The sequence below is a fragment of the Molothrus ater genome, chromosome 8 (assembly GCF_012460135.2).
Source record: "Molothrus ater isolate BHLD 08-10-18 breed brown headed cowbird chromosome 8, BPBGC_Mater_1.1, whole genome shotgun sequence".
Lineage (NCBI taxonomy): Eukaryota > Metazoa > Chordata > Aves > Passeriformes > Icteridae > Molothrus > Molothrus ater.
This window is the reverse complement of record NC_050485.2, coordinates 23329434-23615466: the sequence shown is the minus strand read 5'-3', so window position 1 is coordinate 23615466 and position 286033 is coordinate 23329434. Positions and strand designations below refer to the sequence as shown.

The 286033-nt window shown below is 44.6% G+C and overlaps 10 protein-coding genes across 14 annotated transcripts; 6 read left to right on the top strand and 4 right to left on the bottom strand.

The window, feature by feature from the left end:
* Positions 1 to 7264: 7264 nt before the first annotated feature.
* Positions 7265 to 10092, top strand: CALHM3 (calcium homeostasis modulator 3). Its single transcript, XM_036386237.1, has 3 exons — positions 7265 to 7551; positions 8446 to 8701; positions 9631 to 10092. Exons 1-3 carry the CDS (start codon positions 7265 to 7267, stop codon positions 10090 to 10092), a joined length of 1005 nt encoding a protein of 334 aa, XP_036242130.1.
* Positions 10093 to 14121: 4029 nt separating this feature from the next.
* CALHM1 (calcium homeostasis modulator 1) lies at positions 14122 to 16494 on the top strand. Its single transcript, XM_036386161.1, has 2 exons — positions 14122 to 14670; positions 16027 to 16494. The coding sequence occupies exons 1-2, from the start codon at positions 14122 to 14124 to the stop codon at positions 16492 to 16494; spliced, it is 1017 nt and encodes a 338-aa protein (XP_036242054.1).
* Positions 16495 to 22007: 5513 nt separating this feature from the next.
* CALHM2 (calcium homeostasis modulator family member 2) lies at positions 22008 to 23135 on the top strand. Its single transcript, XM_036385962.1, is given in 3 exon segments — positions 22008 to 22199; positions 22201 to 22551; positions 22635 to 23135. Coding segments are annotated over 3 exon segments (960 nt in total). The 3' UTR covers positions 23052 to 23135.
* A 790-nt stretch (positions 23136 to 23925) lies between these two features.
* Positions 23926 to 51409, bottom strand: PDCD11 (programmed cell death 11). 2 transcript variants are annotated; one of them, XM_036385799.1, is made up of 36 exons: positions 51305 to 51409; positions 50281 to 50394; positions 49545 to 49682; positions 49195 to 49362; positions 48427 to 48588; positions 47726 to 47849; positions 47239 to 47420; positions 46608 to 46715; positions 45660 to 45866; positions 45214 to 45338; positions 44560 to 44620; positions 43736 to 43882; positions 43384 to 43635; positions 42426 to 42569; positions 41527 to 41727; positions 40805 to 40975; positions 40192 to 40408; positions 39261 to 39401; positions 38313 to 38428; positions 37631 to 38151; positions 37079 to 37141; positions 36524 to 36632; positions 35934 to 36023; positions 35502 to 35604; positions 34812 to 34989; positions 34124 to 34180; positions 33221 to 33343; positions 32817 to 32939; positions 32408 to 32603; positions 31870 to 31992; positions 31395 to 31535; positions 30069 to 30319; positions 29292 to 29460; positions 28868 to 29021; positions 28156 to 28321; positions 23926 to 27490 (listed from the first exon to the last, which is right to left on the bottom strand). In XM_036385799.1, the coding sequence occupies exons 2-36, from the start codon at positions 50380 to 50382 to the stop codon at positions 27319 to 27321; spliced, it is 5505 nt and encodes a 1834-aa protein (XP_036241692.1). In that variant the 5' UTR covers positions 50383 to 50394; positions 51305 to 51409; the 3' UTR covers positions 23926 to 27318. The 2 variants fall into 2 exon arrangements, with proteins under 2 accessions (XP_036241692.1, XP_036241693.1); XM_036385800.2 differs by having other exon boundaries at positions 50281 to 50389; positions 51305 to 51373.
* Positions 51410 to 51528: 119 nt separating this feature from the next.
* On the top strand, positions 51529 to 53728 carry ATP5MK (ATP synthase membrane subunit k). The gene is made up of 4 exons (XM_036385622.1): positions 51529 to 51611; positions 52461 to 52558; positions 52649 to 52744; positions 53606 to 53728. Exons 2-3 carry the CDS (start codon positions 52472 to 52474, stop codon positions 52739 to 52741), a joined length of 180 nt encoding a protein of 59 aa, XP_036241515.1. The 5' UTR covers positions 51529 to 51611; positions 52461 to 52471; the 3' UTR covers positions 52742 to 52744; positions 53606 to 53728.
* A 1131-nt stretch (positions 53729 to 54859) lies between these two features.
* TAF5 (TATA-box binding protein associated factor 5) lies at positions 54860 to 64789 on the bottom strand. The gene is made up of 11 exons (XM_036385621.1): positions 64278 to 64789; positions 62895 to 63135; positions 61904 to 62219; positions 61063 to 61226; positions 60473 to 60608; positions 59836 to 59956; positions 59535 to 59664; positions 58352 to 58516; positions 57243 to 57420; positions 56922 to 57099; positions 54860 to 56641 (listed from the first exon to the last, which is right to left on the bottom strand). Exons 1-11 carry the CDS (start codon positions 64780 to 64782, stop codon positions 56424 to 56426), a joined length of 2352 nt encoding a protein of 783 aa, XP_036241514.1. The 5' UTR covers positions 64783 to 64789; the 3' UTR covers positions 54860 to 56423.
* Positions 64790 to 65875: 1086 nt separating this feature from the next.
* PCGF6 (polycomb group ring finger 6) lies at positions 65876 to 87103 on the top strand. Its single transcript, XM_036386148.2, has 10 exons — positions 65876 to 66211; positions 67156 to 67255; positions 68554 to 68650; positions 69146 to 69201; positions 70115 to 70174; positions 70782 to 70890; positions 72814 to 72841; positions 73417 to 73515; positions 79587 to 79673; positions 84839 to 87103. Exons 1-10 carry the CDS (start codon positions 65909 to 65911, stop codon positions 84887 to 84889), a joined length of 990 nt encoding a protein of 329 aa, XP_036242041.1. The 5' UTR covers positions 65876 to 65908; the 3' UTR covers positions 84890 to 87103.
* A 6553-nt stretch (positions 87104 to 93656) lies between these two features.
* Positions 93657 to 100138, bottom strand: INA (internexin neuronal intermediate filament protein alpha). The gene is made up of 3 exons (XM_036385669.2): positions 99155 to 100138; positions 95614 to 95738; positions 93657 to 95052 (listed from the first exon to the last, which is right to left on the bottom strand). The coding sequence occupies exons 1-3, from the start codon at positions 100085 to 100087 to the stop codon at positions 94779 to 94781; spliced, it is 1332 nt and encodes a 443-aa protein (XP_036241562.1). The 5' UTR covers positions 100088 to 100138; the 3' UTR covers positions 93657 to 94778.
* A 5896-nt stretch (positions 100139 to 106034) lies between these two features.
* NT5C2 (5'-nucleotidase, cytosolic II) lies at positions 106035 to 165737 on the top strand. 2 transcript variants are annotated; one of them, XM_036385453.2, is made up of 18 exons: positions 106035 to 106094; positions 124119 to 124239; positions 135090 to 135163; positions 151983 to 152100; positions 153375 to 153470; positions 154753 to 154844; positions 155036 to 155093; positions 156326 to 156419; positions 157435 to 157488; positions 158602 to 158685; positions 159434 to 159475; positions 160655 to 160762; positions 161083 to 161149; positions 161722 to 161892; positions 162746 to 162797; positions 163035 to 163095; positions 163620 to 163796; positions 164016 to 165737. In XM_036385453.2, exons 2-18 carry the CDS (start codon positions 124139 to 124141, stop codon positions 164265 to 164267), a joined length of 1701 nt encoding a protein of 566 aa, XP_036241346.1. In that variant the 5' UTR covers positions 106035 to 106094; positions 124119 to 124138; the 3' UTR covers positions 164268 to 165737. The 2 variants fall into 2 exon arrangements, with proteins under 2 accessions (XP_036241346.1, XP_036241347.1); XM_036385454.2 differs by lacking the exon at positions 106035 to 106094 and adding an exon at positions 119515 to 119583.
* A 2974-nt stretch (positions 165738 to 168711) lies between these two features.
* Positions 168712 to 284280, bottom strand: CNNM2 (cyclin and CBS domain divalent metal cation transport mediator 2). 3 transcript variants are annotated; one of them, XM_036385450.1, is made up of 8 exons: positions 282669 to 284280; positions 196460 to 196603; positions 190452 to 190589; positions 188168 to 188337; positions 185230 to 185323; positions 182770 to 182835; positions 178959 to 179143; positions 168712 to 176757 (listed from the first exon to the last, which is right to left on the bottom strand). In XM_036385450.1, the coding sequence occupies exons 1-8, from the start codon at positions 284245 to 284247 to the stop codon at positions 176548 to 176550; spliced, it is 2586 nt and encodes an 861-aa protein (XP_036241343.1). In that variant the 5' UTR covers positions 284248 to 284280; the 3' UTR covers positions 168712 to 176547. The 3 variants fall into 3 exon arrangements, with proteins under 3 accessions (XP_036241343.1, XP_036241344.1, XP_036241345.1); XM_036385452.2 differs by having other exon boundaries at positions 176613 to 176757; positions 179011 to 179143; XM_036385451.1 differs by lacking the exon at positions 182770 to 182835.
* Between the last annotated feature and the right edge of the window lie 1753 nt (positions 284281 to 286033).

Below are 286033 nucleotides of genomic sequence, written 5' to 3'. Positions count from 1 at the left end.
CAGCTATTGTGAAGCACCAACTTTCTTCAAATGCTTCAGGGATGTGTGTTTTAGGTCAGGTGGCCCTGGCATAAGAAGGAAAATGAAATGGCATTTTTATACCAGAACATGGATTTTTAGGACTGGAGGTCACCTATTACTCTGCAGAGGAGCTAATGGCCAGACAGAGAGTGTGTGTGTGTGTGTGTATGTGCATGTGTACACATTCAGTGGGTAACAAACTACCAACTTCCATAGTATTTATGCTGTTACCTGAACCCCAGCTACTTGAGAAAGCTCCTTTGTACCAAATAAGGACAAGAGCTCTGAGAGAAAATATTGATATTTGCCTGGATTATTAAGATGTCCTCTTTCTAAGCAATCCTGGTGCCTCTACTCTTGAACGAACACCTAAAAGTACAGCCGCTCTCCAGCTGAGGCCCCTCGCTCCACAGAACGAGAGGTTTCTGTCTGGAGGAAAAGGCGTTGGGAAAAGCAGCAGCAGCCGGGGGTTGAGAGCTGTCAGAGGCGCTCAGCGCTCCTCGCACGGGCTCCGTGCCGGCTGGCAGCGTCCGAGCGGGGCCGCGCCCGCCCGGCTCAGTGAGGAGCGGCTGCGGCTCCGTGCTGGGGCTGCCCTGGCTCAGTGAGGAGCGGCTGCGGCTCCTGGGGGAGCTGGGGCTGCCCTGGCTCAGTGAGGAGCTCAGCGCTCCGTGCTGGGGCTGCCCGGGCTCAGTGAGGAGCTCAGCGCTCCGTGCTGGGGCTGCCCTGGCTCAGTGAGGAGCTCAGCGCTCCGTGCTGGGGCTGCCCCGGCTCAGTGAGGAGCTCAGCGCTCCGTGCTGGGGCTGCCCCGGCTCAGTGAGGAGCTCAGCGCTCCGTGCTGGGGGTGCCCGGGCTCAGTGAGGAGCGGCTGCGGCTCCGTGCTGGGGCTGCCCGGGCTGAATGAGGAGCTCAGCGCTCCGTGCTGGGGCTGCCCGGGCTCAGTGAGGAGCTCAGCTCTCCGTGCTGGGGCTGCCCCGGCTCAGTGAGGAGCTCAGCGCTCCGTGCTGGGGCTGCCCCGGCTGAATGAGGAGCTCAGCGCTCCGTGCTGGGGCTGCCCTGGCTCAGTGAGGAGCTCAGCGCTCCGTGCTGGGGCTGCCCCGGCTGAATGAGGAGCTCAGCGCTCCGTGCTGGGGCTGCCCCGGCTGAATGAGGAGCTCAGCGCTCCGTGCTGGGGCTGCCCTGGCTCAGTGAGGAGCTCAGCGCTCCGTGCTGGGGCTGCCCCGGCTGAATGAGGAGCTCAGCGCTCCGTGCTGGGGCTGCCCCGGCTGAATGAGGAGCTCAGCGCTCCGTGCTGGGGCTGCCCTGGCTCAGTGAGGAGCTCAGCGCTCCGTGCTGGGGCTGCCCTGGCTCAGTGAGGAGCTCAGCGCTCCGTGCTGGGGCTGCCCTGGCTCAGTGAGGAGCTCAGCGCTCCGTGCTGGGGCTGCCCCGGCTGAATGAGGAGCTCAGCGCTCCGTGCTGGGGCTGCCCTGGCTCAGTGAGGAGCTCAGCGCTCCGTGCTGGGGCTGCCCTGGCTCAGTGAGGAGCTCAGCGCTCCGTGCTGGGGCTGCCCTGGCTCAGTGAGGAGCTCAGCGCTCCGTGCTGGGGCTGCCCCGGCTCAGTGAGGAGCTCAGCGCTCCGTGCTGGGGCTGCCCCGGCTGAATGAGGAGCTCAGCGCTCCGTGCTGGGGCTGCCCCGGCTGAATGAGGAGCTCAGCGCTCCGAGCTGGGGCTGCCCTGGCTCAGTGAGGAGCTCAGCGCTCCGAGCTGGGGCTGCCCTGGCTCAGTGAGGAGCTCAGCGCTCCGTGCTGGGGCTGCCCCGCCGGGCCCGGCCCGGCTGCTGTCCAGGGATGCGACTGCTGGCTCCTGATGGGAAAGAGATGCCGGGTTTGGGGAGTTTTGCAGAGAAATGCCGCAATGAGCTGAGTTTTTGCTGTCTTTGACTCGCTCTAAGGCAAGTTCAGATTAGCGCTGGTGCCTGAAGGAAAGGCAAATCCAAACCCAAACCCTGACCAATTTAAATACTGATATATTTCCTTCTGTCAGAGCATCGGGTTTGAACCATCACTTCACATGAGACACGAGGCACTGGAAGAATAAATCTCCCACCTCAGAGCACCAAGGAACACCAAGACAAGATGAATTTTAACACCTGTGGAGAGAGATTGAGTCTTCTTGCAACAAGAAAATACCAGTAGTGTTTTTCTTATGATGTCTTCCTGCATACCTTGCTTTTCTTGGGAAACCCTGCTTCATGGATTCCATTCTGAATGTTGTGGTTCTTTTCCCCCTTTGCAAATCTTTTTCAAGGTCTACCAAAAAAAAAATCCCCATAGTAACTAGTTCTATTTTATGGGTACCTCTGTATTTGCAGATATACCTGGAGGCAGATCTCAAGGAGGTTCAGCGTGGACATTAGGAAAAAGTTCTTCCCTAAGAGGTTGTCAGTCAGAATATACTCCTCAGAGAAGTGGCCATGGCACCAAGCCTGACAGAGTTCAAGAAGCACCAGCATGATGCTGGTGATTAATTTCAGATAATCCTGTGAGGAGCAGGAAGCTGGACTCAATGACCCTTGTGGGTCCCTTCCAACTGGCAATATTCTATGATTCTACAGTTTTCAGCAGAGAGTGGATCCTGCCCCCACCCAGCCCTGACAGGGGGATTACTTCTCTCTCAGATCCTTCTGCAGTTTATCTGCAGCACATAAGAAAGGCTCAACATTGCTCTAGCACCTTTTCAGCCCAGAAAATGCCTGATGTCTGCCAAAACTTCACAAAGGTTTGTAGTGGAGACACATACACGAGGTGAGCCCTGAAGCATCCTGGAGGACACCTGTGCTCCAGCTCCAACCTCACACCCTGAGCGCACCGCAGCAGCGCTGGCAGGGCTGGTCCGCCCGGCTCCACTTCCAGGGATGCTCAGCGCTCCTGAAAAATCTCCCTCTCGCCTCTGAGTGCCGTGGGAAGGGCAGGGGAGGGAGGGAGGCAGCGCCGGAGGAGCCGCAGCACCGCTCTGTGGTGGCGGGACCCGCTGCAGGCTGGGGACAGGGACAGCAGCTCGCTCTAACCCAGCACTGCCTATCACCGATGCTTAACACAGCTTTCTGTGGCACCAAGAAAAGCTATTTCCTCACTGTTTCGAGGCTTTGCTCTGCTCCCCTCCTTCCTTCCTCCCCGCTCTAATCCCTCTGCATGCAGACACCCTTCACTCCTCGGTTTAAAGCCCCTGCACCCCAGGATACAGCAGAGATACTGGGATGTGCTTCACAGCCCTGTGCCTGACTGCAAAACACAGTCAGCTTAATCCTTCGAGTTAAAAAATAAATAAATAAATTGGAAAAAAAAATCAAAATTTACCTACAATTTTTTCTTTCTATCTTTACAAGTTTTTCCATTCCTGACACACAACTTAGAGAAATATAGGATCACTCCTTACAAAAGATCTGTGACATCACTTTTTAAATATGACTTACCTAAGGGGTTTTGGTGAATTAATAACACAGTACAGAGAGAAATTTTGACTTAGAAGCCATGAATCTTTTAAGGCCACTGAAGGATGTGGTCTGCTTCCTAGAGAATTCACACTGGACAAAGACTGGGTCACCCTTAAATCCAAATACAGATGCCCAAAGTCAGAGCACCAAGATGGGTTTTGTCACTCAACTTCCATTTCCTTTTAAACACCTAAACAGTCTCTGTAACATCTCTGCAAACTGAAGACAAACTGATCTCTCAAGAAAAGCTTGTTATCAGTGGTTTTCATCCTGTAAACTATGGATTTCCCAGGGCTGGATCTTAATTTTGAGCAGTCTAAAAAGAACAAAACAACAACAACAAAAAACAAACAACCCCTCCCCCCAAAAAAAAACAAACAAGACACATAATAATACTCCTAGCTAAACATCAGTAGATATGTGGGTATTAGCAAATCAGAAAAAAACTCTGAAAAATCTCTGAGCTGCAATATTTAGAGATCAGTCTGTTTTCTTCATTCTCCACTTTATTCCCTAATTCCCTCTTAGCTGGGAAGAGACTCTATCTCAAATTATATCACTGCAGTATCAGCTCCAAGCCAAGCAGATAAATGGCCTTACAAAACTCCCTCTCAGTCAGAAATGGTGTGAATTAAGTCAAGATTGGGATAATGCAGAGATCAGGAAATAAGGCTTCTAAGTAAGCCAAAAAGCAAAGTGTTAATGGCCAGGACAGCAATATATAATGAGCTCTTAAGAAGAAGAACACATAACTAAGCCACATATTTCCTCACTGGCAGTCAGCTGCATGTTGGTGCTTTAATGAAATTACAAGGCAGAACACAGGAATATTTAATCTCCAGAGATCATCATTAGTGAGGATAAACTACATTTTACAATGCTACCATTATTTTTGCTAGCATCTCATTAATCATTTAATGGTCATTACTCATTATTTACTTAGCCTGGACAGAGTACACAGCTGTGCAAAGATACCCACAGAATCACAGAATTCAGGTGGTCCCTGCCCATGGAGCCACCAAAGCTGTAATTTGTCACTGCTGCCAGTGACCATCAGAAGTTTGCATAGGAGGAAATACTGCCTATGTCCATCTTCATGGGCACTTGAAGTGGAAGTGACTTCTGCTGTGATAAATTGAAGATGCTGAATGATTTCCAGGCATTGAGGACTAAAATCCTCTGCCAGATTTGGAGAAAAAAGAAGGCAATCATGTTGCTCTGCTGTCCTCAGTGGAGGACTGGGCCCCCAAACTGTTTCAAAAAGGCCAGAGAAGATAAAGCTCAGTTGCAACCTGCTGGCCAAGTATAGACAGGCTCCCAGGGTGTCTCCCTGTGGGCCCAAGGGTTTGGAACAGGTTTGGAACAGGCTCACCTGAGCTGCAGAGGAACAGCAAACTGGTCTGCAGGCACTGCTGCTGGGAAAGGCCATTTACTGTGGCAAGGGCCTTCACTCAAACTCAAGGTCACAAATTTCCTCTAAGCCTTGAAAAAGCAATAACCCTTGTCCTCTGAATAAACACAGCCAGGTGGAAGGGGTTTTCCAGTTCAGCAGCTGAGAGGTGCCCAAAACAGAGACTGGAGCACAGTCCTCCCATGGTGACCTGGGCAAGCGTGGCTGCTCCCACACCCAGGGATGGGACATTTCACCAGTGCCTTACTCACCCTCCCAGCACCCACTGCTGGGGACAGGGGGCAGGTCTACTTGCTGGGGGACAGGAGATAGATTATTTTAATCCTTGCTCCCTCTTCATTTTGCCCTAAGAACTGACTAATCAAATGTGATAAATTTTGAGAAACATTTTGAGCCCTTGTCCATCTCTAGCCATTTACTTACCTCAACAGGCCTTTCTCTCTTTCCCCAGGAAGCTCTAAATGTCTTTTTCTGCAAGTTCAGGAATATTCCCTTTCTTCTACAGTTCAACAACTCCATGTCTCAGCTCTGAATCTCTGGTGACATCCCAATCACAACAGAGCACAGTGATTACCCCGAGGCATCTTTTAGAGACCTCTAACATCCAGGTTAGAGGCACCTGGGAGAAGTAAAATTCCCTTGTAGATCATCCTGTCCAGAGGAAGTTTCCTGCTCTTTTTATGTCTTATTTTCCTGAGCTGTAAGGAACTGTTTAGCCTTTACTATGTTTTTGCCCAGGAGAGCTAGAAAGGCAAAATGATTTTTCTAAAGTAATTGTTCTACAGAGAGTGCACAACACTTTCTGAGGCTGAGTCAGTACATAAATGTAAACCATTAAATGAGAAACCCACTGAGTATTGAAGCAGCTGAGAACCAAGACCGGCTGCACCCTGGCTAAATATCAACTGTGGAGTTCAGCCAGGGGTCATGATGCCCATAACAGCAATGTGGAGGGGTCCTGATGTCCTATAATGGCAAAATGGAAACATGAGCTGGTTAGCCAGGGGTTTTTACTGCTGATGGATGAACATTAACAGGCAATTCACTCACAGGTAAAGGAGAGCACAAATATTATGCTTGGAGCAAATGTATTTCATTAAAGTAACTGTGCAAGTTGCTGTTCAGACTGGAGGAGATGGCATTCATCTGTGATTCCTCTGTATGTGCCTGTGAACAGCTACAGGTATCTCCTCCCTGCTGATCCTTTCAACATGATCCCATCAAGGGAACCAGTGGGAGACAGCATGGGCAGAAACCCCAGTGCTGGCAGATAGGAGAGAATTCCTCTCCTTTTTAATGAAGTAGTTAAAAGTAACACCCTTTTTTCCTCCCCCTTTCCCGAATGCATTTGGAAACCTGAGATGAGAAGAAATCTGGAAGTGTTTCCAGGGGAAAGCTGGGGAGAGGAAAATTATGCTCAATATGTCAGGAAAAAACCTCAGAACTTCCTTGTGTGGCAATGATTTGTATTTATCTGTAAAATGAACTTCTGAGACAAAAAGATGATGAAGATGATAACCCAGTCCCATGGGACAAAAGAACCAGCTGTTCTGATTGCATTGTTCCCCACTGATGGGGAGCCAGAAGTGCCCCAGGGCAAGAGCCTGGGACATGGATGTGGTATGGTACAAATATCCCAGTGTACACAGCATGCACAGCCAAGAGCAGCCTTTGCCCCCAGGTGCTATTCCAGGCTTTGAAAGCTACTGAGTCTCACATCCTCTTGACCAGAGGGTTGGTCCTTTCAGCCCATTTTCATAGGGAAATGTGAGCTTGCAGCACACTGAGCCAGGTGTGTGCTCCCTGCCTTCCTCCTGCCCCACACGGGGCTGGGGACATGCAAAGAGAAGTGGGGCAGCAGCAGGAGCACAGATGAGCTCATTTGATTTACCTGGTTTCTCCTGGGCAGTGAATCCCTCAACAGGCTTCAATCAGCAGAGAGCAGCTCACAGGCATCATCAATGGCTCTCCATAGACAGTTACCATCTCCTGGAGGGAGGGACCAGGCACTGCTGGAGGCTGTGACTGCCTGCCATGTGGCACAGCCCTGAAAATGAAAAACAAGGTGATAAAAAAGGCTGCTGGAGGTTGTATCCATCAGCTCACCTAGAAAAGCTACCAACTGCCCTGGAAGACAGGCCCTGGGTGAGAGACAGACCCGTGAGAGCCGTGTGCCAGTGGGGAAGCTCCAGCACAGGGTGTTCCCCCTACCACAGCAGCTCTCTTCCATCCTCATCCTCCTGCTGACTGGGAGCTGAGCTGCATCCCCTGCCCTGTGGCAGCAGAAGGAGGAACAGAGGGAGACAGGCCCCTCTGGGCAGCCCAGGGATTTCCAGGAGGAGCACCCCTGGCCAGAAGAACACCATGGACCGTTTCCGGATGATCTTCCAGTACTTCCAGTCCAACTCGGAGTCTGTAATGAATGGGATCTGTGGGCTCTTGGCCCTGGCAAGTGTAAAGATGTACACCAGCCTGGACTTCAGCTGCCCCTGCCTGCCCCAGTACAACATGGCATATGGCCTGGGGATCATGTTCGTGCCCCCCATCATCCTCTTCCTGTGTGGCCTCATCCTCAACAGACAGGCCCTGGTGATGCTGGAGGAGTGGAGGCGACCAGCGGGGCGCAGGAAGAAGGACCCAGCTGTCATCAGGTGGGGTTTGCAGTGCCAGGGGCATCCCTCTTCTCACCTCCTGTTTAGTTGTCTTTCTCCATAGCTTTGATCCTCCTGGTAGATTAATTTTCTTGTAAGCTCATCTCCTGAGACCTCTCCCCATGATCCTGAAGGGACAGGGGTGTGGGAGTGCATTTACATCCAGCAGAAATTAAGGCAGGCTCATTCCATTCCAGCTAAGGAGAGCAGGAATGCCTCAATACCTGGGTTTATGCCACCACCCTGGGAAACTGCATTGCTGCTGCCTTGTCATGCACTCACAGGGTGTCTTCTGGGGCTTCCATGTGCAAAAACATCGGGCATTTCCTTTAAAATATGCAGAAGGTGTGGCATTTTCATCACAGTCATTCTTTATCAAAAGTCTCACTCCCTTCACCTGAGCTTTTACTAATTTGTACTGGTAGAAGGGTGAGGAGAATAATATTCCATCTGTTAGATGTAAAGTTTTATGCAGTACACAGGTTGGCTCAGAGAGGGGCAAGAAAGGCTGCAGAAAAAAGGGAATTTTCCAGATTGAAACTGATGAGAAAAGGAAGGGTGAATATGCAAGACAAGGGAGAGCTGACAAAGATCTGTGCATGGGAGACATAAGGGTGCAGTCAAGGCAAGCCCATTGGTGAGGGGACTGTGCACTGAGTGCAGGCAGCACACAGAGCACTGCCTTGTGCTAGTGCAGGTTCCCCTGAGAGGCAGAACCAACAAAGACGTCCCAGAGCAGAAGAAGCATCAGCAGGAGCAATGATGAGGGCAGCCCTGGGAGTCAGTTCCCTGGGGCTGGAAAGGCTGCTTGGCACAGGACAGCCTGCATCCCTCAGGGCTCTGGATGAGGAGGAGCTCTCAGCATTAACCCACTCACCTCTCTCTCTGCTCCAGGTACATGTGTTCCTCCATCATGCAGCGAGCCATGGTTGCCCCTGTCGTCTGGATCATAGTCACCCTCCTGGATGGCAAATGCCTGATCTGTGCTTTCAGTGGCTCCATGGACCCCCAGAAGTTTGTGGGCTTTGCCAATGTGAGCACAGAGCAGGTGCAGCAGCTGCTGGCCAAGGTGCCCTGCAAGGATGACGAGCTCATGAGGAACAGCATGTCCCGCAAGGCAGTGTCCAGGTACCTGCGCTGCTGCTCCCAGGTGGGTCGCTGCTGGCACAGCCTCTCATGTTGGGGAGGTGACTGGGCATGTGGCATCTGCTCCTGCTCTTCCTTGATCTACCATCCCTTCATTGTGTCAGGCTGGGAGCAAGGCTGCTCTGTGCTTCTTTTTGCCTCCAAACATCACTATCCTAAGTGATAATCTCAAGTCGGGTAGGAAAAAAGAAAGAAATTATGAATGGTTTAATAAAAGAACCAGCAGCCTCTAAACGCAGATAATATAAGATATTGTGTCTCCTAAAGCCCTGTTCAGTGTCAAAAGATCCTTCTAACTGCCAATCCTGCAGACAGGACCCACTGTTTTAAGGACAGTGCAAGCTTAGACAGATGAAAACAGCTTGCTCAGGAGCAATAGAACAGGGCACAACGGGGAGTGGAGCCCTGACTGGCCTCAGCTCTTGGTATAGAAGTGCCAGGTCAGGCATTGGGACTGGTGGAAGGTCACTGAAAACAAGCTCTTCTTTCTTATCAAAGGGAGCTGCCCATAGTCTGGGCTGTCTTCATGCTGCAGTGGGGACTCCTGGGCCCTGGAGTCAGTGTAAGTGGCAGATGAAGATCACTGGAGATAAGGAAATGCCAAAGGAGAGCACTAAAGTCCCCTTTCCCTGAGGTACTCCTATGCTCATAGCAAATGCCTGTCTGCTCCAGGCAATTTTGCAATCAGTTATCCTTACTGAATGATTCATGCACAGATAAATACCCCATATTCTCTGGGAGGAAATTATACCAACCCTCTGGGTACAGTGTGAGGTGCTGGACTACAGGGACAGATCAAAGCCAGGAGTCCAGATGCATCACATTTCCCCTCCAGCCACACAAACTCCCTGTCTCTCTGATACAGGCAAAGAGCTTGTGCCTGTCCTTGTGTCTGTCTTGCTCCTGTTTCACTGCTTCTTTCTTATCACACAGGCACTTGGCTGGAGCATTCTGTTGATCCTGATCATAGCAGCTTTCCTTGCCCGCTGGCTCAGACCTTGCTTCAACCAGGCCACCCTCCTGCAGGCACGTCACTGGAGCAACTACATTGACATTGAGCAAAAGATTTTTGAGGAAACCTGCTGTGAGCACAGCCGGCTCTTTGCTCACAAATGCATCCTCCACTTCTTCGAAAGCATGCAGCAAGAGATCAGACTGCACAGATTCAGCTTGCCTAGGGAGGGAGAGGAGGCTGAAGGAGGGGAAGGTCCTCTCCAGGGTATCACAGATCAGGACCAGGTGAACAAGCTTCTGAAAACATGGTACTATGAGAAACCTCCCCTGGATGTCAGCCAGGCACACCAGAGGCATCCCCTGGTGCGAGAGAGATCCCCTCTGCCCAGGGCAGAAAATGCCAGCACCCACTCCAAATTTCCCCAGCACACCAGTGTGTAAAGGGGGCTTTGTCCTGCAGGCACAGAAGGAGCATTGCCAAACCTCTGCACAAAGCAAGAACCATCAGGCAGGTGACAGTGGTGCTCATACCTTCCTCCTAATCTGCAACCTCAAAGGCTCCACTCCAGGGCATGCCTGGCAAAACCTCCAAAGTCAGCAGGTTCTGAGGGTCCAAGGGTCCCAGATGCAGTCACTGTCAATGACATTTCTCAGCCAAGGACCTTAGGGCACTTTTGTCATATCAAAGCGTTTGCAGCTTCTTACAGCTGTGATAAAAGTGTTCTGGCTAGAGGAAGGCTGCATACAAACCATACACACACCCAGAACCAAAGTGTTTTGGCTTCATACAAACCATACACACACACAGAGGAGTGAGGAGCTCCTGCCCATTCCAGTGAAACCTGCTTCAAAAGGTTACCAGAGCTGACACAAAAGTTATTTAATTGGCAACTCTCTTAGTACCACACCAACATATTTACTCAAAAAGGCAAAACCACCTCCTGTGTCTTCCCATCTGCTGAGAGCTCTGGCTGCCCCCAGCCCAGCTGCCAAACTGTTCTGCCTTCCTTTCACAACCCACCAATACTTCCATGCATTTATAAAATTAAATATGGCAACCTCTCACAACCCATCAATACTTCTATGCATTTATAAAATTAAATATGGCAACACACTGAAATTCACAGAGCAGCATAACTTTAATTGAAGACACCTCTGAATAAGGATTAGATTGGGTTGGATTTGCAGAAGGAACAGGAGATGGAGGCTCTGCAAAACACAACCATGGGGCTATGCTGGCGTTTAGTAGCTGCTGTAGGCACTGGTGCTAAGCCATGGGAAGGACACACTGACTCTGCCTGACAAGTCTGAACATAGACTTTAAACACTCCCCTGCTAGATTTGAGTACAAACTGACCTATCCAGAGGATCATCCTTGCAACACCTATTTGGGTATTTCCATTCATAGTTTCAAAGCTGTTTGGATGTAACCTTACCTCTGAGCCTTTGATGATAATTGCTTTCTCACCTGCCTTTTCCAGCCCCCATTGTACATGGTGCCAATTTGACTGGTACTTCTGTCCAGTGTTGCTGCTTGGATGCATTAAAGTCTTTACTCAAACTAACCCAGAACAGACACCTCTGTTCCTCCAGGCTGAACCTCACACTGATGCCCACTTTGTCTTTTGGAGGGAGAGGTGCAACGTGGAGGGGCTGGGGGGAGGTGGGAGTGAAGAAGAAATGTCTCCTTGGGTATGGATAGGTGGGGCAAGCAGGGCTTCCAGGAGGAAGGAAGATGGTGGGATAGGGGCAGAGGAACCTGCTACCACATTGGGACTAAATCCAAAATAAGGGATCAAAATAAAAATTCATATTAATCCCCCAAATTGACTTGTCAAGCTGCTGGCAGGTGGGTCACCTCCTGCCCAGGATGTTTGCATGCACAGGCCAGAGGATGAGGATGTACTGGGTAAAAACATTGGGAGGCAAAATAACTCCATAGCCCACCCATGGGCAGCTGCACCCCTTTGCCCACTGAGGCCCAGTCAGGAGCTGCAGGGTGCAGAGGGACGGGCTGCAGAGCTTTTCTTATTTGCATAGCAAAATCAGATCTGGATGAATCCCTGAGCTCCCTTGGATATGCTAGGAGAGTGCACAGAGCCAGCTGTGGCCCATGCTGGTAGGGAAAAACACAGTGGTCTTTTCCCCAGGAGCTCTTTAGATCCAGGGAGCTTCTGAGCTCTTCTTTGAAATCAGCATTGCACTTTGAATTGTGTCTCTGGTTTACTTTTGTCAGACATGACATCAAATCTTAGGCTGCAGCTCCGTTTGGACTCACCATTCCATTTTAGTCAAATTTTATTTTCCTAACATGCTCACAGCTGAGGCCTGCAGCTCCATTTGCATGCTGCTTTCCATGTTCTCAGGTTTTAAGTCATCCCACTGTGACCACAAAATATGAAAGGCTAAAAGGGGGAAGAGGAACAGATTTGTTATCTGTGTCAGGAGGGAGCAAACAGGATGATTTAAGGGTGCTGCCATAGATTTAGCAGCTGTCTGTCTCTCAGGGCTGCTGCGATGCCTGACCTGCAGATCTGTCAGGCATCCTGAGGGATCCTCACCTGCCAAGAGCCTGTGAAACAGCAGAGCTGACTACAAAGACAACTTCCCCAGTCACTTCCTAAGCTCTCCTGATAGGAATTGTTACTGCTTTCACACCCCTTCTTTCTATATCTTACACTGACTGGGACATGCAAAGCCCTCCCCAGCTCCACACCTTGGAGTCTGTCTTGGTGTGCAGGTGCGGGACTGGGTCCAGGGAGGGACTTGGGCAGGTACCATCTCTTTCAGGACAGGGTTTCCAGAGCACAAATAAGTTGGGATTTGGGAGGAATCATCAGCTCTGCCTTCCTTTGCAAGTCACTTAGAGTGAACTTTCTGATGGGAAGCTCATGAAAACAAAGTCCTTCCTGACAAAGCAACATGGAAAGAAAGACCCAGGCATTGTCTTCTGTGGGCTCTTTTTGGATTCTCACTGACTATTGCTGGCTTCAGTGAGAATTGTAGTGCTGTACACCAAGCAGGCTCAGGCCCTCAATTCATGTTTAATAAAAGGCAGGGTTTTCCTGGAGATCAAAAAGCTCTCAGCTTTTTACAGGGTTGATTCACGCAGGCTTTGATGTGAACTGCCCTTCAAAAAGCCACTTGTCAGGTGAACAGAGAAGCCAGTCTGAGCTCTCAGCTAGCAATACAACAGGCCTCATCTATATTCATGCAGCAAAATCTCTTCCCATTTGATGAGATCATGCAATTAACCTCTCCACAGCAGGCAGAGCTAAGACTGCTCAGGCATTGCCCACGTGCTCTGTGCTCACCTCTACGGTGGCATCTCAGGGTCAACTCAGCACAATCAGCTGAGCCCCAGGACTGGTGCAGGGCAGACTCAGAACCTGCAGCACTGCCTAATGGTCAAAAAGCCTGGTCTGGCTTCCTAGCTCAGCACTGACACACTGCAAAACCCTGGGGGAAAGTACCTGTCCTGTGTCTTCCGTGTGCCACCCACCTATGCACAGCTTCCCTTGGTGACATGTCCCACAGCCACCACTGCAGTCACACTGGTGCCCAGTTAGATGTATCTTGATCCTCACATCAGCTCAGGTGGTGCCTGGACAGGAACAACTGAGCAACTGCCACCACCTGTTTTACAGCCACTTGTAGTCCCAGTAATCCCCCAGCTTCTGGCCAGATTGAGGGAGCAACTGAGTGCACCAAGGCTGCTTTGTGACCTGGGAACTGAGATGCAGGACCATCAACACCATCCATTCTTTTAGATTTGTGCTGTGGAAGCCAAGCCCAGCCTAACTGTTACCTCTCCTTCCTCTGCCTTTCCTTTTCTTTTCCCTTCCCTCTGCAGAATAAAAGAGTTATTTCCCAGTGAAGCAAGTCCAGAAGTAGGGGCTGGCAGACCTGCAAGGTGCTTGCCTCAGATGCTGCTGAGGCAAAGCAGGCACACAGAGGGAAGGGGGAAGCTCTAGAATCCAGTTTTTCCGTGTGTGCCAGCACTGCAGAGGTGGGGTGTCCCGTTCAGTCCTGGAAGGAGCACCCACCCCCTGCATTTGCAAACAGGTTCACAGAGGCCAATCAGCCAACTCTGCCCAGGGCACAAAATGCTCTGGGGAGGACACAGCCATGGTAATACCTGCACCCTTCAGCAAAGAGAGCTGCTGGCTGGGAGACTGCAGAAATGGGGATGTGGAGAAGAATGAAATCAGGTTTTGCAAACCAGAAACAACCCAGGTCCCAGATCCAGAGAAGAGCAACAGGAAGCAAACTCTAAACTTTTGTAGGAAGCAAAATCAGCAGGAGAAAATGTTTATTTTCTACTTTAAATAGTGGGGTTATAAGAGTGCATGAATGAAACAGTGGACTGCACAAAAACTTAGTGATGCCATCTTTGAAGAAGAAATCTGAAATAATGAAATAGGCTGAGGCCACAGCTTGGACTCTGGTGGGGGGAGGAATCAAGCAAAGATGGACAAGTTTCGGATGATCTTCCAGTTCTTCCAGTCCAACCAGGAGTCCTTCATGAATGGCATCTGTGGGATCATGGCCCTTGCCAGCACCCAGATGTACTCAGCCTTTGATTTCAACTGCCCCTGCCTGCCACACTACAACCTGGCCTACGGGCTGGGCATCCTCCTGGTCCCCCCTTTCATCTTGTTCCTGCTGGGTTTTGTGCTGAACAACAACATCTCCATGCTGGCAGAGGAGTGGCGGCGGCCGCGGGGCCGGCGGGGGAAGGATGCGGCTGTGCTGCGCTACATGTGCTGCTCCATGGCACAGCGGGCCATGATCGCCCCCGTGGTCTGGCTGGCGGTGACACTGCTGGATGGCAAGTGCATCACCTGTGCCTTCTGCACCTCGGTGCCCCTGGAGAGCCTGGGCAATGCCAGCCACCCCCACCTCTCCCAGGGGGAGGTACAGCGGGTGCTCGCCCGCATCCCCTGCAAGGAGATCTACAACGGGCAGCAGCTCATTGCCAATGAAGTGGCCGTCAGGTACCTGCGCTGCATCTCACAGGTAAGAGGCACCATGGCTGTGCCCTCACGGGTGGATTGGGGTTAGGCACTGCCAGCCTGAGCTCCCTCCACAGAATCTCTCTGTTGAAATCAAGCAGGAGAGACTGGTGATTTCACAGGGGTACAAGGTGTTCAGACTCAGCTCTGTGGGGTTATGCCTCCAGTGTGGTGCAGAGGCTGTAGCTGTAGGTCATCCTGATAACTGGCCCCCTCTCCTGCCTAGGCAGCCCAGGGCTGCAGAGGAGCAACAGCCAAACCATCTGCATGTATTTATTCAGAGCAAGCTCAGAAGGGGCTGAGATGAATCTTACTCAGTGGCTGGGGAGGTTGTCACCCTCTCCAGTAACCCATCAGTTGCTCTTGCTTCTTATTACAACATGTGCAAGCAGCGGGCCGATAACCATCTATGCCACTTGTCTGTGCCGCTGAATGGGAGCAGCCAGGGTGTGTTTATTAGCCATCCCAGGGAACCACAAATGAAGATGTGCTGCTAACCACTTGTCCTGTGCTTAATTCCTCTCAAACCCTCTGCTCCTGGCCATGCTGGAGACAGGATGGTCTGAAACACCTGTCACTCCTGCACTCCCATTTATAAGGCTGACCTCCTTAGGGCAGACAAGAATGATTATCCCCTTTAAGAGAAACGGAACCACTGGGACTTCTCCAAAGACACAAAGCAGATTTTCCTGGGCATACCCCAGCTGGAAAGCATTGGGAGCTGAAAAACAGGAGGTCCCAGATAGAACCTCCCCCCCCAGGTGCTCTTTTAGGAGGCTGCATTTCCAGGGGGATTGAACATCACGAGCTCTGCCAGTACAGCCTGGAGGCAGCCTGAGCTAAGACTGATGGTGAACAAGACAGACTGGTTCTGGCTCTGTCCTCATCTCACCCTTCCTGTCAGACCCCATTAACAGGGGAGCTTTCACTGCTGCCCACTCACAATAGATGTTGCTAAGTTCAGCTTGGAAAAAGAGCTAAGACAGCTGCATAAACCAGGGAGTATCTGGGACAATACTACAAGTCAGAGGACACAGGCTATCCTAGACCTAGGTGAGGCACCCTTATGTTGGAGGCAGGATCAAGGGCTGGGCACAGGATTCAGCCCTGGTGTTATTTATGGTCAGTGCCTGTTGATGCTCTACAAGGCAAGAAGCAAGAGGTGCTGCCTATGTGGATGCACTGAACAAAAATTCAGTGCAAATGGTTTGTAGGGCCTCCTTGTCCAGTTTTGCAGCATAAACACAGCCAAGTGTCAAACAGCCCAAAGTGGAGTCAGGCTTGTTTTGCAGACCAGGGGGGTTCTGCTGGCTGGTTCTGCTGGGCATGCGACAGCTCTGGTTCCCCTTCATCCCTGCAGGCTCTGGGCTGGTGCTTTGTGCTGCTGATGACCACTCTGGCTTTCTTGGTGAGATCGCTTCGGCCCTGCTTCAGCCAGGCTGCCTTCCTGAAGAGCAGGTACTGGTCCCACTACATCGACATCGAGCGCAAGCTGTTCGACGAGACGTGTGCGGAGCATGCCAGGAGCTTTGCCAAGGTCTGCATCCAGCAGTTCTTTGAGGACATGAGCACGGACCTGGAGGCTGCTCGCCACCACCTGCCCAGGAAAGCCCCTGCTGATGCAGGGGAAGCTGCCGAGAAGCTCCTGGGCATCACCGACCAGGGCACCATGAACATGGCCCTGAAGAGCTGGCACAGATGCAAGCCCCCACTGCACCTCCACCCACCTGCCCAACCCACTGGAAATGGCTGGGCAGGAGAAGGGCAGCCCCCCACGCACCCCTCTGCACCCCAAAAAGAGACAGCTGCCTACTACAGCTGGGTGTGAGGGCCCACGGGGCTGGGCAGAGGCAGAACCACATTCTTGTGAGATGGGCTGCAGAGAGGGCAGAAGCCAGGGCACAGGCAAGGGCCAGTGCCACAGCAGCTGCAGAGGAACAGGCACCCAAAGGGCTCAGTGTGATCCCATCTGCTCCCATCTGCTCTCACATCCGGTCCCATAGCATTGGTGATCCAGGTAACGAGTTGTGTGCAAGGAAGGATAATTTTGGAAGGCCATGATGGATGAGCCCCAGGGATGCTGAAGGGTGCAACATGGCAGCCAGATGTGCTGTGTGTCCCACACCACTGAGCACCAGGTTTGTGCTGTGGCAGTTGCCAAGACAGACACTACCAGATGTGCAAAACTTCCTCTCTTTCATGACGTGCTCAGCATTGAGCAGTGCATGTGGGTTTAGGCAGTATTAAAAATCCCATGGTGGGGAAACAAGCTGAGAGTGCCCATTTCTGCTGCCAAGTTGTAAACCCTAAAAGATCACATTACCCCTCCACACAATACATCCCCACAGACACACAGCTCCCAAGCCAAGAAAAGCCTTAAAATAAATTTGACCAAAGCAATGAGGTAGTGAAGAGACCCCATATCACACTACACGTAACAGAAACGGTGTGGTTGGTGTTACAGGCACCATTAAATCAGGATTCCACAGAGATGCTCCTTGAGGGAAGTGTCCAGACAAGGAAAGCAGCAGGGAGTGGAGAGGGGGCCAGGCCAACACCCTGCCATAAATCTGCCTCAGGACAATTTGTTCTTACAATTTTTCCTGTATCTCTCCCTGACACAAAAGCTGCTGTTAAAAACCCACCTGAGGGTTTGTTTAAGGAGCCAAATGAATAATTTAGACTTACCATTCAAGCTCTGTGCTCAAACACCAGGATTTATAAAAGCTATTTACAAAAGCTGTTGGTGTTTCTTTACTTGGTTGCAATGAAAAGGACTGGAAGAGCCCCCAGGCCAAGCCAGAGGTGCTGAGGCTGTGTGAGTTGAAGAGTTTTGCCAGTGCTTGGCCACCAGCAGCAGCCAGCCCTGGCCCTCAGAGGCGAAGCCAGGAGGTCACCACCAACATTACACAATTCAGAGTGGCTGCCCACTTCCACAGAAACAGAGGATGATAGGATGCAGGCCCTTGAGGTGACCATGGAAATCACAGCCCAGAAGAGTGTTTCCCAGTGGCTCTGATTTTATTACAAATATGCAGAAGGCAAACCCCTTTTGAGGCATGAGTTTTAGCCCTGCCATGTCCCTTCCAAGATGTTCATCCACTTGAAATTTCTGCTGCGGTGTTCTTGTTCAAACAACTTGTTATGAGTAACTGAAGTGACTGTCGTTTGCATAAACCTTAATTATCAGTGTATAACTCCATAGAGGCTTTGGGGAGAAGAGAACAAAAGACCAAAGTGATGAGGAAATTCTCCTGACTGCTGTGAGAGCACTTTAGCAAGCTCATAGTCAAGGGCAGGCTGAATCTGGCCAACTCCCAGGAGAAAGGAGCATGACATAGCTTTGTCATTAATCTTCACACCCAAACTTTAATTAACGCACCTGCCCAGAAATAATTAGGCACAAAACCTGATTTACAAAGCAAAGGAGATTAAAAGATAAAGGTGGTTTCCACTCCTATTATTTGTAGTTTGGTGCTGTTCGTGGCTCACTGAGAAAGGCGTGCTCAGAGTCCCCCACGATGGCGAGCAGCACAGAGGGATGGCGGGCACCATGTCACAGCAGTTAAGGTATCAAAATAACTAGATGCATTTGCAATGAGAAACTCTTGGACTTTTAACTAAGATTTTAAAGATTAGAGCTTTGCCTCCATGCAGCAAATTGAGCAGTTGCTGAGTCCTCATAGATCAGGCAGGTTCCCCTCTCCATGCTGGAATCTGGGGACATTGCTCATTGCCTTTGGGAGGAGAGCCTTTCCAAGGAATCCCAACACAGCCCCTGGGATTTCAGCCAGGCTGTGGTCCCAGTGCTGATCCTACTTTGTTGCAGTGCTCTGAGCATGGAGCAAGCCCCAGGGCCCCCACCAAGCCAGCAGGGGAGCCAGCCCCTGGCGAGCACCCAGGGTGTGGGGGTGCTGAGGGATGCACCGTGCCCAAACAACTGGGAGCTGCAAAAACCCGCCCGGGGACCCCGGGTCTGGGCTAGGAAGGAAAATGGTCCAAAATTCCCATTGGCTGAACTGCCGGCGCTGGGCTGAGCCTACATTTGCTCGGGGAGGAGGGGAACGTGGCTATTGCTGAGGATTTGCCTGTGCTGAAGACATTCCCTGGGGAGGACTGAGTTTAACCCCGGGGACAAGACGGCAAGGAGGGTGGGGAAGGAGGATGGGGGCCTCCGGCCTCGGCAACAGGCTGGGCAGGAGCTGGAGCTGGGGGACAGATGGTGGAGAGGAGGGAGCAAAGAGGAAGAGAGGCGCTCTCGGCTGCCTCGCAGACATCGCTCAAGCAGGGGAAACAGAGAGCAGAGAAGTTGAGCCAGGCAGGAATGCACCGCACCCGCCAAAAATCAGGCTGTGCCCAGCCCTACACACATGGCTCCCGGCCCTGCTCAGCCCCCAGCCTCCTCGCTCCCACCTGGGGGAAAGCAGAACCTGGCACCCCACAGAGCTTGTGATGCCCCAAAAATCCACCCAGGCAGGCGCCTTCCCGCTGGCTCAGCCGGCTCCTGTATGCTAAAAGAGAAGATTCTGTCCCTTCTCGTGGACCATGGGCTTCTCCTGCGCTGTCCCTGCCTGCTTGGCGTGGCTCCATCAGCATCACGGCATCCCCTGGGGACGATGGGGGCTGCACACAAGTCCCAGGCTGGGGGGATTCCCCATTTCCCCTCTACACCCCTGCAAGGCGCCTCATTGTTGCCGTTCTCCAGGCAAACTCCCGGCCATCCCAGGCAGCCACTGCACATCTGCATCATGAGTCTGAGAAAGCACGATGTGCTTTTTCCAGTGACTCATTCTCTCAGCTTTTTCATTTCCTTTTTTTTTTATTCTTAAAGGCACAACCTCAGCTGCACACAGAGCAGAAGCCAAGCGCCTGCTCTTTGCCCCACCCAAGCTCAGAGCTTGAGAACAACCTCCTCCCTCTTCCCAAAAGCCAACAGCAGACAGCATGTTTCAAACTGAATAAGGAAACCTTCGCAAACTGCTAAGGCTGCTTTCAAAAGCTTCCACTTTGCCCATCAGACCAGCCTTGGCTGCATCCCAACTCCTGCACAGCCCTATGTGCTGCTGGAAACCCCCCGCAACCAGAACCTGAGCAAAAAAACACAGGAAAGGCTGAGAAGGCTCCAGAACTGGTTTCAACAACTTTTTCAAGTAAGTGACTTCATTTTTTCTTGCTTTCACATATATTTTGGGGAAAGAAACAGGCTCTTAAAATCTTACCTGCTGCAAACAACCTCTCCCCTTCTACCCAACCCTCTCTCCCAGACCATAACTACCAAGCAGAGGAATGGTAACCTCTAAGTGGCAAATACTTTTCTTTGCCAGGTCCTCAGATTTTTGCTTTGCCATTTGCCAGGCTCTGTCAGGAAGGTTACAGGGCCATGTTTATCAGGGCTGTTTGTGGGTAACTAACAACAGATGCTTGAACTCGAGCAAGTTTGTGGGCTTGGCATCTGGCTGCAAACGTGGAGTTCCGGCAAGCATGGAGATGGAAGCCTGGCTCCCCATCACGTGGTGGCAGTTGTCGGCTGGTCTGTCTCCTTTGCAGAGGCAGTTTTGCATATGGAAAACTGGGAACCTGCAGGAAGACATTAAGGGCTGTTTACATTTGAACTTAGCAATATCACAGCGTGACTTTAGAGGGATTGCCATGGATTAGACACAGCAAAGAACAGAGGCAAAATTTCTGCCCCTGTTCCCCACCCGTTCCCCATGGAGAAAGGGAGTAAACCAGGATTTGTTGAGGCAGCAGATGAACTGAGGCAGAGGAGTGATTTAAAGCACAGTGTAAGAGCAAGCCCTGTGCAAAAGACCATAGGGATTAAAGTATCTTTGTCTCTTCTGCCTGAATGTCCCTGAAGTCTTGTCCCTGCAGTTGGGGTGGCCCAGGTAAGACTTTGGGGCAGGCCTGTGGGCCATGGCTCCCAGGTAGCCCCAGATGTGTGCTGGTACTTCCAGCACTGTGCAAGCTGCCAGAGACGGTTGGTTGGGTGCCCAGGTCCTTCCTGTCTCCAGCAAACCCTGGTGACAGCAGTTCCTCTGAGGCCAGAGGGTTTTGTCACAGGGGTGAGGGTTCCTAGAACTTGCAAGGTGCTTGAGGCTTCCTGAGGAGAAACCCTGTAGGGATGCAGCACTGATGGAAAGTCAGCTAAGATATTAATTAAATCCAGCTTGCAGATGGGATGGGGGAATGGACGTTGCTGCAGATAGCATGGATACAATCTCCAGTTATTTCCCTGCCCTTAAAAAATCAGGGAACATGCTTTTCCCTGCTTGGCCCCAGGTGCCTGCAGCCCTGTCGGTGGAGTATAACACAGGCAAAGGGCACCAAAGAGCATCTCTGGCTCTGAGGCTGCAGGTTGAGGGGCTCAATCTCAGGGCAGCAATTAAGAAGCTGAGCTGGCACTGCAGGCCAAGACAGGAAGTACGATTTTGTCAATCAGCTGCAGGATGGGAGATCATCCTGCCACACCTAATCCTAGCAAAAGCTCACACATAATTGCTGTCCGACTCTATGAGCATTTGGTGTTTGTATCCTGGGATATCAGGATAAGCTTTCCCAGAAAGCAACTTCTCTTTCTGGTATGAACAGCCCCCAAGCATCCCTTCACCCTTCTCAGCAAAGGCTGCTCCTGCCTGGGCCTCCATGCTGCATTTCTGTGCTCCCAAATCCGCTGGGATGTCTCACAGCACCCCTTGCTGCCTTCCTCACATACCTGTGTCTATTCATAAGTGTTAACTCATCAGCTCTAAAGAGGAGGAAAAGCCACACAGGACACCTTCAAAGCAGCACAACCCCAGCACACACGTGCCACATATGGCTGGGCTAGTGTGAGTCAGTTGCAGGGCTGGGGACATATCCTAGTGCCAGTGCTCTGGTCCAGTTTTCCCAGTAACATGGTGCCCTCCTTCATTGCAGGTTTGGGTGATCATCAAGAGTTTGCCTGTGATGCTGACAGTAATTGCCTCTGTGAGAGGTGACTAAGACCAAACAGAAGGAAAGAGGACAAACGTGCAATTGAGAGGGACACAAAGGTGTGTCCCACCTGTCATCTTTGCTGTAGTGAAGCTTTTGGAGGGCTTAGTGAGAAACTAAAATGGCTGACGTTTCACATATTGCTTAGATACCTTTTGAAGTATCCCTGTATCAGAAACCAGCTCCAGAGGCTGGGACACCAGGTGGAAAGAAGGGACATCAGTGAAGGTATCTTGCTCCTGGAACAGCTCCTTGCACCTCAGCCAGCACCAGGCCATTTCATCTCCCACTGGAGTGTTCCTCAGCGCAGGGGGCTGAGCCAGCACAGCCCCCACTGCAGCACACACCTCTCAGCCCCTGGACGAGATGGCCGCCCTCATCGCTGAGAACTTCCGCTTCCTCTCCTTATTCTTCAAGAGCAAAGATGTGATGATTTTCAATGGGTTGGTGGCCCTGGGCACGGTGGGGAGCGAGGAGCTCTTCTCAGTCGTTGCCTTCCACTGTCCCTGCTCCCCTGCCCGCAACTACATCTATGGGCTGGCTGCCATTGGTGTCCCAGGCCCTGGCCCTCTTCCTCATTGGTGTCATCTGGAACAATCACACCTGGAACCTGGTGGCCGAGTGCCACAAGCGGGGCACCAAGAACTTCTCTGCTGCTGCCACCTTCCTCCTCTTCGGCTCCATCATGGGCCGAGCGTCCGTGGCACCCATCACTTGGTCGGTCATCTCGCTGCTGCGTGGGGAAGCTTACATCTGTGCCCTCAGCGAGTTTGTCAAGCCATCCTCCCTGGACAAGTTTCCAGCTGAGTACGGGGCCGAGGTGCTGGCCAAGATCCCCTGTAGAGACGTCCCGGCAAACCTCACCAAGTTCAGGGATGAGGTGACCCGGAGGCTGAGATACGAGTCCCAGGTAGGCACAGCAGGGAAAAAGCCACAGGGAGTGGGTAAGACCGCCTTGCCGTGTCCTAACGCAGCCTCTCTCTTCCCTCCCAGCTCTTCGGCTGGCTGCTCATCGGCATCGTTGCGGTGCTGATTTTCCTCACCAAGTGCCTGAAGCACTGCTGCTCGCCGCTGAGCTACCGGCAGGAGGCCTACTGGGCCCAGTACCGCTCCAACGAGGACAAGCTCTTCCGACGCACGGCCGAGGTCCACTCCAGGATCCTGGCAGCCAAGAATGTGAAACAATTCTTTGGCTTTGTGGCACTGGACAAGGAGGAGAAGGAGCTGGTGCAGGAGTTCCCGGTGGAGGGCGTCCAGCCGAGCCCCCAGTGGAATGCCATCACAGGTGTCTACATCTACCGAGAGAACAAGGGCTTCCCACTCTACAGTCGCCTCCACAAATGGGCCAAAGGGGTGGAAGGGAATGGGCCAACCCCAGAAGGCCATGAACTGCTGTTTTTAGCTTCCTAAGACAGAAGTGCACCAGCAGCGCTTCCCCAGACTGCCTGGCAGGCCTTCAGTATCAGTGCTCAGCTGAGGGACGCACTGGGAACATTCCTCCCGGCAGGATTACTTCTACCAGCAGGTAAACAGGAATCAACAGCCTCAAGGCAGAGACTGATAAGCAATACCCTGAGCTGGGGAACCCCTCCCTTGGAGACAAGAGTCTCACTGCTGCTCCCAGAGACACAGGGGAGCAAAGAGCAGATACAGCCCTTACCTCCAGGCTGCCAGTGCAGCCCACTGCCTGATGCACCACCAGAAACCTCTGGTACAAGAGATGGGCACATTTCTCACTGTGATTCATGCAGTCCCACTTGTCTCCAGCCCCAGCCATCCCATACCTATTTGTTTTATTCACATTGATATCTTCTTACACACTTGTGTGATGCCTGTTACACAGGCAGGTCCCGGAGCACTTTACAGACTTTACAGTGCAGGTAAAAGAAGGAAGCAGTGGGTAAATTCCTGAGGCAAGGAGGATGCAATAGCATCTGGGAAGGAATGGGTCAGTAATAGCCACACACCAAATAACTGAGAGACTAAAGCAGGAGGAATCACCAATATTTCTGGTATTCAGAAAAGCACTCTGTAATTACCAAGTTGAAATTTGGGTAAGACACCAAACTCCCTTTGTCCTTACTAAAGTGCCTGGCAATCTCTAATGAGCCCAAATGGTCACCACAATGAGTTTATAAATCCAGAGAGGCACCATCAGCAGAAGAGCTTTGGGGCAAGGTAGCAAGGTGGAGACTGAGAGGAATCAGTACCCACAGCACTGTCTGCATCTCACTGCATTTGTCATCCAACCGTCAGATGAGAGTCCTTTGTTTGGGTTACAAGCTGCAGGACAACCTCAACCAGAATCAGCTTTATTAAATATATGTATAAACATACATATAGTGGACATACCACGTAACTGTAGTTAGTCTGTTGTATTAATGGAGCATCTTTCTCAGAAGGAAAGGGGATGAGAAAGCTGACAGCCCAAAGAGCACATTACATTCACCCATCTGCTGCCCTGGGACTGCAGCCCTGGAGCAACAAGGGGACAGCAGGAACAGAATGGGGGAGCAGCCCTCTCCCTACACATCTACCACTGAATTTTCTAAAACTCTTTCCACTGCCTTAATTGGCCCCTGGAGCACAACGTCTCTTTTATGGACTTGGCCATACTCTGGGAAAGCAAAACCAGTAAAATTACTACCCTCACCATGACACTGTGTGACTATGGCTTCAAGGCTGCTCCTCTGGCAATGCACAGTCCCTTTTCTCCCAGGGGTCAATCCTGTGTACACTGTTTAAAGAGCTGGCATGACAGAGAAGTTTGGCTTTCCTACTTGAACTGTTTTGTTATAGATACAACTTCCTTTTACACTGTGCCATTTACCAAAAAGCCTTAAGTTGTTCAAAAAACAGCCCAAACCCACAAAATTCAGAGGGGCTTACACACAAGGAGATTTTAAATAAATTATTAAATGAGAGTTATTTTTCATTGACTTCTGAGTTTCTTCAGGGGGGTATAAAAGGCATAATTTAACAATCTCTTTGAATTCAAGGACTGGGAACTTATTTTTTCTTTCTATTAAAGATTCAGATCCTTTCCTATCCAGATAATCCTAGAATGTTTCAAAGCATTATCACATATTACAAGTTAGTAACATGGCTTTTTAGTTATTCTTGCAGTGAGTAGCACAAATCTTGTATATCAGGATACACAATTGCAGCAAAGGAGAGAAAATTATTTAAAAAGCTTTTGACAAGTATGGTGTCTTGCAAGAAAGAGCTGCAGGCTACTCCCTCACATAAAGAGGCTGGAACACCGCTTAATGGGCGAGGCATCCCAGGATCCCTGTTCAGCCTCTCCACAGATTTGCTTTGCATTTGTGGGAAGGCTTGGCTCTCAGCTTCATCAACTAATCCACAGAAATAATCAGATGGAAGATAAATTAAATTGCATTAACTTGAGATGAAAGGGAGTTAATTTGCATTTCTTCTTGCTGGCCCTCGAGTGCGAACATGCAGATGCACACGCCACCCCCACACCGCCAGCAGACATGAGGTAACTTGCTGAAACAAAGCAGAGTTCCTCTTACTTCCTTTATTTCCCTTGCCTTCCTTCTTGATAGCCCTAATTATTCCTTTGAACCACCTCCACTCTGGTTCCTTCCCTTCCCCTTCCCTCCTTTGAAGGAAAGGGGCAACACACATAATGCTTGAGAATGGATTTTTATCCAAGAATAAACCATGAGCACAAATCATCTTTTGTTCTGGTTACATCCCTTCTCTCCTATATTAAATCCACTCTCTTTCCATTGGCTGGGATGGGCTAGGGGCTTGTCCAGCTTGTTTGTTTTCCCTCCCTCTTGTTGGAGAGGCATGTTTGAGTGGACAGCTGTCAGTGAGGAGTAGAGCAAGGCATTACACTCAGAAATTTGTTTGAAATTGCAGAGATTTGGTTTTTCTCCTCTCTGCCACCCTCTCTGAGCATGGTCTCCACTGAGACAGCCCTAGGCTTCTGCCTCTCCTAGCACATCAGCACCCTCAGGAATATATCCCTGCTGCTCCTGTCACCCAGTGTCCCCCAGTGACAATGCTGAACTGAGGAACATTAACCCAGATGGTTTTACACACAAGCACAAGCAGCCAGGTTAGATTTTTCACTGAAATGCCAAGAGCAAAGTTGAGCCACCCATCTTCCTGGCATGCTGAATCACACAAGCTGTGAGCTCACATCCCCTGCTGTTCCTCCAAAGACCATCAATAATCCCATCACAGAACAGCCCACAGGTCACAGCTCCCAGCAGCAAGATGGGTTCAAACCAGGCTCCTCCAGTACAGAGAATTACACACAGGTCTTTCACCTCTCCTGCCTACTACAGACACTGTAATAGCCCCAGTAGTGAAGAAGAAACAATACCTCTGAGGGATCTTGGTTTCTATTGCAACGCTTATTTACATGTTCTGTTATGCAACTAATTAAACCAAAAGAAAGAGCCACCATCACTGAAGCTGTGTTCTTTAAAAAAGGCAGCAGTTGCTACTGGATGTTGTAATCAGCCTCCTCCACTACAAGATCATTAAGCAAAATGTGAGCACAGCACCCTGCTCTCCCTGGGGGCAAGAAGTGAAATTACTTGTTTCTGGATCCCAAAGGACTTGGGAATGAAATAGATGCTGAATGATCCAGCCTTGCCAGCACTGGCCATTCACAGAGGCAGAAGAGCTGGGTCCTGCAAAGCTCTGGTTTTGAGTTTAGAGTACCTACAATGAGTGAGACTCTTCAAGTTTGGTATTTCAAAGCTAGGGTCTACACTGGGTAATCACATCTGTTTGCATACCCTGTTTTCCCCTTGCCTCAAGTTCTTCCTCTGTAAAACATGTGGCTGATCATATCCACATCTCAGTGGAAAGTTAGAGGAATACAGAATTGTAAGATAAGGACCATAAGGCACTGACATCAGTGACAGCTTTTTCAAGTACCCAAACCACCTGGCTTTTTCCAAGCAGGTTACATTGGGATGGTTTTTTTCAGCACAGAACAAACACTTTTTTCTTTGACTTCAGTGATTTCTCTTAAGAGAAAATGACTACTGAAAATCACTATTGTTTCTGTCATCAATCCCTAGCAACTTGTTACAACAGAAGGTTGCCCAGAGAAGTTGTGATTCTTGGGGAAATCAAAACCAAACTGGGAGTGAACCTGAGCAACCTAGTCTTGCTGACCCTTGATTTGAGCAGGAGCTTGAAGATCATCATCAAGAGGTTCCTTCCAGCTTCAGCTATGCCACCATCCAGTGTTGCTCTGCCAATTTCTAGAGCACAAAGGCACCTGAGATAAATCTTTTGAAGTGTTAATTCATCCAAAACACAAGAATCTTCTCTGCCATCTTAACAGTGAGAAAAATCAAATTGTAAGACATTACTGTACTTAAAAGCAGCGTGTCATAACTGCAGCATTTCCCCAGGAAAGTAAAACAGGTATGGCTGATGTTTCTTTTGATTATAAAACAGTCTATATTTAAAAACATGTCATCAACAGAGCAGGATTATTTGTAACTTCTGAACACAGCTGCAAACATTTATCAAATAGTTTCATTTGTTCTTTCCAAGCTGGTTTGGTCACAGACCAATACTCTCCAGAAACTGTTCATGGACAGTCACAGCAGAACTCCACACTTCTCAGTTCCCACACTGCATGGAAAGCCAAGTCTCTCTGCTTTCACTTGCACCACATTTAGGTGTCAGCAAGGGAACTCTTGGTCTCCACATACTCAAGTGCTGCTCTTTTAACAGCCAGGACACTCTGTTCTGTACCAAATTTCTTCTCATAATCCAGGTAGCGTTTGAAGAAGAATTTCATCTTCTTTGGTGCCAAGCTCAGGTGTATGACCCTCTCAAAGATGTCTCTGCAAGAAACCAAAGTGATTCAAATCATGTTTGTGACAGCACTCAATATTAGCCCTGTACCATATCTTTTAACAAAGAGCAGAAAGTCTGGGAAAACATTCAGAGGAAATTGCTGCTAACTGCTGGTGCTGGAAGAAAGAGATTCCTGACAATTGGCCAGAATCTCTAAGTAGAAGCCTTCTACTTGCTTGGAGAACACTGAGGCTGCTGGTCAACTTAAACAAAGATCCAGAAACTACATCGGACCATGGATTCATTAAGTGGATGTGGAAAATTAGTTTCTTTTTTCACCTCTCAGGAAAAGAAATGGAAAAAATGTTTTTCCATTTTTATGTTACAAAGATTGATTATTCAAGATTGAGCTCACTCTTCAGATACAAGGCAATCCCTGCAGAGGGACAGGTGAACCTCAGTGCAAGGCCTCTAATTTCTGTCATGCAGGCCACAACTTACAAATCAGTTCCCCTCCGCCCTATGGAACTTTTTGGAGTCTCCTCAGTCCCAGCAAGAATAAGCACTTCCACACACCCCAGTTTTGTGTGAAAAAAAAAAAAAATCCCTTTTGCTGTGCTGTGGGAAGCCCTATACAACCCCACATTGCAGGGTACCTCTGCTCTTTTCAGGTGTGTTCTGCCCCTTCCCAGCCTGCTGCACGACAACTCACCGGATTTCCTTCTGGCTGCCATGCTTGATCATGATGTCCATGTAGATGGACCAAATGTCTGTCCTCTTGGGATAGCTGCTGAGGGTGCTCTCAAAGAGGGCCTTGGCATGTTCTGTGTCCCCAGAATGGAACTCCAGCTGTGCAAACCTTGAAATGACATCCACATCTGGGAAAAGTAATGACATGTTAGGGTATCACAGCAACTCTCTTCCACGTGATCAAACAGGAGTGAGAACTACACAGAACACAGGCAGGCACAGACAGCACCATCTCTAACCAGAGACAAAAGATTCTGTTGTAAAGAGGTTCTGGACTAAGGTGGGATCAAAGTGGGAGACAGAAGGGTCACTTCCCATTTCAGCTCTCTGCGGAAGAGGAAGGTTTATTTTTATATTCATAATGTATCATGCAGCATCCATGGGCAGCCCCAGAAACCTGAGCTTAGACCAAGTGAACTTTTCTAGAGGGTTGTAAAACTCAAAGCTGCCTTTGATTTGGGTGTTTTGTTTTTGTGCACCATAGCAAATTCTATTTGGTGCCTTTAGCAGAGGTGCATTTAGCAGTGACATCCAGCTTGAAAGTTCCCCTCCCTGAGAATCAGCTGGCTTCACTTTCCACTTATTACAAATGCTGTCACAGGAAGAGATATCAGAGAGCAGCCCATCCCCTGCCTACATTAAGGTCCACACTAAGGCTGGGGCAGAGAGCTTACGTTCTTTTGTGGGCAGAGCCTTGAGAGCACGCTCCAGAAGCCTGTGAGTAGCCTCAGCCTGGCCTTGCTTCAGGAGGAAAGAGGCGTATTTCAGCCACACGGATTTCTCCTGACGAAAACGCTTCAGCATTGTGTGGTACAATTCTTCTGCTTGCTGGAAGGACAGAGCTGGGTTAGATCACACATTCATAACAAAGCCTTGTAGGTTTAGGACTTTTATTCTTAGGCTGCGTGTCTCTGAACACTTATGACATAAAAGCAAGCATCAACACATCCTTGCCCACTGTCAATCACAACCATTAACTCCAGTTAAGAACAGGACAGGCCCAACATCTGACAGCTGGAAGCTTACACAGCCAGCACTTGCAGTTTACTGGCATGCCTGAATGGGATACATGGCAGGGATCTGCTTGCACTGTCTTACCTTGTACTTCTCAGAACTGGCATAGATGTCACACAGATGCTGGAAGACTTTCAGAGGCTCATTGTATTGAACTGCTCTCTCAAAGACCTTCATCAGTGTCTCCTCAGTACCATACATGTTCTCCAAGTTCAGCAGAGCTACCCAGACATTCAGCTTCTCCTGTTCTTCCCTTAAAGCAGATGTCAAAAAAAAATATTCAGCCTTTTGCCAGTCTTCACCAGGTTTTTGCAAACTAACCTACACAGACTCACTGACTTGTAGCATCCCTCCAGGACAAGAAACAGGACATACTGCTCTTTGAAACACCATTTTTGAAATAGAGCACAGCAGTTGATTCACACTACAGTCTTTATCATTGTTGTTTGTAATTAAAAACCAGAAGGTTGAGTCAAGAAATCACAATATACTTAACCATGCAGTAGAGATGATTTAAGGTACAGCCCTACAGCAAAAACAACAGGAGTTTCACCATTTGTTTCATGTTTTGATTCAAGGACATCACTGACAGCTCTTCCAAACACTTCTGACTGTCCAGAAGAATGTCTGTGCATTCAGTGACACCTTCAGGAGCTCCTGAGCTCATGACCTGCAGCAGGTCAGCGGTGGTGACTCAGGCCAGCTGACAGTTGCTACCATTTAATCCTTCTGAGCTCACTAAAACAGACTCTGTCACTCCACACACACAGACTCACACTGATACTACCAGTGTTCTGCCACCATAACTACCCCATCAGAATTTATTCTTTGGGGCGTAGAGAAGCAGAGCTCCATTATTACCTGAAACTGATTGTTTTAAGTGCTCTCTCTGCCACAGCTCTGGCCTTCTCAATCTCTGTAGCCTGGAGGTGGAAAGCCATGTACTGCAGCCAGAGGATGGAGCTGTTGGGACTGCCCAGCACCAGGCGGTCGAAGTCATCTGCGGACTGGGGCTGCCGGCTCGGGTCCATGAGAGCCGCCTCTACTTTGCAAAGCTCCTTCTCCTTCTTCTGCTTCTCCAGCTCCTTCTCCTTCTTTGTTCGTTTCTTCAGCTGAAAGAGCAAAACAGGAGGACTGAGGAAGGGCAAGTACTTCATGGGGGAATAGGCAGGTCCAGCTAAAGCATAGCCAGATCTCAGTATGTCCAAGGCTAGGCAGTTTCCAAAGGAAGAGATGAGGCCGACTGTTTAAAAGAGGATAAAAATGATAAACACCTCCTACTCCTTCTTACACAGCTCACACCTCAAAGAAGAGCAGCGCTACATGAAATTCCTTTTTCTTAAATGAAATTCATTGAGGGACCAAATAGTTTGCTAGTCTGGCACGCCAGCAGCAGGATCCACACTTTGCCCTTCCCTCTCATTCTTCCATCTTTGCCCTCCAGGCCAGTACTCACTATCACCTTCCCTCACTCTGTAAAAATCTGACAGAGTTTCCTCCCAAGTACAACTGGGGTGTGTTGCTGGATCACTAGGGTGACTCAGGTCTAAATTTGGAACTCACAGTGCCATAGTTCTCTGCCTTGTTACCTTGGGCAATAAAGCATCAGCCATGCATTGCCTTTACAAAGGTGAGTTTTGAGGGACATGGGAAATCCTGAAGAGCAAACATGAAAAGAGTTCATGAGCTTGAGTCTGATTTTGCTGAATTGCTCTCACTGGAAAACCTTTCTAAAGGTTACAGCATAAAAGAAGATTTTTTTTGGTGCTTTTTGGTGTTTTGCTAAATAAGAGGACTATAACTTGAAAGGTTTTTAATCTCCAGGTTTTTCTGTGAATTTACAACACTCAGGAAAGTAAGAAACAGAGCTGACATTTAATAAAAAAAGTTTTGTGTTAATGAAAATATTTGTTTGACTCAAAATACTTATTTTTTTAACATGTCAACATGAGAAAACCTGTTTTTCATGCAACCATGCTAAAATTGGGCCTTTTCTCCTCTGCTTCAGAGGTACCTGCTACTGAAGTCAGTGATCAAAATAGCTGAACAAGTCCTGTGTCAGCTGCCAAAGATGCTCCCTTGGGTTAAAAGGCTTTGCTACAGGGCAGACAGACATGCAAATACCAAACCATCACATTACAGCCACTGTGTGGTGTCTCCTGTGCAGACAATACAATTACACAGTACCTTGGACTGCACATCCTCCTCCTCCTCGCTCTCTGAGCTCTCTTCCTTCTGATCCAGCACAGGTATATCCATTGCATTGTCTTCATCCCAGGTGAAGCCCATGGAAACTTGCAGCCTGGGAGCTTCACCAGGCTTCCTTACCTGTTTGGAGGAAGACAGAAAATGCCCTGGGTTTTAATTTCAAGTGTTTTAACTGGGATCAGACAACTGCTCTTTGCTTGTGGCATCTCTCCATATTCAGTACTATTGACTTCTTGTACTTGCAAACAGCCCATCAGCAAAAACATTAACTCTGTGACCCAGCTTTGCTATAATTTATATTCCATCCACTTCAAGCCATTTTCAGATGACACAAACACCAGCCTGTGTCACTCCTATCTGCAGCAGTAATACTTCTTATCTTAAAGTCAAACTGACACATATCAATAGGACTAGAAGGTCATTTCAGGCTCACGTTTCCCTCCAAACCTCTCACCATAGATTTCTTTTTAGCTGCCTCTTCCTCCTGGTCATCCTCTTCCTCCTCACGGTAATACACCTCAATTCCACTGTCATTTTCATCTGCTGGGCAGATCTTCCTCTTCTTTGGCTTTGCCTCCTGCAACAAGTGGAAATGAGTGGATGGTCGAGGGCAACAACTGTGACAATCTTAGAGGCAATTCTGATCACAAAGTAAAGAGCCAGGCAGCAGAGAGAGAGAGGGCAGTACCGTGGCACAACATCCCCCACTACTCTCTCAGCTAACAAACAGTGGAGAATAAAGTCACACTCATCTACATGAGGTTCAAAGACCAAAGGGACAGGAAACACAACTGGGCTGTTATCTCAGCTAGCTCCCACCCAAAAGGAATAGTTTTTCATCTCTGTACTCTCCAATGCAATTTAATCTTTTTTTCCTAGTCTGTATAATTTCTCAGCCTTATCCTTCTGGGATGAGACTGGGATCTTCCCAGTCACTTCAGTATTTGAACCAACAAAGTCCTTTAGCATATTCTGTGCAAGCACAGCCATACCTGACTACTTTCATCATTTCCTCTTCTCCTTTTTTTCTTCAGCTTAGGCTCTTCTCTTTTCTTCTCATCATCTGCCTCTCTTTTCTCCTCCTCTGCTCCATATTGTGGTAGGCCTAGGGATTCAGGCAAGACACTTGGCATCCCAGTGTCCTCAGGCAGGAGAGAGAGCTCAATACGTTTTTCTTTTCTATTTACCCTGTGGTGCATCGTCAGGAGTAGCAGGACAGAATAAGAAAAATAAAAAATATTTAAAATAAGAAAATAAGAAGAATAAGAAGAAAAAAATCAGAGCATTTACAATGACTGCAAGGATCTGAACTTCTTTCAAATCTTCTCTCTTTTATCCCCCCTCTTTCCATCCTCTCCTCTCTTCTAATTCATAGTTCCTTTTAAAGAACATTGGACCTACCCAAGTACTTTGGCAGTGAGCAGTTTTCCTTCAGGCAGGTACTTTTCATATAAGGAATGTTTCTGTACAAAGTATGGGGAAACATTCTGGAACAAGATTCGGCCCAGGAGAGAAGTGGACAATCTGAGAAGAGGAAGAAAACAAAAAATAAGTATTCTACAGCAGGAGGAAAGAAAAATAAAGTGCATTTGTGGCACCATCAGTTCTATAAAGTGTCTCACTAACTTTCCCTACTTTAATTTCACAGGCTCAACACAGTATCCATGACATTTTGATTAAATAATTCATTTTGCAAGTTCACGTTATGCCAGAGACCATCCCCAAACAAGATTCCACAATTGTACACTCAAAATAAGTTCTCCAAGACTCATCACTTGCCAGAATAACTTTCTCAGGTTACTCACCCAAAGAATACACCTGATGGAGTGATTGATTTGACATAGCCTCTCACCAGCTGGCCTTTTTTAACATCCTTAATACTTGTTATTTCAATATCCTCCACTTTGCTGTTTATCTTTGGATTTAGCCTAAAAGAAAAGAGAGGTTAGAAGTTAAAGCATTCATCTGAATAATTCACATTCTGTTCTGAATAGCAGAAAATACATCAGTATTAACAACAGCTAGTACTCTTTGGAAACCATATTGGATCAGAGGCACCCTTCAGTTTATTGAAATGTACTAATGGACAACCTGCATCTCTGCCAAGCTCTACCTAGCATTAGGGAACAAACATGCTGCTGCAAACAGAGCCAAACACATCAGCCTGGCTTTCTCTGACACTAAGAAAATGAGGAGAGCAAAATGCTGTCTGAAATTTTGCACAGCATTTGCTTGGTGTTTTCCCCACTTATTTCTAAGATACTTACTTCCACACTTTTGTTCCATAAGGAAGACAAAGCAAAAGGCTCAGTTTTAAGAGACATTTTGGGCTAAGTTTATTACCTAATCAAAACTGTTAAAATGCAGCTGAACATTGAAACATAACATGCTTGTATTGCAAATTCAGTGGTAGAACTTTCTTCCCAAATAAGCAAACAAAAAAGATAAGGCAGGCCTAGAAACTGTGACAAATAGAAATTAAATCTGAACCCACTTGAGCAGCTTTATGTTAAGTGTCAGACCCTTCAATGTTTGCTGATTCACAGGAAAAAATCTTTCTGAAGTAGGAACAAGTATCACCCCTTACAAAAATGCATTTCTCGTTCTTTTAACACTTCTCACTGATCTTCCAAAACAAATCACAAGTGTATCTCATGATCATTTTTTTCACTAGTAGGAGATCAACAGACTAGAGGGATGACACATACCGGGATTGCCGGAGAGACAACTGGATTTTACCGTTCTCATTGGACAGGATGTAGCACCTGCATGGCAGAGGGAGAGAAAACAGAAAGATTTTTTACATGCTAAAATAAGCCACGGGTGGAAAATAAATATTTGCAGTAGCAGAAAAAGAAACACTCTGTTCCTTTAAGCACATTCTAGCTAATACAAACCAGCATGACACAATAGTTCAGAAAACTAGAAAAAGAACTTTTGAAACATGTCTACTTGATTTACTCAGTCTCTACTGTCAGTACAAAAGAGTTAATGATTGTTACACCTGAAATCACTTGGCCTGTTGCACTCTCAAACATTCCCTGTGAAGGAGGGAAATGCAACTGCTTGTGCAAATGTAAAAACAACTCAATCACCAAACAGCCCACAGAACCACCGCAAAGCTGGGATACCTGGCTACCCTCAGCCCCATCAACACCTTGGCTAACATAGTTACTCTCAGAAAGACAGTCCATGAAGGCAGCTGAAAAGGGGCTTCTTCATAAATGAAAAATACAAGACTTTCACCCAAACATTTACAAGGAAAGTCAGCATCACTTCTTAGCCCCAGACTGACCTTACAGTCTGGCACTACCTCAAGGCAGTGAAAAGCCTGTCACCAAAGGATCATATTTCTAAGCCTTGCAGCTTGAAGGAACAAGGAAGACAATTACTGACCTGACAATCTTGCCAACTTTGAAGCTCCCCAGAGGATCCTCTGTGTAAGTATCATTCAGGTGAAAGAGGCTGACTTTGCCAGCCTTCCCACCTGGCAGTGCAATGGTCAAGCCAACATGTGGAGTCACCTTTGTTACCATGCCTACAGAGATGGTATCCTGCTCCAGTGACTGAATTCCTGGAAAAGGTGGAGGGAAAGGGCTTCATAATACTTCAAAATATGAAGCAAGAGGTAGTAAGTTAGTAGCTAATTTTAGTTGCCTAGTCACATATCAAACCACAAGCTTTTGGTAAGGTGCAGTCTATGCAATCTCTGTTCGCAGCCATGTTTGCCTTGGTAGCCCAGACAAGTGCAACCCTTAGTTGCACAATTTCAATATCCAGAGTAACTGACAAAATTGATAAATATACCACCTCCCATGTGATATTAGAAGGGAATATGTTCAGAAGGGCTTAGAGAAGGGCTTCAGTCTGAGACACAAGGAAAGTGATTCTTTATTCTAGAGGTCTGACCTCGCTTGTCCTAGCTGCTGCTACATCTAGGTCAGGGTCCCAGGGGTTAGTTCTGTTCTACAGAGAGGCACAGCTTGGCTCTGGAGTGGTACATCTTCACCTGAGGGGTCAATGCAGGCCCAACTCTGAGTAAAGTATCACATGTGGTGGGGTCCTGCTGTTAAGGCTCCACAATACCTGTGAGTGACAAGTAGAGGCATGTTTCAGTGGCATCTGTTCCAGTCACTGTAGCTGATATTGCCTGGCCACTTTTAAAGCTCTTTTCTGGATGTTTTAAGACCTGAAATAAAAGACATGTTTACACTTATTTCCAGAAAGGAAGCTTTGCATAATTCTGATAGTGTTTCCCCTATGAACCTTGACACTTCCTATAAACATCTTTGATGTGCAGTTGACTGATAGCTCAGCACTGCTTCAGTGACTCTGCTATCCTGAGCTGAACTAGCTGCAGGCACAGTACTTGCTTGTCAGCAAGGGGCAGCAATGCCTAAAGGGCAGAGCACTGGGTTATGAGTTCACATGGACGTCAGAAATGTCTGCAGCCATTACTTGTGGCCAAGCATATGGGAAAAAAAAGTGTGTGTAGCTCACCAGTAAGAGCCTCCTTACCTTGGTGTTCAGAGACAGCAGCAGGTGAGGAACTCTTCCTCGAATGTCAGGGGCAACTTCTACCTCCAGCCAGTTTTTGAGCATGTTATACTAAAAAGACAACAAATAACCAGAGAAGACAGCATGAGACCTTGGGGGAAAGAAAAACCCTCCCTGGCAGAAATTTTTCACTAATTTTTAAGGCTTAAAAGAACTAGTCCAGCCTTGGCTTCTGCACCAAGCAAGAGTGGTGGTTTGGATTCTGTTCTTAGAAGCACAACACTGCTGTGGTTCACAGACAAGTGCACACAGGGGATCAGCAGTGACTGTACTTTGTGCTGATGGCATACTCCAAGGCCTTTTTACTACAGCCTGCTGGCAACAAACAGGCATGTCAAAGAGGACAAGTCAGCCTGACTCCACCAAGTACTGAAAATTTTTGTTTCCTTCCTCTACCTTCCCTGTAAGAAGGGCACTGCAGTTGCCACAGGCCACTCTCACAGTTAATGAGGACCACAGCCTTCAATATTTAGGTCTGAGCTAAGGCCCTCTGACGTCACACCCACTTGCTGCCTCCCCCAGCACATTTCCTAAGAAGACTCTGAGCACACCTTCTTTACAAAACAGGTGACTGTCTGTCCAACATCGTAGAGTCCAAGTTTCTTGAGGGAACCTTCTTCTTTAAGGTTCAGCATTGCTGTGAATTCCCCTTCTTTTTCACTGTTTGCAAAAGAATAAAGAGGACATCGGTACAACAGCTTTGGTCCTAAAGATGAAGATGGAATTTAGAAACCCAGGGGGATGTGGTGAGCTGGTACTACTGTGACAATGTCTTTCACCCCTCCCCAGCTGCATTTTTTCTGCCAGGAATTAATTCTTCCCTGATCATAACAAGAAATCTTTCTGACAGGAACAGACACGAGAGAGTCCAGATTGGCAGAACCTGAAGCCAAAAGGACATTCAAATAAATCATGTGCTAGGAGAGCACTCTGATATTTAACACAGCTATAGGACAAGAGAGAGTAAGAGGCCTTGCCTCACCGCATACACATGGAGGTCCTTGCTCACAGCCAGCTCCTTCACGAATAAGAGGTTCAAGGGATGGGACATCCAAGGATACAAGGTCTGTAAAGCACGTGCAGACAGCAGAGAGGCCAACACTTACCTTGGCCGAATGCTGAGCTCTGGAATGGATTGTGTGAAGTGTGGATGGGTGATTGGCAGGCACCTAAAAAGAAGAGGAAAAGGATCAAAGTTTCTCCTGATCTCCCCAGGCCCCAGTCACCCACATTTAATGCCTCTGTACTAGCAAAAAAAACCCAGGTGCAAGCCCTCCAAAACTATAAGAGCCTTCCAATTCCAGTTCTTATCACTTTTGCAGTAGCAATTTAGGTAACCAAAATACCCCAGCAAATTTAGTACCTGGGGCCTGTATTTAAGGTTTCAACTGGTTCTTAAGAGTTTAGACATCTTTTTTTCTTGCAATCTACACTCAAGATAAATACAGTGACACAGGTAGAAAGCTAATTTACTGAAAGCTGGATCTGGGATAGAATATTATAGCAGATTCAGAATATTATAGCAGGCCTCAACTACTCCAGCAAAGGCAGCTGTAACAGCATCTGTTGACAGAGGTCCTAGATGACCTGAATTGAAACACAAACTGTTTCATCCTTTGCATTCCTCCAGAAGCAAAACCATGTACATGTTTTCCCACCTGTGAGTATTCACATCTCTGCCTCCAATGACTCGAGCAGTCACTTTCTGTCCAGCTTTCAGAGTAGAAGTTGGAAAAGAGCCTATGGGCACTTCATCCAGGATCCGGGATGCATGGATTGAACCTGTCAGCTTGTCATCAATAGCAACAGTGACGTGGGTGGGTTTGATGGATTTGACGGTACCGGTAACAACATCCCCCGGGGACAGCGAGTGTTTCAGAGCAGGAAGCATCTCCTCCAGTGCTGTCTCTGACTCGTTCCGCACCCTCACAAAAACATTCTTCTTGGCTGGGCCCTGTACTGCCAACAAGACCCCGTGCTTGTTCTCCTTCACTGCTTTTAAGGTGGCAGAGATTGTCTGTCCCACCCTGAGTTTCTCCGAGTCAAAGCGGAAGGTGTCGTTGAGGTGGCAGGCGATGGGCACGGCTGCCAGCTGGCCTGTTTCCGGCAGAGACACGACGGCAAAGTGCTCTGTGATGTGCTGCACCACCACAGAGTGCTGCGAGTTCTCTCGGAGCCGCTAGACGGAAATGGACAGACAGAGTGACTTCTCCTGCTGAGATCTGGATTCCCTCCTCTACCTCCCACAGCTCTAAAGAAGAAACAGCCACCCTTGAAATTTAGCTACAGTCTTCCAGACAAGCAGAAGCACACAAACCCAAAAATGGAACATATACTCACTTGCTTGGGCCTTTGCTTTAACAGTTCTTCCCGAAGAGAAACAAACACTTCAGATGTGAGGGCATCCACGTGAAGAATCAATGCCTTCCTTTTCTCACCACGAGCAATATTTTTGTCTAGAAATGAGAATAAGGAGATTATATCCTGATGACAATGAAGAATTCTGAGCAACTGTGATAGAGCTACATGACAAACATGAAATGTTTAATTCCTGAAGACCAAAGACTGCTTAATTACTATTGTATCTGAACCAAACTAGTACCAAACTGAAGACACAACTCTTAAATAATAAAGACAAGGCTGACTAAAAACAAGGTCAAGATAATATAAAAAGATTTTCCCAACATTTGCACAAAACTATCATCAGTCTATCTGTTGCTAAGGAAAAGAAAAAAGAAACTCTTCTGACACAGAAGTGCTGGGGTTATTACTTCTGCTGAAGTTAGAGGCTTATCTTGCTTTCTCTGGTTTATTCATTACTTCAGCAAATATATGTTTGGTTTTGCACAGTATGACACTTTAATTTTTTAATTGGAAAATTATGGCCCTGTTTTAAAGTCATTGATTTTTCAAGAAAAGTTGACAGCAATTTCAGATAGAGCATATTCCAAGGAATACCTTTCTAAAGGAAGAAGAAAAAAACCCAAGAAAGCTGGAGCTTGTATTCCTACTTGTCTCTATACAGTATGGTTCAACTAAGGATCTCTGAGCACAAACTAGATGCCCAAAATATGAGACAAAATTAACAGAGACACAGGGAGGTTTATATCATATTTTCTGAATCGCACAAACAGGCCAGCAAGACATTGGGAAACTTAACTACTCTTCAAGGCCATCCCTATTCTAACCAGACTTCTCCCTATTAGTTTCTCATCAGCAGAATCCATTTTAGGAGAGGTTTCAGAGTACAAGACTGAAAACTAACACAAGCAAAGGAAAGACCCTCACCTCCCAAATGGTAGCGGGTGGCAGTTACAGTCAAGCCTGTGACAGAGCTGCCACTGAACAGTGCTGAGCCATCCTCCCTCACATCCTGCACGACCAGATGCACCCTCTTCCCAGGCACCAACTCACAAATGCTGGGCTCTCCTAAATAAAGGGAAGAAAAAGCGGGAATTCAGTTTTACTTATGTTGTTTCTTCACAATACCAAGACAAGCCTTCACATTTATTCAGTGGTACATGAAGTATTAATCTATCTTCATAAGGGAAAACAAAGCCTAGGCTCATGTATCTGTAGAACTACAAAGTAAATTCTAAGAGTTAATCAAAGCAGAAACCCTTTTGTGACATTAAGGACCTAATAATTTTAGAGAGAATATTTTCCCATCTTATACGAACACTGGCACCCAGCGTTGCATTTGGAAAAATGTGAAAGCAAAACAGATGAACACTGGAAGTACAAAACAGACCTGTCACTTCACAATTACAGAAAACAAACATTAAAAAGTACTGGATATAGGAAGAATCTAAAAGAACAAAGTCAGAATTTGATAAAAACACTAGAAAAACAGCATGTGAGAAAACCCCTGCTGGAGGACCTATAATGCCTGTAGGTAAATCTATTTGAACAAAGTCACCCTCATATGAGTACTGTGCTTGGGTTATCACAAGCACTTGACCCAAAATCAATACAAGAGGCTTAGGTGACTTCAATGAAAAGAGTAATTTCTTTGGCTTGTTCCAGCTGTACTTACAAAAAGCCTCTTGTCAATGGCAGACGCTGCACACACATCCTTTTTCTAATAAGCTACTTTGGGAAGTGAAGTCTTTGCTTAAACTGAACTTTCTTTCACTTAAATGTTATTCTTTTCTTTTTCCTCTAGAGCACCTTTTTTTTTTGACCTGAAACCCTTTAGAAGAACATTTACAATCTTTACCTCTTTTCAGCAAGTCCCTGATTTCTTTCAGCTCCTTGAAGTACTGATTCAGGAGGCCAAAGCTCTCTGCAGCAGAATCTCCTGAGCTGCACTCAGACACCTTCAGATTGAGGAGCACACGCTGCTTCTCCTCATCAATGCTCATCACCTTTGCAATCACAGTCTGTCCCACCACAAAGTGGTCCTTGGTGTCTGTCACAAACTTGTCACTCATGCTCTGTGCAAAGGAAACAGAGAGCAAGGTTACTGAGCACAGCTGATAGTGATCAACCAACCACCCACAGAGCTGTTCAGCAGGGTTTGAGTTACGACTTCATGTAAATGCATAAGAGAAATTAACGAAGACTAAGAAAAACCCATCAATTAAAATTAATTATTGAGATCACATGAAATCCTTGTTGAAGTTTAAGCTCACTTGAATGAAGTGCTTCATTTCATTCTGGAAGTAATTTAAAAGGCAAACCTAAACCCTTTTACCCTGCAGCAGGAAGCTGTGCAAATGCAGGGCCTGGAGTCCAGTTGCTCCCTCCTTGTTACTGTACCTTTGCTAGAACTATGTTTCAAGCAGCCTGATCACACACATGCTGCTTACTGAAGTGGAGGCATTGCTTACCACTTTGGGTGCCAGTCCTGTCACACCAAAAGGAAACTCCACAAACACTCCAAAAGGCATCACATTCCTCACATAACCAGTCAACAGCATCCCAGGCTGGATTTCAGAGAAGCTTCTTACAACTTGCTCCTCCTGTATAGCAGAAATCACTGCAGACTTTCTACTCAAGATCTGAACAACCAGTTAAGAAAAATGGGAAAAGGTGAATGAAAGCAGCACGATGTCAAGTAAATCTCAGTGCTGCTAACCATTGGGCTAAAGCACTTGCTGCAAGTTAGAGAGTACAGGAGTGCTAAATGCTGTAATTTCAATTTCCATCTTGGTTTCCCTACACAAAAATTTAGCAACTCACGTCTCTTAAACTGCTCAGCATTAAAGATACATCCTTCACAGTAGCAGAAATATCAACTTCCTAACAATTCAGTTCAGATTTTTGATATCAAAACAGCAATTTTTTCCCTAAGGTTGTGATAGGTTTAACAGCCCAGAAGCTGGTTGGGAAAACAAGTCAGCTCACAACCTACTTCTGAATAGATTCCAGCCCCAGCTGAGCCTCACTTCTAGAGCAAGTTATAATTCCTCTTTAAAGCATCATTAGCATGACAGGCACTTCCACTTCACACTAGCTACAGTATTCTTATGTTTGTTGCAGATTCTCTGGAATGCTGAGAGACACCTCCTTCCCCACACCTTGTTTGTCTGGTTGAGGTGGCAAAGGATACAATGTGCTCTCCCTTGTCACCTAGATACATAACTCTGGGCAGGACATCTCCCTCTTGAAGACAGTGCCACAGGAGCTTGGAGGTAGCAGCGAAGTCAGAGAGGTGCAGCATGGGGATCCAGGCTACCACATTGTCTTCATCTTCTAAGATGGAAACTTCTAACCCATTATCTTTCTTCTTCAAGATTTTCACATCAACTATCTGAAAAGAGAACAAGTACAGTGATACAAAATTCCAAGTGTTTTTGAACTCATCTCTTTTGATGCACAGGGGATGGGATGTGATGTGCTGCAGGGAATCTGATGTTGCCTCCCAGGTATACATGAAAATCTCTCACATCAACAGGGCTGAGCTAAGAAGCATGCCAACACTGCAGGTAAAATAAAAACTAATTCTCAGCTCCCAGAGAAATAAGGAGCTGGAACCGAATTCTCTTGGTTGTGACTTCATTTGAAGGATGGAGTAATTTCATCAAGACTAGAACTGTCCTGTTCCTGCATTAGCAATATCTGCAGGGAGTTGGAAACTGTTTATTGCAAAAACACAGAAACATTTCAAAACATTTCTCTAAAGCTTTTCTTCTCCAGGGAGCAAAAGCAGCTGGTTTTGGAGCAAGAAAATCAGCATCATCCAGAAAATAAAAAAAGAGGATCCCATCTTAGGAGTAGGAGCACTAATTGGTACCTCCAGAGGGACTCTCCTGGGAGTCCTTTATCCTGATCTCTGAAAACTGAGATACCATTTTTGATCCAGGTCAACCACACAGTAAAAAGTGCACATTTAATGCTAGTTCCTGATCACTGTAAGCTTTCTCAAAGCAAAGTTGTTCAAAGTGATACTAAATCATATGGAAAATGAGTAGGAAAAGGCTAAAAGGAATCAGCCACTAAATTCAACACCTCTCCTATTTGGTACTTCATTTCCTGTTTCTCCTTTGGAGTACATTTCCATTTGTCCTCAGGGCCAGGTTTGCTTGATAATCTGAAGGACAACAAGAGTCTTTCCTGCTGAGGCTCACATTTTAAGACCATTACTTTAAGAACCTGCAGGAAAAAAAATATAAAACACAAGTTAAGTTCAGCTGACCCTCCTCAGTTTGCTACCACCTACAAAAGAAGACAGGGACATACATACACAGTACACTTTTCTCTCACACCTGAGGATAGCAGACCAGTGGCTAGAACTTAACAGGTTCAACCAGAGACAAATGTCTTTCTGATCACACAGAGGGAAAATAGAAGTACATAATCATTAAATGATCTTGTGAAAGATTGTACCAGGTCTATGGCAGAGTTGAGAATAAAATCCAGATCTCCAGATCTGCAGTCAGAAATTCTGACTAGAAAATCACCTTTCTCCTAAGCCAACCAAAAAATAATGGGATTAAAGAAAGGCAGCAGAAAAAATAAGAAGAGGGCTGAGATCTCTGTAACTTTGCCCACAACAAGAACCAGAACTGTGAATAACACAGTTCCTAAAGTGCCTGTAATTTGAAACCAACAGGATAACCAGAGTAACACTCAATCAGAAAACATCATCTTTATGATTCTGTAGTAAGAGTTTTTAACTTCTTTAGGAAAAACAGCAGCCTTGAACTCCAGACTTCTACTGAGAATCGAGTCACACGACCATGTTCTCCTGCAGAACAGAGAGAACCTAGAAAGGCAAATCAGATATACCCAAAGAAGAGCTGCCCTTTTAACAGCCTACCCTGTTTAAATGGAGCACAACTAATAAAGTGAAAGGACATAAACATCTCCTGGTGTAGCTGGTTCCTCAGGAAAATCCACATTGGAGCCAACTGCAGACTTCTCTTTCACATTAAAACACATGGCACAGCAGAGGTACATTAATTACCTGGCCTTCATAGAAGACTTTATCTGGACAAGATATGGGTTCTGAGCCCAGCTCATTCTTGGGTACCAGACCTTTGACATCATTGTAGAACTTCACAATGCAGCCAAACTCCCTTGCACACACTACAAAGCCATGTGTGATCAGGCCTGGCTTTGCATCTTCGTAATTTGAGAGGACTGGAAGCTTTGACTGGACGAGACTTTTCTTTAGAGTAAGAATCAGCTTCTTTCCTCCAGGATTGCACTCGAGCACCTACAAGAATGGAGTACAGAGGTCTGTCCTTGCCTGATCAATTCAGCTGCTACATACTCAGAGTGCAAAGCAGCTGAAGATCCTGTTTGGCAGCTCTCACCCGACACTTGACTTCATCTCCTATGTTGAACTTCTTCTCAGGCTGCTTCAGAATCACATCAGAGAGATGGAGGGATGGCACAAGTCCTCTAATCCCATCAGCCACTTTCACCTGCATCCCAATGGGTTTTAGAGAGAGCACTTTGCCCTAAAACCCAAAACAGGGGAAAAATTGGTAAATTCAGCCTGAAAAGCAGACTGTGGTCATGTAGGAAACAGTCAAGACACTACAACACCTACTATCACCAAATCTAATCACATTCAAAAAACTAGTAATCTTAGATCAAACTACATTCCACCCAACTAATCTGACCCATTAACTTTTATATACTTCATAAGGTTGTTGTACAGCTTCTTTTCTTTAAGCATAGACTACTTCTGCAAAACCTCTATTGATGCCAGCAAACTAGAATTGTTTCCAGAGACATATTCAATACAGCCATGACTCAGACATAAAAATCATGAGTACCTTTCTGCCCATCAGCTCACTGTGATTGTTCAGCCATGAACTTTTACTTTGACTGCATGACTGCAAGGCAAGTTTTCATTTCTTTTGCTCGTCTTTCTAAAAATGTACTTATGGAAACAAATAAATGACTGACCACAGATAAAATTTGATTGCCTTTGCCACATCATGAATAAAAACATGAACAAAATGGGAAGAGTATTGCATTCCAATAATCAAGTCCTGCAAGAGAAGGTTTTTCTCATTTTCATCTCACTAGTCTGGATCAAAAGTTGGACACACATATTAGGCAGAAGGAGTGCACATTGGCAAGATCACTGTTTTAAAGTATAACATGCTCAGGTCCTCCAGAAGCTCACCTGCACCACATCACCTGTGTGGATATCCTGGTACTGCAGAAACCGTGCTTCAATAATCTGGCTAGAGAAGAGACACAAAGAGACCAGTCAGTCATCTTGAAGGAAACTCAGGATATGACAAGACAGTCCCATTCTCTGACTTGTCCCAAATATCCATTATTCCACACATTCCCCAGTGTTCTACAACTCCACAGGTGACCAATCTCCCAAAACAGCTCTTAGGATATAAAGTGCAGGGGGGTTCACCAGGCTCCATTCCAGGTGTCAGTCAAACAGTTATGGCCTCATGAAAGGAGAACCCATTATCTACTTTGCTTAAAGCCACAAAGTTGGAAGTACTAAGAGGGACTATATAATACAAATGAGCTGCAAGATCAAGGCTTGATTTCGTGCTGAGCCATGGTCTTCTGATACAATCATGGCAGAACTAATTTAGCCTCCTTCTGCCTCAGTTCACCAACGATACTGGTGGTGTCCCAATTCCACAGAGTATGGGGAATATGTGCAGGATGCCCAGACAAGCTGATGTGCCACAACATAGATACAAGTCAAAAACCCCACATGGAAGTTCCAGTTCAGCAAAGTAGTGTAATTTTCCACTCCCAAACACTCTAATTCTTCAACCAGTTTTCTGGAAGAGTCTGTCATACTCACTTCTTCAGAGATACAATACACATCTCATCCATGAGGCTGTAGTCAATAATCCGACATTTATGTTTGCAACCTTCCTTAAATGCCCCAGATTTAAAGGATTTTCTGGTTTTTGAAAGATGTTTCAACTAGAAAAAAAGGAATTAAAAGTGAGTGTTTGGAAAGTGAAAGCACTGATATGGGCCTTAGGTTGAAGTGCCAGCATCTGACAAATCTGTTCCTCTAACATTCTCTTTGTGCAGGTTTCATCAGCTCTTCCACGACAACCCTCCTACATTTAAATTCAAACAAGAGGATGTATCATTTAACAAACATCTCGCATGCTATCTTAACTTTATTGTATTGTCTCACAAAGAGGCTAAAGGCAAAAAATAAAACCCTCTCCCAGCCCCCTTTCCCAGCAGGCTAAGATAGATATGGAGGACTTGCCTCGCCAGCCTGGCACTTACCCGTGCAAATGCCAGAGTGCCATCATCAAGCTCAAAGATGGCCCCAAACTGTTTGTAGAAGGCTTTCATGGTGGCCTCCTCCAGCACGGCCCCCATGCGCTGCCCGGGGAGCTGCCGTGGGGCTCCTCCAGCATGCAGGAAGGGCGGGCGCAGCGTGAGCCGCACCGCCCGCGACGTGGGGTGTACGGACAGCACACAGGCCTTCACCTGGAACACAGAGTGCTCACTGAACAAAAGAGGAAAAGGCACCTCACTCATGCTCATGGACATTCTGCTTGGCACCTGAACTCTCTGTCCACATGCAAGCATTTTCCAGTATTGCTACTAAGACATCGCTCGCTTCTAACAGCCTCACCAAGGAGGGATTTTTGCTTTTGTCTGTTTTTATGGACTAGGCTGGTATCAATGCAGGGCACCAGCACTGATATTCAATCCTCAAGCTATGATTGATCAACCCTCTCAACCCTCCAGTTATGATTTATCAACCCAGTCACAAAACAACTAATAATGCCCCTAGACAAAAAAGGACACAAATGAGCCCTAATTCTAACATCTCTCATAATCTTCCTCCTACTCATTAACCTTCTAGGGCTGCTACCCTACACATTTACCCCAACCACCCAGCTATGTATAAACTTAGCCCTAAACTTCCCTCTATGACTAGCCACTCTCCTGACAGGACTGCGAAAACAACCCTCCGCCTCACTAGGCCACCTCCTGCCAGAAGTCATGTTTCTATCCCTTCCAAATCTCCAGGCTTCCCAAATAAGTCTTCCAGGAATGGCTTTGTTCTTTACAGCTTTAAAGCAGCCACAATAGTAATTCAAGTAAAGATATGAAAGATGCTATCAGCCTTAAGATTGCAGAGATAATTCCACAGAACTGTTGCAGAAGGTAAGAGATGTTGTAAGCAAAGTAACAACTCCAGGCATCCTCCACCCTCCTTACCACTTGATCTGGAGAATAGCTCATGGATTTCTCTGGGTCCATGTGCATGAAATCCACAATGCCAGTGAAGTAAGACAGAAAAGTCAGTTTCAACCCAAGTGGGGCCACCTAGGAAGGGGAATGAAAAGATGCCAAAAAAATTTCCACACTCAGTTTTCAGGCAGCATAGAGAGCAATTCACACATTTCAAAAAATAGCACTGTCGCTGTTAATCAACAAGCATATCACAAGAGACAGAAAACTGCTAACAATTCTGCTTTGCACACTCTGTTGCAAAAACCTCTGGTTTTTTCATAATACTGTGTGTACTCTGAAGACTACTGCAATTCTTCTGAATACTTTAGCAGTAAAGGCCAGAAAACACAAAATGAATCCTGGTCTGCTTCAAGCTCCATCAGCAGCTTCAGTGTGAAGCCTTTATACTCAGGGTATCACAACCAGAACTGAGATCAGACCTCAGATGAATGCAGTAGAGGGAAGTGTCTAGCAGATTATGTTTGCTACTGCTAAGTAATTGAGACCAACCAGAAATTTTCCAGGGCATAAACTCTCATCTCAGCTTCACCTGTCTCCTGCCTTCAACAACGCTCAAAAGACCAACGCAACAAAAGAAACCCAAACCAAAGCTTACCTTCTGCACTCGAGCTTTCACCACCAGCCCTGGCAATAAATTAGAGAGTGCCCAGTTCTGTCGCTCTGTGGCAATGGATGCAGCCACCTCCGATCGATCGATGGACAAACAGACCACCCTGCCCTCATTCTTCACTTCCACAACCAGGCAGTTCAGGCTCTGGCCTATTTTTAAGTCAGGCCCTACAAAGATAAGTCACAGCATAAAACCTCTAGCAGGAGCACTCAGTATTTCCTCCCACTCTTTCCAAAGTTTTACAGAGTTCCATCTCAATCTATGTGAAGTTTACTGCAGCAGGGCTTGGAACACAGTCTATCAGATCATGGGCTGAAACACAAAGGTTTGCTGCAGACCAGCCACAAAACTGCTGTTTGCAGCAACCAGACCCAATCCCACCAAGGTGCACTAAACCACAGATAGAATAAACTTTAATCCCTATCATTCTCCACCTCCATTTTAACCCATCAGATCCTCCTGAACTTCTTACCCTTCTTGGCTGCTTTGATGTAATTTTTGGCTTTCTGATGAGGCAGGAAAGCATGAGTTCCAGTGACACCAATATCTATGAGGTAGCCATGGTCTTCCACACTCAACACAGAACCAGAGAGCAGCTGTTGGGAAGAAAGCACTGCAACTCAGTAATGTAATGAAACAGCTGGGTCTCCAAAGAATGAACATATGGTAAGAGATTCACCACCCAAGTACTCCCTTGTTTCATATGGACAGAGAACTGAACTTTTCAGAGCAAGAACACTACATTCTTTCTTATTACACAGCTCACCTAGCAGTGAGGACTTAACTCTACCTTTATCTAGCTATACACATAAGGAGCTCACAAACTAGTAGGAAAATAATTGTGATGCTCAAAAATAGCAGGTGCATACAATTATACAGCTGAAAACACAAAACAAACAAGCAAGCACCTCTGCAAGCCATGTTATATATTACTTTCTGAAAAATTAACAAAGAAACTTACTCAGAAAGAAATCATTAAATAACTTGGCCATATTGAAACAGAATAAAGTGAATTAATTTCATGAATGACAACCTGGAGACAAGAACTAAACCCACCCTCTCCTCACGGGTCATTTCCATGGCGGGAGCAGCTCCACATTCTGCTCTGATCCCATGTAGGACAAACTGAAATGCAAGAGCCCAGAGAGGCTTTGACAGACCCAGAAAACTTACCATGCCTGCTGCTAGTGCTGTAGAGTTCAGGCCCTTGTTGACCTTCTTGGGGTCAATTGATAACTTGACACTGCGGCGTCCATCGTCACTTTTCTCAATGCTGGTCACGATGCACCTGACCAGTGTCCCTGGAGAAAACAGGTCTGGGAGGGAATTCAACTCCTGCCCAGCAACATGATCAACAGAGAAACACACAATTTTTACAATATTAAATAACATAAGGCTAGAATTTGTTATTGAAGCAGATTTTGAAAACAAAATCCCATAAGAAAGTCCTGTTTCTCTGTCAACACTTCAGGAACAGGCAGGAAATGCCACAAACACCAGAATCTCAATAGAGAGGCAGGGATGACACTATGTCATGTCAGTAAGGCTGAGAGGCTTTGCTTAAAAACACTGTGTGGGCTGGAGTCAGGAGACTGCAGCTGAGGAAACACCTACAGAGCCAACAGTGACCCTAAGCCAGCCTTTCCCTTCAGCAGGGAAAAACACCACCAGCAAAGGGGTAGTGCTAATCCCACATTCCCACACCTTGGGAAAACTTGGGCACTGCTGACACCAGAGAGACAGGGTAACTGATTGTTTAATTTTATTTTTTTCTAGCAGTCAGCTGTTACCAAGAAACTGCAAACTTTGCTTGGAAAATCCGGTTCCAAACCAAGGTTACTCAATGCCAGGCTCCTAAGCAAGACCTCAGGGTTGGTTCTGAGGTACTCGCAACACCCTGTAGCTCCAAGCACAAATCACAGCCCCAGTCCCAGGTCTCACCTCCAGGACTTCTCCCTGGGCCACCTGCTTGGTGAGCAGGTTGCTGTAGGCATCGCTGATCTGCGTGACTGGCACAAATCCAGAGAGGCCGTTGGGCAAACTGATGGTGAGCTCGTAGTGACTGACCTCTTTGATACAGCCAAGGAGCAGCATCCCCTCACTGAGTGCCTGGGAGAGCAGGGAAAATAGCATACTATGGGTATCTTGGCAAGTCAGTCATAACAGGGGAATAAGAAGTTAAGTTTTGTACTGGATGACAGATGTATTTGGCAGTTTAGGGAGGGAAAACATGCCATTTTTGTGTAGCCCACAAAAGAGAGGCACACAAAATCAAACATTTATGCACCAACCTCAATTGTGAGTGGTCCAATATTCATAACATTTTCTTTAACAGCAGCTTTAACAGTTTTGTCTGCCTTGAACCTTTTCTGCTTTTCTTGGTCCTTCTGGCTCCTTTTTCTTTTCTGAGATTTTTCTTCATGTTGAACCTAAAGCAGATTACAAGCACAGAAGGTTAAAAAATAAAAGTGGATAAAGAAACAAACTTTGCACTACAGCAGAACTCTGCTGCCATGAATAAAATACTGATTTGGACAAAAAAAAGAGAACCATCTTGTTAACTGTTGTCTGTCTACATGCAAGTCTTCCAAAGTATCTACTTTGGGCTGAGGCTGATAATTTATAAGGCTGAATTGAGGCTGATAATTTATAAAGCTGAATCTTGGGAACAGAAAAGAGTGGTGCAAGAGATCTGCACCACACTGTACCAACAGAAAGACCAACTTAGCCTGCATCCAGTAACACCAAGCTCACCAAGCAGCACCTTGGGATAAGATGCTTGTGGAAAGTTTAAAAGCTACAGCCTGATCAATAATTTTGACTAAACTTTCTCAGTCATCATATTCAAGATGTAACAGGTATTAGGGATCTTTCAGAGATCAGGAGGATGGTGGATGTCAGCAGACATCTATTTTTGGGAGTCCCTTCTATAGTTTACTGTAGAAGTAACAGGTAGAGAGGGCTGCAGTCAAATTCTGACAGTGGAAGAGCTCTGAGAAGTTAAGCAAGAGCATGCAAACAACATACATCAAACAAATTGTCCCGCTCTGACTTTGGCTTGGGTGTCTTTCCCTCTGCAGGTTTCTTCTGGATGCCCCCTCGAGGAAAGTTTTCTTCCATGGATGCCATGATTGCACTGCTCTGGGACAAATGACAAAGCAGAAATGAAACATAGAGTTATTGTGCTTGTTCCTCACAAATACTAAGGCGACATGAGTGAACTACCCCCAAAAAAAGAAAGACTTTGGATGGCCGCTCTAGCTAGTCAGTGACAAAACAGAAACTCACATCCAAATGGATTTATTGAACACTTGACTACAATGAAGTGCTGCAATGGTCTATCTAAATATGTACATCCATAACACTTTTTACTACTGCACAGTTCCATTGAAGTATTACAGTATTCATTTTTAAGGTACTTCAATACATCACATATATATTCATAAAACTGCTTTAACCATACATTGCCTAAACCAGTCTTTATTATATTCAGTGGCTGAATTTACCAGCCTCAGTCATCAAGCAGAAAGCTGTGAGCAAAACACTAGATAAGCTTGGCCTGCATTTTTACTTTTTGAACGCTACTTATAAATTAATAACTTATGATTAATATAACTTGCTACCTCTTTGTCTAAGCCACAAGTATATGTATATAAAATAGGTGTTTAACTTTACTATTTCAATCAATAAACAACACCTTGCTTATTAGGCCACAATTCACTTGTTAGTACCACTAATAAATAATAATAAATAAATAAATAAATAATAGTTGCTAGTACTATATTATTATTGCTTATGGCGTTTATACAAGTCCTTACACCATTGCTTATTATTAGCCAGCAGTACTTCTACAAAAAACAGCGCTGAACCCCTATGTTGTCAAACTTCAGGCGAGCTGTTAGACATACAAAACTTCTTTAAATGGAAAGCACATGATAAAGCCAAAGCCGTCAAGGCACGCTTCACCTCGGGGCTCGCTGAGGAACACACACACCTCCCACGGCCGGCAACCGAGCTGGCTCCGCTGGAGCGGGCAGGGCCGGCATCTTACCTGCCTGGGGCCGCTGCCAGGGGGAAGCTCGGGACGGGGACGGTTCCCGGGATCGTTCCGGATCGGGATGCGCACAGCAGCGGGAGGCGCACGCGGCGCCGGCCGGAAGCGGCACACAGGGATGAGGGCAAAGGGCGGCCGGAAGTGGCGCAGAGGGGCCTCAGCGGGGAGGGGGCGGGGCCAGGCCGCGCCCCGGGGTCCGCAGCCAATCGGCGCGCCCGGGGGCTGCGCGCGCCGCCCGCGGCCGCCATCTTGTGGGAGGGCGGAGGCGAAGGGCAGAAGCGCGGCGGGGACGGCGGCGGCCTAGGTACTAAGGGGTTGGGTTCTGGTCCTGCCGGGGCGGACGGCGGCTCTCCGCAGTGCCGAGGCACCTTCAGCCGCGGCGTGGTTCCCTCCGAGTCCCCGGCGCTGCCGCGTCCGTTTCCCGGCCCGACGCGAGCGCGGGGTCGCGGGTGTAGCCGGGCAAGGGCACCGGGCTCCTCCGGAAAACAGGACTCGTGTTTCCATGGGGTGCCTTCCCCTGCTCGGAAGGGCCCCTCGGCTCTTGTCCAGGCTTTTGCATCGGTCAGGCACGAGAAAAGATGTCCTTGGCTTCTCAAGTCTTTGCCAACAGTGTGTGGCACGTTTAGAGGAGCTGTTTCATTAAGCGTTTTACCTATGGCACAGTCAGCTAACGCTTACCTGGTTATACACCAGAGATAACGCTGCTGGGTTGGCTTAGATAAGAGCTAGATGACACACAGGAGCTGTGCTAGTGACTGCAGCGCAGTTCCGTGTGTCTGCTGCAGGGGCACCGAGGCTGCAGCATCTGCCGGGCTGGGGATCTGCGTCGGGTGTGGGGTGCCCTTGGGGGCAGGCAGAAGATAAGCAACAAATGTTTGTCCTAAACATGACATCCTCTTCAGAACAATATATCTCTAAACATTAAAAAAACGCTCTGCTTTTATTGTTCAGTGAACCCTTTATTTCTTTATCTGCTCCCATCACCTGTTTTATATCTCAAGAAAAAATGCTCTGGATGTGCGTACTCCTTATGTATATTCACTACTTGTCAAATGTCCTGAAAGTAGATTTGGGAGCAGACAATGTAATTATGAAGCTCAGTGTAGAGATTAGTTTGATTTTCCTATTGATCCTGTCCTGTCCTGTTTGTTAGGTCAAGCAGCCATGGCTGGCCATGACTCGGGATCTCAACACCAGTTCACTGGATTTCAGAAGTACTTCAATTCCTATACCATGATAGGCAGGAGGAATGTATGTATTAAGTACATTGTTTTGTAGTCTTGTATAATGGCGTTTTCTAGGGCTTAGACTGAAACTAAATTTAACTTTTCTGTTTTCCAGTATGTAATAGCAACATACACAGGTGTTGCACTCCTTGTCTTGTATTTCAAGTTTAGGCCTAAGAAGCAAGCTCCTGCTGTGACAGATAAGTAAAAGGTAAGTGGCTGATGTTCCTCCAAAATACTTCAGTGCCAGGTCAGGAAAGCAGTGACAAAAGATTAGTTGCCAATAATGCAGTGTAATGGGAGACAGAAACACAGGCTCACGGACTTCCTATTTACCATTTTAAACCTCAAATAATCTATAGCATTGACTTATTTGGGGGCATTCTAAATGAAGTGGGTTATTAAAGGGAGTGCAGAAAGGATGAGATACAGTGTTCTTGTTCTTCTGACATGGTAAATGGGACTAGGGATGGGATGCAGGGAGGAAGAGTAAGCAGGAAAGGAGGAACAGGAAGATGTTGCAGCAAGACACATCGAGCTTTGCCTACAAATATTACATGCCTCTGGGCTGCCCTTTTGCTGTAAAATAGGGATAACTTGCTTTGTAGGTTATGGAAATAATGAAGTAGTACTTAAGGACTTATTTCTTGACTGCATTAAAATTCAAAGTAGAGATTAATGCAATCTGTTAAGACCTTCATTTGAACAGAGTACAGGAGCACCATATGATGGAACTGTGCATGTTGCACACATGACTATTCAAGGCCTGTGCAGAAGTGACTGGACTTCTATAGCAACAACCAAGTGTTCAAAATTTTGGGGTCACTTTCAAATAAAGAATTTTCACAAAAATGGCATTTTGGCAAAACCTATGGGCAGTCCTCATAGCCTGAGGAAAGGGGTATAAAACAATAATAAAACGTTGGTGTGTGTTAAGGGGACATCAGCCATTTCTTCCTGGGTGTGCTGAAATCTGGCTGCTTGTAGCTAAAATAGTTTGGGCTTGGGACAGGGGAATGCTCAGTTAACATCGTGCAAGAATTGCTATGTTTAACCTCTCTTCTCTTGGCAGGTTCCTGGCATGTCTGAACTTCCAATCTGTGTCAGTGTAATGCAGGCTGATGACCTGTTGTGGCTAATAAAATATAAATAATTACGTGTTTTATTGCAAATATGAAATGGTCCAAAAAAGCCAGAGTGTGGTACTTGTCATTTTTCCTTCTTTGTCAAAAATAGTTGCTTGTAGCAGAGATGGAGCATCTGATTGTGTCATTGCTGTCTTAACTCTGCTGCTGTTGTAACACAACCTAAGGAGTTCTGAGCACCAGGCAGTAACCCAGGAAGGACCTCAGGGCCATTACATGCAAGGGCCTGGAGCTGATCCAAGCATCTCCACATGTCCGTGTCACAGCTCACATGGTTTGCAGCCATCTGGTTGCTCCCACTTTTTGCATTCCAGGCTAGTAGCTTACATGGAAACTGTGACATCTTCTGCCTCAGTTGTCTGTATTTTCCACAGAACCTCTTTGGTTTTGCTGGAAAACCTCTGAAAATAGCCTGACCCAGTTATGGTATTTGAGCTTTTTCTGTTACTGCTTTCTCTTGTGGAGGGAAGGAGGAAAATGTCTTAGCCTGGCAATGTTAAGCTCCTGTAACTCTCCACATTCATAAAGAGTGACCCAAATAGTCCAGTGATTACTTTTCCTGTCTCTTGTGAAAGGAGGTGCTCTACCACAGTTAGGTGTGTGCAGCCTCCTTCCTGCCCAATGCTCAGATGTGTCTGTTGTATTCTCCACAGTGTCTTTCTATAGCTCAGTTAACACTTGGTACCTTCCTTAGATGCCACAGTCGTGCTGATGCGGGAATGTGCCAGCAGCAGAGGTTGAACCATGCTAAAGCTTGCAAATAGTTTACTTCCCAAACTGAGGGAGCAGGAGGTAGGAATGATTGCTAGAAAAACGGAAAAATTAATTACAAGGTTTTGATGCTCTCCCTACTTCATTTTTTCTTAAAGCCGTTTTTGTACATGCTGTGCCTGCTGAACAAATCTGGTCATCTTTCCCTCCTGAGTGTTTGCAGAGATGGCTTCAGCTGTATTTAATTCTCCCACTAAAGAATGGTGGCTATTAGAGTATAATAATGACAGGAGCTAGAATCTGTAGTCTTCCTTTAGAACAAGATTTTATATGGCCTGGCTACTCATCAACTTAAACTTTTCTGATTACTTTGTTTCTATTAGCAGAGTTGTCACAGTTACAAACTGCTCTTGCTTCCATTCCAGCCATGAAGGGAAGTAAATATTTTCTTGTAACATATAGACACAAACTAAGGGGTTTTAGTATTTATTATGGTATCAAAAGTATAAAACTGTACAAAATACAAAGGCAGAATGTGGCAGTGTTTTCTTTAAGCTGTCAAAAATTGTACTTAAATCTAACTGGTCATATTAAGAGCTAGGAAGTTTTGTTGAGGTATCATTACACAAAAAAAATGTTTTATCCTTTTTTCTTTGAAGAAAATGTCTAGGTGAGCTTCCTAGTGAATTTTACACACTTTATTTTAATGTATAATGCCTGTAGGAGCAAACAAGAGATGAAAGAGGAGGTAGTTCTCCATTTAGTTTACCTTAGAAATGACAAGTCTTGTTTTCATTTTCACTAGAGAGCCAGTAGATTGTTCAAGTGTCCAAGTCCTTACTGTGAGGTAATGAGGAACACAAAACAGATTTCTCTGCACAAATCTTGTAAGAGATTAACTACAAATACCAACCCAAACCCAAGCCACGCTGGACCTGGCCTTTGGTGGAGGTTTTGGTTCAAAGACACAGACGTTCTTCCCTGTGTTCTGCATGTTTTACTCTTCTTTAAAAATAAAACACAGCTTTATTGGTAGTCCAGGAGGACTCACTGGGTACAATCTTTTTGTGGATAGGAATTGTCACTCAGCAGACAAGCTGGCCTTTCAAAAGCGAACTGACCACACACTTATCCTTTCCTGCTGCTATAATGTTTCAATTTCTTGGCTAGTTTTACTGGGCTTTTTATGTTAAACCTTATGCGGAAAGGATACAAGTTGTTAACGTTCTTTTACAGCTAACACAAAGTAAAGGGTTTAAGTCCACTTTTTTAATAGTGACTATTTCAGTTGTGCCTCAGTTCCCCTTTTTTATTTTCTCATACAATAAAGTATGAAAGTAAATAAAGTTCACATTGCGCTTCTGGTTGCTTATCACACTGACAGCACTGGCTACCTTTGAAAACAGTAACAAGATCTGTGTTTCTGACACCTCAAAAGAGCACACCAGTTTGAAATCTTTTCGGGACTCAGTACTTGGCTGCATACAAACCGTGCACGGAGCTTGGCAGTTCCCCACAAGCATCAGGACTGCCAGGCCCGCTCCGTCAATGCCCTGGTTGCTGCTATGATCTCACCACGCCTGCTGCCCAGCCCAGGCTGTAGTGAATCAAACTACATTCTTTTCTGAAAATGGACAGTTTTGCTTGTGTTTGAGACCGATGAAACATTTGCTATACATAAATTAAGTGCTTTAGAAAAAATCTGAGAACACATGTAAAGGCTGTTAACTTTTCACAAGTTTCAGCTGACCTCAGTACCACCTCTGGGAAGAGATGGCTCATTTCATATGTACGTATCTATGTTACCAAAAGCACCACGAACAGTTCTTCTTTTACAGCCTTTCAATCTCCAGCATTTTCAAACTGCAGATAAATATGAAACAGCAGAACTTAAAAATGCTGCTTGCATAAATTACAGTTTCATACTCCTTGTAATGGACTCGTGGGATCCTTCTGTTCAAGACATTCCCTCTCGTCTCACATCCTGAGGTCACTACTGCAATGACTTGGCACAGTCAGTCTCAGCTTCCTGATCTACTGTGAGCTGTAGGCTCCTGCAGCCAGCAGCAGGTTCCTGCGTGTGAAATGAAGATGAACAACTGGGGTTGATTTAGTCATGTATGTGCCCAGTAGCAAGTCCTGTGAGTTTTCAGGCAAGTTTATGTGTCCAGTGGCTGTAGTAAAGTCATCGGTTTCTAAATCTTCAAATGCCTTCACAGCATCCCACAGACGAACTGTGTTATCCATTGAACCTAAAAAGAAAAAAACAACAGTTTAAAGTATTTTGTTATAAAACAAATATAAAAAATGGTCCTGGGGAGCAAATTAACAAAAATTAAAGCTCAGAAAGCAAAAGACTATAGCAAGACTCATACAGCATACTGAATGCACAGATCAAAGTTACTAGTCCTTGCTGCTTTTGCTAAGCAAGTGATGCTACTTTGTCTTTCTCAATTTAAGGAACTAATTATATCATTCCTCTTCAGAATTATGGAATACAATGGACACTTCACTGTTCCTGGTGAATTTTACCTGATGCTAAAATCTCCCCATCCCTACTGAATCTGAGCGCATAGATAGTGTCTGTGTGCCCTTTCAATTCGCCAACCATCAAGCCATGTCCAATATCCCACAGCAGAACTCTTCCATCTGTTGCTCCAGTAGCCAGGAATCGTCCATTAGGAGAAAATGCCAAGGAATGAATTGGTCCCTAAAACAGACATAGAGAGGCAGAAAGACAAGTTAATTTAGTCTACTCACATTCAGTCAGTCAAGCTGTGTTCACAACAGAACTGTTTACAATCTCAGCATAGAAATAAAATCACTTTCACGCTGTCAGTGATCTGCCTTTACCTTATGTCCAGTGAATATTCTTACACAATTCCCATTCAAAACATCCCAGAGCCTTATAGTCCTGTCTGCTGAGCCTGTAGCAATATAGTTGGAGTTTGGATGAAATCGGGTACACGTCACATCTGCCAGATGGCCAGCAAAGATCCGTAATGGCTGGTAGTGATCTGTTGCCCACAGACTGAAAAGAAAAGCTGTATTAATAAAAGAACCCTAAAGAAGTTCAGTCATTGTGTCTGTTGGAGCAACCCTAGAGGAAGCCACAAAAATGCTCAGAGGGCTGAAGTACCTCTGCAATGAGGAAAGGATAACAGTTTAGCCTGGAGAAGAGTTGGCTCTGGGGAAACCTTGTTGTGGCCTTTCAGTACTTAAAGGATGATTAGAAGAAAGGTGGGGACAGACTTTTTATCAGGGCCTTTTTATCATTGCAACAGGAAAAGGGATAATGATTTTAAACTAAAGGAAGGTAGATTTAATCTAGATATTAGGAAGACATGTTTTACAATGAAGGTAGTGAAACACCCAGGTTGCCCAGAGAGATGGGAGATTCCACATCCCTGGATACATTCAAGCTCAGGTTGGATGGGGCTCTAAGCAGCCTGATCTAGTTTAACATGTCCCTGCTCATTGCAGGGCTGTTGGACTAGATGGCCTTTAAAGGTCCCTTCAAACCCAAACTGCACCATGATTCAACAACTGGTTGCACAATGAGAATAAAAAAGTAAATGTGGAGTGATTTCTTATGGGTCAGTTTATTGAATTAGGGTGTTTTTTGGAAAAACATACTTTTCAGAATGGGGAAATAAAGAATATTCTGTCAAGCTGTTCAACAATTAGAGGAGAATACTTCTAATCAGAGAGTCACTTAGGAGGACACCATCTCTTTAGTCATCAGGTATTACTAATGTGTGTTGAAAAGATAGAAAAAACATGAGATGATATAATGTGTGTTGAAAAAAAAGTAAAACCGCATTAACATTTATTCAGCATTTTAACTGACATAAAATTTCTTTTGAGTAATAGAGTAGGCAAGAGTATATCAGCTAATGAATTTCAGGCTTGATCCACCACAAACTGATCCAGATAAGTGAAAAATATATGCAGTTTCTTACCGAGCCACTCTGTCGTGTCCCCCAGACACAAAGTAATAACCATAAGGAGAGAACTGTGTATCCCAAACTGGATAATTGTGTCCTTTGTATCCCACCAAACACGTGAATGTTTGGAGACTCCACAATCTCACGGTGCCATCCTCAGAACAGGACAAAAGGTAGTTCCTGTCGCAGGAGAAAGTATAGCATAAAACATATCAAACTACACAGGGCTGTATAAATATTGCATTAACATTGTAAAATATCCATGACAGAAGTGTTCCCTCATCAGCACCAATTTGGCATGTCACCCATAAGTCAGCACTTCAGTGCAGTAAGCAACAATAACCAATTCAAGCAGAACCCAGGCATAGGCCCTTATGCAAAAAAAGAGATGATTTTACATTCATGATTAATTCTGATGGCACTTAATACTGAGGGGGAAAAAAAACAAAAAACACACCACAGAGGAGGTCTTTACTCATGAATTCCAGTTATAGGAAAAAATTACTAGTAAACTGCTACACTATATTATTTTTTAAAAGATCTTCTATTACAACTCTGGACAAAATTTCATGATTCCCTGAAAGAGAATTGATATCATGCTCTCATTCTCAAGTATAATTATAGACTTATACAATATTTGTTCCACACAAAGTTTACTTCTCAGCTGTGTTTCTGTAGGGGCTGTTTCCTGACTAAACACAAGCAAAAGCAAAACCTGAGACATTTAAAACTCTTTTCCACTGTCCAGACTCCCATTGTTACACAAAGCTTTAAAATTTCTTATTTTAAAGATACTGTTCCATACATTCTGAAATAAAGTCTCAATAGAATATGAGAAACTTGAAGTACGATGATGTGCTTCTGAGACTAAGTTTTGCAACACTCTAAATTATATCACTGATGCAGTACTTTTCCTCTCTATGTATCACTCAGTTAAAAGCCAGCTTAAACTACAGTTTTCAAAACTGAAGTTTTGTCATCTAAGTCCTAAATCTCCAAAACAGTGCTGCTATAGTTGATTTCAGTAATAGCTGACAGAGCTCAGCACCCTGAACTTTATGAGCATTACAGTTTCTTACAAGCTACATGAGCAAGAATTGCTTTAACCTGGAAAAAGCTGCATTAAGAATATGTTTTCATTCAGGAGCATGCAATTAAAACTGAAGACAAGCAAACTAGTTAGCTTGTAAACTTTTACCTATCGGGACTGAAGCTGGTGCCATAGACAGGTCCACTGTGACCATACAAAATCTTCAACTCACTTGCTGTTTTCTCATCCATGATCCTCTCCAAGACATCATCTGATTCTTTGTCAATGAGACTGAGGTCTGCAAGATTTCAAAGTTCACGTATCAGAATAACTGTCAGAGGTTCAAAGATAAAAGTCATCATGACATCATCTCAGTTAAGTATCAAGATTTAGAAATGTTTGCACAGTATCCAGAACACAAATGTCACAAGTTATGTATGCTCCTATTAAGTGTTATTGTCTTAATTACCTGCAGCTGTTTTCACACTACGTAGCTTTTTTGGAGTCACAGACCACACTCTGACAGTAGAGTCAGCAAAGCCTCCTACAATCATGCTGGAGTCATCTGTAATATCCACTGCAGTCAGACCCTACACACAAATATCCAGTTATACTGTTTGAATCTCTCATTATACATTGCAAATATTACAAAATTTTAAGAACTATTAAAAAGATAATTTGACTCATTTACAAAAATAGAGTGAATTACTGTAGGATAAACATAAACACACACAAATTCTTGTCCCATTAAAAATAAAGGTTTATGAATGAAGCGCAGTCAGAAGTGACAAAGAGTATTGCTTTTCAGTATTCCAGTGCAAAACATCTACTGCATTCTGTAGGAAATACTTACGACAGGAAAAGCAAAAGAAAGAATTATAGCAAAATCCAAGCAAGCAAATCCAAGCAAAACCGAGGAACATGAAAATTTTATAGTTTAAGGAGTCTTTGAGGAGAATTTTGAACATTTTGGAACATAAACTTGGCAATGTTTAATCCAAATACTCCAATTACCCTTGCCAACGCTATTATTTTTTTTTCTTTAGCAAGAGTGATGCTCATAATTTTGATCCCCTTAGCCCTATTACTCAAACTCTTTTACCAACCTGGTAAGCATTAAGGAATGTGTAGAAACAGATAGAGGGCAGGCACTCTGGCCCAAGACGCACTCGCCTCGCAGCTTCCTTCATATTCATTACTTTATCCAGCTTGTCAGAGTCTTTCAGCTCTGGCAGAGGAATTCTACACAAGAAGCACACATTTTTACAAAGTAAAAACACCTTCCTTACTGTTAATCCAGACAAAGTGAAACCTTTGCATGCAACCTCATACCTCAGTATTCAAATAAGAAACAAGAATTAGAAAATATGAACGACTATGTAGAAGACTGATGAGAAAGAGAGCCAGTAGCTTTCAGAATTTCAGACAGGTACTGGAACAAGATAAACAACTGAGTATGACCTGAAAAGATTAGTGGGTAACCAAGTAAAAGTTCATCAAGGGAAGTCTAGATTGACTTGATGGACAATGACAGAGTCTTATAAACCAAGGGTTCCATGACCTCCCTTAGAAGTCTTACACCTAAAGCTGTGTACAGCCAAAATAGCCAAATAAAAATGCCAAGTGAACAGAGATGCAGATTTGGCTTGACAAGACTGAATTTTAAAAACTTCTCTACACATCATTTCCTTGGTACCTGTTTTGGGGAGGAGCATTAGGGTCCTGTTTTTTACTTTTTGACCCTACATTATCTTTTTTAGGTTTTTTCTTCTTTGGCTTTCCTTCCTCATTTTCTCCTTCTTCATCTTCATCATCCAAAGGCACATCAAACTCTGGTTCTTTCAATAAGCCGAAGAAAACCTACCAGCCAATAAAAAAATCACACAAGACAAAAAAGTAATTGCTGTTCTTACTGAAAACCAGATTTTTTAATGGTAACTTTTCGATGTAGTAGTCCAAGCAATAGAGCTGCCCCTTTACAGCTGCTCTGTTTAATATTACAGCATATATTACTGCTTGGCCCATAAGGAACGTAGTACATTTTCTTCTGGTTTACCCAGCCAAATGGGTAACTTGATCTGGACAACTCTAAGTTCTCCCACCATCTCTCAGTCCTTCCTTAAAGTGCAATCCCCACCCTGCCTCATTTATTTGTATAGTACTGTGGTACTACACACACAGCTCTTCTAGTAACAACTGGTAGCAAGTCAAAATTACTATCTATTGTACAAAAGAGGAAGCCAAAAAGTAAGGTGTCCATTTTAAAACTTCAAAGTAATTAATGAGTTAATTTAAGTTTAGTTCAGTGGGCTGAACACAAGGTTGTATCTCAAAAGGATCCAGCAGTTTCATCCACCTGACAGCAATACATCTTGATCTCTCTCTACTCCTGTCAACACCTGTTTGTACAGTTCTCTTCCTTTGTTCTGTTCATGCTGTCTTTTAAGATCTCAAGTTATGATTGTCAATCTATACCAAGCTATCTCCCTGAAAGAGCAGGGAGATTTGTAAAAAGTGGAACAATCTTTGTCTCCTACCTTTGCTTTATTAGCCTCTCGTTTTGCCTCCCCAGCCAAGCTTCCAACCATAGCATCTATCTGTTGTTTACTGCGAGGCATTCCATCAAAGATATCAATGTAAAGATGCTCCTGAACAATGTTCCAGATCTGATTGTTCTGCTTTTCCTGCAGATGCCTCTTCAGGAGCTGGTAAGAGTCGCGGGAAATGCGCAGCACAAACTTGCTTGTTCTGAAGTCCAGCATGGTCTCGTTACCTTTCATGTGCTCTTTTTTGGTTAAGCTCGACAATACACGCAGGTCGTCCTGGTAATAGCACTCCTGATCCCCATGAAATCTATTGAAGCAATTTAAGATATGGTAAAAGGTTTAGTCACTCAACTTGTTATAAAATAGTTGTGGCAAGGGACATTTTAACTATTTACAGAACCATTTAAAGGAAAACAAAGTTATACTTTTGGATTGAAGTATTTCACAATTGGTCTGAATCCATGAAACAAATTAAAATCCTATTTTCTTCTCAAGTGATAAACAAGTGAAACATAGTAAGAGTACAGAAAGTTACAGATTAGCCAGAAATTAATTTCTTTAAACTCATTTGAAGATTTTCAATGTACATCCTATGATATCAGCAAATACTTATAGCATTAATTATTTTGGCATCTCAGTGCAATCTTCCAGTGATAAAAACTGACCCCACAATCTTTCCTTAAAAATGCAGAATCTCTTCATTGATACTTCTGCATCAAGGAGCCCATCAGCACACCATTAACATGGTTCAAACTCTGTCAATGCACAGTTCACTAGTTTGCACATCTTCCTAACAGGAGATTGGAAAATAATTTAAGAACAGTTACTACAAACCATGACACTGTTATCTGAGATTTCAATTCTCTTCAACTTTAGAGAAGAAAAGTATTACATACGCATGTATATGCATAGAAATAGCTCACAGATTTAGCCAAAGTAGCAAACACAAAATAACAGAAATGTACAAATGAAATTGAATTACCTTTCAAAAAAAGACTTGGCCTCACTCTCGTGTTGATTGTAGACCAATTCCAAGTACATGTGCACGAAGAGAGGATAAAAGAGCTGAGACAGCTCTGCCCGATGGCAGTCCAGGGAGCACTCGATGAAGTGTTTCAGGCCGCTGTAGTACTCCTCGTACAGCGTCGGGTCCCCCTGCTGGTTGTAGGCCGAGAGCACCGCGCTCACGTCCGGCTGGTCCTCCACAACCACCGCGCCTCCGACTGCAAAAGCACCAGCCAACAACAACAGCTGCTCAGACAGTCTGCAAGAGCCAGCAAACAAACAGCGGCCACAACCCCCTGGTCAGGTGAGCAAAACACGTCCTGTGCCCATTCAGCACCAAGGCTAAACAATGCAGGTGAGAGCACATCGGTCCAGCAGCCAGTTCTCTCCAGTAGTTTTTTGGGCTTTCCCTGCCAACTGTTGCTCACTTAGTGCCTAATTCAGCCAGAATTTTAAGTGTAAAGGAAGAAGCCACTAACATCACCAGAATGATTTGTTTTACTGCTAGGGCTAGAAACTCTTAAACAAGGAGCAGAATGCAAGACATACCCACTATAATTATTTTGTTTCCAGTAAATAAGCAAGTTAAGTAGACTAAGTGAACAATTCACCAAGACCACCACACAACCATCACGGAGCAGGGACACTGAACACTGACAGTTCTGTTCTACACATCAGTTTTTACACAGTTCCATTGTTTCGTCTTTTATATAAAAATGATCATATCTGGTGATGTCAGGAACAAGCTGACTTCATGCTGTACACTCACTGGAACTCAGACTAGCAGTTCCTGAAATTCCATTATTCAGTAAAGCTGCCTCACAGAACACCTTGATTAACAGCACTTAGAACTGAATTATCCAAAGGACATCTCAAGTACTCAAACTCGATAAGAAATGCAGAAAGCCTCGCGTACAAATATCCCAAGCTCCTTCACCAAAACATCAGCAGTCTGTACATGAGACCTCTGTTCTCATCCCTGCGGCCAGACCCGGGACGATCCCCGCTAACTACAATGGAACCTTCCTGCTCCCGCTACTCGATCGGTTGTGATGGGACACAAATACGAACGGGAGCACTTCTCGCTTCACAGTGCTCCCTGCAAATGCGAGAGACACCCTGTCCTTGGTCCCTTGCTCCAGGAGAGACGGATTTCTCCACGGATTGTATAAAGAAATGAGACATCCAGGGACCTCCCGGAACGCCGAGGGAGACTCTCGGTGGCACCGAGAACCTGACACCGACGCTTGTGTCCCAGCCTAATGGAGAGCCCCCGAGGCTGCGAGCAGCACACGGGCTCCCCACTTCCCGGGGTTCCCGCCCAGAGGAGGGACCGACCCCGCAGTCCCGCGGGCCTCACCTTTCCCCGGCGGCACGGCGGCAACTGCAGCCACGCCGGGGCTGGAAGTCGCGACAGTGGCGACGTTGCCTCCTATGGCGACGGCGGCAGCGCCGGTGCCCCGGCCGAGCAGCGCCTCGCCGGAGTCCGCGTCGCTGCCGGAGCCCCCCAGGAGCCCGGCGCTGGAGGGGCTGAGGGCGGCGGCACCCAGGTCGTCGCCGAGCAGGCGGGCTTCGCGACGTAGGATCTCCTCGGACTCGCGGAGGTTACTGCGCCGCAGGAACTGCAGTACGGCCACCAGCGTCTGCCGGTCCAACGCCGCCGGGGAGGCGGCCGGGCCCGGCGCCGCGGGCTTCGGGGGGGCCGCATCCCCACCGGCTCCCGCCGCCTCTCCGTCCGCCGCGGCGGCCGGGGCGGCGGCGGGAGCGGCGGCGGGAGGCACCGCGGGAGGCGGCGGCGGCGTCCCCGCCTCGGGGTCCGGCTGCACCGCCGCCACTTCTGCCGGCTCCTCATGCAGCGCCGCCATCTTGCGCCGCCTTCCATTCGCCGGCGGCTCACGGCTGCCGCCAGGCGCGGCCGCCCTTGCGACAGTGAGGGCAAAAGAAGGGCAACGCTGCCGCTGCCTCCAGAAGCGCGCGCGGCTTCGTTTTGCGACGCTGGCAGAAGCGCTTTGTGGCAGCGGGGGCGCGGTGAGGGGCGGCGGAGCCGGGGCGGTGTGAGGGGACAGGGCCGTGTGGGCACTGCGGAGCCGGTGTGAGGGGATGGGGCTGTGTGGGCACTGCGGGGCCGGTGTGAGGGGACGGGGCCGTGTGGGCACTGCGGCGCTCTGTGGGCAGGGCGGGTTCCCTGCAGTGCACCGGGGATGGCCTTGGGACTGGGGGCTCAATTAACGTAATTACGGCTGGGCCACTGAGTTGTCCAGATATTTCTAATACTGCTTCTTTTGTAACCGTTTTTAACAGAGATTCGATGATACTTGTCGAAAGGCTGAGAGGACTGGGGGTGCTCAGCCTGGAGAATGAAAGAGTTCAGGAAGACGCTGCAGCACCTTCCAGGGTCTAAAGGGGCTACAAGAGAGCTGGAGAGGGACTTTGGACAAGGGCATGTAGTGTCAGGGCAAGGGAGAATGACTTTAAACTGACAGAAAGCAGGTTTAGATTAGATATTAGGAAGAAATGCTTTACTGTGAGAGTGGTGAGGCACTGTCACAGGTTGCCCAGAGAAGCTGTGGATACCCCAGCTGTGAATTGTTCTGGGACAGGTTGCATGGGGCTTTGAAGAATTTGTTTCAGTGGAAGATGTCCCTGCGCATGGCAGGCTGTTGGAACTAGATCATTTCTAAGGTCCCTTCCAACCCAAGCAATTTAATTATGTTACAGAATTAAAACCTTATTTTGAATGAAACTGGTATTGTGTGATTGAGTCTTTCGGGAAAAATTAAGCGTTCATTGGCGAGTCGCTTGGGGGAAAAAATTAAGGGAAAAAAACCCCAAAAATGTGGAGCTATAAATACAAACCGGTTGTGGCTCAGCGCACGTGCGGTAGCGCAGCCGTGCGCGCTCTTCAGAACTACATTTCCCAGCGTGCCCCGCGGCGTTCCACGCAGGCGCCCCGGGCCGCGGACCGACCCGTGCCAGCCCCGGTCCGTGGACATGGAGGGAGACGCCGGATCCGGGGTCCCGGCGCTGTCGGGCGGGGATGGAGCGGGCCAGGGCCAGGGCATGGGCCCGGCCGATGAGGACCGGGATATGGAGGGGGCCCCCAGCTGCTCGGGGTCGCGCTCCCATCCCTTCGAGTTTGAGCGGGGTCGCTCGGAGTCCAGCGGCGATGAGGACGACGACGACGAAGACGATGAGGAAGAAGAGGTGGAGGAGGAGGAGGAGGAGATGGAGGGCGACACCAGGGCTCGGTTCGGAACGGACGATGGGGAGCTCGACTCGGACGACGACCGGGAGGTAAAGGGGTGGGAGGGTGCCCGGGGCACGCCAGGCCCTGCTCCCGGCGTGCCCCGCGTGTGATAATGGACTTTTTATTATTTTTACTTTTAAAAAAATATTATTATTATTGTAATATTTATTTTATTATTACCCGAGTTCACTTCATCTGTCTCATTTAAGTGAAGCCCTTACAAACTCTCGACGTGGCTGGGAGGGTGGTAGACGGTGGCACGTGGGCGAAATGAATGGTGCTATTGAGGGAAAGAAAGCCCTTTAGTCGGGCTTTGAGACGAGAGGAAACGTAAGAATCTAATGTGTCACCTCTTTCAGACACATCTCAGATCGGCGCTCTTGAAGAAATTTGTTCTTTTTTGAAATAGTGTTATTCAGTGAGGAAAGCTGTTGTGGAACTACTTGTGTGCGTTCCTGGTAAATGTTCTTCATGACCAGGATTCAAAGCAGTGAAATTTCAGCCTTTGCTTCTATGTGTATTGTATATTTTATAACTGTGTGTACAAACAAGAGATGACTGTCTCTTGTCATACAAACTCTCTCTATATCTTGATTTGGGACTCCAGCTGAGCATTGCTGAGCATTTTCAAATAATGATGTTTGCCACCCATGCCCACTTCAAGGTTGCTGGCTATGTGATATTTTGTTAAAAGGGTTTATCCAAAAAAACTTTTCGCAAAATGATTGATTGTTTAAAGTTTTCTTTTTAGGTAAGATTCATGAAACAAATTGGATTACTGCTGTCAAAAAGCTCAATTTAGAAGACTAGGTAAAAGTCTTTAAAAATGAGCTCTACATGAGAAGCAACTGATCTGTTCAGAAAACCCATTCCTCTAACACACTGATCCCATTTTTTCCCATGGTTGTAAGGTTGTGGTATTTTGGAAGCTGCAGTCAAGGAATTTCATTGCTTAGACTGTGTATTCAAACTCACCAATTTTTGTTTGCAGCGTATGATAAGCCTCGCAGAGCTGACCCCCTACATCCTGTGTTCCATCTGCAAAGGTTACTTTATCGATGCTACAACTATTACAGAATGTCTGCACACCTGTAAGTATCTGTCGGTATTGTCTGCCTAAGGGTTTAGTTGTAAATTCAGACCAGTTCAGCTGTTGAAATGTTCTGAGTTCAGAAAAATAATTATCTGTTCAAAGTGAACGTTTGTTGTGTTTATTCTGTTCCTTAAGCAAGACATATTTGTGGGTATTTTAAGCATCAGAAAGTTATTACATCAATCAATCACGAAGTCAGCTTTCCATATTAAGAAGGAAGACGATGTAGGAGAAGATAAAGCCCAAGCAAAACAAAAGCAGAGCTACTACATATATTTTCTTAATTTTTTTTTTTTTAAGTGGGCTCCGGGAATTTGAGTGTATAACTGAGAAAAGAAAGTTGAGTGGCTTTGCTTTTAATGGACTGGAAGTTTCCTAAACTGTTGCTGATGGGAGCTTGTGTAAATTCACAAAACCCCATAAGCTCCTGTGGAAGTACCAGTTCAGATACAGAAACAGTGGTCTGCACCCTTGGCACAGTTTGTCCATAATCTGATGAATGGAAGCAGGTGGGAAATAAATAACTGATTTCAATGTGCTTGTCTTGTTATTTTTCCCCCTCGATCCTAGAGCCAACAATTTTCCCAGTGCTAAAGAACCGTTTTCTCTCCAAACTAACGAAACACCTTCTGTGAGGCTGACTCTTTAGCCACACCCATGTTCATACCTGAATCCGAGAATCCTGCTTTACTAGATCTCCCAAACATTCACGCTGCATAGATGGAAAACTTTTTCTCTCTCTCTTTTTTTCCCCCCTTTTTTGGAGCACTACTCACTAGTTTGTTCTATAGCATGAAGTATTCAGCACAGTTTGCAATTTACAAAGAGACACAACTGTTAGTAAGGACAGCATAGAGTTGGAAATGCAGCTGTGGTGGTGTCTTAGAATTCTCCTGGTAAATGTTACAGAAAAGTTTCCTCTGTTCAGGCAGATGGGGAGCTGACTTGATAGTAGGTTATTTATTCTAGGTATTTCCACTTAATAGCATTTTTCCAGGTTTTTAAAGGACTTGTAAAACACAATGAAAGTGGCAGAGTTATTATTTCTTACCTTGTTTCTACTGAAAGTGTTTGTAGGGTGCTTTTCAGCAGTCAGTATTCTGCCTTAGCCCTACTCATGTTCTGCATGCACATTGAACTCTCACCCATGCATCCATTGGATTAGGAGTGTTCAGTGACTTCATTTTGTCTCTGACAAATTTTGTATGGCAAGTCTGGATGTATTTACTCCTCTGCCTGAACAGATGGCACTGTGTGAAGGACATGTGACTCCTGTGGGGTTTCTTTTCTTTACAGTTTGTAAAAGCTGCATCGTGAGACACTTCTACTATAGCAACAGATGCCCAAAGTGCAATATTGTTGTACATCAGACACAGCCCCTCTATAATATCAGGTAATAAATTTGTCCTATTTTTATAGATTTGCTACTTGCTTTTAAATGTTTTGTTCTACAGACTCGTAGTGTTTTCCTATTTTAAACAAAGGAATGGTTACAAGAAACACATTGTGTTCTTCACTAGTATGAGTTTTGCCTCAATAATTAAGATAAAAAGACTCTCTTTATTGTTTCATCTAGTTTGTATCCATTTCTAGGGTTTGTTACCCCTGCCCTGGGTATTTTCATGCATTTGCTCAGTGTTACTGATGATACAAACACTTAACTATTTGGTTTGATTTCCTTTTAAGATGAAGACTTTTTGGCATAGTATGTTTATTAACTTAAAAAATTGAGTTTTAGTTTCTTGAGGTCTTCATGAAGGGTGGTGCTGTCACTCCATGTACATCCCATTTCCATGTTCTATTTGGCATCTTTGTTACAGTTTACTAAAACCACTTTGTCTTGCACCAAAGACTCTTTTTTTTTTTTTTTTTGTTTCCTATTTCATAGACTGGACCGACAACTGCAAGATATAGTCTATAAATTAGTTGTCAATCTGGAGGAAAGTAAGTCCCTTTCTCTGTAATATTACTATCTAGAGATTGAAAAGAATAGAAAACAGAGTAATTCAAAGCCTTGTTTCTCCTCTGGACTCTTCAAAATAGTTCTGTGATGTTTGGTTATAAGTTGTAATGAATTAACTGACAGCTGGCATCTTTCTGGCTGCTAAATGCTATTGAGGTAGTGGTGTGTACCTTATTTCATGAAACACAGCTGTCACTGTATCCAGATAAACATGCAGATAATATTTCACAATTTGTTCCTCTTATTTTAGTAGAACCATATCATATCATTCTGTGTAAAATGTTCACTTGGCTCAGTAGAAAAAAATGCCAAGACCGATTCTCTCAAATGCTTTTATTTTTTTCTCATTGCCATGTTTACTTGTCTGATTTTAGATGTGTTTACTGTCTTATCTAATTTATTTTCAACTTTGGGGGCCAATGATCCTGCACAGTCCCCCCTGGATGGGCTGAGTGAAATACAATCCAGTGGATATGTATGGACTATAGATGGTGTTGCTTTGTAAAGCAATATCATGAGCATATATGTAAAAAATATATGTATATATAAAAATATATTTGTATATACAAATATAGTATAAAAAGTACTATGCTCTATGTGAACAGGTTATAAAATACTGTGTCATGTCACAAGGCATGACAGCCAGAAGGATATTAGTTCTTGCAGCTACTTCAGTATTATTTATGGCCAGTTTCTCTGATTTTCTCCCAGTTTTTACTAACAAAATTTTAGTCTGTGTTTCTTAAGTATCTCAACCTCATGAAATACTAGTGCTGGTGAAGGTCTGTAGAAACTTGGAAAGTTTTTGCTGCTCTAACCATTGAAAATTGGTCAATGAGAATGGATATCCTCAGCATCTGAAACATTTCAACCTGTATTGTGCATTTTTTTCAGGAGAGAAAAAACAAATGCATGACTTCTATAAAGAAAGAGGATTAGAAGTGCCCAAACCAGGTGAGCTGTAATCACTTTAAGAAACACTGTTAAGAAAATACTTACCATATCATTTATTCTTAAGGGCCTTCTTTAGTTCACAACTGAAGGTGGAAGTACTACTGGAAATATGGGATTCTTAGTTATTTGGAAATTATAACTTGCCACAGATCTCAGATTATAAAAATTGATGAATTGGCAACACTTTAACTCTGATCATGGCTCAGTTATTTTAAACTACGTATTTTGCTTACAACCAGGAAATATATATATAAAATGTGCCTTCATGTTATTTTCTGGCTGTTAATAAGTAATAGACATTACAAAGGAGTAAAAAGGAGAGATTCAAAGTCAGCTGAACAGTGGGGGACTGTTCTAATTATTTTGTGTCTTCCTATCAAACAAAGCTCTCTGGAGAGTGCTGTGCTGAAAGCTATTAAAATTCTGATTCAGGTACACAGCATAGAATGTAGGAACAGCTGATAATAAATTAGTAATAAAAAAAAGAGGATTAATTGCATGGGCTTTTTTACCTGGTGAGCTATTCTGTTTTGCTCAGTGCATGCTAGTATCTTATTCTGCTTTTATTTCAAGTTATCTTTGCATTTTGGCTACTTGAATATTTTAGCTGTCCCACAGCCAGTTCCACCGAGCAGAGGAAGACCCCGAAAAGTTCTGGGCTCAGTGTTCCGGATCCCACCAGAACTTGACATTTCCATACTTCTGGAGTTTATTGGGTGAGTCGTGGGCAAATGTGAGAGCAAGTGACTGACATGAGGGTGCTGCTAGCATGTGATGAACCATTAACTGCCTCTTAGTTTTCATTAAATGTGTATTTCTTCCATCTCAAATAGTAGTGGGGAGCCAATTTTAACTTACAGTACAATAGTGACAGCCAGGTAGAGAATGCAGATAATTAAATGTTTAAGATGTATACTTCCTAGGAAGTATTGTTTTAAAATGTAGATGTGTTTTATTTTTAGCAAAGTCATGCAGTCTCAGTAAACTGAGCAGAGAAATCCCTGTCTGTTCCAGTCCCCGATCCCTGTGGGTGGCAGCACTGTTAATCCTGGGTGTGCTCACAGGAAGCACTCAGTGGCTTTCAAATAATAGAAACTTTTAAAATTGTGAATCCATATACCTGCCTTAATTTCAGTTTTCATTTTCTTCATGCCTGACTTGCAGAAGTCATTTTAGACCTCAAACGTGGTAAACTTGTATCTGCCTGAGAAACAAGATGACTTTTGAAACTGTCTATTTAGTTTTTTGGTAGTTTTATTTTAAATGTCCAGCATTGGCAGCGAAGCAGATAATACTGTGTAAATATAATCTATACGATATGGAACTGTCCACTGTGGGTTTTTTTTAATATTTTTATATGGAGGGAAGCACAGAATATTTCTAAATAAAAGATGATGGCTTAAAACCATCTACTTTGTATTTTATTTTAGTGACTTTTTTAACCTTTGATAATTTATATTGTCAGAATCAAAGAGATTGTCTTGGCAATGAGAGATTAATAAAGCATTTTGGAGAAAGAAAACTTGGAATAGATTGGACCAGCCAAAAGAAATTGTTACCTTGAAAGTCTGACTGTCTACATTGTGTCTCTATGAATTATAATGTGGTCACCAGTGGCTGTGGAACTGTATCAAAGAAAATGACAGCTGTAGTGGGAAAGCTTTTTTTATGTTTGTTTCTTAGTTAGTGACAGATTTACTTAGCTTTGTCTGATACCTGGTACATATTTAGAGGTGGAGATAATCATAGTAACTTGAAGTGCCACGTTAATGTGTGGTCTGCACAAGTGTTATATTTGCTTGCTATAGCAAATGGTCAGCTGATTTTAGCAATGTTTGATTTATTGCCCTCTCCAGCACAATGAAGATACTGCAGTGTTTCCTCTCTCATATGTACATACTTGCTAATGCAATGCAAGAATAATGAAATGTCGTGTATTGGCCTTAATTAATTGAGAAATTTACGCATTGTACTACAAGAAGGAGATAAGTGATCAATGATAGATCACATGCTCAGGCTGTGCAAATCAATGAACCTTGGCTGAAGCCAGCTGGAAATTTGGTTATTTGCCATGTTTGTATGTATTTCACATTCCAGAGAAACATATGCTGCTTTCCTGAGTTCCTAGATAGCATTAGCATTAATATTGTCATATGAACAGCCTGGAAGGCCAGCATCTTGCCCAGGGAGCCCCTGAGGTGGTTGGGTGTGTTCTCTCAGTAACTTCTTAGATACTGTTAAGGTTCCAAATATCAAGGATCATGAAGTATGAAGGTTTAAGCAGCATCAATATTGCAGCCTACTCCTATGAAAATTAGTGTTACATTGTGTTTAAAAATGGCTTTAGGCTACATTGGGTTTTATTCACATTTTATGTAGAGAAATCCTGACATCCTAAATAGCTGAATTTACAAGAAAAATTGAGCAGAAATACAAAGGGTGGGAGAAAAAGATAAATAAATTCAGTCCAGTATTATTTTATGTATAGCAATTTAATGAAAGGAAGAGCCTGAGTTTGGAAAATAAGTTGGATATGCAAGACTCATAAATCAATAAGTCACTGTTATAATAAAGAGCTTGATGATATTAATAACTTACAATCTTAGCAATGTTGACTATTTACTCTTTTGTTTTTTCAGAGCTAATGAAGGCACAGGGAATTTTAAGGTACAAATATGATTAAATTTTTGTCTTACAGTTTACTTTAGGAATAATTATAGCCTGAGTATATTTAATTTAGTTTGGTTTTCTTATACTGAGTGCAGCTGAAGCTTTCATCAGAATAATAATAACCAATCTTTTATTACAGTCTATTTCAAACCTATTGTTGTATAACACCATACCTACCCAGCATTTTTTTCTTCTTTTTATCCTCATATTTCACAGTTATTTTTTTTCATAATCTTTTTTCATCTTCAGTATCCCCTCCTACCCTTTCTGTCTCATATTTGCCCTTCTTTCTGCCTTGTTTATCCTGGGGTTTTTGGGCCACACAGAACATAGGACTGTTTAAAACATTTAAAAATAATCAGTTGCTTAGTAATTTTTAAATGTTTTAACAGCATCTGGAGTCTTAATACATATTTAGTCCGTTCCCTGTGATGTAATCTGCAGGTAGATCAACAGAGAAGGGTTCAAAAATGTGAACTGTTTCCCTGTTACTGGGCTGCTGCTTGAGTTTGGAGTTTCTGAGGGATTAGTGCCAAAGTCTTTAACTTAAAATCTTTATTTATTCTGTGCAGCCTTTGGAAAAGAAGTTTGTGCGTGTTTCTGGGGAGGCAACAATTGGACATGTGGAGAAATTCCTCAGAAGAAAAATGGACCTAGACCCTGCTTGTCAGGTACATCCTTGTTGTAGCAGTCACAAGTTGTCCGTGCTTTGGACAGACATTTCCATTGTTCATTAGATTCTAAAAGTAATGTTAGAGTTTTTAATACAGTAAGGATTAAAAAATGAATTGTTTACAATTTTGTGATCTGCAAGGAACCACTTTTCTAACTCATTTGCAACCTATTCAGATTTTCATAGTACTGTACTAACTGGACAGAATTCCTAAAGTGCCTTGTAAAATTTCAGCCAAAGAAATTCAAAGCCAAGAGATTCTGCTGTTTCAAAAGTAAAACTAGACAGGAAAGTGGGAATGTGGGAGCATGCAAAGGAATGATGCAAGCTCCTTCAAGGTGAATAATAGTAAAATTTAACTGAAGGCAAACAAGGGCTAAGAAAGAATTATACTAGGGATGGATGTGTTGAAATGTGTATGAATGCAAATACAGACACTTTCCTCCAAATAAGAATTCAAAGGAGCAGAATATGGTACAAAAGAATTTAGCTTCATATTTTTCAACCATTTTGAGAGGAACTGCTTGTCAAAACCAGTTTCCAATTCTTCAGAGTATTTCAGCAGCTATTCACTTGGGAAAGTGCAAGAGTTCTGTAGTGTGTAAATAATTCTTAAAGCTGTCAGTTCCTGGAAGATCAAGCTGATGCTGTTGTGAATAGGTAAATGGTAGAAGTTTAGTGCTGGGTTTGGAGTTAGGGCTGTTTTCATACAGCAGTAACTGTGGGACAATACAGAATGTCTGTGTGCCTCAGTAATGAGTATTGTGCTGCTTACCTTTCCAGTGGTGACAAAGCAAATCAAATATAAATTATTTATCCTGCAGAGGAATTAATGTATTTTTATTTGCTGGTTTTCTCTCAGTGAGAGTCTGTAGCTTTTACATGGTGGTGACTTGATATTCTAAACAAATACAAGTATCCTCAAAATGAGGCTGGAGAAACTTCTTGCATTATTTAGTTGTTGTTTATTTGAGGGGAAGGAATTGTTTTGTTTGTTTGGATTTTCTTAAATAGTACATCAGAATCTCAATTTTCAGGAACACTGAGCATCTGTCTTGGAAACTGCAGGTGTCCATCTTTCAAAATCACCCTGGGCCTGTGTGCTGGGTGTCTTCCAGACTGTAAAATCTTAAGATCATCTAGATCTTAAGTTCTTAAGTTCTGTTAGAGAACTTGAGATTTTTTCACTCATTAGTTACTTCCTACGTGGACTTTGCCAGACAGGTACAATCCCCTTGGTTAAACGGTTAAATGTTACTAAATCTCAAAAGCTGATGATTTCATAGGTGTCCTTTCTCAAGATGTTCTTGATGCTGAGCCAGTCACTCCTATCTCTGCTAGTATCTAGTTTGCCATTGTGGTGTAAGGCACAATCATTGGCTGGTTCTAATCCTTGGTCTCTTCTGTGCAAGCCCTGCCTGTTTGGAGGAAATGATAAATCTTCTTTCTTCTTCAAGCAGATGCCTTGGCTGCCTTTTTTTCTCATCTTAAATGATACACTCCCATTTTTTTTTGTCAGCAAGTATTTTTTTGGTCATTAGAAACCTGCAGTTGATTTTTATGCCCCAAGTCATGACTGTTGTCTTGATATCTAGGCTCATCTTTAAAAATTTGGAAATTCAGGAAATGAAGCTGGAAGTATTTCTTTCTTGCCTGAGTGATCATTTCTTTGTCATATGGGGACTAAGATTAAAGGAGTGAATGTACTGAGCTGTTAGCTTCTCATGGTAGTACACAGAGCTGAAGCTGATGGTTTGTTGGTCAACATGCAGAAAGTGAAAGAGATGTCAGATATGTCATTGAGGATTAATAAGCCCTAATTAATAAGACTAATGAATCATGTCTTACTCCCGCTTCCCAGGATGACTAATAAACTAAAACAAAATTAGGGAGAACCTGATTCTGAATGAGCACAAGCAGAAAAATTTAGAGAACTAGGTTACAAGCCATATGTGCAAAGAATTTAAATGCAGAAGCTTCTTTGCTGCTTTTTTAGTTTGCTCTAGAAATTTGGAAGTGTTGAGGACTGCAGTGGTTTCATTTCCTGTCAGCTTTCCCAAAGTATGTTAAAAAAGACATTGATACTAACTTTGGACAACAAGCTCTTGCTTTTAATATTACTTCTTTAGTCTTATTTCCCAGCTCTCTTCATTACCTAAAGTAATTGATTTTTATATAAAATGTCTTGAGTCTGGGGTGTTTAGTATGGGACTGGAGTCCAAGAATTTCGTTTCCTTGGGAATCTTGGAAGTTTCTACATTTAGTACTACATTTATCTACAGAAAATTTATTGCAACAGTGTTGACTTGTGTCTTAACTTGGGACTTGGAAAGATTTGACTGTAAGGAAGACATAGAGTGTTTCTTCCTTTATCTCCTCAGTACATCAATTGCATTTTTGGCTTCGTTCTCGTAAGGACACTGGGTGTGGTTGTTTTGTGAGTGCAGCCAGTTCCTACTGAATATCAGCTGAGTTTGACAGTCTGCAAAAGTCCTGTTTGAGAATGTTTCAGTCATTCCCTGTTAGAGCTCATTTGGTGACCAAGTGATAGAAGGTATGTTACTCACCCCCTGAACTCCTGGCTCTGCTTGGACATCTCTGACTTAATCTTTTCATGTGGAATTTGAGCTAATACTTGCCCTTCTTCATTGACCTGCACAAGTGCAATGGATTTAGGTTAATGAAAATGTGAAATAAGCCATCTGGCTCGTGTGGCAGTATATATAGAAATCTAAAAAGAAGATTTGAAGCTACTGCCATTGTTCTTTTTTTTTCTATTCTGAGAATTCAAACTGCTTTCAGACTTCTGTAATTGCATTTGCAAATGGATTATGATTTAAATTCCCTAGTTTATCTGAAGGTTAAGGCTTCATTTATTTTTATCTACCACTAGAGCTTGCAGACTGTAGTTTCCTCTTTCGATGCTTTGTTTTGAACTCTGTGCTTTGGGCAACAACTAATTTTCTGTATGTGTTTATGTATACTTCTAATCACAAGGTCTCTCTTGAATATTCTTGCTGGAATTTGCTGGGAGAGGGTGAAAATATTTTTTTAGAAACTGGAATTGTCAGTAATAGCTAAGTAGGTAACATCTGATAGGAGCTAAATACAGGTTGTGGTGTTTGGAACCCAGTAGATTCTTGTCCTTGGCATCAGAAGTTTTCTTTAGAGTGTGATTTCCTTTGAGCTCCTCCTGCAACAGCAGCATTCCTTCCTGCTATTTCTTCTGTAAGGATGAGAGAAGCTGCTGAAGGACTTGCAGCTCAGCTGCTTGGAATTCATTAATGTGGCTGATGGAACAGAAATGTTCTGTTACCAGATGTGCATTCCTGAAAGTGTGTGAACTGCAGTCTGGGGGGACACTGGGAGAAAGAACTCTGTGCTCAGACACAGTGTAGTTGTTGATGCAATTTCTTTATGCCAGTCTTGGACCCTGGATTAAAAACATCCAGGACCTCTGGAAAGTAAACAACAGCTAGAGGAAATGGGAAATTCTGACAGCTTTTTAAATAACTAGCTCAAATACTCATGTCAGTCTCTAAAACTTTGGTTTTTCCTTTTCCTTCCCTGGGTAGTATGAGTTGACATAGAAAATATTGATGAAGCCTACTGCTTTCTGGGCCACATTCTCCCTTAGGATGAGTCTTATGTGAGGTGTCCTTTGCATGAACTTTTTCTATTTTTTATATCTGTCTTACTTAGTGAGCATGAATTTAATAATTGTCTGTTATGGTGGCTTTTAGAGAAATAGCTCTAATAGCAGACATGTCACCAAAAGAAAAGAAATGGCATAATGCAAAACCTACTTTATTTTAATAAGAATTTTAACAGAAATGATTGAGTATTCAGCAGATTCATTTTCATGCTTCCTTTCAACAAAATGTCACGCTGCAGTTACTGCTGTCTCAGGCAATCTAGTAGTTGGCTTCAATTTTACCAGTCATTTGAAATTTTAGTAAATTCATAGCAGTGATGGTGCTGGTGCCTCTTTTGTAATGGAACATATAAATTCCTGTATGACACAAGGATTCCTCTGAGACACATTTCACAACTTATTTTTGCACTGACCTGAGATTTATTTTTTCATTGTATGTTTTATTCTCTTGTCCTTATAAAAGGAGTGCTAGCATAACAATTAGCAGGCAGAATTTCAGGCTTTGGGTCTGGAATTAGGAGATTAAGCATTTGGTATTCAGTGAACTCTAATACAGTAAATGTGAGAAACTTGTCTCAATTTATTATTAGACACTGGCTCTTTAATGACTGCTGTTTGAAACTGGAGCAGCAGGTACAGCAGTGTACTTTCAAACAAGCATTCTAATTCTGTTTTGAGAGATTCTCAGCAGCTGTGACTGTCTATTTGCATCCTGTACTGGTCAAACAGATTAGATTTTCTATTTCTGTAGAACATATAAAACATTTATGTGATATGTTTCATTGGGAGCAAGATTGTGTTTTCAGTGCCTTATGCTATAAAAATTGTAGAAGTAAGCTTACAAGCAAAAGTAATTAAACTCATAAGTCTGGAAAGCAAAGCAGTCATGTTTGTCTTCCTGCAGTAATAACTGTAGAGGTTAAAAATGCATGGAAGATAGCAGAGAGAACTGCAGACAGTTTTCCAAAAGGAAAAGAAATAACATTTTTTGAGTACTATGTTAAATATATCAAATATTGATGTTAACTATATGAGTATGTATGGATCAATAGCTAATGAGTATTTACTATTATGTCCACAGAAATTTTTACTTCCTGGAAGCTAAAAGCAGAAGTGCTGCTAAGCAGTTTACATCTTCTGCACATTAAGAATCAAAGAGAGTATTCTGCATCATTCTCATACAGTATAGATGATGCAGTAAATTAGTCCTTTTTGAACCTCTGAGGAATAGAATTCCTGCATTCCCAAGTCTCAGAACAATGTGGTCTGCCAGCACAAATCTTACTAAATCTTTCCATGAAGAACAAGACAGAGGTAATGGGTCGGCCTGCTGAAGAAGATAAATCTGGGGGAGTGGAACAGCTGCAGCACAAACAATACATCATGATACTGCAGTGTGCTCCCACTGCTGCAGGGGCAGAGCTTAGGCAGTTCCCTTGCAGAAAGCTGTGGCATTGCTCATTGTCAATGCTCTTCTCTTCAATTTTGAGGTCTTGTCAATTCATAAATGAGAGCACTCTCATTTCCTTATCTTGAAATTGCTCATAAGGAAAATGTAAGCGAGCTCCAGTTGAGAGAGGAAAGCACTGCTGTGTTAGCTGCTCTAACTTGGAATGTTAGAGACTTGATTTACATTATACACTGTAAATACATGGTAACTTTATAGAGAAGCCTATTTTTCATAATAATCAAGACAAGGAATTCAAAATACCTGATTAAGGTTTGTGTTTTCCACAAAATTACTGCTTTTGTGGGCAGTTACTAAACAAGTGCCTCCTATGGAATTGCAGGCACCACTTAGAGTTCAGCTGCAATAGAGGACAGTGCATGGAACTGCTGAGAATGCCCTGAAGCTGCACCCCAGGAATACTGACTGAGTGCATGCTGAAAGAGGACTGTCATGTAACTGCTGACAACGACATGCACCAAGATGCTCCTTTCTATTAAGGCACTTCTTCCCCAGTATTAAATGGAAATAGTCAGGTGTTTTCTCCCTTGAGATAAGAAGGAGGGTGGCAATGGCTCTTTTTTTTTGTGGCACAAACAAGTTTCCTTCTTTTGCAACTGATGAATGATGACAGATATTTGTGTAGTTGTTCTAATACATGCTCTAAATTCCCATTAAAGTCATCACAGCTATTACTAAAGAGCTTGTTTCAGTGGACACACCAAACTGAGTGAAACAATAAACTGTCCTCTCTGTTCAGCACTGGGCCCAGGTCAGGGCCTTGAAAGGCTTTAGGGCAGAGCAGTAGTGCTGTGAATGTTAAATACATTTGGACAACAGAGGTAAAGATGGCTTTAGTGTCTAACATGCTAGCATTGAACTCTGCTAATAAAATTGAAAGGGCTTGGGTACTGTTTTGCTACTCCAAAGGCAAGCTGGCCTTAACCATGCTTGTGTTTTTTCCCAGGTGGATATAATATGTGGTGATCACCTGCTGGAGCACTACCAGACACTGAGGGAAATTCGTCAGGTCATAGGGGAGAGTGCAGTACAGGTATGTGGCAGCTGGGGCTTTGTTCCAGGTTTTCTGTTTCAAAACAGAGACCTCTCTCAAGCCCTCAGGTAGCACCAGCTTGTCTGAAGAAGTCACTAAGAAAAATCTCTCCAGTTTACGCAAAATCATTTTTATCTTGTAAGTAGAGTTGACGAAGTGCACCATGTTCTTCTTGGTCTCATGAGGTTCTGGATTTGAGGGGTTTGTGTTGGGTTTTGTTTTGGGGTTCCCCCCCCCGAACAAGTTGCTACCTTACCAATGATAAAGTGTACCAGCCATTCATTCAATTAACATTCCTTGTTTTTCCTCTCTGGCAATTGTATCTCTGCAGGAAATCTGAGGACAAATCCCAAATAAGGCTATCCTTGTGGCTGGGTCAGGACAATAAACTTGCTTATAAAAACACAAACCACAGATAGAGGGTAATGAATGCAGTAAATATGCTTGATGCATATTGTATTGGCTCTGGTCACAGCAGGAGTGTATGGCCAGCTATTTCTTGTTGATAACTTGCTGTCTTTAGTGTTGCTGGCTTTGCAAATAAGAAAGCATTTTTATAAATTCTTTGTGAATCTTTTCAAAGCATCTTTAAAGGACCACACCATTTTAGAAGTACTGCAGAAACAATGAAGTATTCTGCCAAGTGGAGCATTAGATAGAGATGTAAAATTGTGGTATATGGTAAATTGTATCTTAATCTGAACTTGGAAGTCTGAAAAGTTACTATTTAATGCAATAGGAAGAAATATGATTAGATTGGTATTTTATTTGGAAAGCAATCCTAGGAGATAGCAGAAGGGCTAAAATAGTAGCAAAATCAGCTCTCCCCACTTGTTTGTGCACACACATGCACAAACATTTACATTTAAAATTCCTGCTGAGCTCTCATATGCTACAGGAAGGCCTCTGTATTGGAGGCAGGAAGTAAAAAGCTGAATTTGAGATCTCTTGGACTTTGCATCACTTGTAGCTGATTTGAATCACTAGAAGGGGTCCCAGAGTTGGAGCAGAGGTGTTTGGCTCATGTTAATATTGGCAAACATTAAAATCTGTGAGGCTTGTGCTGTTTCTGTAGTTGAAGGGAATAAATTCCACACCTGATGTCTTAGCTGGTTTATAATAGCATAAATAAGAAATGAAAATGTAACCTAATCCAGTTTGGGGAGCAGGGTATAGAAACTGGGGGAAGTGGGTACTGGTAACCAGCTTGTTTCTGACACTGAGTCACTGCAAGTAAATTCAGCAATCAGCACAAAGTGATGGAAGTGCTCTCTACTAAGAGCTTCAGTAAATGGCAGGGGATGATACACTTATCAGTCCAGGGGTACAGTCACATGTATGGTTTTAGACTTGAGCTTAGCATGAAAGCTTTTCATATATGAGAAATGCTCTTGGGGGAGCACTTGAAGGAATACTGCAGCAGTTTCATTTCTTGTCAGAACTGGGTCTGCCTGATTGATGTTTGGTGATAAAGCACCAGTCAGCAGCTCCACGAAGAGAGCAGTTGCCTTGGGATGCATTCTCCAGTGATGTTTCAAATCTCATTTATTGCCAAATCAGTATGCTAGCAGTTAATTCTCTCAAGGCTTCTCTATTGGACAAATAAATAGAAAAGAAACATCTTGGCTTACTGTGAAGTCTTGTTCTTTCATTGTCACTTTCAACAGGAAATTTGAAAGACCAGGTTCATCTTTATTTTCTCTTCATATTGCTAGAAGATCTCTAAGGATGCCAAATAGTTACAGTAGTAATGTTCCTTCTTTTTTGATATTGAAATAATTGTGACATTTTCATGTCTTTTAGTCTAACATAATATTTTTTTAGAAATCAAGAGGATGCATTTCTACAATTAAAAAAACCTTGGAAAATATTTTTAGATAATTAGCCATGAAAAAAATCCCAACAAATGGGTCAAGTATAAAATGGTGAGGGTTGTTAGTTTCTCTCCAGAATCTGAAATTCAGGAAGGGGTACAGTTGTCCTGGCCAGTGAAACTACAAGTACAGAGGAACATTTGATGAATTTTACATTAAACTCCAAGGGCATCTTGTGCCTTTGTAACTTCCCAGCCTTTCCAAATCAGTGCTGGAGCTTGGAATGTCCCCCAGAATGCTGAGACACTGTTCAATACTACTGTTGTCATTTACAGGTTTCTGAGGTTCATTGTAGATGCTTCATGCAAAGAAAAAAGCTTCAGTAACTACTTCTGCAACAGAAAGTCATTTGAAGGAATAAACATTGGGCTCTTTTATTTAGATGAGTACAACCACTGTTAGAGGAGAAAAATAGCTGCTATTCTGAGTCACATTTTTCACTTGCAAGTTCATTCATGTCAGCAGTTATTCTTTTTGCTGGGAAAAGTGATTATAAAAATGCAGATAAGTTTCTCTTTGGCAAATATATGAATTTTAACGTTCATTCTTTGGTAGCATTTGCAGCATCACATGTGTTCTGTGTGATTTGTTGTTCTGAACCATAATCACTGTGGTGCTCTTAGTGGCTTTTACTTACATTGAATGGTTCTTAAGATTTGTTTGTGAAGATTTTGGGTGTTGTATTTTTTTTTTCCCTACTGACTTGCATAGCACTGTGTAATGATGCCTTAGAGCCTGAGTAAATGAATTTTTAGCTCTTCTGGATAGATTTCTGCCTTTCCAACAAGTGTGGGAAGACCAAATGTGATCTGAACATAAAATAAATATTCCTGACACTGATCCCATAGTAACCTATTTGGGTTGTTTTAATTGGAGTAAATAGGCAACTAATTTTAGTGGTTGAGTGTAAGCAATTAGCATGTTCATTTCTGATAGTTGATAGAAGGCTAAAAAGAATCAGGAATAAATCTTTGTTTAATCTTGTAGATGTCAAGATACTTTGACATTTCTGAAACTGGGTGGTTGGTTAAATCTTCCTAATTAGCTGAAAGTAGGATTTCTAGCTCTGTTTAGGGCAAAAACATAAAACCTCACTGACAGAATTTATATAATAACAAACAACTTTGATTTTTTAATATTTTAAACAGTGCAAAACTGGTGGACTTTACTGCAAGGAGTGATCAAAGACACTTACAGAGATTTTTAAAGGCTCCATTTTGTCACCAGGCATTGAGATCTGCTTGTAATTATGAGTTTGATCAAGTAGCTAAGAAAGGAATCTTGTTATTAACTAAATGGGAATATAACTTCTTCCCAGTTGTACCTTCCTGCCCTCTGCTGCACAAATGCAACCTGATCCAAGCTGCTGCTTATTTTCACTTGTCTAAAACTGGGCCCTCTCAGAGTTCTGCATCACTGATGGATATAATGAGCTCACACATGGGAAAAGCTAAAAGGAGTAGCTTCCTTGATGTCCTTGGCCCTTGGCACAGAGGTTTGGCAGATTATAATGGTCTCTTTGTAGCTCTCACCTTTTTGTAACCCAATGCTGTTGTGCTGTTTTTTTGGTCTCCTGAGCTAGGCAGGAAGAACTGTGCTCTAATTTAATTGCTGTGACCTTCTACCACACATTTCCTTTGGAAGTGTTTTACTCTTTGCAATGGGGTTATTGAATTTGGAAAGTGGGGCACTTCTTGTTGCTGCTGCTCTTAGAACATCAAAAGGGGTGTATGCTCTGATGTTTTGGGCTGTCAGTTCCACTCTAAAATTTATAGTTGGGTGTAACAGGTGGGATCCTTTGCATTTTTTTTAGGTCAGGGTCACAAATGTGTGTCAAAAGACACTGGAGAGCTTTGCTTTTCTTTTGTGCCTGAGTTAGCCTTGAGATTTGTAATGGGCAGTGAGAGCTCATTCTCTGTTTGGACTTCCTTTAAATAACAGTATCTAGAGAAAGCAGCTGAACATAGATCGAAATGTGTAATCCTTTACAAGTGAATAATTACAGAGTAAGAAGTGTCAGTACTGGGGTAACTCTCAGCTTCTCTTTGCAGAGAAGGAATTGCAGTGGTTTTGGCCTCGGGTTTAACAGGGCTATTTCCTTTAAATGTCCTACTGCCAAATGTACCATTTCAAAATTATTCATCAAAGAATACATTGTAGCATTTTCTTCTTCTATAAATATTTATTTCCTTTAAGAAACTGGAAAATAGAGGAAAAACTGGTTTTGACCACAATTTTTTTCCAAAAATAAAGTTTTGAATGTGTCTTATTTACTCTTTTGAAGGAACTAATGGGCACATGGAATAAGTACCTTTGGGAAGGTATAACAACGTTTTCATGTGCCAAGAGGTTCCTGAGTAACCTCTTAGAACCTGTTCTGCCTTGCAATGCTGCTATCCCAATTTATGCTAGTCACCTAGTGAGTTAAAGCTCCTGTATCCTTTCAGGAGTTAGCAATGAGTTCCTGGTTATTACCAGGGTAGGAAGATGAAGAAAAGTTAGTGAGTTGATAGTAATACATTATCTTACAGCCTGTGTCTTAACAGGTAAAAACATCTGAAGCAAAATATAGTACATGTCAGTTGGTATTGATGTAGTTCTCTCTTCACAAAAGAACTTTCTTTAAAGTCTGTCCATATAAGTAGGTGTAATGCAATGTCAGATTCCCAGTGGCTCTGTGGTGGAAGCAGACTGAGTGCTAGGCCTTTCAGCAGCTGCCTGTGATTTAAGTGACATAAGTAAGACTAATGGCTCAGAAGTGTCCTGTTTCACAGGTGAAGGGATTTTTTTATTATATCAAGCAGTCTTTGAAGAGGACAAACATGAGTTAATAAACTAACAGTTTTTCATTTGGAGTTTTTTTAATCCAATACATTTATTACTTAATAAATGTATATAGTAGTAGTCTGGACTCTTGTGCTACAACTTTTGGCAGCACTTTCTAGAACTGCTTAGTGGATTACATTTTTTTCTGCTCCACAATGCCATGTGGAAATCAGCACAACTTGTAAACAAGAGCCTGATAATGCCATTATAACTTTATTATAAAAGCACTACCAGATTTTATCTTTTTTTTTTTAACACACTTTTCCATGTCAAAGAGGAGAGGGAATACAATTATTTGCCTTGATGCTTCAAAATTTGCATTCTCCATATGGAAGTGACACAGTACAAACTGGTGAGGTTGTGCCTGGGGTCCTGCCATGCAGCAATTGTACCAGCTGCTGGCAGAAATGCCTCGGGGAGAAGGGAAGGTGCTATTATGAGACAGCTTCTTTCTCTTCTGTCTAGGATGGTCTACTTGTACTGCACTATGGCCTGGTGGTGTCTCCACTAACTTAAAGGTGTCTGGAGTATCAGAAGGCAAAGGATTCTGAAGTCATGGAGCTTCTTCAGTGCTGTTTCTCACCAAAGAAGCCATCGCACTTCCTGTGGCAGGAAGCGAGTGAAGGGAACCACCACTCACTGCTGTGTGCTTGTAATGTAACGTCTGACTTCACCACTGTAAAAAATTGCAGCTTCTCTAAGTACAGCTGTAGATGTTGCTATGCTTCATGTTACTGATTACTATCTTCAAATTTCACTCAGCTCAGGGAAATTAAATGCTCCAAGTAGCTAATTTTTTTTACTTTCTAAAACCACAAGATTTCACAGGGTGAACAGCCTTTTTTTCCTCTAAGCTCTGAGATTTCTCTGGCTGTCTAAGTGTCTAGCTAGAACAGTGCTCTCAGGGATGGTCTTCAGTGAGCAGTATAATTTGTTTTGGGGAAGAGACAGTCATTTGCCTAAAAAAAATATACTGTGATCATCTGTCTTTGGATGTGATTTGGGGAGAGGAAGGAAACTTCAGAAATGCAGACCAAAATAGGTAGGAAATAATGCAGCATAAGCATTGTTTTTTGAGAAGTAGCATTAAATTTGTTGTTTTTCTTGAAGAAAGACAATTTTGTTTGCACTGGAAATATATTTGCTGGTAGTTTGGCTTATACCAAATGGTGGATCATGCATCTCTAGTCTGAATGGAGATGAGCTGGCTGTAAGCTGGTTAAACTATGCATGGAAAAAAAATCAAAGTAGCACCTCTTTCTACCTGCTTGCTGTATATAAAGTAATCACTGTCAATCTGCCATCATGTAAAATCTGTCAACTGACTTGTCTTGACTGTCAGACGCATAAATCCATTCACTTTAGCACATACCTCTCCAGCAGCTGTGAAAATGGTCACTTTTTCCACTCTTTTTAAGGTGTTTTAGTGCATTGTAGTGGAGATCAGGGTTAAATAATGTAATACCTGCCTGTTACTACCAGATTCACAGAGGCCATTAGGTGACTTTAATTTTAACATGTTAAAATTAGGTTTGGTGACAACTGTAACACTTCAACTTTTCTCTGTTTGAAGAAGCATTTGTGCAACATTAAGGACCAGAGGGCTCTGTGTGTTATGCTCATGCTGCATAGTGGGTCATCAGTGTGGGGATTCATGAAAGCTTCCATTAGGCACCAGGCTCCTTCCCTCCCCTACAGTCAGTGCAGGGAAAGGGAAGAGATTCCTTTGTAAGGCATTTCAAAGCACCTAAGTTACAGAACCATAGACTTGTTAGGGTTGGACAGGCCTCTGGAGATCATCCAGTCCAACCTCTCTGCCAAGGCAGGGTCACCCAGAGCAGGAGGCACAGGAGTGGGTCCAGGTGGGTTTGGAATGTCTCCAGAGAGGGAGACTCCACACCCTCCTTGGGCAGCCTGTTCAGTGCTCTGCCACCCTCAGTGTAAAGAATTTCTTCTTTCAGTCCCCCTTTCTTCCTTTCAGTCAGCTGGTGAGGCAGCAGCAGCAACTGAGCTAAGTGCAGGGGTGAGGGTTTGATTGAGCTGTGCAGGGGTTCTGGAGCTTGGGGACGCCTGAGCAGCAGGCCCCAAGCTCCATCCAGACCTGGAAGCCCTTGGCAGCCAGTCAGGCATGCAGGGGACCTTGCCAGGAGCAGAGAGGGACGTTTTGTGTCCCTAAGGAGCAGAGCAACCCCTTGGGGCCTCTGCTGGACCCTCTCCTGGAGCTCCTTGTCCTTCTTGCACTGAGGATCCCAGAACTGGGCACAGCACTTCAGATGTGGCCTCGTCAGGGCTGAGTAGAGGGGTGGGATCACTTCCCTCGACCTGGGGCCACACTCTTCCCAAAGCACTCCCAGATTCCACTGGCCCTCCTGGCTGCAAGGGCTCAAATGTGTTTGTTCACTGTCAGCCAAAGAGGACTGGCATCCTTTTCTAAAGAAAGCTTTCATGAATCCTCCTTCAGGTCTTTACAATAAACATCGTTTTGTCTGTGAAGGTGGCACCATAAGAAAAAAAAGTTTTGTTTGAAGTAACTCTCATGATGCTTCTAAATATGTAACAAAAAGCCTTTTTAGCTACAAACTCCTATTTTACCTTTATAGTTTGTATAAAAGTAGTGTTTAAAATGCAGCAGAAAATGAGATTATTTTGTAAACACTCGTGAGTTGTGTTAATAAAAGATTATATATTGTAACAGTAAAATAAACTTTATTTTAGCCAATTTAAAATTGAGCCCTTGTGTTTCTCTGCCATGTGTCCTCTGTCAGCCTCAGAATTATAGTAGATGATAGTGAAACTGCTGAATGTGTTCTGGGGTTGTTAGAATGACAAATTTCAATTAAGAGGCTGAATGGTGAAGGGTAATTCAATACCAGAGTCTCCACTGGAGCTAAGTGTGGTATTGTTAGCTGAATAAAATGAAATCTCTGAGATTCTTCTTTTACTGAGGATTTTAGTGAGAAATAGCTCAGTAAAGAAGTCAAGATGATTTTTCCACAGGAATACAGCAGACATAATCGTGCGTAATTAAAGGACCCCTTCATTCATCAACAAAAACATCTTTTTGTGAAAGACACCTCTCAGTTATTGTCTCTCATGTTTATGGCTGTTGTTCTGGAGTCCCTGTGAACTGAATCTCTGCCATTAGAATCAAGGCATCTGGTTCAAATACTCAATATTGCCCCTTCCTTTTCCATTATCACTCAGGGGTCTGTTTTCAAATTTATAGCTCTCTGCTAAAAAATCATTATCAGTATAGTCACATTTTACATTGCAAATTCACCCTTAACCCTGGCTTGAACTTCTCATCTACAGAAGAGGTCATGTGCAGAGTTTAACAGCTGTATAGAAGCTGATAGTTAATTCAAATTAATGTCATTCTAGGACGCATTTGACTTGCAGGGCCCCAAGAGGGCTGTGCTGCCACTGGCACTAATGTCAGTGTCAAATTCTGCTTTTCAAAAATAGAAAGGGCCTCCTGGATATCTTCAAAGGATTTTCCTGTAGGGTAAATCATATGCCAGCTAAGATGTTGAAGGCTAACACTCCCTTCTTCACCCTTTTGGTGGCTTAACGAGGAGGATTGAAGGCCTGTAGCCTGTGGTATTTTTGATATGAATGCTTAGTGACCTGTTATTTCCCTTTTGTCCACTTCTCTCTATTTCTTCCTCACCTGCCTTCAGAAAGTGTATTTTTAGCATCATTTTCCTGGCTGAACATCCTGCTTTCTTTCACCTGAAGGCACTGATGTGTTCCTCCTCTCCAGTGCTGCAGGTCCCCTGGGGCACATCCTGTGCAGCAGGGTGACCTTTAGCTCTTGCCAAGGCTGAGCTGAGGCTCTGTGGTTTCCTGCATAATCAGCCTGCTTGCTTTAAAATGTGCCAATCTTCTTTCTGCTCTCCTGCTGCTGTTTTATTTCTGTTGGTCTCCTTTTAACCTTGGCTTGCCTCCAGCCACTTTTGGTCCTGATGATAGAGGAGCATCTGTAACAACAGGCCCTCTATGGGATGGCATCTCTGCCCTCGTGGGAGATGAGCCAGCCTTGTGCTCTGGAGTGAGGGAACATGTGCTTGGACTCATTCATTGTTTTACAGACATTATTGTTTCTTTACTTGATGAGATAATTCTGGTTTTCCTTTCTCATTGTCTTCTTAACAGCATCATGGCTAACACAGATCCTTATTAAATACTGCTTATCATGCAGCATAATTCTGAGTTCTCTACAGACCTGCTAATTCCCAGCAAGAGGAGATGATGAGCCTTAGTTTCCAGATTTCTTATAAATGCAGAATCAAGCTACAATCAAGTTGTGACCAGAGTCACACTGGTTGCATTCTGCCTGTTTTCTTTGTATTCAGGTTCAGTGTAAGAAGAAGATAAGGTTCAAGAGGCTGCTGAAATGTGCAGCTGAGCCCTCTAAGCAGAGGGGACCTGCAATGGCCAGGGACAGCTGTCATTTATGTCCTGAACACAACAGTGCACCCAGCCTGGCTCTGCACTGCCGCCAGACTGTGGCACACATGAGCCAGGGGAGCTCTTACAACTGATTTCTGTAGATGTGAAACAACCAAAGAGTTTTATTGAAAAACCAGTCAAGCTTGTCTAATGCTAGTCCATGTTGAATTTATTTTCAGGGAATCATTAATCATTTATGTGCAGTGACTTACATTAATACATTTTTAACAGTCACTAGGAAAATTACATCCTGGCATTTCTGGTTTTACTTTTTATTAGTGTGGAATATCATTAGTATGAAATTTGTGGTCAATACAAATGAGTGGAGGGATTCATTCCAACACTTGAGAGAAAGACTATTAAGAGATATAGGAGTTTTTATGTATTGCATGTCTTACTTTTAAAGAGATTGTCACATTGTCCCCATGAATCTTTTAATATATTCAATAGAATGCACCAAGAGCCAGCCTGAGTGTTTAGGTTCTTTAAAATGTGCCGTTTAGGCTGTCATAAATATCTGCTCTGTCATAATTCTGCATCTGAGAGATGGAGAAGTGTTGCAAATGGTGCATTCTCTTCACTTCTGCTTTTTATTTGGTTTCTCTACCTTGTGGTTCTTCTGTAACACTAATTAGTTCAGCAGAAAGAGAAGCAAGGTGACCACAAATGGAATTTTACCATGTCATCTTTAAGAGACCCTTGTTGAATGAGCCAAAGGATATTCATTGACTGAGGTTTCAGAATGTTGCCATAGATACAGCTTTAATCACTGGACAGATCAAATTTTATTATTTTTGAGAGAGAAATGGTAATCACATCTGAAGTGAAATGCAATATTAATTGACTGCCCTGCAACTGCAGAATTCTTGCTGGAGCTGTGTCACCATCTTTACTGGGTTTGGATTTAATGTTAAACAGTGCATTTGTGTCAAATACAGCAGTGGTCTGCAAAAGAAATGTGTCCCAAAGAAGAAAAGAGAACTTGTATTTTCTAATTGGGTGGGAAAGTAGTCTATTTGGAAATGGAAGCTTAAAATGTCTGTTTTCTTCCAAAGGAAACATGAACAGTAGAAAAGTGGGTGGTGGAGACTTGGCAAAGATTGAGAAAAATTGTGTATTCCTGTGAGAGCTACTTTGGAGCCCCTGGTGTTGAGGCATCCATAACCTCTGTGCTCTGTGTGCTCTGAATGGATTTTCTGGTGTCCACTAGGGGAAGCTCAGCTTCTCTCAGTCCATGAGGATGTGTCACCTGTGTACCTGAGAGCCTGAAACTGAGAAGGGTTTGGTACCTTTGAGACTTCCAGTGCTCTCAAATGTGGCTGAAGTTAAGCTGATGAGCATAAGAAATGATCAGGGAAGGATGTAGGGGGTAAAGAGTACATGGAGTCACAGTATGATCCTATAATCCTTGCTTCCTTAAGAATCTAGCCTTAATGTTTTGGCTTGCTGAATCATTTTGGCTTGCTTCAGGCATTCTTATTCACACATCTCTCAGGTCTCATTGGTAGACTAGGAATTTGCTAATGAGGTGTCATATCTGGGGCTTAGGGCTTCTTTTTTTGTTTGGTTGTTTTTTGCAATTCATTGAAAATTTGCTTAAACTTAATGATGTTCTGAGCCTCAGTGCAAAGCATGTTTTTCAGTCTGATCTCAGCTTTTCCAAATGGCATCTCCAAACAGCTTTTTCTTACAGACCACACCTGGGTCTGCATGTGCATCATCTCAGGGGATGACTACGTGTCTGTCAGAGCATTTACAAGGCTGCTCTGGACATTGGAGAGCCAAGAACTTGTTTCTCATGTGCTCTCTGGCATGCAGGCAGGCAGCAGCTGCCTCTCAATCCAAAGGCAAAGGAGCAGAGTGACCCTGCTGTGCTAGGAATGGACTTTGGGCCTCTGTTGTTTTGGAACTGATACAGCACCTCAAGAGCTTTGCTACCATCAGCAAGTGAATGTGTACCTGGGGCTCAGGAATTGCACTCTGGCATTTTCTGGGCATTTCCCTGCTGTCTAAGCAGATGTTTAGCATGGACACTGTTCCTTCTTCACGTTATGCTTTATGTCAGTTCTGGCCAGCACAATGTCTGCTTCAACAAGGATGTAATGTTTGGCAGAGTTGCAGGCTCATCTCTGGTTGAGCTGGGTTTTGGATGAAGACCCCTGCACAGTCTGTACGAATGCTTTCCCCAGCTCTGTAGCCCTTTGGTTCAGCTGGAAGCACTGGAACAGACCAGGGTTAATGAAAATTCTCCCACCCCACCCCAAGCCATGCCCTGTTTGGATGTTGTGCTGCATTTGTCAAGGGATCCTTATTCCCACAGGCCTCTGAAGTCTTGCACGAATGAGCTGGCGCTGCTTGTGCTATTTTGACATAAACTCTGTTTCCAAGTGTCAAACCCCAGTGATGGGGACATTTGATCATTCAGAAACATCTGTTTGGCTGCTGTGTTAGGGCTCTGTGTGGGTCACTCACGGCAGGAAGAAGCTCTTTATTCCTTAAAGAGGTGTCTGTGCCAAGAGCTGGCAAAGAGAGAGTTGGCTGGACCCAGCCAAAGGTGCCGGAAGAGACTCTGCTCTGAATTGCTTATTGATTCCTTCTTTCTGAATGACAGCATTCTTCCTCACTCTGGAAAAGGAGATGTTTGCATTCCTGCCAAAGGGAAATTGGGGTTTGTGGGTAATTTTTTTTCTTTGGCTGCTTTTTCTTTGGCTTACTTTTTAATGAATTGCAGCATCTAGATAAGCATCATTAGCAAAACTTCTCTGTGTGCAGGTCTGTTTTCAAGGAGCTCTATATCTCCACTGCATGGACCAGCATCTACATCCAGGGAAAAAACCAAGCCAAGCCAGTGGTGGGAATTTGTCTCACTGTGTGGAACTCACATTCTCCCCAGCATAAAGATGAAGGAAAGGCAGTATCATGGAGAAATAGCTGCACTCTGCTGCTTCCTGAGCTGATGCTGCTTCCTAAGCTGATGGTGCAGTCCGTGTCCACAGCTGCCTTTTATCCAAGAGGTCCAGGTTTTATAGAGGTATAAATCTTTCAGCATCTGCAGTGTGACTCACTCCTTCCCTCTGGCAGCCTGGGTGTTTAACCCAGTAAGAAAAATGGGACCACAAAGGAGGATTTATTGTCCAGTTCTAGCTTATGGTTTCACTGTAGAAGCCTTCTGGTGCATGTAAGCAGGCAGGTAAAAGGAGGCACTCTAAAGAAGATAGCACTGGAAAAGGAGGCCTGGATGGTGATAGAGGTCAGCATTGGCACCATGTTCAGCCAGGCCTGTCCCTCTTTCCTGTCATTTTTCTTCTCATAAAGAAAAGGAGAGTGTAGATATGGGCCTCCCTGCCTGTTGTCCCTCTGTCACCTCTGGAGTTTAACACCATGAGACAGCACCAAACTGCTGCAGAGCTCCAGAAATGCAGGAAATCTCTGGGCTGGCCCTCGCACTGCAGTCATTTTCCAAAATAGTTTCTTGTCCTTCCCACAGCTCCTCTGTCCTGCTCCACCACTGCAGCCCCTTCACATTGATATCACCAAAGTAAAATTCCCAGCTTCATTATTAGCATCCAGTTAGCTGAGCAAGCAGGAATTCTAACTGAGGATTGTGCTGAGAACAAAGGACAGGTCAGGCTGCTTGTGCTCAAGGGACAGAAAGTGGCAGCACTGGAGAGTGTTTGAGATTCAGAGCACATTTCATTAGCTGTACAGTCACATCTGCTTTTTATTCCCTCTATGGACTGGGAGAAATACTGTGTGTTTGCATTTCCTAACTGGCAGCTCAGTCAGGAGATATTTGGACATTTCTTGATCTTGTTTTGTGTGCCAGTGCCTTGGGCTTAGCTCTGCAGGTGCTGGCTCCCCCAGGCTCTGCCTGGGCACCCCAAGTTGCTCTGTGCTGTTCTGCTGGAGGCTGATGGTGAGCTGCACTGCTCCAGCCATGCCCTGGGACCCCTCCCCTGCCTCTAGAAAGTGCCCCTTGCTTCACTCACCTGCAGAGCTGCCCTGCCCAGGGCTGTCACCCCACAGTGAGCAGCCTGTCCATGGTCCCCAGGGTTACCAGTGTGGCAGGACCAAGGTGTAGCCATGCTGCTCCTGTCCTGCAGCTCTGGTGGAGAAGGCTGTGACTGTCACACTGTGTCCCTGGGGCTCTGGGGCAGATTGCCACGACATGGTGCAACAAAGCAGGAATGGAAAGGCAACAGGACAGTGTGCTCTGGCAGGGCCACCCAGCGGGAAGCTGCCTGTGCTTTTTCCCTCTACAGGTACATCTCAAGCAGAATGTGTGCATCTTCCAAATATAAACCACTGTTGGTCACAGCATTTGTAACTACTGGATTTACCTGGGAGGTGGATGCACCCTCTGTTCTTCATCTGCTCTTGTGTAATTCACTTTATCTTCAATTGTGCAGGGAAAGCACAAGGCTGTTTCTAACCCCCGAGCACACAGGCAATGTGGAGAGGAAATAACGTTTATCTTGGGACTGAACTGTCAGGGGTGTGATGCAAATCACAGCCTCAGAGTCCATTTCCTGAGCAAATGAGGGTGCACTTGGCCGTGGCAGACCTTGATCCCTCAGCCAGCTGGCCATGAACTCTTCCACACAGCAGGGCCACCATGACAGGCACTTGGGGTGAGCCCCAGATGGGCCCCACTGCCATCAGTGGGTCCAGCCTTCCCTTGCAACCCCAGCAGGAGGGGCTGGCAGCTGCACCCCAACCCCAGGTTCTTTGCAGGGGCCCAGAGGGACTGCTGGGCACGGAACCAGCCGAGGGCCAGACACCGACACGTGTTCCCAAGATGACGCAGCAGCAAAAACAACAAACAGCTCAGTTTGATCCACACAACTATTTCTTTTTTTAATTATTAACTTGTGCCTTACAATAGAAGAGGAAAGAGTGCGAGCAAACAATTTGCTGGTTCCAGGAACTACTCTGGCAGCACCGTGAGGGCAGCGAGGTCTGGTGCTGATTTCCCTCCCTGCCAGGGCACTGACACACAACACGCGGCGGCTCCGGCTCTTGCAAAAGCGATCGCTGGCAATTTAAGGCATTGAAGGAAACCTATGGTTGTTAAATCCTATATCAAATTTGGCACACCTTGGAACAGTTAGAGCGGAGACAAGGATGCTTTGCGGGCTGGTGTTCAGGAGTCCTGCAGCTTCCCAGCGCTGGCTGGGGCACGATGCTAATCTAGGCACAGGGTTTTCATGTGAACACTGTGCAGCCTAAAAAGGGGCCCTCAGACCCTCATATTTGGGAGACAGTGATACCCCGCAGCATGGTGCTGCCTTCACCTCCAGTGTAGCAGTTCCCTGCCCTGTGCCTGCTGCTTATAAACCCCACGTGCCTGGCTTGACTAGTGCTGTCAGAAAACAAGATTTGTCAGTACAAAGAAAAAGTAACATTCCTTATAATTCAAAACATACGTGGCTGAGATCAGATGTCAGGTGCGGTGGTTACAGTCCAGTATGGCTATTTCTGTGCTTCTAGGGTTAAAAGTGAATGGCTACAGTTTGAGAAGTGGGGAAGAGTTTAGCTGTACATGGATTTGGATAATTGATGAAACTAGTTACAGTAAACATGTTGAGTTGTTTCCCTCCCCTCCTCAGAGAGCTGGCTCAGCAGCCTTCCCAGCTGGCTGCCCCTCGCTCGCCGCAGGAGGAGAGAGGGAGCGTGTTACGAGTCCATGTGCCACCACCACAATGACCAACATGCATCTCTAGCTACCTGTCCTGTGTGCCCCCACCCCATTTAAAAGGGAGCAATGTGCCAAGCTCGGCCTCTGAGTGGCAGGACCCGCAAGGAAGCCACCCCTGGGTTGGTGTCCCCGGGGGGTTTTGTGTTTTTAAGGGAGGCTTCCTGCGAGCCCAGTGCGGCTTTGTGCCCAGAGAGCAGTGTCAAGGCCGAGTGGAGACTGTTCCCCCTCAAATGCTTGTGAACAGGGTCCTGATGGTTACATCTTTGCATTGGCAAGGATTCCTCCATGCAGGTTTAACCTCCCTCGCTTCTTGACAGAGGTTATGGTCCCCTCAATCACCTCAGCCCTGCTGGATGATATTTTAGAGGTCACTTTAATAACCTCTCCTTGCTCCTCCTCTTTGAAGGACAGAGTAGAGGAACTAAAGCTCCTTGGCTGGAAGGAGTAAGTGGGGCTGGGGAGAGAATTGAGAGATGTAAGGCCGCCACTTCCTATGTTGAAGAGGGTCTCCTCTCCCTCCAGCAGCTTCCTGCAAGTACATCACAAGGGAAGAGGTTAGTATGGGGATGTGAAACATCTACAAAACTTGAGAGCATGTTGTGCCCTGCAGACAAGTCCAAGCCATCACCACAGGTCACACTGCACCATGAAACTGATTCAAAATCATATTTTGGTCACCCATTTTTGGAAGACTTGCAATATGGGGTACATGAAAGCAACTTTCTCCCTTTTTTCGTCTCCAGAAACACCAGGAAAATAAATACCCAAAGCACAGCCTTTTGCATCTACTTTTAACTTTGCAAGAGAGACAAGTGTCCAGCCCCAACTGTGTCCATTATTTTTTAATGCTTCTGGGGTGGCTGAGGGAAGTGGTTCACAGCTGCTAGAGCAAGGCAGGACATGGAGCCATGGCTGCTCCCCAGGCAGGAGTATGGCAGACCCAGGTGGGGGAGATGAACAACATGCTTGTGGTGCTCCTGGAATGTGTACCCAAGTATTTTCTGGGCTCTTGGAAATACCCCAGCCTAGTGGGGGTCAGGGGATTGGGTTTGGGAAGTGCCCAAGTAGAGCAGGAATAGAGCAGCCTTACCTGTAGGCAGCTATCTCGATATCAAGGGCCATCTTGACATTGAGCAGGTCTTGGTACTCCCTCAGGTGCCGAGCCATCTCATTTTTGGTGTTTCTCAGGTCATCCTCCAGCTGTCCAATGGTGTCCTGCAAAGGCAAGTGTGCTCAGCCCTGTGTTTTGGAGCAGGGACTTCTCCCTCAGTCCCACTCTGCTTTGCCCATTGTAGAGACAGGGAAGTCGCAATGGGCAGTTGATCCATGATGGCCCACCCCACCAGGGGCTTGGGACCATGAAATGTCATGCTAGCAGGGATGAAGAAGCAAGCAGAGCACCAGGCCTGGCTTGTGAGAGTGTGCAGTGGGGAATTGATGGATTTATGTAGTTCCCATCTGCAGTGGGGTCTGTGAGATGGGCAAACAGTGCATGGTGGTGGGACCCCCAGTCCTGTGGGGGAAAGGCAGGCTGCTACAGAGGGAAGTTTTGGGCTTAAACGTCTTCAAAGTAGTGGCAGTGGCTCAACAAGACAAGTGAAAGCACCCTGCACTGCAGCAGCGGAGAAGAAAGGCTGCAGTCTGCATCTGCAGGGCTTAAGAAGGGTTGGGACATGCTTCCAGGGTGTGGAAGGAGAGGTGCTGCTGCCAGGGGTCCCCTCCAGGTGGGGAAGTCTGTCACCTTCCTGGGAAAATGCCTCAGAGCCTCAAAGTGGAGGATTCTGAATGCGGGGATTTGGGGAGATTACAGAGACAGGGGCCTGCCCTGCAAGAGCCAGGGTGCTCAGCTGGACAGCAGTGTCCTTCTAGCATCCTTCCTGCCAGTTTTACCCTGCCTTTTGTCCCTTATAACCAGTTCTACCTGTGATGTGGAGGACTCTAAGGCCAGAATTCCTGCTAACAAATGAGACTAATGTTTTATTCTATTTTTTTTTCTCAGAAAAAAAGCAGTCTGTATTTTTCCCACATGCATCTAGGTATCCAAGTAGCAGCTTGAAAGCAGTGAAACCTGCTCCCGTAAGGCTCTTCCCAATCAGGTTTCCTGCTGCCAGCTGCCCCACTGTGCCACCAGAGGAGCTTGATTTGGAACAGGAATGAGTCAGCAGTTTGCACTTAAGCCACAATGTAGCCCTGCCTACAGAGCCCTGCAATGGCCACTGCCAACCTCCACTCTCCTGCATCCCCTCCCAGAGTCAGGACTTTGCAATTGCTTCCAGATCCTCTGTTCCAGCAAACGCACTTTGTTCTGCCACATCATCCTCATCTTGTCCCCATCCCATTCCTATCATGTCCCCAGCTTCCTCTCCTGCCTAACCTCCCTCGTGGACAGTGCAGAGACAATGAAAGCATGTGGGGCTGCCCAAGGAGCAGGGAGCTGTGCTGACCCTGCTGCAGTGGGCCCTGTTTGAGCAGAGCCCCTCAGAGCAGCAGCTCATCCTGAATGCAGCACAGAGCATGTCACAGTTGGATTAGCTGAGCACAGCCAGCCTTGCAGGATGTGATTTAGGAGCCATCCTTGTGGTCTCTGCTTGACCTGTGCTGCCCTGACCATTTTCCACAGCAAAAGATCTGCAAGAGGCTGTGCCTCTGAGGAGTTCATTGGGGCAGTTTATTGACTGAGAAGCTGCAGGACATGGCTGCTGCTGCTGCTGTAGAGGTTAAAGCCTCTGCTCTGATGCAGACAGAGTGCTGCTGTACCCAGCCAGGGCAGGAGGGAATGACTTGAGGTGATCCCCACCCTGGACAGCTCCACTCTCACTGCTGTGACTCTTTGTGCCTCCAGCCCTCTTCCCTCTGCCTGTAGTCCACATGAACAAAAAGCTCTTTCAAAACTGATTGTCCTTGTTCCTGATCTGCACCTCTCTTCCACAACCTAGTTCTGCCAGCTGGTAGAATAAAAATCCCCTCCTCACACCACTGCAAACCTGTCCCCTAACAAAAAGCTCTTGCATGTTGGTTCAGATTTTACTGGACAGCCCACAATTATAAAGACATGCCCCTGCTTTAGCAGGATCATTTTAAAAGCTCAGACAATAGGAATATTCTCTTTTAAGACACACTTCCCACCTTTTCCACTTTTTGCAGCCAAGGAAATTGCTTAGCTGATACACATATTGTTCAATGGACTTTTAAATATTGCTGCACATAAAGTAGATCCTGAGGGTCATAGAGAAAAGCACTGCCATGTTGTCACTAAAGCAATTTCAATTATGGTGCTGTTTAATCCAGTTGCTTAAATTTTTTTCCCCAACTGATAGGTTGTTCCTAGGACCCCTCTTTCACATGGCATCAAGAGTATTTGAGAAGATTACTGTGTATAATGTTTTCACCATAGTTAATATTTTATATTGCCTATTTCCACAAAAATTGTTGAAGACCACCTCAACTATTCAGGAAGCTTGCAAGCAGCTTGGAACTAAGTCACAAATTCTAGAGCACCTGGCAAAAATTGGCCTTGGAAATGACAAGGCATTACTTGAGCCCTCCATGTATGATTAAAGCAGTTGTTTCAGTATTTAGAAGGAAATGGCTTGATTTAGAAACCACAGATCATTTAACAGCCATATAATAGAACAATCTCATGATTCATTTTATTATAAATCATGAACGAGAAAACTGTAGCGAGAAAACGTGGCAATACTGCAGTAATGGAATAAGAGCTATGGAGCACTCAGTGTCTGCCTCACCTGGGTCTTTCCACAGACATAAAAAATGCTGGGATCTGTCTGCAAGCCCAGACTTAACCTTTGCAGAGCTCCAATTTCTGCAGTGCAGGTGCCAAGAGCTAGGCTACAGGGCAAAGGGCCAAACCTGGGCAGACAGCTTCGAGGAATTGCCCACAACGATGTGTAGGCAATTTTGGACCTGATCCTTAAGGGACAGGGATGGATCAATGCCCCAAACAGCACTACCACGTGCAGGATGTCCCCAGCAGGAAGAGAGCCTTGGAAGGGGTGTGCTGGCCTGCGTCCCCAAAATCTGCCCTTTGGGGTTTTGCCTCTGGACAAAGGGTGAAGGCAGCAGGCAATGCCGTGGTGGGGCAGGATCTGTGTGCAGATCCTGGGTGGTGGGAAGGCTGCAGGGATGCCTGGCGCTGCGCAGCGCTGCAGGGGCACCGCCTGCATGGGTAGGTGCTGCACAAGGCAAGAGGGGTGGGTGCCGTTCCGTGCCGTTCCGTGCCGGGGGTGTTTGTGTAGCACGGCACTGACCGGGACAGCGCAGGCGATGGTGCTGAGCGATGTGGGGCGGGGGGGCACCGCATGGGGCCAGGGGGGTTCCAGCGCTGCACAGAACTGCGGGAGGGGCTGCTGCAGGGGACAGAGCTGCGCTGCGGCACTTCGCAGGCCGCAGCGATGCTCAGCGCTGCACGGGACCAGGGGAGGGAGAGTGCGGGGACGCGGGTACCGATGCGGCACCGCGCCGGGTGTTTGCGTGGGATGAGATTCCCGGTGCTACACATTACGAGAAGGAGCATTACAGAGGGTGGCTGCTGGGATGGAGGAGCCGACTGGTGCGGATGGCGGGGGGAAGGATGCTCGGCGCCGCCCAGTACCCGGCGCCGCCCGGCTCACCTGCAGGCCGGCGGCCTCGGCGTTGTGCCGCTCCTCCAGCTCCTGCAGCTGCCTCTCCAGGGACTGGTGAGCGCCGCGCAGGCTCTCCATCTCCACCAGGCGCGCCTGGAGCTGGCGGCGGCACTCGCCGGCCTCCCGGCGGCTGGCGCGCACGGCCTCCTGGCTGCGGGCCGCCCGCTCGTGCAGGCGGGCGCAGCGGGCGCGGTACCAGTCCTCGGCCGCCTGCAGGTTGCGGGCCGCCAGCGCCTCGTACTGAGCGCGCAGCTCCCGCAGCGCCGCGGCCAGGTCGGGCCGCGGGGCCGGCGGCGGGGCCGCGGCCGGGAGCGCGGCGCCCAGCTCGGCGAGGTGCTCGGCGTGGGCGCTGCGCAGCGCCGCCAGCTCCTCCTGCAGCGCCTCCGCCCGCCGCTCCAGATCGGCGCTGGCGCGGGAGGCCGCCTCGGCCGCCTGCTGCCGGGAGCGCAGCGCCCGCTCCGCCTCGGCGCGGCTCCGCGCCTCCTCCTCGCAGCGCGCCCGCAGCCGCTGCGTCTCCTCGGCCAGGCGCGCCCGCTCCAGCGCCGCCTGCGCCCGCTCCCCGTGCGCCTCCTCCAGCCGGGCGCGCAGGGCGCGCAGCTCCCCGCCCAGCAGCTGCCCCAGCCGGCGCGGCTCGTCCGAGCGCTGCCGCAGCGCCGCCAGCTCCGCCGCCAGCGCCCGGTTCCGCTCCTCCAGCGCCCGCACCCGCTCAATGTACCCGGAGAAGCGCTCGTTGAGGCCCTGCAGCTGCTCCTTCTCGCTGCCCCGCGCCCGCCGCGGCTCCGCGCCGCGCTCCCGCAGCGCCTCCGGCTCCGCGCCCGGGCGCGCCCACCGGCCCGCCAGCATCTCCGTGCGCCGCGGAGCCTCCGCGAAGAGGTGGCGATAGGAGGCGGCCAGCGCCGCCGGCTCCGCGCTGTAGCTCATGGCGGCGGAGGGGCACCGGCGGCGGTGCCGGCGCTTATGTACGGCGGGGCGGAGCGCGGCGCGGAGGGGGCGCGGGGCGGAGCGCTCCGGCGGGGAGGGGGCGCGGTGCGGTGCGGTGCGCGGTGCGGTGCGGTGCGCGGTGCGGTGCGGTGCGCGGTGCTGCGCGGTGCGGTGCGGTGCGGTGCTGTGCGGTGCGCGGTGCTGTGCGGTGCGCGGTGCCGCCGCGGCGGGAAGCGACAGGAGCTGTCCGTGCGCCGCGGTGCTGAAGGGCTGGGGTTAGCGGGCGGGGCACGGGGCGGGACGGACGGATAGACGGACGGATGGATGGATGTGGGGGGAGATGCGTGTGGGGAATAGACGATCACACGGACGCAGAAGGAGAATGCAAACATACACAGGCATATGGACGAGGTCACACGCACACAAAGAGACAGTAAGTGCACAGGCACGCGAAAAGGGTCAGGTGCATTCACCGTCAGACACACACGTCCGCATGCTCGGAGCCAGAGAGACAAAGGGGCAAGCAGCCGTTCAGAGAGACACACAGATGCACTGGCAAAGAGAGGCAGAAAGGAAGAGAGACGGAAGGAAGCAGGCAGAAATTGTCAGGTGGAGAGAGTCAGAAAGGCACCAAGAAAGACAAAAGACAGACAGACACACATACACACACCAATCACTCCTGCTGGGGTATCCCCAGCTGTCCCTCCAATGCTCAAGGGAAGCTGTGCTGTGAATCTTGCTCTGGGCTGAAGGTGTCCTGGGGGTGTTGGTTCCAGCCTCTCTTCTCTGATAAGAACCAGGGTGTCAATGTCTGTGTGGGATGTCCTTGGGATAGGGATGGGGACTGCTGGGGTGCAGAGTTGGGAGTACGCCTGGAGGACGGTGTGACCAGGACAAAGACTGATAATGGTCAGTCCAGATGTAACACAGGTGACACAGAGGGAGGGTTTTGTCTTCAGGTTGTGTGCCAGGAACTAAACCACTTCACATTCTCTACTGTCCATGCAAGCAGGCTGAGCCCTCCCACTGGCTAGGGTTTGCTGGGAGTACCCAGGGCTGTATCACTGACAGGAAGGGGGGAACATGCACACCCCACCTCCAGGCCAAGTGCACTGCCTGCACCCCAGTGCAGGACCTCCAAGAGACCAATGAGAAGTGACTGATTCTGGGAGCAGCAGCACAAAATATAGCTATGGGATGGAAAAACAACTTAATTTTGATCTAAGTGTGAGAAACATGGGTGAAATGAGCAAATATTTTGATCTTGTCCCCTGCTGTACATCTCTGTGGCACAGAAATCTGCACTGATGCCCTGTTCCTCTACTCCACTTATCCCTGTTTGTCCTCACAGGTGACCAGAGGACAGCATGAGGGAGTTCCAGCAAATGAACAGGGAGGACAAACAAGCCAGGGCTGGCATTGGAGAGAGCTGTGACTTCCAAAAGAGCTGTTGCTGTGGTTGAGCAATACCTTCAGTACAGGTGGCTCGATGTGCAGCTGCAGTGTGAGCTGCACGCTTGCATCATCCAAGCAGCTCACATTTTCATGGCAGAGCATCCCAGGCAGAGAGCCTTGGCACAGGTGGGGCAGCTGGCTATCCTCGCCCTGGCCTGGGCTGCCTGGCTCACACTGCCAGGGCAGAAATGTTCTTCTTAGTCTGTTTTTTTCCCCAAGTATTTAATGTACTCCTCACACACAAGTGCCTTTTACCATTTCCTCAGTGTCTCCTACGCTGCATTACAATATCCTAAGTCAGGGGTTTACTACTGCGGATAACTGATCACAGAACTGAGAAGTTTCCAGCTCTGCTTAGTTATGTGTGTGGCACTGCTTTGATGACTTTACTCTGATGCTAATTGCTAATGATAGAGGCTTCTGTGGTTCTCTTTGCCGTGGAAAAGTGGGGTGCAGCTTACCCTGGCTTCTTCACTCATGCTGTTTTAGCACTGCCACACATATGTACCCTAACAGCTGAGTTAGGAGTATCACAGTCTCCTCCAGCACATGAACTACAAGGTAGTAGAAGTGCTGACTTCCATGGGGAAAGACCCTGGGATAAAATCCCTTTGCCTCCGGGAAAGGGGGAGGTGTTCTGACATCATTTACACACCCAGAAGGAGCTGCATGAAACAGCTGAGACCTGCGCCAGTTGCTGGTGTGACTGCTGGAACCATGTGGCTGAATGAGCACAAGGGATCAGAGTCACTAAGCTACAGTGAGTGCTGCTGTCCTGCAGAACAAGGCTGGGACTCCAAGGCTGGAGAAAAGCTCAACTCTGCCATGTCAGACCTGAGACGAGATGAAAAGCCGGACAAGTGGGCACAAACCAAAAGCACAACAGTGCCTGTGATGATGTTTCAGCATCAGGAAACCTTGACACTTGAGTAACTGTTGCACCACAGACACATGACATCAGAGGGAGCTTTATGAGGCTAGAAAACAAGCAGAAAACCAAAGAGAAGCAGTCCTATAGCTAAGAATTGTACACCAATGAAACAACGACGGGTTGTATTAGAGATTAAATTACCCAAGACCATTCTGTACCTCCTAGTTACTTCAAAGACCAAGTCTTGTATGTGAGACAGCAGGAGGACTCCTTAAATCTCTGTGGTACTCTCCACACAGCATCTGTCTGCTGATGAGGCTCATTAAACCACTTATCTCCTGAGCTGCAATCTGCCTGGGCTTGTGAGTCACAGGGAAAAGCCACACTCTGAGCTGTGCACACATGGCAGTGGGACACACACCTCCTGGCCAGCACAGCACATGAAACTAAAGCTCTGGGGAGCTGCTTCACCACCCAGCCTCACCACAGCAGCTTCATGAGAGGGGAAAAAGGCAGATCCCTTTCTGCAGTGTCATCCAGGAGGCTGCTGCCAGATCTCCTGTGGCACAGATGGGTCTGGCCCCCTGCAGGAGGGAGAGCTCTCTGGGTCAGGGCAGTAAAGTCAGGGAGAAAACATGTAAGTGCTAAACACATCCATAAGGAGGACGGAGGCATTTGCTTAATTGTACACACACAAACACACAAAAGTAGGAAAACGGCTGTACTGGATCCCTCCAACTCAGGAGTTTGTTTCTCACAGTGGGAGATTCATGCTTCTTTGGTATAACTTCTCTGGTTCTGTCTGTCTGCAGCTCTGGGGCTCCCCAGACAGCAGTCACATCTCTGTTTACTGGCCCTTATCTAATCAGTGCAAGTTCACGTCCTGTGTGCCATTGTGCCCTGTAATCCACAGTTTGATAATGTACTCTATGAAAAAACATTTTTTTTCATGTTTCAGAGTGGCTGCCAGCTAATTTCATTCCATGTCCCTGGCTTGTGGGACACAGTGGAAGAGCTGGGATATAGTTTCTTCCTGTGCAGAATTTTGCAGACCTCTGCCTTACCCCACTTCACCTCCTCCCTAGGCTGAAATGTTTTTGTCTATTTCATTTTCCTTCACAGACAAGCCATTTCACATTTTTAGTCATCCTTGTTGGCTTCAGTGAGTCTTCTGGGGTTATGTGTTGGAAAGACACACAGACAGACATTTCAGGAGGAGCCCTGCCATGAGGATGCATGGAAATGACAAATACAGGTGGCTGCATCTCCTAGCAAAAACTCTTGCTTGGGGGCCCGGTGCAGATGCTGGGAGATGTCCCAGGGTATTGGGAAGTGCAGGCTGAGCTTCCCTGGTGAGCAGTGCCTCCCTGCCAGAGGCTTGGCACCAAAAATGGACTTTGCTACAGCCAGAACTAATAGTTCTGTTGCTGTTGGGTGTTTCCCCTTGGAAGGGGATAGATCAAGGCTGACAGAGCCTGGAGAGGTACAATGGGCCAAGTCAGCAAAACCCTGCCCAGCTGCGTGTCCCTGTGCCAGAGGGTGGTGGCAGAGCCTTATGACCCAGAGCAGAGTGGAGGGCAGTAGGAAAAGCTGAGGGAGTCCTTGGGGAGATAAAGGAAGCATCATGGCAATGGGGACAGAAGAGCTGCTGCCAGTGTGAGGCAGACATTCCCAGCCTCTGGCTACCACTGAGGTGTGGAAAAGGAGATTGAATGAGTGTTCCAGGGGCTTGGCACAGCAGCGTGGGCCTGCATGAGGTGGGGCAGATGGATGGCTGCCATCACCCTTGTCGCTGGCAGGGATCAACCTGAGGTGGCCAGAATCCCAGTGTGAGGCCTTTTCCAGCCCTCCAGGGTCAGGAAAAACAGACAGAAAAAGCGAGGCTTGTTTTGCTGGGGAGGGTTGTTTTGCTGTGAGCTTTTTGTGGTGGTGCTGACCCAGTGTGGCACAACTTGGGGGGAACCACAGGCAGTTTGTGCTCTGCACAATGATCCCTCAGCCTGCCCAACCTAGTGGCCGTGCCTGGAGGTGTGAGGGATGTAGTCTGTGCTCACAGTAGACTGGGATGGGACACGCCTGCCCGTTACTGTGGTCACTGTCCCCCAAGCCCCCAGCCATCACCCCCGACCACCCCAGCTGCTTGGGGACCTCCTCACCACCCTCCTGGCAGCAGATGGGACACACACCGACCCCAGCCTTGTCCCAGCCCGCCCTGCAGACACACTCCCCAAAGTATCAATGATTAATCACATCGTTTTAACCAAAGCTCTGGCTCTCTTAGCCATTGTGGAGCTTAAAAATAAATGAACATTGTGCAGCATGGGGAGCTGATGTCAAAGTAGAGTGACTAGGTTTTTATTTGATACTGAAGCCCATGCTTCCTTAAGCTGCTAGCTCAAGGTATTATAAGCTCAATGGCAAACTAACACAAAGAAGCCTTGTAACAGATTTTGAAAATGAGCATTATGTGGTACAGCAATGCAGGGGCTGGCTGACAGAACTGTGGGAGCTCAGGCAGGCCAGGGAGGTGCAGGCCCGGGGGTGCAGCCCCAGACATTTTGTGTGGAGCGATGCCAGGCCTGGAAGAGGCTGCTGAGGAAGGGCTGTGTGGTTGTTCTGTGAGCTGCCACGCTGAATCACAGAATTGTTAGGGTTGGAACAGACCTCTGGAGATCTTCCGATCCAACTCCCCTGAGAAGGCAGGGTCATTCAGACCATGTGACAAAGGGATGTGTCCAGGTGGGTTTTGAATGCCCTTGTCCTCAGGGATGGAGACTGCGTCTCTTTGAGCAGCCTGTTCAGTGCTCTGCCACCCTCAGCATGAAGTTTTTCCTCATCAGAGTAGGTCATGGGTCTGGACCACCTCTTATGAGGAAAGCCTGAGGTCTGCTCAGCCTCATAAGAGGCAACTGAAACAGGGCCTCATTAGTGCATATAAATATCTGAAGGGAGGGTGTCAAGATGATGGATCCAGCCTCTGCTCTGTGGTGTCAGGCAACAGGAAAGAGGCAATGGGCAGAAGCTGATGCACAGGAAGTTCCACCTGAACATGAGGAAGAGCTTCTGTGCAGTGTGGGTGAACACGCACTGCTACAGGTTGCCCCGGGAGGACGCAGAGTTTCCCTCACTGGAGATATTCAAGAACCATCTGGACACAATCCTGTGCCACGTCCTCTAGGATAACCATGCTTGAGTGGGAGGTTGGAGCAGACAATCCACTGTGGCTCCTTCCAACCTGATCCATTCTGTGATTCTGTGACTCATGTTGAGGTGGAACTTCCTGTGGTTAAGTTTATGGCCATTGCTCCTTGTCCTGTCAATGGGCACAACTGAAAAGATCTGGCACCATCCTCTTGGCACCCGCCTTTGAGACGTTTATATGCATTGACGAGTCCCCCTCTCAGTCTCCCTCCTCCAGGCCGAACAGGCCGAGCTCCCGCAGTGTGTCCCCACACGGGGTTCGCCCCGGACTCCCCTCACGCTCGCTGCCGGTGCGGCACTTTGCCGACGCTCCCTGGGCCGCGGCCCGTGCGGCCGGCGCGGGGCTCGCACACTGCCCGCGCTCCCTGCCGGCGGGCGGGCGGGCGGGCGGGGCGGGGCGCGGGCGGCGCCTGCGCAGTGCGGGCGGCGCGGGCGCTGCGGCAGTTGGTGCGGGGCAGTTCCACCCGAGCGCGGCGCGAGGTGAGAGCGGCCGCGGGCGTGCGCGGCGGGTGCGGGGGGCGCGCGCCGGGCGGGAGTGCGCGCGGGGCGGGTGCGCGCCGGGGGCCGCTGGGACGGGCGGCGAGGGAGGCAGCGCCCCCTCCCTCGGGCGCGCGCCCCGGTGAGGGGGGTGCCGAGCCCGCGGCCGGGACTGGGGCTGGGGCGGCGCGGGGAGACCCCCGGGGCAGCGCCCGCCGCTGTTCCGCCCTGCCCCGGCGGCCGCCGCTGCCCCGTCCCGCCCCAGGCGGGGCAGCCCCCGGCCGTGCCTCAGCCCCCCGAGCTGCCCACGGCCGTGGCAGGGCGGCGATTCCGTGCCCGCTCCGCCGCCCGAGCCCCGGGCACGGTGTGTGTGAGCAGGGCCGGGGCCGGCACCCGGTGCCTCCGTTTCCGCTTTCCTTCCGCCCCACGTGGAGCGGAGGGTCCCGGCGGCGCCTTCCCGCCCGCAGGTCTCCCCGGGGCGGTGGCCGCCCGGCCGGGAGAGGCGCGGAGCGAGCGGCGCGGTGCCGGGCAGCCGAGGGTCGGGGCGGGGGCTCGCTGTCACCGCTCCCGCTCCGCTCCGTTCCGTTCGAGTTGCTCTTGGCAGTCCCGCTGTGTCAGGCTGGAGCTGATAACCCAAAGCCAGGAGCGAGGCACCAAGTAAATAAATAAATAAAACAAACCAGTGCAAGATTGCTTTCCTCGCATTTTGCTTACTCTTTTTTTTTTTTTTAATCCCTCCTTGCATGCCAAAAATAATGTTGCAAAATGTATGATGGAAACAAACCTACACTGGTTCTCTGATAGACCAGATGACTTTATACGACAGTACTGCTTCTTGTAGCACAGGCAGTTTTGAAAATTCCTGGAACCACCGAGATTATGAAACGCTCAAGTTTATTCCCTTGCTAGTGTTTCTAAAGGCTGCCAAGCTGGATGTTAAGGCTCCTCTTTGACGTGGTCTTGAGAACATTCCTCCCAAGCCATAATCACTCATGTTCTAAAATATTTTTTTAGCTCTGTAAGATTTATTGTTTGAACATCAAAGATTGCAAAATGCTCTCTAAGTAGTCACTTAAAAACGTCTCCCTGTCAGTTTAGAGTAACATCGTCACCAACTGAAACATATTGGTCCAAATACTCATTTGTCACTAGTGATTAAACTGAAAATATGAAGATTTTTAGGTCCTTTCAGGTGCTGCGTGGTTTCACTGAAAACCAGAAAGAAAACGCAAAACTGCATTTTGATCTTTGGTTCGAGTGCTGAATTTGTAGTTCCAGCACTGAGCAAAAACCCCAGTGCTTTACATGCAAATCAATCAGCTTAGCTCAGGAAGTCTGCCACTGTCCCTGTCAGCCTGTGTCAACCTAAACATATTTTAGAGTGGAACTGCTATTTAAAATAATCTCCAAAAGATCGTTCAGGAACCTGCTGGTTTGATTAACAGCAGTTGGGGTTTGTTCAAGCATAGACGTGGTTGCATTATATAGCACAATACAACCTTTACTCTGTACAGCGTCATTCAAACAAATTGTATGGCAAATGCACCACCGAACTGCGCTTAGAATGCTCCATTGAATCAAGTACAATTGCAGAGAGAAATGGGGAGAAAAGCTGTAAGAATGGGAGAGATGTTTTCAGCTGAGGTTTGAAATTAGCAGCCTGTTAGTATATTTGCACTGGTAGCAGTAGTGTTATACGATGATTCTAGGATATACGCTAGCGAAAATCAGATGCAGACTGAAACTTTCCCAGGCAAATTTCCAGTTTGTAGGCAATTTTTAATCATCGTAACGATGATGATAATAATATCCCCCTAGAACTGTCACTCCTTGTCATGTTTGATTCCTAATATAACTTGAAGAGAAAGCTAATAGACCTTTATTAAAATCACTAGAAATATTTATCCTAGACTTTTTTTTAACTTTCAGAGGATTTTTTTTTTGAACAGACAGCTAAGTCTGGTGTTTACTGGTAAACATCGTGGTATTGTGCTTTTTGGGGAACACTGAAAGGAGTGGTTTATTTCCTTCAAAAATATACAAGTATATTATTTTTGCATTGGAAGAAGGGAAGCAAACTCTTAGAATACAGTGTTTAAATTATGCTTATTGAAAAAACAGATAGCTTTATTTAATCACATCATAACTCTTACTTGCAGTTCAGCTTAATAAAATAATGCTTGTTGAAAAGTGATAGGTGGGTGGGTGAGCTGTTGCAGTGTGAGCTGTTATCTGGGGATGGTGCAGGCTGGCTGCAGAGCAGGTCTGGTGCTCCAGGACAAGCTTAGAGGGTCTGCAGCCTTTGAATCCTGCAGGAATTGTAGATACTGACTTGCCAGAAGGTGCAGGAAGAAGGGCTGACCACTGCTCTTCCCTGAAAATCTTGAGCAAGAGACAGAATTGCAGTCACACACAGTGAACCCATCGTTTTGCGGGCATTTTGAATTAGGGAGTGCTGTGGAGGTGGTGCTGTGGTGGTTCAGTACCTTGGAATTTGCCATTGCTTGGGCACTGGTGACAATCCTACACAAAGCAGCGTTACCACGGAGAAGCTGCTTGGCCTGGGGAAAGTGGATTAATGGTCTCCAGCCAGGCTGCAGTGGAAAGTTGTCATAGGAACTGGCTCGCTGTTCTGCAGGCCTGGGCCTTGTCTTCACTCCTTGGAAAGAACACCTCGGTAACCAATCACCTCAGGTTAGGAAATACTCCCGTGTAAAGCCATGAGGAGAGCAGGGCACTCTGGCTCCACCATGGGAGACTGAGGACAGAGCTGTACCCAGCAGGGCACAGCCTGGGTGATGTGCCTTGGGATGAGCTCACAGTGCCTGCTCTGTACCAGATCCCTGCCTGGGGGTGGCCCACGAACACTGGGTGTCCTGACAGAAAACAGCTGTGGCTTCTTCAGCAGTGAGAGAAAACTGAACAGAATGCGCCCAAGAGGGGAAGTCTTGCCTGGCTCTTTGGGATGTAATCGGGAAGGGATGTTTCCAAGTCAGTGCATGGGAATTCCTCACTTATTTTCTGTACTGCATCTACTTTTAAAATTTTGTTTATTTAGTGTCAGCAGCACAAATATAATTTGAATTGTTATTTGAAATGCCACAATCCGAGTCTTCAAGAGTTGGCTATTCTGTGCTGAATCTTATTATTTATGAGTATATTTGAAGAGCACATTGATATAAATATTTCCTATTTTAAAATGTCTGTTTTGTGATATTAAGGAAATTACTGTGTCATGATTATGATGCTTGTAGCAATGAGCTGTATTTTGTTTTTTAATCATTATGACTTATTAACTGGAATGGTTCCTAAAACCTGGGACTGTGCACTCTACACAGAGATCACGTGTGTAACATGAATCTGCTTCTTTGACACAACTGCAGAGGGAATCCAGCATGTACAATAAGTAGAACTTGATGTATGGTAAACAGACCTTAAGCAACATCTGGAAAAAATTGCATCGGTCTTTAAGGTAGCCACTGTAAGCAGTTGATAATCTGGACCTGCCTACATAAATGTAGGTACTAAGTCTCATGCATGTGTTTGCAGGGCTAAAAAAGTGTGGGGAGACCTGCCTATATGAAGCCATATTAGGAGAAATACATTTTTCATATGGCAGTATGAGATCAAGGAGGGAGCCTGAGTAACTCAGCCTAAAAAACCCACAGCAGTCTGTTATTACCTGAATGTGTAACAGTGTGTGCACCATACTATACAGTCAAAAGCAGATTTGCTCTTACTTCCGGGACAGTTGGGTCCCCAGACATAGGAGCAGTGAGTGGCTGTGTGCCAGAACTCTAAGTGCTGTCACTTTTTCAAGTCTGGTAGAGCATGGTAGAGCTTAAACTTGTGGCTTGCCGGTGATCTTAACTTATCCTCTGGGCATGAATACCTGCTGTGGGATTTACCAGCTCAGTCAGCCCTTTTTTGGTGGTTTCACTAGAGACACCATTCTGACTAAACTGGGGAGGTTGGAGACCCACTGTGATCATCTGCATGCTTCTCTTAACAACCACGGAAGAAAACAAGTGGGTTCTTACCCTGTGCATCATACCAGCTCAAAGTGACTTAAGTTCTGCAAAGGTGTGAGTCCATCATGTGTGGAGAGCAGGAGCCACAGTAATGAGACACCTACAGAAATGATTCTGGGACTGAAACATGTTGGCTTCTCTTTTGAAACTGAAAAATGTATGGGCAGAGCTTCTGTCGGTGGGTGGAAGGAGAAAGGGAGGTCCAAGGAGATGTGATTCTTCTGAGATTGGAAGGTGGCTCCAAAGTGAAGTTAGTAGAAACAGATGTGCAGGAACAATGTGCTCTAGTGCAGCTCATGTTGTACCCAGCCTGTAAATAAGAAGGCGGTTGTGGTCGTCACTATAACTGCCATTCCAGCTCTTTTCACCACAAGTGATTTATTTAAAAACAAAAGCTCCTTGAAGTCATTATGTGGTCCAAACTTAGCTTAATTTAGTTATAAAGTATTCACAGCTCCTAGCTATGTTTCAGATGTTTTCAGACTTGCTGTTTTGCTTGTGTGCTTACTACAAGATTGCCATTGAACCTTGCTTGGCAGAGTTGGTTCAGAGGAAGGGATAACCCAGAAAGTTCCTGTACATATTTCTGCAGGAGGCTCTGAGGTAGAGTGGTTTTCCACTGTGTATTTAAGAGCGGGCCTTTGGATTAGCTGGCTTTGATCCAGGCCTTGTAGTTCTCCCTGTTAACACTGGCATAATAGATAAAACTCTTAAGACACGTTCTTGCTAGATTTTCAGGAAGCAACTTCTCATTGAACCTTGCAGGAAGGTACACTTCCCCAAAATATTTTCCAACTGGGGTGGTCCAGTTGTGGCAGTTGTGGTGGCCAGATCTGGATTGTGAGACCTTCTGGGAGGGTTGTCCCCCTCTTGTGCGAGCTGCTGCCTTTTCCCTGGCAGCAGCTGCTGCCTGCACTGCTCTGGTAGAAACAGCTGCATCCCAGCTGTGTCCATCAGGCTCAGGAGGAAGCATTTAGCTGCACTGTTCAGGCAGTGTTTGCTGCTGAAATCAGTATTCCTTATCTCCTTTGGAGAATGTTAGCTGTGGATGGGAATCAGCTCATACTTTACTGAATCAGCTCATACTTTACTGCTTGGACCGAGCTCCTCTTGGCATTTGCATCAAATGCAATGTGTCTGGCCATGGTGTATAACAAGGGAAACTTTGTAGTCAGTTTGTAAAGTAACCTGGAAAGGAAGGTAAAATTCAGAAGACTGAAGATGGTTTAGATAAAGCACCCAGAGTTCTCTAGACTAGCTGAAATCTGCTGGTGTTTGGGTTGATTCAGTTGGTGGTGAGTTACATATAGGCATGCACAGTGAATAGTTAGGAACATGAGGTCAGAGAAGAGCATGTGAATATTCTGCTCTCAGAAACCCAAAAGAGGTCTGAGGTTTATGCCAGAGCTTTGTAATCATAACAAGGCAATTACCAATAACAACATCTAAGAATAAGTGCTAGCAAAGGGCAGGCATAGGTAATTTTGGAAGTCAGTAAATAGACCAGTTGCAATCAAAAATAAATCATCTTTTAATGTTGATTTTGTTTTTTCTCTGTCTCCAAGATACCTTTTTTTCCCCCCAGAGGAATAGCTAAACATGTTGGCAAAGGTATTTCAAATGTTTCTCTCTGATCTTTTTGGATGTTACAAAGCAATTCCATTTCAAGACTATGTAAAGATGTATGTGGCCTTTGAAGTCACAAGAAAGGGCTGTAAAATTTGGTCCCAAATGTCCTCTTAAATCATGTCCTTTCTGACACTCTGTGCAGTATTCCCTGAGAGCTTTTAAGAACAGATGCCCATAGTAGCTGCATAATTGTTTCTGTTTTATTGCTTGTTCAGTTCCTAGTGTTACTCTCATGTTACTCTCTGCATATTCTTTTAGGTCAGGATCAGTTCATTCCCTAAAGGAAAAAACTGATCAGTTGACCATAACTTGCAGGTGTTCTGAGCATCAGTTAACTCAAGACTGACCCTGGAAACTGCTCTTCCAGTTCAGTTTCTGTAGCTTTCTCATCATTGAATACCAGTGGCTGAGTGAAGCTGGAAAGAGGAATTTAGCATAGAGGCAAGCCAGACTGGTAAATCATCTGTTAGTTCTTCTGTTTGGAAACTGAGGCAGGAGTCAAATTTCATTTTCCACTCCATGCTGCAGTTATCAGTTGGTGCATCAGTGATGTTTAAGAGCAGGTCAGCAAGACAGCCTATCTTGAGTCTTTCAGTGTTTCGGGATCCTGCATTTCCCCACTGCTTACCTTGTTAAAAAAAAAAAAATGGGAAGAGTTTTACTTGCTGTGATCTGAGGTGGAGTGTCCATCAATAATTTGGGGACTTTTCCACATCTGATCAGAATAACACTGTAGCCTTTCTAAGAGTTAATTAAAAACACATTTGCAATCTAACCTTTCCTTTTTTTTTTTCATGTGATAAGAGATTAGGTAGGTTCTTAACCTCTTGTTTTACATGTGTTTTAACTTCTCTTTCAATATTGCACTGCCAGTTTTATGAGCCAAGGCCAAAATACTCTGCTTGCTAAACTTGAGCAATCAGGAGGGAACAGATGATGAAAAACTAACAGTGTTTTACTCATCTACCACTCATTTTTCTTCACAGACATGTAGAGAGTAGATATTAACAAAGACAGTAATAAAACTCACTGTGAGGCCTCATAAATCAATGTGTACTGGTGGGGTCAGGAACAAATATTGGAAAGGTTAGAACATGCAGAGAAAGAACTGTGTTCCCATGTTGTGACGCTCAAAGCAAGGCTGGGAGTTTTTCATTTGCTGATTTGAAAGCAATCAGGAGGAGGCATTTCTGGGCTGCCCAGGAGGCTTTGTGCTTGCTGGGCGTGTGGTCAGCTCTTTTTTCTAGTGGCTACGCTAGGTCAGGTAACACCCTGAAAAAGAAGTCCTGGGTGAATCAGGGCTTTCAGATTGCTCTGCTAGGGACAGATGTTCGTAAAGGTGTCTCAAAACCCAGGGGATCCAAGCTGTTTGCTCATCTGCAGCAGGACAAGACTGCGCTGTTGAATGCATCTGCAAGTCTACAGTGACAAGGTACTGGAGATTCCCTGAAGAGAGAAGTCCTGGCCAGAGGGAAGGTTCGGTGTTGGGAACTCTCAGCTCAGGTTTGGAATAGCAGGGATGTGCTGATGATGCCTTCTTAGTTGTTTGTTAATGTTCTCTCACCTTTCAGGCTGGCAGGTTTCTTCCAGTTTACAGCTGATGTAGTAGATCTGTCGCTTCATTTTGTCCCTTCTGAGAACTGCTCATGCTGGGACAAATGCAGAGACAACACTCTGTGCCCTCCTCTGCTCCTGCCAGGGAACAGGCTCCTGTGTCAGCAGGATTGATTTAACGTTAAAACCTAGGGAACTGAACTGCCCACAGAAAGGTGACTGTTTCCCCAAATTAACTTAGTGGTTTGTGTTTTGCTTGGACAGATAGTAAGAAGTTTCCAAAGAAAAGAGGTTGATTAAGTTGCAAAACGGTTTAATGTAGCTCTTTGGAATCACTTGATAAAGCTGAGTCAGTTAGGTTATCAAAGAGAAGCCAGAAACCTAGCAAGAGCTGAAAGTCATCATAGATGTTCAGTCATTTTACTGATGAATTTAGTCACATAGGATGCCTAACAAAAGCTGTACAAATTAGCAGTCTTTTGGAAGAACTTGTGTATACTGCAAAGAAAGTATTAATAAAATTAATTTACTTGTAGAGTTTCCTGTAGTGGTGCCTCGGTACTACACATTTGTGAAGATTAAATGAGATTTGGGGGCTGATAGCATCTAGATGGGGACAGTACAGTGCCCTTAGGACAGATTTGTAATTTCATTTGTAATCAGGCAGACTATAATTACTATATTTGCCTCTGATTAAAAAAACAGGTCAGAAAAGTAATGAATTGTTCTCCTTATGGGATGGGGGGGAACTTCACAGGGTAAGAGCACTTCAAAGCACTGTACAGTGTTCAGGTTCCCCAGTGTTCCATCTTTGTGCTTGCTCAGTTGGTAGGTCTGTGTGGCTTGTTTCACATCAGCAGGGAGCTGCTGCCTGCTGAGAGCAGAGTGCAGGGTAGGTTGTGGGTACTTGCCTTTGTGATCTTCATGGTGAGTGCTAGGTACCAGCCAGCCTCTGATTTGGGGAGAAAGAGGACTTTTTTATGGTGGAGGTTGCAGGGCAGGGGTACCTGTAGGTACTGAACTAGGAGGAGCACAGAGCAGGAGGAAATTGTACTTCTGGCCTTTATGAGCACTTCAGGAGAGATGAGAGCCAGCCCAGGGTCGATTTCAATGAGCACACAGGCTGTGCTCACCTGAAAGGCTGGATCAGCCTCAGGGAAGGCTTCTTGGAAGGGAGGTGGGTAATCATTGTGTGGATGAAAGCTGGAAGCCCATGAAGTCTGTATTAGGCTGGTGTGTGTCTGGAGCCCTGTGTGTTAGGATAGCAGAGAATCAGGATCCTCCTTACTGAATTATCTCTGTATTTATTTTCACAGTGCCCTTTACAGCCCAGGACTTTCATTATTTTGGTTTGGGTTTTGTGAACAAATAGCAAGTTGAAAATTGGCTGAGTTTTGTGTATGAAGTCTGTGGCTTTGCTGGGTATAATTCTATGTCTGGCATAGTTCCATAGTCATCTGTTTTTTTTGAAAGATGGGTTTATTTGTCAAAGATCTGTCTCTTACTGTTGGGTAAGTTCTCAAAAAGAAGAGGGACCAGGTTAGTATATGAGCATTTACTCAGCTTTTTTCTTAAAGAAGCTGGGAGGAGAAGGGAATGGCACTGGAAAAAAAAAACTCTTAGCAGGGCAAGAAAGTTCTCACTGACAGAGAAGTTGACAGAGCAGTTCTCAGAATTATTGGATTGTTTTCAGCTGTTGATCTCAGTGTTTATTTTCAATCCCTTTTCTAATGAAGGAGGAGCCAGTGTTCCTCAGTTCTTTACTCAGCAGTGTGTCCCTTGGCGAGTGCTGTGTCTGGAGCCCTGAGACTTGGGCTGAGCAACCAGTTGGCTCTCCTCACCAGGGCTGAGCAGGGAAACCTTTCTGCTGAGGCTGGAGGGAGATGTGAGTTCATATTTCCAGCCTGCAGAGATGGTTCAGATGCTGATTCTGCTGTCACATCTGTTTGTGGAGCCCATAAATGTGTAGAGAGGACCCTATCCTGCATGGAAGAGGGTTCAAGTATCTCTAAAAAAATCATTCTTCTTCTTTTTCAAGACTAGAAAAAAGCTAGAATGAAGTTTCAGCATCTTTGCTTTTCCCTTAAAATATTAATGAAGCAGGGATGTGATCTTCAGCGATGAGAGTTTTTTTGCCAGTAAGCTCAGTCAGTAAGGAAAGACAATAAAAATGTCCTAAGTGAACTTTTGTCTGTTTGCATTATCCAAGCTGTCCTGGTTGCATGCTCTCAGAATGGCTGTGCCACTGAGCCCAATTGTGCATCTCAAATACTTTGTTGCTGCCATGCTTCTGGAAAGGCCTGTTAGATCTGCATTTGCTCCCCAAAACACCATGGAATCTTATGAAAAGCATCATTGTTTTGAGACACTCTGATCTGCTGCCAGAAGAGCTACTGTTGTATAATCCTTAATAGCAGGTTAGAGTGGCAGTTGCTCCTAGGTTTGAAATTGGTATGTGGCAGGGTGGCTTCCCAGCTCTCTCCCTGGGGAGGGCACGTCTCATCATGTTCTTCCCTTTGGGAACTGTGACTCACACGGTGTTCAGCTGTCCTGAGTTGGGAATAGACCCTTGAACAGGCTGAACATCAGTGGTGCTACTTAGGGGTGACAAGGGAAGGGAAACTGGCAGTTCCCTTTGAGAATGGGGAGCAGTGCTCTGTCTGCTGAGTACCAGGGATTACATTTGTCTGTTCTTGCCAGCACATTGTTGTGATGTAAAAAAAAAAAAAAAGAGTTGGAATAAAAAAAAAATTATCTTGACTTCCCTTTCTGATTTGCAGAACTCACTGTGCATACTTCCATGCTGACATTTCTGCCTTTTGTGATCTCTATGTTAACCTACAGCTTGGCTGGCAAGCTGTCAGGCTTCATCTCTGTAGCAAATAAAGTATTTTCAGGTGTCATTCAAACATTGAATTCCTGTTCTGGTGGGCATTGGCATCAAAATTTACTGCCCATTTTTTCAGCTAAATCAAATATATGGGAACTCTGATAAATATTTTAAGAGAAATATACTATGAATAGTTTCTGTAGGGTTAGCTGTATTACAGCAAAGGGATCAAATTAATCTCTTGTTTTTAATCTCCCAAGACTGGGCAGCCAGAGCAATTGCTTATGGGAAAAAACAATGTGAGTGAAGTATTTGAATTATGTTACATGTTTCTTGCTGGAATTTAACAGCTGGAAACAAAAGGCAGTGAGAACATCTTCATAGCCAGGTCCATGCTTGCCTTTGGCAGGTGCTCAGTTGGACAGCAGTTTGGGAACCTCTGTGGCAGAGGCTGCTGCAGGCTGCTGAGGGCCTTTTCCCAAGAAGGAGAGTTTGGGATGCATGGTTTACATTGGTGTGGGCTCAGAAGAGCCTTTATTTATCCATTCACCTTCTGTCCATGTGAAACCACTCTCTGGAGGTTTCTTTTGAATAGTGATTGTATCTCAGCCTCATATCCACTGAGGCATTGGGGTATAAGGTGAGGAAGGCATAATACTCAATTTGACTGACCTGCTGTATAGCTCAGACCATTTGACTTTTCTGTATTAATTCTTGACTCTGCGAAAAAAAAAAAAGGCTGATTGAAACACCCACACACTTCATTAAGAGCCCTCTGATGATGATTTCAGAAATTTGTTTTTTCATAGCTATCTCTCCTCTCTGTTAATATTTTTGTGTTGGTTGATTTATTTAACTTCCAGTCACGAGGTCTTGTTCTGTTATTGCTAGACTGAGAACCCTCCACATTCAGGCTGCTTGCCTGTGTGCAAATGCTTCTAGACCATTCTCAAATCACCTGCAGAGCTGCTATTTGTACACTAGCAGCCTTCCACTCCAGCCTTACTCTCTCACAGCTTTATTCCTTTCTCAGTGCATTCCTTTCTGAATGGGGACAGCCAGCTGAAGACAGTTTTCCAGCAGAGTTTGTGTCAGTGGCAGAGAGACACGGAGTCCTGCTTGGTAGTCTTGTACACCCAAGGATCATATTTGACCTGCAGCTGCAGCATTTCTTTGAGAGCTCATGTTTGCTAATTCTTCTCTGTGATGTAGCTCTTGTGCTTCTTCACCAAGTCTTGCATTCCTTAAGTATGATCCTTCTTTTTTTTCTAGTGCTGGGAGGGCGGGGCACACTGGAGTTAGAGAAGTGGAAAAATAGCATTACTCCTAACAATCTCTTTGTGTAAAAAGCAGTAAATTGGAAATAACTAAAATGGTAGTTCTGGAGGACATAGTGAGAAGCAAGAGCTATATGGAATGTAGAAAATACACTTATGAGCTCACTGGAGAATGGAGTTCCTGTTTCAAGGCATTAAACTAATTTGCAGATAGATGAGGAGAATGGATGGTCTCATGGTACTCAGAAAGGGTCAGATTTGAGGTTTGCTCCTCAGAGTTACACTGCAGATTTCATAGTTTTCCAAATTCTATTCTAACCATCCATAACATTGATGATAATTAAATAATACTTAAAATATTGTAATGAACTAGTGCTGCTTGGAATTCCTGAAAGAATAGAACTCCTTGGATAGAAATGGATGGGCACAAGAAGAAGATCCAAATTAATGTATTTCTGGGTTTTAGTGTGTCTAATGCATCGGGTCCTGGAGTATTGCTGGAGCTCTAGGAAATGCACAGCCACTCTGTGGGTATGGTTGTCAGTAGAAAAATTCTGATTTAAAAGTCCACGTAAAATAAGCAGGGTTTTGTTAAAAATATTTTACAATGTATTTGATCCACAGACATGACTTTAGCATCTGGTTTTAAAACAGATAAAATTCAGCCTGAAATTAGATCAAATCCCATAATAAATGGGATGAGTAGAATTCTCCTTTCTTATATCTTACCCATTCAGAAGTAGTCCATGAGTTACCATTGTCTACCAGTCAGCCCATAGTCAAGTGAACATACAACTAGGAATGCTTTACCAATTTCACCAAAAGCACACTCTTGAAAAAACAGTTTCATGATGTAAGCCCTGTGGTGGTGTCCAAGAGTAACTGCTACCCCCTTCCTGTAGGAGGAGTCAGAGCCAGTAGGCTCGGAGCTAGGAGGTTTACTATGATCCACGGAGCAAGGAGAGTGTTATCAATCTAATGTAATCCAGTGGATCTTTGGATACCACAGGTGGCACCTGTAAGCTCACTACACATCTGTGGTTAACCTTAACAGGTTCTTAACAGCAGCTCTCTACCTCTTTAATACCCTGTAATCAGTATACAGAATTATCCTGCTTAAAGCCAACCTCAATTACCATGAGGTGAGAGTACGCTTTGAAGTGTCTCTTGGAAGTAATTTAATTTTCTAATATGAAGGATGTGTTTTGCCCATCCTGCCATAATGAACGTGAAGCTTTGCTGTCAGATAGGCAACAACACAGAAGTGGAAGATCTGCAAGTGAAGAATTTAACTTATGCACAAGGAGGGGAGGAAAAAAGTCAATTTTCTGATTTAGATAATTTACAAGCATCACTGCTTATCTCTCAAGTCATGGACAAAGTAGTTTTCTGAAAGCACTGCTAATTAAAAACACCTTTTGGAAACAGTTTGCCTTCGGCCATGAAGCAGAAGTGTTGGCAGTAAAAGACAAGAATGGTTTGAATTGTCATCCCAGGACTGCAAGGGAGAGGGAAGGAGCTGTGTGAACTAACAGCTAGTGTGCAGAGCTGCAGTTCAGAATAAAATCAGAGCATCATCTGGCATCCATGCAATCCCTGTGTCTTGGACCCCATCAGAAGCCTGCTGCTCTGTGGCTTCTAAGTACAGGGTGACCTCTCTGTGTCTGCCAGTTGATGCTAAGTATTGAAATTTGAATTTGTGTAAAAGTATACTGTGCTAGGAACATGCAGTGTATCTGTGATTCATCCTGACAGCGCTAGGAACTCGGACTGACTTTTTGCACAGGGACTGAGGAATTAGTGCTTCTGCATTTGCATCCCACTTGCTCTGTGTTATTACCTTCACTGGGCCTTGCTATCCCCAGCTGACAAAATGTATTATGTGAGTGGGAGCTGGTGAAGTGCTTTGGGATGGCAGGTGTGAGAATGGCACTTCTGGTGAGGCCAGGAGCCTGCCCAGCCCCTGCTCACACAGTGGCACTGGGAGGTGCCATTGAGGGGGATGACACAGTCCTGGCCACCTTTCACTGTCCATTTCAGAGGATCGGGAGCTGTGATGCTAACCTGGGTGGATTTCACCTCCTGCAGTGCTCGCTGTCCCAAGTGCCTAGCCTGATCAAGGTGCAAGCCTACTTCTGCCCTCAGTGGAGGGAGTGGACTGCTCCTAGAAAGTGAGTCACTTGCTTTTCCTAACCCCCCTTACATGGAGAGTCCTCTAAGCTGCAGAAAACGTCGCTTTTCCCCTCCCCTGCCCTATTCGTGAGGCTTTGTCATGACCCAGACCAGGAATTCGACATGAGTTACCAACAAGCCAACCCTATTCCTGCTTTTTGCAGGAATTTAGGATTTTAGGGTGGTTTGCTGCTCCCTTGCTGAGACCCCACAGAGCACTTTGAGATGGAGCAGTGCTGCAGCGGGGAGCCAGGAGCTGCTCCAGGCTTGGCAAGGGCGTCACAGACTCGTCTGTCCTCCCACAGCTCCGGCTAGACACAGAGCTCCTGAGCTCCTGAGAGCCCTGGGTGGGGTGGTTTTCCCTCTGCTCACTCTCCACTCTGCACGTCCGTGTGTGGGCTGTGCTGCCAAGGTATTAATGTGTGAGCAGAGGCAGAGGTAGTGCACGGTGAGTCAGTGTGAGTGCGCTACAACCTTGGCTCCTGCCAGGGATGCTTTTGTTTTCAGCTGTGTAAGCTCTTGGAGAATATCCTGGAAACAGTGGGATTGTCACCAGAGTTTTGTTCATCTCTGTTTTAGTGTGTATGCCTCTGATTTGGCACTGCATCATCAAAGTGTCAAGATGAACTCAGAAAAAAAAAAAAGAGAGGCAGTCAGTGCATTTAGCGTGAGCATGTCGAATATTATCAGGTGCAGAAATTTCTAACTATTTGCTGCCCAAAAAAGATCTAAAAGGTAATAGTGAAACTTGAAGGGAAATGCTTTGGAACATTTTATTTCATTTATATTAATATTTGAAAAAGCCACACTATGGATAATATTTTAAATCATCTAAAATCTGACAAATGGACTTAATTCAAAATATATGCTAAAAATCTCATGTTCTTTTGGACCAAAGCATATTTGCTGGGCAACAATTCTGTATCAAAGCTTTGCAGCTGAGATTTAAATACCTTTTCAAAAGGAATCCTGTACCATAAATGCTATCAGATTCTTAATTAAGACAGCACAAGCAAGGAGCATGTTTGCAGTAAATTATGGGGATGTGTTCTGACAGGCTTTATCTATGTAAAGATTTCTATTTTTATGTGAAGCTATTTACAGATTATTGATTTCAAAAATAGATTTGTAACTAAAGAAAGATGCATCATATTTCAGTTGCTTGGAGTTGAGAATCCTGCCCGGCTGTCTGCCTGCTCTCTTAGATATTTATTCCAGTGGCTTACAAGTGTACAGAGTGATTCTGTCCTTCTTATTTTTCCTCTCTATTTGGAAGAGGGAATTTGTATTCAGGGACCAGGTCCCAGGTTTCTTACCCATGCAAGCAGGCTGATTTTTATGCTTTTGAAGCACAGAATAATTTCAGTGAAGTCTGTGAGGCTTTTTGCATGAGTAAGACCTTGGGATGGCGAAGGTCCCTTGCAATATATTTTGTCAGTTGTCACTGTTTTGTTTCAGGGCAGCAAGCTGTTGTCACAGTGTCAGTGGAGCCTGCTAAGCTGTAAGCCTGCCTTTGAGTATGTGTAATAGAAACCTTCAGCATATTTTTTTGCTACTTAATGCTGAGTGAACATTAGAAGAAATATTTTAATAAATTGAGGCACAGCCTGAAGGTAGAGGTAATATTTTTTGTTAGAAGAACCTTTAGAATTTGAAAACTTGCAAGCTTGTTTACCCAAGAGCCTGTCTATTTTTTCCAGCCATACCAGTTGGTCTAATAAAAGATACTGTCTCTGTCTACAAACCTTGTTGTGCCTGCAAACTCTGTTGATTACATCTACAGCAAAATACCGCTGGATTATTAAAATAATTCAGGCCTTCTTTGCTTAATTATGGAAACTCAGATTTTTGTGGCTTCCTCAAGTCTCAGCTTTTTGAATCCCAACACACATGAAATGATGCTGTCTGGTTTCTTGTACTGTAGAGGAGGATTTCATCACATAGGAGCTCAAACTGCTTCACTGATTCCTTATATTAGAATGGATATTATAAAGGTAGCCTGATAAAATTCCTCTGCCATCTGGATTTTAGGGTATTTTGTAGGATGTATACTGTTGGTGTATACTGTCACCTGTCTGGCATGGATGGCCTCTGGAAGCAGTCCTAGCCTAGTACCTGTGTCAGCATCTGATGTGGTGGTGTGGTGATGGAAGCAGAAGAAATGGGAAGAGGCTGGCAGAACACGATGTCTCTGGTGTAGTCTGTGGGTGTAAGTCTTTGAATCTTGCAATGTGCCTGGCTGGGTGAGCAGAGCGGTGTAGCCCTTTTAAACAGCAGGAAGCTTGGATTTGGACTTCTTTGGAAGACCTAGACCCAGAGCTGTCCAACAGTCTAAGGCTAGCCATGCAACAGTTTTTTCAGAGCTTTTTAATGTGCCTTTTAGAGGCCTTCAATGAGTGTGTCTCTTGGACCCAAATCTGGAACTCTAGGGTAGTAGCTTCAAAATAGACCAAATTGCTGATGATCTGGACCATCTTGAAATGTGCATGGAGAAGCTGCTTTTCCACCCTGAGAAAGCACAAGCCCTTGCTGTAGTTTGCAGACTTGGGGTGTTACCCTCTGCTGCATGCCTTGGCTGGGTCTGTGACCCTTGCAGGAGCACTGCTCCTCTCCTGAGCAGCCCTGCTGTCCCTGAGCAGCCTTGCTGCAGGCAGTGCCCTCCCTTCCCAGTGAAATGGGAGCAGGTCGGTGCTCGAGGGGCGTTCACTTCTGTGTCCTGTGCTGCCTTCTGTCTGCCTTTGGGCATGGCTCAAATAGATAGCTGGTAATTACTTGTAAAGCCCTTGGTGGCTGTGGCTGGGGCTATTTTGGAAGCTGATTCTCCCTGCATGCCCTGTTGTGGAAGTTGTGGCTGGCTGGAATGGCCCGTTGCCCTCTTGCTGTGGTGACCTCCTGTCCTGGGTGTGTGGCAGGGAATTCAGGGGGAGAGCTCTCAGCAGTGGCATGCAGACTCTTGGGCTGCTGCCAGGGCCCGAATTTGGTGACCTTTAGGATGTGGCAGAAGATGCATTTGTAAACCTTGGTTATAGTAACTGGGAGAATGCTGGAGGAGGAGGAGGAATGTATTTTTTTTACAGACAAGCTGTCTGCTCTCTGTTTGATGTTTATGACCAGCAGATAGTAGGTAAATATACAAAGAAGTGCTGTGGCAATTGGAACTGTTGCTATTTAATAGAATTTAAAATGAAGAAATTATGCACATTTCCTTGAGGAGCATGCATGTGACACTGAGAGCACAGTGACTTCTAGCACTGGTTTGAATTCTTACTCTGCTCTTTACTTTGCTGGAATCATTAAATTCCCTCCTGTAAAATGAATGCAGTCATATTTTAGAGGTGTCCAGATGTAGTTGCTATATCATTACCCATGTAGTTTGTGGGTGTTTTTGTTTCTTTTAAGAAGAGCAAACAAGCCAAGACCTTCACTCTAGCAGTTGTTGGATGATATTACATGAAACCACATTCTGGTGGGTTACAGAGAGGTGGCAGGCTGAGCTGGGCTCAGCCTGGGTTCTGCTGACCAGTGGGTTCGACTACTCAGCCTTTCCTCACTTTTGGTCAGTTCATTTTGATAGGTGAGGACTGGGACTGATGAGCTGAACTGACCCACCATGGGGCTGCTTCATAACCCACATGGGGCTGCTTCATAACCCACCATGGGGCTGCTTCATAACCCACCATGGGGCTGCTTTATAACCCACCATGGGGCTGCTTCATAACCCACCATGGGGCTGCTTCATAACCCACCATGGGGCTGCTTCATAACCCACCATGGGGCTGCTTCATAGCCCTGCCTGCTGCCAGGGAATGCAGCAGCACGTGTCTGGCTGGATGAGCAAGCATGCTAATAACAAAATTGGGAAAGGTGCCCCTCTTTCCTCATGGCAGGGCCCTCCTGATGAGAAGGACTGTCTGTGGTTTGGTGGTGACAGCCAGCACTTGAGAAGGGGTGCTCATGTTTGTGAAGATCTGCTGGTGAATATTTGCATCACTCAGGTTACAGGTTTGCAGTGCGTTCTTGCTCTGCCTGAATGTGTCTGACCTGCAGAGGACAAAGGATCATCTTTCTACTTTCCTTCCAATTGTTTCTGCTAATTTAGCATCAGTTTGAAGCTTTGTCTTTGCTTAGAGATCAAATGGCCAGGGACAAGGCTCTTTGTTTTCACTCTGTGGTAAAAGTGGCAAGGTCAGTCCCAGTGGGGCTTGTACGGTTTACACTGCTGAATTTATTTTATGTATCTATCTAGGTTTTCTATCACCTACAGCTAATGCATATTGGTAACTCTAGCATCAAAAAATACCCCTTTTCAGCAATGAAAACAAGGTCTCTGTTTGTAAAGGCATTTTCACCACAATAGATAGGAATATCTTTGCAGCCATATAAAACCGCCTTCCCAGCTCTCTGTTTTAACATCTCAAAGAGCAGCATCTTACTTGACCTGCATACTCAGGTTGTCCCACTTAGGAAGTCTTGCAAAGTACCTGGCAAAACAAACTTTGAGCTTAAGAAAGCTTTTCTTTTCTATCTCTTTCAGAAATAAGTAAGCATTTGAAGATGACAACCTCATGGAGCGACCGACTGCAGAATGCAGCAGATCTCCCTGCAAACATGGATGGACACGCTCTGAAAAAGTACCGCCGGGAAGCCTATCACCGGTAAGGCATCCATGGAGCTCCAAAACCCCACATTTCCTGGGTTTTTTTGGCTTTTTAGTAAAACAGGAAGGTTGATCTTACCTTCCTCGTAGAAGTTGGTAGAAGAGGGCTTAGAAGATGGCACAGTATTGGCCTGCAGGAGTTTGCAAACCGCTGAGTTGAGATACATGTACTAGAGGGAGAGAGGATATGCTTCTTATTGCAGTCAAAGTCAGATTTTGGATAGAAGCTTTCAAGTCAATAAATAATCAGTGGCAGAGGTTTTATAATAATTATTGCACTGCACACAGGGAGAGCAGGGCCTTAGACACTGGAATGCACAAATATGAGTAAGGAAGAAATCAAATGGGGTCAAAAATTGTTTGAGAATTACACCTAGTGTGATTAACTGTGGGACCACAGGAGCATGCAGGAGCACTAGGCAAGGGCCCAGCCTTTTCACTGTTTTGTGTACCTAAAGCCATCAGAGGTCAAAATAAAAGGAATGTTATCACTCCCAGTTTATAGTTTGGGAATCAAAGTGCAGGCACTAGGTTGTTTTTACAGGATCACATTGGAGGTTTGGCTGAGCCAAGAATTTAGGCCACAGCTCTCAAGGTTCCAAGCACAGAGCATAAAAGTGGGATGAAGTCTGTATCCTTATCAGATGTCTGGACTGCTACAGAGTTAAAAACAACAGTATCTAGTAATTGTCAGTATTCTGTTTGTGGGAGGTGTATCTTCAAAGTTTAGCTTCGTTATTTTGAGAAGTCATACAGTGTGATGATGAGAGGATATTCAGCAGAAGGGGAAATGTATGTCTGATGTAGAAACAGAAACATTTAACCTCATGCTTAAATGCCACGTTGCATTTGTGATTCACATGGGTGGTATTTCTGGGGAAGTGTTTTGGAAGTGTTAGATATCTTTTGATTCTCCAAATGGAATCTAATTTGAGAAAAACGCCTTAGTGCATCATATGATTGGCCAGGTTGTGCAAGTTGCAGTGTCCAGGGCTAAGTGATGGATCCTGTGGTGCCTTTCTGAAGCTTTCCAATTTCCAATGAATATGTTTGAGCAACATGTCTTAAGTGGTGGCATTATTTGAATCTCTCTGTCAGCTGGTCTGTCAGATATGGACAGATACAGTTACATTTAATGAATGTGACTATATATAGCATGTAAGAAGAGAGGGGTTTTATACCATTCCCTGTCAAAAAATCTTCACCTTGTTGCAGTCATTGACAGGTTTACCTTTGTGTCATAAATTTATTTAAAACTTCAGCTGTGTTACTCCTGATTCAGATTGATGGAAGTCAAGTCAGAGTCATACCTATATTTTTTTTCTAAGTATTTCCTTAACATTTGTTATGTTTAAGTGCTGACAGTTTGCTAAATGTTATACAGGATGCAAAGGAAGCCATGCTTGTCTTTAAGTTCATACATTCAAGTCTTCCTCATGTTTACCCTTACTTGTGTAAGAAGTCCTTACTTTCAGAAAGAATTTCCTTATGGAAGATGGGAGTGCAGTCACATGAAGGAGGGCTTCCCACTAGGAGCTGGGATCTGGTGGCCCAAAATTAGTCTGTGGTAAAGTTTAGGTACCTGTTTTTAGCATCTAGAAATGTCTTAGGCAAAACATACCAAGCAGAAATGCTGCTAGCATCTCAGATTTTCATGGAAAGCACATCATTGGAAATACTAGGGAGGCACAATATTAAGGAGAGGCACGTTTTTGTTTTGGAATTGCTATCCTCTTTCAAAGGGAGAGAGAGGGAGGGAATGGGAGAGAATGAGAGAACCTGATGCCAAGACTGTAGTATAAATCTGTGCTATTAATGGCTTTGGTATACCAGTTTCATGGGAGTTATTTTGATAATCCAGTATTGTGAGAATCTGAAACAACCTCATTCCAGAGGCAGTGTTGTCAGATTTCTATTTCTGGTACTTTTCATGGCCGTAGTGTTAACAGATGTGATGTTACTTTAAAAAGTGCAAACTTGACATGATAAAGTATGACTGAAGTTATTTCCCCTTGGTGTTTGATATTATATTTTTTAGTGTTTTATTAATGCTTTAGGTGCAGAATACATGTGCTGGCCACAGCCATGAGTTGTAGGATGTGAATTTGTTTCACTAAGGTCCAGGTATGATCTGAGTCTTTTCTGCTTCTTTGCTGAAGCACTGCAAATTTTATGAAAAAGAGAAATAGAAAATACATGGTGTCATTGTCAAGATTATTTTCTCTTTCTTCTTTTTTTTCTGTCTCTTTTTTTCCTTACTCACACAGCTAAAGGAAAACATAAATCTAAAGTGACTCAGAAACAAAACTAATAAGAACATTGAATTTTAACCTATTATGTTTTTGTTACCTTAAAGCTGGTCAAAGTTATTTTATGGGCCCAGTCTGAAAGGCTGGAGGAGCTTGGCTGCTACACCACATTTACAGATGAGATTAAGTGGGACTAGCTTTTGTTACCTGTGTTGAAAGCCTAGTTGAGCTCAAATTCAGCAGATTTTCTAAATGCTGCTAGGAATGCCTAGTTTTCTAGTGTGAAATCTAAAAAACTTGTTTCACTGTTTGTTTGCTTCATGCTTACTTAAATACCGGTAGAGATACCTAGACCAATCATTTGAACATACTTGTTCTCATGAAGTACACCAGATTTGATACACTTGAATTGTAAATGAATTCAGACAAAATTCAGGACAAAAGCTTCCAAAAGCAAAATAGTTTACCTTAAAAATATATATATAAATGTTCTTGTGGCCATGAAACTTCTAAAAACTTTTAAAAAATTACCTCTGAAGATACCATTCTAATAGTCATAGTTTACAGTGGTCATTCTTAGTTGGAATGTGTTTTTTCAGGTGCTGCACTTCTAATTGTATCATAATTGATGGATGGATGTTCAACATATAATAATTGTTGGCAGAAGTCCCAGTGAGACTGGTTTAACTGGTGTAGTGCATACTGACTCAGAGTATAATGACTATATCGTAATCATATCTGAATGCCATGGGCAAGAATGCTCAGAATCAAATTTTTATAGCTATAGAATCAGAAAAATCTGTTGGGGAGGAGAAGTGGTGGGGTTTTGTCTTCAGGGAATTTCTGACAACTCTGATGAAAGCTTTTGGTTGGCTGGTGTTGCTGTCAGACCTTGTTACACAACACTGTTGGCGCCTGTCAGAGGTGAGGTCTGAAGATGAATTAATATGCAAGCTGCATGTTACTCATTCTCTAGCAGAGGTCACTGGTAAGAGGATACTGCATTACTGTGCTATTGGCAACACAGATTTTAATTCAGAAGTAAAATGGATGTGCAGTTCTTGGGAGGCTTTTCCTTGGTGTTTGTGGTGGTGAGGCCACCTCCCTCGTGTGCTGCTTGTTGACTTTTCCGGGTAGAGGATAATCACTAGATCACTTGTTCTGGAGGAGTACTGTCATTTAATGTGATTGTAATTAGGCAAGAACTAGGTTGACTCTGAGCCACCAAATTGCCCTAGTGTCTATTTTTTAACTTGGAGTGAGCACTTCTAGGCACCCTCTGGATTATCTCACATAACTCTTTAGGGTTTAAATAGCAACCCCATCTAGTTAAAGCAAATAATGGAAAAAGTTGGTGTTCCATCCACTCTTGTTACTGACAGTTACCAAGATCCAGGAAACAGGTATTTGCACTTATATTTATTTATCTGTGGTTTTGGCTTAACAGAGCAGTAAGGCTGAAATGGTCTTTTTTGTTAAACATACTGGTTTTGGGATGCTTCTACTATTTTGCATCTGAATAATTTGAGACTTCTCATCCTGAATGTGGGGTTTCTGTTGTTGTTTTAACTGTTGGGTTTTCTTCTTGCTCTCTTGTTTACTGGCTAGTGCAGGGTGTGTGGCATCATGATTCCTAATCCTAATTCTCCTGCTGACTGCTGATAGAGTATTAAGTAAGTTGCTTCATAGTTTTGTACTTCAGTTTGCTTTCAGAGCACCTTATGGTGGTGATATAAGTGATTTTAGCTGTTACTATACACTGAGATTCTGGATTAAAAAATAGAATATGCTTTAATAATGACAAAGCAAAAGGATTGCCAATTGGTTGTTTTGATTTCATAGATTAAAAATGTACTTTAGCTTGTTCAAATTTTTAGACTCTGGGCTATTCACTGCTAATCTTGTTTCTTTACTTAATTGTTACTGGATCATCAGTTATTGCAAACAGGTGGAAATGTTGTATAAACAAGGCTGTGAGACTTGAAACTGTCCATCTGTTTAGGTGGTTATATTTAAAGACCCTTCAAAATGATCAGTTCACTGAGGTGGAAAACCAGAACAAATCTTTAGCCATCTGAAAGTGCTCTTTGCATGGAACACAACAGGACAGGCCATGTGGGGTGTTCCCATGTCCTGGGCAGCTCTGGAGGCTCTGCTGGCTGTGGTCTGTCCTGGTGTGTCTGAGCAGCCTCCTGGCACCTGTGTGGTGGCATGTGTGTGACAGAGGGCAGCCTGTGGCTCTCTGCTTTGTTTTAGTGCTTTAGACACTGGAGGAGGGAGGGGGAGTGTGTCCAGTCCATAGAATGGGTGAGTTTACAAAAAAGCACACCACTTGCCAAATTAATAATAAAGAAATTACTTTGTAAATGTCCCATGATCCTTAGCTTTAATAGTTTCAGGGAGCAGACAAGTGTTATTTTGGGATGGAATCCATATGTGAGCTTCTTGGCACTTTGCTGTTGCCTGGGAAGAAAACCCAAACAATGAAAACAGAAATGGCCAAGGCTCTCTCTTTGCATCTGATTGCTGCAGAATCAGAGGGAAGTGCTCATAGCTGTGTTTCTGGATACAGCCTCATCAGGCTTTGAATCCAGTCATTACTGGATTTTCCAGTTTAATGTCACTATAACTGTGCAAGAACAGTTAGACTTGTGAAATTGTGGGGCATGCTGTTGGAAATGTTAGTAGAAGTGGCCAGGAAAATTTTATGCCCTTCTTTTGTTTCCCCTGTCTGATGCTATTTCATCCCCTAAAGTTATCTCAAGCCCAAATACTGTCTCTAAATGCAATTACAAATATTCAGAATGTTCATCTTTGGTTGAAGAAGGAATAAAATACAATTCTAAAAATCTATCATTAAAAAATAAAACCAAAATGGTATGATAAAAAATAGTATATGGAATGACTAAAGAGGCAGGACTTAGCAAAAGAACAATTTCATTGGTTTAAAAAATTTAAAGCAGTTTATTTCTTCTCTAAGGCAGCTACCAAAACATCCAGCACCCAAAGATGAGACATTTGTATGATAAGGTAGTATCATCTTTAGCTTGCTCACTTGCTTTGTACCAGGTAAATAAGGTCAGTGGGTAAGTTTGCTGCTGCTGGTGGAAGTCACCTGAGACCAGAACTGCAATGTCATGCAGTGACACAAGTCCCCAAGCAGACATCTGGGGACTAGCTGGTCATACTGAGAACACTGAGTTGTCATAACAGTAGAGGGATGTTTATTTCATTATTCACCTTTTTAAAGAGGCCACGGGGACCTTGGGCGTGGGAGACTGTTAAAAGCTAATCCATTTAGTTCCCATTATTTCTTTTTAAATCTTCTAGCTTATTAAAAAATGGAAGTTGTCCATAAAGTGAAGATTAACCAAAGTTCCTAAACCCTGAGTAAGAGGGAATCTGAGCCTTCTGGCTAGTTGGTCCCTGTTTTGTGGTTGGCTCAAGCCCAACTGTCCACCACAGGCTTTTTTAAACACACATGTAGGTCATGCTTAGCCAGCTCCCACTGTATTTGCTGTTCCACTCAGCAGTGTTGCAATTTTCTTTGTATTTATTTAATTTCCAGTGAAACACACTGCCCAGAAAAATGCTAATTGATGCAAGGTATTTCTAGACACATTTGGAAAATTATTATGAAGTGCTCTGTTCCAGAAACCTTGCCTCACATTGTTAATTTTCATTTCTTTGCTATGAGGAATTGTGAGCTGTGTGCCAAGTTCCTCCTGAATTGTAAAGTTCTGTGCATTTTGTTTATTTTGCTGGTCAAACTGCAAGACTGTTATGCACACAAATTTCATTCAGGGCATACAATTCTTTAGAGGTTTTACACAAATAAAATAAAAACATTTCTCCCTCTCTGCATTTGCTTCTCTCCAGTGTTACTTGAGAAGAGTTGGGATTTAGGTTCCTGCTTCAGAATTGATTGACAAGAACAGTAACAAAACCAAGATCAGTCCTCTTGTGAAAGTATAAAGGACTATGAATTGCAGAGTTGTGGCTATCAGGGCTGTGTGGCTTCCCTGCTGCATGCTCAGCAGTTCCTTCTTCCTTCAATACAACACATTTTTCTCTTACCCAGCACAATCCATAGAGCTGAAAGAGAAAATAAATACTGTGGTCATTGAGAGCCTTCTGCTGTGGCCAAGCTGCAGGGTTTAATCTTTGAGGAAGAACTCATTAGGGAGGAAGCATGCTTTGAGGTTTCCCTAAAGCAGCTCCTCAAGTCTGTTTTTCCAGAGGTGGGATCTGTGCCAGCCACCCCAAGCCCAGGTGCTGCTCCCCAGTCCCAGCTGTGCTCAGAGAGCCCACGGAGCTGGGATGTGCTCCCTGGAACTGCCTTCCCCACATGCTCCACACCTTGTGGCACTCCAGCCACACCGACAGGGAGCCCAAAATGCAGGATATTCCTCAGAGCAGGGATATTCCTCAGAGCAGTACTGTAAAGCTGGGATTTTCATTAGGAGGCAAAGAGGCAGGCAAGAGAAAGGCAATGTCCCGTTTCAGGAGATGCTCTGGGTGCATACAGGTGTGCAGCTGGGTTTAGGCAATACTCACCTCTGCCTCAGCACAGGGAATGCAGAGGCTGTGCTCGTGCTGTGCCTGCAGTTTGTTTTGTCTTACTGCCCAGTGCTGTGAAGTTTTTAGGACAGCTTAAATTTTAACTTCAGTGCTTCCAGTTGAAGTGACTATTTTCTAAATGGAAAAAACCAAATTCAGGGGAAGGGAGAGTGTGATTTCTCCTGATCCTGGCAAGTGGAGAAATTATCCTACATGAAAACTTCCTTGCCTAAAAATGTTAGATCATTTTAGTTTTCCTCTTATTCTGACGTTATTTCTACTGTTTGTAATCTGGAAGCTTCTTTGATTTTTGTTCATCTGGATGAGCTGTAAAAAACTTGGTATTTCATCCTTTCCTTTCATGACCAGAGGATCTTTTCACTCAGGTGGTTGAGGTTCTTAGGGCCCTCAGGTTGCTGTTGCTTTATAGTCATCACAAACAACTCTTGTAATTTCTCTATAGCATTTGTTCTGAGGAGATGTTATTGTTTTGTAGCCAACAGACACAATGTCAGCTTGAATGGGGCTTGGAGAAACCTGATCTGGTGGAAGGTGTCCCATGGCAGGGGCTTGGAATGTGATGATCTTTAAGGTCCCTTCTGACCCCAGACCATTCTGTGATCCTGTGATTTGATCAGTATTCTTGTAGCCAGGCTGAGTGTACCTTCAATTAGAATTTAAGAACAGCTTTGGAATGGGCTAAGTCTGAAGCTTCTGAGAAGCACCTGGCTCTTCCCAGAAACTGTGCTAGAGATTTAATCTCAGCTTTTAATTTTAGTTTCTAGGACACTGCAGATATTTACTACTTGGAGTAAAACCCTGAATTAAGCCGGTCAGTTTCTGGGAGTAAATATTTGTAAGTAGCTACTTACTCCCTTGTGCCTAGGGGAGCACTGTTCATGGGAGATTTCTTTATCAGGATTTAAAACTGAGGTCCTGAGTGCCTACAAAATAAACCAACATCTATCTTGGCCTTCACAAGAGAAGTAAAAGTGGTCCCTTTTTATTTTTTTTTACCACTGTTTAGTCTGCATTTAATCTGCCAAGGCATATGCAAGCTTAAATTGATTAAAGTGTTCTCATTTCCTGTCCTGAACATGTTGTGTAATAACCTTCTTTAGCTTTTTTTAATATTTGCTCTGTCTCACTCCAGCACTGGTGGGTGAAGGAATTACCACATCAGATCAGTTGGTAGCATGCCTTGAAATCTGCCAGGCTGGGATGTGCTTAGACCCTGCCAGTGCAGTTTATAGGTCAGAGGCAGTAAGTGCAAATTGGTGGAGAAAGAGGCATCTTCACCAGCTGTTACCAAAAGGTTCTGCTATGGTAATTTTCCAAAAGACTTATTTGGAACAAAAATATACTAGTGGGTGCTATTTGTTTTGTTGTTCAGAAAACTTTTCCAGATCTTCAGTCTCAAGGTATGCTGGGTTTGGGTTCAGTTTCTAAATACTACAAAAGGAAGGGATGACATCTGTCAGAGGTTTGGTGATCTTTCCATGGTTTTTGGTCAGTTTGGTGTCGTCATCATCTAAACACAGGCAGGCTGGACTGGAACAGATCTCTTGGGTCACAGCTCCCTTGTTTGTGCCTTTCACAGGCACTGTCATAGTACCCTTTTTGTGAGTGCATTCAGCTGTGTCTTAGTACTGGTGGTTTTTGTCCTCATTTGGGAAACTTACCAAATGTTGCAATTCTGAAATGATCTTGTGATCTTCTTTAAATTTCCCTTCTTGCTTCTGTCCTGTAAAGACAGTCAGAAAACAGTGCTGCAGGGATTAAATCTAAAGGCAAGAGCAGAACTGGACTCTGCAGGTTAGACAAAAAATGTTTATGGTGTCTCCTGGAGGTATGTTATTCCTTCTTACAGCTCTGTTCTCAGAAACAAGCTGCACAAACATGAGATCAGAAATTATGCTTGAATTAGCTAATAAATAATGTTTCCTGACAGCAGCAGCAGCACCACCACCATGTAATCATATGCATTATACAAAGTATCAGACTGTATTTAGTACTAAATAGTGCTTCTCCTTGGTCTCTTGTAAATCAAAGCTGTCTCAATGTTAAAAGACAAACAGGGATTCAGATTGCAGATTCAGATAATTTGCTCCACCTACTCAAAAGCCAGCTATTTCAGGAGAGAATTTTAGTGACTTAGGAGCCCATCTCATATTTCCAAAAGGCATTTCTTTACCGGTTTCCAGTGTTCATCCTATCACTTTGTCTTCTTTAGGTAACACATAAATCTATTAGAAAAGAGCGTCATCTATAACCTCCAAGGCCCCTTAGTGACAAGCCCCATTGTCAAAGGCAGGCACTTTGCCAGGAAACAGTGACTCCCAGAGAGAGTGTGCAAGGTTAGAGAGAAAGTACACTATTGCCAGAGAAACTGTATTCCAAGTGGATTTGTGTGGAACAACAACAATATCCAGTGACTGGTTAAATTAGCCACAGATGTGTTTTCTAGAACGCTGTCCAAGAAGATATACAGTGCTTTAAGGCTCCGTTCAGGCATAATGATCTTCTGAAGTCAAATCAGATCCAAGCAAAATTGCATGGGTACCAGGGAAGCTTTAAAGGAATTCTGTAATATGATTCAGACAAGTAGCTGAATCAGACTGCTGCGAGCTGAGCAAGGAGCGCATCGGTGAGAGATGAGGTAAGAGCACCGCGCAGCACCCGGGCTGAGCGGATCGCTGCGGAACCCGGGCTGGGGCGGATTGACAGGGCTGCTAATGCCGGCCACCTGCCCGGAGCAGAACCTCCCCAGGCTCCTTCCAGCTTCCCCAGCTCCCCCGTCCTCCCCATCTTCCCTGGCTTTCTGAACGTGCAAGGGCTCCGCGCTTGCCGTCTCCTTTGTGTCTTGCTGTCCTGACTGGCCCGGCAGCGCTGCCGATGCTGCTGCTCAGAGGATAATTACTGCACTGAGGGCAGTGCACTTTGTAAATATTTGGAGAATTTTCACACGCTGAAATCAGAGTACAAGCGAAGGCTCCGGGACTTTTCTCCTACGGGAGAATTTTGTCTTGGCATCACAGCCGGAGCGGCGCAGGGATTTCGGTCTGAGATGGGTGTTGAAAAGCTCAGCTGCCCTCCAACAGATGAGTTCTGACCCTCATTTTTGAAGTTCAGATAAGGCAGTGGAAAGAAGTCCTGTTGAATTACAGATCTGCTTTATGCTTTAAAGTTCTGGGGAAACATAAGCAGCTTAGTTACTGTCGTAGTTGGAACAGGAAGCAAGAAAAGCTTTTGTTGTATTCTCTGACCTATTTCTTTACCCTGTTACTTACTTGAACTAAATTGGATATAATGTATTAATGCTGTCATCTAAAAGGGCCTGGAAGCATTCAGCCTAGAGTCTCTTTGTAATAAGCATTAATGATAAAAGTCGAATTTACAAAATAGCAGTTGGCAAGTTTCAGAGGAGTTATAAATAAAAAAAAATCACAATAGAAATGGCATATCTTGTGTATGAATTTTTTTCTCAGTTACACTTTTTCAGAGCTTTATTACATGTTTTTAATGGTATTGGTGAAAATGTGAAAATGGATCTGTTTGGGTTTGCTTTGAATTTCCAGATATATTTCCAAATAGGAGGCAAATGCTGGGACTTTATTAACAGAAATTATTTTATTTTCCTTCTTATCTCTTACTAATAATTCGTTTTAATCAAGCAAATTATATAGCTTTGCATCTACTGCTTCCAGTTTCATATCCTTTGAGGTCTGCATTCTGCTTCAGGAGATTTTGCACTTGTATTCTTAGGAATTTTTGCAGGTCACATGGAAGGCCGCGTGTGTGTGCATGCATGCGTGTATGTCTTTGGACAGCACACCAATAATTAGAATAATTCTGCAAAGTCATGGCTTTGCTTCAGGAGAACTCGCAAAAAATGAGACTTGACTCTGTTTTCAGGTATATTTGCTGATTTTGACCTATGCATGCCCAACATCCTGACAGTGGCAGAATGTGTTTGTTCTAAAACGTGAGTATTTTGAAAATGCTCGTACCTCTGGTGATATTTCTTCTCTCTTTTCAGGGTCTTTGTAAACAGAAGCTTAGCCATGGAAAAGATAAAGTGCTTTGGTTTTGATATGGACTATACACTTGCTGGTGAGTATCTTCTTAAGTTTTTTGAACACTGACTTAGTTTGGAATATTCTTCTTGCTGGGCAAAAACCAGCAAAAAGCTGATTGGGCTACTCCAGTTAGCAGGTGCTTCTTCTATTAGTAAATGTATCTTTCACTATTCCTTGCACTTTCATTTTAGGTGTTTCCCTTAAATTTGTTATCTACAAGCTGTATTTGGTCACAAGCCATGTTATTGTAGTACAGTTTCAGGTGATTATGGGTGTTGAGAAAACCAAAGCTTAATGAGTCTGTTCCCTTAGATTCCACTGTATTTTGACAATGCCCCTTGTGCATGCTTGGCTTTGAATAACAAGATGATTTCTTTCATCCTTGGTGCATGTAGCAGGCTACACCTTTGGCCAGCAGGTTCTCCTCGTCCTGGGAGAATGATTTTTGAATAGGTTTTCCTCTTTCCCCTTCCTGGTTTAGCCACATCAGGGACTGATTTTGAGAAGAGGCATGGCAGGGGCAGTGCCTTGTGTCAGCTGAACAAGTTAATTTGTAAAGCTTTGCCCATTCTTTGTGACAGATAAGCTTTGGGACGTTGCATAAGATCTTTTGGTTTCATAAAATTGTTTGCATGACTTCTCCATCTTTCAACAGGCAAGTTCCCTGAGACTTTTGATGAGAGGAAATAAAGCTACCATTTCCTTCATAGTCAGCCTTTCATGTTATGTGTTTTAAGGAAGGAATAGATTAAAAGCTCACTTCCATTTTCCTGGGTTATAGTATCACACAGGCTGTAACTGAGGATGTCATGTACCATCCTGCCTTCTTTCTCATTACCACTTCCAAAGCTGTGGATAAAAAGTTCCTATCACCATTAATATTTCAGTTTAGAGTTGTTGTGTATATGAACTGAGAAAATGTGAGGTAGAGTGTCAGGGTCACCTAATAATGCAGTATGTCAGCTATGGTCATCTGGTTACTGTGTACTGAGAAGGAATGAGAGATGAGTAATGTGGCTGGGACAGTGTGGGGGTCAGAGCTGGGGTCAGAGGCTAAGTGAAGGGCAGGAAGGTTTCCATTGGCTCATGGTTCAGCTGCAAGGAGCAGTTTTGGAGACTGTGGCAGGTAATTGCAGTTTATATTTAGATGAGTTCCTTGTGTTCTTTTATCTACAAGGAAGCAGTTACATATAAAAGGTTTGGTTGTTACCCATCTTATTTATACATCTGTTTAAAGTTCTTGCCACTTTTTGAGTCATGAAGTGTTTTGTTAATCTGTGCTGGATATGACTGCAGGCACGAGCTTTCTGTTTGTGTTTCCCAGCTGTGACAGCTTGTGGCAGTGCTTTTAAGGGGTGCATGAAAAACAGTTGTTCAAGAATAAATGCTTTAAAAAAAAAGAAAATAAGAGTTGTGAGTTTCACTTCAGTAACAGAAAAACAACTTCTGTGACTTTTGCAAAGAAAGTGGTGGCACTTCCCAAGGACCCAGGTGATTCCAGTGAGGCTGGTGTGGAGCATGAAGTTTATTGATAATTTCCATCCTGACACAAGGACAGCTTCAGCACTGTCCTCACTTATCTGACTGTTCATTTTACTCAAATGTTCCTTGTTCCTATAAACACATAGCAAATGTGTTGTCCACAAAATGATGCTTGATTTGATGAAAGGAAAAAATGTGAATGTTCCAAGCATCCTAAAGCAGTACCAGGTACATAAAAACCTGGGGCTTTTGAGGCTGGAAGATCACAGTCCTCCAGTTGAGCAGGCAAAGTCAGTGCATTCGGGGGAGTTGAGAGACAGGGTGTGAGGCAGAAAAAGAAATGGGATGTGGTCTGAGCAGAAAACTGGAAATCTGGCCCCTGCTGGGGTAAGCTGCTGTCCTGTGACTTCTTCCCTGGTACAACAGAGATAATAGTTGCAGATCATTTCAGTAGGAGTTGTGAGAATGTAATTAGGTTGGAAAGCCTTTTGCAGATTAAAAACATTATGACTGGTAAGTACTATTTCCCTTTTTTCCACTCAAACTGAAAATTTACCTTTGAAATTATCTGTTTATTTTCTTATGTCTCAGAGTTGTCCTTTCCTCTCCATATGGGCTTTTATTATCTGACCACTATTAGCTACTTATAGCTTGCATACAAGAAAAAATACTTATCCACTGCAGGGGCTTTAAAGAGTGCAGTGTTAGAATATGATTACAATTATAATAAATTAATTGGAAGTTATAATGAAGAAGTGGGACAAGGGAAGTATTACAGTAATGTGCTATAGTTAGTGCATTCACGAGACCCTGTTGTGTTTTCTGATTGGTCACATTATCCTTCACCCCCTCGTTCACATGGACATGCTACTTCTCTTGATTAAAAAAAGGAAAAAAAAAAGTAAAAAGCCAGTTTATGTGTAATTTAACATCTGGAAATGGTATCTGCATACCAGATGGCTCATGCTGAGCAGAAGCCTTTTGGAGACCATTCAAAACACGTAAATAGGCCAAAGAAAAGAACACAAGCATCTCCAGTGTCATGAGCTCCTCATCTAGTTTTCTGCATTTCTACTTTCAGACATTGCTAGGTCACTTTTCTGTAAAGTTTTTTAAAATATCTGGGCACAATCTTCCTATTCAACAACTATAGGCTGGCAGGGTCATTGACCCTGCCAAAATCTGTATGTGACATCCCCTTCTGTTGTGTACTTTCACATCAGAAATAGACTGATGACAGTCATACATTTGCCATCTCAGAATGATTATTTTGACACACATTGAATTACCTGTCTTGTAAAGAAGTACTCCTGTCTTGTCTCTTTCTTCTTTCCAAATCAATGACCACTGGTAGCACCAAAAGTCTTCCTTAGGAGGTGGTTCTGTACCAGGAAACTCAGAGTCATTTCATGTATATTGAACTTTAGAAGCTTGAGACAGTTTTGTTTCTGTACCTTATGAATTTAAGGACACAGATCTACTTACAATAGCCATCTTTTCTGTCTAGAATAATCTAATTTTGGTAGGGACATGGCATTTGTATTTTGAAGTCTGTAGTAACAGCTCCATGCACACACTGCAGTGATCGTGTTCTACTACCAGCATGTCTGAGAATGTCAGCTTGCCAGCTGAGAGCAGTTTTAGTATCATCATGTTACATTGCACATAAAATACAATTTCATGTGTTAATTTATAGAGTAGTACTTCTTAGAAGTATTAAAGAACATTTAACTCAGAATTTAAAAGAATTCAAGGCTATCTGATACAGCATTTCCACAGTGATTTTGTTTGCTTTCAAGCCAAAATTAGGTTAAACTTCAAATTCTTGTAAATAACTCCTCTTTTCCCCGATTGTGCTTGTCTCTTTCCTTGCACAGGGTTGAGAAATACTGTTAATGGTTGGGTTGGGCAAACAAAGTCTTTCTGTGTAGAAGAGCCTGAAGGTTTTAGCTTTTTTGTCTGAGAAATGATGGACCTTAAATAGCTGAATTTGTAATCACAGTGATTACATCTAGAATTAATTTTGACTGCTGGGAAAATAAAATGAAAGCAAATTGAAATAACTCTCACAGGTTTTAGACTTCTTGTTTTCCCATAAAGGATTGTTGTTGTATTCTCATGGGGTGAAGAAGATCTCTTATGTGTATGGAAACTCCCAAATCTTCCTAGGTTAATGTTCTAGATACAGTAATACTAGAGGCTCAGAAATCTGCGTTATGTATGAAACTGGCTGTCCTCTTCCTATTCAGTCTGTTTGGGAATCACATTTAGTACATAAAATAATGCTTTTTAAAGCTAGGTGTTACTGGGAAGCAAGTGGAGGGAGCAGGAAGAGCAGCCGGGGTTGACTGTGGTTTGTGTGCTTAGTTAAGTAGTTTCTGTTTAAAGGCTTGCTGCAGTTGACACAAGCAGGAGTCATCAGCTATTTCAGCCCTTGCTGTTAGTGGAGGTTCAGACAAGTTTCTGTGATGTTATGCAGCCCTTCATTCCCTGCCTCTGACCTTGCTGCCTGCCAGCCTGGGAGCGAGGCCCTGCCAGTTCCCTACGGTGCTCCTTGGGAAGCCATGGCATTACACCCAGGGCTGAATTTGCTGTCAGGGCAGAACTGAGAATTATTGAACAATTCCTGTTTAAATTAGAGAGAATTGAGGTCCTATTGCTGTTATTTTTTGTTTGCTAAATAGTAGTTTCATTTATTATCTGAGTGATTCATCTCTGCTTATTCATCCAGCCAGAAGATCAACAGTCACTAACAATTCTGGTCTGCCTGCCTGTTTTCACCAGTACTGTCAAAACTGCTCATGCTTTGGTAAAGGAAAATGTTGCATGCAATCCAAAAGATTCACAGCCTTCTCCATTTTGTGTTTATTGCTAAGTGCAGAAAGTAAAATAAAGGTATGTCAGTGGAGAGTCTTCACTGTGACACTCACCTGAGCCTGAGGAGTTGGTGACACCCATTGGAAATGCAGCAGAGAGAGATTGGTTTCACACAGCATTTTATTTGGCTGCTTCCTACTCAGTATGAGCTACACTTAATTATTGGATCTGGATCCAAATAATGCAGGAGGCCTTGGCATTACCAGCTCTTAAATGGGACAGGCTGCACAATGAGGTGATGGATAGATGTCCCTTGACAGGAGCAGAGCTAAAGCAGTGGGGTTCCCAAACTGACTGTAATTTCACACTGGGCTGTTGGCAGATGGAGAGGGATAGTAAGAATTACAAACTCAATTGTGCTTGAAAAGATTCCTCTGTGACTACTCTTCTTCTTCAAAAGTTACAGCCTTGTTGAAAGTTTATCTTCTATCTCTGAAGTAGATAAGAGATAATACCAGTAGACAGGATGCTTTCATTTGGAATACTTTTCCTGTGCTTAATTCATTGCTGCTTCTGAGTTCTCCAGAAAGGGATAATGAAATTATCAATGGCTGCTGAAAATGGTTTCAATAAAAAAGGAGGGGAAATGAGGCTTGAGAAATACTGGTTTTATTGTGTGCAAATGTGATTAATGCAACATAATCTGATTGGAATATAGCTTGTGTCCTGGAAACATTGCCAATTTAATGCCAAGGTTTGGTGTACTGCAAAGATTTTATTGCAAAATTGCTTATGCTTTCAGCTTGTAGCATTTCCCTTCTCATCACATTGGAAAAGATATGGGAAAGACAGGTTCCCAACTCAATCCAAAGTGCAACATGCATAAACAGGTTTTGTCCTTTCCTTGGGTAGGTGTCCGTGTCAAAGCCATCCTTGCAATTTGGAAGAGGAAATTTTTTCACACTCTCATCTGAGTTTTTAAATGCTTTCCTGTTGACTCTGGAAAAGACACACTCAGCCAGAAGGCAGAATTGGATTGTTGCTGTGTGTGATCTGGGAGAAACTGTGACAGCAGAATTGAGAACTGGTTCTTCAGTCCATCTACGGTTTTTACTGTAGCAGTCTGTCAGGTTCCTGTGTTTCAGTTTTGTTTAATTTTCATGAGAAATGGGACTGATGAATTTGTACCTTGTATGAAAAAAATTCTGGATGGCACAAATGAAAAACAAATCATAAACGTGGGAGTTTTATACATGAAAGATTGAGCTGAATACTTAAACTACTGAGCTTGTAAACAGCTGCAGTCTATCTGGATGTCAGCTCAGGCGCTGTTATTGTCTGTTCATTAGTGCTGAACTCTAATGCAAGTGTTCTAACGAGGCACTCCTGCTTAGGTTAAATGTTTGCCTTTAGTTTCATCGTGATGTAAGGACCACAGGCTTTGAGGCTCTTTTGGGGAGATACTAAGCAGTTTTGCTTCTTTCCCAGTTTGCTGGATAATGCAGTTATTGTGTCATGCAGAAATAATGTGGTGGCTGGAGAAGGGAGTTGGTAGATGTGCAGGAGAAGCCTTCCAACTCTCCTAGCCAGGACTGGGAGATGCCCTGACTGTTGCACATCTGCTGTCTGCCTTTTCACATTTGCACATTGCCAGTTTGACAGGTGCAGATTTTGCAGATTTCAGAGGCAGGGTTAGCCATTGGTGTGTTAAAGCTAAAGGCAGACGGAGAAGCCAAATTGTTCCAAGTATGCTTTGAGCTGGATGTCTTTTCAAATACCAGTGCAGTGATTATTGTCCCTGCTCTCTTTGTGTTGCTGCTCTTCAGAGCCTGACCATTTAAAGCTGTGTAATGAGCAAATGAGCTCTGGAGCTGTGGGATCTCACATGCTGGCATTGGGAATGAGGAGTGGAGAGAGCATGTGGTGCTTGCTCTGTCCCAGTAAATCACTGACTGACAAACTGCTAATCTGCTGTCTGTGGATCTTGAAGAATCACGGTGATAAACAGAAGCTGCTGAAAGAACGAGTCTTCACAGTGTAAGGAAAGTTTCAAAAGCTGCTATATTCTGTTTCTTGCTCTTAAAAACAAGATGATAACACCAAGCTGGGTCAGCAGGCTGTTAGTATTCCAAGGAAGGCTCGATGAAAATAGGGAGGCATTTTTCAATCTAATCGACCCCCTTATCTAGTAATCCTAATACCACAACAGAAGTACTATTAAGTTGCAAATACCCTTCTGATGACTCCAACAGCTTACTCTGTAGGAGGAACCAAAGCTGAGAGTACAGAAGGCTTTAACTCTGAGATCACATGTGTGCCATTGCTTTGTGAATGCCTTATTTTAGCACTACAGAAAAACTTGTGTGTGTGGCTTCTTGCCAGCACGGGCACTTGTGCTGCATCTCAGCCCAGGTGCACACTGTTAAACAAATGTGTAGCCTTGGAGGCTCACTCTCTTCAGTCAATATGGAGAAAAATAAGAAGCTGAATCTGTTTGGATGCTGATAAACCTGAAAAATGCCTTAGATATTTTATATTAATGACTTCTAGACCTTTTAGTAATTTGCTTCTTATTTCTAGATGATAGAAAATTATGTTTGAACCTGAAGCCCAAGCAACTATTTCTTCCCTGTTCATAAGTCTTTACTGAAGAACTAAGCCCATATTTTGGCAAAGTAGTTTGTTTCCATGGAAATGCAGGGATATTTCCAATATGGGATTATAACTCACAGTGGGCTGTATCTGAGAGAGGTAAATTGTGAAGGCCATTTGTTAAGCACAGAAAGCATTCTCTTGTGTCAGGGAAACTAAAAATTTCCTGTGAAAGAAGAGGTGATTCTGTAGTAATTTTTAAAATATTAATCCAGTGCAAAGGAAAGTCAATAGTTATGTCAACTATTAAAATATAGACAAACTGAAGTTTCCTTGAAATGCAGAGTCTGAGTTGCTTCTCTCAACATGCACAATGTGACCTCAGTGCTGCTGTTCTTACCTCAAGCCATTCATTTTTATTCAGCAGAAGAAATCTTTCCAACACTAAGCTCTGCTCTGCCAGCCTCTGAGGCATATTCAAACAGCCCAAATCTTTGTTACATTGAAGGCAAACAAAGTGCAGCAGCAGAGAGCTAAAAATATCTGGAATTTACCAATGAGAGCACTAATAAGCCTGCTTTGGGAAGAGTTAAAGCTGATGATACTTGACAACACTTGTTTTTAATACAAGCAGAAAGGCAACAACGACCTGAGGTGTGGACCCAGCAATTCAGAGCCAGGCTGCGCACACAGCGCTGTGTCAGTCCTTGAAGCCAACAACAAATCCTGTCTTCACACAGCCTGTTAGCATGCAGAGCAGGAGAAGGGGAGCTGATAGAGTTCCAGGTTAGAGGTTTTAGAGCTGAAAGCTCTGCTGAGCACTTGGGGATGTTTGCAGGAGCATTAGAGGGAAGGAATTTTCCACTGCTCTTAGGCTGCAGTGGGTGCTCTGCTTCGGCTGGGGACTGCAGAGCCCTGGTGCTGCCCTGGAGGGGAGCTCTGCTTTCCAGCCAGAGCCCCGAGTTTGGTGTGGTCAGAAAAGGGTGCCAGGGAGCCACTGGAGCTCACATCCAAAGATTTCAACCCTCTGATGATTAGTGAACCTTGCCTTAGTTTCTGTTATCAGATTTACTGTCAAAAACATCTGTGGGCACAAAGGCGCTGTGCAAGATCTGGCTGCTCATGCAGGGCACAGCAGCTCGTGTGTTAAGCATACAAAAGTGTTCTGGGATGTACCTGGAGGTTTTGTCAAGGTATTGTTTGCTGATCACTACAGACACATAATTTCTAGTGAAATAGAAAAGGTACATTAAATATTGGAGTGTGCTTTAAAGCTAAGCTTTGCCTTACTGCCCAGGTCACTTCTATGTTTGAAAAGGTTTCTATGGGTAAGTGAAAATTATATTCAATCTGGCAGTAGTTTCTTCTCATTTAGACTGAAAAAATAAAAATTCAAAGAAACAAACCAATGTTCTTACCCATTTTGTTTGGTATTATGAAAAGTCAATTTAAATATAGGCTGAAATGCTGCAATTCTGCTTTCCATAGTACCATACATTTTAATTTATGGTTAAGTGCTTAAAATCAAACCCCAGGAGACAAGAGGACTGGAGACTGTTCCTAATTGGTTTTCAACTCATTTTGACTGTAGACAAACCCTTTATGGTCACAGTTCAGCCGAGTTCATAAACAAATGGCAAGTCAGAAGTTCACCACGTTCCTAATTGAAAACATGTGAGTTGTCCCATGGATTTCATTTGGGATTTCTTGTGGTTGCAGCCAGGCACGTTTACCACTTTGTCAGTTTGTTTACAGGCACTGAGCTCCCAGGTCAGCACAGCACAAAGGTGCTCATTGCCTGCACACAGGGCACATGTTTATGTGGGCAGAGATGACCCAAACCACTGCTGGACACACCAGAGCTTTAAATAGGAGTGGTTTTGCCTTCATGGCCAGTGAGGATACTGTGAGTGAAATGCCTTCAGTGGCTGTGGCAGGAGCTGAGGATAACACTTGATGTGTCATTGGAAAGAGAGATACAAGGGAAGGGGATTTGGAGGTCTGTGCTTATCCCCATTTCTGGGATTGCCAGCCCAGCTGAGTATTTCTACAGAGGGTCAGGTACACAGTACAGGTACCTCTGCAGGGTCTGTAGTTCTCATGGGAAAGAAAATCCTCAGCTTTATTTTCAGTGCAAAGTGACAGCGCCCTGCCAGGCTGTGCAAGCCAAGCGTGAGCCTGGGCTCCCATCAGAGCTGAGCAGTCTGACTGAACTGTCAAAACTGAGGGTAGTTAACACCCAGGTGTGAAACTTAAACATGACATTCAGATTCCTTCCTGTGTAAGTAATGAATTATTTTAACATGGAGAGCAGCATAGCTTGAGAAACCTTAGCATTCCCCTTTTGTTGCATTTCAGTGGCAGTGCCTGACTGATTAGAAAAGGCCCTGTAACACAGAGGCTGAAGTCATTACTATGCTGGAGCAGAAATCCTCCTCCTTTCCTCTTGTATAAGAAAAGTGGCATTGCTCTGTAACAAATTTTAAAGATAAGATGCCCTGAAAGGAGGGTCAGTGTGTAGAGGTCAGATAGCATTCCTCACTACCTGATTCCTTCTGGGGATCATCAGAGACCTCTGGCCCTACAGCTGAGACACTTTCCTCATACTATGGCAGCATGTGAAATGCTTGCCCAACACTTAAACACTTGCCCAACACTTAAAATGTACTTAAAGTACATTTAATTGGTATTGTTATTTCAGTAGGGTTTGGTTTTTAATTAAGTCAAGTGTCCCAAACACCTCCAGGACTGGTCACTGGCTGCTTCCCTCTGGAATCTCAGCTGGAGTTGCAGATTAGATGATCAGAATTGCCAAGGAATGAGTATTTGGAGCTTGTGTGAAATAGCCAGTGGCGGTGATATTGTGGAGGGGTGACTGTCACAGACACAGTGTAGTGGACAGCAAATGCCTGACTGTGGAGCCATGTGTAGAGGAGGTATTGACAGAATGCTGAATTCTGGGGATAGATCCTGTTCTGGGAATATCCTGTTCTCGGACCGCTAGGATCTCATTTGATAGACATTGTTGAGGCAGGACACATAGAAATTTGTACTGTTGCAGGGAGTGGGTTTGTAAGAGGGGATCTCAGTCCTCAAGGCTTTAACTGAGCAGTTTTTGTCAGTACACCACTGATACAAATCTGTTCCTAATACTCACTTGCATACTTGGTGAACCAAACCCACTGCACATTACTTATTTGTGGTGCAATTCAGAGCAACACTTCGATCCTGCTGTGCAAGTCAGGTTTGTGTAATTTCAGAAATGTATTTGTACAAGCTTAATTATGCATGTTGTGCCTGAGACATATAAATCTGGATCATGGCAGCTCTCCACCTGCCCATGTATGTCCCTAACTGCCTGATTTGCATGCCTTACTCACTGGAGAATAAGCAGCAACTGAAAAAACCTGTTTTTAGTTATTTTGCTTTCATTTCTTCAAGACTTAACACAAAGTAGTTGGGCTGCATTTCCTGTGCTTCAGAGAAAAGGCAAAACCCTGTGCATTATGTGTCTACATTTTGGCTTATCTGTCTTTGTGTGACCTCTGGAGAACCCAGAGAGTAGGTAGCATTTCTCAAGATTGAGTATTCGTTAAAGCTTTTTGCAACCCTTTTGGAGGAGGTCATCACCTCTAGTTGAAGAAATACTGATCTTATCTGGACAGCTGCAAGTCAACAGCACAGACAGCATGGGGAGCACAGCACCTGCGTGGGGAAGGGCTCGAGACAGAGTGTGCCCAAGGGATCAGAGCAGGGATGCACCACCTGCAGGAAGCTCCTGTCAAGTGCCCTGACAGTGTGGGTTTGGTTTGGGGGGCATCACAAGCACCTCTCCCATGGCTGCTCTTGCCTTCCAGCTGGGAGGAAAGGCAGGTGAGGAGTTGGGAGATGGAAGGGATGAAACTCCTTCAGGAGGTGGTAGGGCATCATAAGAGAGCAACAGATGGAGAAAAACCAGAGGCAGGTGCAAATGGTGCTTCAGGTCATCGTTTAGTGGTTCTGGCTCTGCCTCTCTGCCCAGAGGAGCTGCTCTCCCTGCAGGCTTCTGTTGTAGCAACTTCCTGATCTTGTTTTTCCCTTCCTAAATGAAGGTTCTGGTGAAGGGCAGCTGCTTCCTCAAAGCTGCCTTGGTGGTATGGGAAGTCAGTGTGTTGTCACTATTCCCAATTCAGGGCTTTTCCCAGCACCAAATCCATAGTGATTGGAAATAAAATGGCAGGCAGGACTGCTGGCAGGTGTGCAGTTTGAGACAAATGGGAGGCAACTGAAGCAGTGCAGAAAGGGGTCATCATTTTAACTTCAACTCCTGCTTCTCTCCCAAGATCCATGAGTACCTTGCAAGAAGTATTGGCATGGAACAAACCATGTCACATCTTCAATGAGAAACACCCTTGCCTGAATTTTTGTGTGTGGGAGCAGCAAGGGAAGATACGGGCAGCCCCTAAAGGGTTTTCTCCTCCCCACAGCTTAAGCAGAGCCATCACATGTACTTCAGCCTTCCCCAGCTATTCATTTTGAAACAAAACAGGCCTTAAACGTTTATTTTCAGAGAAGCCTTCCAGGAGGTCTGCATACTTTTGTGGGTCATTTTTGCAACATCATTCCAACCAGTTCAGCTCTGTATTTAGTGCAAATTGGATCTCAGAGATAATTCTTGATTACTCTGTGCATACCTGTAAGCTGCAAAGTATCCCCGGCGTTCTCCCTGTGTGTGCTTGCCAGTGAGAGCCCTGCAGAGCTGCTCTGTGTGCAGGTTTGGTGCTGGTTGTGCTGTGGTGCTGTGCCTGTGACAGCCCACGTGTGTCCCAGGGTACATTTAAGTGCAGACGTGTCCACAGACCCCTGGGAGCACCTGCAAGGTGTAGGGCAAAATTCTCTTCTCAGCTTCCCAGAGTAGCTCCTGACTCGGTCTCCCAAGCCTCCTGCATTGACACATGCAGACATTGTATGGTGTGAAAGGGTGTCCTGAAAGGAGTGAATTGTCACTGACTGAGGAATGGACCATAATGGCAAAGCCGCAAAAAGAGCACAAGACCTTTTCTTGAACCAGTTCCTCTGTGTCTGAGAGAAACGTGAAGGATTTGTACCACCTGGCAATGTGCTTGTAGCCTCTTCCTCCTAATTATCCCTGAGCTGATGATCTAAGACTGCTTTGTGGATATGAGGACAGAATTTTGCCTGTGGGATGCACGATTACCAACTGTGCCTCTTCTGTAAATCAGTTGTAAGTGTATTTGGAATAACTGCCAGGCCAGCTTCTAAGCTTGCCAGAGGACAGAGCTCCAGCAGACACAGTCCCACATGGCACAGAGCTGTTGCAGTTTTAAAATCAGTCTGATTTTTTTCTTTAACAGGGGAGCCCAGTGTAACTCCGTCAAGCCTGGAGTGACACTCTGAATCTGCATCTGCCTCATGTGAGTTAAAATCCTGGCAGCAGCATTTTGCATAAGCTGGAGCCTCTGTAGAGAGCTTTTTTTTTCTTTTTCTTTTTTTTTTTTTTTTTCCTTTTCAGGAAGCCTATAAAATTGTAACTGTATGTGTCTTGGCAGCAAAGGTAAACACAATCACACAAATGCATGAGAATTGCATACCTTACTGCACAACCCCTGCTCATTCCAGACCAGCTTCCCTGCTAGCACGTCCTGTGTCAGTCAGGGATCACTCATCACAGACCTGAAGGCTTGCAGTGTTCACTCTGGGGTACTGCTTTTTACCTTTTAATGGTGTATTGTTAAGCCAGGTAATGGTATTAAGAGGAAGTTGGAATGCTGTCAACTGGCTTCTGTTTTTTTAAAACCTTTAATTGTTTTCTTTCCACCCCGGTTGCATAATCCATGAGCACTGGGTGCTGATTGCCCTGTGCTGCTGAAGCATCTGCCTGTGTTGGAACAGGACTATTAAAATAACAATTCCTCTGGAGCTGAGGACTGCCATCAAGCAGTAAGAAAAAGAAGTAGCTCGTGCTTTGGTTTTACTGTCATCCCATGTGTGTTGGGCAAGGATGGTGTGAAACTGTGTTTGTGGCTCTGCCTCCTCCCCTGTCACAGAGCTGGGAATGCTCAGAGACTGCGCCCTTCTCAGCTGGGTGAAAGAGCTGGGCACAGGAGACTGCGTGGCAAATAGCTGAATTAATGATGTGGCCATGACACACAAACTATCTCCATCAGAGGTAACAGGATTCAGCAACCAAGTCTGAGGGAGGGGATATTCAGCAAAGTTTAAAACCATGTTTTCATCATACAGCTGCAGAAAAAAAGTATTGATCTGTCCTCTCCACTCTGTTTCCTCATGGCTGCCTGAAGACATGAGAGAGAGCAACCAGCCCCGAGTATGATAATATGTGAATTTGAAATAATGTGAATATGTGAATATTGAAATAATGGAGTAACACCTGTAACTGGGGCATCTTCCCCAAATGTGCTGCCAGAGTTGCAGTGATGTCAGCCTGTCCTTTCTGGATCTGAGGAGGTGGATGGTTTGTTTGCCCAGAGGAAGCTCCAGTTACTCAAATGGGCTTATGAGAAATGTCAGGGGGTTCGTTCCAGGTGATGCAGGCAGTGCTGTGGTGTAGGGTGCTGTCAGGGTGGCCTCAGAGAGCTCTCAGTCTCTTCCCAGCTGTGTGTGTAATTAAAGGAAAGTTTACCTGGAACAGTAAGTGTGCTTGTAACTAGAGAACATTTGTTGTCCTTTCAGGAGTCCAGTTTCCTGTGTCTCTGTTTAGTTCATGTGTCAAGGCGAAGGCTCTCATTTTCCAGATATCATGGAGTAGTAGAAAGATAGAGATGGGATCTGAGGCATGAATGAGCTAATAGTTTAGTGTTATTCAAAGAGACATGAAGGAAGCAAAATCTAGGGCTTGAGAGGTAAGGGGAATAACTGTGCCCACAAAATAAACATTTAGATTAATCCTAATTAATGTACTGCCTCAGCAGAGACTTGGGATGATGAAGGCTGAGGTTGATACCTCTTCTTCAGCCTTTTTCCTAATGGTGCTTCAGCTTGTTTTCTCAGAGAGTTAAAAGGAGGTCTGTGGTGATTTTCTAAGATGGAGAGGCAAATACAGAAAGCAATAAATTGAACAAGCATATTTTGTGAGCAGCTGACCTTGTGTCCCACACAGCTGTTCCCTGGTGGAGTGTTAGAAAGATACACAGATTGCTCATCAGAAAGCCCTACAATTTCCCTGGAAAGGCTCTGCTGGAGCTGTGGATGAACCACTTCTGCTTGTCCAGAGGAGATGCCAGGGGGCTCCTGCCCAGGTTCCTGTGTGGGCACCATCACTGTGGTTAATGACTTAAGAAAGAGCAGGGCTTCCTCAGAGAGATGTTTTGTTGGCAGTGATGTATTATGGATTGAGTTGGTAGCAAGGTCCATTTCCCAGGGGGCTGAGAAGGAGGAGTGCAGCAGCTTCCTGGACAGAGTGGGGGATTGGAGATTGGAGTCTGTTTCACTTAACAGGGAGCTGTACAGAGCTTTGACATTCTGAGAACGTGTGCAGGTGTACTTACAAGAGTTTTCCTTGGGAAGTGCCTTTACTGTCCTGAATCAGAGGAATTCCTTGTTCCAGATGACGCTCTGGTGTCACTCTCACAATTTTGTTCATCACCTAACTGCCTATTGCTCCCTCCAACTCTAGCTCACTCCCCAGAACTGCCTTGTCAGTCACTGCTTTCCTCATTAGCTGTGCCTTTTGATTGCTTATTCCTATCTATAGCTCAATCAATCTTTTCTTTCCTAAAGGATAGAAGAGACTACGTGCATTGAATGTTGTATTATGTTGTTGGTGTTTGCCATTGGTATAATATTGCTTGGAGATTTTGATAACTGCTTTATTGATTTGAGTTATCTGTTTAAGACCATTACAGGTTTGCTTATTACATTTTTAATGCTGTTCGTTTAATGGGGAAAATTAACTCTTGGGATTCTGGTACTTTTTAGGTTATTAAGAGAAACAGGAGCCCTCTGTCATGGGTACTGTGATCTCAGTCTTCTGACAGTCTTGTTTCATCTAAAGCCATAGCCCTTTTATTTATTTTTTTTTAATATTTTATATATTTTCTTTTTCCTCTCAGATTAAATTTCTGTATCCCACACACTATATATATGCTGGTGATTACTGGACAAAGTATAGACAATATGTATTAATATGTACATGAGGCCCACAAATGTGTTGGATCTCTCTCAGGAAAAGCAGTCTGTCCTCTAATGAGTTTACTGTGTAACTTGCACATTTTCAGCTAAATTTGAAATATTCAAGTGTTGGAGGCAGTTGGACCCACTGAACCCATGGTAACCCTCATTGCAGTCAAGGGTTGTATTTATTTATCTCAGGACCAGTTTAAGACAGCAACATCATGGTATCCCACTCCTAAGGGGAAGGGAGCACCCAGGATTTGTAAGTGCTCGTGGTTGAAAGGAATGATGAAAGTCAGAGGGTCCACAGAAGCTTACAAAGTTTAGTTAGTAAATTATACTTGGCATGAGAATTGGTGTGTTAATCCCTGACCTTCTAGTATAAGCACACAGCAGTGGGGGTTGGATAAAGGGGTAGGGTAAAGGGGAAGAGAGAAAGGAAGAATGCAGGAAAAAGAGATCCCCAGTCCTGGCAGCAGCACTGCTGAGGTGCCTGGTGTCCTGGGGCACACACACCCCAGGGCTTTGTGGCAGTATCTTTTTATAGATGAGTCTTCCCCACCTTGAAAACAGGGCTCTTGTTTTCTATGGAAATCAGTTACCATGTACACTCCATTCTTCCAGACCTTTCTGAAAATGGATTGGAGGGTCTTGGGTGGTCTTGAGTTCCTCCATACAGTCCATGCCTGCTTCTCAACCTCATTCCTGCACTGGAGCTGTGCTGTGCTTATCTCTGGGAGCCAGAGCAAGGACATTTGCCCCAGAAAAGTGCTGTCCTTACCTCCACATAGCCCCCTTCTCCAGCCACATCCTGTTCTTTCTCACAACATGTTATTACCAACAATCCCTGGCTGTTATTACCAACAATCCTTGCTCAGCTTCAGGACTATCCAGCTGTCTCAGTGTTTGAAACATGCACATTAGCCCCTTATCTTCTGGGCTCATGCAGACGTGCAGTGAGCGTAAACACCCTGCCAGAGAAACCCTGTGATTTCCATCTGTCCTGATTGCCTTTTAGTTGTAATTTAATGATCTGATTAAACAGTAACATTTTCAGCACATGGGAAGGTCATTTGCAGGAAGAAGAGAGGCTGCATGGTAGGAATGACTTAGTTGAACAAGTCCATTTCTTTTGCATGGAGTGAAGGGAAGGTGTGTGTCCCAGATGAGCAGCTCCTCTGACATGTGAGAGCAGTGAGCTTGCTTTAAAAAGTAGCATTTTGATGCACAAGGGTAATAATGAACAGATTTTTTGCAGTTCCATATGGTGTTATTAACAAGCAAATCATATGTTAACCTGACAGCTCTACCTTCATGCTAACTTAGTCTGCAGCAAACATTAATTCCCCTGATATGAAATCTGGAGCAATACTGAACTTTGGGATTGTATCCAGAGCAGTTACAGTAGCACAGAAGTGATGAATTTCAGGCTTTCTAACCTCCAATTTATTGGTTTCTTTATCAGTTTGCAAAAACATAGCAAACTGTTGGAGCAGATACAACAGGGAGTGTTCATGCATCGGCCTAACAGGACTGCAGGGAGAGGAGCTGCTGTTTGAAATACATTTTTCCTGATGCAGAGAGCTGTGATGAACTGATGGATATTTCATCTGGTGCACTCTGCTGCTGAAATTGAAACCGCAGCTCTGCTTCACTGCAGCCCTGGGGCAGGAGCTGATTCCACCATGCTCTGGGCTGGGGAACCCGAGGCATCAAAGGAGGGAAGGGTATGTGGAGGAGGGAGAATGGGTACATTACTTTTAATTGCCTTCTTGTTTAATCCCCTAGCAGTTTACAAATTTTCTAACTGAAATCTCATCTTGGTACAGTGTATAAATCCCCTGAATACGAATCTCTTGGATTTGACCTGACCGTAGAAAGATTAGTTTCCATTGGATACCCTCATGAGCTGCTCAATTTTGTGTATGATCCTGCATTCCCTACCAGGTAAATGACTCGTGGATACCAACCCTGCTTGCTCTAGACCCCCAGTGCTTGCTCTGTGAAGTTCACAGGCAGCATGTGAGGCCAGCTTTCCAGTTGTGGGTGTGAAGCCTATGGCTGGCCACAGATCATGGGGAAGGGGGAAGACTAATCCAGTGTGGGGGGGGCCTTTGTGCACATGGACCCTCGCCAGCAAAGAGGGAGTGTGCAAAAAAAACCCAAAAAACCCTACTGAAAACATGGGCCAAAAATAGCCCTTCATAGCAAAGACAGCAGAGACACAATTGGATTGGGAGTGAAATCAGAATCAGGGGGAGGATGAGCCTTTACTGTCCAAGAGGCTGTTGGGATGTCTCAGAACATTTTTCTTTGATGATTTTAATTAGTAGTGTTGTGGTGCATAAGACATCCTGAAAATTAAGGTGACAGTAAACAAGAATAGAAGTGGGACCAATCAAGTTTTCTTGTCAAGATGAATCAAATGTCAAAACCACTTGATTTAGTAACTTTTTTATTTTATAATTTTACACTAAGTTAATGGTGCAAAATTACTCAATTCCTATATTTACTCTTCTGGTGGCAGAGGTAAAAAGGACATTATTTTGAACAAAGCTTTTGATCTAACTCTGCACCTCCAAGTTCTTTCCACTTGTGCCTTTGCTGGATTTTGCTTCTTTGACTCCTTTGGAGTTTCTTTACAAAAGACTGGACCAGAGGGTCTGTTGATTTGTTCCAGTTTTGGTCTGGCAGCCTCCTTCCTTCCCTCCTCTCAGCACATTTTACACTGAGAGTTGCTGCTGGCTGTGCCCTTGCCTGTAACAAGGCATAGCCCTCACAAACCTGTGATGAGAGCTCTGTTAAATCCACCACCTTCATCCCAGGGAGGGGACAGAAGGGATATCTCTGTGGGAAGGCTGTGTTTGCCACATGCAAGCTGCTAGATAAATGAGACAGAGTTTTGCCAGAGTCAGAACCGGTCCAAAGTGATGTGCCATGGTCACGTGCCCCATCTGGCTTTGTCTGTGACAGAGCCATGAAAAAGCAGAGAGAAATTCCTTTTTCACACCTCACTGTTCCCTGCAGCCTGTCAGGGGTGTCAGGTTTGTGACCCTGTGGAAGAGGCCCACAGCTCCCCTGGTAGATACACATTACAGCAGCTCTGTTCTGATGCCCCATGCCAAGTGAGCAAAGCTGTTCTAGAGCTCTTCTAGCTGCTGTTAAAATGGTCACCCCTTAATGCACTTGCCTTTTCATATCCTAAATTGCTTTCTTGACAGAGGCCTGGTGTTTGACACCCACTATGGAAACCTGCTGAAAGTTGATGCCTATGGGAACCTCCTAGTATGTGCACATGGCTTTAATTTCCTCAGAGGGTGAGTGCAGACTCTTGGCTGTTCTTTTTGACTTAATTCACTCTATTGTGTCAGTGATCCTCAGGGCACCCATTGTATATGGAGTCACAGGGACTCTACTAACAGCAGAGGCTGTGTTGGTGTTCCTGCAGTTCCAGGATCAGCTGTGGGTGAACTGAGGGTCTCAGGTACAGCAACAGCCCAGATGTTTACAAGGGCTGTGCCACCACAGGCACATCTGTAGCGAGCTGGGAATAGAGGAACATGTGCTGTGGGGAAGAGTTGGGGTCATCCAGGGGTTCTTCACCTGTCCTGGCACAGTTTAACATCAGCAGCTTGTCAGTCAAGACAAAGCCATTGTATGTGCCCCATGAGACTGTCAGCTCCACAGCCATTGCTAAGAAAGTTTGAGGGCCTGAGCTGGTTTGGGGTAGGAACAATCTTTTTCTACCCCTTCATGTTTCTGACCTTTGAGGGTGTCAGAACTGAGTATTGCCCACCATTTCCTGCAGCCTTCCCTGGCTGCTTGTGTCTTGTCCCAGAGAAGGTGCTTTAGGAAGCAGAGAGGATTGCAGTGCCACGTTCCTGATGTGTCCCAGCAAATCCTCACTCCCACATTCCTGCTGCAAGGGCATATGAATGGAAGGCAAGGCAAGCTCAGGGGCCCCAGGTGACAAACCTTGTCATTGCAGGCCTCTCTTAAGTCCTTGCATCAGGACTCCAAAAAAGTCTTTATGTGTGCATTCAAGTTCCTCTTTGAGCCTAAAATGATCTTCAGTAGCTCCAGAAATTAGGGAGACCAGAATAATGATATGAGTTCAGTCACTGCCACCCTGCTGATGAATTGCAGAGGGCCCCACACACACCTCCTGCAGCAGAGCCCTGCACACCCCTGGCTGAGAGCTGCTGGGGGAGTGGAGAGCAACACATGGAAAGTGGGGGAGAGTTTAAGATAAGCAAACAATGAAAGTGCAGATGATTTAAAGCATCCTCCTAGCCAGCAGCATGGGGCTTAAGGTCAAGCTGTGGACTCTGGACCACTCTGTGTCCCTGGATAGGCTCAGTTTGCTGACTCAGCAATGAGGACTTGGTCCTGGCTCTGCTGGAGTCAACATGGCCCAGGGAACACCCCTGGATGCACTTTTGCTCTTCTGCCAACAGTGCATGTGGGGAAATTGGGTGTTGATTAAAGCACAGCAGACTTTGGTTAGTGAACCCTGCTACAACTCTGTTTTGCAGGTCAGCACATTTTATCTTCTTTATGTTTTGTGGTTTCACTCTTCTCCACTTTATTTATTCTCAGGCCTGAAACACGGGAGCAATATCCAAATAAATTTATCCAGAGGGATGACACAGATAGATTTTACATTTTGAACACGTTATTCAATCTACCAGGTGAGTCTAGTGGGAGCCAACACAGGCCTCTTTCTGTGCCTTTTAAGCTAATAAAGCTTTGCTGATGTCGTACTCTGCTTTTCCATTTGGGTTTTTTTTGCATGAATTTTCTTCCTTTGGGCACAAGGGCTGAAGCTAGCTGGCTGTATGATGTTATCCATGTCTCATAATCTCACTCTGTTTCCTTGCAGAGACCTACCTGTTGGCTTGCCTGGTGGATTTCTTTACTAACTGTGACCGGTACACGAGGTTCGTATTCCCTCCACTCTGAGATGATGATGATGGAACAGGAAGATTGATATTAATTTATACAAGAGCAATACAGGACAGGTGGAGCTGCTCTTAATATCAAAACCTAAGTGGTTTTGGTGGGCCTCCTATAATTTTGGGGTGCTGTGTTGATCTGTGTGTACAGCAGAGGCTGGTTACGAAGGTTTCCTTCAAGGGTACAGCAGAACCAGTGTACTGACTGACATTGGTATTTGGGGCAGCATCTAGGACTGCACACTTTTTACAGGGTGATTACAGGCACCATTCAGTTCATTTTGAACCTGTCCATTGGAGCCATATCTGAGCTGGTAACTGAAAGGCTGAATTTCCTCAGCCAGTTACCACAAGTGCTTCATGTCATAATAAAGGACATGGCACACTTAGAGGTGAAGTCCTCAATGTGGTATAAAAGGCTGTTTGTGCAGCAGGAGTATTTACCTTGCTGTTAAAAACATACAAGCATAAAAACAAGCTGTGGTTTGAACTAGCAGATGTGAATGCTCCTGTGCTGCTCATCACCTCATGTGATGGGTCATCTTTGCACGTATGTGAGTGGAAGGCAAAGGTTTAATGTGATTTCACCTGGGAGCAGAGGAGCTGTTTATGCTGGCAATCCATCAGGTGAAGTACCTTTTCTCAGGAGAGGCATGATGATTGCTGTCATAATAAATACAGCTCTGTGTAATCCTCCTTGATTTCTTCTGATGCAAGCTGTCATGCTGTCTCAAAGATACCTCCAGAGTATCTTGTAATTTCTAATGTTAATTCTAAGTGTTCAGCACAGAAGCAGTCCTCCTCTCAGCAACATTGCATTTAGTTGATTTCCATGACTCTCCCTTCTTCAGTGCTGGAAAGAGGGAGAAGGAGCACCACTGTTTATTTCCTCAGTACCATTCATCTTCTGTTAAATGCTGCAAATGGCATTTTTGCAGTTTTCTGCAGTCTTTTTACCTTCTTGTAATGTGGGTGAGAAGTAAGAGTTACAGTCACAGAAAGCTGTGGTACTGCCATGGAGGCATAGACATTCCTGGTCCTGTTAAACTGTGGTTGTAGCTTTCTTTCAAGCCTGAGATGCAGTAAAGTAGTAGATAAGAAACCATGATGGTAAGATGAAAACACAAGCTCCAAACAGCGTTTTGAACTGTCTTGCTCCTTGGTGTGTTTCTTACCTGCTGTGACTGACTGCTAAAATCTCTCCTGTCTCCTCACAGCTGTGAAACAGGGTTTAAGGATGGAGACCTCTTCATGTCCTTCAGGAGCATGTTCCAGGATGTCAGAGATGCTGTTGACTGGGTTCATTACAAGGTGACTGCAAGAACTCCTTGGGATGTGTGTGGTTGTAACTGGGTTGGAGGGGCTGGTTTGGAATTCCTGAGTTCAGATGTTCTCTGCCTGCTCTGGGCAAGGGCCTTGCTTGGCCGCCTAGTGAGTAAATAATAGATTGCAATTGTATGGGAGTAAGTCAAGATCTCAGCTGCCCTCCTAGTATGGGAACATATCTGGCTTGGCTTCCTATTCCTTTTTATTGTGCCCAGATTTAATTTTTGTACTGTAATTCATGGGTTTTAGAGTGTGATGCCATGAGGGTATTTGCACTTCAAGTCCACAACTTGTACATTGTCCTAATTATTAAAGCAATATTCTACTGCAAATTGTTTACATTGGCACTATCCTATGTTGTCTAAAAAGTACTGGCATTAAAGAGAGAAATAGATCAGCTGTTCTCTAATTAGAGAAAAGCATTTCATCTTCTGCACACACTTGTGCACAAATTTAGAAAATAATTTTCTGAGCATTAGCATATGGCTAAAGTCTTGATTTTCTTGTTCTCCCTCATTCAAGCAATGTGTTGGATGGGATGGAGAACCATCACAGGAGAACTCTGCTCACAGTTGTACTTGTGGTGGTCCTTTTACCCATGCAGAAGTCAGGAATCTATTTTTCTTTCCTTATGCAGTGTTGTGTGATACATGTTGGAGTTGGCCTTTGACTAAAGCATTATGGTCAGTGTTGGAGACAGGTCGTTAACTGTCTTGTTTGGTATGGCAAATCTATTTTTTGTTTGTTTCTATTGTATTCCCTTCTGAAAGGGTTAAAATGCTGTTGAAGTGGATTATTTACCATGGTGAGGGAATCGATGGATCACAGAGTTTGTGATGGTCCCTGCTACTCAAAGCCTCTCATCTCTAGAGTCACTGGTTCAGATTCGCCCTGGTTTGTACTTTCACAGCATTTTAAAGTGTGAAAGTTGGCATTACTTTGTTGTCTCTTACATCATACATTTCCATGACCTCACTGGGTTCTGTTGTTTCTATTTCAGGGATCGCTTAAGGAAAAGACCCTTGAGAATCTGGAGAAGTACGTGGTGAAAGATGTAAGTGTGAAGTTACTTTACTTGTGCTATGTGACATTCAGTACTGACTAAGCAGGCAAGAAATAAATATGCTGATTTGCTTTACTAAATCACAAAATGATAAGGCTGTGATTTCTATCGTAATAACCAAAGACAAAGTGGAAAGTTCAGATGCAGCCTTTATTCTAAGCCAGTGATCCACATGATTTTGTATTGATGTGCACAGTTTTGTACATAAAATGTAAAAGCCAGAGGAAATGTTATCAAGGTGAGCACACTGGCAGAGCTCATGTTGTTTCTTTCAGTGGTGAAAGCAACTGTGTTCCCTGCCCATGTTTTTCTGCCCAAGCAAACCTCTCTTTAAAAAGCAACAGTTGAGCATCTTTTTAGCCACATGACAAGAAAGTTACACTTAGCCATGAGGGACAGTTCTGAAAGACTCACCAGTGTCTAGTCTCTTGAGACCCCCAAAATGTGTGTTCAGCACATCTAATTGAGCAAGCTCCAGTGGTTCCCTTACTCCTGCCATCTCTGCAGTGTGCAAGGCCTCTCAGGACCACTCACAGAGTAAGTATTTTTTAGTTTAGGTGAGCTCTGTGATAGATTATCACTTTAAAGCAGTTAACCTTGTTTCTAGTTACACGCCTACAGAATTCTTAGGTAAGTGTTCAGTGAGGTAATCAGCTATTTTGGCAATGGACTGAGATTTCAGATTCAATAAAAATAGCCCCAGGAATAAATTCTCCCTAATTTGAGGTTGGAATTATAATGCGTTCCAACTTGTGGCTCGTGAGCTCAGATTTCACCTGCCTCTGGGCCCATTTCGGGAACGGACTTGGAGCTGGAGCAGATCGGTGGGAGCAGCACAGGGTGCCTGGCACTGTGGTTGGCAAAGGCACTGCAGCCCTGCTGAGCCCTTCCCCCTCGCCTTCCTCCCCTGGGCTGTGCTCTGGAGGGGTTACCTGGATGGACCAGCAGCTTTCCTGGCTCTGGCCAGTGCACAACACGTGAGTTTGCTTGCTTGATGGTTTGATTTGCCTTTTCTTTGTCTGGTGGGATCATAGTTGAGTGTTTTTCCCATGATGCATGTATGTAACTTTGGTGTGTGACTTGGATGTTCCCCTTGGCTTCCAGGGGAAGCTGCCACTGCTGCTCAGCCGCATGAATGAAGTGGGGAAGGTGTTTCTGGTCACAAACAGCGACTATAAATACACAGACGTAAGTGCTGCTTGAATTGCTGAGTTGGTATTTCATGGAATAAGCAGAAACCCAGCCAGTCATTTGGATGGGTTTTGATGGGACATCTTCTGGTGGAGAATTGTGTGTTTTCTAATCTACTTGTAGGGTGGGTTAGTGGAGGATGCAGATGAAGCCTTGAGTCTCCTTTTGTCATCCTCGTTCTGGCACTGAGCTAGTACGGGCCTGGTTTAAGGCCCTCTGTGCTTCACTCAGTTCCTCAGCAATTGAAAGGCTGTAAGGGAAAGTGATACTCAGTTTTGGATTTTAGCATCCTTTAAAATGCAGACTTTCCTTTCAAGTGAGGTAGATAGTCTGAGTACAGACAGGTCACCAAACCAAGGTCCTGGAGAGGTCTGAGATCCAGAAAAGGCTGTCTGTTAAGCTGAGAAATAAACACGGTTACTTCCAACTCCAGATGAATGTCAGGAGTGTTGCAACACTGCCAATCTAAAGATTTATCTGCCATTTTAAAGCATTGCAAGATATGCCTGAAGCAGTGTGCAGCTTTCTGAGGCAGCTGTGTTATTTGGTTATAAAAACTACTGGTTTGATTCCTATCATTGTCCTGTTCCATTCATTTTGTCTCCAAATCTTATGCTGACTTCTGTGTAAATTCTAAAAATAAAATTCTGTAATCTGAAAAGATAAAATCAGAAAGCATGCTTTATAAACTACACAAATGCATGTATAAAAGCACACATTTGAATGCTTTCTTTCTCTCTTTTAGAAAATTATGACTTACTTGTTTGACTTTCCACATGGACCAAAGGTATGTGAACTCTAGACTGCAGTTGCAGTAGACACTGATGTGCCTAATTATCTGTGTAGCTGGAAAGCATTTTAATCCTGCTTCATCGGCTGCGTGGGATTAGTTGCTTTAATCTGGTTAAAATACACTTGCTGTTTTGTGTCCTGTTTGAATGGGATCAAAGCAAATACAATATAACAAAAAGAAAAGGGGCATCATCTGGTCTCAAATGATAATCTGTGTTAATGATAACATTATTTCAAACGTTTCAACTGTGGCATTTTGTAGATAGATTTCTTAGAAATCATGCACAATTATTTAGATGTTCTTTAAAAAAGCCATGATGGGAAGGAAATAGTTTTATAAAACAGCAGAAACGTTTATGGCTGATTTTGCCTTAATTATCGTAATTCCAGAAGTTTGTCATGCTGCTTTTTTTTTGCCTTTTTTTTTTTTCCCTGAGAGCAAGACTCAGCCCTGCAGCTTTTGGAGAAAGGTTCATGATACAAATTTATACTGCTCTTTCAGTCTCCCAATGAGAGGCTATCTCATGTTCAAAAGATGTATTCTCATACTGCTTTAAAAGCAGAAGGCAGCCAAGAGGGAAATTTTGAGAGCACAGATACTCACCACAATTAATAGCTAAAGAAGCCCCTTGCTGTGGTCTTGATCTCACAAAGTGCAGAAACATGGAGCAGAAAGGGCTTGGTATCCTTTGGGCAGGGCTGTGATTCAAAGCCATGCTCTGTGGAATGGAGTCCAGGCATTTTCCCACTCATGGCAAAAGCACCAGCATGGCCTTGTAAGCTGAAGCTGTGGAGTTGCATGTGTCTGGATCCGTGCAGGATGTCACCTTCAGAACAGTGACAGGGTGTCATTTACAGCATCTTTTTTACATGGCAGCTGTGCCCTGACAGAGATGGCAGCTGTGCCCTGACAGGGATGTTCAGGGCTGTTCTCCTGTCTCACACCATGGCCTCAGCCTCCACTGCTAGGACTGGGATGGGATGGGCTTGTGCAAAAGGGAATGCTTTAGGAGATGGTGCTGGCAACTCAGCATTGCCCCACGGGGGGTATGAGCTCAGGGATTTTGATGGACCAGAAATGTCACAAGGTTATGGCTGTGGACACCGACACTCCAGTTAAACTCTGTGGGCTTTTTTGTGTTCCTGACTCTGTGGTTTGTTTTTGCCTTTGTAGCCTGGGAGTGCCCATCGGCCATGGCAGTCCTACTTTGACCTGATCCTGGTGGATGCACGAAAACCCCTCTTCTTTGGGGAAGGCACTGTATTGCGGCAGGTGGACACGGTGAGTGGCCAGTGCAGGGCACCTTCATGGCTGCAGGGCTCCTGCACCTCTTCTATGGCATCTCTCAGGGACAGTGGGCAATGCAGTGTTTGGACAGGACCTACCCTAGAGGTTGTGGGCTGGAGTCTCCTCTAAGTCATTCCTGAGCAACCCCATCACCTCAAGGCTTCCCTAACATACTGCAGGTGACAGTAGGAAAGCCACCTCTGGGCTGCTTGGGAGCGAGACAGACAGACAAAGAGTGACATATCAATGGTATCAATGTAGGAAAGATCCGGACCATCAGCTGTTCAGCACTAACACAACACCTCCTTCCACAGGTGACCGGGAAGCTGAAGATTGGTACTTACACTGGCCCGCTGCAGCACGGCATTGTGTACTCGGGAGGTGAGGCAGGAGCCCTTCTTGTTGTGTAGAGTGGCTCTGATGTGGCCTTCAGCCACTCCAGCTGTGAGAGGACTTGTGCCAGGCAAGGCTGTGCTTCCCAAAGTGCAACAGAACAGGTGCAGCACACTGCACCAGAAGCTCTCCATGCTCAGAGCTGCACAGTGCAGGGAAGAGATGGACCCGTTCCTCCTCTAGTGTCCTTTTCTTCCTTGCCAGGAAGGGTCTGGGAAGTGCCTGCAGGGCTTGTGGTGGAGAGGTGGCTGCACCTGGCCCAGTGCAGTGTCCCCAGCTGTACTTCAAGGTGCTGCCACCGGCGTGAACACGCTTGGAAGGTTCCACCAAGCCAGGGAAGGGCAGTGGGTGGATACAGAGCTGTCTGTGATGCCCAGGGCTCCATTTCTCCCACATGGTGGGGGAGGCAGCATGGCCTCTGTTGCTGCCATTCCTGTAGGGGTGTGCATAGGCAAAGCTGCTCTGGGGTGAACTCCCAGGCAGGTGAGCAGTGTCCAGGGCAGCCATGGTCAAGCAGCTGTTTTGGCTCACTGTTCTGAGCCATGCCATTCTTCTCTCAGGCTCTTCGGACACAGTCTGTGACCTGCTGGGGGCCAAAGGGAAGGATATCTTGTACATCGGAGACCATATCTTTGGAGACATCCTAAAATCCAAGAAGCGCCAGGGCTGGCGGACCTTCCTGGTGATCCCCGAGCTGGCGCAGGAGCTGCACGTCTGGACAGACAAAAGCGGTCAGGAGCCGGGCAAGCCCCTGGCCAGGCTTTGCTCTTGCTTGTCTGATGCTGCACCCCTGAGATCGCCAGGGCTTAGGGGTGCAGGGGAGAGATCACCCTGGCTTGCCACTCCTCCTTCCCCTTTTCACTGGGTCTGGATGCTGGTGGCAGGAGCTGGGGTGCCTCTCTGTGGGCTGGCCTTGGGGTCCCAGGCCTTTCCTGTGCTCTATCTCAGGCTTTGTGTGTAATCAGCCAAATGCTGCCTTGGCCATGGGAGAAGCTGCAGCTGGGTGGGGTTGAGTTGTTCCTCATCAATAACCCCAGAGCCTCCTCTCCCTCTTCACATACAGAGCTGTGGCTTCTATGTTAAAAAATACCTGACAAGACCTGGGCTATTCTCCCTGTAATGCCTGAGCCCTGACTGCTCTCCCATCTGCAGGGAGTCCCTATTCACCAGCTGCTTCCTCCTCGTTCCTCCCACTCCCTCTGCTGCTCTGCTGCCAAAGTGCTGTGTGTTTCCCATCCTCCAGCGCTCCTGCTTTTCTCCCAGGTTTGCCCTTTGGTGTGTAAATAGGGCTGGGGGTTACGCAAATTGCCCCATGGCTGGTTGGAAGGCTTTGGTGAGAGCTGCAAAGGTTCAGCCTTGAAAACAAAAGGGCCAACCAGAAACCAAGCCCAAAGTTCTGCCCATGGCACAGAATGATTGCCCCTCTCTCTGCCCAGAGGCCATGAGATGCTTCCAGCGTCCCTGCTCCAGTGTCCCTCGGCCACCATGCAAAGGGAGCGGGCAGGGGACTAGATTCACTTTCAGCACTTTCCATTTCAACAGTTTAAACTTACCCTTTTTCCCTTTCTTTTCTGGATTTTCCAGCCCTTTTTGAAGAGCTGCAGAGTCTGGACATTTTCTTGGCCGAGCTGTACAAGTGAGTGTTCAAACAGTGACAACTTTCCTGCTGCCTCTCCCAGCTAACAAGCAGCAATGACAAAACCTTGGGGTTGGGTTAGCAGCACTGCTGCTGGAGCCTTGACTCAGGCCTGGGCTCTGCCCATGAGACCAACCTCCCCCTCCAGACCAGCCTCCCTCCCCTGAGCCCCATCCCACAGCATCTGGTTCTGAAAGACTTTTCACACCATGTATTTACCTTCTCGCCTGTAACTAGGCATCTGGACAGTAGCAGCAATGAACGCCCCGACATCAGCTCCATCCAGAGACGCATTAAGGTACCAATCATCAAAATCCCTTTTCATCCTTCTGGATCCCAAAGGGCTTAACAACCCAACCCCACTGCTCAGCCCTGAAATGCTTTGCTCTGCCTTTGGGTGGGCACAGCAGGCTTGGCAAAGTCACTTTGTCTCAGCTCACTGGTGTCACTGGCTCTCCTGAAAGGCAGCCTGGTCTGGAATAGGGTCCCTTTCCTCAGGCCCACAAGCAGCACTGGCTGAGGGTGCTCACTGCTGCAGCATGTGGCAGTGGCATACACAGGCTCAGAGGGGCTGTAGCCTCTGGTTCAGCCAGCCCTGGGTTGCCAGCCTAGGGCAGTGCTGGCCCTGAGCCTGCTGCCACCTTCCTTTCTGTTACCTGGGGCTCAGCTGTGCCCTGATGCCATGGGATACAAGCACAGAAAGCCTTGCTAGAGATCCTTGCAGGTCTCACGTAGCCCCCAGCCCTCAGGGCGCTCTGCCTCAGTGTTGTGGCTCAGGTACTGCCTGCCTGGCCCAGGATCTCACCTGTCCTTTCCTCACAGAAAGTGACCCACGACATGGATATGTGCTACGGGATGATGGGGAGCCTGTTCCGCAGCGGCTCTCGACAGACGCTGTTTGCCAGCCAGGTGATGCGCTACGCAGACCTCTATGCAGCCTCCTTCATCAACCTCCTCTACTACCCTTTCAGCTACCTCTTCAGAGCCGCCCACGTTCTGGTGAGTTCCAGTCCCAGGGAGGTGGGCAGGGGTCCCAAAGGGGCCCACGTTTGTGTCCATGATCACTTCCACAGGCACAGCAGCACCTTGGAGGGTTTGGTGGCAGTGGACAGAATGTAGACCAAATGGTTGCATTCTGGGGTTTGCTCTCCATGTGTCTCAGGGAGGCAGCCTGGGGCTGGGACACCCCTTGTCACCTCCTCTCTGTTCCATGTGCAGATGCCACACGAGTCCACAGTAGAGCACACGCACGTCGACATCAATGAGAAGGAGTCGCCGATGGCCACCCGCAACCGCACCTCGGTGGATTTCAAAGATTCCGACTACAAGCGGCACCAACTGACCCGTTCCATCAGTGAGATCAAACCGCCCAACCTCTTCCCCCAGGCACCTCAGGAAATCACACATTGCCACGATGAAGATGATGATGAGGAAGAGGAAGAGGAGGAAGAGGAGGAGGAAGAGGAATAAGAAGGAAGAAGCCAAGTATTTCTGAAGATAAACCATGACTCTAGCAGTGATCAGGAATGGATTCTGTTGTTGGGGCCCGTGGGGTGATGGGTTGGGGGGTGTGATTCTTGCAAAGGCACATTTTGAAAGTATTTGGAAACTTCTAACAAATTAACACTAATTAGGAGGAGACCCTTGTTTTCAGTTTTGCCGACGGTTCAAAAAGCTGATGGATTCTGACTGGGTGGTGCATTCAGATTGGACTGCCCGCCTGTGCTGTCATGCTACTCCCATTACATTTTGGGATGCTGCATGTTTCTCCTTTTCCCGTGATGTGTTTCATTTGGTTTTCATTTAAACAGTGTCCTGTGAACGGTTTTTGGCATTTGTTACATTCTCTGTGGAGACAGAAGGGATGTGCTGGGCCCTGCAGGAGACAAAATTATCCAAATCCTGCTGCCCGTTAGGTTGCTGCCCTTAACCCTCTGCTCCTGGGTTACATAATCCCCCTCCTCATGTTAGCCAGGGTGTTACTGTGCCTTCCAGCACTCAGTTTACCTTCTGTTGGTGTTTCTCTGTGGAAGTGGTTTGACTCCTCCAGCCATCATGGATGGCAGTGAGATTCCAGCTCTTGCACATCTGCTGCCATACGCATTTCACCTTGTAGCTGCTTGTTACCCTTTCCCAGTGTCTCCAGGCTCTCTCACCATTGGCATGCAGTGCATAATTTGCAGGGCATTTCTCAAACAGCTGAGCTGCACTCTCTGTTCTCAACTCCTCCAGTTTCAGCAGTAAATATTAACCCAGGAGCTTGAAGCTGCTGCTTTAGCATTACATTAGTCACTCTGTGTTCCTCCTGACCTTTCTGTCCTCTCAACTTTAAGTGAAGCATCCCAAAATCAACCCCAGCCACCATCTGGAGTGAAAGGGCCTGTTGTGCCAGGGGCTGCAGGCCACATGGGCCTGCCCTAACTAGGAGACAGCACATGCCACAGGGCCAGCCCCAGGGTGGGAAGCTCCTGGCCGTCCAGCAGCTGCCCTGGTCTTTGGTCTGGTGCGGAGCACGCGGAGCCTCATGGCTGGCCGTGCTGGGCAGGGCTGCGTCCCTTGCCAAGGAGGGCAACGTCTGCTGTGTGGGACCGGGGGTGTCCCAGGGATGGGCAGGTAGTCCTTGTGCCTGAAAGCCAGCCCAGGAAGGCACAGAGCTGGCACAGAGTGGGCAGCAGTGCCCTGTGGTTTTCCTCTGAGTCACGGGTGCAGCCTCCCTTACTCCAGCCTCTGCCGTTCGCTGCAAAGGGATTACAACGAGGGCCCTCTTGTAATGAATTTGACTGTTGTTTCAGTACCATATAAACTCATTTAATTTTTTTCATTTTAAAGTACCTTAGTAGAATTTAAAAAAAAGAAAAACCACAACACCAACATCTGAGCAGGAAAATGCTGCTCTAGTGGCAGTTGTTCAAGTCAATAAATGATGATGTTTCTAAGAAATGCTTAGTTGTGTGCTTTGTGGGGTGTTGCTGAGATGATGAGAGCTGGGACTGGAGTTGGTGGGAAGAGATGGGACTGCTCTGTGGGGTGCCAGCAGGGTGGGTGACTGGGGAACAGTGTGAGCATCTTTGGGAATCAGTTATGTGAATCACTGAGGAGCAGTGGCAGTGGATCTTGCTGTAAGGACACGCCTGGTCCTCACATTGCCCCAGGAAGCAATGGTGAGGCACGAGGCTTCTGTCATCACCATTTGCATCAGCCAGGAAAGCACGGGGAGGGCAGAGAAACATTTTGTCTTAGACACAGAGAGTGAGGAGGGGCTTTTTCATGGTGGGAAGGGGAACATCCCTACACTGCCACTACAACACTCTGTCTTGCTAGGGCTGTTTCCCACAGACATTACCAAGGACCACTTCCTGCCCCTCTGTCCCTGCAAGACACATGGCCACGGTGGCAGCAGGGCACAGCACAGCCTGTGCTCACCTGGGCCTGCAAACCTGCTTAAATGGACAAGAATACCTAGGGAAGGCTGGTGCTGCCACACAAGGCTGTGCCTGGCTAAGACAGGCAGCCTTGGGCACTGCTGAGCTCAACCCTCCTCTACAAACCAACTCCTCATGCCAACCACACCAGACCTGAGGAGGTTCCCCCATCAGCACCACCGCAGAAGGATATTCAGTACCAGGGCCCAAAGTGCCAGACAGAAAAGCAATACTAAATGGCAACAGCTGGTGGCCAGCACTCAACACCTGACACTTAAGGCATTGCTGAAAACTCCAGAGCACTGTGTCCCTGACACCTCAGTTTTGGGGTCTGGAGAGGAGCTAACATGTACCCACAGTGAGGATGGCTGCAGGAAGGGTTCCAGGGAGCTGTTCCCGAGCTCTTTCACCAAAGGCCATGCTGGGCTCTGCTATGTTTAAACTTTGTTTCTCCAAGTATAGCTACTTGAATTTTTTAAGCTTTAGCTCAGCAGCTGGGGGAGGCATGCGGCTGCAGAAAGGGAGGTCTGGGGAGCTCCATGCATTCCTCCTTCCCAATCAGTCACCACAAATAGCTCACTCCCAGCCCAGGGCTATTTCTGACTGAGATGGGCAGAAGAGTCTTCAAGGCTGGAGCAATGGAAAGTATTTGACCCTCACTTCATGGTGGGAAAGTGTCAGGCAAAGCCTGACAGAGGCACAGGCACTGCCTGGCCTTGTACCATCCTGTCCATCCCGCGCTGGCTCCACCATGAAGTTGTGGAAACCACGGACCAAGAGCCAGGGTGGAACTTCTTGCCCTGGCTGGCACTGGGGACACGGTCACAGCCCAAGTGTCCAGCCCACACCTCCCTCAGGCAGCTGCCCATGGCTGATCTGCACCAGCTGCCGCTTCCCAGAAGCCGCTGGCCTGACAGCACCTGTGTCTCCATTCACTCTGCAGAGCCTCAGGGAAAGCTCCTGCTGCTTTCTGCAACCTGTGCCCCAGCCCAGGGACAGACATGCTTTGCTTTTGCCCACCAGCAGATTGTCTCCTGCAGCAAAAGCCTGGTGGAAGCAAGGTGAGCATGGGGGAACAGGCCTCAGCCCCTGTCCCGAGCTCTCACTGACCTGATTTCTGCTTTCTCCCACTTTCCTCACCACCTCCCCTGCTCTGTGGAGCCAGAGGGGGCTCACAGGGGCTGCACAAACCAAACCCTACCAGAGACAGGAACCCAAGGCTCACTGCCCTTCACCACAGCCCTCAGACATTGTGTGTTGGGCACTGCCACTTCTGACCAGGTCCCAGCCATCAGAGCTGCTCCCAGCTCCTCCTCCTTTAGCCACCTCCTCGCTCAGCACAGCAAGGCCCAGCTGCACTCTGTATCAGGATATGCCTGACCATGATGGAGGGTGCAAAGCCCTCTGCCAGTCCCTCAGCCATTCCAACCTCTGGCCTGAAGCCCCAGCACGGCAAACGTGGATAAAGAAACTCTGTAACTGCAGAGCCACCGCTCCACCTGGCCCTGCACAAGGGGCCTTTCCCTCCAGCAGACCAGCCCTGTGGGCCACTGGCTGCAGAGCCCGGCCATGGCAGGAGGTACTGCTGGAGCCCTGGGTACAGCTTTGGGCACTGCTCCTGCCCTGCTGCCACAGCGGCCTGGACCTAGCAGCCAAAATCCATCCCACCTCCCTGCAGGGACCTGGCCTCTTATACCTTCCCTTCCAGAAGTCCTGGGCTCTCTCTCTCCCGCTCCTCCTTCCTGCTGCTCATTACCACCAGAGCCAGCCTGAAGTTGGCCTCTACATTAATTCTACTTCCATCATGCTTCCATCCCCCCATGCTCCACCAGCTCCCAGAGACAGGCACACACAGGGGAGCAGGAGCCCTCAAGGACCTGCCACTCTCTCATGGTGAGGGAGGTCCAGAGGGATCGGGCCATCCTGCAGCACAGAAGCAGGGACAGAGGCTGCACTGGGTGCAGCAAAAATCCCCACAAAGTTTGAGCAGCTGCTGCCCATTTTGCTAACCCAGGGTCTGGCAGCTCAAGAGCTGAGCATGACAAAAGCTGGGGGCAGGGAGAGCAGCTGGGTGGAACAGCCGTGAAGAGAAGAGGGGCTGAGGGATGGCAGAAGCACAAAATGGGCACAGGGCAGGGCTGTATGTGACACACAGGACAGGGCTGTTCCTCCACCAGTGTGAGCTGAAGTGATGGTGAGCAAGGGCCTAAGCACAGGTTCGCTCTCCTGCTCAGAATTGTCTCTGTGGCTGCAGGCTCCACTCAGCTCCACTGCCAAACCCCAGCATGGGGGGAGCAGGCAGCAGCACCCAAGTGCAGGGGATGGATGAACTCACTGCACCAAACTTCTCCCGTCCTACAGAGCCATCCCATGCCAGGCACGTCCCTCACTGGAGAGCCCCGGTGACGGCCGCGGGCAGGAACGCGCTACGGACAGACAGACAGACAGACGGCATCTGCACCCAGAGACAAACACCACCTACGGAGAGCAGGTTGTAAATAAGGGGTTTTTATTACTGAAAGAAAAACTCCCTCACTCTTGAGGGAACTTCAGAAAGTCAGCTGCTTGCCATTGCCACCAGCTTCCCAGCCAGCCCCTGACCAGCAAAGCCACCAGCACAGCCCTCCCCAGCTCGAGGACTGAGGTAAAAGTCCTCTGGTCTTGAGGCCCAGACCCACCAAAGCGAAGAGCAACACCTGCCTCTAAAGGAACAAGATCCAGCCTCTCTGCAGCTCTTGGCAGCTGAAGTGGAGAGTAAAGACTGTTAAATGTGCCAGTAGGAGAGATCTGGGTACAGGATCACAGACATCAGCCCCACCACCCACATGCCAAAATCTGTCCCTTGGAAATGAGGGGAGAGCACAGAGGAGGGAAAAATGCATAAACTGGAATGTTCAACAGAAAAAAAAATCATCATTTATCTAAAAAGAATAGAAATAAACAAAATGCTTTAAAACAAAATCACAAAATATACAAATAAATCTGGTACAAAATAAATAGGAAAGATTGGAAATCTACAACAAAATTGGAATAATTATAAAATTAATTTGTATGACAATCAGTATATGAAACGTATACACTTCATTCAGGATTTCAGTTGTGCTTATTCAGGTTTATGTACACACATGGAAATACTGTAGTCAGAACACTACAACTCTGGAAACCCGAAGTCATGTACAATATGATACAATTCTCAAAGACCACACACGATGGCAAATAAGACACAGGGAAGAGCTGGCTGGAGAGGGATCAAACAGCCATGAAAATGCACTGCAAAGGGAGACCCACCATGCTCTGGAATGGGGGGACCAAGGCCGAGCCAGCAGCAGCCAGGGCAGGGCCCAGGGCAGCCAGGAAGGAGAAAGGTTTGGTGTGAGACCTCTGGCTGCTGAGCACCAGCTGCTCATGGCTTCCAGGAACACATCTCAAGTATTTGGGGTTTCAGATTCACTGTGTTTGGCATCCAAGCACCTGCCCAGTGATTCAGGTGTCAAGGCCGGCTCTGCTGGAGAAAAAAAATGCCAAGAGCTCTGAGGTCCCTCAGCAGGGCCTGACCCTGAACTACTGGTAAGCCACCCTTGTGCTCAGGAGAACATGGATCAAATGGGACCACAGCACTTCTGCTGGGGTCCTGGGGGGATTCAACTCTCCAAATTCCATGTGATCTCCAAGGAAGGCAGAGTCCCTTGAGCAGCATCTCCTACCCTCAGTGTGAGAAATGAAGGCAGAATGGCTGCAGCATGGCCCATTCCTGACTGCTGCCCCTCCTTCTCGCCTTCCTGAACACTCAATTAAAGCCCAGTGAGTGAAGCAGAGGAGCAGCTGGGCTGTGAACACAGCTGTCACAGAGGCCACAGTGCTGAATCCAAGCCAGCACAATGCAGAAGGACAGAGCACTTACCCTGGGTGGAAACCTGCCAGCCCAGCCCAGCCAGCCCAGCCTGCTGGACCTGAGACTTTTAAGCAGGAATGACACTAGAGCTGATCCAGGCCCAGCCAGGCTGTCACTTCTGAGAAGAGGAGCTCATCAGGAACCCTCACTCTCCCACAGCGATCTTTGGGACATGCATTCCATATTGGCACTTCCAACTAAAGGCATCTCACACCTACTAGTTTTTCACTTGTATTTGGAAGCATTTGGTTCAACAGTGATGCCTAGAGGATAAAACACCACCTTCTATGATAAAGCTCTGTGATCAGCAAACAGTTGAGAAGGGATGCTAGACTGCTACACCAAGCACTGAATGCTGGGACAAGCCCTTCTTCCCCAACAAATCCTGCTACCAACCAACTGCCACGCTGCTTTCTGGAGAAGTCAACAAAGAAATCAAATCCACTCCTGGAGCATTGGAGCCACCTGCAGCCTTTCCATGTTTCAGGCTCACAACAGCTGACACAGCTCTAGCCTGGTTCCATGACAGGCCTCTTGTACCAAGTCCAGCCAAACCTCTGCTTCTGGGGGAGGACCAAACACCAAGCACTTCCTTGGCCAGAAATCTGCACTGAAGGAGCAAGAGCAGCCAGGGCACCAAGCACTGCAGGATCCTAGTGATCAGCCCTGCTCAGAGGAAAACAGAGCCCAGAGGCAAAACCTGAGAGGAGAATGATGTTTTTCAGGTGGAGACAGAAGACCAGCAGCTTTGAGTACCGTATTGCCAACATGAAGAACTGCTAAAAGTCTGACCTCAAGTAACAAGAAGAAAACATCACTTTGACTGAATTCAGTGCTACCAACCTACAAAACAACTCCATCTGCCACCTGTACCGTGCCACTGACTGGAGACAGCTTTCCAGCAATCCTCTCCCATCCCTGAAGCTCAGGAAAATATGCACACACCAGATGGAAAAGCTCAACTGTACCGCCTTGGACCCGCAGCAACAACATCTCCTCATCTGGATGCAGCCCTGAGACTGGCCCCAGAGGAACACAACCCAGCATGAAGCCAGGCTCCAGGACAAGAGCAAGACACCAAGCAGGATTGTTAAGGGGGCTCTGCACCAAGCCATGGATGTCCAGGTCCCCTGTGCTGCTCATGTGCTGCCCATGTGCTGCTCATGCTCATGTGGGAGTGAGGCCAGAATCACCATAGACATCACACCAACAAGAGACCTGCATCTGATAGACCAAATGCAGGGATGAGGGCAGCTGCCCAGCCCAGCCTGTGGTGCAGAGCCTGTGCCCCCTGCTGGCTAAGTCAGATGAAGGCTGCTGTCCCATCCATGCCATGGGAAGATGCCTGATTGTGTTGGTTAAGCTCATCATTTCACTGCTGGGCCAAACCAACCCTCAGTATCCAGTATCCAACCCTCAGACCCAGAATCTTTGGGTCTATGTAGAGCCCCAGCGTAGAGCCAGGTGGTGGGACAGGCAGCACATCTGGGGCTTACCACACCACAGCCAGGGTTCTTGCCTTGGGACAGGGCACAGTGTGGGCACAGGGACCCCTCAATGCTGGGTGGGCACCTTTGGGATGAAGCTTCAAGTCAGCATCACAAGAGGTATTCTGCAGCATCCTTCCCCACCCCCAGCCCCAATTTTCTATTGGTAATCCAGACACTGGATAACTTGACAACTGGTACACAGATACTAGATTTAAAACCACAGATGTGTGTATTAGACATTGTATAAAACATGGTACATCTCTCATGTGGGAATGATTTCTATAGAGAACGTAATTCTGCACAAGGAAGATGCATGTTCCAAGGGGTCCTGGACATTGTGGCTGTGTTCTCCATCATGTAAGATGCTTACACAGGATGCTCGTGAGGAGGAAAGGGCTGCTCTTTGCCATTGGCACCCCCACACCCCTTGGCTGAGCTCTGCAGAGATCACAGGAAGCACCACTGCTGCCCAAGCAGCCCCTCACACAAAACTGCCTCTTTGGTTTTCTTTGAGCTGATTTGAACCAAAACCTGACACCACCAGTGCCAAATCTCATCCTCATCCAAGCTGGGCCCTGAAAGCTGAGAAGCAGCAATGGGTGATGTGTGTGGGCAAACTCGCCCTGCTACCCCTGAGCTTCCTCCAGATCTGAGTACAAAGGACCATATCCTGAGACTCCTACTCTTGCCAGCTCCACCCACACAAAAAGGCACTTAAAGAAAAGAAGAAAAACAAACAAAAAAGCCCCCAGTGGTGAGGAAAGAAAAGGACGTGAGTCCAGGAGAAGAGGAGGAACAGAAAAGCAAGCATGTGAATGAGTGGCTAACCATTCTGCCAACAGGCCCAAGAACTGCACACCTTCAGCAGCCAGCCTCAGCTACCCTCGTATAGGTCTCAACCATCATCTCATTCCTGCTTAGTCTGGAGCAGGAGCTTACAGGGGCAAAAAAAAAAAAAAAAAATTGAGAGGCATCCATACATGACACAGGTTTGGAGGAGAAGTAGTGAGCAGAGGGATCTGCCCTGTGGAGCTCCTCTCCTGGTGCATCTGGATGGGGGAAGCACCTTTTCCTGCCATACAAGCCCTGGGGCCCCTGCCCACAGCCAGTCCAGACACCCTGCCAGCCTTCCTCATCCCACTGTGGGATAACCCATCCAGAGCTCCTCTAGGACAGCAGTCTCCAGCTGCACTGGGATTTCAGGGAGTGGACAAGCTGGGAATAAAACAAGCACTTTGTAAACTCCAAAGGGTCTGAGCCTGCGGCATGGAGTGGCCGAGGCTGGTTTGCTCCCCAATGAGCCCCTCTCCTCTCAGAACTAATGTGCTTCATATGATCTCCACATCACCAGAGTCAGTCTCATTTGGAGAAAGATTCTCACTGGAAAGCAAGAACATTCCTTCACTCTTTACAAAGATTTGGCAATACACAGAATTTAAAAAAATAAATCATAGTTACAACAGATTCAGGTTCATTTCATTTAAAGGAAATTCAACCAACAGGAGTGTAAAAGATATAATTCACAGTTGTGCATTTAAGATATTAGTGTTGAAAACCTCACTTCAAAGAACTCTTGTGCAAAATTGTATTGACAGTAGAAACCATGGCTAGATGCCCTCCCAGCCTCCCCCGGCCAACAGGCCATCATCCACCCTGCTGCCTGCACCCAGAGGCAGATGGGCGAGGGGAACAAAGGCAGCAGCAGGAGTTGACATAGGAAGATGCAGTATCCTTTCTACAAGTCAAAGCCTGGCCAAGGTCTGAGGTCAAGTCCAAGGATTCCCAAAGCCACCAGCCGGTGCCCTGTGCTGTGGTGATGGGCTGTGTGTCCTCGTGGCACTGCAGCACAGCATCCAAGAGCCCCACGAGGCAGAGGGGGCAGATCTGCTCGGGCAGGGCACCCCTGCAAGGGCACGGAGTGGATGCTGTGGCATCTCCACTGCAGCCAGGAGAGCCAAGCCCTGGCATCAGCAACGCTGTCCCAGTGCTCAGAGGGATCCTGAGCTGGGCACAGGGCTCCTCTGCTGGGATGGTTCCCACCAGGAGGGCTGGGAACCCCTGGCATTTGTTAAACAGTAAAACTGTAAATACCCTGAGAACAGGGAGACAGGATTTTTCCCCTCCAGGGAGAGGACCATGCTTTGTTCTTCAAGCTAATTAGTAGTAGCAGCTCCTAACCCCTCTGGGCCAGGTATGTATTTTCCATATGAAATGCATCTATAATCAACTATTTTTATGGAAATTAAGTGAAATTACTTCACTTTTCATTATTTGATCTATACAAATGATGAAAAACAGTCATGCAAAAAATTGCCTGAAAATTTTGGAACAGTGCAGCATGGGCAGAAGCAGGAGGTATTTGCTTTGGGATCACATGGCTTTGGTTGGAAAAATTTGCACTCTTTTTTTTTTTGCCTTTTTCTTTTTTTTTTTTTTTTAAAAAGGGAAACGGACATTGAAACAAATCCTCAACCTGCCATAAGAAGCAGAAGTCAGATCCAGTGAGCAACCTCATCCTGGAGAGAGCTGCCTTGACTTGAGCCTTCCCTCCTTTGGCAGGTTTGACAAAACGGATACTGCATCTCAAGTTCACCACCGTGTCAAACACTTCCAACAAACTTTTACATTCAGCAACACTAGATAAAAACTGGCGAGATGAGTCCCTCGCCGAGGACAAACGCTGTAACATCTGGACATTTTGCTCTGTGAGAAAGGTGCAATATTGGCAGCCCTCTGGGAAGGCACAAGGCTTAGGCCAGCCCATGCTGCTGTCAAGCCGTGCGCTCTCAGCAGTGCTGGTGCACATCAGAGCAAGGGTGGGATGGAGGCTAAGGAAACACTTTTGGATGGGAAAAGTCAAAAAGCTACATGTGAGAGCAAGGCTTTGGAGGGCCTGTTTCCTCCTCACTGGGTGCACAAGTTGGATACTGTGCAATTTCTATGCCCCTTGCAGGGACTTCATCCTCATGGGTGGCTCCCATCGGGATGGACAGCAAAAATTAGGGCTGCTTTGTGAAGATGGAAGAGAGAGGAGGAGGAGGGAGACAGGCAAACCCAATTGGCTTTGACACCACACACTCCAATTCCCAGGGGGAGATCCTGCAATGGAATATTGCACCTTTCCAGCCACCAGTCACACAGAGACCACGGGAACTTGCAGCGAGTGCCTTCCAGAGCCCGCGAGCAGGAGAGACGGGGCAGGCCTGCAGGCACAGAGAGCTCTGAAAGCTGCATTTGGGGCTGGGGGCTTCATTGGATGTCCCCAAAGAGATTATCCACGTGTAAAGAAAGGGAAATGCTACATAGCCAGGGGCCATAGCAGGGTTTTGAAGCAGAGAAACCACAAAGCCTGATTTATCAATCCAGATACTGATGTTCACATTTCGTTTGAGACAGCATTGGAAGGGGAGAGGACTGGGGAAGACAACTTTCTTTTTTTATTCATTTGAGGACTTTGATTTCATCTGTGGAAATCGGTGATGCACAACTGCCATAGGGTGCCTCTTGCTGGCACCCAATCAGCATCCAGGTTTTTGGGGTGGAGGAATTGGTTTCTGCTGCCCAAGGCAGGTGTTGCCCTGCACTGGTGGCAGCTGGGTGGGAGGCTCTCTGCTCTGCTACCTTGGTAATCCCTACAATGGCTGTTAAAAGGGGCAAGAGAGAAGGAAATGCACTGAATCCACTCAAAGGAATGAATGTGGCTGGGAACAGCCTGGAAATGAACCTCTCTGATTCCCTGAAGTGCAACACACTCGCGTCTGGAAAGTTTAGTCAGCTCTTGGAGAGTAGAGGATGGTTCTGGCTCCTCAGCAGTGCCCATCCTTGCACTGGCAGAGGTTTACTGTCACCTGGAGCATGTACTTTGGCTGTAATTGTAGCAGCATCTTCTGTGTTAATATTAGAGATTACAGGGGGGACAGGGACTGATGTTCTGATACTCAGCAAAGTCTGCACCATCTGCTCTGGCCAAGGTAACGGTGCACACACCACTACAGCCCGGGAGTGTTTAAAAACTTGGTGTCTCAAGGCTCACAGATTACTTCACCGTGCAATTGGCAGGAACATCAATGAAAAACCACCCAGTTACTTCACAATGGAATATCACACCCGTCTTTCATTTCACGCGACTGCAGTTTTGCCAATTAATTCCTTCCCCCCAGTATCATCTTCAACATACACGAAGGTTTTGGAGGTTACAAAACTGTAAGTGTAACAATGCTTTTGCCTGTTTAACAAAGAAACCTTCTGAAATTTGAAACATTATTAAATACCAAAGTAACCACTCCTTCCCTGAAAATTAACTGCAAGAATGTAATAATCCTCATCTCTTGGTCCTCCAGGTGGCTGAAACCAGAGGTTCCTTGAAGCTTGCTCCTTCTTAGGACACAAATAACACACAAGTACCAGTTACTAACTTTTTCAACAGGGTAACAAAAAGGACCACAGAGGGGTGAGAAGAGGCCTAAGGACATTGGAGCCAATTCACAAACCATGACAGAGCCCATTTGAGGTTCATGAGGGACAGAAACAATTTAAAACTCTGCAAAATACTTTTTAAAAACATGATCTCTCTTGAAAAAATAATGGAGGAGCTTTTAAACTTCCCCATATGTGTCTGAGGAGGAAAAACCCAACAAAGATCAAAAGTACAGATAAAAAATAAACATAATTCTACTTTGCAAGAAGAATTCTCATCGTTCTCAGGGGTGGCTCACCATTCCCAAATTACGTTTGGGTCTTTAGTCTCTCTTGCTCTTTGCTCCTTTCTTCCTGTTTCTTCCTCTTCTGCTCCCAGAACGGACACAAAAGTCTTTGGTCTCAGAACACTGGATGCAGCAGTGTTGCAAGCACACACTAACGGTGTTCACACTCGGGGAGGAGGCAGGAAGGAGCGAGGGCTGGTCCTGCTGAGGAGATGGGATGGGTGGGTTGTGGGGAGTCAGCTCCTAGATGGCTCCTTCACTGTGCATACTGTGGTTGGGCTTGTTGTGAGTCACACAGTTCTGTTCGTTCAGCAGGTTTGCTGTCTCGTCTGGCAAACCATCGTGCAGCTCCGTAAGAGTCAGTTCGATTTTAGTGTTTTCACTGTCCGAGGACTGAGGTGTTTTGTCCATCCGAGATGCCATCAGGGCATTTTGGTACTGCTGTCTTGAGATCTGCTCCAAGAACAGGGAAGAAACAAAAGAAGTCAGTCACACTTCTATGCCTCCTGTGGAGCACACTGAGAAGATAAAGCTTCCTCCCTTTCCAGATCACCACACTTCAACCCCTCTTTACCTGTTTCCATAAAACATCCCTGCGCTTTGCAAGCCTAGAGCACCCCAGCTCAACACCCACAGCATGGTGACATTTCCAGGGAGGATGGAAGAACAGTGCTGTGCAATCACCATGCTGTTCAAAGGCAGGGATTTATTCCTATGCAGAGATTTTTAAATCAGACCTCCATTTCCCTCCAACCATGCACACCTTTAGGACCAGAACCAGAGATCAGTGAAGCCTTTCTCCCAACTTCAGTGAGCTCCTGGTGAGGCTCTAAGTGTCCCTATAGAGCCAAGCCAGCTCTATAGGTACAAGTATAGAGTACAAGCATTCCTGCTCTTGTCTAGGCCAGCAAACACAGCAGGAGCTACAGCCTTATACATAAGGACATTTGAGTCTAGGAAACACTGGAATGCCCATAGAGATGAGAACAAATTAGCAACCCATGAAGTTTTCCACTGGTCTCTGCAAGAGCTGTCTGTACTCAGCAGAGCAGCGATGACAAGAGCTGGCCTAGAGCACAGAGTGACACTGCCCACGGTGCCCCAGGGACAGGGAAGCCCATAGCCTCCAAACATCTGCACGTGGTGGTGGAAGGCAGAATTCCTCCTGGAGCCACAAGCAACCAGCCCTGTGAACTCCTCCAGGCCAACCTTCTCAGCCAGGACAGGCAGCAGGATGCATGTGCACTGGCAGCCCCATGACCCCACAGCAGTGGGTGATCTTGGCAGGCAGGAAGGTGGAAGAGATGAAATGACTTCTAGAAAACTGTAAATTTCAGTAGCAACACAAGAAAGGGACTGGAAATGGACAGAATCAGATGGACCAGGTCACAATTCCAAAAGCAAAATCCAAACATGCATGAGCAGGTCACAATCCCGGTTTTACAAGGTAGTAATTGAATGAATGACCATGTGGCACAGTGAAAACACTAATGTTGAGTACTCTGACCTATGTGTAAAGCAGAGTGATGCAAGAAGAGGTGTGCAAGTCTGTCTGCAGAGATACCAGGACAGTTTAACATTCATTAGCCTCGGTATGAACACAGTGAGATTTGGAAGGATTTCACATAAACCAGCACAGGGTGAGCAGCAGCTCTGTACAGCAGATCAGCCATTGAAATCTGTAGTGAGAATCAACTGCCCAGTGATAAACATCTACTGATGTAATCCTTGAAGGATTGAACCATTGACCAGTACACTTGCATCTCAAAGTTTTGACAGCAAGACTTTACTCTCCTTTTAAAATTTGGCTACAGAATACGCAGTTTAGCATTCTAGTATGTCTACCCTCTTCCACATCCTTAACATTGAATTAACTAACAGAAGTTCACAAATCACTTGAGTTGTATACAAACAAACTGTGAACATGCACTTAATTTAAGAAAAGCATCAATGTCAACTTCTGGCCATGGGACATCAGCTTCCCTGGACTCCCAGCTGGGCTGGAATTGCTGCCAGCATTAGCTGTTCCTCAGCTCAGCTAGATTTCCTCTCCCACAGGACTCGCACACATTTCAGCGTGGGATGATCCATGCTGGGGGACAGAGCTGTATTTCATGCAGCAACTCACTGGTAGTATGAGACATGAGCCTAATATATGTGAAGTTAAGATAAAGAGAAATGTCCAAGACTTCTCCAAGCAGAAGAAGGATGGCAAGTCGGAAAGCAAGATCAAGAACCCCAAACTGAAACCAAAATCAGAAGTGAATAAAAACTGCAACCAACAGTAAATGTCTCATCCTTTAGAAAAGGACAGTCTGATAATGAAGGGTCTCCATTTCAGATGGGTCCAAAAGCTTCACAAGGACAGGTCTGACTAAAAGCAGAGAGGTTATTTTTATAATATTTCCTCAAAGGACCTAAAATCCAGAAAATTATGTGACCAGCCTACATACAAGTCCAAATGAGAAGAACAATGAAGACAAATCAGTGGACAGCAGATATTGGAAAAAAAGTAGCTTAAAGTAACTTTAAACAGCTGCTTTCATAATGCTATTTACTCACAGAAGAATTTAGAGGGAATTCCCTTCCCCAGGCTCTCCATCCTACCAGCCAAGCCCGACTTTCCAGCGGGGTCTTTCTAGCTTTTTTCCTACCTTGACAAACTGAATGTCTGTGAGGGCTTTCACTGAGTAGTCTGGAACATACACTTGGAGGAAGGAGGCGTTCAGCTGGTTGTTGCTGCTCCCCAACGTCGGGGTCACGGCGTCGATGCGATCGCTCCGGTTTAAAGAGTCTGAGTGATTCAAGCCACAGGGCCGAGGTGGGGACTTGTTTTCAGCTAAGAGCAAGAGCAAGAGATTTCTTAAATCAAGTAGAAAGCTTTTAAAGTCACAAGTTTCAAAGGGACATAGTAAATTGTGATGCAGCATGAATAAACTGCAAATGCTTAATCCATTCATAAGTAGATATGTGGCTAAACAACCAAATTATCCTGAAAAATGGTACATTTTCAGTCCAGAGCTGGTAGTCAGCATCACTGAGTATGCCCTAAACAAACCTGTACATGTTTATGCTGCAACTGACATGTCCCGAGAACACAGTGCCTCAGCTGATGAGCAGAAACTACCACAGGAAGGTAACTTCCCAAGGCTCCCTTACAGGAGCTCTTGATAATCAGACCATGCTTAATATATATATTTTCTTAATCATTGTTACTTTAATCCACAGTCAGTCCCAGCTGAACCTTATCCCCTTTTATTTCACCTGATACCTACATATGCCTTGTTCCCTCAGCTAGAGCAGACATTTTTAGTAGGAGTAACAGAGTCCTCAGTGGATCAGAGTGCAGTGCACACGACAATTACGTCAACATTTCCTCTCAGTGCTTGAGGTGGCAAAACCTCAATGAAGGAAAGCAAACTCCATGCCAGCCAGTGACACAGACAAAACAGTCCACACCACAGAGAAAAATCTGTGTCCAGAAAAGGAGAACACTACAGACATAATTTTCCACCACTGGCCTTTAAGTCCTGCAGGGTTCCACTTGAAGACCTTGCAGCTGTCCCCTGTGAATGTGACTGGACACAGTCTGTCCAAAGCAAACGTGCTTCTGAGATACCACAGACATTCTGCATCTGAGGCTTCCACCCACACGGTGACCCAGAAGACAGGAGGGCACAAATACATCCTAAGAGAGACTCCCTCCTGCAGAAGGGCTGCTCCCAGGGCTCACACACAGTACATACTGATCAAAGAACTATCTTTGGGACCAGAAAATTATTGAATCTTAATGCATTTAAAACTCATTCAGCCAGCCCAAACTCAAACTTGATGTAAACTATGCTACTACTCACACTACATGATCCCCATTCTCATGCTGAAAGATCATTTTCATATAATCTTAAGATATAAAGTCTCTTTGAGCAAATCAACTAAAATGCCCTTAACAAGCTTTTTAAATTCCTTTTTGAAGACTTATCTACATATACTTTATTTCTTAAAAAGAACCTAAAAACGTCCCTTAAATTTAACCCTACCTCTGCCACCTAATCACTAGAAATATAATAAACATCTCCTTGTTCAAATGACACAGCCTGTTCCATGTCTCTGAATCCAGCCTTTCCTATACCTAACACTTTAGAATGCAGAATTGCCCTGACTCTTATTCCCACTTAAAATCCTTCTGATGTTGTCTTTCTTGGCCATTTCAAAAAGGGCAACAAAAAAATACAGGTTCTGACAGCTTGATAATTTCCCCACCACTTCTGCACCATGGAATTAATGCAGGTCCCTATGGCAACACCAAGTGCAGGCTTAGGGGAAAGCACTCAGAGCCTTGCAAGGTTTTCTTTTGTGCCAACTTGCCAACTTGAAAACCACAGCAGGCTGCAGTAACTGCTGCCAGGAGCCAAAACTCTACCTGCACACAGGGCTTGATGCTGAAATTACCACTCAGAACAAGGAACTGTGAAGGCTGGATGAATTTGTCCTTTTTCTCACCTGTACACACAAAATATGGCTGTGTGTGACAAGAACAGCCTCACTGCTGCTTGGGATAAAGGCTTCCATCTGGAACAACTTTACTCTAGTGTGACTTGCATCTGCCTTTTCTTTCCACCAGGGATATTATAGTACATTACTAATAAAAAACAAAGGATATAGAGCAACATGGCAAAGCATTATAAGAAAAAAAAGGGAGAGGTGAGACAAAAGGACACAACAAAAAGGTATGATTTCTAAAAATGTGAGGGAAACAATGTGATTTCTGGATCACATTCAGTTCAGAGAGAGAGAAGATAATGAAGAGGAAAGGGCACAGAAAGAACAGATGACAAACACCAGGCAGATCCATGTTAGATCTTCTCTACCCAGGTTTTCCCACACTCCTCACCTTTCTATACAGAGGATAAAGAGCACAAGCCACAAGATGGACATCAGTACAAGTGTATTATGAATTTGTGTTTAAACAACAGGATTATTTTCATAAGCACCCCACAAAAGGTCTGAGTTTCATCAAAACTGGTACAACCTTGCCACAGTGACCAGGCTTACACTATCAGTTCCTTACAAAGGAGATTCTTCCCACTGTTATGTTCCCCTGTTTATTTTTTATAAATTTTTTTATTTAACTGGGAGAAAAGCTATGAAAGTATGCTTCTGGAAACAACCTGTGCAAATTATATATTTATTTGTAGAATGGAAAAGGAAAAATAAAAGTAAAAAAAGAAGATCTGGCAAACAAAAGAACCAAGCGAAGAAAGATAATCAAAGTTGCCAAGCTTAAAGGAGAGACATCAGGTACTTCCATCAAAGAAAGATTAAATTTCTCCCCCTTCTTTGGTGTTTTGCAGCAGGAAAGTAACAGGGCATGAAAAAAATCCCCTGCAAGGCAACAACCTGTAGTTTGTTCAGAATGTGCGTGAAGATAATTTAGGGACCAATGATGAAATACATTTTCTTAAGCTAAAAAAAGAGGATGAAATGCAGGAAGCAGATGGTGAAAGTGTATAAAATGCATGATATGTATTAATGTTTAAGAGAAGCTTCACTTAAATATGCATATCATTATCTTGTTTGCTTTTAGTTCTGGGGGAAGATTGAAAAAAAAAGAAAAAACTTCAAAAGGAAGACGTATGCTCACTGTGGCCCAAAAGACTTTAGGATTCTGCTTTCCTACAGATTTTCTTGATGGGTTTCCATTTTTCCCAACCATTCCATGTATGCAGTGTCCGCTAAGCTCAGTTCTTGATGCTTCTCAATTTACAATCTCTCAACCACGTCTCGGAGCTCTTTTTGGCCCACTTTGTTCCCTTGCTGGTCTCTGCTCTTCAAAGGAATTTCTGTGCCAGTCAGCTTGGTGACACAGCAAGGAAATCACAACCAGAACCAGAAACCAGAAAGTCCTCCCACAACCTTCTTGTGCATTCCATTGCAAATCCATCCACTCAGCAGATCCCTGTGCTGGTCCCTGGCATTAACCTCCCTGAGAGAAAGCTCAAAGCTTTCCAGGAATTGAAATGGCCAGACTGTATACAAACCATAGAATTCACCCATATGAGAATATAAAATACTTTCATTAAATAAGTTTTCCTTTTATGGCAGTTCAGCAGCATACATTCTCCTCTGTCAAATGCATTTTCTTCAGAATTTTTTATGCCTCAGCTTGGGGAAGAATACATTCTTCTAAAAAATCTCCCCTCCTAATTTTCCACCAGCGTCCATATGAGAAAAAAGAACAAGCACACATTACCATGCACATTTTCTTAAAAGTGTTTTTACTTCTTCCCTTTTGATGACTGACCAGTTCCCATAAACAAAAGTTCAGGATACCTACCTGTGAGGCACAACTCTGTGCTGGACTTCTCCCTAATGAGCAAAGGGGTCAGACAAATACAGACTGCAGCTGACTTTTTATGGCATCAGGGCAGTCACAAGAATGGTGAAAATAGAAGCATGCAGATTTACCTGGAGAACCTGCTGCTAACAACTCTGTTCTGCTGACAACAAAGGTACGAGACAGGGACAAGGGAACTAGAAGAGGGAGAGAAAAAGGATGAGATCACGGCCAGAAAGGCGGCAGCTGTCCACACTCGACAGGGGAAGGAGCCAGCTGACAAACTGACCAACTAAAACCACAAGTGCAAATCAACTGTGAAAAAGCAAAGGGTTAAAACAAAAGCAAAACCAAAAAACACAATCAAATTTAGAAATAAACCAAAAAACAAGACCAAGGATTTGGAATGAAGTGAATAATTTTCACTTGCTATTTTAAATGACTATCCAGCACCAAACAGTCCATCAAGGTACACTCATGTTTTGAAATAGTTCAAAAGGAGCAGTGGTGCCCACTCCAGCCTGGAAGGCAAGAATTAAAACAAGGCAGAAAACATTCAGGGGTGCTCCTCCTTATAGGAGTCAAATAATAAAAATAAAACCAAAAGATAGTTCATAGTTCTTCAAGTTTCCAGTAAAATGTAACGTAAGGATGTGATTCTCGAAGTTCATCCCTGTTGGGATGGGTACTGTACTGCTCACCATTACTGCAAATCCGTCCCCAGCTGCAGTTAAAGAAAAAAAGCTTCACTCTTTTCTTAGTTTTCTATTTGTTGTTTATTTTCTGTGATTTTGTTTGTGGAGTTATTTTGGTTTTTTGTTGTTTGGTTTTAGTGTTTTACTCCAATGTTAGTGGCTTCATCTTCCAGGTGAGGACAGCAAGCATGTGTAATTTATTTAGGACCTACAGAAGAGAAGGATCTTTCATTCCACAATAACTTGTACTTTCCCTGAACTTTCCTGTCTATGCAGAGCAACAGGAATTTATTTTTATGAGCTGATCTCAACAGAAATCTCAGGATGCCACATCATGTAACAAATTCCCTGAACCTGGAGGCAAAGGCAACAAGATGAGGGATTTGCTACAGGTAAAAAAAAAAAAAAAAAAAGAACAAAGCCAACCAGTTGAAGGTAATTTCAAGATTGGCTGAGATTACTTTACAATAGTGCATATTCCTAAGTGCCACATGGTGGAATTAAAGATGGATTTCAGGGCATATAAAGAGGAGACCATTTCACCTGATAGGACTTGGGGCAACTGGAATGATTGTGGGGAGGATTAGGAACATAAAAAAAAACAACCCAAAACCCAACAACACATGAAAACATTCAAACTGAACAACACTGGCAAAACAGAGATGCCACAGGTGATTTCCAAGTGTAAGCCTGGTAGAAGTGACCATGCCTGACCACCCAGGCTCCATGCCTGGCCCTATTGCAAAAGCTGAGGGTATGATGCAGTTGTACATGTCTCACAATTCCTCATGAACATGGCTGCTATTACTGAGATAACATCCACCCAGTGTTCTGCATGCTTTAAAATCTCTCAAATCTCAAAAAGTATAAGCTACTGACTAAATTAAAGTGCACATAATTAAGGAATTATTCTTGTCTGTAAAGGTGAGCTCACAGAGGTCCAGAGAACTCCTGCTGATTGCAGAGTCTAACAAGGTTACACTCATAACTCACAAAAGCATTTTCATTCCACCACAATTTGACAGTGTACACACACACAGGTAAAGGAGCACTCCAGAGTGTACAATTAAAACAAGCTGCCTCTCAAGTGGAATCTAAACCCTGCTGTGACAGGACACAATTTCAGCATGAGAAACATCTCTCCCTGGAGCTGAACAGGTGGCTCTGTGTCAGCAGAAGGCCAACAGCAGCTCCAGTGCCCCAGCTCACCCAGCAGGGCTGTACATTTCCAGCTGAGGGCAAGACCTACGTGGTGACACTGCTGGCAATAAAATACATCACCAAATGCTGAAATGTAGCTGAAATACATGGTGAGAATACAAGAATTCCCCAGCCATTGCCAGTGAGGTGCTGACTTGTGTGGCTACCACTTGTGTGCTGGTAGGTGGCTCACACTCACCCTCAGACACCACCTCTTCCCCCTCACTGATTTCTCAGGTACATTTCCACACAAGCTGACAGGAGCAATTGCTTTTCTGGCACTGCTCCATCCTTTCTCTCCAGACAGCTTTAGGCACGAGACTGGTAAAGAGAACCATCCCCAAGCTAACCAGGTGGTTGCTCCTCACACCACTAGATGTCCCTCTGCCACTAATTATTTATTCCTGTTAATTCACTCCCTGTCACCCTGCCACGAGCAAAAAGACAAAGCTTTCCACCAGTACCAGCACATCCCTTGCTAAAGTCAACACTCACATCCTCTGGGATCTGGCAAACCACTGCCAGCTGCTGGGTCCTGGAGTCAGTGCCAGTGTCACCACTGGCCAGTCCCCCCAGGGACACTGAGGCAGGTTGTGCTGGCAAGGAGGTGCCAACCCCATCAGCCCCACAGACACAGCAGGGCAGGACTGTGCAGGAGCTCAGACTGTTCCAAAAGCAGAAGATAAGAGCACATACCTGGTGATGCTGTGAGGGCCATCACCCCATAGTAGGAAAAAGCACCAGCTTCAAACTTCATCCCCTCTTTCCCAGCCTCCACTTCCACTTTCCCCTGTTAAGGAAAAGGAGAGAGAGCTGCAATTAAAAGGGACCATGGGTCTCAAGGCACAAGATCAGACCTGAGCCCTGAAAGATAGTTTTGCCTGACACCCCTAAGCAGTGTCATGGTCCCTGCAGTTTGTAACAGTGCACAGACCCTGAAGGGCAACAGGCATTTGTGCCCTGTGCTACCCTGGTCTTTGATACCTTGAGGCCAGCAGAAGTCTCTGCAGAGGAGCAGGATCAGGATCACCACCCAGCTTTGGTAGGTACTATTGCTCTGCTCCAAGTTGCCAGGCTGTTTTCCTTTACTGCAAAGTGAAAAAATACTCCCCCAGTAGCACAAGCTTAAACATAGCACAATCATCTGGGATCTTGAAGTACCTAGACATTTTGGGGCACAGCTCACATCCACACAGAATTCCCTCTAAGACAAACACAGGAAGGGAGATAATGTGTGAGGAGGCTGGCAGCCTACACTGATGAGATTCCCACAGAAATAAAGCCCTTATTGCTGAAGGAGCAGCCTTGGGGCTACTTTGGTCTTGATTTCTAGCAGTTTTACAGATTTCAGCACCCTTAAAAGATCCTGCTCTTTTGTAGAGTGTTGCCTACAAAAGACCCTCAGTGCTTCCCAAGCTGTACAAAACTACACAACCATGCAAGTACATCTGTTTCTGATTTGGACTCAACCAAATGTATAACATTATGTCCTACACAGGACTCCAGAACAGAACCCACCACATCAAACAGCTGTAAAACATCCCAGTCACTCTGGTATACAAGTAGTCAAAAATAATTGTCTTTCACTGGGGCCTATTTTTCACATCCATCCATCCTTACTGCACTGAGACTCACAAAACACCGCTGCAGACAGAAGAGATCTCATCCAGCTTTCAGGCTGAACTACACAAAATTTGGAATTTCAGGCAAACAACATAATTACCAACAATGCCTCCTTTCTTCTGGCTAAGCTGGGAAGGGGAGATAGACTGTGCATCCCAGCTGTACTAAGGAAGACTGAACATCATCTGAACACAATTGGGTGAAAATGAGGCCAAAAAGTAGAATTTATTTCTAAGTGTTTATTTCATTAAGCCCACTTAAAATAAATAATCATGCCTTTAAAGTTACAGTACTGAACACAAGGGCAGAGAAAGGTGATAATGATCTCAACCTGCATGAGCCCCAATACCAAGTCAGTTTATCTAACTGTCCCAGATGAGAAAAACCACAAAATCTGCCAAGCAGGAAAATAATGCCCTCACAAATCCACTTTCCTGCTATCACAAGCAACAGCTTCATATAAATCCCTTTTAAAACCAGTTTCACTCTATGAAACAAAAGTAGCTTATTTCTTCATTATAAGCCTTCCAAAAGGTACAATTTTGTCACCCAGGCAAAGACTGGGTACACACAAGAAGAATATACATTTAATTGTTTACTGGCATGCATTTACTGTGAAGGCATTCTTGGTCCCTCAGTGTGAAAGAATAAGTCCAAGTCATTTAAATAACAAAAGCAGAGTATTTATCCCCTCTTGATCCTGGCAGAACCAACCTTGTTGCCATTTTTGTAGTATGTATTTGCTGCAACACTCACTTTTCCAAATGCATTATAGACCTGGCATGTTGTGTTTGCTAAATATTTATTGATTGCAAAATAGCACAGGAAGAACTGATTGTTCTTTTGTATTCCCATGTCCTCCATTTACATCTTTGCAGCATTACATCAGGAGGATTATCTTGCCTTTGCAATATTTCAGATTGTAACAATTCAGCATGTAAGAAAGAGGAGTTAAAGAGCTACCAGTGGCTCCTCAAACTCTTGAAAAAGATTTTTTTTAAATATCAGAATTATGTTGCATCCACAATATAATATCCCAGTGCTCTCACAGCTATTTATCACAGAGTGTTTAAACTTGTGCACTCCCCATTTCTATCTTAAAGGCCATGCTAGGATTTCAAGCCCTGTGTTAAAATTTCAGCTACAATGCCTGTGCTTTTACAACCAAAACTGATTTTCAGTTGTGCAGGACAGAGAAGAACCTTTCCAGCAAAATCTCTCTGAAAGGAGTATTCCTGTTTAAATGGTGGTAGATAGAAACTAAATTTCTGTGTAAAGCTTTACCTAAGCCATCCAAGCATTCCTGACTGGTAACAAAACTTGGGAGATGCCAGCACCGGAAGCAATCCTGTACAGAACACACAGAAAACAGTGCTCCCACAACATCCAGGGCTCCAATCTTAAAGCTACACAAGTGCAGGGATCTCAGGGCAGGGTAAAGGTGTGGATGGGAGGGTTCCCAGGGTCTGCATTCTGCTGGGCTGTAGCAGGAGGTGACATCAGTTCAGATGGCACAAGGCCCCCACTGACACTTGTGCTTCTCACTACACCTCAGGTACAGACTTCAAAACTGCATAGAAAAATGTCATTTCTCTAAACCATCAAACCCCCATGCCTCCTTTTGCAAAAGAAAAAGGCACAGCAGATAAAGTATGCTGGCAAAATTCCTATGACGTGGCATTTTCTGCACCCCTATTTTCCAAGCAATGCCAATGGGGATCCCTTTGCACTGTCTATCCTTGGCATAGTGAAAGCCTAAGTAACTTTTGGCAGATGACAAAGTGGGAAGTGCTTTCTATCCTTCACAACTTGTTTAACTGAGGGTGAAAGCAGCTGAGCGAGCTCCTCAAGGTTGTCAAGGTCTTAAAGGAGGCAGGAGCAGTTCCCAGGAGCCACAGTTCCCCTCTCATGTTTGAAAGAAGACAAACTTCAACACCTGGAACAGGTATAGAGGGGAATATATCAGGAGATAAAAAGGTTTTGCACATATCTACACAACCACATGTCTGACCTGTAAAATGAGAACAAAGTAGTCGACGGGCTTGTTTCGCTGGTAGAGGTAGTGTTCTGGGGCTTTCTTGTTCTTCTCATCGTATTTCAGCTCCTGGATCACGTTGGGATGTTTTAGCAGCCTGAGAAGGATCTTCTCTGACATCTGGGATGGACCAAATGCTTCTACTTCTATAACACAAGATACAACTTGGCATTATACCTCATATGCCTGGCAAGAAGTTAGCAATACTCGTTAATAAGCATTTGCCTATAAAAGACACACAGATGCAGAGATGTCCATTATGGAACTGCAGGTTTCCTGTCTTTTGAGACTGTTAGATTTGTAAAGGGAGGGGAAAAAACACAGTAACACCCCAATTTCCATTACTGAAGCATTTTTCAAAACAACCAAAAATCATGTCTTCATCTGAAAGGGAAAAGAAAAAGATGGTCTTCCCCTCTTGAGAGTTCTGAGTCACGGAGTTGTATAAATGGAAAAGCTTTAAAGTTGGGGCACAGAGAACCTCTGAATTTGTTTCTTCCTTCCCTAAAAGCTATTGAAGTCACTGTGTTTTTACTGAAGTCATTGCACTTTATTAAAATTTAATTAATTAATTAATTAATTGATGCTTGGGGCCTATAAAGTTGCTCTAGAGAGATGCTCTAGATAAGACACAAGTAAGACACAACTGGGGCTGCCATGGTTCATATGGGAAGAGTTACTCAAAGTGAGAAAGTACAGGTCAGTTCAAGCCATGTGGGATTAATGCCTGACACACAGAACACAATCCCTATCCACTTGATCTTCAGTGTTTCCAACAGGAGCTGTTTGAAGCAGAAAAGCTCATCCTTGTATGGGAGAGGTAAGCCAGGGACGACGAGAATTACATATGCAAATTGATCAACTTTCCCAACACCTCATTTCAGAACAGGACCATTGACAACCCATCATCTGCTTAAGATACTACTCTCAATTTAGAACAGAGAAACCAGAACTGTAGCTTTCATCTTTTTGAGCAGTAGCTTCACCAACAGACCTGTATTTAAGCTACACAATCCTTCCATCCACAAAACAAGTAGAGAAGCAGCACTGTAAGACTATGTCTGTTGAGCAGGTGCTTATGGAACTCCACCGAGTCTTGTACACTACATGAACCACGCCTTGCTTGCTGTTAAATCCACATCTTCCTGTTGAACTGCTTCCTTTCACCAAGGACACGCTCACGTGCTCATGAGCCGTAGGAGTCCGAGCCGTCTAAGGAATTACTGCCCCTCAGCTGAGATGTGATAACCAATCATGTACATATTTCTTTCAAGTCACAGAGGCAAAATAAAGCATGAAGACAGACTAGGAGCATCAAGGCAGGCAGTTACTGCATCTTAGAGGAGGGGAAGTACTAACTTCCAAGTGGAGCTGGCAAACTTCAGACAAAGCAACTTTATAATTTTCCACCCATGAATGTATGTTGAACATGGCAGCAAAGATGACCGTCTGAAAGGCCTGCGTGTGGCACGTCTTTATATGTCAAAGAGAGACAGCACAAGCAATAGGAAGGCATTTTTCCACAAGCTCTCCTGTTAAAAGGCCTCATCTCTGAGGTGAAAGGACCAAGTTTACGACGAAAGGCAATACCAGCCGCAAGAAACCATTCAAGGGCCTGGTCTCTCTGCCAGACTGCCCACCCAAGGGCTAAAACATCAAGGTGTTCTGGGATGGAGACAACTGTCCTCTGAAACCTCTGAAGTCATCAACGGAGGTCACACAAGCCAGACAGAAATCCATTTTAAAGAGTACAGTTCAACCACCTGTGCAGTCTGCATTAAATGTGTCAGGAGAGTTTTTCACTTGGAGTCATAAAGTCTCATGGAACGGGTTTAGACCTTCCTGCAACAAGTCCAGCATCTCTTTCTGGAGAAGGCACCAGAGTGCAATTACAGCCAGCTGGCCAGTGGTATCGAGTCCTCTTTGCTTTGTTCCCTGAGCTCTTCCTAATGGGGTGTACTTGCTAGTCGTTAATCTGACGGACTCTAGACATGCAGTGCGGCACTTGGCATTCATCCTTACCTTTCAGACCAATTTAAAGTTACTGGTCCACCCCTGGCATATGTCTCAGAGGGTTCATGCCGACACTGAACACAGGAGAGGAGAGAATTTAAAAAGAAAAACACAACAGTGGCATTATTTGTCACCCCACAATCCAGCCTCCCTTCCCGCCTGTCCTGTCCCACCCACCTCACCGGCCTTTGCTGACAAACTGCCTCAGGCTCTGGCACGATCGCAGAAGGAGATAACCCGCACTTGCCTGTGGCCAGGAACCGGTGCATTGCCAGGAGGAGCTGCGGTGATATTTTAACCTTCATCTCGCTGTCTGTCTGCTTGAAGGCAGAGAAGTCCTGCTTCCTGTCCCGATGAGCTACTTTCTTTTTCGTCTTGTTATCAGCTGGGGAAGGGAGGGTGGGAAAAGAAAGGAAGGAAGCGATTTCTGTTAGAACGGGGTCCAACATGAACCGCGCCGGCCGTGGTCAGCCAGGAGGGCCACACAGAGCGCGAGGGGCAGGCAGAGCCCTCTGCAAAGCCCAGCTCACCATCACACAGCCCAAAGCACAGACCAGCAGGAGCTGTGCGGCCCTGGGGTGTGACGGTGTTCACAGGGGTTTTAGAATGAGGGAAGAGACGAGAATGTCGACTCCATATTTCAGAAGGCTTGATTTATTATTTTATGATATATATTACATTAAAACTATACTAAAAGAATAGAAGAAAAAGTTCTCATCAGAAGGCTAGGCTAAGAATAGAAAAGAATGAATAACAAAGGCAGCTGTCCCAGACTCTCTGTCCAAGCCAGCTGTGCTGTGATTGGCCATTGATTACAAACAAGCACATGAGACCAATCACAGATGCACCTGTTGCATTCCACAGCAGCAGATAATCCTTGTTTACATTTGTTCCTGAGGCCTCTCAGCTTCTCAGGAGGAAAAAATCCTAAGGAAAGGATTTTCATAAAAAGATGTCTGTGACACCTGGGGCCCCATCCTGCACAGCCAGGCACCCCAGCCTCTGTCACATCTCTGTCACCCTGGTCAGGGGAAAGTCTCTGCTTGCAAACACCTGACTGCAGAGCAGCTCTGCATGTTGCACTTCTGGTGGGGAGAAGTCCTGCTCAGTACTACTGAACATCAAAAGGTATTGTTTTACAAGCATAGCTGGGACAGCTGTTTTTTACTTATACATTCCTTAGAAAATTCTCAGCACGTACACAGAGGAAATAGACAATAACTTATTTCTTTTGCTGTACCATTGGCTTCAGTGACTCTGCACAGCTGTGGCAAAATCTGCATGCCTTTGGCTGAAGTATTCCTAATGTCTGGTATATGCAGTTTCTTTCGTCCTGTCCAAACTTCAGCAAAAACTGGCAAGGTGTACAGCCTGGAGGTGGGAATCTCTGGCCACTTTACAAGCACTGAGGCCAGAATAAAGTACAGAATGGCTTCAGAAATTCAGATATGGGTTTTTGCCTGCTAGTGATCCTGGCTTCCTGGACTCCTGTGTCTTAAAACAGGCTCTGTGGTGAGGAATCTCCATTTGTAAAAGACAACATGAAAGAGACACAATACAGGTATTACCACCCACTCCCATAGCTGATACCCCAAAATGTTTGGGAAACCAAGTAAGTGGACAGCTACGGGCATGTTGGGGTATGGTATACATCAGTTCCAGGGAGAAGAGGTCTCTGCTCAGATGGCAGGGTGCTGCTCCTCTCTGGTGACACCACCTGTAGGGTGGCAGTGGCTATAAGCAGCAGAATGCTGTCAGACAGCTCTGAGCTCCACAGAGTGCAGGAAAGCCAAGTGTTGAGGCACTTCCTGTGAGCCCCTCAGAGATGATACACAGCTCAGGTTCTAGGGCCTTAGAGGGGGAAGATCCTAAGAACACTGCAGCTACTTGTCCATCAGCCCCTCAGTCAACTGGTGTAAAATGACTGGACTTCTGAGGGACTGCAGGTAGCTCTGGCACATTGATGCATGGCACAGGATTGGGCAGGCACACAAAGAGCTGCAGGTGAAGTTAACACTGTGAAACTGTACTTACTCCCAGGTGCTTGTTCAGATTTTGAGTTATACATGCAAAGATGATTAAAGTGATGCACTGGATGCCACTGAGATCTGGAGCCTTTTACAAGTCCAAATAAATGCTACAGACTACATAAGGCTCAGAAACTGGTTGAGTTTGAGGCTTGGAAATGCACAATACTGGTAATTTACAGGCTTCTAGATTTTCCCAAGTCACTCAGTCTTTTAGACATGAGTACATCCACATCCTCAGCTTCCCAGGAAGCTCCAGGACTGCATCCCACTCCACTCCAGGACTATCACAGACTCAAAAGCAATACTGTGCTGACAGAAATTTGCCTATTTCAGATATCTCAAGTGTATTCTGTGAGCAGTGCAAATCAGAAAGTTTGAGATGCTTGTTCCCAGGCACATGGAGAACAATGATGACCCATGTCCTTTTTCTTCTTTGAAAGGAGAAGCCTCTTACCTTAGTAGTACTTTACACAAGACTTGGACAACATCAGGGACTGCAGTTTCTCTTCCAAAAGCAGGAATAGAAACCACTGAAGGGAGTGGCTACAGACTAAAAACAATCCCTGCCTTAGGAATATAGTTTGAGACAGAGCTTATCTGTACTTGCAGTTAAAGGAAAGATGCATACCAAAGTAATGGAAAATTAATAGTGAAAAAAGTAGCCTAGAAGCTCTCACTAGGTCCTACCTCTTGTAAGAGATAAGAAGAATAGAAACTGTTTTTTTCTGAAAAGCTCAGAGAATGTTGTTTTTAAAGCACTGTATCTGAGGTGTTTTCTCACAAGGAGTTCCATCATTGCTCTCTTCAGGGAGGCAAAAATCACAAGTACAAGTGTTTGCCCTGGGACAGAGAAACATCTCTGTGCTTTTCCTTTTAAAGAGCTGTAACACTGCAAGCTTTACACTGCACTACTGGTACCTGAAAACAACACCAGCATCACACACTGGGAAGATGCCTTAAATCTTTCTGTCCATAATGGTCATCAAGATAAGAGACCCAGGCTCTAACTCAAATAATGGGCAATTTCAACTCCCTCTATTTTTTTTTTCCTTGGCAGTTTATCCAAAAACCTTCCCTCAAGAAAAACGTTACATGGTTATAGCAGAGCCACATGGCTTAAGTATTATTGGCACTAGCATTATATTGGCTTATTTTTGCAAGGGATGGTCTTAAATTGTTCTTTGCTATCCAAACAACTTCTGAGCTTCTTTTAAGACATAAGAACCAAGGACTGGATTGTGACCAACGTAACTGAATCTGAACCAGGTATTTCCTGTCTGTCCTTTCCCTGGTAAGTGAGATGGAGATGCGGGCACTGACATTATCTTGGCATGCTGAAGTGATCTCTGCTCACAGAGTGCTGAGCTGCTCTTTGGTTCTGCAACATGAACAATGAGATGCACAAGGGATACTTTCACTACAACTTCTGGTGAGAAATCAACAAATCCTGCAAACGTCTTCAGTAGGTTCTGGAAATATTTAGACTTCACCTTCATGGGCAACAAGCCTGACCATGAACTCTGGGCTGAGGTAAAGAACTCCAGAGGATGAGTGGTCAAAATGAAATTTAGGTTGTGATATCTCTTGTATAATCCTAAACATTGATGCCTGATACATAACATGAACAAGCAGTCTGTGCAGTCTAACACAGAACATACAGCTTTCTCCCTTGGGCCTCTAGGAAAGTTGAGAAATGCTCTCTCACCACGGCTAGAGCCATGGCAGCACAGGACAGATTCCTGTAGTGTGCCAACCATGAAAAAATGCTACAACTTTCCAGTACTAAGAGCCAAACACACTGGCAGCTCTTCATCATGACATGGGCTGAAATGTGTCATGACAGAAACATCATCTCTCCACCCCTTCAGCATCCCCAGTACAAAGTTTCATTCTCAGAAGTACTCAGTCTACCCAGATCTTGATGGGTCAGACATATTTAATAACTTTTCCTGCTCCCAGCATCTCTGCAAGCCACAGCACAATAGAACCATATGACGACATACCATACATTTATTTGCACCCCTACAGAAATTCAGCTGTGGAGCTCAGCAGTGAGAGCAGCTTTCAGCAGAAACTGTAAATATACTATTGCTTCCACCTTAACACAGTTCAAATGTTTTTTCATGGAAGCAACAGAAAGGCACAGCTCCAACACCAAGGTCAGCCATTTCATCAAATTTCAAGTTTCCATCAAAGCAAAACAAAACAATTTAAAACTTCAGAACAAAGTGTAACAATGCTGCCAGAATTTTTCAAAAGCTCTTTTTTAAAGTAAACACCTAGTACAGAGCAAATCAGTCCAAGGGTTTCAAGCTGACCTGTTGTGAGCTGAGCAAGCCAGACTGCTATATAATGAACAGAATCAGAGGTGGGGTTACTAACAATGACACTGTGATATCTACACCAAAAATAACCTGCCTTAACATATAATGGACAATAAAGCCCTTTCAGTAAACTCATGTTCTCACACATGTTCTCATCACCAAACCAACTGGATGTTGGCTGCCCAAGTCCAATCCTCACAGCTTCTTGGGATTTCTGCTCTCTCCCTTACTGCTATAGTATCCTTCAGTCTAAACAGTGGAATGATCTCCAGTGCTTCATAAGAAATTAGAAGTTCTTCATGGTACTTACTCACCCTCTAAAATTTCCTGCATCCTCCAGGAAGCCTAGGAAGTTTTCTTCCTGTTCTGAACAAGGAATTTTTGATAGTAAAAAATTATCCCAGGAATGAGAGTTTCAAGTGAACTCAATGCTCATCAGCTCTGTTTTGTTAATAGAGGAAGCCTTCAGGTAGTAAAATTAAAATTTAATTCTCATTTCCTTGCCCTCTAACATCTTATTAATGGGCAAAGCTTTTTTTGTCCTGAAGAACAACACAGCATGATCTATGTGTTTTCTTTTAACAAACAAGGCAGAGAGGGAAATTGAAAGCATAAGCAGTGTCTTCCCTCAAACATGCATGTAAATATCTCAAGGGTAGATAAAGACAGGATCTTTTTGGAGTATAAAAGGAAGTTTGAATTCAGCCTGCAAAAGCATTATGTTGCAACTAATTAGCCCAACAATTCATTTGTGAAGGTATGAAAAAAAATCTATATAACTGGCCTTCTGTGATTTACACAGTAATTAAACTGTTCAGCACACGGTGAAACACAACTGTGATTTACATGATCATTTGGGTACATAAATACTGATAAAATATCCACTAGCTACAGAAAGCATTTCAGGCAAAAACAAGTCTATCCCACAGTATAAAGTGCTCATTGGGCATTTGGCTTGGAGGGAGGATAGAAGATGCTTGGGTTGGCCTGAACAAATGCTGTAGAAACATTCTTTCCGTGAGGAAAGAGAAAAAAAGCAAAGAACAGCTGAACAGTGTTAAAGATACTTAAAATTATTATTTCTACTATAATAGAATCTGGAGACATCCTTGTGCTGCACGAAAACACATAGTGAAAAACAGCATCTGCCAGCAAGTGATCAAAGCCCAGATAAGACAGATGAAGAATGACTGAAAGGAAGTCCTGTATGCACAGGCCAGATTGTGCAGATGGGGGGAGAAGCAGACACTTCAGGTAACTGGCCAAGCTTTAATCTGAGAAAGAAAAGGGTCCAGATCTCTCAAGTTCTAGGTAATGGTTGACCTGCAGCATCATCTCCCTCAACAGACATTACCACGAAGAAGGAAGGAGCTGTGCTGAGTGATGAAAAGAGAAGGCTGGTTTAGGACAGGCTGGTTTTCAGCCCTGAGGAAGACTTTCCATTCTCAAGATCTCTCAATGAGTGACAGATTTTCTAAAGAGACTCCATTCCTCCTCCTTGAGGCATGGTATTTGCCTGCCTCTTGCTGAACTATGGTTGTACATGGACTACAGGCCCCTGAGGCAGAGTGACAATAGGGGAAAATGTGGGAGATCATTGTTGCAGATGTAAACTTTCCAGGTAAAAGGATCAAATAAAGAAACTTGTCCTGCTTCTGAATTAACAAAGCCTAAAGGAGTGAGGTTCCCATGCTGCAAAATCAAAAATTACTGTGACCATCTGAGGGATCTGCAGGTCATTTTGTTAAGGAAATTTCCTCAACAATTTGACTACTGAGATTTTTACAACATAACAACATATTAACAACATAACATCTCTCAAAACACAGCTATAAATACAATTGCTGCTGGATGGAGTCTTTCTTCTCATCTATAAGCAAATTGCAAATATTTCTACTTACTGTATAGATCTGTTTCATCCAGAATTTCAGACTTGATGATCTCTTCAATCACATCTTCTAAAGTGACAATTCCCAGGACTTCATAAAAAGGGTCCCCTTCTCCTTCATTGTTTACTCTTTGCACTATAGCCAGGTGAGACTTGCCTGCAAGGAGACAGATCAGCAATTTAGACATTTTAGAAACTTCTGAACGATCAGAAATTATAGCAGAACTAGAGACATACAGGTATAAATAAAAAGACAAAAAGGTTGCTGTCAGGCTTTATGAAAAAAGGGACAAAGTTTAACAGATGCTCAAAATCATAATCTGATTTCTGTCTGAGATACACATTCCTGCATCACATAAATCCACCTTATGCCCTAAAGGAGAGCTAAAAAGATTAGTGTTCTTGTTCTAATGTCTTTCCCAGCAAAACTGTCAGCCAGGCATTGAATTCATCATATTATCTTGTTGTTCTGCTTCTTGCCTCATGCATTGGCAGAGAAGGTCAGGCTGGAGCCCTCCTTTGCAGTGAGATCCCATGGATGTTTTCCCCAAGCCTGGAAAAAACAGCAACAACGACCAAAGCACAGAAGCACAGGAACAGGATAGAGCTAGGGAGAAGTCAGCCCCATCCAACAGCTCCTCTTTTTCCCCTCTCTTCCTCAAAAATAATTTATTTATATATTCCCCATATGGGGTGATGACACGTTATTTAGGATTTAATTAATTAAAATATTCAAAGCAACTGTCTGATCAACAAAGAGAACATCAAAGAAGAGATTTAACAGCAGTTCTAAAGATTCCTGAGCTGTGCATCATTCACACTGAATTCTTAAAGTTCTTTCTGCCATAGCAATGATGATGGTAAGAATATCATCATCATGACCCTTCAAACCGGCCTTGATACCTCTGGTTGCCAGTTTCTCCAGCTGCCACTGAGAACTAGTCCTTTCTAAAGCTGCATAAATAACAGCATTCATTCAAGTAAGTGGCATTCTGCAGTACAAGTACACAGACATCAATGTGCTTTCTGAACTATCAGGAGGTAAGAAACTGTGTCTCAGAATCTTCTTTGCTGGTCTCAAAAATTATCCTTATCCCCAGCTGAGGAAGACAACCAAAATAGTTCAACTTTGCTTAGACCCCTTTATAGGCAATAATGACTGCCTGTTTTAAGATTCAGATTATTAGACTAACAAGCATTCAAACTATTCCAGCCCAGACTTACTCATGCTTAAAGAATGAAAATATCCCGAACAAATTAGACGAGGGAGGAAAACTTATCAACTACTGATATAAACATTGCATCAGGTCAAGTCAATTCACTTTGGTAAGTTTTTCACATCTGCTTTCCCAGGGACCCAACATAAGCAGTTAAAAACAAATTCTTGGTGAATGCTGTCTGTCGAAAGTTAAATTCTTTTGCTATTCCCAGCTTGTGATCATTTAAAAGGAATTTTCCAAAGCAGGGTCTAATATTAGACTCAAAATGAAGTTTCCATTCCACTTAGGCGATATTCTCACCAAAGTAACTACTGCATAATCTGATTGTCTTGGAGCTACTCGTTTAGATGCAGATGGACATACTTTAAATACCAACTGCACAGCACTGCTGAGTCTTATCTTGAGGAGACCTTATTCTACAGCAAATTAATAGAAAGATGATTTGTGATTTTTAAAGTATCAACATTCATATTGTACTGAAAGTCTTGCACTGTGCCAGGTTTTACGGGTTTTATTTCTCTGCATTCCTGGCAAGACTTCCAGCTCTTTCTACTGCTCAATGAACAGCATTAAAGTGACTTCATAAAAACATGAAAGATTTGAGCACTATTATTACTGCAATTTGCCTGTAATATATTACTCCAATTATATTCTTTCAACATAACAATGTTAAATAAGAACTGCAGTATCAAAAAAAATTTGCACAGACAAAACAAATGTTCTAATTTATTTCCCAGTGCCTGCTCATGCTATATTAGTATATTTGCTTTCAAGTCAGAAGACAGGTTCCTTCAAGAGCCATTTCTATCACAGACCACAGCAGCTCATCAGCACATGCTTATTCAGGTGCTAATTCCTCAGGATATGTGTTCTCACATATTAGTAAGTGGTAAGATCTGCTCAATTGGGTTAAATTAAAAAAACAAACCAAGTAAATCAGCCAAACAAGAACATTAAAAGACAATGCAATCACCTCGTGTTCAGCTTTGATCAAAATCATCAGCCTTTTCCTCCACTTCTGCACTGCCTATGATAATGCTGAACTAGGTGATGAAATTTGAAATTTTGAAAAGAGCAGTCTTTCTAACAATGGAGTCCTGAACACATCTACAAGCAATGTCAGAGATTTATGAAAATGGGATGAGGGAAGGACCTGAGGAGTTGGAATACAATGGGAAGTTGTGCACAAGTTTCATCCACAAAACAAGTGGCATGCCCTTCCTACCAGAGTGGTCCCCACCAAGAATTCAGCATCACTAAAGCATGTTATGCTCTCCTCATTTGAGCAGCTGCAGAAATCTGATCCAAGCAACAACACCTAATGTGAGATGAGTGACCAAAACCTGTACCAGCTGCTGCTCTCTTAAGCAAAGTGAGCTGGTAAGACAGGAGTTATGGAGAGGTATCAGGCATTTTGCACTTTCTGTGATGAAAAAGAAGGCTAGAAACACTTTTTTTCTGGCCTTGCCATAATCTGCAATTTTAATGGTTTTTTACTTATCACCCAAAGTATCAAGACCATTGAAACTTGCCATCTTCACTGGATTTTGGTGAGTAGCATTGATACTCAGTTCTACCCTCATTATTAAATAACCTACATGTTACAGAGAATTTATCTGCTGAGAAGAGATAAATTATCCAGACACACGGTGGCACTAACCTTTCTTCCCTCCTGATTGTCAAGTTTTCCTGTTCCAGGCTTTCATCAACCCAACACTTAGCTGGGGTCAGATGAATTTAAGCCAATCTAATAAGCTGCCCCTAAAAGGCTGCCTTTTTCTCCCAAGTTCTCTCCTTCCTTTCTATTGGCTCCAATGCTCATGAAATTATTTGATGAGACAGATGAGATCCAAAAATGACATCTCTTGTGTCTTTGCAAGATAATTTTGACCCAGATCCAATAATTTGCAAGAAATCACCAGACAGTGGAACACACATCAGAGGTGGTGACGGAGATGTTATGAAGATGCATTCCCAGACTGGCTGCCCTCTCACCACAGAAGACTGAAAATAACCTGCATGTATGGAAGTAATCAAGACATAAAAGGCTAAAGGAAAAGCTAGGAGCGCAAAGACCTCTTTATGCATAGTAAAAGAGCACAACACAGCATGTGCTCAACTGTAAAAGTGGCCTGTAAGTAAAATAATGATTCCCCTGAGTGTTTGAAACAGAAATTGGCTACAGCTTTATTCAAAGACTTTATCAGGTCACTGACAATTGTCATATTATTTTATTCAATTGGAAAAGAGCAGTTTCAGCTTGTATTTTCCATTGCTAAAGACTCATAGCACATATCCAGTAAGGAGCTGAATGAAGTAAACAGCCAGCAGGTTCAAAAATCTGGACTGCATATAATATTCCTAAGGCTTTGAGAGCAGAATATAAAAATTACACAGAGAGAACAGGTGTAAGGAAAGCTCTGTACTTCACTGATTTTCTGGCCACAGTTTCTAACCACACTTCATAGATGACATTAATGCTCCTTTAATCCTTTGCTTTAAGTGTTGATACAATGAGATTTAGCAAGTGGGCAGCTCTGTAAAACTGCCAGTTCTGACAATAAAGGCAGAAATTATGTGTGACCCACAGCTCCTCTGTAGGCACAGGCAGGCAGTGTTTGCTTTCTGCCTCAGTTTCCCCCCTTACAGTGACAGAAGTGACACCACCGAGGGCCTGTGTGGGGCTTATACCTGTACATGGTCCAAGGCACCAGTTGTGACAAATGTTAATCTCTCTGTTACCTCCACATGCAACTAAAGCACCAAGCAGTTTTGGTAAACATAAATCCAGTCTCTTCCCATTGCTTAAAGCCCTGCTGCTCAGCTTAGATTTTGCTCTGTAGAATTTCTGATTAATTTATTAAGCTAATTAGGAAACATGAAGATGCTTAGTTAAATCCGCATGAGTAAGTGAACCTAGAATGAGCTCCTGGGAGTCCATGTGATTTATGACCACACAGAACAGAACTGGAAAAAAGAAATGCCTGAAATACTTTTACTGTACCATGACAATTTCTTGGGAAATACAGAGTGGTGGAAAATTCTCCCTTTGATCCTGAGGCATTTATACATCTAGAGCAAGGACCTCGAGAATACTGTCATGCAGTTCAAACCAGAGATGAAAACATCTCTTCAAGATCTGCTCTGGTCACTCACAGGATCTTGACTCCATGAAGGGTTCTGCCTTTTGGATGGAGCTGTACCCACCCCACTCTCACATGTCACTTCCCCAAAGACACATATGCAAAAGAAACAGAACGACAGACATATTGTGGAGTTCAATAAATGCAAATGCAAAGTCATAAACCTACTACAAAGCAACCCCATATGCTGGCACTGGGTGAACACACTACAGGAGTCAGCAGCATGTCCCTGCAGCAATGAAAGGAACTGTGTGCTCACATCAGCACACGTGCAGCTGGCAGGTCAAGGGAACAGATTATTCCTCTCTATCTGACACCTGTGAAACCACACCTGCAGCTCTGGCATTCAGTTTGGGGTTCTCCAGTTCAACAAAGACACCAGGAAACTGAAACAGTTTTGGTGGATGGAGATCCTAAGAAGGGTTGGGCTGGAGCCCACGATGCACAAGAAAAAGCAGAGGGCTCTGCATTGGTGGAGTCTCGCAGAGAAAAGGCTGAAAGAAAGGACTGCAAAATCTTCCTGTACCTCATAGAAGGCTACAGAGAACACAAAACTAGAGTCCTTTGAGCTAGATACTGATGGGATAAGAGACAATAAACACAAATTCAAACATGGAGACTCTTTAAATAATGAAAACTTGCTCCTCACGATGGTGGTCAAACACTGGAACCGGCCCAGAGGGGCGGTGAAATCTCCAACTTTGGATGAATTCAAAACTCAGTGACCTGAGCCAGCTTCAAAGGTGGCCCACTCCAAAGAGGGGATTGGACCAGATGACCTCCAGAAGTCCCTTCCTAAATTATCCAGAGATTTTAAGAGATTTTGAAGGGAGGTCTGACTAAAATCCCAGGCCAAACTTCATAGTTGAATTTTCATTACCAAATTTCTTAAAAAACTGCAAAACTTTCAGTACATAAGGATATATAAAGACAGCAAATTTACTGATCTGGAATGCCACAATCTTGCCTTGTATGTGACCAAATGTAATAACAAAATGCTACTACTAGCCAGACTATGCTTCAGAAAATTACAATACTGCTGCCATAGCTTTAGAGCAAACACAGGTTCCCAGGAATGAGTGATCCAACAGCAAAAGTGCAATTTAGGGGCTCTGAGCAGTGAGCTACAACCTGCAGTGAGGTGTATAAGCTTACACTATGAGAAAGCAACTTGAAATGCCCCTATTTCTGCCAAAGAAGGTTTAGGAACTCAGTAACTGGAAAGATTTGTAGATGTTATTTCCCCCCTTCAAGCAGCAGATCTTACTAAAGGCTCCTGGCTTCCTTAAAAAAAATTTAAAAAGAAAAATCAAAGCTGTGGTAGACATTTATAAAACAGAAGATTCTTGTTAAGTCAGTTTGTGGTAAAACAAGAATCAGGCTAGTGCATTTTTGTTAAAACCAGTAATCTGAGGCTGTTTGCTATTGGTTAGTGCCCTAGAACATTAAGCCATAGCCTGTTTAATATGCCTTCAATGACATGGAGAAAAATCCCATGTGGTGTTTAGCTGCCCTTGAATTTGCTAACTAACAATCTGTGCTTCTGAAAATTCTCCCTGTTTAAACTTATGGGACTGTTTTTGTTTCGACTGATTTATACAAAGGTAAACACTGGCCTGTCACTGAGATTCACAGGTTCAACAACACATTATTCCAAACAATCAATTTTAAAACATATTGTATAATTTATCCATTAAAAATAACTCCCCCTGGAATAGCCCTGGCTTGCAAGCAATTAAATCAAAGTAAAAAGTGTTTTCCTCAATTTCTTTTCTGCACCACAGTTCAAGGACATTTAATCTCCCTTCTATTAGCAGAAATTTGCATTCATGCTGTTTGCTTTTTCACTTTGATTATTTTCAATGGGGCAATCAGACTGGTATTTTCCCCAAACACACACACATAAACTGGTGCATACTGTCTTTGGGTTCATAACACAACACTATTCACAGAATCAAGAGAAACCCAAAACTTCTGTAAAAACATAATCTAGGTTTAGACAAGACTTTTTAGATCCTGTTCTTTTCAACAGCAAAACATATAATTTTTAATATATATTTGGGAAGGGAATCTGATAACTAGCATTCATTTAATACAGCCACATAAAAATCATCCAGACCCTCAAAGGAAATGAGTGAAAGTATCAGCACAACCATTGGGAATACAGTGATTCTCCTTTAAACCAGAGAGCTCAGCCTCATACAAACATTAACTAGAAACCACAGCAGCCTTCACAGGAAAATAAAAAAGTAGCACTTTAAATAGACTCTTTGTGTTAAAGTCCATTTAGTGGGAGGACACCAAAAAAAGCAAAAATCAGGGAGAGTTTCAGAATGACTTCCTGACAGTGAATTGTATTTGTAAGGAATACTTTCCCAAGGGAAACGACAGAAGTTCAGTTACTCGCAACTTTGAAAACTTGACTGGACAAAGCTGCTAGAAAGGACTCAATAATTCTCCAGTGCCCTGTGGCAGATGGAAGAGAAGTGATGAGCTAACATTTTCCATCTACACCAGCCTACCAGTCAGTGTAGGCACTCCAACTCAACTGCTGCTGCCTTCAATCCCTTCTGCTAGGACCTTGGTGAGACACACTCTGATAAACTTAATTTACCCTGCTGCTGCTTCTAAATGTGAGAGCACAGCTCTAGAAAGCTGCAGCTTTACCTGCAACTGAACTGAACCTGGCGACCAACTCAGATCTGGAGCTGGGAAGTCTCCATAGGTACACCAGTAAAATAAATTAGCTGGGAACCAGATATAGCTTGAGTGTAAGGAAAAAAGGTAATTTCAACTCAGACCTCTGCTATCAAAGCAGAAATCTTAGGGAAGAATCAAATGTGAGACTATTTAGGGAAAACTATTAAAAGGAATAGGCACTTTTCAATTTCAATGAAATTGAAAAATGGAGAGAAAGAGTTTCAGAAACTCCTTGAACATTGCTAACAACTCCCTTGCCATGAACAGCATGGCAATGCTTCCCAGTCAGGCAGTGCTTTTGCAGCAGGGAATTTGTGCTGAATATGGCTGAGGTTAACAATAACCAGGGTCCACGAGGGTGTAAAATGCACACCACTAGCTCAGCTGCTCTCAGTGTTGGCCAGAACTCTGAGTTCAGCCTAGTAAATGAACAAACACAAGCTGCTTCCTAGAACTGGAAGCATTTTCTGCCTTAGAGAAGTATCCACTGGATCTGAAGTAGGAGAGGAAGAGAAGGAAATCCTAATACTTGAGAAAGAAATCTCTCCCAAAACCAGAATACCTTTGGACACCTGTCTGAGGCTCTAACCTGAGCAGAAGGTTGTGACACTAGGACACTGGTGGTTTGAGATGAGAAATAGGGTGGAAGTTTAAAAACAAAATTAAGGAACCACTTCAGAAGTGAAGCAAACTAAAGTTGAGAGAAGATGTGGCAACAAGAAGAGAAAATACTGAATCTGGAGAGAGGCCTAGGACTATTTGGACTGACATAGAACAAAAAAGTTCAGATAAAATTTAAGGCAAGCAAACAGAATATTGAAGTCATTCTTGGTCATGGTTCAAGTCTTCCACATTGGATTGAAAAGATACTGAAGTGTGACTTATGCTGATGTGATTTCCCCCGTGCCCCCACTTCCCAAGGCAAGTAATGACCTTTTGGAAAGAAGTGTAAGAAATGCATCTCCTTACTAACTTGCACCTCCACAGCATTATCAGCAAGGAATTTTTTTAGTGTTCAAGCACCCTAAAAAGGAGCCATACTAATTTTATTACTTCCCTGTTTGTCCAAGATTGTCCCACCGATTTCAGCATTCCTTCGGGGATGAAGAGCAGGCACCGGCAGAAGTGCTGCCAGCAGAGGGAGTGCAAAACCTTGGGTTTGCTGAGCTCCAGCTCCAGGTCCTCCCCAGACCTCAGCCCAGCAGATGGAGAGAAGAGGCCCTGGATTCTGGCATCGGTGGGGCCTGGCTGCTGGCTGGATGCTGAATCCTTTGAGAGATGTGCCCTTCAGCCTGGGATCCACAGCAATCCCGTCTGCAATGGCCTGTTCAGCATCTCCTCCTGCAGCTTTGCATTGCTGCTATGACTTGTCCCCCTCCAACTTCCTCTGCCTTCCCTGCCCTAGGGGAGACTAATTCTTGAGCTCTTTAGAAGGGCTCAGGAGAGAAACTGTCACCTCCTCATAGTCTCCTCCAGTCCAACAGGAGGAGACTGCTACTACAAACCAAGAGTTAGCCCCCTAAATGAACACAAGAGCATCAAGAGATGTATGTTTATGAGCAACAAAAATATAAATCAATCCAAAACAACCAGTGAATGGGATGACTTTGATGTTCAGGTAACCAAAACAACACCAACAGAAACAACAGCCTTGTTCTGTATCACTGCAGCCAAAAATCCTACTGATCTAATCCATCCTCTAATCCTGCCTCCCTCAATTCCTAGAACAGACTGGGTTTAATTCAGAGAGCTTCTAGATTTTGGCATCTACACCATGGGATTTTAAATCCGACAAAGGTAAAGTACTAGAAGGCACAACAGAAACATGTTTGGACATTAGGAGAAGGTTAGCTGAGGCCAGCATGCTTACATAAGGACCTAAACTGTGCTGAGAGCAAAGAGCATGAGCTGCAAAGGAAGAGCAGCATCTTGAGACTGTGGGTCCTGAAAGAAATTGGGGGCTGGATATACTCTTTTTTAAAATTATTATTATCATAATCAGCTGTTATAGTTTACTTTTAGTTCACTGTTTAGGATATAAATTTAAAAGGGTTCCTGTGTTACCAGCATCTTAGTTCATTAATATTCTATTTTAATGACTTGTTTTACTTCAGGCCATTTATATCACATGTAGTTTGTAATTCCAGCAGCTCCAAATCCAGCCTGGTCGATGGCACCATCAGATTTTTCAAGCTTTCAAATTTATACTGTGACAGAAGCCAGAGGAAGATGAACAAAAAGCTACCCTGTTAACTTTCTAAATTGGCGACACCACCTTCATCCAGCCAGGTCTGTACAAGCCCAGGAGCACTCAGGTGTGTGCACTGCCACAGTGCCCAAAGCTGTGGGATAAACACACCCCTGGAACACAACCAGAGCCATGACCTTGACTCTGCACAAGCGCAGGATCGGGGCCACGTGAGCTCTGGCACTGCACATTTGTTTCTCTTGATTCACACAGTGCCATTACAGAGCAGCTCCTGAGCCATGCAGCACCAAGGACACTGCAGCAATCTGCAGGCACAAGAAACACAGCCACCTTCTCCCCCTGCCTTTTGGTTTGGGCCAGGTCCCATGGAGGTACCACTGCAGGAAGAGCTGCCCCAAAACTGTGCTTCACACTGCCAGCAAATTCAAGGGGAAGGGGGAATATCCTCTGGCTGGAAAGTGACTCTTTGAAAAACTAAAGATATGGCATACCAAAGTGTAGAGAAGTGCCAAGACACACCCAAAGTCACAGAACCAAGAACTTTGCAGGAGCAACCAATTTAAACTTTCATATGTCACATTTTCACTTTACTTTGGTGCAATTTTAGCGAATGACACACATCACAGCTGGATCCAGATCCATGCCTCTTCACCAAGAACAGGTACACAGCAACCATCGTGGATATGGGGGAGGGGGGATGTAATTTCAACCACTTAAAGACATCCTGGAATTGTCTGACACCAAAGCAGGAGGACAGAAGAGCACCTCTGATTTCAGAACTGGGCATCACAGATATCTAAATTCCTGCAAACTGCAGGTTTTTTTTGCAAAATAATAATACAATAATATATAGAGAAGGGGAAAACCCCTAATTTTGCATTTTGCTAAGGATTTAAGTAGACCTTGTGTTACTTTTAAAGCCCATCATGCAAAGAAGCCAAAAGAATTGGTTCAAATGCTGACTTCAGCATCCCCAGGAAAAGGAAAGATTATAGAAAACTGCCTTGCTTGAAAGAATGACAGTTCTGATAGTACATTTGAATGCATTCTTATTATTTTCAAGTACAAGCATAAATTGCCTTTGTTCCTAGGAGCTATCAATTACTCATAGATGTAAGATTTTCCAGTGAATTAGTAATACAACATCATCTTTTCAGCCCCACAAGACAAGATCAATTTTCTGAAAAATGGTACTACTGGGTCATATTTTACAAATGGGAACTTCAAAGATCAATCTCTATTGCAATTATGCTATTACTATTTTTAATTACTGGCTTGATATCAAAACTTCTTAAAGTTTCCATTTGTGAACAACCATCTAATTAGTGGATTTTTTGGGCCATCCTGCATAGCCCTCTGGTAGGGCTGAGTTTGTCCAGAGCTCTTGAAGGAGGAAGGAAACCTCTCAGATAAGACAGCAAAGCCCTGCTCCATCAGCAACAGCCACTGCAGAGAACTGGAGATAAGGTGAAGTGAGAGCCTTGCCCCTGAGCAAGAAGACACTGGAGATAAATGAAGAGGAGAAAAAGGAGTCTTAAGAGATTGAATTTGTGAACTTGCCATTTGCTGGTTTTGCTGTGATGAAGAATTCCAGAAGACTAAATCAGGACTTGCTCCAGAAGACTAAATCAGGACTGCTGAACAGTTTTCCAACTGCTGGGTATTGATGACACGGGATGACATGTGACTCACACCTACATGACAATATTATTCAAATTCTCCTTGTCAAATATTTACATGAAGTGAAGAGCTGTAATATTTCAGTGACATAATAGGAATTCAGTGATAATAGTACTTCTTTCATGATGCTTAGCTCAGGGAAGATGTAGTAGAGACAGTCCTGTTTTCTTTTTTATTCTGCAGAAGTCTTTAACATTATTTTAGCCCCATCAAAAACTAATCTGAATGTATTTGCTCACAAATAACCTAAATACCAGCTTTAATATCTCTGACTTCTGTGACTGTTTGACAATTTTACTACAGAACAAGCTTTGGGGCATAATATCTCATAGGGAATGGGGTTATTGATCTAAGCAGAACATTTTGTCAATCATTTAATCTCCTCTGGCAAGGGACAGATCTCCTCTGTCTTTTTAAGACTGTTCACCTTTGTTTGTAAATGTGTGTGTTAGAGCATTTCTTTGATTTTGCCTCAGCCTAATACTTAGACAGAGCCGTCTAAGCCCTCTACTAACACCATGTAATAGCATTGCATCCAGGTATCTCAGGACAGCAAGGGCTCACAAGTGCCTGCCTGAATCATCCAGTACTCAACAACTCCTGCAACACTCACAAGAGTTACAGTGAAGTGTAACTCCACTAGGTTTGGAGACAACCTCAATTATGATGGTAGAACCCACTGGCACAGGGCAGTTTAGCATCCCTTGTGAAGGCAGAGGGTGAATTAAAACTCATTCAATCCATACAGCTTTGCCCATAAAACTGTACCCACACTAGGAATGCAATACCAGCATCCCTAAAACACTCTGGCCATGGAAATGGCCTCAGAGAAAGAGTGTCCTACTGCTGTGACTTCTGCCTTGCATTTGTTTGTTTTTAGCTAGGATTAGGCTGAATTCTTCTACATCCCAATAAACGCTAAAGTAAAACAGCTCAAACTTCTGCTAGAAGAGTCATGGACAACTAGGTCACGCAACATGCAACACACATGCTTCACTGCTATTTTCCCTGACTGCTTGCTAATCCAAACATTCTGGGTGCACCACAAACCCCAACCAGAAAACCAGTCTACTAGGCTCTGAGGACTTGCAATTAAGTCTGTAGTATAAACAACAGTATTTGTTTATCTAGTCTATTAACAACAGGAGAACCGATGTCTGTCACTGCATACCCATGGAGAATACCCATGGACTGGGGCACCAGAGTTTGGAAAACTGAAGATTCCCAGCCAGACCCTTTCTTGGGGCCTGCAACTCTTGAGCTTCTTCCTGCACCTTCTGTTTGCTCAAGAAAGATCCCTCCACAAATGCAGCTAGAGCCAGGTGATGCTGCCTGCACAGAACAGGTCAGGGCTGAGCTCTCCTCTTTACCTCAGAGGGAGCAATAGGAAAAAATCTCTCTTACCCATAAACCTCATTTTCATGAAACTTACAGAAACATTTCTGTATTTCTGACTTTTGGAAATCAATTACTTTTAAAGCTATGGAGGACTAAGGCAGGTAAGGAAAAAAAACCAAAACCAAGCAACTGATAAAAAATACACTACACAAAATCCCAACCAAACCAAATAAAAACAACCAGACAAAAACAACCTCCACTTATCTCCCCATGTAGCCTCCTTCACAGCAGTAGCAGTGCAGACCTTATGCCAGCCTCCAAATGACAGAAGACAACAAACTTCAAAATGTTGCTATAATTTCCACTTGCAGGAAGAGGTTGTCATTCCTTCACAACAGTAAAGAACAAAACCCAAACAAATTTACTAGAAAGCCATGAATAAAAATGATTATATAAACCCCAACTTAAGACCATGCACAATTTAGTAGAAACACCAGGTATTTCTGAGTAGAGCTCAAATACACATTTAATCTAAATATTATGGACTACGTATCTGCTCTGCATCTCAATCTACAGCAGGTTCATTGGTGAAGGTTCCTGTCCTTCCAGGAGCCAGGAGCCTGGCCACAGTCACTGCATCCCTGTCCTTACAAGGGTTAGACAAACAAACCAGTGAGCCCTGGCAAAAGGAAATGCATTTGGAGTTCACAGAGGGGCTATCACTTGGCTATTTCTGTAGTGCCTGCATCTAAAAAAAGATCCAGTTCACACAAGTAGCTATTTTACCTTACTGTCCCACAAGATCTAAATGCATTTTTTCCGATTACACTTTCCCACCATAAAACACACAACAAAATGTGACACATATTTTTAAATATTCCTATGAAAGGATTTTGCTTATATATAGAAACATGAGTATATATGGAAACATACAAAACTCTGTGTTTATATATAGATGTCTCCTCACTGTATAACTAATATTAGTTCATGGAACTGAAGTCACACACAACAACAACAACAAAAAGAATTAAAGTTCCAGGGAGCTTTGCCATAAAGTACACAAAGCAGAAAAAAACTTCTTGGATTTATGATAATCTCTACATGAAATGCAGAATGGCAAATTCCCTTGAGAACTTCTCTGACACAAGAAATACACGACAAAATAAACAAACGAGGAGACAAGTCCAAGAGGCTCTCACTGAAGAGACATCTAAGTTCACTCTTCCCCCTTGTTTTTTTTCTCCTGCATTCCAACAAAATCTGTCATGAACCACGAGAGAGGGACAAACAGGTCTTCCTGGGGTCCTCTTCCAAAGCTCATCTCCTGGGGAAAAGAAGACCATCAGCTTCCTTAAGATAAAGCATTTCAAATGACTACTACAAGTGTTGCCCTGTTGAGAGTGCTCCACACTGCAATGCCCCATCTGTATGAAAAAAATGTACTTTGGTAGCTACATGAAAGTGACTAAAGTCCTTCAAGACTTATTTACACAAGCCTGAAAGGTTTGACTTTTACTCTCTAATTATTCCTCCATGGTTTGGTGTCCCCAACACCACATTTCTTGCATTTAACCAGAAGATGAATGTAAAATTGACTAACCCATTTCAGTGTTTAAGCTGAGGGAAATAAAACCAGCAGAAAATATGAGAGACATTTTTTTTAAGAGATAAAATCTAAATACTTTTTCCATGCCCCCAGGGGAATTAGTAAAATGGATGAAGAATACCCAATTCTCAAACCCATCCCATCACATCTGCTCAAGCACTATCCTATGCACTTCAGTACTTGAAACTGTCACAGGAGCCTGTTTTAAATAGCCCAAACCCCCTGCTTGAACGCCCTCCTTGATGAGTACAAAATCCTGGCTTTCATGAGAAGGAGAGTTTGCAGCAATAAAGGCTTTTGTAGCAGTTCCACAACTGCCATCAATAAAAAAAAAACACTTGCATAACCTGAACAATTAGCAGATCAAGTTTTTTTTTCTAAATTAAACTAATGTAAAGCACTATTCGTGGAGCTTAGTGGAGGAACTCAGGCAATAGCTGCGTGGAACAGGAGTGGCAGATGGCTCTACAGAAATTACAATATTTGTTACCATCTTTAAAGGCTGGTGGCATCTCACCTGCTTATTTCCATGACAACTGGATTCCCTTCTTACCAAAAAGCTGTTGATGCTAAGTTGTCTCCTCTCTTCCTCTGTAACTGCTGTTGCATCAAATAATTGTAAAAGCCAATGGGACTGAGGATGAATAAACTCAATTGTGCAACTGAAACAGTAACATGTCAGGGTTTTCTTATCAAAACTTTACAGATCTCTAACCCACTTCACAGCATTATCACCTTCCTGATGGCTGGAAATTATTAATTATATAACAGATTCAGCTATTCAGGGCACAAGGCATGGGTACCACTCTCTAACCTAGAGCAAGACTAGATCAGCGTGGTGACCACAGAACAGGAATAGCTCTAGATCCTGGGACCAGGATCTGCACATCTACCCAGCTTCACAGGAACGCCAAGTTCTTTTAAGACCAAAAGTGATCAGGAGCTCAGATCTATTATTCATTGAGATGATGACATGTCTGGCAGAACAACAGCTCTTGGCAGGACAGTAAAATATTTATGCAGTGCAACAACTCAAAGAAAAGGACTTGCCAAATTGACTGCAACAATGGTCTTCAACCTTTTTCAATTTATGGACTGCTAAAAATGCTCAGTGGGAATGCAGAACCCTGTAATACTGAGCTCTCTACTGACAAAAGGCTTATTGTTTTTAAGATACCTTTTATTGAGACATCTGAAATAGTCCTTGGACGCAAGCTAAAAAAAAGTAAATTCACCACGCTGCATAATTTTCTGGAAAATATTAAGCAATCTTCCTCACAGTATACAATAACCAAGACATAAAAGCCTGAAATCAAATTGTTACAGGTCCCTGCACAATAAAGATATTTTTCCTAGTGACTTTAGCTTGAGGTTACATGACGGACATGGAGACCAATCACCACACAGAGGGGTCAAATGAAGGAACTCAACAGCAGAAGAGCTGCAGGCCAGAGAGAGCATGGAGTGCTGGCCACCAGAGAGCCCTGGGCAGAAAGGGAGAGCAAACACAACCCTGAGAGGGACACTGAGTGCTGGATCCCACACGGGTGTGTTTCTAAGGAAAGCTGAAGCTGAAATTAAGGACTGGAGACAGTGGTTTTGTTAAAGGCAGCATTTAGAGGATTATCAACAGAAACAAAATATCACAGAGGGGGAAGAGAAGGAAAGGGAAGAACTCTGAGAATTGCAAATTAGATTCATGGTATTTCCACTGTGGGAGCATTTGAATCAGTGCTCAAACCACCATCTCTGCCCCAGCTCATTAGAGTACCCAGTAATTTGCCTGCCCCTGTACAGTAATCCACATGGGAGCCATGGCAATGCAAGAAGGAGAGAGGCCAGCATTCCCCATTCTCACTGGGGGCAAGGGAGCAGTTGGTGGAAGGAGCAGAAGATGATGGCAGGGAGAGTATGATTGTTTCAAGCACTGATGTGTTTCATCACATGTACCATTCCAGTAGATATAAGTATCAGCAAGTTGGCCTGGTGGTGTGGCCATTGTGAAATGGAAGCTTCCAGCCAGGATCACAAGAGATGAGATCTGAGGGAAGGCTTTGCAGCTAGTGTTAGGTAAAGTTTTATGAGCAAAAGGACCAGTGTGAAAGAGCTTGTGGCAGAGAGCACAGCTGAGGTTGATGCTGCTGTAGATGTGCAGGGGTGAGACATTTAAAATGTTACAAGAACAAATGGGAAGCTCTTGGCCACCCTGCACTCACGTGCAATGACAAGCCCTTGGTTCCCACCCTCCTAAATTCCTCACTGTATTCAAGACAACACTCGACCCTTACACCTCCCACTTTAACACCTTGCCATGAAATACCCTTTCAAAAGCCCAGAGTGAAAACAGTGTCTTCTTCCCTTGCAATGGGTCTGAGCCAACCTCTAATGGCAGAGCAGAGAGCATGAGGCCCAAGTCTTTAATCCAGAACAACCATTGATCTGCAAGCAAACACTACAGCAATGTCTCCATCAAATATAGGAGATGTGTTTTTCCCAACACCAGGGCTAGTAAAACTTGATTAGTAGTGGAGGTCTGAGAGAAGACTGTGGTGCTCCTGGAAATAGTTTCAAAAATGGCAAGGGGAAACACAGCAAGAAAGTAGCTTGAGAGAGATTTCACTGATCTGACAGGAGAAAAAGATGTCTTAGAGAAGCCTGCTGTTCTCAAAGGAGACAGGGAATATCTTCAATATTTAATGGATTATGAAATGGTGACTGGAATGAAAATGTGTAGAAAGAAGAGCATGAATACAAGTGAAATCATCAGAAGTGCTAACAGTGGTGAGTTACTGTGGAGGATGAGCATACAAAGCACCAAGATGGAAGTTAAGAACACACTAGGACAAAAAGGTACAACTGCTGTAGCAGTTACTTGCTGAAGCAAATAAGATACATTAAAACAAGAGGGGGGTTTGTACACAGACACCCCCAGTCACATGAGTGAGCTGCCCATGGCATCACGCCAAGCTATTCAGGAGAAAGTCTCTGGACCATGTGAACAATGAAAGCAGCCCTTTTTCCATCCATTTCTCCCAGAGTATTTAAAGATTTGAATTTTCCCATCTCATTTTTGGTTCATCTCTCTCTTCCTATAAATAGAGAAGCAGCAGTGCATCCATCCCCTCTTCATCTTTTTTGGTGGTCTAGCATTGCACAGATGCTGGAATGTTTTTCTAGTAAATGATAAGTGATGGGAAACAAGTAGAAGACAAAGGATAAGAGACCTTGAGCTCAGACAAGTAGGAGAGACGGGAGCTTTCTCCTCTTTCCCAAGAGGCAGGTATCTTTTCTCTGGACCAAAAGGTTTTGTTTTGGAAACAAACGTATCTATTTCTGTCACTTCCTTTTAGACATTTAGTCTTCATGGGGCTGATAGTAAGACTGACTAGGATGTCTGAGAATGACAATCTGGCCCCCAAAAGAAAGCATTTCTAATCCAATATGAAACCCAAAGGAAACACGCCCCTGCTGCTAGGCACAGGTCTCAGAGGACTAAGGCTGTGATCTGTGCTGTGTTCCCAGAGCCTTTACTTTAATCCCAAGTCCAATAATCGAGTTAGCACTTTGTAAGGAGAGCTAAAGTCCCTGGGGTTTCTGCCCAGCCATCAGACAGTGGAGAGGCTGAGCTGGACATCAGCAGGTGGTCAGCTGCCATGGGAAAACAAGTGTGGTGTGGGCAGCCAGACAGCTGAGCAAGGAGCTACAGGAATGCCTGTAGATCTACCCCAACCCAGAGGGGGTCAAACACACCACTGGGTGTTCCCAAGAAAAACAAAAACATGAACAAAAGAGGAAGGGCAAGCAACAGTGAAGAAAATGCTAAGACCTGGCAGTTTGGGCTTGGAAGTTCTTCCTAAGTCAATGATCCCACTTGGAGAGGCTTTAGCACCACACAAAGGCAGCAGAGGTATCTCAAGCTGCAGCCCTGCTGTGCCACAAGAGCGATGAACAGGATGAGCCACCCATGCTAACACAGCAATGTCTTTGATGGATGAGGAAGGAGCTGGGCACAGCAGCAGTGGGGAAAGCTAATGAGTTCCAGAAGATCACAGCCTTCCATCCCTGCTTAAAAATAGCAGCTGTGGTCAGGGGTTTGAGACAGAGTCCAACCACAGAATTTGGATGCAGCTTTTGAAACCACAAGAGGTCAGAGTTAATTGATAGTTGGTCATTCAGAGGTCCTGGGACAACTTAAGAATTGACAACGTGCTGTAAAGCCTTGTTGAAGTTGGGCTCTGGTCTTCCATCCAAAAGACGTAACAATATCCCTGAAAACAGCAGTCCTGATCAACCCCCTTCCTAGGCTTACCTGCTCAAGACTTTGGGGAAACAAGCAAATTTCCCACCAGCAGCAGAGTCCTGCAGAGATGGCAGCGAGGAGGCAACAGAGTGCTTTCAAAGTAGGCAGCAGTGGGCAGGTTCTTTGGAGCTGGCAAGGCCACTGACTCTGGGATAGCCTAATCCACTAACAGGCAAATCCCCTCCACAAAACATTCCTTCTTGACTGAAAACACTTATTCGGCAACCAAAGCCCCCTGCTTTAGAGTAAGAGCTGGGGAGGAATGTGACCTGTGGCTCCTGATGGGAGAAGGTCCCAGCACACAGAGTACCTGACTGAAAGCTGCCCAAGCCTCAGTACAGGGGGCTCCCCAGTGAACTGTCCCTGCTCCACTCCAGTGCAAGATCATTGCTTGGCAGGAAGGACATTGGCCAGGCAGGACATTTGGTGCTTGCTGTGCTCTTCAGACACATGGACTAGATGACCTTTAAACGTCCCAAGCCAAACTATTCTGTTAGGGACTATCTCTCAGGAGAGCTGGATATGCAGGAAGAAGGGATTGTGTATGGGGGTTTTGACAAATATCATCCCAAGAATAAGGGTTTAGCTAGTTCTGAGGAGGACAACACAGAAGGGAACTCAGTAGCCTAAAATGAAAGGCAAAAGACTTCTGCTTTGAATCCCGTTTTAACATAGTCCTGGACATTGCTCATACATGGAGTCATAGCCCGTTCTAGGATTTTCAGGCAAAGACAGAGAGGGAATTACAAATGTGTCACTGATAGCTGGCCAGCCCTGGGATCCTCCCAGCTCATTAGCTCCCCTGTTCAGCTTTGCTCTATGAAGAGCAAGTCCTGTGTAGCAGCACTAGGTTAGCAAACCAAACAAATCAAACTTCACTGACTGAGGCACAGATACTCTCCCCTCCATATTAGAGTAGCCAAAATTTGGGACATATGCTAAACCCAAACAAACCAGAAAATGTTAGAAAATCTCACCTGGAAAAGGAATTTTTAGCAGACAGCCTACCCAAAATTATGCAGAAAGATGCTTTTTGTTTTTTAAATTTTCCAACATTTCTCTTTGCAGCTCTCTAGGCAGAGAAGGTTTGAATGCAGGCTACACTGCACTGTAGGCACACTGAGGTCCCTGAATGGAGATGTCTCACTCCCTGCCCAGATGCAGATTCATGGGGGTAAAGGGACTGCATGGGTGGCATGTGCCCTGCAGGACTGCTCACTCACCATCCCAACTTGTACCAGAATGGGCATGAACTCAAAGGCAGGAGTGTAGAGATAACTCTTGCAAGAAGAGTTGGTCTGGTGGTTTAGCTTACAGAGGGATGGAACAGCCCCTTACCAATGCAAATGTGTGGTAAGAGAAGTCACTGGACCTGCTGTGGCTTCTCAAGTGCGCAGAGATAAGCTTTCTTATCAGGCCTAAGACAGTATAAGATTCAGCTATTGTCCTAAAAGAACTTTCACTCACTCAGTCTCACATCTTATTTGTTAGTAGACACAAAACATTTTTCCCCACCTCAACAAATGACAGTTCTCAAAGTGTTGGGAAAAAAGTGAAACAGAAGAAGTCAAAAAAATCACCATTTTGACTCACCACCAGAATAGGTATGGAAAAGTACTGGGGTGGCCATGGTGGGAATGACACAACACACAAAAAAGGGAATTTGATATTTAAATCATAAAAATATGAGGAGGACCCAAGGGTAGAAGTACACATACAAATATAACCAACCATATTTCGATTGATGACTTTTCTTTACACATATCAGAACAGAATGCTACTTTTTTTTTATTACTGTTCCTTCAAAGAAGGATATGTAGTAAGCTTGCAATTAACCATTACCAAGAATATTCTGTATTACAGTAGTATCTGGGAACACCAGACATGTATCAGGTAGTTATCAATTGTTCTGTTGCATGCAGTAAGATGCAAGTCCTTGTTCTCTAAGCTGAAAGATCATCTAGGGCATGTTAAGGACTCTCTGCAGCTGCCAGAAGTAATTTACAGCAAGACCTTCTGAGATAAAACCCACACTATTGAGACAGAGCCCCATGGAAATACAGTTTAAACCACCACCATTGACTCTAGCTCAGTTCTTCTGGTACATTTTCAGGGAGAAACAGTCTCCAGTTGGGTCTGTAAGAACACTCAAGAGCTGATGAGAAATCTGTCATGGCTCACTTGTCTCTAACAGGATTGTAGATACAGCCCCCAATTCTTTTTCTCCATGTTTCTAGGAATTTGAGCTGCATATGAATTTCCTCTCCTTATAATCCCTCACTGGGAATGATCAGAACTGCTTGTCACAAGCCTATCACATGGGGGGAAAAAACCCAAGGCACAGACAAGGTGCAAACTCCGCCTCCTAGCAACAAATGTGAACTGAAGAGGGGTGAGAGGAGAATAAGGAAGAGAGGGCTCTACTTAAGGGCTTGTAGATCACTTCTTCACTTTTAGTGTCTTGAGCACTCAGGCTGAAAACTGTAGTACATGGTAAAGAACACATCTACCATGGTAAAAACAGTTACACTGCATTAAAAAACAGAAACAGAAATTAAACAAAGGAAAGAATTGTCAAATGGACAAAACCAGGAGCTCTCTTTGCTAGCTCTACTTCTCTAAAAATAACACACCCCCAGGTAAACAGAGACAGCAAAGCAAAGCCCCGGTCTGTGTGAGAGCAACAGCACAGTAGGTCAAACAATACAAATGTTCACACTTCCCTTCAGCAGAGTTAGAGAGTAATAGATTTTAAGCAAGAGTATGTGTGCATAAGCTGGCTTTCCAAATCCAATATCCCTTCCTATCCCCTCATAACTTTTCATCAGCAGTTTTCTATTCCTACTATGAAGGGCTCTAGTGCAATTATGCTCAGTTACTGAAAGCCTCTTTACTCTAATCCTCTTCTTAGTTTCAGAAAGCAACAGCATCAACTGATACCTGTGAGCTTAGTCTCCCTCATGGGAAACAATCTACAGAGTTCATAGCAGAAAAACACACTCAGGACATACCCATCTACACCAGCTCCCCTGTTCAGCTTACTAGTGTTAAATACCAGATTTCTAACTGTACCAAAACAAAATTTCAAAGCAAAAATTCACCATTTTGGCCTTTTAAAGAAGTAAACTTTGAGCAAAAAACTAATGGAAAATGTCAACTTACACATACTGCTTTGTCCTCTTTTTAAAAAATATTTTAAGCTATTTAAAAAATGAAGTTTTTTGCCATGAGGCTGGTGGGAAGAGGGTGCTGAAGAGGGGCCACTGTGCTGTTTGTTACTTTTGGCGTGGTTGCTGAAACCAGACCCTAACATGCATAATTATGGGGTAGACTGAACTCTTCCCTGAAGGATTTTCACCAACCATGAAGCTAAAGGCAAACTTGAGGAGAAGCATAAACAATTCTGATTCAAGCAATGAAATTAAGAGAGGCCAGCAAAAGTTATAAGCATCTCAGAAGTTCTTTTGTGAGTTATTAGACCTACTGAACGAGTGCAGTTCTCCCTTTAACGCAGAGAGCACTGCAGGTACTCAAGTCCAGCTGTTTAACCCCTGCAATGCATAGTGACCTTTTTCATTTTCCATTGCTCTTGCAGTTTTCCAGCAGTTTGAGTTCATTTGGGCTAATTACCTCAACACGGAGCTGCAAATGGAAAATGTTGCCAGTGAATTGTTCCATTCACAGCCATTTCGTCTTGCACTGCTGGCGTCAAGGCGCACGACTTTTTTTCCCCTGTCTCCACGGGCATCAGAGCTCCCAGCGGTCATGAGCCTTCCAGAAGAAATCAGTGACCTTCCAGCCACAGGACTCCACATCTGCATGTGCACCCTCCCTTTGCAGCCCCCCTGCGCTGATACTCAGGTGAGGGACACTGAAGCCCAAACTCCCCGACCCACCAGGGAATCTAATAACTCACAAAAGAACTTCTTGAATCTCACAGTGAAGGAACGGCAGTCCCTCCAGAGCCAAGACATCACTGGGTTCGCATCATAAATCTTCAGCTGACACTTCCCTGACCCCTTCTTGCAAAATGCACTGATTTATAAAACATCTCATCAACAAGAAAATTGCTAGGTCTGACTGGGTAATGGAGAAGAAAAACCCCTTTCCCATGCAGATCCCAAGTTAACTTGAAAGCTGGCTTTTAAAAATAGAGTCTCTCTACTCAAATATCTACTTGTGGGTTTGGACCTAACTTTGTGAGATTTGTCATTAAAACACAGAATCATCCATGCTTTAAACTAGAATTTCTAAGCTGTTTTTTAACTAAGATGAAAGACAAAATCATTCAGCATGGCTTGCATATCTCCATCTGCCCAATATCAAGATTTCACTAAAATGCAGTTTTGCATTAACAAAATTACAGGCACCCTTGTCAGAGCAGTAACTTTTGGGTAATCTCAAGCATCAAAAGAATAGCTAGAAAATTCCTTTTACTTTCCTAGAAGCTGACAGTTTTCCTCTTTCTCCTGGAGAATCTGAATCAAAGCATAAGCAGACTTCTGTCAACAGAAAGAGCCCTCCATTCCCACCCAAAGAGCTCCTACCTAATGTTTTGTTCCTTCTCCTTGGGAGAGGATTTCACCCAATTGCTTCCCTCAGAACACAACTCTGCCCATACACAAGGTGCAAAACTCCTCCCTTGGGAGAATCCACTACCAGGGACCTGAGGATAGCTGAAAAGGAAAAGCAGAGCTATTGCCTTCAGCTGGTCCTGTAGAGGTCTGGAAAACAAACATTCAACTACCTCACAGGATGCAGGAGAAAGTCTTTACAAGCTCTGAAAGGAACTTGTCCAAAGCCACCTCCAATTCTCCAGGAGTGTCAGACACAAGACCAGGTTATTCAATGATGACAAAATGTGCCAGGTCAGTGCAGGTCCAGGGTACAGAGTGCAGGAGCCAAGCAAGGGGGAAGCACTGTCTTCTTCAACACATCAAACATGGGAGAGCCAGGAAAGCTGAGGTCCAGACAGCACCTGCCCAGGCACTTAACTCCATCCTCAGCATGGAAAAAGCCCTTTCAGCACTAAGAGCAATTGCATTAATCAGGCAGGCATACAGCCTGAAATGCCTTGGTTCTGCTGCAGACCACAGAGTGTACTCTGCAGCCTCTTTACAGCTACACAGACACCCAAATTAAGACGACAAATTCCCCCTATTACAAAGACCGCAAATGAAACCATCATTTGCCAGCCCTTGTTAAGAGCCCTCTCTCAAAGTGATGAAGGCATTTAGCATTTAACACACTGCTTTGCACACCAGGACCAACAGAACTCTTCAAATGGCAGGCAGTCTCTATACCAACACTTGATATGCTCCCAGTCAGGAGTCTGGAGGGCTTGCCTGAAAAGCTGTATAATTCTTGATAGAACAAATCTGTGAGATACAAGGTTTTCAGACCCTCACATAGACAATAAACTGGAAAAGACAGAAAGCTGACATCTGAGCAAATAAAAAAAATCAGGCATGTTGTCTGGGAAGTACCATCTTAACCTTCCTATGTACATATATATTTGAGGTGAAAGGTGAAGAGAAGTTCTTTAGATGGCTGATATCCTTGAAAGAGAAACTCCATTTGTCACTCATGATTGCAAAGCAGTTTTTATTTCCCATGTTGCAGATGATCTCAGCCTGCATTCCTCTTTATTTAGCATCATCTATATTTGTCCCAGCAGCACCAAGTGGAAACTTTCTCCCCTGGGTTATTATACCCCCAAATTCTTAGAAACAGCCCTCAGGTGCCCACTCAGCACAGACCTGCAAAGTGAATCAAAGGAATGTGTGGGCTGTGCCCAGACTCAGCTGCAGAGGTGATGTCACAGTCTGTACCACAGGCACTGCATGGCCACGTGAGGGACATTTAAAGCCATAATCCTGGTTTTTTGCCAGTCTATGCCAAGCACATATATGGATTTCCCTGAGGACTTACGTGCTTTTTTCTAAATTCACACCAGAAGCCAGGCAGAGAAGTTACATCTTTGCTACACCAGCATTTCACTGAAATCATCTAAACAAAAAAATGTTACTGAAACTCCAGGCACCGTAGAACTTTCAGCCCCATTTATAAACTCTTCAGCTTCTGATAACTTTTTGGTTTAGGTCAGGTTGGCTGTCAGACTGTCACACATGGGCTATCCTGGGGCCAACAAGCAGCACTGAGCCTAATGGGTGCACACAAGTGCAGTTTATTCCTACTAAAATCCAGGTGTCTATGTAAGACAGTGTACAATGGCTGAGTGGGAAGCTGGACATGCCCTTCACCATCTGTATTCCTACACAGTCACACCAGTTTATGTCTTTCTGTGCTTCTTTAACTACTTCCCTACAGATGGCACTGTACCACTATCCAAAATACCCCTTCAGGGAAAAACAAGCTCAAAACAATTGAGATTCGTGCTGAGTCACCAAAGAGGAGCTGTGTCCTCCTAGGTTCCTGCTTTCTCATCCAGAAGGTCTTTTGAGGAGGATCAGCAGCATCAAACATTGAGAGATCACAATGCTTTGTACATCCAGCCTTCTCTACTGCAGACCAGGATGGGATCTAGTAGGAAAATGAGTCCTAACACATAGAAATCCTTGCTCCACGTGTCCCTGCAGCATTTGGTCCCTACCACTGCTGAAGACAGGATGGTGGGTTGAACAGACCTTGGTTATGACCTTGTCTGGCAACTCCTATGGGAGGCAGCTGAGAAACCTCACAAGAAGCCAGTCTGTGACCAAAGATTTACAGTCAGGGCTGCAATGTCAGTAATTGGATGAATGCAATAAAATCTGCAGAACCCTTTTTCTCAGTCATGTGGTATTTCTATTACTTTCTCTGCAACTGTTTTACTTCCAATAAAAACACACTGACTAGAAAATACAGCAGTAGATATTACCCTTTGCTCTTGGTAAGAAGAATAACTCATTGGTTTGGCACTTCCCAAGGCATGCATGAAAGGAAAAAGCACTTGGCTCACACAGGCTCATGATTATTAGCAGCAAATTCAATCTATAGCATATTTCACCAGCTGCCTCTTAATTTTATTGCCTCTGAGCTGCACAGATTAACATGATAAGTATTTCATCACAGCCTACCATAACTACAGAAATCCTTTTCTTTTTAATTCTCATTAGTGAAGGGTGAAACTTTGCCCTTAGATGCACATACAGAATTTCTGCAACTTTCCAAAGAGAATAATTATGGCCAAGGCCTTTAAGTGTTGAGTTCAAGACCCTGAAAAGAAAATTAAATTCATAAAGTACAAGAGGGACCCTTAGAGATATTCCTACTTTGTTGAATATCAGGGCATCAAGTCATTTAAATACTCCTGCTGATAGTATTTTTATCCATATCTACATCAAAAGCAGAAGTTTCTTGAATGGTATCTGTGTAGGCTGTGTACCACATTATTATGAAGTGAAAATAAGATTATCATCTACTGAAACTACACAAGAAAATTATGATAAAAATGAGAAGAGTATGTCGTTAGGATTAGCCGAATGCCTACAAATTGCAATCAGAACATCAGTTTCAATCACTAGAAAAGAATTCTGTCAGCATTGTGTCTGCAACATCAGCACTGGCTAAACTCTGTACTCAGAGCAAAATGAGGGGGAATGCTCCTTCTACCTTCACTGCTCTGAGATTACTCTTGCTCAGTTTCAAAAAATCTAAAGTCATGACATGAAGTTAGACTTCCATCCACAGACCTCCTGGTAGTAGCATCACAGCCTACCACTTCTTTCAAGAGGCTTCAGCAACACTGGCCAAATAACAACTGCACTTAATTAAGCAATACCACACTTATATTATAAAATGCAAAAATCTATTCCAAATCGAATTCCAAAAGGCATTATAACTGAATGTTTCACAGCAGCAGGCTATCCTGCATAGTTCAGTCTCATCACCATCAGTCTGCCCAATTCTTAAAGAGTAATTAGAAGTGACAGGCTATTCACCTAGGCAGGATCCTGAGCTGCAGCTAAAAATGTGAGTTTGCTCCCAACCAGGACCTTACGAGCAAGTAGTAAAGGAGGAGGAAGTGAGAACATTTCCCAGCTCCTCCTTGGTAGGAGTGATAGGAGCTTATCCTCTTCTTTCAGTTTGTTATCCACTGCTTATGATCAGCTCTTTCTTTCCCAATACAGCTAAATTCAGTGTTGGTCAACAGCTGCTTTTCCATCAAAATCAAAATGCCTGAACCAAATGCTCACCAGGGAATACTAAATGAGTCTTGTCTTCCTAAGCATTTAATCACAAATGCCACAAATGAATAAGCAGCTAAGCATAGCCCTAATGAGGTTGTGCTTGTCTGGGAGGTTTAACTGGGTATGCAGCTCACCCCCTCAGTAAAAACAATTTTCTACTCCCTATTTTCCAAGGTGATAACATTGGTCTAAACACTAATTTATTTACAACTTTTATCTTACCTTTTCACACAGTAGCAGGACTGGATGAGTTGTTATGTGGCATTTGCTATAGACAAAATTGTTTTACAGCCCCTTTTATAAGCACCATCTTGCTGTGATCTTGTTCCCATGATGGATTGCCATGCCATTCCAGAGCTGACTGCTGTAAGGGTGAAAGAATCTTCCCCCATCTCCAGCAGAAATACATCCATAGCCACTTTAGGCCAACTCATTCTTGCTCTAATATTGTTCTTTACTCAGCTCTTCTCCTTTCTCAGGTCTAGCCTCCTTAATCATCACAGAGGACAAATACTGATTTTTGTCCTTTGTTTAGCTAGGCTAAACAAGGCAACCTTAAAATTCCTTCATTTCTCCATCCCCTCGCTCACACTGGTAATCCAAAGGAGGCAGGCAGGATCACCACCTACAGCTGTCTGAGAGTCATAGATGGGTAACAGATTCTTGGAGTGATGGAGCTAGAAGCACTGTGGATTCCCCCCCCCCCCAGTGCTTCTCAGAAACCATCAAATCCCAAACCTGTTATTTCAGCTTATATTAAAAAAACTGGGTCTCCTAAATGGAAAGTGCATTCTTGTGGCCCTGAGTGGGTAGAGGATGACCTCATGTAATTAACAACTGAATGCAGGGCTGCAGAAAGCAGTTTCTTGAATAAACTCTGGGGAAGATAGAAGCTTGCAGACCAGTTTATTCAAAGGGTTCACCTTCCCTGCGTGCCTGTCAGTGTCTGTGCACTGACTACAGCCTCAGTGGGGGCCCCTCTGCTCCCCACTGGCATTGGGATTTGCTGAATAGCAGCACCACCCCAGGTTTAAGCCTAAACTCTCCTCAGAAACTGGGCCCTTTCCAAGATTTCTCTAAGTACCTACTGTGTTGCAAGACCGATTCCCCCTCACCAGAGGCCATACCTACCTTTCTAGTAACTTCAGAGTTCAACTCTCTCAGCTCCAATACATCACTGACTCAGATCCCACATTTACTTGTTTCTGACTCTGTTTTCCCTCAAGGTACTTAACCTTACAGTTTAACACTCACCATCACAAAGTCCTTCTGCACTTCTGTCAGATGCTCGTTTTTACTGCACTTGATAAGATTAAAATTCTCAGCTCAGACAAACAGGAAACTGCACTAACACCTCCTCTTCATTAAGAAAACCAATAATTTCATCTTTACCTCTGATGCTATAACTACTTACAGAGCCACATAAGCAATCTCTTATCTTGCTGCTGCTTACTACTAATAATTTGTTGCTTCTAAGACCCAACTTCCCTCCACAAAAGCTCTGTGAAGCTGGCTTAGCACTCACTGTCCATCACTGGCTCTAAACAGTGCAGTCCTTAGTTCCTTATCTGCCAGGGGTTTTACAGTGTTCAGAATCACATCCTGGTACAGCACCTTCCCCACCCCATTTAGTTACCAGAGAGTAACAAATCTGTTACTCCTGTCCTTGCTGCTTCTTCCACCTCCCTCAGCACATCACAGCCACTTTCACAACTGCCTCTGAGGTAATTCTTATACTACAGTTTTCCCCCTAAGAAAGTTATCTAAGCAAAAGGAGCTAAGGATGGAGAAATCATCACTTCCAGGAGCCTGGACCAGGGAACAGCATGAGCCACTACCACCTTCTGCACCAAGCCAGCTCTTTCCAGATGCCCGAGGGTGATGTGACCCAGCACAGAAGAGCCACTGTGACACACAGTGACAGCCTGACTGCCTCCCACAGGGCTGCATCATTGCAGAAGCTCTAAGAGTTTGCTTCTGTCTTTCACCCCTCTTCCTCTAGCTGTGACAGCAAGGATTGGTGCTTTAAAATTCAAAAGTGAAGGATTGTGCAGTGAGTGACAGGCATCAACAGAGGCTATGTCATTTAATGAGACAGAAGTGCTCTGCATATCAGTGTTGATGGCAAGAGGAGTGTCAATGGTCCTCTTGCTGCTCCTGTAGCAAGGGCTGTGGGGGGCATGGGGAATGCACAACACAAAAATAACCATTAGAGGGGGATAATTTTTTAAAATCCAATTCCATTCCCTGACTCAGTTTACAGCCTCCAGACAGTGATATTGGTATAACCAAGCTGACAGAAATACAGACTACTGGGGCAGATTTCTTGTCTCACTCTTGCCATCAAGAGATGTCTTGACAACAGATGGTGCTGGGATCTGTTGAGTCCAAGCCTGAGACTTGCATCATGCAATAGACTGAAAACAGCATTTTGATTTCCCAGAAGGGGGTAGACAGAGGAAGCTCACTGGGGCTGTAACTGTGTTCTCTCCAGTCCATTCCCACTGCCATTATTTGCTCATCAGCCCCAAGCCTTGACCTCCTGTGCCAAAAGGTGACAGCAGCACTCCAGGACAGACCCTTGTACAGACAACCAAAATAAATCATGATGTAACTTTCAACACACCTTCCCACAGCCCATAAAAAGAAACCAAAACCAAGCCATTGCATACCTTGGAATATAAAGCACCATGAATTTTAAAGGGAGGCTGAGGAACATAATGAACATATTTCAGCAAGGCAGCACTTTCTAAAGTAATCTTGACTAACCTTGTATCATGCTTTTTCCTGCCAGAGCACCTTAAAGATTCAAGCAGCTCATAAAGTCCAATAATGCATTTGGCATTGATCTTCTTACTCAAAACCACTCTTAAAGAATGCTTTCTGCTCTGTTAAAGCTGCATTAAGACCTTCATTTTAACAGCAGAGGCTCTACATCAGCTCTGAAAGAATTTTACATCACTGAGGTTTCTTTTCTTATGCCTTTTATAAATTAAGAACTTGTCATTACTAACCTTGGCCTTTTTATTTCCTTTGTAAGAACTCTTAATATTGAGAGGAAGAATAAATTAATGGCACTATGTCCGCTAAAAGTACCTATGGGTGACTACACTCTAATTTCAGCTGCAATAGGTTTATGAAAATAGATGTTTGCATCTCCTGACTTTTCCTTTGTTATCCTTTTAATTCCATCTAGAGAAAGACACTGGACAATAGCCTAGCAGTACTTCCTAACTGACAGGTGGCTTTACTCCATGAGTAGTTTGTCTCCTTGGCAGCAAAAGGGTACCTTGGAATACAAAAGCAGTGACCTTCACTTCCTTCCATCCCCAGAGGGGAATGAGCCTCAAACAGGGATTATATAACAGGTGATCAAAAACCCAGTGCCAAGCAGACCACAATCAGACCTGGAGAGTCCACAATATCTATCTTTACATGCTGCCTTTTATGGATGTAATTTGTTGAGCTGTCAGAAAAACAAGTGTTTTAAGTAAAGCTTAACAACTTCAAATTCTGTCCCAGCAGGGTTGTCAAACCCCGCTTGTAGCCTGAGGATGTTACAATGACAAGTTCACACAACTTTGCAAGAATTTCCTAATTGCAGGGTCCTGTTTTAAATCAACTTTAATCCGATTTTATTAGCTAATGTTTTCATTCAACTGATGGGATCTGTCATTTTCATAGATCTGGGGAATGTTCAAGATTTGTTGAGAAGATTAGAAAATGAGATTTTTCTGTGAAATGGAAAAAAAGTTTTCATCACTAAACTTCACCAGAGTTATCAGTTCTGCAGCATTTCCAAAACACCTGAACAGGGATATCAGTGAGAAATTAATCTGGTGCTACAAGGCAAGCTTTCAGCAGTACACAGTCTCTATCAGCAGGGTTTTCTGTGCTGTCTTCAATCATGAAAGTCCTTTAATCTACCAGTCTTTGTTTCATTACAGTTAAGAGATAAACATGGGCCTGGTTTTGCCCAACAGCTGTACTGACTTACTGTACAGATACATGTTTGAAACAACATAAGCACTCACCACACCCCCGATGCCTTCAGTAAAAGAATTCCAGTGTGGAATCAGCCAGAATGGGGAGGAAGTACACACATTGCAAAAAATATTTGGAAAAATATTACAATTCTAAACCCCATTTTTTCCTGCTAACAGGCTATCCTTTCAGCAGTTAAATACACAACTGACCACAGGAATGGGCATTTATTTGTGAATTTTGTTACATCAGTCTTACGTGTCAAAATCCCACCGTGCACTTGCTCCCCCTGAGTTTAATGAGCTGATTGCTAAAGGCATGTTGGAGTGCCTAAGGAAGCTGTGTTCCCAGAGCTGGAAGTCCCCTGCTCCTCAGCTGGGATGCAGTGACTGACCTCCACACATTCTTACCCCATGACAAAGCAGAGTGCTATGGGTCTGACTGCACACAGGAAAAGGAGTAGGAAAAGGACTTGAGCTTGCAGACATGTTGCTTTGGTCTCACCAGGAAAGAAAATTATTAAAGGGTACCTAAACTCGTGCCTCTGGGCAATTCATTTCTTCTTGTGGACAAAACAATTTTGAATGGACAGGCAGCAAGAAAAGAAAAGGGCTTATGGGTTTGTTACAGGCAAGTCAGGAACCACAGACAAGAGAGCAAAGATGCAGTCCTTACAGGCTCCCTCACAGCAGCAGCATCTGGTCAATGCCCAATGAGCAGAAAGAAAGTTCTGCTGATACATCTCCTGTGGAATAACAGTAGTTTAGGCTTTGGTTCCAACACATTGTTCTAATACCCAACACCCCCAAATCTGCAAGTGAAGACCCCAAAGGAGATTGAACAGATGAAAAGATTTCAGAGTATTAGTGTGGCTTTTTTGTTTGGCATCTTCCAGGTATCATATCCCCAGGGTGAAACATGGATGTCTACAGCCAGAAAAGCTAGCAGCTCACTCTGCAAGATGTAAACATGCATTAACAGAGCACAAATATTCCTCCAAGGCACACACACAGTAATCCCATGCTCTACAATCCAGCATTCCTCCAATCCACTGAGAATCAAAACACAGCAAGCAGGCAGGAACCAGTTTGGAACCACAGTTTCCATGTGTGTCCTCCCTGCAAAGAGAAACAACAGAAGAGATTGTCTGGAGAGGTCTCCTCAGAGATGGAGGACAGACTTGGAAAAGCAGTAGCACCCTTCAAGATCATTTAAAGTGCTTCAAGTCATGAAAAAACACGTCAGTCCTTAAAGTAAAGACATGTTACACAGCATCTTGTTCCTCTGTGGCTTCACAGTTTGAGCAGATCAAGATTTTGGCAGATACCTTCTGAACTGCTACAGCTGCAGACTAAGGCTTCATTTTAAAGCCAGGATGTCAGAGCTGCATTCAGAGACTACAAAGCAGTGGGTCTGGCTTCAGCAGTTCACAAGGTATCAGCCACTATAAACAGATGGAACTTCAGACAGAGGAAAGAAAGTATCTAACTTAGAATGAAAATTCCTATTAAGAAGCCCAGGAACTGAAAGTCCATTCTCCTCAAACTAAAGAAACACAGACAGCTCAAACAGAAAACCAGGTTCTCTGCCATAGATGCACAGTATTTGCCTCCAGCCTGGAAGTTAAAAACAACCAACCATCCTGGATCTGTAAAATTACTGGGAGACCTCTGGCTGTGGTTTCAGACTTAGCAACAGGGACAGCCAGGCTGAGCATCCATCCCTCTCTGTCCCAGTTCCCTGAACCAGATGGTTCAGTGATCACACAAAGCACATCTGTTTAAGGAATAAGTTAAGCACACCTTACTCCTCCTGATCTCTTCCTGTGTTATGAAATGGTGCTAGGTGTTTTGAGTTTTTTAAACTAAAAATTTATATCAAACTAGAAAGAAAGCAGACTTGAATTTACATGCAAAAAGATTACAGTATTTATGCTTATTTTAATAATTCATGTTTTAACTACATCAGATAAATAGCCCTTAAATGTTTAAATTCACCTGGACATAATTTACATTTTAAAACTGTTGCATCAAAGAGGAGATTTTGTCTGCAGGGAAGGAAGTGAACCTGTCTGAAATGTATGATAATCAGCTCTTGGAACTAGCAGATGCCATCATCTCAATCCTACTCTTTTATTCATGGCTGGACTTCTCTTACTTTTTTATCCTGTTTTTTCAATTCCCAACTTGATTTCATTTGGTCATTAAAATTCAGAAATCAAAATAGCTTCTCTGTACTCCTTTATATACTCCCCTATGATGTCATGGTCACCAAAATTTGCTTTACTACTTTAAACAAGTTCTGAGTGTTCAGCCAGTGACCTCTACAAATTTAGTCGATGACTTTAAAACTTCAGCAGGATACACAGACTGCTTAATGACTGTAGGTCTCATTAAGACAGCTACCACTATTTGAATAGGTTGGATCACAATCAAAAATCCTACTAAGTACAACAGGAAAGATTTGAGTTTCAATTTTTTTTTAATAATAGATATTTATGCAGTCTGCTCTGAATGCAATACAAATATTCTTTAATGAAAAAGTGCTTTATATAGAAAAATCCATCAGAACAATACCACAGGCAGGCAGCCAGCCACAGACTTGGCATATATCTTGGCAGAGGTCAGTGACCCCAACACTGCTTCGTGTTGGTAAAGCTCCTTAGTTTGATCCCTCTTCTCTAGAAAATCTGCCAGGTTTTTGCATAATTCCCCCTTCTCTCCCAAGTATGCTGCCCTCATTCTCAATCCCTTGGTTAATTTTACGTCAACTTCTGGGAGAAACAATGGAGAAACCCCAGAGGGCAACAGCTCCCTGCAATCACTGCTCCAAAGTGCCCAGCAATTAGCAGTTGGCAAGAAAATGAGTTCTGGCACCAAATCCTTTGATTAATATAATCTTCTAAGGTACAAGGGAAATAGTGAAGTTGTCCAGGATCCTCCTCTAAGGCTTGCAACAGACGTCTCCTTGGAATTGAGAAATCCAAGTTCAAACACAGCTTAGTTGTATGGGAAGGGTCACTTTTACACCTGACTATCATCATTTTGACTGCAGTGCCCTAAAACTCGCTTCACCAGCATTTCTCCTCAACACTATCACTGCACAGAGCAAGGCATGAGTTAGTTATATCAGTGGAAAACTGATTCTTCTTTATCAGCCAGAAGAAATCTACTTGCTCCTCAAGGCCTGGGGAGTTTAGGCTGTACAGAGGTGGAAGACAGCAGTAATTCTTGCACTGAATTCATTTTTAACTTCACAAAGAAATGTTTAACCTTCCACGTAAACACACTTAGTGTATATGTAAGATCACATACAACATATGGGTATACACACACACATGGACACAACTGCTGGGCACACATGGGGACTGGTAAGATTCAGCATCCATCTGAATTGTGACAAGTTAAAGGTTATAAAAAACCTCAAAATCCTAACATGCCCCATTCAGTTCTGCTGCAGAAGGGATATGAAGCACAGCTACACACAGGCTGATGGCAGACATTGACTTGTCTGACCTCTCAAAGAGGGCTGGGTTTCTCAGGGTGAAAATGAAGGGCAGAAAAGGTTCATTTTAGTCTCACCCACCTTGAAAGTGTGGTTAATATCTCTTCTGCTACCCTCAGCTCTCCACACTGAAATGAAGAGTCTTAGTGGGGCCAAAAGGTGGCAGAGCATTCCAGGAATGATTGCAACAGCAATATCCAATACTAAGATATGGTACTGACCCTTGAGCAATTTTCAGGGGCTTTTTGTTGAAAAATGCAGTTTTTTTTCCTGCATCCCGAGTGATGATCCCTACAAATCAGAGAATTTAATTTTTACACAACCCCAGAGAAGCTCTGACTCAGGGAAGAGTCCTTTCCCACTCCTGAAGGGCTGGGTAGCACACAGACCCCGTTCCCAGCAGCCAGGCAGCTTGCAGGAAACCAAGCTCTGGCTACAAAGACTGGAATGTGTAATTCCATGAGCTTTTTTGGAATTTAAGTGGGAGGTGGATATCAGCCACAGTTAAAATTTCCAAACAGATGAGCTCTACAGCATTAAAGTGACTGCATGTATGAACCCAGCCTTGAACCATACAAAAATGATGAGTGGATGCTCCAGCAACTGGAATGAAGCACAGGAGTCAGGGGATCCTAACTCTCCCCTCTGCAGCTGACTCATCATCACTGGGGTTGTTCAGCATGGAGAATAGAAAAGCTCCAGGGACACTTCACTGAGGCTTTCCAGTACTTAGAGTGGGCTTATAAAAAAGGAGAGGGAGGCTTTCCACATAAGCAGACAGTGACAGGATAAGGGGAATGGTTTAAAACTAAAAGAGGAGAGATTTAGTTTAGATGTTAGGAAGAAATTCTTTACTCAGAGGGTGCCCAGGCACTGGAAAAGGCTGCCCAGAGAAGTTATGGATAACTCATCCCTGGAAGTGTTTAAGACCAGGCTGAATGGGACAGAAGCAACCTGGTGTAGTGGAATGTGACCCTGCCCATGGCAAGGGGAGTGGAACAGAATGATCTTTAAGGTCCCTTCCAATCCAAATCTTTCTGTGCTTCCCTGATCCTGCATAAGTCTCCTCCAGACCCACATTCTTCTGTCTTCTCAGTGCACCAATGCCAATTTCTGACCACAGATCTTCACTGAGCAGCATTCAAAGGCTTGCAGGAGAAGTCACAAAAATAAGAAAACCCTCAAGGCCACACAGGTGCTTGAAAGCTTCCAGCCTATCCAAGGGACATTTGCACCCCACTAAGGATGGCACAGGTAGCACTAACAGGCTGTCACATCCACTGCACTATTTAGCACTGGGACTTTCTCCTGATGGACATGGCACCAACCAGATCAGTCATATCCCAGGGTCATTAGTACTAGAAGACAGAGTAAACACAGGCAGTGTTTCTGTTGCTATTTAAATGTATTAATCTTCTAGATGCATTGATTTTGGGCAAGCCAGCAAGTTTCTCCCCCATTAAAAATACACTCACTTCCTCTTTCTTTTTTTCAAGGATTTTAAACATACAAGAGAAACCATGGGAACATATTCCCGATTAACAAGGATTTTATTACAGGAAAGTAGAGGGTAAAATCCAAGCACTGTTCCAGTCAATTAAACACTATTATTAGTGATGCTTACACACTAAGTTCTTGAAAGGTTCAACTGTGTAAGGTACAGGGCAACAAAGTGAATCACACAGCACAGGGCAGCTTCCAAAACTGTGTCCATGAAGACCTGCAAATGGGTTAGGTAAAGCTGTATCCCCATTAGAATCACCACTGATTTTAATCAGTTGAGCACTGTAATAAGATTAGAGGTGATTGGGCTGAGTAGTGGGATTTAACCCATCCACTAATCCCCAGAATTTACTATTCACAGATCAAACCCATTAGCCCTTCAGAGCAGAATGGGTTTCATCCTCCTCCTGAAAGATACAACAGTCAGAAGCAGTATGAGATACGCAGTAAAGGAAAGTGATCTTTAACACTGTTAAATGAACACCTTTAATTCCTGCCTGCAGAGCCTGTGTCCAGCTGGGCTGTTCACTAGCAAACAGCCTCACCCTCTCAGGAAACTGCCCAGGAAAAACAGCAAGGTTGTGCCTCTGACCTGTCAAAACTAACGAGAACAGGTTGCTATTGAGAGGGGAGACTGTCCATAAAGGAACATTACAAAAGAGGACAGTGATCAACAGCTCAGAGTCCTGATGCACATCACTGGCAAGTGGTGTCTCTCAGGGGTCTGTACTGGTACCAGTGCTATTTAATATCTTCATTAATGGCACAGGTGAAGGCACCAAGTTCACCCTCAGCAAATTTGCAGATGACACCAAGCTGAGAGGTGCAGTTGACACACCTGAAGGACAGGATGCCCTCCACAGGGATATGCTGGAGAACTGGGCCCATGGCAACCTCAGGAAGTTTAATAAGATCAACTGCAAGGTACTGCACATGAGCCAGGGCAAGCCCTGCATCAATCCAGGCTGGGGCATGAGCAGATGGAGAGCAGCCCTGCCCAGAAGGACTTGGGGGTGCTGTGGGTGAGAGGCTGGACATGAGCCAGCCATGTGCACTCACAGCCCAGAAACCAACCATGTCCTGGGCTGCATGCAAAGCACCAGGGAGGGGATTCTGGCCCTCCACTCACCACCTGCAGGGCTGCATCCAGCTCTGGGGTCCCAACACAGGAAGGACATGGGCCATGTTGGAGCACATCTAGAGGAGGCCACTGAGATGATCAGAGCCATGAAGCACCTCTTCCAGGAGGAAAGGCTGAGAGAATTGGGATTGTTCAGCCTGGAAAAGAGAAGGCTTCAGGGTGACCTGACTGCAGCCTTCCAGGACCTGAAGGGAGCCCAAAAGAAAGATGGAGAGCAACTATTTACAAGGGCCTGGGCTAACAGGACAAGGGGAAATGGCTTCAAACTCAAAGACAGTAGGTTTAGATCAGGTATTAGGAAAAAGGGCTTTGCTCTGAGGGTGGTGACACTGGAACAGGTTGTCCAGAGAAGCTGTGGATGCCCCATTCCTGGAAGCGTTCAAGGCTGGATGGAGCTCTGAGCAACCTGGTCTAGTGAAAAGTATCTTTGTCCATAACAGAGGCATAGGAACCAGATGATCTTTGGGTCCCTTCCAACCCAGGACATTCTATCATTCTATGAAAAGCTGCCAGGAACACATGTTTAAAGGTTCCTTTAAAAAAAGGGTAAAACAAACAAAACAAGCCAAATCAGGATGGGCACTCACAAAAATTTGCTGCAGCCATCAAAGAATGAAATGAAGAAGTATCACTTAGAGCAGCAAGCTGTGCAGAGTAACTCTGTGTTATGGCATTGCAGCAGGCAGATAAGACAAACCTCAAAATGTGAAAAACAGTAGGATGGCATCAATGTAGGGATGTAGAAATATTTTACAAACATAGGAGTATGTTTCTGAGATGGGGAAGAAGAGTGAATGGTTACATGATCAGTGAACCAGCAAAAAGTTATGAGCCAAAATAGCTACCAAGAACACCCGAGGCTGTTCCTCCAGCCCTTATCAAAAAACTCTACATTACTTCACTAAGCTCCATATGCCAACGTGTATCACTCCTCTGCCACCACCCCTTGCCTGACAGGAAAGGTTCAGCATCTTTTTAGATGCCACCCAAGCCCATAATTCCTGTTATCCATTGCCTCTCAAATGAACCACCAGTTATCAAACTATGGACCCATTTCCATATTCAATTTGTGTACTGAATTTTCTTCAATTCTGCAATTATAAACATTCAGAGTATTTTCAAAATATCAAAGAGCCTCAGACTGACTACCTGAAGCAGAAGAATCATGCAGGATCCATCAAAATAGCTGTTATTATTTTTGCAATTAGACAGGCAGAGGAAAAAGAATTAAGTCTGAAGATTTACAAAGAAATAAAGCTGATTAAAAAAATTCCTACCTCTTTAACATGATCAAAAAGATCTGCAGAGAGACAGTAGCATATACCAGCAATCAGCATTGCCCAATTTCCTTAATTTTCTTGGAACACTGTGCTCCATTTTTGGCCTGAATTTCAGAGTCCTGAGAAGGCTAAAAAGGCAGGCTACTAATGGAACAGGTATGAAACACATTTCCAAGAAACCCTTGTTCTGCTGTTGGCCTTTCAGCAACAGAATCTTTTCACAATGCATTCAATTTTCATTTGGCTACTGGAATGTGTGGGTGGCCACTGACCTAAGGGGTTTTCTAAGGACATCAAGAGACTGAAATCTTGGGAATTGGCCTCTCTGTATGAGTCACCAAGGCTGAAGGAGGCAGTTTGGGGCTGCTGTGTGCCCTGAACACTGGGAGAGCAGTCTCTAACATATTTATTGCTGAGACATATCAGAAAATGCAATTAAGATGCAAACTTTTTCCCTTAAGTAAAGGTTTTATTTTAAGGCTTAAAGGAGCCTCAAATATTGGACTTACTGGAAGCTCTGAGAAAGAACCACAGTGAGTGTAAGCGTGTCTGACAGGGTCAGAACCCAGCTGCAGAGATTGTTTCCCATTTTCTGGATGCTTCCCATTTACTTAACTTCAATCTATCAGGCACAGACCAGGACAAAAAGGCTGATTACACAGCCTTTCCACATTATGGAATGGTTTTCAGGTTATAATTAGGGACAAGGTTCACAGACATGAGGATGGCAGGACTGAAGTTCAAGTCTCTGCCTCAGCACCTCCTCCTGCAGCTCATGCTCCTATTCCCCCTGACAGGGGTTGTGCTGCTTCTCCAGAGGCCCAGTCAAATGCAGCCCTGGGCACAATCAGAGAGCCCACTCTAACATTCACTCTTGCACACAGCAAGCCTAAGGAGTTAGGAATTATCATGTTGAATGGTTACAGAGACTGTCACAGGACAGCCACTCAACACCACAGAGAAACGGAAACCTTAAAGTATAAGGTGCTGTTCACATCAAATATTTATTCCAGAGAGGTTCAAGATGGCAGTTTCATTAGAATACTCACCAGATCAAGCCTTCAATGCTCTCCACTTCACATCCATCCCATACAACTGCTATTGATGGTCATCTCTGCCTTTTCAGGACACTTTTAAGCAGTCATTCAAATGCATATTGTGAAGGCAAAATGCCAGTAAAACACACAAACCCTCACCCGAGCATCTTTCCCCACATGCAAAGTCACAGCTCCAGAGAGTGTAATGTCTCCCCTACAGGACATGGGGCCCAGATATGGCACCCAACATGCCAGAGTAAAGAGGATGATAGAGCAGCCAGAATGGATCACACAGCTCCAGCAGGTCCTTTGGATATTTACCATTTTCACTCTCTGATCAGCAGTATTTGATCAGATGCAATAAGTCGCTGGTGAGTAGGATTTCTATTTATTTCTCTTTTATGCAAACTTTTCAAATTGTATCTCTGTAACATTAAAATTCAGCTAGTCCAAGACCTGACTTATGCCACCATCTGTGCTGTTTATCTCCAGTATTTCATTTTAACAGAACAGTGATTTGGTTTTTGCATGACAAAAACAAGTGGCATTTGATAAAATAGAGGACTCATGACAATGAGGATAAACCTAATTTTGCAGTTTGGAAACTGTAGCTTGTCTGCTCTCTTTTCTCACATGACCAAACTTCATGGCTCTCCATCACCCCTAATTCTGAAAACCTTTGCTCCCAAAAAGTCTCCTTGTAGCTATGGTGTCATATATTACTGACCTCTCCCCAGACCACTGAGAATGCATCCTGAGGAGTCAAGGCAGGCAACACCCTGCATCCTGTGCCTTTACAGCACAATACTTTATTCTAGGGTAAGCAACCCTTGCTGCTGTAATAAACACAAAGGTGCCCTCACAGATGGTTTGACTTTATCAATCACTCCAGAGTGGCTCTCAGATGCCAGGTTGTGAACCCAGCAGCAGCAGAACAAGTACACACATCAAATCAGGGGAGCTCTCAATTGCCTGAAAACAACATGTACCTGGAGAGGTACAGTGGTCTGATGCTGCCTCAGAAATAGCTCAAGAGATAACAGAACTTATCTGGTCCAAGGCAAGTTTTCCTACTGAAACATAACCTGGCTTAGGCAGAGGCCAAGCATCACCTTTCCCTTACATGCACCTGAGACCTCTCTTTCTGCTTTCAGTGCCTATGTGCCTCTGACACTAAAAGAAGTTTACATACTTAATGTTGCAGTAGCTGCCAGAGGATGAAATAACATCCTGACAGCAGAATTACTACAAAGAACACATTCAAAATCCACAGAGAAGGCAAAGGTTGCTCAGAGGTCAAAGTACCCTGGGATCGCCCACATCACTTAGGGACAACACTAGAGAAGGTGAGCAATAAAAGCACAAAGAGCATAGTATATTAAAAAAAAAAAAAAGTTGACATCCATAATGGATGGAATGTGTTTCTTCAGAAAACCTAGATAAAACAGTCAGTGTCAATTTTCACCAGAATAGTATTTCTAGATAGAAAAATGAGACATCATTTGAGTTGCCCTGACTATAATATACCTTGGGTAAAAAAAACAAAAAACAAAACACAGCACAAATGGTCAGCAAGAGCTTGCTCTGGTTTCAAGTGACCAAACATCACCCTAAAAAATGTAGAATGGTGCCAGACAAACCAAGAGACAAATGAACTTGATAACAGCCACAGAAAGTTTACTCCTAGCTCTACAAGATGGGAAGTAGACGGTCCTTTGGAGACTGAAAACAACCCTAAATTATTAAAGCTGTCATCACTTCAAAGTTCGTCAGAAAACTACACCAAGACACAAAGTCCTGGGAGAAAGAGACTTAAGGAAATTATCATAACCATCTGCTTCCAGCCAAGAGACAAGCCCTACAACACCATACTCCCAGCTGCAGATCCCATATAGGGCTGGAAGTATCCATCAGGCACATGCAAAGAGCATGTCTAAAGCAGAAAACAGGACACAGTGACAACTCAAGCCAGGACAGATCTGCAAGACCCTGCAGCTTGTTAGCCTAAGTAGAGCAGCAGATTAGCACAAGTAGACAGGATGTGATAGCTTCAGGCCCATGGCAGTCAGGAAAATCTCAGCACAGGGATCTCCTGCATTTTGGGTTTTTAAGATTCACCCAAGGAAAGTCAGCTCAGCTCTCCCTGTAACTGCTGGTATAAAAATAACCCATCTTCTGTCAAACAATAAGTAGCTAAACCTTGTTATAGGTTGTGTCATACTCCCTTCAACTATGGTCTTATGCCCCTGGTCTGCATTTTTGAAGACGTCACGAAGTCCTTGAGGAAAACAATGAGAAGACATGACTAAGCAAGGAGAAGAATTTTAAAATTAATGCACACCATTAACTAACACTGATATTAAAAGACAAGGGAAAAAGAGGGGAAGGAAATAAATAGAAAGGGAGGTACTGCTTATCTTCTTTTCAGAAAAGAAATGTTAATTTAGTAAGTGGGGAGGTAAACAGGAATTCAGCCAGAGAAGTCAAGGATGATTACATAACTACACATGGACTGAATGAGAACAATGATGGTCACTATTTACTTAAGACACTGAAACTACCCACATTTCGATATTTGTTTAAAGCAGAGCTTCCAATTATTTCTGAAATAATATTTTCCCCACATCTGATGGTAATAGAGCAGATTAACAAGGTATTCTAGTTAGGAATAGTTAGGAAGTCTAAAGAAGCAGGCACTGCACTAGCTGCAGGCTGAACCTATCTTGAGCCAAGACAGCACTTTAGATTACCTTCAAATCCTGCCTTCCTAAATGCTTTTCCAAATGTACACCTATTCCTCTCATGTTTTTAAAATAAAGCACGATAGCAAGGTCAAAACAATCAAGGAGGTAGGCAGCCACATACACTATAGCCATGGATGAGAGTGTCCCAGGATACTGTGGGGATAAAGTTAAATGAGTTAAAATAATAAACTGAATGGATTAAAGGAAAATAAATCTGTTGAATGCTGCTAAATACAAGGATGCTGCTTCTTGAAAGCCTGGAGGCACAGAGGGTGCAGTGGGATGCATGACCTGGGAACAGCTCAGCAAAGCAAAGATGTGACTTTGACTTCACCCAACCTCATCCAGCCACCCAGACTCACTAACCTGGTGCTGGTGGTGCCAGAGGAGCCCATCACAGCTTACCACACTGCTTTAGGACACTTGGAATAGTTTTCCCTGTTCAGTGGCCCTGAACACTTAACAAAACATTTTGTACACTTAGCAAGCACCTTGAACACTATGTCCAGATTGAAGTATTTCATATTAAATGTTATACACTTTTTGCCTCTGAACACTGAGCAGGGTAGGCTATGCATACAAAGCAAGCAGAACAGTAAATAAGATTTACTACAGGTTTAAATACTGACTAAATAGGACCATATATTTTTCATTTGTAATTCCAATTTCCAGCTTGACCCACTCTGCCTTTGCAGCACAAGCACAAGATTGCAAGCACCAAGTTATCCAAAAGGAGCATGTGCTGCTTATTTTGCTCTTAATTTTAAGCAGATTCTGAATCTGAACAGATTTTCAAAGAACATTAGTCACTTGCCTTGATCCTGCACAAAACAACAGTTTCTTGATGGAGAAACAGGAATGGGGACAAGTTTTGTAGAAAGAAATTCAATCCAAATTTGAAGGTACCACGAGATCAACAGTCATGGCTACAGGATCCTTGAAAAGTTTGCCACAACTTCAAGAGAAAAAATTATTTTTAAGAAAATTACCCTGTCATCAAAAAAGAAATACACAGCTTCTTACAACAGTTGTGTCTCATATATAAGGTACATTTTTGCATCAGGGTTCTTACCCAAGCTGATATATTAAAATGTCCTGTTACTTTTAATGAATCTGGTTATCCTCAATGTCACTATTTTATTTGGTACTTTCCATTATTTGCACTTGATGTCTGGGCTGCACTAGGCAGAACACATGTAAGTCTGCAAGTTTCAAACATCTCATCTGCCCTGGGATCCTAATTAGTTTGCAAAATAGACTTCCCTGCTGTGTAAGAAAAGTCTAAAGTCTGAGCTAAGTAACAAGGGCCCCAGTTCAAACAAAGTTACTCTGTTCATATGAGGGTTGTTGAAATGTACAGACATGAAGATCCAAATCTCTCACACTAGAGAGTCCTCAAACTTGTGGGTTAATGGCCCTGTTCCATGGCATCATCACTATTCGTATCAGGCATGGGGTGTGCTTCAAAACAGGCTCATTTTAAGTACCAGAATCTCAATTTTGTTCTTGTATATTCGAAAAGAGAAACCATCTCTAAATGCAGTGAATATTCTCTTTCTCAACAGATGGCAACAAAAAATACAACATGGCTTATGAGTTAAACAAGCATCTTCTCTTAAGCAGGAATAATCAAGAGCATTATAGCAAACAGCATCCTGAACACAGCAGTCCACACCCATGCATCCTATTATATCCTCTTCTGATTTAGAAATTCCTGCCCACTGAAGACTTTCAAACATGTGAAGAGTCAATAGAACAATGCAAGAAGTTGGTTTTTTTTTTTTTACAAAAATGCGTTCTACTTGTATTGATGTTAGAGCAGTCACAGTGCTTCTAACACAGCAAACAAAACACCAGAGCCATAATGCTGCAGCCCCAGCACAAAGCCAGCACTATGTGCAGTCAAATATATTCTATAAATAAATATAAATGAAAAAGTTCTAAGATGTAGTAAACTGCTGCTTCACACAAAACTATGCTTTTAAACTGAATGGAAGTGATTGCTTCCCTTCTCATTTTACAGAAGCATTAAGGATCTCCAACGATAAAAAGGTGAATTTAGCAATTCTAGGCCAAAGCTTTGTGTTACAATTAATACATATATGCCAGCAGCAGAACTTCATTCTAAGGTCTTTATGAGTTTTTAAAAGCATGTAATAAGTAAGTGGTCGTACCAGGCCTTTCCTCTTCCTAGATTTTTTTTAAAGCTTTGCACAAATAAGGACAAATAATGTTTTCTTGCATTCAAATATGCAGTATGGGAATCCTTCAGAGAGCAAACACCGGCCCACATCAAATTTAGGAACCTGTAACTTTAGAGACAGAAAAAAAAATTTCACAATTAAATTATTGTAAATTCACTTAGGAATAACTAACCCCCTTATGTCTGGATTGTACTTCCAGTTCTTAAACCAAGGATTATGCTCTGGTTTATAGTGTAGGATCAGAATGATCCTGAAGTTTTGCAATTCACCTACATGCACTCTAGGTAACACACTAAAAGACTTTAGTTTTGAACTCAAGAATATTGTGGCTGGGAAAGAAAACTCAACGTTCATTAGTTTAATGACATTCTGGAGCCAAATTCACTGTCAGCTGTTATGTAATCTTCCCCTTTGATTTCCCAAGGCAAGATGACATGTGCAGCCTGCCAAAGACAAGCTTTCATATTATTTAACAGTTGGAATAATGTGTATGACAGGGATTGAAGGCAAAAGAGCAAATTAGCTTTTAAATGAAAAATAATAATGGGATAGAAGTTAACAATGGTCTCTGCCTGGCAGGGAAGTGTTAAGTTCTCCATGCTGAGTCACCAAAGAAAAGGTCAACAAGCAGAGCCCACTCTCAACCAACTGAACACCAAGGAATTCTTGCCTTAATTACATGTGAACTGAATCAACTTGAACAAATCCTTACAAATGAGACCTTCTATAAAAAAGGAAATGGAGAACTTGGTGCAAAACCAGCCACTGGCAAAAGTTACCTTGACACACTCATATCAGAAAATATTACTGTTGCCTCAAGACATCAAATCAAATATGCCCTAATTTGTTTTACAGTAAATATGGGAATGACAGGACACAAAGCTCTGTCAGCACACAAAAACATGACTCTGAAATTGCTTAGAGACTGTCAGGCTCGCTTGGCCAAGCTAGACAACGCTAAGAAAGACTACAAATGTTGAAAAGACATGAATTTCTAGGTATCTCAGTAGCAGAATTTTACTGTTTTGCTGTTCATAGCAAAGACATCCTTGTAAACCAGGAAGCTTTAAAAGAACAACCAAGGCAGAAGTGTGGATTTACTGTGGTGGTGCTGAACCAAAGGCTCTGAAAGTTCTTCTGCTTACTCAGTCACTATTGCACTCGGGTACCACATCTAACTGGAAACACTTTGCAGATTGGTTTCTTAGGCTGGGGGTGACTTAAGATTACAGTGAGTAAACCCAGTTAATTCTGGCTCTAATTTCTTCAGAACACTAGAGACTCATTAACCAGTAGTGCAGTAATGAACATTTGTGCCGTAACTTGCTGCCTAGGCAACAAGGGACCGTATTTATCAAGCGTGAAATTAGCATTAGAAAGTAGCTCCTATGGAAATTACGTAGAAACTGTTGTAGCACTGCACCTTCCCTCTGAAATTTGAACAGTTGTGATGACCTCCTAAAAGAACTCAAATATTTGGGTGGGCTGGGGGGGGGGGGAAAGAATCCTTCCTCTGTTGTAGAGATAACAGTAGCTCCCATTGAAGTACCTAAGAGTCACAGTGGTGTAAATTCAACTAGAGAATTAATCAGCAATTCTGTAATAACATACCACAATTCAAACAAACAGCAAGTGAGAGCCAAACTGAAGGTCTGGAGAGGAGGAAGGAACTAAGTTTTTGGTATATTAGAACAATGTATCATATTTGCTTTATCTTCTTAATTTTTCCAAACACCTACTCCCAGCTGAAATTCAACATGTACTTTGCTTGAAGCCTTATCTGCAGGTAGTCTGGCAGGAGGATTAAAGTGTTTTGGCTAATTAGACAGAGACACTCTTAGCTCTTTTCCAATAGGGAAGTTTTATGAACTTCCACAGCAAAAGCCTTCACACAAGAACCATTTCTCCACCAAAACAGAAGAAAAGCTGAGCCTGTCCTGCTAAATAATTTCATGGTTCATCCTTGGCACACTCCAACAGACTCAGTGAAAAGCTCACATTGACTGTAAAATGAAAGACCTCTCAATTTCAGCATGTCATATACTTAATTCAGGACACAGACAAAAAAATGCTCTATCTCCCTGTGAGCCTTCATAGAGGACCTGCTTCTAAAACCTTCATCTTTTCCTAAGCATTCTTGGTTTCAGTCATGCCTTTCCTGGATCCTAGATGACTCTGGGTCCTGCTGATTTATTTCCCTGTTCCCACTGGCACTGCAGCCTAGCCAAATGCACAGGCAGACTATGGAAAGTGTAATGGGGTTTGTTAAGAGAAGGGAAAAAAACATTAGTGACTTCAAAGCCTTGGCAGAATAGTTAACTTTGCCAAACCAGACCTGCTAGCTATGCCTGATGAGATTAAAGTACACTCCATGAATAAGATTTGTTAGAACATACTAGCTCCACTGGGAAAGCTATTCCCTGGGCCCCTAAGTGTCTTCTCATTACTAACCTACTTGCAAAAAAACCCCCAAAAACTATGCAAAAGCCTTATGCCCCGAAAGACAGAAATTCACATGCAAAACACCACCACACAGGCACATGGTCTGTAAAACTGGACAAAAAGGTCTTTGAAATACCAGAGAACTGATGATCATTTGAAAGCCTCCACATTTGCAATCACACATCACTGTGAATGAACACCACCACCAGGCCCGAACTGAAACAGCAGATAAACATCTGCATTAGATATCTTTAGCAAAGTTATTTTAGATTTCAGCAAGACTTACTATCCTAAGGTGAGTGGGACACAATTAGACCTACAGAATGCCTGAAACTCAGGTAGAAGTTTGCTTGCCTAAGAGGGACTTCTCATATATAAACTAAAAATTATTACAATTGACTTTAAGTCACATCAAAATCTTCATTTCTTGCAAACAAATGTGATCGCATAGATAGTCACATAAGCAGAATAGTGGCACAGATGTGATCCCAGAGATCAGAGAGCTGAGGAAGTTGGGATGCACACAAGAGGACAGAGCTGTGGTGACACACGCAGTGAACTGCAATCAGGGTAGGTGTATGTTCACAGCTCATTAACTCCCTGGGTAAGTGCCTATATGGAAACTCTTCCCTCACAGTGGCACAAGGCAGCCAGCTCCACTTCTGCCCAGGGTCAAGCTCTGTTGCAATTAGCATGTTATTTATTTATCCTTAGTGAGCTGCCTGTGCAGGCCTGCCACACGAAACAAAAGCCAGTGCTGCTCTTACCGTAACAGCTCAGGGTAGCACGTATCGTAACAGAGGCAAGATCAAACAACTTTCACTCTGTTCAACAACTGCTTGGCTTTGGTTAGAAATTGTGCCAAACATCCTTTTTTTAAAGGAGGCTGTAACAAAATGAACAGTTTTCCACGGAGCTCCTTGTTTAACGAAATGCCAACAGAAGGAACTGCAGCAAGTTCTCCACAGATGGCAATGCCTGCAGAAGGACTAGAGAAGTGATGTGACAGGCTCTGTTCAGAACAGGGCATGGTGGTTACAGCAGGCTGAAGACTCATCCTGAAAGACAGGAAAGCAGCTAATGCTGCTCCAGTAGTAATCTTCCCAACGTTCTCCCTGAGAAAGGCAATGCAATAATGAGCAAACCATCCCTCTTCTCCACCTGGACTGCCACTGAAGCCTTCTTTACAAACACAGAGCATCACTTTTAAACCACAGAAACAGAGCAGAGTTATGCCCACAGCTTCAGCAGCACTGGATGGGTTTTCTATAGAAATAGCTGTAAGAAGTGTGATCAAAGACCACCCCAGCCAAGAAACTCTTCTCTCCCCAGGGCCATCAGCAGATGCCAAGGGAACAGAAGCACACAGCAAGCAGTCAGCAGCCTTCCAAAGGACATTCCTCCAGCCCCCAGCAATTCAGTTCATAGGCTATTGGTGATATTTGACTATTAGCAGAAATTAGCCCACAGAATTTTCCTGCTCTTTTTATAGTGTACTGCAAATGGTAAAAGCAAATGAAGGTTCAAAACGTTGTTCTGGCTAGTCACTGGCCAACTCAGGTCAAGCATTTCCATACAACAATAGTGAAGCAAGGTTTAAAAAATCCAGTAAAAATTAGAAGTGTGACAGCAATTTCACTCAATAAAAGCAATGAGCACATCCAGAAAGACTACCAAGAATCATAATCACAAACGCAAACAAGGACCACTCCCAAGATATCTCACCAGGATTTACTCATTATCTTCATTTTTTATCAGAGTACACTGCTTTAGGATCTGTTATCATCAATTCCTTTCTCTTTACCACAGTAATGATGCCTGTTTTATAACAGAAATTCTCCTTAGCTATCCTGCACAGAGAAAGCTGGATTTGATTCTGAGAGCCAATCTAGAATCTCATTCATTGAAAAGACAGCACCAGGAAAACCTAACAGGTGTTAAACAGATTTCAGTTTTGATAATTTCTTCCTCACCAACAATATCCCTTGATAGAGGGATCAATAGATTCATTACAGAATCATTACAGAAAACAATACAAATCTATGCTCTGCTGGGCTCGGGCTCCATCACATTGTGAAGAACTATTAATCAACTGCCCATGATTAAGAATAGCAATAACCTTACCTTTACACTCAGGAAATATTAACTTAAAAAGGAAACAAAACTTTAGGCTTATTTATGGTTGACCCTCTATACCTAGATTACCTTCCATCATCAACAACTCTCTATCATTGGGCATTTATACCTATCAAACCAGCCCCACTTCCAACAAAAACCTTGCCATTTCGTAATAGCCGGGACTTAGACGTACTTAGACTTGTACATCCAAGCATGCAGAGATATTTGAAGCTGCAACACTGCTGAGAAGTGTGTGCTGATGGGCAGGGAAGAGAAGGTAGGTACAAGCACTGCCTGACAGCAGGAGGAAATGCCAGAAGCAAAGCCACATTCCAAATATCAGGTAATCATTTTCCTTATTTAGGTCAGGGGAATCAGCTCAGTCACATATTGTGAGCCTGCTATTTTTGTGCAGACCAGCTTTCACACTGAGCAGAGACACTATGCTTCCTGGGTTTTGTTTTTTTAAAAATAATCCTTAAGAAGATACTGATGCCAATTCCAACACTTAAAGCATTACACAGGTCAGGCCATCTGTTTCTTGACTTGGAAGGGGAGGAGAGAAAACTGGATAAAAACACCTTACCCTGGCCTTTTACATAAATGTAAAGCAGAGAAATACTTTGCAATAAACACCAAATTAGTTAGCATACATTGTGTTTCCTCCTAATCCCACTATGAAATATATTTCAAGAAAGAAAAAAAGCAGTAAAGAAAGCACCTCAAGAATCTACCCAAGAAAATTACTTCTCAAAAGCCAGCTTATGATTCAGCTTTTTACCTCTACAAAATTTGTCAAGGTCAAATGTGTTTTAGTTTGTTTGGTTGTTTGTTTTTTTTTCTTAGACAGGTACTGGGAGAGTTCTTATTAAAAACCAAGAGAAGACCAAGTAGAGGGGAGAAGGAAATCTGTTGGGGAAAAGTGCAAACCTAGCACCACTAATTCTGATGTCTCTCAAAATCTACATCTAGTACAGACCTTCTCATGGACTGCACATGAAGCTGGATCTAACAGAGGAAGATGCAGCTTTTCTCATGAGGAAAGAAGAGCTAGCAAAAGACAGTACTGTTCTTCTCAGGACAGCAGCAGTATTTGCCAGACATCAACAACTCAAACATGCATTGAAATAGTTCTTGCTTCCTCGTAATTCATGACCAGAGAATTATAAAAAACAGTTTTACTGTGGCTTGGGTTGTTTGAGATGCAGTGGAAATGGTCTCTGACCATGTGAGGTCACATTTCCACTGCAGAAATGCAAGTATGTCTTCATGTCTACTAGAGCTCTCACTCCAGCCCCTGGTATCCACTCTGTCTTTCTAAATCTGACCACCCACAGGAACCACCCAAGATTCCTGGAATACATGGATCCTACCTCTTTGAGTGGTGAGCAAGTTCATCCCACAATAAAGAGGAGGAACTAAGCTACACTGAATTAAAAGGAAGATTAGCTATCAAGTTTGATAGATCATTTAATTTGATTTCTTAGTCAAGAACTGCCTGCAGAAAATCAGGAAAACAAGGCTGGAAATAAAGTCAGAATCAGTAATGCCAAGCTGGTAAGACTGTTAAGTGTAAACACTCTCTTTTTCCCTCCTCCCCCAGAAGATTAAAATCACAAAATTTTAAGTGTATTTATAAGAAGATCTTAAACCAAGGCCTTTGGAGAAGTGGGCTCTCAAAGACCTTACTTCAACCCATCATATTCAAAGCAGATGGCTTAGAAAACAAACGTGCAAGCCATTTTCCCTACAGTTTTAGAGACTGCTATGCAGGAATTCAGTAGCATCTAGGAGGTTAAAAACATGTTTTCCATACACTTCTCTGCAAGAACAATGAGGGCAGTGCAGAGCTAACCCAGGGCTGAACAGCAAAACAGTCATATCTGCAAACGTGCACATTCTTGGCTATAGCTGTTTACAGGTTTGTGATTCATAATTAATACCCCCAATGAAAACAACTACTCGTGTCTGAAAGCCCTAAAGCCACAACGAGCTAATTACTAATAAAAGCTCCACAGTCTCAGTTAAGCTGTGGGAATGCAACCAGGCACAGCAAATACTGCAATGGTGGCAAAGCTTGGACACTCTGGCTACTTTCTGATGAACCAGTCTCAGTTCTGCCCCTTCCCCTTTCCTTTCCCATCAAAAATAAAACATCTTGCTCCCAGTACAACACAAAGGAAGATGAAGAGACAAGACAGGAGATCAGGAAAAATGAAACAAAATAAAACACAAAACCCCCACAGCCAGGTGTCTCATGGAAAACTGAGGAGCTTTGGGCAGCCATAGCCTGTGGTCGGGCTGGCAGCAGCAGCAGGACTCCAAACCATGTGAACTATTCAGTGCAAAATAACAAGACCACCCAGTGCAAAACAATAACTAAAGAAACCACTTAGTGCAATACAACAGCCAAGAGGTGCTGTGCAACATACACGCTGGACCTAAATGTTGCTTTTTCCAGGAAGAACTAACAAGCTGGTTTGACAGCTACAGATTTTTTTAAGGACTCAAATTTTATTTTCCAGGGACAGAAAGGCCAGATGCAGCTACTGTGCCAGAAGTGTAACAAAGATTTCCAGATATATTTTTCCTCAGTTTCACTCACACACTTCAAGTTTCTTTACAGCCCCAGCAAATAGTAAAGTAAGTTTTCCTCTACTTGAAGTCTTTTAGATTTACAAACAGAAGTGTCAGCATGGCTCTTAAATCAGCAACCAGGTAGAACTTTTTCTAGTGATCTGAGACTTCTCCATGAGGAATCTAACAAAGTTAGAAATTGTATCACCCAGGTATGTGGCACAAATGTAGCTGCTGCCTGTACACTAGGGAAGTCTAGTCCCATCAGGCTGGGATTGGGATCAATAAGCCAAGCAGATGCATGGCATGCCTTGTTGGAAGCTCAGCACACATAACTAGAACAATAATTTGGTTTACAAAAATCAGCATGGATAGAAGTTTCAACACACTGTTTGCAGACAGTAATAGCTGTTGTGCTTATGTTACTAGGCAGTCAATCTAGAAAGAGAAAATTCAACAGAGTCAGGATCATCCAGCCCTTGGGCTGTGCCTTTAAGCAATTTTGGTACCAAGGGAAGTGAAGTGTTCTTATCACCCAGGAGCGGCTGTCAGTGCGGGCCACGCTCTGCTGAGCAGCACAGGCTCTGCTCACCCAGCCCCAATTAGCAGGGAGGGTAGCAGAGATGTTCCAAGCCATCATGAGATGATTATTACTGCTAGATCACACCAGCAGCAATTGTGTCAATTAACAATGAGGCTGACTAGAGGTATTTGTTCCGAAATTTGGGATTACAAGGTCAGGACAATGCTCTATTAGCATCCAATCTCAAAGGTCATCTTTATTTTCCTGCTGGCTTGTGTATGACTGCTGCCAAGCTGTAAAGCAGCAGTGCTTTCTGAGGGGTCTGATTTGTACTTTGGTGCTGCTGCTGAGTAGATGAAGAAAAGGAGTCAGGAAAAAAAAAGTCACCCATAGCTCTTGCAAAATTCAAGTGATTCACAAGAACAAGCTGCTATGTTTGGGCATAAAACAGGGATAACAGACCAGATGTGAGTAGTGAATATTCATGTAGCTATTTCTGTTTAAAAATAGGTCCTTAAGCACAATGTAAGTTGACTGACTCTAATAAATGCCCCTCCCCTTTGAAAGAATAACTATTTCTGACATTTAAAAAGTTAATCTTGTTCACTAGTGCATTCAGACTTTCTTTGTTTGTTTTCTTTTAATCAATAGCAATTGCTTCCTGAAGATGAACTGCTCTAAGTGTTTTGGAGGACTCTCATGTAAGTGTTTTGAGAGTTGGGTGGTCAAAACAACATAAGCTTGGACAGCCACAACAGAAATTGCCACTGCAGCACTTTAGTTATGACTAAAAGGCCTCCCTATGCTGTGACCAGACCTAATTCTCTGCCACAGGAGGAATTTGTGAGAACAGAGGGAAAAGAGCAGGTGGCAACTCTTGCTTAAGACCCAGCATTGCTATGCTCCCTTCAGAGTAAGACTTAATATTTAATATCCACACAAGCCTGTTGGTCATTATCCAGTAAAAAAAGAAGTGCTGTTTTTACTTCTCAGGCACATGAAAGTTTCACAAGTGTAAAATCAACAGCTCCTTTTCAGCAAGGCTACACTACAGAGCACTCTAACACAGCTCCCACACCAGCTGCATTCAGAACCCACATGTCTGATGTGAAATCAGTCCAGAAGCATCAGGGTGAAGATGCATCAACTCCTTCCTCTTGTGGACAATCCTCAAACATTATCAGTATTGATCTTTCCTTCAAGTCTGACAAAAATTTAGACCATCTCCAGACTCTTAAGAGAGGCCAAAAGAGCCAGAAACACAACACAACCTTGCTATGGGACAGGCTTCTGTCACAGCAGATTTTCAGCCCTATTGAAAAAGGAGCTTTGCTGTACTGGTGTTCAGAAAGGCATGAAATATGCCTTCCTATTTGATGTGGGATATCAAAGCAGGGTTAATTTGCAAGCTGCCCCAACAAAGTATGACCATGAACATGACCCTAGCCCACTTGTAAACATGAGTACACATGCATGACTGACATAACTCCTCCAAGTGGTTTGCAAGAGCAGAAAACTGGAAGCAGAGAGAAGCTTCCCTTATTCCAAAGGGCTTAGAATAGATGCAAATCTTAAAATGTTCATCAGCACTATTCCTGTCCTCAGTACTGACCTTACCACTGAAGCACCAGGGCAATTTGGAAAAGCTGCTGAAGACAAGCTGTTAAATCATCTGGAGAATGTCTTAGAGAGTGGAATACACCAAGTTTTTCCCCTCCCCTACCTTCCTACACACACAAGCCTGCAGGCAGTGTTTCACTGAGCAATAGGTCCAGAGTGAAACCACAAAGAAAGCTTATAAGATAAAGAGCAGGAATAAATAGTTAAAGAGTGTCAGTTTTCCCTGGTCGTTCCTTATCAATAGTCCAGCTGTAAGCTAAGGAGATGCATCCTTAACCTGCAGAGCTGACTGCCAGACCTTTTCCATTCTGAACTCTAATGTAACTATCAAAAGAACTCATTCATTAACATCACACATACTGTGTAGAAGTCATCACTTAAGACTGCTTTGCTTTTGAGTGACTTCTTTCTCTGCTTGCAGCAGATCATGTGAAGTAGATGATCAAGTCTGGCAAACTGGTGACATTGCTATGGATTTGATACTGTTCTGGTATAACACAACACAGATAAGACAAATGAAAAAAAATCCCCTGCTATTCTTAAGTAGAATTCCAGTAGAATTCTTAATCTCAGTTAAAGTTTATTTTTTCCTCAGCTTAGCTTCATTAGTCAACATTTTATAACAGGAAGAGTCAGTGGCTGACAAGCTGCTTGAAGGCTGTCCATGGAGTTCAGTGGTTTTGACATGAAAAAACTTTGTAACTTCTTGGTAAAGGCCCAATTTTAAACAACACCCACCAAAAATTAAAGCACATGGTTACATGCTACACAAGGCACAAGTTACATGCTGCCCTTTGTTTCCAAATCAAAGAGAAAAGGTGAGTTACTTACTTGCCATTTTTTAAATGAAGAGGGAGTAGACTGACTACAAAATCCAGAGCAGTGAGATACTTCAGACAGTTTTAGCTGAAGATTATGAAGTCTGCAGAGCAAGAGCACCTTTTTTATTCCTATGGGAGGGGTCTCACTGGCTGTGCAAGTCTGGGGGCAGGATTAAGGCCCATCATTTCCATGGATGGGTTTATTATTTGCACATGTAATTCCATGAAAACCCTTGAGCATATGATTGTTCTCTACTAACCTGTCCCAAATTCAGTGCATGCAGCTTACAGCACCAAAGCTGCATTTATATATCACAGTAATTTTCCAGCTCTCCAATAAGCAGATGTCTTCTAAGTAACCTTCAAGTTCCTGCAACTTGCTTTTTTTCCCCTTTCCATATTGCATCTTGTACCCAGGATTAAAGTCAATTTATACCTGCAATATTTATTAACATTTCTGTTTAGACTTCCCTAGGATATTGGAAAAGCTCCAAGATAAGCAACTGGATTCAAACTCTGAATTCCTGTTTTAAGTAGAATGAATTTTGTGTTTATTTATAGCCACTATATCAATTTTATCTGATGATTTATAGAAGTCAGGTCGAGTCATCTCTGTGGAACTCAGAGTCAGCATCCATGTTATCAGCTTTGAACTTGCAGAAAAAGGATGGTGGAGTCAGTAAGGTCAGAATTTGCAAAGCAGGTTGCTGAGCTGCTTTCCAGAACAGTAACAGTTTAATAGGTGTGCTTCTTCCTAATTCTAGCCATGACACCTGCATTGTTACACATTTTACAGTTGCCAAAGAATTTCTAGCAATGACTAGAGACTCTAGTCAGAGAATCGTTGCCCCAAAGGAACAAGATTCCAAGTATTTGCCATCACAGAGGGACAAGTACCTTTTTCCACATCAAGAGCTTTTTGCTCAAGTTCAAATTTCTAAACACTTGCTACACACACCGGTTGCTGTGAAAGAGGCAAGCTGTACTCTGAACCTCCACTTTGCCACTTGGCTGTTCAAGGCATACGAGAAACTACTTGCACTATACAGGATGCAAAAATGCAAAATGCAGTTTCACCCTCACTCAGACCCTGCAGAGGTCAATTTCTGAGGAAGCAGTGTTAACTGATACTGTTATCACATAATTATACACAGAACACAATAAACTGAAGGTCTGGGAAAGTTCCAAATACCAGGAGACAATCTTTCAAATAGGAAAGAAAAAAAAAAAAAAAAAAAAGATTCCCCTCACAGCAAGAGACACCAAAGTACCATGGTCATTTCAATGGACTGTTGCATGCCATCTAAACAAAACAGGCTTGTATTGCTGACAGGTTTTGTCACCTCTGTCAACCCAACCCTGAGGCTTGACCTCCTATCATTTTGTCCGCATGCTGGCAGGGGGAAGGGATCATGGCAGAACTTTGCAGACATTACTGCTGGGAGAGGGACAGCTGAATGCCAATGGCTCAGAGGAAAAGACAAAATTGTTTTCCCTGACAACAGGCTTTAGAACAATTCCCATCTTCTCTACATGCCCAACTCACTCGATCTGTGCCCAAGGAAGACCCATTCCAATACAGGACAGGAGAAGCACACTAGGCCTCCCTCGATGGCCAACTAGCCAAGTACCAAGGAATACACCTCATCTAACACAGCGGAGTTTTCAGAGCTTACAGAGGATGAATTTTAGGGCACATCTGTACAAAACAGAGGAGAGGGAACAGTTCAGTGACAGGTCTAGCTTATGCACCTCTTTCAATTTCAGGTATTGACAGTACCATGGCGTCAGGCAGTCTCAGGGCAGAAGGTTACTCAACACTGGTCTGTGGGGATCACCTAAGAGAAGAGGAAAGGTGTGTCAACACAACCTGACAGCTACAGAGACAGCTGACCAGAGCAAACAATACAAGGACAGACACTGGGTCTCCTGTTCTGCCAGGAGAAGATAGTTACAGTCAGACTAACAGGCTCCAGACTACACCCAGGTCACTGCTATCCAGCAGGAGCCAAGGAAGGTTCAGACATCAAGATAATCTTGCCACTGCCTTAAAAGGAATGGAATTAATGACCACCAGCATGAAGACCACAGCTTTGTGAAAGGTCAAACACATGCTTCCTGCCAAGAAAGAGACCCTGCCCTCTCAGTGACATCAACAGCATCCAATAAAGCTTCCCATTAGTCTTCCTCTGCTGTAACAAGCTCCAGTTCCCATGGGGTTGTCAACTCAGAGACACAAAATTGTACACTAGGTGACATCTCCCATCCACCCTGGCAGGCCAGCTACACTTAACACTAGTCACCAACATGAAATAGGATGAGGACACTGCTCAAAGTGTTGCTGCTTTGCTCACAAACCCTAGAAGGATTTAGTTCCTCCTCACTGGCCTAAGAAGTAATCATTGGTGTACAGTTTCTCTAATCCTCAATCAACTTCTGCACTACTGAGACCACACAGACAAAACAACAGCAGAGAGGAAAAGGAGAGGAAAAGGCATTTTTTCACCTTAAATCACATTGCTGTTTTATGCTAGCCCAAGAAAAGTTTTGTGTTTTGTGCTTAGTTTTCCTGCCACATTACAGTGACCACTTGAATTCACTGCAGTTGCTGAATCTGCAGGCTCAGAGCAGTGGATGTGTCCACCCAAAGAGCATCCTTGACCTCCAGGACTGCTTGCCACAGCACAGTGTTCTCTGCATGATGCCTTTAGGTGCTTACTGGACATGTGCCTATTCAGAAAAACATTTTGCTTTCCCAGTGAAGCACCTTTATGAAAGGGTCCTGAAGGACAACAAATGAGTTGGATTTCTGTCTGACCCAGCAAGTGGTTCTGCAGGCCATGGACCCCTCTGGCTGTGTCCCTGCTCTAGGAGGAGCAGGGAGAGCACACATGAATGTCTGAGACCACCAAGTACTCCAAAGATGCCCTTAGAAAGGACCGACTTAATGGCTATGAAAAGTAAAGTTCAATCCATACCTACAAAAACGTATCACCACAGCTAAACAAAGGACATCTCTTTAGATGTCCCTGCTCATTACAGAGTGGTTGGACTAGATAATCTTTAACCAAAACTATTGGTTACCAAATATTCCAACCCAAACTGTTCTATGACATTGTGCCAGTTTCTATGTTCCCTTATCTAGTCTTATAGAAATGAATTACATGAGAATCATATTCCAAGAGTCTCTTAATGCTGCTTTAAGAAATTAGAGGAAATATAAGCAGAGATGCCTTCAGGCATCTTGAAGAACCCCCATCTGATTCAAAGTCTTCCAGTAGGAATTACCCAATGGGATTGATCACATTTAGCTTTTGACAGGGTTCAGCAATCTGGCAGAAGCAGGCATTGCTGCAAGGGTGTATTGGGAACTGCTGAGTGTTGTGCAGGTGGTGTGCTAGTGTAACAGAGATCAGTATTTGCTTCTGCTCTGGTCAAAAAGCAGGAGTGAGACCATGACTGCTCAGAGTAATGGTTTGGCTGTTTGGGAGACTATCCTCAATTTAAAGAAACCATATCTTTCCTGGCTTTGCTTTTATATTTTTCATAGACGTGAAGAATTGCTGTGAAGGGGACCAGAACTGGAAGAAGCACTAGGTTAAGGGCATCTCTGTGAAGAAACTGAAATAGAAGCAATATATAACCCATGCAAGCATCAAGTCTAGTTATTTAATCTTTAAAATCCACATTTACAGTAGCTGCACCCATTTTCTAGCCTGTAAAAACAGACAGGCTCTCCAGGATAACAGGTTATGTCTCTTTCAGATAACATTTTATCAGACCAGATTGTGTCTGCATCCTCATAGGATATCCTCTGATCTCTCTCAATCTAACTTCAACAGTTCTAACTTCAACTCCAGAAGAATTCTGACACTCAGAAGTAAAAAACATCCTTCCAGACTGGTTGAACTCAGAAGTCCAGAGGCCCCACACTGGTAAATACCTGAAGAAACAATCTCTGCAGAATAGAGAGGCTGCAGGAAGAGAATACAGCCCAGAAATTCAGTGGCATTCATGGGGACACAGAAGGTAATTTCACACTTCTGCCTCATTCCACTACAAATACTTTTCAACAAGTAAATCCAGGGTGCAATGGTAGCAGGCAGATGGTGAGAGAGAAGTCAGGGCTGAAAGCAGATGAACCACAGAGGAACATAATGCCATGTTGAGTTTCCAAGCCTGAGTTTCCTTCATTGTCCAGACAGACTCCCACACTATAGGGCTACAAAGGGATGGAAAATATTGAATGCACCACTGTAATTAGAGAGCACATGATGGAGTTATCTTCACTGTGACTGATCTGTGGACACACACAAAGCAGACTTTCAATATAATGACTGCTACTCTTAGACAAGGAGTACCAGTGGGGAGAGACACATATTCCATCCCTTCCTGACACACCAGAGAGCTCAGCACAAGCCTTATCAACACATCACAAAAAGATGCATATTGCACTAATGTATCAATCCCCTCCCTCACTCTTATGACTCAAAATTCTTTTGATTTAGGAAAAGTCCTTTGCAATAAATGGTAAAAGTCACTTAGAAACCCCCAAGGCTCTAAGCACATGGTTATACCACCAGCCATTTGGAGGATTAAAGCATGCAAATACATAAAGTATGAACTTTCAAAATGCCTGCAAGAGCTTTTGTTGACAAGTAACCAGAAACATAGCATCTAAATAATTTCTATAAATCCTCAGTCACTGTGTGAACAAACCCAGCTATCTGAGTTTCAGCTGTGTGCTCTACTTGGCTATAAAGCAGCAGTGTTTCTGTACTCAGGATGCTTGAATTACGAAGAAGAATGAATCAGCCTTGTAACAAAGTCTGTTTCTTTCATCAGTTTCTAATTAATGGCTACAGATAAAACAAATGGAGAGCAGCTTTTATGCTCAAGCTGTGTTGGTCTCCCTCTGGTGAAGGCAACATTAAAAGATTACATTGATAAGTTAAGTGACCAGGCAGGGTACTGGGAGCCACACTAGGATCTCTGTCCACCAGAAATCTTCAGCTGGGTTACAAGGACCAAGCACCACAAAGGGAGACCAGAACACCATCAGCCTGACAGGACAATGTACATCCATGCATTGCCTTCACTTTGGACTAATTAGTCCATAGCCCATTCCAGCAGCTTTGCTAACTTCAGATGTCTCAAAATAGAGACTTGGCAATAACCTGGCAACGGGGAAGTTTTTTAAGTAAGCTTTGAGATAAGTCACTTGACTGATGTTTCAGTTTTTCGGTTTTGTGGAGGTAGCAGACATTGTCCTTTGCTGCACCACTGGCTGTTGCTATTTTGACCACAAGGGCATCACTAAAAAGATGTCACATTCTGTAACATCCTTCCATGTTTAGTCATGTTTTCATTTTCATCTAAGAAGAGTGTGTATGAAACCTGATACACCAAGAAAACCAAGTGATGCCCCTCCCTTTACCTCAACCTAGGAAAAACAGTATGTGACTGAAATGCTGTCATTTAACACATTTAGCAAGTCAACCACCAAAAGACCAACAGGACAGTTCAAACTCCAACTCCTGCATGGCTCACTCTGCCCCTTTTCTCAGATCTAATAATACCACAATATGCAGCATCATGGTAACACACCAGATTCTAGTCCTTGAAGTCCAGGTTTTAATTTCTTTGTGAAGCATGCATCATTCAGGCTGAAGCCTTCACAGAACCTCAGATGACTCTGAAATTCAGCTTCATCAGAGAGCCAACAGCATCCTGTAGCCTACCAGGCCCAGAGAGCCAGCACAGATTAAACATATCTTAAGCAGCAGTTTCTCTTGTGCTTGCAGCTGCAGTGGCTCTGCCTTCAGCTGCAGATCTGTTATACACACACACCAAAACCCAGAGTGATCTATACATAAAAAGATCCCTTTGTCCATCATCTCCTGTGCACCATTTTCATATTCAGTTATACAAAATGTCTTACAGAGGAATCCAAGACAAAGCCTTGAATGTGTTACTTTAAGGTACCAACATCTGTGACACACCTGGCTCTAATTTCATTATTACAAATCTGACATCTGCAGGTACAAACAGGGGCATTTTGGCAACTAGAAAAGTTACTGCTAAATAGGAGCTTTTATGTGTAGCTATGTGATAGTTACTCAAACCATCAGATTTTAGGTTTTACCTTCTCATAACTCAAAGTTTTATTCAATAATATTCTTGATCGTCCTTTTTTTTTTCTTCCTGAGAATTTCAGGACTTTTCCCTAACTTTGTGCTGCAGTCAAACTGTTGTCTATCACAGGAAAAGCAAGAAATTGTTTGTGAGGAAGATTTATTATTTCATCCTTTTTCCACAGCAGAAGCAGGGCTATTTTAGGAAGGGAAGAAAAAAACCCAAAACAAAAACACAACACCCAAAACCCAGCCAACCAGAGTTACACAGGCAGGTAGCTGTACCACTGGCCAAGTGAACCTCTCATCCTATGGCTCATATTTTTCAGGCACTATCTTGGTTGTTCAAACCAACCCCTCACAGACAGCCAGTTTTCCAAGCACCAAGCACTCAACCCCTCCTGAAAACCTGATACCTTCCCTGGCACACTGGACTGCAGAGAAAACCAAACAGCACCACTTGTAGAAATGCTGCTCTCATAGCCCTGCACATCCACAAAGCCCAGGACATTTCCTTCAATGTGCACTGATGGCTTCCATACTCACATTACCTCTGTTTACAGCTCCCGGTGACTCATGTTAGATTGCATTGCTCTTTCTACAGTGCAAAAATTGACAGATTGAAAAGATTTGCATCTCATTTCTCTCTCTTTGAGGAACATTGTGTTTGCCTGTTCACCACTTTTAATAATCCATATCACAGTATAATCCCATAAAGTTAGAAAATGTGGAAGACCTGTGTTTTCCAGAAGATATTCTTTACAGACATAACAGACATAGCTGTGCCAAACCTTCTCCACGACAACCTTAAACCTTTTACAGCAGCCACACTTCCTATTTGATTCCCAAATTCAAGAAAACATTTGAGATGACAGGAGAAAAAAGCCAATAAAAAATCTTTTAGGGAAGGAATAAACTCACAACACATTTTTATGATATCTGAAATTCCATGCTAAGACTTCCAAAGGCAAAATTATTTAAGCCATTATTAGAGGAGAGAAAAAAAATAGAAAGGAAAAAAACCACTAACTTCAGTGAACAATTTGTCTATCCCTGAACAGTCATAGTACAGGGTACTGACTATTTTGGCATGTTATCTCCCAAGAGGAAAAGCAATGGGAGGAGAATTGATTTGCTCTGTCATGCACAATGAAGCAACTGCTCATCTCAGGCAGTCACATTTTATTATGCTCTATCAAAGTGTAACACAGCATTTTCAGCATGAAGAAAACCTTCACGCTCTACTTTAAAGAGCCCGGAGACTCAATCTTTGGCAGTCATATGTTTAAATGTTCAATTTAAGCCAAAAAAGGACAATATGGAAGGCAATTAAAGCATTTTTGGACTTGAAAAGCATCTCCTCTTGGACATAAGGGAGATTAAAGTAATCTTTCAGGGTCAGACTAAGATGTCTAACAGTGTCTGCATCTGAAGAAGGAAGAGGAAAGATAATCCAGTCCCCAGAGGGAAGTCTCTTCTGTGGCTATGTACAAGACCAGGACCTGGGCTAACACTGTTCCACAAAAACATGTTAGTATCAAACACACTTGAGGATGCACAGCTCCCCTCAAAGTCCGCAGCAAATGGGTACCTAAAGATTTGCACTTGGAGCCAAGTCACATTTCAAAAAGCTCCCTTCCTCTCTCCCCATATTTACTCATTCTCTGGCAGTGTCTGTGGTTTGTTCTTTTTACACTGACCTAAATGCTTCACCACAGGCAGCAGACAGGTACCACAGGCCCTCCCCCAGGCAATACAGAGCTCAGTAAGGTATAATTCAGTGTATAACGTCAGCATTACAAAGCATAGCAGGACCAACATCAGGAATCACTTCTGGCATGAGAAAGATCAGAGAATTGTCTCAAGCCTTCCTAACATGCCATATGCACAAAGAAAGGCAAGTACCACTATCAGACACACAAGATTAAGTCCACTAAGACCTTAAAAGTGACTGAACCGTAAGTTTATGGTGGATGCAGACAATCAAGGTTACAGTATGAAGCATCATAGAATAATGCTGATTTTTACCATCTGGTTGACTTAGTTTTCTAAGCAATTTGCCTTTTGGAAGAATAGAAGCATTATGAAGTAACTGCCATGAATGGTTACTTCCGAGACAATTTTTTTGCTTTCCTTTTAAAATTCACCTATCTGAGGTGATATCTGCCCCAAAGAGAGAGAAGATTAAAAAAAAATGGGGGGAGGAGTAAAATATTTAGACTTTCTCCATTGACTTAACCAAGGCTAAACACAAATTTTTGCATTCTCTTTGGCTATCTACTTGTTGAAAGGCTATGTTGACCTCTGTCCCCCTACAAGAAATTATATGCATCTTCTTGACATCTAAAAAACCAAAGTTCTAAAGGACAATTTAAATGCAACTTCTCTATTTATTTACAAAGGATTTTTCACTGCACACAACTCTCTTGTGCCTTTACTGAGTTTCAGGATATAGTTCACTCTGGAGAAAATAAAGTGTTAGTATGGCAGATGTTATATGGCTGAAGGCAAGAGGAAGAGCATTTCACACGGAGACAGGAAAACCAAGTAAATCTTCTGAGAATATTGTTAGCTACTGAGAAGAGATACAGTTTTTCAGATACCATGGAGGCTCAGCTCTAAAATCAGTGGAATGTCAATAATATGACACTAGAGAAAAAAAAGTTCAGTTCTTTCTCCAAATAGGACCTTAAAATTCTTCCTAAGAAGTAATCTTCCTGAAGGCTTCCTAGCTTAGTCACCCGGAAAACAGAAGTGGTTTCCACTTTACAAGGTCTCTGTTTCTCATACTCTGGCCTGGCTTAAAAATGGGAAGAGTAGACTGCTCCAGCCTAACATTTACATCTTTGCAAGCCACCAGCATCTCAACACTAATTTGGGAGGTGCAAATGTATGGCCAAATGCTTTCACTGCTGATTCTGTCTGTGGCTTCCCTGCCCTTTCTGGGATGGATCCACCACCCAGTCCAATGGGAGCTGATCTATTGCCCCAAAACTCCAAGGGTAGGACCCAAGCTCCAGTGCCTATAGCCTTTGCTGCTGCTGAAATACTGTACAAAGATAATTCCCACAAGCTGCAGAGTAACCCTACAGCTAGAGCTGAGTGCCAGAGCAGGTATCTTCATCCCTATCACAGCCACACACAGGCAGCAGCCCTGCTTCCAACAAACCTCAGGCCAGCAGAGTAACATTTCCCTTCGTTTTAGGCAAAGTAAATTTAAAAAAAAAAAAAAAGGCATGTCATTTTAAAAAAAAATCTCCTTCCTTCAGCATAGCCTGGAAAAAACATTTATGTTCCTACTTGCTCAAATACACAGTGCATGCAGCACTAGCAGTGGCATACATGGCCCCAGGAGAGCAGAGAAAAGCAAGGGAATGTGCAAAACCTTCTCAAACCCAACCATTAGGAAAGGGTTGCTGACACATGCACATAAAGCTCCACACCCTCAGCTCAGTGACAGACATCCTGCAGCACCCTGAACATGCTACAGGCACATGAGTGGTACCAACAGGCCCAGAGACAAAACAGGGGAAGACAGACAGGTGAAGTGGTAAGTAAGATGGCAGTGGTCCCTGACACCCTCTGGGGGCTGCAATAAAAGCATCAACCCCTCTGCAATACAAAGCACCCTTGAAAATGTAAGCCTTGAAACAACTGGCAGTGCTACCCCACTGCAGTACCTTGGGTTATCTGCAAAGGAAAACCTGAGCTGAGAGCTGCCCTGGGAGCAGTGGAGTCCTGCTGAGGTGAGCTACTGCTGCAGCAGCCTGGCACAGGGAGCAGGGGCCCAACCACCTCCAGAATGAGCTCCAGCCCACTGGATTCATCCATCCTGGAAGTCCAGACTAATAGAGAGACATAATGGTAAGGAGAGGATACAGCCCTGCTGCTGATGCAAAGAGCCCTCTGCCATGCTCACCTGATTTTCACATTTTGGGACCTTCAACAAGGCTCTGTTCTGCCTAAATGCTCTGTCTGCTAGTTCTCACTACCCTAAAGTGAAGCAGCCTGCCTGGAGTTAACAAATCCTTTGACCAGCTTAGAGACAGTCTTGGCTGTTACATCTCCTCATTCCAGAATATTTCCATGACATGATTCAGTTATTTCTGTTCCTAACCATGAAAATAAATATGGGGCTGATCTCATTAAAATCTCCCAGAGCCTTTGATGTAATTTTAATATATTGCCACACTTCTGTTCTTACAGTTCCCTTGGGCTGAAGTGACACAGTTTTCCAACTGCTCTCCCCAAAGCTGTAACACAGGTTGGTGTGAGTCAGCTCTCCCTGCACACAGCAAAGCAAAGTGATCTTTTTTCATGTTGTAATTCTCAACACAGTCTTCTCTGCTTAATATTCACTATTTCCTCTGCTGGGGAATAAGACCTGCAGGTGCTTTACCTGATAGGTGGCTGTGCAAGAGATAAATCCTTGCTGCTGAACTGCTCTTTGCCAGCTTCTTGCAGAGCCCTTTTTCTGCACACCCTCTGACACCCCTGAAACTCTCAGAAGCAGCACAGTCACTCCCCTTCTGCAGCAGGGCAACACAGGACAACAGCAAAGTAAGATTAGCCAAGCTATCAACCATTTAAAGGCAACTTTTTGGGGACTAACCCTCTCCACTCACTTTGGCTGGAGTCAAATACAACACAGAATGAACACCACTGCTCCCACACATCTGTATTCAGTGACCTTTTGCATTCATTCTGCTTTGAATGCTCTGAAACACAACATGCTAATACTCCACTGCTGTTTCTTAAAAAAAAAAAGGCAAAAAAACCCAACCAAAACAAACTTCTGCAAAAAGAAAATAATTAAAAACACCATTGGGATTTAACTGCTCTGAAAAGGCAGTTCTCACTTGCCTCTTGCAAGAGACAAGTCCTTAAAATAGGATCTCTCTTAAAAGTAAAGACACCCTACAAGGCACATCTAGGTCCTTCCCAATTCCCAATAGGCTTTTCAGGTAAAAACAGACCCAAGGTTAACACACAAAATATAGGGTTTAGATATCAAAGAATAATTAAGAAAAAAACATCAAATCACTGGAAAATACTATTAGGGAAACAACACTGGGGAGGGAAGCAAAACACACAACAAAACTGACTTGCAGGCTAGTCAGCAAGGTCATCCATTGCAGTGCCGCCCAGAAAGTGTGAGGCTGGGGGCAAGGGTAGAGGCACATTTGCAAAAGTAGTTTGTTTGACAGACTGAAAACATCAGAACACGTTTTCATCTCCAATTGTGAAGACAAAAGTGAGGAATGTTATGCATGTTCACTTTACTCGATGTCACATCTTGCCAGTCAGCTCAGCGCTGTCACGGTAAGACATCACATCCCCTTAATTCCATTCTGTGGTGTGGCAGTGGTCTGTTCTTTAGCTAAGCTGCAGCAAGGAGACTCTGCAGTAACAACACATTACCTCAATTTCCTTTTCTGCAAGGGAAGCAATCAATATTTTATGATGAAAATTCCTGGCTCACAGTCCCATAGCTCTGTACAGCTGATCTTTGCAGCAGTTCACATACTGATGCTGCTTCTGATCCCCAGTCCATGTGAAGGGCAGTTAAGCTTTAACTATTCCACATTTTCAAAGAATTGAGGATTATTTACTTGTGTTTCCATTCTTTGATGGGAAGCCATAAAGCCCCCAAATTGTCCAGACAGAAAACAACTCTAGCCCTGAGGAACAGTTTAACCACATCCTCCTTTTGAGGGTTCTAGTTTAACCACATCCTCCTTTTGAGGGTTCTGTGAACAAATACTCAGCAAAAAGCTAAGTTTAGGTACAACAATTTTAAAGATGAGAGTATTATAATAAGCATTGCAGGACATGAAGGAAACAGTGGGAAGCTGGTGTCCTCGAACAGACTTGAGGCTCCCAGTGTGAAAGGGGGTCACAAGTACAATCCCCAAAAGTCTCAAGAACCACTCTTCTTCTGCATGTGAGGATTTCACATGCTGATGTGAAGACCCTCTTGATCTGTGGAACTGATTGACTGTCACAGCTATAGAAAAGAGCTGATGACATATGTGGAAAAGGAATAATTTAGCCAACAGATCTTTATATATCTGCTAAATATCCCTGAGCCTTATCTATTGACACAGTCACATCCATATTACCCAGGACACAGTGGGTAGCTCTGTACATGCCATACTCTAAGCACAATCAAGGATGTTTTGATCCACCACTATTCTGAGACTAATATTTTCCTGGTGCTGTTTTAGGGCATTGCTTCAGTTCAAACCACCTGAGGCTTCTGTACACATCACACATACCTGGGGCTACCAAGGGAACATGTAATTTGTATCAGTAAAATCACTCTTGCTGGCCAAACTCAATCCAGGTCTCTAAATGGAGAAAACTGAAGCATTATGAAAACATTGCCTGCCCATATAACTGCATTTATACCAACATAGACAAATATCATCTCTAATTTCCCATCCTGCCATGAAACATTAACAAGTAGTTAATGTCAATCAAGCTTAAAAGGTCAGCAGTTACTGGCTCAGCATTTTAAAGTATCCCAAATTTTTCATAGAATATTGCTATGTCTTCTCCATACAGGCCAGAAACGCAGTGCATTCAGCTCTGACACAAGATTTCAGAAGCTTTTTTTGTTGCTCTTGCTATTGTTTTTAAACAAGGGGTTCTCCAAACAAAGGTCATGCAACCTGGAGAAAATTATCAGCCAACACAGGGTCTTCTCAAACTCAAAACTTTTTACTCTCACTTCTGAATCAAGTCCTTTAATTAAATCTCCAGGCTCCTAAAAAGGGCCTTAAAATTGTGACAGCATGTTTTCCTCACATTTTTTAAATAAATTAAATTATGGAAAAGTAACTTGTGCAAGCAGCATTGATCACACACAGTACTGCTTGCAGTTTTCAGCCAGCTCAAAAAGATTCAGCAGGCTTCTCTTGGTGCCACACACCCAAAGCTTCCTCAGCATTTAGCTTCTTTTTCTGCCTTACCTCTCTGCTACTTTTCTGCTCAGAAAAATACTCACAAAAATAACCAATGAAACCTCTGCATGTTGCAAGCTGGGGCATGAAGTTATGGAGAGGTATCTGGTCACCATCAGGCAACTGTTTCCAGAAAATAAATTGTATTCCTATGTTTTTATTCACGAACAAACTGTATTACTTCTACCAATGTTTGCCACCCCAAATGTTATCGGGCAGGTCTAGCAGGTCTGTGTACAAAACTTTGTGAGTAAAAAGTATTTTTCAGCAGCACCACAAGGAAAGAACTGCAAACAAGTCACATTTTGTGAAGCTGGGCTCTCTGCTCTTGGTAAGGGCGAGAAGTATCTGCAGATCAGTGAAACTGGGACACAAAAGCTGAAGTGAGGAGAAGCCGAGCAGAGTTAGGCTGAACCCTTGGACTGGAGGGCAAACGCTCATTAACAAGGGGAACAACTTGGGAACAACTCCTACCTGCCTTATTCCCAATCTCCCACGCCCAAAGAACTGATTAACTCTCACTTGGAAAGGCAAAAGTCCCCGCAGGGCAGGAAATGTGCTGGGGGAGGCACAAGGGAGGGAAAGAGCCCCGGATGGCTGGGGCCTAGTGGCCTACATGCGGCTGAGATGAAGGTAGAAGTTTTAATTTTACTTCCCTGGCTTTTAACAGCAGTAAGAGCCAGGGCTTACTCAATTGGGATTCCTAAAAATAGCACTTGCCTAAGTAACCACACAGGACCACATGGGGCTGTATTTTCCTTAACTAGCTTTTGATCTAATGGAATTCTTCAGTTAAGTAAAAGAAGAAACGGGGTCTTTGTGGTGAAAGCACATGACCAGGAGTTAGGAAAACTGGCTTCTCCTCCACACTGCTACAGATTTGTTGTTTAGTCTTTCATGCAAAACAATGTAGCTCTTAAAGTACCTTTCTACCTCAGACCAAAACCTGTGACTGCATTTAAAAGCTGAAACATCCGTGCCAGCTTTGCTCCTTCCAGCCAGCCATGCAGCCAGAGCTCAGTGGCTCTATCCATGAGCCAGATAAGGATTCAAAAATCAGCCTGCTTGCACTCCACACCTCAAAGCTACACTGGCTGCAATGGGGCTGAGGTAAGAAAAGTTTTGGTAAGTCTCTATGCACTGCATTTATCTTTCTGCACTGTGCTGTTGCACTGTCCTCTGCGCTTCACTCACCTCACATAGGAAGTGAAAATTAAGCTTCTAATAGATGGGAGCACAGTGCATTAAGCACTGGTAGAGAGTCTGTCTAGCACCCGGAGATGCTCAAATCCCACAGCAAAACAAGGCAGCTAATGCACCCAACGCAAGGAGGCAGAGCTGCAGTTCAGCGAGGCTGGAAAGCACGAGAGCAGAGCGGAAGCGACACATGCTGGTATTTCAAACAGTCAACAAGCAGCAAGTAACCTGGTAAGACCTCTGAGACCCTGACCAGGACAGACAAGCTCTGCCCTGCCAGAACCAGCTGCCTTCCTAGGTTTGCAGGACCCTACCTGCTTCCCACACCCAGGAGAGGGCTGCAAAGGGCTCACAGCTGAGATGAGCCCTCCTACCCTGTGACCTGCCAGCCGAGCTGAATGCTTTCCCCAAACACCCCCTTCCACCCTCCCCAGCCGCCACGTGAGCTGCTACAGCTGAGGGCTCCCGAGATGGGATTCCCCACAGCAGCAGTTTTAGGGAAAAGACACTGGACAGCAAGAGACAAGCTGGAGTGAACTGTAACAGCAAATTAACCCCTTCCCTGGCTGCTGGGAAAGTGAGCTGAGCCTAGCACAAAAGGAGGGGACACTCAGGCAGCCACACTGCACAGAAAGGACATAATACACCTGACAATACATTTAAACAATGCAAAACATCCTTCCCAATGCCTGCAGCAAGTCAGCTCCTATCCTAAAGATCTAACACACTTGGGCCCACAAGCGCTTGCCAAGTTGTCAACATGGCCTTTGATATCAGAAAGCTTTGAAACCCCTGCCTTAAAGGCCAACACTCGCTTCTCCACCCATATTTGAAATGCAAGATGCCTGAAAGCTATAGAAGTATTTTAACACTGAACATGCAGGAGTCTACACCACAGAGCGGACACGTTGGCTGGGAGCTGCACTTGGAAAACTAACAAGTCCCCTACTGCTACAAAAACCGAAGCTGCGTAACGGAAGACATGCCAGGGATCGCAGGAAGCTCAAGCCTTCCAGCACTTTCTGAAATCTCCACGGGGAGATCAGGCCAAGGAGCACCTTGTTTAAACCTGTGCTACATGCCAGGATAGCAAGGAATGTGGGGCAGGGAGGATAAATTGCCACCGTTTTCCTTAAAAAAAAAACAACCAAACAAGAAAACTGAACAAAAACAACCCTGCTTAAATCACGTTTTGCACCAAACTGAGGCGTTATGAGTGTTTGTTTTCGCTCGGGGGGGGGAAAGGATAGTCAGTAAAATGTTATTTCCCCACATGTCACCAGAAAACCCATGCATCCCACCCTGCAACTCAAACATTACAGCTTCATGCTTTTTTCATCTAGGTGTAATCCATTCTCTATTTTACTTCTGTTCCTTTTCCAGGAGGTATATGATGTAATTGTGATCTTCCAAGTCCAGGACATCTTTTTGACCCCTTGCCTTCCTCCCAGCTTCACAGCTGAAGCCACTACAACCCCAGCCATTCTTCATCCCAAGAGGACTCCACAGCACACAAGATGCTGAGACCATATCACACACCACGATCCACCAGCTGTGAGCGTGATGGAACACCAAGGCCCCACCCCTCAAACCTACAGCCACCCCAAACTCATGATTTCACTCATACATCAAGTACCCTTCTCCCCAGACACAAACAAAACAGGGTAGCACATGTTTCAGTAGGAGTTGAGTCTTCCTACTCAATTTAGGAGCTGTAAGACAAGCACTAAGGCTGGTCTGATCCAGCCTTTTACAAGCTTTACATTTCACACTGATGTTATCAGCAAGTAAATCAAACACATCGCAAGCAAAAGAATTTTTCACATGTTTTTGCTATATGCATTCCTCTCAACTGAGTGTTCCGGATACATTAATTGTTTTCTGACAGTCATCTTTTCAATTAAGATCTGCTCCTTCCTTCCTTCCTAATTTTGCCAGTATGTTATACAAAGTTTAGTTGCTAACATGTTTCAACAGGGACAAGAGGAATGATCTGTAGAGATTAAAGCATGCCATGCATCAGCCAACTTTTCAAACAACTGACAAACTAAACACAAAACATCTTGAAAGGAGAGGTTTACAGAGATGACAGCTCTCTTATGATGGTTGGCCCCAAGATCATCACCATTTCTGTCAGTTGTCAAAGGTGTTGTGTTGCATTTTAAAAAATGGCAATTAAATCCCCAAACACACAGAAGAGGAGAGCCCACAAATGTTATACCTATATTTTATTAATTCAAATCCAAGCAAGATCACATAAGGTCATCTCTAATATGTACTAAATAGCACCACAGGAGTTCTGTTCCAGGTTTCACACAGGATCCTTGATAAAAGTGAGATGGAGATGATGTGCCCTTATGGATTACTTTCATTAACACAAACATCCAAGTTCTGCAGTCCTTAGGCTTAGCACTTGTCAAGGGCTCCAAATCAACAGCTTGTCTGGTCATAAACATCTTGGTATAGAGTGTGCTATTTTAAGAGACCAGCACCTATGGCTCAACTCCAGATGAGCAGTAAATGAACCATCCGCTCAATCCACAAACAGAGGAGCTAGTGGTAGGTTTTGTTTTCAAATAAAGATGCTACTGATTGTACATCAGCAAGAAGTCAAGTTGTAAGGCATTAACTAGTATGCTCTCATCTCATTTTCCCACCAGCAACATGATTCTCAGATCCAAGTTTTATTGCTCAATAGCCACAGCTTCTGCCAAAAATCACAAGGGAGCCAGGGGGAGGGGATGGCAAATATGAAACGGGACAACAGCTGTCAAGGTAATTTGATAGCAGCAATGGCTTCTTGAACCAGTGGACACTCTTGAGAATGTGAGCCAAGGCCTCCAGGCATCCACAGAAAAGCCAAGTAAGATAAAGAGCTCGGTGAGAGAGCAGATACAGATGTCTGAGACAGAGGAAAGAACAAAGAAAGCCAAGGCCATCTAACTTCTAAGAACTTCAGTTTTCCAAACAACAACAAAAAAAAAAATTCAGAGCAAGTGTCCAAATGAACCCTCCCAGCCATGAAGACAAACCATCTTTTGTTTGAAAAATGTTTGCAAGTTTTCCCAGTACTCTTTCCAAAAACATCTCAAAATTACAACATCCAAACAGAGAAGAGGAGTGAAGAATGAGCTGACAGATTAAAAGATCTGGTCAATAACCCTGTACAGGTTGAAATCTAGCTCAACTTCCACTAACAAGTAGTCACCTGCATTATGAGATTCACATACATTACACTTAGCACAAGTCAACTCCTAATAGACCAATGCCCACAGTCAAAAGGTGTGTCCATAACAGAGAAAATATCCAAAAGGAAGAGTTATCAGTGGAAACCCTGAAAGTTGCCATACTTTTAGTTTAGTTGGTCTGCTAAATGAACCATCCCTTCAGCAATGAGTCATATGCTTTGGTGAAACAGTAAGAAGAAAGCTCTTTTGCCTGTGTCTATGTGGCACCTGTTTTGGTGACATTAAATGGATCACAGAGATGTGCCAAAAACACAGGCAAGCACAAACAGCAAGACAGGAACATGTTAGCTGGGACAAGTGCAGCAGAGGGAGGTCAGACACTAATGATTACTCTCATCAGTAGGTTTTACCCTTGTTTTTAGGATAGTTTTCATTTTCTGTATTTTATGCTTTAAACTTCTCCCATGCTCTGAACAATTGCAGTTTTCTTACTTTCCCTCTCTTCCTAGGGCTTCTGGATTCTCCTCAACCACCCCTATACACAGGATTGTCTCAGCAATCTCACAGGAGTTTGCAATAGCTGGGAGAAGAAAAAAAAAAGCAAACAGAAATGCTCACAGCTTTGTTCAGTATTATTGCCACCTGCTACAGACATGTGACATACCAAGAAACATGCACCCACAGATGCATTTTGGCAGTGATGATGAAGCAGATCAATTGTTTCTTCATGCTGAAGTTAACATTTTGACTGACACTAATGCAGTTAGTCATTTATGTTAAAAAAAGCTTATTCTGATAGAGAAAAAAAAATAGATAACAACAGGTTACCAAAATTTAGTATTAAATTTGAAATCAAACTGCAAACTTAATTTAACACTCAGTTTTTCTAGTTAGATCTTCAAACATCATACTTGGGCCAAGCAGCCCCTGGTTTGTCCAAGGCTGCAGATCTCCCCCAAGCATTGCAGCTCCCTCACCTGACCCTGGAGGGACCATCTACTGCTATTTTTGAAAACACTTACTAAAAAAGCCCTCACCCAACACAGGAGCTTTTGCCTTAAGTGCTGGTCCTGCAGAGCAGACATCAGACCTGGAGGAGCAGGGAGGCCTCTGCAGGCCTCCTGACCCTCACAGGGGCAGATAAAGAGAATCCACAGAATGACTGCCTCGAAGCCAAACAGGTTTAACAGCCCTGCACCATCTCTGAGGCAAAAGGCAATTTGCTTGGTATGTCACAGATAAAACGTGCCTGTGTTGAGGCAGGGTAATGAGACATCTATCCCATGCCACTTCAAAAGGTTAACAACTCAAAGGTTGCAACACTCCCATCTCCTTGCCTGCAAAGGCTGCCCTACCTAGTCCCACCATCACTCCCTTTGGCTCCCTGTTCCAACACAAAGGGATAAAAAATTAAGGAAAAATAATTGTATCTAAAACTAGAAATCTACTTTTGTTACTTTTGGTAGCAACTTTGTCAATGACATTTCTGAATTCGCACTTTACTGAAGGTTACCACTCACTCACCTCTCCATTTAGTGAGTCAAAGGAAGAATGAATTAATTAATCCCTGTCCCCCTCCTTCCCTGCACAAGCCAAACTCCTGGGACAGGGATGAGAAAGTGGATCACACCTTCGCTGTCCCTGTCACATCCATTTTCTGAATGGGACAAGCAGGATAATTCTCAGTTCTTCCCTCCTGTTCCTATCTCCTATGTCAATGAAAACAGTAAAGAGCCAGGTCACTATGATCACAAGCCCAGCACATCTCTTCAAGCCAGAAAAACGGTGCCTGGATTATGAGTCAACACCAAGCTTCTGCACACACCGACACTTCAATCAGACATCAGTCACTAGAGGAAGCACAAAGAGACAGTGACAACGGTATCATCAGGCCACAGGTTCTTCCAATTCTGTGTCACAGAGTCAAGTCCACCCTAGGGAGCAACCACCAGACTAGTGACAGAACACAGCCTGTCAACACCCTCAGAAAAAGCAAGACACACTGAGTGCCATATGGAGGGGGCTGCCTGCACCGCCCTAGAGCAGGGCTGGACTATCACAAGGAGAATTCTTGCACACCCCTTTAATTGTTGGAATTAACTGGTGGGCTGCGCCTTCCCCACATCACATCACATCACCCCACATGGAAAAAGGGAAGAGTCCAACTAAGCCATCCTTTTTATCTCAAATGAATAGGATTCACCAGCAGTAAGAACAGACTTGGGTCTGTGTCACTGCATCCCTCCCAGCCAGCTTGCTAAAGATTCCTCGGAATGGGTGGCAGTGAAGAAGAGTGCAGTGTTACCCGCTGGTATAACTGACCTGTCCATGGGGCAAGAAAAACTTTCCAGTGGCACCAGGATTAAGGGTTCAAGACTTTCTGGTTCATGAGAGACCCAAGATATTTATTCATACTTGGGTTACCACCTTGTCACCAACAAGTAAAAAAGGATACTCACCTGCATGTCCCCAACTCTGGGAATTTAAGCACTAACAGGTTGACTCTTAAAGATTTGCCTACTAGGTTTTCAGCCCAAAAAACCAGGAAATTATTTAGTACATAATTAATCCTAAATTGGGCATTAGTTTAAAACTGTCTGAAAGCAAAAGTTAAGCAGCACAGGATAAGTGGCATCTCTGACTCAGTAAAGAAAAAACAACCTATCAAACCACTCTATGTCAGTAAGAGGTAAGAAACCAACAATTAACCCAAAAATTACCTCTGCAGCAGCAATTTTGGTAGCCATAAAGCTGCACAGAACAGAGCACTAACCATGGGACATTCACCTTAATTGTCTCTACACACTTGCCTAGTGGATGGCCTCACCTCATCAATCACCTAGTCTCTTTGTGTTTTTCCTCACCTCCTGCCAACAAATAGTGCCAGGAGAACTACACATTGATCTGAAAAGGGAGAGTGAAAACACTAGAGACAATGACAGCCAAGGAACTCAGGGCAAGAGAAACAAGATCTGAGTCACTGGAGGGGCTGTCAGTCTAAAGAAAGTTTCAATCATCATGCAATGAAGCTATTACATGAACATTAAACCAAACTCCTATTTATAGAACCTAAATTACAGTAGACAAGCTGAAACATACTGGCTCCCACTAAACCAATTCAGCTGATATAAGGGAAAGGGATAAAAATGAGTCCTCATTCTACAGCAAAGTAATTGAAGCACAAGGAGAGGCATCACAATCAACCACAGCTTTGGACAGTGCTAGGAAGTCCAAAAGATAAAACCAGCACTTTATCCTTGCCCAGCTCTCAACTCACTTGAAGCAGGTATGCCCTTGACTTCCTCAGGTCATTTTTCCATTATGAAGGAAAAAATGCAGGAATAGGAAAATTAAGTCTCAGTTTTGCAAGGATTAAAAAAAAAACCAAACCCAAAACAAGTTTGGTCCTATTTGTAAGACTTTTTGTATCTGGTCTTATCTTGAGGGTTTTTCCTAATGTCCCAGTCATCCTCAAAGTCACAAAAAACACTGAGATGAGAATTCCTTTTGTTAGGAGAATTGTTCACAGCAAGAGTTTTTCCTCCCAGGAACTACATGCTGCCTCTAACTGTGAGAGTACATGTTTAATCACAGTACACATTCATTCCTTGTCACAACTACTAACTGCAGCACTGGACAGGATGGTTAAGATAATCTAATTTCTTAAAAGAATCTTTGGAGTTTAAAGCATTTCATTCCCTCCCAAATGATCACTCTAAAAACAGGACACTGCAGTCCCAGTGATTTTCAAAGGAAATAAACCCAGACACTCCTAAAATCCCCAAGCCTACCAGCTTCTTCATGGTGACTCTTTGCTCAGCATCCTCCCTTTAACTTTTACTTTTCAAGCACTGTTCAAGGCACTCAACTCTTTCTATTGATCAAGAGGTGGATTCAAGTAGAAAACAAGGTACCTAGAAACAGCTTCCAACACTTTTAAGTGTGTTTCCAGGTAGAGATCAATCAGGTAGTGGGAACAATGGCAAAGAACAGATCATCATCAATACAAACTTGGTAAGAGACATTTTCTTAATTTCTCTAACCCATGCTTGGATTAAGACAGTCCACACAGTTATTAGTTCTAGGATGGCTGCATGTCTGTCTGAAAAAAAAAAAAAAAAGCATGTACTGATCTCTCTGGAAAGCTAAATAATTTAAATACAAAACCATCAGGAATTACAGCTAGACAACTTCCCCCTTTCTGAATATTTTCCTTGGAACTTTTTGGTTGAAGCCTGTGCATTGCATAGGGCTTAGAAGGCTATTACTCTTGGAAGCTATACTCCCAAATTCTTTCCTTTACTGGAAGATGTGAGGTTGATGATTTGCAAAGAAGAAATGTATTAAAGCCTCTTACCACTGGACCACGTTCAAACAGCAGGCAAGCAACAAGTTTAAACCCACTTTCCAGGCCAGGAATCAGAAATTAAAATGTCCTCAACACTAAAATGTATGCGTGTCTTCACTCTACCCCACACACTTCTGCAGTGTCTCTCTCATAATAAAACAAGGCTTGTTCAAAGATTACAGCAAAGACTGGAAAATTCAAAACAGCTGCTCTGGAAAGAAAAAAAACATTAATAGAATAGAGCCATTGACATCAGAGCTCTCCTGGTAGACCTCTCATCCCATGCACAGCAAGTGTTCCCATGCAGAGAGGAGGAGCAGAGGCTGGGATTCCCATCCACGGTGCATCACACAGCACAGGGAAACCTTCATCCCCACCCTGAACCCCAGGGGCATTGAAGAAAGCAGGAAAGAAGAAATCTACTCTATTTACTGGCTCATTGACTGCACACACTACAACTGCAACTGCACTCACAGGTTCGGCTCTACGACTGGCATCAAGCAACAGATTGCTGTAGTTCTTGGAGCCTGCATCCAGTAGGTAATTAAGTTTTTTCACTGCCACAGCTGCCTTCCTCAAGCTCTAACCTCAGGGGATTCCCACGCTGGGAAGTTTCACCCCCCACCATGACTGCCTACAGGGTGAACTGTGGAACTTCTCCATTTCCAGGTTCTCCTTGGGAGCCTTCAGACAATACAGCACCAGCTGAATTAAACTAGCACACTACTGGTAAAGCAGCTTCATACTAGTGATCACAGATACCCTCTAGCTTTTTGTCAAACAAACAGAAAGACCTAGAAAACTGTCAGTCCTGATTATGATGGAGAGGCTGGGTCCATCATATGGGATCAGAGCTTTAAGCATGCTGTGATCCCTGTAAGGGTCACAGGAAAACACAAACACACCAGAAACTGGCTTTCCTCTACACAACACACAAGACAGTCTCCCACTCCTCTTGCAAGTGAGCATTCAAAACTTTAGCAGCTGACTAAAAGGGTTGAGTCTGAAGTACACTGTACAGCATTTTTATTAAGAGAGATAATGATTTGGACAGGGATCTTGATTACTCTAGGAGAAATCCCATCCACACAGTATAAGCAATTCTTCAACACTAAGAGAAGGAAAAAAAAATACTCCCCATGAACAGTGTGAAGTTCTTGAAATTCACTGTTTTGAAATTAGTGTTTTCAAACCTAACCACTCCAAAAGGCTCCAGGCAAATTAGAACATCAACAAGAAGATAAAAGTTATTCCCCATGAGGGTAGGGAACCAGCACGCAACAAGACCAGATCACATCTAAAAACAGCATAAATCCCAAACCTTTACAACCATGTAGTCCATGTGGTGAGCTACTCACAGGTCCACTGGCCCAACTTCCAGTGAGGCATCTCTTATTCCTCTATTCTGCTGGAGGAAAAAGAAGACCTAAAGCAGTGAGTCTTCAAGGTACTTTGAGAGATTCTTCCTCACCCAATACTCACACACTGCAACAAGATATTTAAATAAAAACTGAAAGTCAGAAAGCCAAAAAGCTTTATTTGTACACATACCTCAGCTACACAGCAGGGAAAAAAAACCCCACACAAATTCACAGAGCAAACTATATCACATTAATTTATCCATCTTGAATCAAAATCTTAGTGATGTCCCTCAGAGTTCAAGTTAGAGCTACTGAGTAACTCTTATTCACAATTCTGACCTACTTTAATGAGTAAAAAATTGAACTGAAGCCTCTTTACTAGATGCCCTTTAATATCAGCTGAAGGTCCCTGTCTGCTCTTGCTGTGTATGGGAATTGTAACAGTAAGAGCTGTTCTTGCTTCCAATGGAAAGATGTCCCAAGCAAGATAGGAAGAACTAAGCCTGCAGCTTGCCTAAAACCCACAGCCACACCTACTTTCAATGCCAGATTGTAAATTTTTATCAAGAACAAGTTCACACTGGCAGATTTTCTTCCTATTTGTAGGAATCTAGAAATTGCTGACAAGCAATTCACAAGCAATAAAAGCAGGCAACTGATCGTCCTTGTCCTCATGTAATTGCTGCATGGAAAGGGGTCCTGCAGGCTGCACTTTGAACCCCCCAGTGCAAAGGGTAGGCAGGACAATCTCCTGAAAGCCAGAGGTGGAGTCCTGGAAAAAAACCAGAAATGGCAAGATCCTTCCTAAAATCGTTTGCTGGCAGCAGAGTATCCAACCAAGGCAGAATCAGCATTTTTGCTGCCCTCATTATCCATGGGTAAATGGGGAAAATAAAGCCTTGTTCACCTCCACGAGGATCAGCTGTCACAAAGGGCTCTGTCACATCACTGTAAGAGATTATACCACCATTAAAAAAAAAAAAAAAAAAAAAAAAAAACTTGTTGTAAAGAAAACCCCAACTTTCATTCACACCTGCTCTGGGAAAGAACCTCAAGGAAGTAGGAGCCCATTCTGAGGGCACAGTTCACCCTGCAGAGAGCAATGTTACCACACCACTCTCATCTGAAGAGCAGCTCCTTTTGGGACTGCCAGCAAAAGAATGGTGTCATCCCAACAGAAAGCATTACAGAAAACAGAACTATACAGATCTTTTGTGCTCAATGTATGTGTTCATCTCCCAGCCCCAGTGCCTTCGGCTGGAGCAAAGCTCTTGTGTGGTTAATTAGTAACTGCAGCTGAGCCCTGTTAACTTGTAAACTCCTGAGGCCTCCACAATCATCAGGTTTCAGCTACCAGAATGACAGGCATCACACTTATTCTGTCCTTCAAAATAGGATTCCTGGATGAGCAGGGCTGTTGTTTCATAAACACTGAAATTATTATACCAAACAATTCATAAGTGAAATGCTTCAATATAAAGAAACACAAGTGAGTCCCAGCCACACAAGCTTTCTTTGCTTTGAAGTTTCTGTTTAATCTAGGGCTTGGATATTTTAAGACAAGTTGGTTACAAGACAAGTTGTTTTTCTAGTATTCTTTCACTAGTCCTTTCAAGCAGATATCATCACCAGTAGGTGAAGAGCAAGTCTGAGTAATGTTTTTAAATCACAAAAATAACCACAAACACCCATGTAAGAATCCCAATTTCAACATGCCAGCCAACCCAGACAAAGAAACACCTCTGGCATTACAGGCTGTGTACTACAACAAGCCAATCCTCAAAGGAAAACAACCTATATGATGCCCCATAGACAGCATGGAAGTGTGGAAAATCCTGGAAGCCATTCTTCACTTCAGTGAAAGCTGGCTGTCTACCAAAACTCTGGAAGGCTCCCAGACAATTAACAGAAAACATGACAACAATGGCTCAAAGATTCCCAAGGGCACCTACCTATGACCCTTCAGAGTGGCAAGTTACTACAGACAAAGCCATAAACAGGGAAGAGAACACTTCTGAGTAAGGGAGGACCAAAAAAAGGAAAGAGTTAATGGAGACATGCTCTTCTCACACATGTTTTGTATAACATCACAGCATAGCTTATTCTACCAGCTATTGTGCCATGCAGATTTCCTGGCCAAGGGAAAAAGTGCATTCCTCCACAAGAAGGTTAATGACAGATTTATGCATCTTGTTTTCTATGATTATATATTGGTGAAAAGTGAAACAAAACCCCATCACTTCATAGTCCTGAAATGACTCAGTGACCTTGGCAGGAGCCAGACTGGATTAACCACCTGGTATGGACTGTTAGCCACGGGCTGTGGGCAGTAGCTCATTAGCATCAAGTATTTACACTCCTATTTGTAGCTGGTAGGCTGTAATTCAGGACCTTGTCAAATTAACAAGAGTGCCAGGTCGCACTCACTAGGGTATGGTTCAGGGTACTCTGTGTTGAGGGCTAGTTTTACAAGCTCCATTAGTGAAATTGGAAGGGACTCAACAGTAGAAGTGCCATTGGCCTACCTAGACTGGCAATTGCCCCACAGCTCTGTAGAGGCACGTAAGTAAATGCAAAAATGAGCTCTTGCTAAGTATTAGTGAAAAAAGCACAGCTTGGTGGTCTACAGATTTGCTCAACACTGCTTGGCCACTGCTTTCATTCTCATCCTACTTGATCCTGACTAAGCTGCTGTATGACTGACTTAGGACTCTTAATATTGAGCAGACATTAAATGTTTAAAGGAGGTGAATTAGTGAGACTTTGAATCCTCCAGGTCTTAATTCCTGTGCACTAGGATGTGTGCCCCCCAAGTGAAGTGAGCAAGACAAAATGTGACACCAGACAACACCAGGAAGATGAGGAGATCTTGTCACAGTCTAGTGGCACTGATGCTCCAAGTTAAGCAGCCTAATAACCCCCACAATACTTCCCCCCACTAAAATGATTTCTTCAATAAAACAGGGAGGAGACTTGGGCTCATAACACGTATGAAGTGTGAGGTGGCTCACACCCTCATTTCCTAAATTACCAGCTGGAGTGATACCATCGCTTAACAAAACAAAACCTACCTTTGGATGGCTTCATGCAGAACTGACAACCAGAAATGTACTACTAGACCCACCTCTCTCTGCCACTAGCACTACACAGCTACAGACAGGAGACACCCACTACTGGTGTTTGTTTCTGTGTAACAACTGACAAAGGTTCAATGCTGATTAGACATGCTCCCAGAGAGAAATAAGCATCTAGGGCTATTTAATAAAGACAGTATCTTTAGTTCCAGAACTTCCTGAATCACAGCCTGATGAGATCAGTAAGCTTCCGTGCGGAACAAAATAAATTGGCTCTTTTCTAATACTTTCTCTAAGCAGCCCCAGCCATTGTCAGGAATTACCTACTGCAGAGGATTCGCTGTTATTGTTCTTATGCCCTCAGAGTCAACTGAAGTTCACTGAGAAAATGTTCTGCTCCTCAGAGCCTCATGTCAGCAGAGGAAAAAAACAAAACTCAAAAAAATCTCAGACCTGGAAGGACAGTGTGATTGTTAAAGTACCTGATCAGTTTCCTACACTAATGAATTCACTCAGAAGTTGATATTCTGCCTCTTGGGTCTATCCTGCTCCAACACTGGCTGTGAAATGCTGTTGGCTGCACAGACTGACCTGAAGTTTACATCTGTGCCTATTACAGATAACCTCTACAGACACAGAGAAAGCAGATAGGAGTATGGTTCACTTGTGGTGGAATTCACTCCCATCAGCTTCAGCACAGGAAAGCATTTGCTAACTGAGCAAACAGCTGAGGGGAGGAAAAGGCAACTTCTTGTGTTTGTCAAATGACAAGAATTGTGAACAACTGGTTAAAAAGCAATCAAAGAACCATATCCAACACAGGCATCAAACTCAAACCTCTACTGCTCAAGCCATTTAATTCACTCACTCCTCTCCCTGCCAGCCACCTGAAACACATTTCTTCCTACTCTCAGCAGCAGAAGGACTCCTCAGCCAGGCTTCTCACCAAAGCTGCTCTTCTAGTAGCCTCTCTTCTCCTGGTGCCTATAAAATGCTCCCAGTAGGGAGCCCAGGAAGAACTGGAGCTGCTCCCTGATGCATTCCCCTTGGAGCCTCTCCCTGGCCATACCAGCAGGAGGGCTGCCTGCAGTCACCCACATCCGCTGCTCCTGCTGGAACGAGCACGCATCCCCCAGGAGCTCTGCAAGGCCAGCAGAGCTCTTGGCAGTGCAGTACCTGCGGGTGCTGCGCTGTCAGACAGCCAAGGAACAGTTTGTCACGAGGCAACCCCCACCCCCACATGCAATTTTTGTTCAGGGAATAAATCTGCAGGCATAGCATGCTAAGACTTCTGTTTCTTGGTGGCAAATTCCTTCCCACCTACCACTCCTCTACTCTCTTCACACAGAAAGGTCTCCACACTGGACCTCCTCAACACTCTCTCTGTTACGTGAATTTCCCAAAAAGGATCAGAGGAGGTGCCTTTTATTAGCTAAGCAGCCTTGAAAACGATATTGTTTTCCAAGAAGTATTACGTGCCTTTCATAATGCCAGAAAGGATTTATGTAGTTTCTTCCAGTTTCTCGTAATGCTGCAGTCACAGGGTTACACGGAAAAAGTGCCCAGGAGACAGACAACCTGCTAGATAAACTAGAAAGTGAGCATTCAGACCTACTAAATCAAAGTTACTCAGGTGAAGACTGGACTCAGATTCAGCAGGTCATAAAACTTGAAAGGAACCAGGAAAGAAGCCACCTACAAACCTGGATTAGAGCTGCACCAGAAAGATAAGTGACCTAATAACAAAAAAGCCCCTCAGACCAAGTGACCTAATAACAGAAAAAAACCTCTCAGACCAACAATAGTAATGCAGAACTTTGGATCCCTGGGCTATGAATTACTTGCTATCCTATCTGTTTCCAAAAAGAGGATCTATGTGCTCAAAAGAGAAGTAGGTCTAGGTATTCTTCACTGCACTCAAAAGTCTGAAGTTTATGTTTCAGGCTGCTGGGACTTGGTTTTCTTTCAAGGGGGAGGAGGAACTAGAAAAGAAATGGACAAATTTTTTCCTCCATGACCACTCTAAATCAAGGACCAAACACACATGCTACTAAAACCAGACAACGCAATACCAGCAAAGCCTGAAGAAAGTATCATCAAGCTGAATCTGACAAAGTTTTCAGGGGAGAAAAACCCTTTTAAAGTCCAGTTGGCAAATATTTTAACAAGGAATCTAGGAGTTTTCTCAAGGCTGCCATGTGATTAAGAAAATGAGAGCTCAGAACTGCTGCACAGTTATTGTGGCTTCTTTGCAACAGGTTATTAAGCTCTGATCTGTAGTATAAAAAAATAGTGGAAACATATATAAATAAGATCAAAACATATGACTCAAAGTCCCCAGATAAGGAGGACTCCCACTGAGAAACTGCTGCCCTCCAAAGTCATCCAGGCCACCAGGAATACAGCTGTAGAATGGCTTGCAGAAAGTGGGCCAATCTTGAAATATTAGTATTATAACATGAGGCTTTTCAAACTGAGTTTTTGAGTTCTAGCAAACATGGAGCTAGAAATAGAATGCTTTGGATTTAGGTTCACATATGCAGAGATCTGCCTGTGAAAAACACCAAGAGCAAGTGCCAGAGAGCATTTAAGCAGAGACCAAGAGAGACTGTCAAAAAGGAACAGAAAACAGGGTGGGGGGAAGAAAAAAAAAAAGGCAGGTCCACACACACATTGACAAGAAAAAGAAGATCAGTGGAGACAGTTCACCAGGTTCTTTCCAAAAATGACTCCATGGCCCATTCAATCTCTGCTGCTGTTTAGGAACCAGGACACAAATCAATCCTGGAATAGGTAACACCTTGCTCCCCTTTACTGCAATAGCCAACATTAGATTAAATACCTCTTTGCTCTGAGCAAAGTCAGGCAGGTTCTTTCCTAGGCCAGTACAAAAGGTACCTTAGACTCCCTTGCATTAAATTTGAATAATTGAATTCAAGTTAAGCACTCAATCTGCTTAACCTGTAGACAAGTGGATTTGACAGCTCTAGTAAAAGTTTAAAGTCTGTTTTTAGAACAGAAAAATCACACCTATTTCAAAGGCTACTTATTTATTTATTTATTTGCAAGTAAACCATGCTTTTTAGAGGAGAAGCTTGTTTGTGGACTGCTTCAGGAATCATGTTTATTCACACTTTAGGAGATTAGACCAGCAAGGGGGTGGGAATGTGCTGAAGCTCTCTTAAAATTAAGTTTCTTGCCCGGCAGCATGGAAGTGAAACAGATACTTATTTTGCAATTGTAGTCAAAGAATGTTAACAATAGGCCCACCACCAAATCCTCCAGCTGTTCAGGCTAAGCACTAGAACAAGTACAGAACTACCCATTTCATCTTCTGCAACATACAAGGATGTATATCCTGCTGTGTTTGGCTTTTAATTGCCTCATTGTAAGCCTCCATTCCACATTTAGGTTAAGAAGGTTTTGCTTCTCTCCAAAATGTAAATTTCAAAATGCCACGTACACAGCTAATTATCAAACTTACTAGAAAAAAACCCATCCTCTCTCCTCAAATCAAAGTTTTAACTGGCAGCACTATCACATGAACTGCCTTTTGCACCCAACAGTGGTAGCAGGGGCCTGGGTATCAAAAAAGACACAGTTAAGAGTTTTGAAGCAAGCTGGCTGTGGCAGAAGATCAATGTGATGGGAAGGGAATGATTAAAAACTGTAAGCTTATTTATTTCCAGCACTCTACTGGAGAGTAACATGCAATTTGATTCTCACCTTTAATTTGGTACATTCTCATGGGAATTTGGCAAGGTTGCTCTGAAGAAGAAAGTTGGAAGAGCTCTTGCAAAAGACACTGTGCTATGCCAGATCAAGCCAGCTATCAGTTATTTACATTCATTTCAAAGGACACAAAGGAAGCCACTTATTTCCACTATATCTGCACTTTTTAAAGAGAAACCAGTTAGGACAAAGCTGATTCTAACACAGGGCTTGCCCATACAGACCAACCAGCATAGTGACTCTGGAGTAAACATTTAAGTATGCTCAAACGAGCCTGAATTAATTCCCAACTACAGAGACTATTCCAGGGCTCAGCACTGGCAGGAGGGAACACACACGTCAACAGCCATCGTGAACCTGTGCTACTGGGATGTTTCCTAGCACAGGCAAGAAACTGGCTACCAGGGAAAGGGATCTCTAGTCTGCACCTTCCAAGTCACCCAGGAGAATTTTTAAGAATCCTATTTTAAGCACCAGTTTCAGGAGCTCTAAGGAGGAATTTGGCTTAGCCACCCTCGCAGGATTAACGCGCACACCTAATTCTCCCAGCTGTTCAATAAAAGGACTGTGCTAACACACAGTGCATTCCATCCCTTCAGACCAGGGAAATAAACTACCAACATAACACGCATTTCTTCAGACACATTGCTGCATACAGAACTAGAACACACCCACAAGTCCCACTACAGGCTAAGAACCCTATTGTGCTATCTGGAGTCTGAACCACAGGGACAGAGAGGAAAAAGAACCACCCTCCACTCACACATGCAGCAAAATCCACCTTAACCAGCCAACAGTTAAGTGACATCATTGAGTTTCCCACATCCAAGCTGCAGATCCTGCAGTGTGGAAACCACAGCCAAGGGAGGCCCTCCCTCATCTCTCCTTCAACACCTCCAAAACCAACTAAGACTTCCCCATCTCTACACACAGGCTGAAAGAGATAAAGATAACCACCACTGCACTGGTCAGTAAAAAGCAGGACTACATTCACCTTCTATACACAAAGATGAAATAAACATGAGGTAACCTTCCAAACCCCCAAAACTGAGTTAAACAGAATGAAGAAGATCCAATGCCATGACACAAGAGATTAGCATGTGGACAAAACAGCAACTGAAACTTAAGTCGTAATTTAAACTTAGCTGGAGAGAACATTCACCAATTCACAAAGTTTTTTTTTCAAGGTAATTTATGCAGTTAATAAAAGGTGAGATCAAATATTCCCCACTAGATTTCCCCTCTCAAGCAAATCACCCCCCAGGAATTGAGCTGTTCCATGGTACTTTGATCAGATCTCCCTTGGTATGAACCCAGGAGTCTGGTGGCATTCCAAACAGCCTCTCTTTTTCCAGCACAGGAGTCCACACATCCAAACTGTCTGAAATTTCACTAAACAACTACTTTGAAAGCTCCCTCCTGCACAGGCCACAGAGCATTATTATTTGCCTTGCAGAGAGGAACAGATTTTAAAAAGAAAATGAAAAGATGTTTCTTCCTTACTCATAAGCAAGGATGTTTTTTTCCTTACTCATAAGCAATTCTTCTAATAAGAATTAAGTTGTATTTGTCAAGTCAGCACCACCTACAATTAAGAGAAAGGCGTAAAGTCTCAGTCCCATTCTGATGCAACTAATATACAAGTTACACTACAGAGCTAGAACGTGTCACGTCTTTGCTGAGCCTGTGGTCCTGAAGCACAGGATAGCCTGGGGAAAAAGAGCTGTAACTCTGAAGTGCAGCACCAACAGGTGCTTTGGAATATATTTTAAGACATTGAAATGATTTATGAGTTACAAGATCAAAGTGTCAATCAAAGCAACTGGAACACGAGCAGAGAGCTGAGGTCGGCTTGCTGAGCCTATGAATGGAGCTAAAACGCCTTGTTTATCTCAGCACGTGTGTGCACTGAGCCTGAAAGGCACCGAGCAGCCCACCCACTCCCCCCAGTCAGGCCAGCTGAAAAAGCACAGAGAAGACACAGCCAAGGAATGGGCGCGGATTCCCGTCAGTGGTTCTCACTATAACGGACAGATGAGTGGAAAAAGCAAGAAGGAAAACAACCTTGCTTGGCACCATGCCCATACACACATCCCAGTGCAGTGGGGGAAAGAGGGCTGGGGGCACATCCCAGCCGTGGATCAGCTTTCTGGCCCAGGGAATGAGCAGATCTGGCAGATGTCTAAATACTGGTCACTCACAGTCCAGAAAGCACCTGCCCACAGCCCTCCATGAGCAGGAGGCCCCGCTGCGGAGCTCCCTTGCTGCAAGCAGGTGGATGCTGACCACCACCGAGCAGCACCTCCCCATCACACCCCGCCCCAGGCACGGGCCCACCTTTCTTGAACTCCTCCAGCATGGCATCGAGCTTGGTGTCATTGAAGACAAAGTGCAGCGGGTGGTTGTAGAAGCGGGTGATGGTCTTGAGCGGCGTGCAGTCATCGGGGTCCACAAAAGCCAGGTCCTTAACAAAGAGCAAGTCCACGATGTTGGAGCGGTCGCCCTCGAAAACAGGGATGCGGGTGTAACCGCTCTCCATGATCTCGGACATAGTGTTGAAGTCGAGCACAGCTTCGGCGGCGATCATAAAGCAGTCTCGGAGGGGAGTCATCACGTCCTCCACAGTCTTGGTGCGCAGTTCCAGGGCTCCTTGGATAATGTTGAGCTCCTCCTTGACTAGATCGTTATAAGGGTCGGTGACCCGCAGCATCTCCAACAACTTCTCACGGTTATAGACCGTGCCGATCTCCTGGCCCAGGACACAGTCCAGCAACTTGCTGACGGGGTAGGAGGCCGGGAAGGTCATCATCATGAAAAACTTGGTGAGGAAGATGGTGTTGGCGCCCACGGCCAGGCCGTGCCGAGAGCAAATAGCCTGCGGCACGATCTCGCCGAAGATGACGATACCGATGGTGGAGACCACCACGGCCACCAGCCCAGAGCCGGCAATGTCATCCAGCAGGATGGTAAGGGTGGTGTTGACCAGGACATTGCCCAGCAGGAGGGAGCACAGCAGGTAGTTGCCCTGACGCCGCACAGGCTCGATGCGCTTGGCGTAGTTCTTCTCTTTGTCCGTGCCACAGTTCTGCACGATGCGCAGTTCCATGGGGTCCAGGGCCATCAGGCCCAGGTTGAGGCCACTGAACATGCCCGAGAGGCACAGGAGGAGCGAGATGAAGATGACCTGCAGCCAGAAGGGCAGCAGGAACTTCTTCTCCTCGCCCACGATCATCTTGGTGTCCTCACCGTCATGGTAGATCCAAGTGGTCTCACCCCAGGGCGGGGGTCCCGCCGGCCCCTCGACGCCCGCCAGCCCTCCGGGAGCCCCGGGCCCCAGGGCGGCGGCGGCGGGGGCCGAGACGGAGGTGCACAGGTAGTAGGACTTGCTCTTCTCCGTTTTGCGCAGGGGCTTGATCTCGATCTCGATGATGCCCGAGGTGCGGCGGTTGAGCACGATGTGCGGCAGGATGATGATGTCCGAGGTGCGGATGCCGCAGCGCTGCGGGGCCCCGCCGCTACCCGCCGACCCGCCGCCGCCCCCGCCACCGCCGCGCCCCGCCGGCCCCGCCGCCGCCCGCCCGCCCCGCCGCCGCTCGTGCTCCGTGAAGGCGATGCGCGACCACGTCTCGTTGTTGATGTTCTGCCCGTAGACCCGCAGCTTCACCCGCGTCCGTTCGCTCACCCGCAGCGCGCCCCCCTCCATGAAGGAGACGTCGTCCGTGTCCTCCAGCCGCAGGCCGATGATCACCGTCTCCTCCGCCGCCGGCGGGGGCACGACGGCGGCGGGCGGCGCGGCAGCGGTGGCGGCCGGGGGCCGCCGGCCCAGGCAGCCGCCGAGCAGCAGCAAGAGCAGCAAGAGCAGCACCCGCGCCCCCCGGCCGCCCCCCGCCATGTTCCCACCGGGCAGCGCGGCCATCTTTAGTCAGGGCTCGGCGCCGCCGCGGCCCCGCATCACCGCGCAGCGCCTGCGGCGTGCCCCGGCTTCCCCGGCGGCGGCGGTGGCGGCGGGCGCGGCGGCGGCGGCGAGCGAGGCGCGGGCTCGGCTGCCCGCGGGACCCGACGGGCGGCGACTGCCGAGCCGGGCCGACCAGCGCCGCCTCTACCCGCGCCCGCCCCGCCCCGCCCCGCCCGCCGCTCGGGGGAGGGGCCTCTGCCCGGCGCCGCCAATCAGCGCCCGCCCGCTCCCCAATCAGCGCCAGGCCACGCCTCCTCCGCGCCTCGCCCCCTCCCCAGCCCCGGGGGCGCGTGACTCCGGTGTGTACGCCGGGCGCGCGGGGGCGGAGCCGGCCGTGCAGCCGTGGCCAATGGCGGCGGCGCTCCGGGCCGAAGGGGGCGGAGTCTTAGGAGGGGCGCGACCAATGGGGGTGCGGTGCGGCTGGCGCGCGCTGTGCTCGGGAGGAGCAGCCCCGGGAGCGCCCGCGCCGGGGTACAGGGTGGCCGAACGGGCCCGGCGATCCCGCTTCCCCCCCGTTCCCGCCCGGACCACGGCGACCGCCGCTCCCCTCGGACCCACCGCGCCGCTCGCCCCCTTCAGTGGCCCGGGAGCGCCGCCCCGCGTCCGCGCGCCGCACCGGTCGGCGGTTGCGCAGCGCCCCCTGGCGGTCCCGCCGCGCCTCGTAGGCCCGGCCCGACGGGGCGCACCCCGGTGCCTCCCGCCGGGATCTTCTGCGGCGGAGGCTGCTCTCTCAGCCGTGCCCGTTCCCCGGTCGGCCCCTAGCCGCCGCCGGCGCAGTACCGTGCGACGTTCAAGAAATGGAGCTGTCGCACTGCGGCCCCCGGGCACCCTCTGTCCCGACACCTCCTCGTCTGTGTCGCGCCTGAGGGCGGAATTAACCATTAAATACCGAATAGGGACGGGCCGCGCTCCTCCCTCACCTCTGCTCGGCTCCGCCGCCCCGTGCCGCGGCGTGGGGTGAGCGGGGACCGGGGTTTGGGGCTCCCTTTGGGGACATCCACAGCCGCCCCAGCTGTCCCGCCCTGCTCATCCTCAGCTCAGGGATGCACGGAGGGCCGAGAGCCCCGATTCATGAACGCACCTGCAAATTCCCTGTGCCGCGTCCCACCGCCCTGAGAGCCCGGCTGTTTCCCGGGCCTCGGCTGCTGTGCCGCAATCCCAGCTGGGGCAACACACGCCCCACGCCCGGCCGTCATCGCTCCATGCCCATCAGTTGTGAAGGAGCCGGGAAACAGTTCAGCATCCTGGAGAGCCAGAGACAAACAGCCGTGGGAGCAACCAGTGTGGCTTGTGGTGGCTGACACCCTTTAGAGGTGGTAAAACACTCTCCCTGCTGTTTAAGTGCTTGGAAAATGGAAGAATAAATTATGCAGGGCAACCCAATAAGATGTGGAGCAGAGGAGCAGAACACAGTCCTCTGGGGGCTGTAGCCACAAATCTTTCCTGGTCCCAAACCTCATTCAGCTTACCCTGAGGGGGTTCTGCTCCCCTAAAGAGGTGACAGGCGTCCCTGAACCACAGCGACACCCTGCTAACCACAGGGTTCCCTTTCCCCTCAGAGTGAATCAGACCATCACAACCTCTGGCTGCTGCCATCACAACACCCTCTCTGCCTGCCAAGGGAGGACACCAACACTGCAGAGCTTCATGCTAGGAGAACAGGATTTGGGCCATCTCTACAGTCACCGAAATACAGACTGGGGTGTTGGACAGATTATGCCAGGGTTCCTCACATGGGATTGGGCTG

Coding starts and splice junctions, on each gene's coding strand:
- CALHM3 (XM_036386237.1), top strand. CDS start 7,265: ATGGACCGTTTCCGGATGATCTTCCAGTACTTCCAGTCCAACTCGGAG. Junction 7,552..8,445: donor AAGGACCCAGCTGTCATCAG/GTGGGGTTTGCA, acceptor TCTCTGCTCCAG/GTACATGTGTTCCTCCATCA. Junction 8,702..9,630: donor ACCTGCGCTGCTGCTCCCAG/GTGGGTCGCTGC, acceptor CTTATCACACAG/GCACTTGGCTGGAGCATTCT.
- CALHM1 (XM_036386161.1), top strand. CDS start 14,122: ATGGACAAGTTTCGGATGATCTTCCAGTTCTTCCAGTCCAACCAGGAG. Junction 14,671..16,026: donor ACCTGCGCTGCATCTCACAG/GTAAGAGGCACC, acceptor TCATCCCTGCAG/GCTCTGGGCTGGTGCTTTGT.
- INA (XM_036385669.2), bottom strand. CDS start 100,087: ATGAGCTACAGCGCGGAGCCGGCGGCGCTGGCCGCCTCCTATCGCCAC. Junction 95,739..99,154: donor CCGAGGCCGCCGGCCTGCAG/GTGAGCCGGGCG, acceptor TTGCCTTTGCAG/GACACCATTGGACAGCTGGA. Junction 95,053..95,613: donor ATCGAGATAGCTGCCTACAG/GTAAGGCTGCTC, acceptor ATGTACTTGCAG/GAAGCTGCTGGAGGGAGAGG.
- PCGF6 (XM_036386148.2), top strand. CDS start 65,909: ATGGAGGGAGACGCCGGATCCGGGGTCCCGGCGCTGTCGGGCGGGGAT. Junction 70,891..72,813: donor ATACTTCTGGAGTTTATTGG/GTGAGTCGTGGG, acceptor TTGTTTTTTCAG/AGCTAATGAAGGCACAGGGA. Junction 79,674..84,838: donor TAGGGGAGAGTGCAGTACAG/GTATGTGGCAGC, acceptor TCTTCTGTCTAG/GATGGTCTACTTGTACTGCA.
- PDCD11 (XM_036385799.1), bottom strand. CDS start 50,382: ATGGCATCCATGGAAGAAAACTTTCCTCGAGGGGGCATCCAGAAGAAA. Junction 48,589..49,194: donor CCCAGGGAGAAGTCCTGGAG/GTGAGACCTGGG, acceptor GTTGCTGGGCAG/GAGTTGAATTCCCTCCCAGA. Junction 46,716..47,238: donor TGAAAGCTCGAGTGCAGAAG/GTAAGCTTTGGT, acceptor TCCCCTTCCTAG/GTGGCCCCACTTGGGTTGAA.
- NT5C2 (XM_036385453.2), top strand. CDS start 124,139: ATGACAACCTCATGGAGCGACCGACTGCAGAATGCAGCAGATCTCCCT. Junction 157,489..158,601: donor AGAAGTACGTGGTGAAAGAT/GTAAGTGTGAAG, acceptor CTTGGCTTCCAG/GGGAAGCTGCCACTGCTGCT. Junction 163,797..164,015: donor TCAGAGCCGCCCACGTTCTG/GTGAGTTCCAGT, acceptor TTCCATGTGCAG/ATGCCACACGAGTCCACAGT.
- CNNM2 (XM_036385450.1), bottom strand. CDS start 284,247: ATGGCCGCGCTGCCCGGTGGGAACATGGCGGGGGGCGGCCGGGGGGCG. Junction 196,604..282,668: donor GCTGGAGGAGTTCAAGAAAG/GTGGGCCCGTGC, acceptor GTCTCCTTGCAG/GCAAGTCTCACCTGGCTATA. Junction 188,338..190,451: donor GCACCGGTTCCTGGCCACAG/GCAAGTGCGGGT, acceptor CTTGTGTTATAG/AAGTAGAAGCATTTGGTCCA.
- ATP5MK (XM_036385622.1), top strand. CDS start 52,472: ATGGCTGGCCATGACTCGGGATCTCAACACCAGTTCACTGGATTTCAG. Junction 52,559..52,648: donor CCATGATAGGCAGGAGGAAT/GTATGTATTAAG, acceptor TCTGTTTTCCAG/TATGTAATAGCAACATACAC.
- TAF5 (XM_036385621.1), bottom strand. CDS start 64,782: ATGGCGGCGCTGCATGAGGAGCCGGCAGAAGTGGCGGCGGTGCAGCCG. Junction 63,136..64,277: donor CGCCGTGCCGCCGGGGAAAG/GTGAGGCCCGCG, acceptor GTGCTTTTGCAG/TCGGAGGCGCGGTGGTTGTG. Junction 61,227..61,903: donor GAGAGGCTAATAAAGCAAAG/GTAGGAGACAAA, acceptor ATTGGCTGGTAG/GTTTTCTTCGGCTTATTGAA.